General features: G+C 37.6%; 18 protein-coding genes, 3 long non-coding RNA genes and 1 other non-coding gene across 26 annotated transcripts; 10 read left to right on the plus strand and 12 right to left on the minus strand.

Annotated features, from left to right (window-relative positions):
- Positions 1–28,932: 28,932 nt before the first annotated feature.
- On the minus strand, positions 28,933–33,329 carry LOC124634997 (ATP-dependent RNA helicase p62). 2 transcript variants are annotated; one of them, XR_006984951.1, is made up of 7 exons: positions 33,260–33,329; positions 32,997–33,067; positions 31,360–32,433; positions 30,943–31,181; positions 30,141–30,655; positions 29,802–29,980; positions 28,933–29,556 (listed from the first exon to the last, which is right to left on the minus strand). XR_006984951.1 is itself a non-coding variant. In XM_047170726.1 (6 exons), coding segments are annotated over exons 2-6 (1,680 nt in total). In that variant the 5' UTR covers positions 32,999–33,067; positions 33,260–33,329; the 3' UTR covers positions 28,933–29,370. The 2 variants fall into 2 exon arrangements, 1 of the variants encoding a protein (XP_047026682.1); XM_047170726.1 differs by lacking the exon at positions 30,141–30,655.
- Positions 33,330–34,398: 1,069 nt separating this feature from the next.
- Positions 34,399–39,947, plus strand: LOC124635218 (histone deacetylase HDAC1). Its single transcript, XM_047171047.1, has 11 exons — positions 34,399–34,584; positions 34,950–35,062; positions 35,395–35,512; positions 36,017–36,117; positions 36,325–36,568; positions 36,727–36,903; positions 37,031–37,133; positions 37,223–37,457; positions 37,544–37,633; positions 37,887–38,037; positions 38,286–39,947. The coding sequence occupies exons 1-11, from the start codon at positions 34,536–34,538 to the stop codon at positions 38,360–38,362; spliced, it is 1,458 nt and encodes a 485-aa protein (XP_047027003.1). The 5' UTR covers positions 34,399–34,535; the 3' UTR covers positions 38,363–39,947.
- Positions 39,948–40,587: 640 nt separating this feature from the next.
- LOC124635093 (F-actin-uncapping protein LRRC16A-like) lies at positions 40,588–72,107 on the minus strand. The gene is made up of 28 exons (XM_047170880.1): positions 71,834–72,107; positions 71,595–71,692; positions 67,413–67,463; positions 66,478–66,586; positions 63,041–63,144; positions 62,158–62,270; positions 60,957–61,046; positions 60,393–60,658; positions 59,825–60,012; positions 59,520–59,597; positions 58,696–58,880; positions 55,758–55,909; positions 55,042–55,157; positions 54,896–54,967; positions 54,300–54,471; positions 53,818–53,953; positions 51,710–51,902; positions 50,265–50,383; positions 49,674–49,794; positions 48,110–48,284; positions 47,800–47,871; positions 46,969–47,131; positions 46,175–46,221; positions 45,874–45,969; positions 44,817–44,903; positions 43,523–43,585; positions 42,539–42,571; positions 40,588–42,437 (listed from the first exon to the last, which is right to left on the minus strand). Exons 1-28 carry the CDS (start codon positions 71,892–71,894, stop codon positions 42,421–42,423), a joined length of 3,177 nt encoding a protein of 1,058 aa, XP_047026836.1. The 5' UTR covers positions 71,895–72,107; the 3' UTR covers positions 40,588–42,420.
- LOC124635094 lies at positions 48,827–50,905 on the plus strand. The gene is made up of 3 exons (XR_006984960.1): positions 48,827–49,232; positions 50,282–50,424; positions 50,816–50,905. It is a non-coding gene; the product is annotated as an uncharacterized LOC124635094 (long non-coding RNA).
- LOC124635095 lies at positions 51,838–54,065 on the plus strand. The gene is made up of 2 exons (XR_006984961.1): positions 51,838–51,916; positions 53,841–54,065. It is a non-coding gene; the product is annotated as an uncharacterized LOC124635095 (long non-coding RNA).
- A 724-nt stretch (positions 72,108–72,831) lies between the features above and the next one.
- On the plus strand, positions 72,832–74,611 carry LOC124635179. Its single transcript, XM_047170992.1, has 3 exons — positions 72,832–73,461; positions 73,958–74,251; positions 74,336–74,611. The coding sequence occupies exons 1-3, from the start codon at positions 72,965–72,967 to the stop codon at positions 74,478–74,480; spliced, it is 936 nt and encodes a 311-aa protein (XP_047026948.1). The 5' UTR covers positions 72,832–72,964; the 3' UTR covers positions 74,481–74,611.
- Positions 74,612–74,667: 56 nt separating this feature from the next.
- Positions 74,668–78,797, minus strand: LOC124635178 (ubiquinone biosynthesis protein COQ9, mitochondrial-like). 2 transcript variants are annotated; one of them, XM_047170991.1, is made up of 6 exons: positions 78,519–78,768; positions 76,030–76,403; positions 75,851–75,939; positions 75,650–75,770; positions 75,028–75,231; positions 74,668–74,835 (listed from the first exon to the last, which is right to left on the minus strand). In XM_047170991.1, the coding sequence occupies exons 1-6, from the start codon at positions 78,544–78,546 to the stop codon at positions 74,800–74,802; spliced, it is 852 nt and encodes a 283-aa protein (XP_047026947.1). In that variant the 5' UTR covers positions 78,547–78,768; the 3' UTR covers positions 74,668–74,799. The 2 variants fall into 2 exon arrangements, with proteins under 2 accessions (XP_047026947.1, XP_047026946.1); XM_047170990.1 differs by lacking the exons at positions 74,668–74,835; positions 75,028–75,231; positions 75,650–75,770; positions 75,851–75,939; positions 76,030–76,403 and adding an exon at positions 76,512–78,379 and having other exon boundaries at positions 78,519–78,797.
- A 119-nt stretch (positions 78,798–78,916) lies between these two features.
- Positions 78,917–83,566, plus strand: LOC124635177 (coiled-coil domain-containing protein 93). The gene is made up of 10 exons (XM_047170989.1): positions 78,917–79,358; positions 79,438–79,646; positions 79,756–80,023; positions 80,250–80,411; positions 80,494–80,541; positions 80,617–80,915; positions 81,246–81,365; positions 82,021–82,250; positions 82,534–82,654; positions 83,053–83,566. The coding sequence occupies exons 1-10, from the start codon at positions 79,275–79,277 to the stop codon at positions 83,285–83,287; spliced, it is 1,776 nt and encodes a 591-aa protein (XP_047026945.1). The 5' UTR covers positions 78,917–79,274; the 3' UTR covers positions 83,288–83,566.
- On the minus strand, positions 83,559–84,979 carry LOC124635182. Its single transcript, XM_047170995.1, has 2 exons — positions 84,604–84,979; positions 83,559–84,119 (listed from the first exon to the last, which is right to left on the minus strand). The coding sequence occupies exons 1-2, from the start codon at positions 84,709–84,711 to the stop codon at positions 83,796–83,798; spliced, it is 432 nt and encodes a 143-aa protein (XP_047026951.1). The 5' UTR covers positions 84,712–84,979; the 3' UTR covers positions 83,559–83,795.
- A 291-nt stretch (positions 84,980–85,270) lies between these two features.
- Positions 85,271–91,910, plus strand: LOC124635342 (sperm-associated antigen 6-like; the record flags this gene model as incomplete). Its single annotated transcript, XM_047171221.1, has 14 exons — positions 85,271–85,346; positions 85,904–86,008; positions 86,624–86,781; positions 86,879–86,925; positions 87,034–87,118; positions 87,198–87,332; positions 87,407–87,520; positions 87,748–87,921; positions 88,232–88,384; positions 88,674–88,826; positions 89,017–89,175; positions 91,190–91,335; positions 91,446–91,506; positions 91,795–91,910. Coding segments are annotated over 14 exons (1,638 nt in total), but the record flags the coding sequence as incomplete, so codon positions are not given.
- On the minus strand, positions 89,281–91,006 carry LOC124635180 (DNA-directed RNA polymerase III subunit RPC7-like). Its single transcript, XM_047170993.1, has 2 exons — positions 90,954–91,006; positions 89,281–90,183 (listed from the first exon to the last, which is right to left on the minus strand). Exon 2 carries the CDS (start codon positions 90,107–90,109, stop codon positions 89,450–89,452), a length of 660 nt encoding a protein of 219 aa, XP_047026949.1. The 5' UTR covers positions 90,110–90,183; positions 90,954–91,006; the 3' UTR covers positions 89,281–89,449.
- Positions 91,911–96,514: 4,604 nt separating the features above from the next.
- On the minus strand, positions 96,515–96,580 carry LOC124635456. The gene has a single exon (XR_006985016.1). It is a non-coding gene; the product is annotated as a small nucleolar RNA SNORD31 (small nucleolar RNA).
- Positions 96,581–98,487: 1,907 nt separating this feature from the next.
- On the minus strand, positions 98,488–99,413 carry LOC124635181 (60S ribosomal protein L14). The gene is made up of 2 exons (XM_047170994.1): positions 99,269–99,413; positions 98,488–99,063 (listed from the first exon to the last, which is right to left on the minus strand). The coding sequence occupies exon 2, from the start codon at positions 99,055–99,057 to the stop codon at positions 98,557–98,559; it is 501 nt and encodes a 166-aa protein (XP_047026950.1). The 5' UTR covers positions 99,058–99,063; positions 99,269–99,413; the 3' UTR covers positions 98,488–98,556.
- A 401-nt stretch (positions 99,414–99,814) lies between these two features.
- LOC124635421 (intraflagellar transport protein 172 homolog) lies at positions 99,815–120,146 on the plus strand. Its single transcript, XM_047171306.1, has 35 exons — positions 99,815–99,912; positions 100,002–100,173; positions 100,395–100,587; positions 100,850–101,036; positions 103,247–103,381; positions 103,961–104,148; positions 104,625–104,764; positions 105,289–105,365; positions 105,446–105,562; positions 106,005–106,143; positions 106,458–106,588; positions 106,954–107,042; positions 107,233–107,372; positions 107,810–107,937; positions 108,024–108,129; positions 108,748–108,969; positions 109,329–109,501; positions 109,773–109,889; positions 110,152–110,322; positions 110,638–110,706; positions 110,814–111,059; positions 111,522–111,663; positions 112,145–112,245; positions 112,688–112,794; positions 113,193–113,409; positions 113,806–113,929; positions 114,413–114,701; positions 114,957–115,042; positions 115,111–115,307; positions 115,716–115,967; positions 116,761–116,857; positions 117,217–117,357; positions 117,870–117,988; positions 118,754–118,865; positions 119,653–120,146. The coding sequence occupies exons 1-35, from the start codon at positions 99,874–99,876 to the stop codon at positions 119,775–119,777; spliced, it is 5,088 nt and encodes a 1,695-aa protein (XP_047027262.1). The 5' UTR covers positions 99,815–99,873; the 3' UTR covers positions 119,778–120,146.
- Positions 120,147–120,398: 252 nt separating this feature from the next.
- Positions 120,399–154,564, minus strand: LOC124635295 (regulating synaptic membrane exocytosis protein 2). Its single transcript, XM_047171162.1, has 20 exons — positions 154,517–154,564; positions 154,221–154,436; positions 142,161–142,275; positions 135,647–135,761; positions 135,223–135,376; positions 134,857–135,090; positions 134,187–134,359; positions 133,673–133,813; positions 133,351–133,601; positions 132,967–133,091; positions 132,559–132,727; positions 131,068–131,126; positions 127,742–127,932; positions 127,489–127,663; positions 127,230–127,383; positions 126,326–126,508; positions 125,951–126,109; positions 124,061–124,254; positions 123,681–123,845; positions 120,399–123,150 (listed from the first exon to the last, which is right to left on the minus strand). The coding sequence occupies exons 2-20, from the start codon at positions 154,254–154,256 to the stop codon at positions 122,965–122,967; spliced, it is 2,979 nt and encodes a 992-aa protein (XP_047027118.1). The 5' UTR covers positions 154,257–154,436; positions 154,517–154,564; the 3' UTR covers positions 120,399–122,964.
- Positions 154,565–158,960: 4,396 nt separating this feature from the next.
- LOC124635106 (transcription initiation factor IIA subunit 1) lies at positions 158,961–161,966 on the minus strand. The gene has a single exon (XM_047170898.1). The coding sequence runs from the start codon at positions 161,574–161,576 to the stop codon at positions 160,587–160,589; it is 990 nt and encodes a 329-aa protein (XP_047026854.1). The 5' UTR covers positions 161,577–161,966; the 3' UTR covers positions 158,961–160,586.
- Positions 161,967–233,785: 71,819 nt separating this feature from the next.
- LOC124635254 (activating transcription factor of chaperone) lies at positions 233,786–250,180 on the minus strand. Of its 2 annotated transcripts, XM_047171113.1 has the most exons (4): positions 250,078–250,180; positions 249,687–249,820; positions 242,208–242,378; positions 233,786–235,025 (listed from the first exon to the last, which is right to left on the minus strand). In XM_047171113.1, the coding sequence occupies exons 2-4, from the start codon at positions 249,799–249,801 to the stop codon at positions 234,259–234,261; spliced, it is 1,053 nt and encodes a 350-aa protein (XP_047027069.1). In that variant the 5' UTR covers positions 249,802–249,820; positions 250,078–250,180; the 3' UTR covers positions 233,786–234,258. The 2 variants fall into 2 exon arrangements, with proteins under 2 accessions (XP_047027069.1, XP_047027070.1); XM_047171114.1 differs by lacking the exons at positions 249,687–249,820; positions 250,078–250,180 and adding an exon at positions 242,828–243,003.
- LOC124635255 lies at positions 249,498–250,178 on the plus strand. The gene is made up of 2 exons (XR_006984982.1): positions 249,498–249,650; positions 249,912–250,178. It is a non-coding gene; the product is annotated as an uncharacterized LOC124635255 (long non-coding RNA).
- A 5,312-nt stretch (positions 250,181–255,492) lies between the features above and the next one.
- Positions 255,493–258,562, minus strand: LOC124635252 (DNA polymerase delta subunit 2). The gene is made up of 8 exons (XM_047171111.1): positions 258,496–258,562; positions 257,119–257,566; positions 256,911–257,032; positions 256,696–256,789; positions 256,388–256,536; positions 256,068–256,316; positions 255,745–255,981; positions 255,493–255,659 (listed from the first exon to the last, which is right to left on the minus strand). The coding sequence occupies exons 2-8, from the start codon at positions 257,478–257,480 to the stop codon at positions 255,547–255,549; spliced, it is 1,326 nt and encodes a 441-aa protein (XP_047027067.1). The 5' UTR covers positions 257,481–257,566; positions 258,496–258,562; the 3' UTR covers positions 255,493–255,546.
- A 176-nt stretch (positions 258,563–258,738) lies between these two features.
- On the plus strand, positions 258,739–262,117 carry LOC124635253 (meiosis-specific with OB domain-containing protein). 2 transcript variants are annotated; one of them, XM_047171112.1, is made up of 9 exons: positions 258,751–259,122; positions 259,250–259,311; positions 259,401–259,554; positions 259,658–259,738; positions 259,808–259,901; positions 260,657–260,829; positions 261,447–261,603; positions 261,688–261,793; positions 261,902–262,117. In XM_047171112.1, exons 1-9 carry the CDS (start codon positions 258,876–258,878, stop codon positions 262,058–262,060), a joined length of 1,233 nt encoding a protein of 410 aa, XP_047027068.1. In that variant the 5' UTR covers positions 258,751–258,875; the 3' UTR covers positions 262,061–262,117. The 2 variants fall into 2 exon arrangements, 1 of the variants encoding a protein (XP_047027068.1); XR_006984981.1 differs by having other exon boundaries at positions 258,739–259,122; positions 260,657–260,952; positions 261,447–262,117.
- Positions 262,118–262,517: 400 nt separating this feature from the next.
- On the plus strand, positions 262,518–265,810 carry LOC124635251 (dynein axonemal intermediate chain 2). The gene is made up of 11 exons (XM_047171110.1): positions 262,518–263,059; positions 263,355–263,502; positions 263,572–263,827; positions 263,903–264,012; positions 264,114–264,265; positions 264,352–264,486; positions 264,560–264,641; positions 264,711–264,889; positions 265,112–265,244; positions 265,318–265,422; positions 265,573–265,810. Exons 1-11 carry the CDS (start codon positions 262,845–262,847, stop codon positions 265,774–265,776), a joined length of 1,719 nt encoding a protein of 572 aa, XP_047027066.1. The 5' UTR covers positions 262,518–262,844; the 3' UTR covers positions 265,777–265,810.
- Positions 265,811–265,848: 38 nt separating this feature from the next.
- Positions 265,849–271,382, minus strand: LOC124635250 (ecto-NOX disulfide-thiol exchanger 2-like). The gene is made up of 10 exons (XM_047171109.1): positions 271,107–271,382; positions 270,815–270,958; positions 269,900–270,546; positions 269,566–269,805; positions 269,280–269,463; positions 268,383–268,489; positions 267,895–268,008; positions 267,669–267,812; positions 267,361–267,504; positions 265,849–267,122 (listed from the first exon to the last, which is right to left on the minus strand). The coding sequence occupies exons 1-10, from the start codon at positions 271,111–271,113 to the stop codon at positions 266,922–266,924; spliced, it is 1,932 nt and encodes a 643-aa protein (XP_047027065.1). The 5' UTR covers positions 271,114–271,382; the 3' UTR covers positions 265,849–266,921.
- Positions 271,383–278,834: the final 7,452 nt, after the last annotated feature.

The raw sequence follows: 278,834 nt of genomic DNA on the forward strand, positions 1-278,834 counted from the left end.
TTGTCCAATTCATTGTAGGCTCAAACTGTTGGCGCAGCCACATTGTTAACAGTCGCAGGCACAGCGCACTGTTAACAAGCAGCAAGCAAACTTTTTTGTTTTTGACGACTCCATAAATATATATATTTTTTACTACATTTGACCAGTGGTGGCGTAGCATCGGGTGGCACCCGGGGCGGACTACTTATCGAGCATCCCCCACCTCCCCAAAAAAAACGACAGAATATAATCACGTAGTAAAAAAAAAACTACAGTGAGCCCCAGAAATGTTCGAGATGTAGGATACAAAAGATCCCAATTTAAAAAAAAAACGGTAAATGAATCCGCGAGCATAGCGAGTGCGAAATTTTTGAGTTTGTTAACACAAAAGTACCCAAACAAGTTTGAAAAAAAGCACTGTACAGTGAAGAAGCCGCGAGCGTAGCGAGCGCGAAATTTTTGAGTTTTGGAACACAAAAGTACTCAAACAAGTTTGAAAAAAAAAAAACCACCGGAAAGTGAGGCAGCTGCGCAAAATTGTTTGGATGTGGGATACCAAAGTCCTCCACCTCCGCTTACAAATAGCGCCTAAACAACTTAAAAATAACCACTGTAAAGTGAATTTTTTTAATTGTTACTTTTGAGGACTGTAATTTAACTCTGAATTAAGCACAAATAAAAAAGAAACCGTGACTGAAGCGAGCGTCAGTTGTTTTTGCTACTTCGGTGCTTTAAATTTTTGTTAGATTGAGTACTCAAAAAGCAAGGGCAGAACAAAATAGAAATTAAGAAAGAACCGCGAGCGAAGCGAGCGGTTTTTTTTTTCTGACTTTGAGGAATTAATTTAAGTAATTAGATAAAGCAAACATATAAGAGAGGGGTGACAGTCGGACTGAGAGGGGTGACCGCCTCGATGTCTCGCGCATGCTCTGTCGTAGTTTTGTTTAAAATTTGAATAGAAATAAAATGAAACAGTAAATGGTAGTGAACCTAGGCTTCGCAGATAAGAATGTGACTTGTTCCTTCTGCCCGCGCCATCCTGGTCATGCAGATATGTGTCGACCAAGATGGCACCCCCCGAGATGTGGTACCCGGGGCGGACCGCCCCCTCCGCCCCCCGCTTACGCCGCTACTGCATTTGACTTATAAAAGTTAAGGCAGTGTGGACTTGACTTATGAAGTCATTGAGGCAATGCATGTATAATATTGCGCGAGCGAAGCGAGCGCGAAATTTTTTGAGCCCGCGACACAAAAGTACTTGATAAAGGACATTGTAAAGCAACAAGTAGCCGCGAGCGTAGCGAGCGCGAATTTTTTAAATTATTTGTTTGAAGACTCACAAATCAAACTGGGAATTATGTACAAATAAAAAGAAAACGTGATTAGAGACTGAATCAATGACCGACGACCGAGTCAATAAAAATAATAAACCATCAGAAAAACAGCCGCGTTGTCATTTAGCCGCGAGCGTAGCGAGCAAGAATTTTTTCACTTAGTTGGAGGATGTTAAAAGTAAAAAATAATCAAAATGATCAATCAAACAAAGCGAAGGCGATTTTTTTAGAAACTTTGCTTGTCAGTATCGAAATGTAATTTCATCGAAATTTCCTGGTGGTGGGGCGTCCCGTGGCGCCCCTGAGACCGAGCAAGGCGCCCGGGTCATGCGCACACCCTGCACCATAGGTTAAGATGGCGCTGTAGGTACCTAACCATTACAGTAATCTGTGATGTAGGATTTAAAATAAAAATAAATATATGCGATAAGCGTTCCTGGCTCATAGATGATCGCAAATAATTTTTAATCAGTTTTAGTTAGCTAAAACTTCGCCTTGTGAATAATAAATGTTCGTGCAGTGGTGCAGGGTATCGCTCAAGTTGATATGGCCATGAAATTGCTGTACTTGTGCTATTATTTATTCCGTGGTCAAAGTTAAATAAATGATGAGTTATCCATCTATCTACTACTCTGAACCTACAACACGTTATCCATTGGTCTGTGAAGTGTGAACTTGGCAGCCGCCTGATTTTGCCGCCCCCTGAATTTGCCGCCCGGGGCACAGGCCCCGGCTTGCCCCCCCCTAGATCCGGGGCTGGCAATAACACCGAGGTCCTCGCTGCTCGCCATTCTTGCACTGACTGACACGACGGCGCGCGTGTGAACAGCTTGAATGTCCGCCTGCCCGCGACGGGCTGCACGCCGCGCAGCCCGCCACACAGCCCGCCGGGCTGCGCGGCGCGCGTGTGAACGTAGCATTAGGATTACAAAAAGTTCCGCCAGGACAACGTTCGCCCAGCGGAATCAGTTTTTGGTGAATTTCTCCACTATGGCTGCATACTATGCCATACACATTTTTTTTTACCATACACAATTATAGGACGTCATACACTTATTATCTGCATGATTAAAATCTATTCAACAACATTCCGCTGCGCGAACGCACACAAAGAATGTGTACGTTACCCAGGCCAGATGTTGTCGAAAACGGTCATTTGAATCACAAAAAAATATATAATGCCAGAAAAAAGTTATAGCAAAATCAAATAAAACATTTTATAGATTTTTTCAATTACATTTCGTGATGTTTGATTTTCGTACTTTCTGTAACTTCTGACAAAATAGAATTGTTCATTATCAGAGAGAAGACACCACCAGTTACATCGAACTTTCTTAGATCCAGGCACCGCTGAGTATAGTCAAGCACGTCTGGCGCCTCAATTGGTTAGTGATTCGTACATCCATCGGGCAAAAAAATATGAGCTGTTTATATGCAGATGTGTCTTGCTCATCTTAGTTTTAGATAAAGTGCGGAAATGGAATAAAATAAAAAATAATAATGATAACATACAAAAACTACCGAAAATTAAGAATACATTTTTGGCTATAACTTTTTTTTGGCATTTTTTTTTTCACTTTCTTAGTAAAAGTTACTCTAAATTAAGTGGACTATTTGATTATATAGGTCTCGTTCGTGGTGGACATTTGGACCAAACTTCATACATTCTTGCCCAATCTCCTTTAAAAATGTGCGCAACAATTACAGAAGCCGCACAACTAATTATCTATAAGATCAAAATGACCATTTTCGACAACATCTGGCCAGGGTAACGCACACACGCACACAATTATAAGGTGGCCGCGCGGTCGAAATGGACACTAATTATCTATAAGATTAAAATGACCATTTTCGACATCTGGCCAGGGTAACGCACACGTAATGGTCTATACACATTAGCTTCTATTAATTTGATACCTAAGGTGATATACCAACATACTCATAACCTGAAAACTAAACATTGCTGTAGTGTATGCAGGTACATGTGCATCATTGTATAGGTTATGTCATTATTATGACGCCTCGTGAGCATACGTCACTCGGTTATAAATACCGGATCGAGCGGTGGGGAGTCAGTCGTTGTCAGACTGTCGACCTGTGTGGTGGTTCGTTGGTGAGTCGATTAACATAATAAAATGAGCGTACAATACATTGGCGACGAGGATAAAACCGTGAGTGTTTGGACCAACAGTTACCTATTATCTAATTTTTATAATTTTGAACTACCTATTAGTTCTGTGATCCAGAAAAATATTTGATATACAAGGTTATACTATATTGATTTCTGACACTTACGCGAATATTAGACATTTAAATAAAACTACTTTTACTTTTACAGTCTGCCCGTGACCATGGATGCTGTAAAGGATCCGAAACGTCGGGATTAAATAATATTAATATAACGCGATAAAATCCGTAAAAGTAGTTTTATTTAAAGGTTATACTAAATAATTTGTCCTATTCATGCCTATACCAAATTAATGTATGCTAAATAAGCTTTGACAACAAGTAACCTCTGACCGATGTTAATATTCAATCATATTAAAAAGAGCAAAAGGAAAGAAGGAAGGGAAGAGAGTAGAATGACAAAGTATACATAACTTTTATGTTCATGTATGTATCACCCGAATTGCAAACAAATTTTAACCTTTTTACGAAATTCTTTGTTTAAGTTTACCTTGTTACAATTCTAATGGAAGTAGCAATATTTATTGCAGGTGTTAATATTTATCAAATGAGTAATTTATAATACAAAATCATTACTTGGTGATCAGTTTACTCATTCTTAAACCTGCATCAAAGTTTATTCAATAATAGGCATTTATTGGAAGCAATATAAAGTTGCTGGTTGTTGAATTGTCGTCAAGACGACTTTAGCAGTGGTGGGATTTCCTAGAGGATATAATACAATAACCTATTTGCCTTATAATCACTTGTGTTTAATAATTGTTGTGCTTGCATGCCAACAAGGCGGAATGTACACGGATCTTATTATGTTGTTTACAATCCTATTTTGTAAGTGCCTGCATTCTAAGCAAATAAAGACCTATTCTATTCCAAAAATCTGCTGGTCATTAAATTGACAGCTTGACGGTTAGCAGTAGTGTATATCTACTGGTCATTAGATTGACAGCTTGGCAGTTGGCAGTAGCGTGTATCTACTGGTCATTAGATTGACAGCTTGACAGTTGGCAGTAGTGTGTATCTACTGGTCATTAAATTGACAGCCTGATTGTTGGCAGTAGTCTATATCTACTGGTCATTGAATTGACAGCTTGATGGTTGGCAGTAGTGTGTATCTACTGGTCATTAAATTGACAGCCTGATTGTTGGCAGTAGTCTATATCTACTGGTCATTGAATTGACAGCTTGATGGTTGGCAGTAGTGTATATCTACTGGTCATTAAATTGACAGCTTGGCAGTTGGCAGTAGTCTATATCTACTGGTCATTAAATTGACAGCTTGGCAGTTGGCAGTAGTCTATATCTACTGGTCATTAAATTGACAGCCTGATTGTTGGCAGTAGTCTATATCTACTGGTCATTGAATTGACAGCCTGATTGTTGGCAGTAGTCTATATCTACTGGTCATTGAATTGACAGCTTGATGGTTGGCAGTAGTGTATATCTACTGGTCATTAAATTGACAGCTTGGCAGTTGGCAGTAGTCTATATCTACTGGTCATTAAATTGACAGCTTGACAGTTGGCAGTAGTCTATATCTACTGGTCATTAAATTGACAGCTTGACAGTTAACGGTAGTGAACGTCTACTGGTCATTCAATTGACTGTACACGCATAAATTATCTGGCGATAGTTGTCAACTACTGCAACAACTAAATAGTAAATCTTGATAATTTTTATATTTTCTGTGCCCGGTGATTTGGATCATAAAAAGCTTCCAAACTTAACTTCTCAGAGTCTAGTCAACAACTTATACCTGCTATATTGTTCTGGTACTTAACTAACTTAATTCAAGTGCTTGCAATATAGAGGATATTACAAGAACAAACTGGTGGGTTATATACTCAACGGTTCCACAAATGACAAACATGTGCTAGGTATCTAGTTAAACAAACAGCACATTGAGGGACCGTAGTAGGTTGTCCATGTATGTTGAAGAACTCGCCCAGCTATACTGGTATGTATTCACCTATGCACAACATCCAAGTCCATCAACACCTCTAGTGGGTTGCCTACCCATAATAGTGTTAATTATAACAGTTGCTCAGTCACCCTAGGTATAATTTCAATACTTTTACTTTATTTTGCTGTATTAAAGAGGTTGTTATACAACAGAGATATTCCAGAAGATACAGAACAGTAGAACAGCATACAAGCAGCAATACTAGCTGGAAAATGTGGATCAAAATTTTGGTATTCAATAGATAGAATCTTTGGTAAACATGCTAGCTCACAATTGTAATTTCAGTACTTTAGGTTGATATAAAACTCTTAGATCAAAGAATATGGAACTAAGCATTGGAGCAATCTGTGATTTATTTGACAATGCTACTTTATCTACCCAACTGCCTCGTTGGTCTAGCTGTCGCAAACGCGGCTGCTGAGCACGAGGTCTCGGGTTCGATTCCCGGGTCGGGCCTGGAAGTTGGTGATTGATACACCCGTGCATCGGAAAGCACGTAAATGTCGGTCCTGCGCCTGATCTCTTTCCGGTCGTGTCGGATTGCCGTCCCATCGGGTTATGAGAGTGAAGGAACAGTGAGTGCACCTGTGTCTGCGCAAATGCTTGTGCACTATAATATGTCCTGCGCAGTTGGCTAATCCCCTTACGTGAGTACAGCCGCCGTAGCCGATAATCGGCTAGGAGGACATCATCATCATTTACCCAACTGGGCCTTCTCATCTGTGACAAAAACTCTTTTAAGGATGATACCTGGAAGGAGTTCCAATGTAGATACTTACTCTGGGAACTGTCTAATGATGATTAGCTCATGGATGATTGTTGCAATCAAGTTCTCAAAAGTTGATGATTGCGTGTGCTTTTAAAACCTTCAAGATTCAGGCTTGAATGAATTTTAATTGGTATCTTAGCCTCTTTTTTATTGATTTACATTGGTGTTTACAAATAGTTTAACAAAGTGGCCCTCATTATAATATTGTTATTTGCAAATTATGTTTTACAGTATTGCAGTACCAATAAGCAGTATAAGTACATTGAGAGTTGTGGAAGAATATGCTTCCATAGGGGCGAATAACATAACCATATATGAACATATATGAAATAGAATCCATTTATTGATCTCAAGTTAATAAATCATCACATTAATATATTCTTGAAGTGCACACCTACTTGTAATATAAAGTTGTGTAATTTCCTCAACCCATCCCATAAGATAAGATCCATGTGGGTGGTGGGATGGATATCTATTAACAAAATAATGTCTTGTGTCCATAGCGTTAGGGTTAATAATAATTGATCTTAGAACACCAATCTTAGGTTACCGTAAGACAATTGGACTCGCACGAGAGGTAAAGAACTTTATCACTATTTACATTTATCGACATTTATTACTCTTTTGTGCTAATTAAACTACACAGTTGCGTCGACATTTGGTTAATAATAACTAAAATATTATTAAGTTCCTAAGTCCTACTGCAAAATATAATCTGAGTAAGTGTTCCTTAAAGTATAGGAAGTAAAATTGCCCTTAGTCACCAAATCGTTTAAAAATTTACTGGGGTGCTGTCCCTATAAAAGATAATATTATTTTTATATTCTGGTTGTCTAACTAAAACAACGTAGATAAAGTCAGCTGCAATAAAGGGTAAGCGCTTTTGAACGAAACTATAAACATACTTATGCAGCCAACTATACAAGGTGTTGATTTGCATTTGTGCCATACTTCAGGAGGAGGACATAAAATACGTAAATAATCGATTGGAATTACAGTTAACGGGAAATAGTTAATATGCGCTGCTTTTTATGTCATTGTAATGTCATAGTATTTCAGAAATAATCCAATTTTATGAATGAAATTCATGAGTGATCGTTGCGAATGCTTTGTGTTTGCGTTTGTGTGAGGGCGCAGCACAGTTTTGAGGCCAGTAACACACGCGCCAAGTTTGAAAACGGGTAGGTGGCATTGACGAATTTCCGAAAAAAAATTAAAATCAAAAATTTTCGTGCCAATTTTTTTGTTAATTTGGGTTGAGAATCATTAGTATTATTACGTCCTTGACTATGGCACGGATGCAAAACAACAGCTTGTATAAAAAAAAAAAATATTACGTTACCTATACGCGGTCATGAAATTGGAAAAGCGTAAAATATTAAAAATGGAAACAGCACAAAGCTGATAATCAAATTGATGAGGTCAAGTATGACATGAGAGCAGCATAGCTGCTCATGAAATTGAGATATAGAATTAGAATCCCACATTTATCTATGTGTAGACAAATGTTTTAGAAAGGTTAGCGGTTGTTTTGCAAAAGGAAAATTGCATCGACTAGAAAACTGTTTGTGAGCTGCTGTCACCTTGTTGAAAGGAAGAAGAGCATGAGTTGAGGGTCAGGGACTCTTCTATTTTATGGTGATGCAGAATGTCACAGCTTCAAAATATATAGTGCAAAGTTAGTGACACCTGTTAAAGTGCGTTCGTTGCATAATATGGTTCTAATTAGTTAAAATCTGATTCGTAATGTTACTTTACACCTTCGTTATAATCAATATGTAACCATGACACTAAAAAGCTTACCATCAAAGCATAATAATTCTTTGACTACTTAAATTTTTGAAAACAACATTAGGAAAAGCAAACAAACATTACAGAACGCAATGTCCGGTGATAATAGTGTTCTTGGATGCCTAACCGAAATATAAGTAGATATTCCTATCGCACTATTATATGCAGTAAGGTATTCATATGTTGGGTGTTGAATGCTAAGAAGCTTACAGTTTCTTGACTAGATATTGGACATACATTGATGTAGGGTATTTAAAGCCTATATCAGAATTTCAGCGAGTGTACTAGCAGAAACGTGCAAAGTACCAGCGCTGATCAATAGGGTTGAAGACCAGATTGTTTGTTACATTGCTGAGATAATGATAGGCTTTGATATTCCACTCTCAAATTAAAAACTACATATTACCAAAATTAGTTGAGTTAGCATTCTCTTGCTTACAAGGCACACAAAGTACTTAACTCGTACATAGAACTACAATTTAAACCATTAAATTGGAGACAAAGTATGTGGTCACCATTAAATGGGTGACAAAGTATGGAGTCACCATTAAATTGGAGACAAAGTATGTGGTCACCATTAAATGGGTGACAAAGTATGGAGTCATCATTAAATTGGAGACAAAGTATGTGGTCACCATTAAATGGGTGACAAAGTATATGGTCATCATCAAATTGGAAACAGTCCATCTAGGTCACCATTCAATTGGGACGATCTTATGTGATTACTTTCCTCGTACGGCTCGTACGGTTTTGAATGAGTGAAAAGCATTGATGAGGTACCCTAATGCCGATCTTTTACCTTGGAACAATGCATTCTGTATCAGTTTTAAGTGAAGTCGAACCAAGCAAGATGAGTGCTCATTATCTGAAGGTACAGCAATATTTGAGACTTGCTTGATTTCACATGGACTGATTGGCGGGATGTCTGCCAAATGGACGGATCATCTCTAGTGTAGATACACACATCAAAAGTGTCTAGGGATCAACATATATTTTTGCAATAACTTTTCTCCTGATTGATATTAATTAAAATTTTCTTTAAGGATTCATCAAATAAAGTGTTTTCGTTTGTCACAGTAACGATAAACCAAGTCACCTTTGCACTAATAAAGAAATTTGCCATTTTCCTAATAAAGGGATTTTTGACATTTGAAACACTAACACAAAAGTTCGAAAAAAAAGACTGAAATAACAGTTTTCTTTAAAAGTTTATTGGGTAACTTAAACAATTAATAATCCGTGTTTCTACCGCGAACACTAACAACACAAGAACATCGGTTTGGCATACTCAAAATGAGTTCATCCAAATCACGATGTGGAATGGCCGCCCATGTTCGTTGCAACAACAAAAAAAGGTCTTCTTGCGACTGGATACCCTCCATATTCGGCAGAGCTCTTCTCTGTAGCATATCCCATGCATGCTCAATCGGGTTCAAGTCTGGCGACTGAGCAGGCCAGGGCAGGACATTGATGTTAGCTGCCGCGAGAGTCTGTCTTACAACTCTTGCGGTGTGCGGTCGTGCATTATCATGCATTAACTGAAATAAGGGACCGATTTGCACTTGTAGAGGAACGATGACGTCTGATACAATCGTCTCAGCATAAATTTGAGCGTTGAGGTTGCTTCTGATCCAAATCAACTCAGTTCTTCCGCCGATCCAAATACCCGCCCATACCATGATGGTTCCACCACTATAAGGATGGACTTCCTGGCAGGATTTTAATCGCTGTTGGCGTCCAGGGGTTCTCCAGTGTCGTATACGTCTTGTATCCGGTCTCATACCAAAACGAGACTCATCAGAAAAGCACACGAAACGCCATTGTTCTTCTGCCCAATTTCTGTGTTCAAGAGCCCATTGATATCGAATCCTACGATTGTGCATTGCTATAGGTGGTACCCGTAGCGGTCTTCGGGAATGAAGGTTCACTTCATGCAAGCGGTTTCTGACTGTTTGGTCGCTAATTAAGTTCCCTGAAGAGTGATGAAGCCTCACGGCTAACATCATGGCGGTTATTGTTGGAGCTCTTCGAGTTAAGATTTGAATGTATCGGTCTTGTCTCCGTGTGGTGCAGCGATACCGTCCTCCATGGCGCTCAGCTACGGTACCAGTGCTTCGGTAACGTGTCCAAAGTCGACTGATAACACTCTGACTTGTATTCAGAGCTAAAGCCACAGTACGTTGCCGGGAACCAGCTTCTATCATTCCCACGGCTCTGAGCATTTCTTCCCTGCTTAAATGACGTCGCCGCTCCATAATAACGTTGGTTTTAATCAGTAGTAGGGAAACAGTAGCACTAATAATGTCTTCAATGCGTTGTATGTGTTTATAGGGAAAATATTGACAGCTGATTTTCATCTTTTACTCGAATTTGATTCACAGTTCCTGATTCAAATTATGAAATGCACCAAAAAGGATCCATATAAATTTATAAAATCATAAATTTATTACAAAGCCACATCTCAATCTCAAGAAATCCGCATAAAAATGCTTGATCCCTAGACACTTTTGATGTGTGTATAATACAGGGCCGGAACAGCGGCTACAAAACCTGAAGTTAAACTTGCCGGCCTGATATCACTGCTACGAATTTGTCTTGTTGATTGAAATTGAAATTGAAAATATTTATTTCAGACTAAGCACACACAACAGTACACAGTCCATATTATGTTAGTAAAATGAGAAACTTAAAATTCTATGTTAGTAAAATTTAAAGTGATTATTGTTATGAACATGCATCGACGACCAGTGCCTGAGCATCTGGCCGTCAACTCTGTCCGACAACACACTCAGAAGCGTGTTGCTGCTCCCCTTTACCCGAAACCACAGGGAGGCCATTCTCTTACGAAGTACCGCCTGGAAGCCGTCCGTGCTATGCTCCGCAAACATACCGGAGGCACTGCACCTCCAAGGGAGCCCCAACATACCCCTGAACGCGTTATTATATTGGACGCGCAGAGCATTGTAGGCTTTTTTAGTGTAACTGCTCCACAGGCTGCACGTGTATAACGTTTGGCAGTAGCTTTTAAATAATGTGACTTTAACGTCACGCGAGCATCGTGCAAACCTGCGAGAAAGCATGTTACCCCTTACCGACAATGCCCTGCGCTCCCTTTCCATGTCCATATCATCGGCTAGGTTTTCATTGATCCAATGACCCAAGTACTTAAAATTGGACACTTGCTTGAGGACAGTTCCATTAAGTGTGATCGGAGGAACGGAGTAGGTTTTAGCTCCAGCCTTAAAAACTAGCAACTCACTCTTCTGGACATTATACTTGAGCCCATGGGCCAATGCATACCGCTCACATATGGTCAAGAGTGACCTCACGGAACTGACTGAGGGGCCCAGCAGTACCATATCATCAGCATAGCTAATATTATTTATAAATACACCATCCACTGAACATCCGACATTAGCACTGCTGAGCTCCTCAATGAGTTCATTCACATATAAATTAAATAGAGTAGGAGAGGTCAATCCCCCCTGCCTTACTCCACATTCCATCCTATACTCATCCGAGCATTCTCCCATCCATCTCACATAATTGCTTTGGTTGTCGTACCAATATCTAAACAAACTTATAACCTCCATAGGTAGCTTGGTGTTAAGCCTCATTTTTCTCCACAGCACATTGTATGGCACCATGTCAAATGCTTTTGACAGGTCCAGGAAGCAGGCGTACACAGGCGTTCTCCTGTCGGTATAGTACCGGACAGTATGCTTAAGAGTCAGTATTGCAGCTTCTGTAGACAGCCCAGGTCGAAATCCAAATTGAGCGTCGTGCAGGGAGATATGCTGACTTAACTGTCTGTTAAGCACACCATCCAGCACCTTACCCAGGGTCGTAGCCAGAGATATAGGTCTATAATTTCCCTTATCCGATGCGTCACCGGTCTTATTTTTAATAATGGGTACTACTATGGTCTTCATGAGATCGTCTGGTAAGTAGTTGTGACGAAGACAAAAAGTAAACAACATTGACAAGACCCTAGGCAGATGAGTACCCGCATTCTGCAGATGCTCGATGCTGAGACCATCGTGTCCCGGCGACTTACCTCTCGTCATCTGTTTAATAACCTTGTTGACCTCCACATAAGTTACTTTAAATGACGGGTCACCAGTACCGAAACTCTCAACATCAAGCATCACATCGTCCTCCTCCGCCTTCAAAAGAGGTGCCACCCTAAAATGATTTTTGAATAGGTTAGCCACATCACGGGGAGCACTTATTCCGTCCACACTGGCTGGGAGTTTTACTTTAGGTTTTAGCTTGTTTGTCGACTTCCAAAACTGACAAAACTTTTTATTCTTGTGATGTTCTGCAATTATGTCCATCTTTATCTGATCTTTATGGTTAAGACAATACTTCAGTTTTGCTTTAAATTCTTTTCTAGAGGTATGCATGGCATCATAAAGTTTACCTGACTTAGGCTTACCATATGCACACCAATCCTGGTAATGGAACCTAGCCTTTTGGTGAGCATCCCGAACATGTTTGTTCCAACCCGTGACATAGCGCCCCCTCACAGGTTTTCGTTTATAGCTGGACACAGAAGCTTCTATAAGTACTGATAGAACAGATCGGTATAACCTATCAATGACACCTCTATGCTCAATATTGTTACAAAACTTATCTGCGCAATTATTTAATTCCACGGGAAAATCAATATATTTTAATTTACTGTGACATATTTTATGGTAATTTTCTATTTGCAACTGTTCCCGGTCTCCCCATACAACACCCTTTTTTAACTCATTGCAGTTATTTACACAACTATCTATAAGCATCATGGGAGTGCTGTTACCTAAATTAATTACAATTTCAATCGGCAAATGATCAGACCAAAACACATTATAATGAATTTTTACACTTTCAATAATTTTTCTAGCCGCTAATGTGGTCACACAATGATCAAGCCACCTCCTACATCCGTGACTATCACTAATATAAGTATAAGACTCAACAGGCAATAGTTGCGTGTCCACTACACATAGTTGTTGTTCACTACAGAATTCTACTAGCTCCTTATAAAAGGGCTTATCAGGGTGCGCATTAAAATCACCCAAGACGTACACTAAGTCCACATCCTCACTGTCAATAATCGCACATATTTCACCCAGACACGCTGAGAACTCGCTTAAGTTATCACTTTCGTCAGTAGGCATGTATACCGATATTATTATCATAGATCTATCACTAGTTGTGATCTTGATACCCACTAGGCGAACACTTTTGCACTGAATTACAGACACACACGGAAATACACTCCTACGCCACAGGAGCGCGACGCCACCGTGCGGCCGCCCACGTAAAACTCCCGAAGAAAGGTCTACAGCTGTATTCCCAGTGTATGAAAACTCGGAATGTATTGTTCCTAGTATCGGAATGTCATGGTGCAGTAACCAAGTCTCTTGGAGTGCAATGATGTCCGCTGACTTACAAAGATTCCTCACACATTCCATTGAGCGCGCAAGACCCTTACAATTAAAACTTAAAACGTTACAGTACCTTTTTATAACTGCTCTATCCATTGGTTGTGTGTTCTTCCTCCTTGTCTTTCACTTTGGGTTTTGCGAAATCCACAAAACGCCTAAACAATATGCCCTCAGGCCAAAAATTCTCATTAAGAAATTGGTCTAATTTATGTCGTGGCACAAACACTTTGTATGCGTCATAACCTTTATCACTTTTCATACTTAACTTATTTATTGTGACTTGCATTTGAGACATCTTGTACACATACGCACTTATATCCTGGAGAGTAGTAGATTTGTCGACATTATATACAAACAACGGTATGTTTATTTGGGCCGCCTTAAATTTCCCCTGCGGTTCCGCCGCTGCCGCACCTGTTTTTCCTACTATTATGTTTCTAAATCTCTTCTTTTGAACTACTTTCCATTCTTCCGACGTATTTTGGACTTTCCATTCACCAGGGGCCTTAACTATATCTGCTAAGGTAGCTCGAGTTATCGGTTGGCTTATTTGTTGTTTTGATTGCGCAGAACTAGCGCCCGTTTGCGACATCGGCGATTTTGCGCGCACAAGAGGACTACGCAACATAGGTGGTTTTGTTTGCGCATTACTTGGAATATCCTTCGCTTCATTAGTCATTGCATTCACTGCACCCATATCGGCAACCTGTTTTACCATTCGCGGTTTTGAAGGCGCACAGATGTTGTTTATACTATTTTGTACGTTAGTCATACCGTCACATGGTTTCATATTTATTTCTTGATTTGAATTAACAAATGCTTCATTTGGTGATCCAAGAGTATTTATTGAATGCTTATTGATATTCTTGGGACTAGATGGGGAAGAATAATGAAGTTCCACTGGTTCACTCTCACAATGATACTCATTTTGTTGATGACAGTCACTTTCCAAATTAATATTGCAATATTCGTCGTTGATACTTGTTATTGTTGTTTTTATGACATCTACATTTCTTTGCATTGCATTAAAAGATTCTATTGTCACATAGCTGTCCTTTACTACCTGCAGTTCTTTCTTAAGTAACAAGATATCTTTAAGGAGTCTTGTCACATCTACGTGGTCGAACGTGATCGGCGGTAGTTTTTGAAGGTCACGGGCCACAAAAACTGGAACAAACTCGGGATCGGTCCGCTTCAAAAGCGTAATTATGTCATCGATATCCCGCTGTGATTTCTTTTCACCTTTACGTATCTTCAATTTCTGACCCGATGGAATTGAGTCGAACAATAACTTTTTAGCACTGACTATTTCTTCAGACGAAAACGCCGTCACACATATTCTACTCAAACTATCCTCGTCCATCACATCGAGTTTGTTTTTAACAAAAGTCAATACTTCGCTAATTACCAGGTTACACCCCGGACACTTTATTACATTTGACACCATTGTCAAAAACAACGACAACGCGATGCGCATGCAGTCTAACACACGATCGACGCTTATGAAGCGCGCGCGGCGACTCCTGAAGCAGATGCTGGTATGTTACCGTCTGCAAAGGGACGGATTTTTATTTATGTTTATTTCACAAGGGAAGGGATGTAGTGTCCTGCAGTATCACCGATATCTGTCGTCTCCTTAAATGGAAAGGGAAATGAAATGGAAACGGAACAAAGTAAATCAGTTTGATGGCAGTGTGATCGGTGGACTGATCTGATAGCGTGGTTTTGTTGTGCTGCAGGTGTTTGATAGATCTTTAAGAAATTACCAAAATATTTATGAGTTTGATTGTTGGACTTTTTGAAACAAGGTTAAAATCAAAACAACAAGGGAGAGATGTAGTGTATGCAGGTACATGTGCATCATTGTATAGGTTATGTCATTATTATGACGCCTCGTGCGCATACGTCACTCGGTTATAAATACCGGATCGAGCGGTGGGGAGTCAGTCGTTGTCAGACTGTCGACCTGTGTGGTGGTGCGTTGGTGAGTCGATTAACATAATAAAATGAGCGTACAATACATTGGCGACGAGGATAAAACCGTGAGTGTTTGGACCAACAGTTACCTATTATCTAATTTTTATAATTTTGAACTACCTATTAGTTCTGTGATCCAGAAAAATATTTGATATACAAGGTTATACTAAATAATTTGTCCTATTCATGCCTATACCAAATTAATGTATGCTAAATAAGCTTTGACAACAAGTAACCTCTGACCGATGTTAATATTCAATCATATTAAAAAGAGCAAAAGGAAAGAAGGAAGGGAAGAGAGTAGAATGACAAAGTATACATAACTTTTATGTTCATGTATGTATCACCCGAATTGCAAACAAATTTTAACCTTTTTACGAAATTCTTTGTTTAAGTCCACCACGAACGAGACCTATATGGCTAGATAGCCCGTTAAATATATAACATTTTTTGTTATGGAAGTAAAAAAATATATAATGCCAGAAAAAAGTTATAGCAAAATCAAATAAAACATTTTATAGATTTTTTCAATTACATTTCGTGATGTTTGATTTTCGTACTTTCTGTAACTTCTGACAAAATAGAATTGTTCATTATCAGAGAGAAGACACCACCAGTTAGGGGAGATGTTCCCAAAACGGGTAAGCTAACGAAAGATGTTAAATAAAATAACCAAGAACATTACATGCAACTTGTATTTGTACTCATAGAGTTGTTTATATAATAAACTTTGGAAAACATAAGATAGTCTTAGTAATCTTCTTCAATATTCTGAAAAAAATCAAAAAAGATAAACCCCTTCGAAATACCCGCTTTGCCCTAGTGGGGGTCCTAAAACGGGTAAAGCCTTTGGGCAAAGCAGGTAATGAATGAATATATGTGATAAATGAATTAAAAAACATTAAAAAAAAATATCTTAGCCTCCTATTATCCAGGAAATCTTTATTGTTAATTAGTCTCCTTAATTATGTTAAACAGTTGTCTTATTTTGATCAGTCCAGATTACTCTTTTACGTCATTAAATGTTACATTTGAAATTATAATGCTACCAACAGATAATTTTGTTAAAAATCAAAGAAAAAAATAATTCTTTTTCACGTTGTTCCTGTTCTTCTTCAGCTCTCTGTGGCTTTCTTTGTCTTCGATTAGCTTTCAGTGGGATCAATTGAGGAAGTGCCCCTTATTTTATTGGTGTTACATGATGATCCTCAGGTTGAAGAAGGATTGTAGTTTGTGATGGAGTCTTGCATGGTGTTATAAAATCCTTAAGAATTTGTGTTTCTGCCGTTATAGTCTTGCATGGTGTTGGAAGTTCTTCAATATACTGGCCTACTGGTGTTGGAGTATGAGGTGGACTATAGCTTCGTCAAGAGGTTGCGGTCCAGTTTCATAACTTCCACATCCCACGAAGCATTTAAAGTTTTTCTTTTATATTTATTCACCCAATTAAAAAAAAACAAAAAAAAAAAAAACAAATTAGGTATTTTTTACATTTGAGTCAGATAAATAATGGCACTGGTCAGCTTAATACATATCATAAATTATTCCAGGGCAAATCGGATAGTCACCCGTTATGCCCCTACCCGTTTTGCCCAAAAGCACGTTTTAAATTGCAACTACCTTAACCATAAAATAGTAAACAAGGAGACCACTAATTATTCACAATTAATAAGCATATAACATGCAAAATGATAATACAAAACTACGAAAACCATATCTTACACCATATTTGAGTAGTTAGCACTAGCATAATTCGATTTTTTTTAATAAGTTCAGCAGAAAACTTTTTTTACGTCTTACCTTGAACACGCTCGCTCCAGGTGCGCGAGCCGACTGACCGTGATCGGCAGGGGGGTAGTGCGCCACTCTACACTCACAGGTTCACACTAAGATCTATAATATTCGAATGGCAAGGCCTACCCGTTTTAGGAGGGGTACCCGTTTTAGGAACACCTCCCCTACATCGAACTTTCTTAGATCCAGGCACCGCTGAGTATAGTCAAGCACGTCTGGCGCCTCAATTGGTTAGTGATTCGTACATCCATCGGGCAAAAAAATATGAGCTGTTTATATGCAGATGTGTCTTGCTCATCTTAGTTTTAGATAAAGTGCGGAAATGGAATAAAATAAAAAATAATAAGGATAACATACAAAAACTACCGAAAATTAAGAATACATTTTTGGCTATAACTTTTTTTTGGCATTTTTTTTTTCACTTTCTTAGTAAAAGTTACTCTAAATTAAGTGGACTATTTGATTATATAGGTCTCGTTCGTGGTGGACATTTGGACCAAACTTCATACATTCTTGCCCAATCTCCTTTAAAAATGTGCGCAACAATTACAGAAGCCGCACAACTAATTATCTATAAGATCAAAATGACCATTTTCGACAACATCTGGCCAGGGTAACGCACACACGCACACAATTATAAGGTGGCCGCGCGGTCGAAATGGACACTAATTATCTATAAGATTAAAATGACCATTTTCGACATCTGGCCAGGGTAACGCACACGTAATGGTCTATACACATTAGCTTCTATTAATTTGATACCTAAGGTGATATACCTACATACTCATAACCTGAAAACTAAACATTGCATAACTTTTTGTTTATCTACGTTTTGTCTTTTTTTATTTTTGTAACAAATTATACAAATGGCTAGGTAAGAACAGAAGTAATCCAAGTAGCATTTTTTTAAAGTTGAGATATTCATAGAAATGCGTTTTTATGAATATCATAATTATGTTGAGCACATGATTTAAAATAATATGTCCATCAGGATTGAGGAGCCACTTTTTGTATCTTAATGAAATTTTGTACTTATTTAGTAGTAAGTTAAAAAGTATTGTAGGCTCAATCTTGGAATTTGTAGTATAATAGTTCAAAAGTTATATGAACACAAAGGTGGCTCCTCAATCTAAATATTTGGACTGAGGAGCCACGTTGGAACACAGAAAGTATACGATGTACATTCTTGAAAATTTTGTATGATTTAGTAGTAATTGAGCGCAATGAGTACTAAAAATTTAATTCCAGTACCTTTAATATTTAAGAAGATACAATACTTTTAATGTGGCACCTTAACCCATACAATGAAAGTGTGAATTCCCATGAATCGTAAGTAACAAATTCAAATTACACCCCATAAACATTTAGTAGTAAGTGTGTCTGAATTTGTAATACATAAACAAAGTAGTAAAACGGAGTGAATTTTGTAAAAAAACGTATTTAAGTGGCACCTCAATCCTGACGTTTCTGAAATGAGAAAATGCTTGAGTTACCTGAAATCGGAATGGAATAAAAAAAATAAAGACACTAACATTTAGTATAAATTTCTACTAAATATACATGCACAAATGAAAAGTGTATGTATTCAATCTCTGATAAAAAATCATCTTTTCCATATTCCTTAGGACGTCGCCATCAAGGGTGACCATGTAATATGAATAACATCAGGATAAATAGTTCTCAGCTTTGCCGCCGTGCTCTCGCTGTGGCGGCATATTGGGCTGACATAGTGTAGTCTCAATATATGACATGTCATCGACACGAAAGAAGAAGAATCTTTGCCGCAAATTTTTATTATATTCTTTATTATTTTTTATCTCTAATAATTTGTCGTCAATTGTCGTGCTGAGTTCCTCGTATGATCTTATTCTAATTTAGTACAGCTGACAATTTTACTAAATGTGCATGATTTTTCTAAAATGTTTTGATGTAGCAAAAATGTTCATCAATCAGTTATTAAAACTGCAGTATCAGTTTCTTGAACATCACTTGGAAAACTTGCTATTCAAAACACTGACAAAGTTTCTACTAGGAATTAGTCCAGAACAAGGTTTTAACAACTTACTTAGCAATTCTCTAAAATTAAAATTAAGAATAGATACGCATGCTTGGCAAAGCCTTTTGATGCTAGTAATATATTCCAGTCATCAAAATCTTTTCAAACACATAAAGTCCTTAAAACCAAGATTTAACATAGGTGCCCGCTTTTTTTGCAAAAGAGTGTATTTTAAGTACCCTCAGTGGCAGTTGTGGAAACTCTTTACCAATATAAATAAAATACGGCCTAACACCGTTAAATATGGCTGCTATCAACCGTTAAGGAGTTCCCTAAACGCACTTTGTCTTTATTGTCAGGTCTGATATGGTACTTGTAGTGTACTGTATTATCACCGATATCTGTCGTCTCGTTGTCGCATAGACGCGGAGAGTGCACACTATACTCTATCTATGGCCAGTTGGCGGGAAACCGGGAGAGGGTGTGGCACGGGAGTAAGACGTTATTGGCTGATTTACATTGAGTCAGTAACTGACGTCAGTCCACTGACAAGTCAGTGCTGACCCAGCACTGCCATCGTGTAAATTGATTTGAAGTCAGTACAGTACTACTGACGAAACACTGACACTACACTGACTTCGTGTAAATAGCACGCGTCAGTTTTCGGCGCCTACACTGACGTCAGTTACTGACTCAATGTAAATCAGCCTTTATGTGGGCAAGCGAGCCGATATCCTAATTATCGGATGGTATATAATTACAGAGACACAGGCAGGGCGAACACTACATTTGGCGACGAGTGAAAATATTATATTGGCGGCGTGTCTGTAAGTAGCGAACATCATTTCTTTTGAATTGAAAAGAAAGGAAGGGGCAGGTATGGTAAGTTCAGTTTGCGGATTAGAAGTCCCCCTAAACAGCCGAAATCTGAACAAATTGGCCGTCTGTCCAAAGAACGTGCAAGTTAAAGTATCTAGTAAGGATGCTAGTATATTATCCAGTCACCGACTCGACTATAAATTATTGTAGGTATGAGACTAAAGAATTGTCACACCAGTGCTCATGTCTAGGTTTTACTTGGAAAGTTTAATTGTGTGTTCTTTGAAGCATATAAGTAAGTTGTACGTTAGTAATTGTACTGTATATTCATCACATAAGGGTTTTCCAGAAAGCCTGTATCATAATATCACATTGCGTATGAAATTCATGTATTTTTCACCAATGGAACATAGAACATTCATTTGTTTTAAGATTGGTGCGAATCAGTAAATCGTTTTAATGCTGTGATGCTACATGATGGCTATGATTACAGCATACAGCCAAACATCTGTTGTGGGAGTAATTTCCTTTATGAAAGATAAATTACATTGTGTTCCTAGTTCCTATCATAAAGTAAATAATCTTTGGTTCCCATTGACTATAAAAGTGTGAAAAGTAATAACTGGGAATGCAATTATGATTGAAAGTTTCAAATTAATTTGTAACTTGTAATATAGTGAAATATTTGGTGAACTGAGTGCATAATATTATAAGTACCTACCTTGAGTTTGTAAGCGACTCCCTACTACAATAATTAAGTAGTTATTTCTACTAAATAATCTGATTTGAATTGAGTAATTTTAAGTATTTGAAAGTTAATCTGGACGAGTACCTTCTTTAAATCTTGATTAATTTCAGATTTTCTGTGCCGGTGGTTTGGATAATATAAGCTTCCAAACCTAGCTTCCCTCCCAGAGTCTAGTTAACTACTTACTTGCTACATTGTTCTGGTAACTTACTTCAAGAGACTTGCTTACAATATAGTGGATATTACAAGAACAAACTGGTGGATTTGTACCTTTAGTCAACTGTTCTATAAATGACAAACATGTGCTAGTATTTAGTTAAACAAATAGCACATTGAAGGACCATTGTAAGTTGGACTATGTATGTTGAAGTACTTACCCAGCTATACTGGTATGTATGCACATATGCACAACATTCCAACCCGTCAACGCTTCCAGTGGGTTGCCTATCTAGTTAATGTTAATTATAATGGTTGCTCAGTCACCCTGAATATAATTCTAATCCTTTTAATTTAGTTTGTTTTGCAGTATTAAAGAGGTTGTTATGTTACAACAGAGATATCTCAGAAGATGCAGAACAGGAAAACAGTACCAAACAGCAATATTAGATGGAAAATGTGGATCAAAACTTTTGGTATTCAATAGATAGAATCTTTGGTAAACATCCTAACTCATAATCCTAATTTGAGTATTTTAGGTGAATATGAAACTCTTAGACCAAAAGTTTAAGGAACTAAGCAATGGAGCATTTTTGTACTTTAATTAATTCCCATTAAGATCTGTTGGGACAATGCTGCTTTATTTACCTAACTGGGGTTTCACATCTGTGACAAAATCTTATAAGAATGAAACATGGAAGGAGTTTCAATATAGATACTTACTCTGGGTACTGTCTAATGATTTCGATTTCATAATTTGGTGATTGCTTGTGCTTCTAAAATATAACCTTCAAGATTCAGGCTTAAGTGGATTTTATCACAAATGACTGACATTGGTGCAGTTTAACAGAGTAGCCCTCATTGTAATATTGCTATTTATTTGTAAATTATACTTTACAGTATTGCAGTGCCCAACAAGAATTATAAGTGTAAACTAAATAAACTTACATAGAAAGTTGTTGGGAGAATAACATAACCAAGACATGAAATAGAATCCATTTATTGATTTGAGATTAATACATCTATCTTTTTGAAGTAGGTACAATGTGTAGACTTCTCAGATGTTGGCTACAAATGTTCTTGGCATACTGATTGTTGTTGTTGCTTTGCCACCCACTTGTGAAACCTGGAGATGCCTGCTGACCGAACAGTTTCTTGAAATTTTCAAAGCAGCGGCACCGAGCTGCCTGGGTCCTGTGGCACCTGCATTTTATCTGCGGCGCTTGGTTGTTCACTAAGTAGGTACCTACTTCATAGGTTCTAGGTTTCAATTCGGCGTTGATGGGCGCATGAATTTGGAATCCTGCGGCCAATCTATAGGTGGACGGACGCTGTAGAGGGGTCGGCGATCGTTTCTACAGGGGGAAATGTGCATCGACGGGAGCGCTGTTTGTGAGTTGCTGTTCACTTTGATGAAAGGAGGAGGAACAGTAGTTGAGAGTCTCTATTGATGGATTCTATTCTATGTTAAGGTGTTTGTTTGTGTTTTGTAGTTTCACTGAATGTCACAGCTACAGATTACAAAGCTGATGACACCTGTCAAAGCGCGTTTCGTTGCACGACGTAGTTGTTAACTAAAATCCTAAAATCTGATAAGTTAAACGTAACTATAAAGCAACGGCTTTATAGGTGCCTACGTTATAATCGTAACGTACACATAGCACTAAAGTACAATTTGTAGAATTGCGCCCCTGGACACTCATTGATGTAGAACGCTCGAAGCTTAGGTATATCAGAATTCTTTTAGAGAGTGTATCTGCAGAAGCATGCAAGTGCCAGCGCTGATCCATACGGTTGAAAACCAGATTACTTGTTGCAATGCTGAGATAAGGAATTAAGCTTTGATATATTCCACTCTCAATTAATAAAAGGAAACTGTTACCAAAATTAGTTGAGTTTGATTCATATTATGTTTTAAGCATTTGCTATTAATTTCATTTGTAATAAGTTAAATAATTTTGCAATGGGGTGTCAAATTAGATGTGAACGGTGGCTGGTCCAAGCGATCTGTAACTATGTAAACATGATTGCTAGGTAGGTTGGTTCCGAGTCTAATAGGAATACCTACCTTTACTTAACACATTAGTATTGCACTAAACTGTTAGTGCTCTGTTGTCATCGAGATTAAACGTAATTCCCCTAGTAGTACAATTTTTAGAATAGTTAACGATACAACATGAGTAAACGAGATATCTTTTCCGTCAGGAGAGCTGCGTTTCGACCGTTTAAGTTTTAAACATTGTATAATAGGTATACTGGCACCTAGACACGTTGAAAAGCAGATTGGAAATACAAAGGTATTTCATTTGTAGACACAATTTACCACTTAGGTACAACCGTATAAATTATTGTGTTATGTTGTTATCAATAAAAAAAACTTCTGAACTATAATTCTACTTTTAGTCATTATGTATGTGTGGGTACTGGCAGAAATCTGCTAGTTCGCGGGCCCACTGCGGAAGTCAACCGGGTACGTACGTATAAGTGATCATAATTACTATGTATTTATGTACATGTTGGAAAAACTAGAGATCGTACGGCAGTACTAAATAGTAGAACTATTATGTTTGTATTCGTAAAGCTTTGCGAGGCACGTTCCACTGTTGCTAACAGTAAGGTCCGTGAGAAATCGTAAAGTTGCGCGAAAGTATTAAATAGTAGAACTATTATATTTATATTCGTAAAGCTTTGCGAGGCACGTTCCACTGTTGCTAACAGTAAGGTCCGTGAGAAATCGTAAAGTTGCGCGGAAGTATTAAATAGTAGAACTATTATATTTATATTCGTAAAGCTTTGCGAGGCACGTTCCACTGTTGCTAACAGTAAGGTCCGTGAGAAATCGTAAAGTTGCGCGAAAGTATTAAATAGTAGAACTATTATATTCGTATTCGTAAAGCTTTGCGAGGCACGTTCCACTGTTGCTAACAGTAAGGTCCGTGAGAAATCGTAAGGTTGCGCGAAAGTATTAGATAGTAGAACTATCATATGTACCTATATACCTATATGCCTGACAGGCAAGAACTTGTACAACTTTACGAGGTGCGACCAGCAAGGTTCGCGAGGATTCGTATATGTTGTGTGCAAGTATATACCTATATGCCCGAGAGGCGAGAACTTGTACAGCTTTACGAGGTGCGACCAGCAAGGTTCGCGAGGATTCGTATATGTTGTGTGCAAGTATATACCTATATGCCTGAGAGGCGAGAACTCGTACAACTTTACGAGGTGCGACCAGCAAGGTTCGCGAGGATTCGTATATGTTGTGTGCAAGTATATACCTATATGCCTGAGATGCGAGAACTTGTACAGCTTTACGAGGTGCGAACAGCAAGGTTCGCGAGGATTCGTATATGTTGTGTGCAAGTATATACCTAATATGCCTGAGATGCGAGAACTTGTACAGCTTTACGAGGTGCGGACAGCAAGGTTCGCGAGGATTCGTATATGTTGTGTGCAAGTATAAAATGGTAGGGTCTGGCATGGACTTGAAAGTCACGCTCCACTGTCGTGGAGTCCTTGAGTAACACTCAAAGGTTTGCTTTAAACGGCGCGGCGGTAACTTGTTGGTAAGGTTATTGAAAGTGGTAATGGTAAGGTAATGTGTGAGTAAAAGGTAAAGGTAATAATTTCCATAAATCGTCAGTGTAAAACGATTCGACTGTAGTGACATTTCAAAGTTGTCCGGTTGTTTATAAAACACTAGCAAACGCTACGCTAGTAAAATGCACGTAAAAGTCATTACGGGGCTTTAATCGCAAGTACGAAGCGTCAGGACAAACTTCATTTCAGCATTATTGTTTCAACTCTGAAGCTAGAAATAAAATTCTTACATTGGGACAATGCATTCTGAAACTGTTTTTCAAGTAAGTGAAGTAAAATTATTCAGTCAAAGCCCGACAAGGGCAAAGGCACTACTTGGTCATTTGAAGGAAAAGGGAAAGGAGTAGGTAGCTAGAGTAAAATGTGAGGAAACCACTGGGAGTATGAAGATTTATTACATTCCATTAATAGGCAGGTACAGTTTGGTTTTATTTATTTTTATATTCATTTTGATTTTGCCGCTAGTGGATCTCAAGTGTTCGTAATTGTTTCGAGCATGAGATACCTACCTTAATATGTCATTACTTAGATATATAAGTAGATGATTTCGATAATAAACTGTTTGAATCGGACCAAGCAAGATGAGTGCTCGTTGGCTGAACGTACAGCAATATTTGAGACTGTTTGATTCCACATGGACTAACAGGCGGGATATTGGTGTCCATCGACTGATCACCAGACTGGTTATTGATGTCGGCAAAGTGACGGAGTTTAATTTGTTTTTACTAAACAAAGGAAGGGATGTAGTGTACTGTATTATCACCGATATCTGTCGTCTCGTTGTCGCATAGACGCGGAGAGTGCACACTATACTCTATGGCCAGTTGGCGGGAAACCGGGAGAGGGTGTGGCACGGGAGTAAGACGTTATGTGGGCAAGCGAGCCGATATCCTAATTATCGGATGGTAATTACAGAGACACAGGCAGGGCGAACACTACAGTACTCATAACATATTTCGGTGTAAAGATCTCGTCAATACGAAGCCAATGAACCCAAACACTTGGCAGTTGCTAAATACCGATACGGAGTTCCCTTGATTTTCTGTCGCCTCCGTCATCAGGTAAGATCCAAACCTTCATAATCATATCACGAATAACCTGTTAGCTATGGGACAAAACTGCGAGTAGAAAGAAAAAAAAATCATATCGGTCCAGGCGTCTTCGAGGTAGCGAGTAACAAAGAAAATAACAAGTGACTTGAGAACCCGCTCCTTTTTTTAAAGTCGGTTACAACAACGCAGCAAATATCTGTTTCATATGTAATGCTGCCATTATTTTAAAAAATGGCAGTATAGTCGTAACACTTTAGCCTGCCCTAAGGGCAAAAAAAAACCAGGCGCGTTTTTTGAATTTGGTACATTACACTGCTCCAGCAATGTTGAATGACAAAGCAAGTCTATTAAATACTTTATTAAGTAAGGTTATTAAACACTTTTGTATTTAATAATATTTTGTCATTCAAGAGGCGGAATAGCCATAAATGTGTTTGCCAACAGAGGTTTAATAAAAAATTGACGGCAAAGCTGAGAACTACCTATTTATCCTGATTTTTATTCATATTACATGGTCACCCTTGATGGCGACGTCCTAAGGAATATGGAAAAGATGATTTTTTATCAGAGATTGAATACATACACTTTTCATTTGTGCATGTATATTTAGTAGAAATTTATACTAAATGTTAGTGTCTTTATTTTTTTTATTCCATTCCGATTTCAGGTAACTCAAGCATTTTCTCATTTCAGAAACGTCAGGATTGAGGAGCCACTTAAATACGTTTTTTTACAAAATTCACTCAGTTTTACTACTTTGTTTATGTATTACAAATTCAGACACACTTACTACTAAATGTTTATGGGGTGTAATTTGAATTTGTTACTTACGATTCATGGGAATTCACACTTTCATTGTATGGGTTAAGGTGCCACATTAAAAGTATTTTATCTTCTTAAATTTTAAAGGTACTGGAATTAAATTTTTAGTACTCATTGCGCTCAATTACTACTAAATCGTACAAAATTTTCAAGAATGTACATCATATACTTTCTGTGTTCCAACGTGGCTCCTCAGTCCAAATATTAAGATTGAGGAGCCACCTTTGTGTTCATATAACTTTTGAACTATTATACTACAAATTCCAAGATTGAGCCTACAATACTTTTTAACTTACTACTAAATAAGTACAAAATTTCATTAAGATACAAAAAGTGGCTCCTCAATCCTGACGGACATAAAATAATATGTTTGTTATTTGATAGATATAAACGTGTGCGTTCGCGCAGCGGAATGTTGTTGAATTTAAAGATTTTAATTATGCAGATAATTAGTGTAAGACGTCCTATAATTGTGTATGGTAAATAAAAATTTGTGTATGCAGCCATTGTGGAGAAATTCACCAAAAACAGATTCCGCTGGGCGAACGTTGGCGAACGTTGTCCTGGCGGAACTTTTTTTAATCCATAAACTTTAGAAGAAAAGAGATGTGTCCGAAAATTAGTGTGTATTTGTGTATAATTGATTATGTATGAATGAAATCAGAGCATGCATAAACTTCGGAGAAATTCAAGTTTCCGCTACGCGAACGTTTGGCCATTAGCTAGTTATCATACAAAGCGCTTACATAGAGAGCTGTAGATTTTTACATACGTTGTTTTGAATTTGTTTATATTTGTTTAAAAAACAGGTTTAGAAAAAGTCGTAGGGTTTAAAAGATAAAAATATAAACGTAAAATACACTTATTAGGTCTTAGTTCTTAAAGTATGCAGTTTGGGGTCTAGATTTTCACGTTTACACAAACCTTGTAAGTGTCTCCAACATGTTGCCAAGTATCAATGATGTTCCGTTAGTAATTAAAAAGTTATAGGATATTTTACCATGAATAGATCACTGTTTACAAAGCAGTCGAATATCACGACGTTCTAAAGGAATTGCATGGTAAAATGTATGCCAATAATTAGTTTAATCATTCAACTATTCACTTGCATAATTTCATGTCATTAAATTCAGTAATTAAAGAAAGACAATTATAATACTGACGGAGCATCGAAACCCTACATAATCCGACCAAGTTCGGATAGCTACAAAAAAGCGGCCGTGCCATATGTCTAAGCAACGTTCTTAACTTGGTAGGTTAGTATTTATTAATATGGTACAGTTGCGTACACAAGCGTTAGGAAAAAATAAAACAATTATATTTCTTGATTGAAAAATATTTTTTTAATAATAATGCCACTTAAAGTTTCATTCATTTATTATTATTTATAAAATATATAATAATGCATTTAATCGAAAGTTTTTGACATGTGAGAAAATACCATAATTATTTCCAATAACATGAAGTCTACAATTAGAAAGTTTAATATTTTTGTCCAAAAACATGTGTCGACGACTGTACCCCATTTTACGTTAGTATGTAGAAGTTTACAATCAAATTTAATGGTTTTCTAGGTCAAAAGTCAAGCAAAAATTGGACTGATATTGGGCACTATTTCAAGCACAATTTTTTGAGACGTAAATTGTACCTATAGCTCGTTCGATATTCGCGCACTGAGGTGAGTATGCTGGGCGTAGAACCTACGCCCAGCATACTCACTGAACGAAGCCTATAACTCCGAAGTTATTCGAGCACTGTTTTTTCTTTTTGGGCACCGTTTGGCACTATTTGGGAACTATTTTTTGAAGTATGAATTATGTTTGAAGCGTATACAGATTCTCCGGACGGAGGTGAGTATGCTGGGCGAAACCTTCGTCCAGCATACTCATCGAACTATGGCTATAACTTCGCAAGTACAAGAGCACTATTTTTTTCCTTTGGGCACTATTTAGCACTATTTCAGAACAGTTTTTTGACATTCATGAAATATCAGGATTCCATGGTGAGTATGCTGGACGAAGGGACACTAATTATCTGCATAATTAAAATCTTTAAATTCAACAACATTCCGCTGCGCGAACGCACACGATATAAACATAACTCAAACTTTCATAGCTGTTTTTCTTTAGTAAATGCAATTTTGATAAAAATATTGATAATTGTGTTTATATTTAAATATTTGTTGAAATACAGAAACGTAACATAAAAGAGTTTGTTTGAAAAAGTACTGAATAGCACTGGGATTACTTTTGCACAACCTCACTTCATACTCAAAAGTCCCAAAAATCGACTTAGCTCCATTTTGTCCAAAATGTTACTTGGATCACTTCTGTTCTTAACTAGCCATTAATTAAGACCTTTCTTTTGATGTATCATTCGTCTATCTGCATTGTATAGTTTCTGTGTAATCACGGGCGATGACTACGGCAAGTGGCGGTTCTTCTTCTCTACCCACCAACCACCAATAACGTGCCTTCCAGAGAAAGAGGGATGAAATAAAAAAAAATACGTAATTAAAATTACATTTATTGATTATTTATTATTACATGTTATCGGGAAGGGGCATGGAATGACGAGCACAAGTGATGAAATATTATCTCATGCTTATTGAGATATTCCTGAAAATTATTTAAATTAAATAAATAGTTGAGAGCAAGTCCTCCACAAGACAAATACTGTAAGGTATTGTCTTAGTAGCACTATAAATTAGCTAATCCTCTGCGGAATCACAGATTAAAAAAATATCACAGTGTAAACAAAATATGCTTAGTACATTCAGGGATGTTCAAGATGCTAGTAGACAATATTCAATTAAACTCGAATCTAGCCTGTTATGCAACCACAAACTGCAATATCAACCAATCAGCATTTCTACACGCCTTAACACTAAATTCCACACAAGTACTCGTATGAGGATTGCTACTAATTAATTACTTTGTACTTTAAAATTAATAGTCATTAAATCTCTTGTGGCCTGCACCACCGTTGCTGCCGCCACCATTTCCCCTACCGAAGTTGCTTCCACGTTTGAAGGAACCGCCGCCTCCGCGGCCACCCCCGTATCTGTTTCTGTTCCAGCCTCCGCCTCCACCGCCGCAGCGGTCGGCCATGGTTTGGAGTTGAGGGTTCACCACCTGAAGAAAAGACATCTTGTTAGTGCCATCATAGTGCGTCTATGTCAAATACGTATAAGGACATAATAATCAAGTTTGTTACAACATCTGAGGATGGGATCCAGACAACATTGTGTGGACACCGAAGGCATGTAGCTGTATTAATGTACCTCATACTCGCATTCATGTTACACTATGTAGAAGCGTACCCATGCCAAAGGTATGAGGAATTGTCTCACAACAGCAGATAAAAATTCAGTACTAACCTGATTAGCTTCTTGTAGAACTGACACAAGGTCTTTGGCTTGACGAGAGTTGGAGGGTGTAAAGAAGGCATAAGATGTGCCTTTTGATTTTGAACGTCCTGTTCTGCCAATCCGGTGAATGTAATCCTCAGATGAGTTAGGATAATCAAAGTTAATAACGTATTTTATTCCATCAACATCTGTAAAAAAATTAACAATTAGGAAATGCTTAAATAATGTTTGGTCAGAAAAGCTAAGAACAGTCATTTTGATAACAGAACAAAGAAATCTATGAGTAGAACAAGTTAATCTTCAAAATCTGTGTAATGTTATGGTAACTCATAGCCGTGTATTACTTACATGAATGAGTTACACAGATATGTACCAAATACAATTCAATATTTGCCTCTCACTCAGAACCCAGGAGTCTTATTAAGGGCATGATGTTTAGTTTATTTGTTGTAAAATCTTTGTAATATTGATATTGCCCCATCCAAAACTCCATTTGGCCGAAATAGAAAACCCTTGACCCTCTGCCGATAACATCTCAACTGTGGTCAAGTTTTTCAACAATGCACATCGGAGAATCTTTCATCTCGGTACTCTTACTCTATATACTAGTGCATCACCAGGTTTTCCACACTCTCAAGTGTATCCGTCCGTACAGATAGACGGACATACCATCAAGCTTTCCGGCCTCGGGTCCAATCACAGTGAAAGGCACTAATGAGGCACCGTTATATTGACGAGTTATTGCATTCTCTAAACAATGTACTGCATCAGACTACATCATCTACAAATCCAGTGCAGTAGTGACTTGCCCATTAAATTCGGGCAGTAATCAGATAGAACACAATAACCTTCCGCCAGTGCCTCTGAAAGTATAAACAAATGCAAGTTACAATAAATAATTACATTTGAATTGCTAGTTTGAGAGCAATAAAATCTTACAGCACTTTCACAACTTTAATTTTAAATGGGGATATTATTGTTAATACCAGCTTGGCTTTTCACTTTTAAAACTAATGCTCGTCAATTTTTTTAAATTATATTGCTCTCAAGTGTGTATAGGTACAATCAGAATTACAAGTAAGCTTTCATGTTCTAAATTTTTCAAAAGAAGTCTTTGAATTCTGTATAAAACCTAGACTATAATATTTACCAAGTCCTCTGGCTGCAACATCAGTTGCAACAAGTATACTGGCACGGCCTTGCTTAAATTGATATAGTGTTTCATCTCTCTCCTGTTGAGTTTTGTCACCGTGCATACAAACTGCAGGCCATCCATATCGTCTTATATTCCTAGTGATATTTTCTACTTTCCTCTTAGTTTCTACAAAGATAATTGTTTTGGCACCAGGCTCTTGACTCTGTCCTATTTCTTGTAAAAGTACATTTAATCTGCAAAGATAAACTGTTATTAGAATTTTTTAAGACATTACATAAGAATTTTATAATTTTTTTGTCAGATCTTCTTAGAGGAGTATAATTTATTTTAATCAAATACTATCATTCTTATATTAAATCATCATAATAGACTAAAGAAAATTTGGCGCAAAAGTAGTCAAGAGATACATACTTGTTTTCTTTTTCATGTTCCTGGCAAACATCTACAATTTGTAAGATGTTGTGGTTAGCTGATAACTGTAGTGATCCAATGTTAATTTGGAGGTAATCTCCCAGGTAATCTTCAGCTAATTTTCTTACTTCCTTCGGCCATGTTGCTGACCACATCAAAGTTTGTCTATCAGGGCGAATTTGTTCAATGATTTTTCTAATTTGGGGTTCAAAACCCATGTCCAACATTCGGTCAGCTTCATCTAGGACCAAATATGTGCATCTCTGCAAATTTGTGGTACCCTTTTCTAAGAAATCAATCAATCTACCAGGGGTAGCAATTACAATTTCTACACCCCGTTCTAAGTCACGGCCTTGCTCTCTCTTGGGTGCACCACCAAATACACAAGTGTTACGGACATAGGCAGAGTTACCAAAGTCAGAAGCAACTTGTTGGATTTGTTGTGCTAATTCACGAGTTGGTGCAAGAACCAAAGCAATGGGACCATCACCCCGCCTAATAGGGGGCTGGTTGTTGATATGCACAATAGCAGGTAAAATGTAAGCCAGAGTTTTTCCTGAGCCAGTCTGGGCAATGCCTACTAAGTTCTTTCCAGACATAGCAATAGGCCAGCCTTGTGCTTGGATAGGTGTTGGGTCCTTGTATCCCATGTTGGTTATGCTTTGATTGACATAATCAGGAAAATTGGCTTCATCAAAATTCTGAATGGGGTTTGGGATATCCAGCCCACTGACAGTGATCTCATATTTGCTTCTATATTCCTCTACCTCATAGGGAGATCTGTTTAGAACTGTTGGGTGTGGGTTGTAGAAATCTTTGTTGAATGGTTGCAGAGACATAGTATCCCAGTTGGGCCGGCGCATGTTTTGACCGCCAGTGAAGTCTTTCTTGCCACCGCCGCCGCCAAAACCGCCGCCAGAACCACCAAATCTGTTGCCACCGCCGCCTCCACTACCGCCGAACTTTGATCCTCCATTACTGAATCGTGATGAGCCGTTGCTGCTCCCGAACTTCCTTTCTCCGCCAAATTTGGAACCACCGCTTCCACCACGGCTATTGTTCCAACTACTAGACCTAAGAAAAAGAAATCGCAATTAATTGACATTAATCATGACAGTGATAGTTCAAACACGTGTTGAATTAATTAATTGTGCCAAGTTCGCACGTGTTTCAAACCGGTTTTGATAGCTTTATCGGTCTTATCACGTTTATACCTACCGTGAAGTATTATTAATCATCACGCTTTACCAAACTCGTTATAAATTAAACCCAAGTATTGATCGCTAGGCAGGGAAAATGCGTCATTGCGGGTTTTGCCACGCATGCGCGTCATGAAAGCCACCATGGATCAATGATTTACGAGTACACAAGATGGCGAAATAGCATTGAGACTAACTTTCATAATACCTATTCAGATCAATAGAATAGCCATGTTTTGAAATAGTACACATTTTTGTAATGCAAAAACACATTTTTGACTCTAGAATCCATTTACAATAAAGGAAATAGCATTACTATTTGATAATAACGATGGTCAAACAAACGTAACATTGAATGCAGAAATAAAAATTAATATCATAAAAAATACTGAAATAATAGCAAAAACTAATTTTAAGACGTACGTAAATAATACTTACATATTGCTGGATGTGATTTATTCCACGATGTTAAAAGTAATTCAAGATTATTTTTAAGTAGCAGGGTCGACCTGTAAGTAAAATGGGCGATGGTTAAACTAAAAAATCATCACAGTCGCACATCACATTACAAAATATTACTTAGGAACTTAACACTTGCAGGAAAATCAGTTTCTCAAGAATTATAATCAAGAAACATTAAGTGACTTTAAAAAACAGAAAAAAGCAAAATATTTTTTTTAATTTAATGAAACACGTCCCACCTTGACCACTGCTATCGCCGAAAGGAGCGATTGGTGAAGTGAAGAACGGTTTGGTTCTAAACCTGAACGAAAACATGAAATCATTCGTTATTAGTTAAGGAAGGTCCAATCGACTAATTACATACTAAAATATGAATTAGTCGATTTATCTGACGAAATTGCTGTTTAATGAATGATTGTTTCGCTTGGATTTTTGTAAAAGTTAAGACATTTTGAGATTAAAATATGATAATTATTATCACAAGACAATTTAACTTCTGAGAAGTAGGTGATTTATCGATTCCGGTGGCTGCGCAGGCCGATCACGTAGTAATCGAATGTCGTTGGAATACGATTGGTCTTATTTATTTATTCACATCACAAAGTATTTTGCCCTTACAGATAACTTAATCTAATTCGACATAGTACTTATAAATAGGTCCTTAACTATATTTCCTTACAAACTACACAGTAAGTGGCCCTTGCGAATTCGCTCAGTGTACAGTTAAATGTGTATATCAGTAGCAGGATATCTGATCTATCTATACTAATATTATAAAGCTGAAGAGTTTGTTTGTTTATTTGAACGCGCTAATCTCAGGAACTAGGTACTGGTCCGATTTGAAAAATTATTTCAGTGTTAGATAGCCCATTTATCGAGGAAGGCTATAGGCTATAGGCTTTTTATCCGGGTTCGTGCAGAGGTTTCCACGGGATGCGGGTGAAACCGCTGGCAGAAGCTAGTGGTTAAAACTACTGTTGCGATTCAATTTCAATTCATATTCAATTTTGACATTATTAACTTAGGACAAACGGGTCCCAGAGTTCTTATATAAATCTATACTTCATTAATTCGCATGGGTACTGTTACTATATGTTTCGGAATATGCTGGTTGGTTAGATCACTACGAGGTAAACACAGATATTTGCGTACAAGTCGTGTACTGGAGGACCCTACTTGAACCAAACTGTACTACAATCTACATATACGCGATCTATTATATGTGTTCGTACCGTTTGTACACACCACTGCTGCACTGCATGCTGGCCTTTATCTAGATCGAAAATACACTGTATCTTCATCTTCCTTCACCTCTTTTTTAATTTTCTTTTTTAATAGGACAACACCAACCTGGATGCATTCACTCTCAATCATCATTCGGTCATTCATTCACTCACACTCGTCAAACAGGGAAGTTTGTGCGGTGATGTTCATGTTTCTGAAATTTATTTATTAGTCGAAATAACCAATAATTTGTGTGAATTTCGAAGTTTAATTGATACTTAATACTTAGAAATGGCGATGCAACCACACAGCAAGAAGAGAGTGTGCTATTATTATGATAGTAAGTATGAAAAAGTTTGTTACCCGCCACTGTGTTGTTGAAAGCATCCATACATATTTCAAAGTAATATTCATAGAAAATCACTATTATTGAATGTTTGGGATGTATTCAACATATGTTTACTATAAAAATAGGATATTGTCTTACTTAAAGCCCACAAAATCGTCTTGAAGAATTTATGCTCATATGTGTTGAGTCACTTAGTGGCGTCTGTACTGCGTTCTGTGCTCTCATTGGTCGCCTGTCTTTCGTTCGCATCTTGATATGTGTGGTACAGACTCTCATGTGTCAAGCCATAAAATGAATTGAGTAACATGCTTTTATGAAGTTGAAATTGATAATGTAAAATATTTATTTGCTTTCAGGTGATATTGGAAACTATTATTATGGACAGGGACATCCGATGAAACCTCACCGTATACGTATGACTCACAACTTGCTACTTAATTATGGGTTATACAGAAAAATGGAAATATATGTAAGTAACAATTTTTTCCTCCTTGAACATGCAACAAAACAAGGTCTTGTACCAAATAGATGGATAGTTAAGTCTGAGCTCATGTTCCCCAAGTTATTTTTATCATGTCACCACTTGCACAATTCAGGTTGTTTTGATGGACACCTTGATATCTCAATTTTACAAATTTCCTGATAGAATGTCAGCTTACAAATAACTAAAATAGGATTTAGATTCTAAATTAAAGCGAAGATATTAGAAAACTTTCATATATATGTACCGAAAATGAGACATTCTTAAAATCATGAAACATTTTCCAAAAACGGAAAATAAAAATATGTATTATATTTCAGAGACCCCACAAAGCTACAGCTGATGAGATGACAAAGTTCCACTCAGATGACTACATTCGCTTCCTGCGCTCAATCAGACCTGACAACATGTCCGAGTACAACAAACAGATGCAAAGATGTAAGAATTATTGCTTATAAATATTATTTATTTACTGAGCCCTATGTATCTACTGTCTGCAGTACAACTGCATTCAAATGGAGATTACCACACATCAATAAAAATAGCCTGTATGTTATTCTCATATTTACATATTACCCGTCTTACCACAAAAACTTTTAAACGTCAGTTTATGCCTTGTCTAAAAAAATGTCAAATTATGACGTTGACATATGGTTCATTTTGCAGCCAATATTTTATTAGACAAGTGTAAAACAGGGTTTAAAGTTTTTGTAGTAAGGCCCTACAAAGCTAAGTTAGACTGTAACAAACTCACAGACATGCCCACAGTCTTCCATACATTCTAACAATTATTTATCTACGTTCTACATTTTGTTACCTAGCTTGTTAGACTGAAATAATTTATCATTTATGAGTGAAATCTACTAGTATTAATGAATAGAGGTAATGAAGATGTGTTGATAGCTATTTAGTACCATTGTTTATATTTATGTTTGTTTACAGTCAATGTGGGTGAAGATTGTCCAGTGTTTGATGGTCTCTATGAGTTCTGCCAGCTGTCTGCTGGGGGCTCAGTGGCTGCTGCAGTAAAACTTAATAAACAGGTAAGGGTTTCATTCATGGTTTCAGTTGCTTACATGTAATGTTATAGTTATTTCCATATTTATGGGGCTTTGGAAAAATTTGCTAGTTGCATTCAGAATTTTTGAGTTTGGTCTAAGATGCTCCTCTAAACTGTACAATTTGGCTGAATGTAAAGTAGCTTTCTGTCTATTCTACAAAAACATTTTCTAATAACTGACTTTCAACAGGCTTCCGAAATCTGCATCAACTGGGGTGGAGGTCTTCATCATGCCAAGAAATCAGAAGCATCTGGTTTCTGTTACGTGAATGACATAGTGTTGGGCATTCTTGAGCTGCTCAAATACCACCAGAGAGTACTGTACATTGACATCGATGTTCACCATGGAGATGGAGTGGAAGAGGCTTTCTATACCACAGACAGAGTCATGACAGTGTCATTCCACAAATATGGAGAATACTTCCCTGGAACAGGTTAGTTGCAACAATACATGTATTTTTGTCCAAAGGCAAGGTAGAACAAGAACAACATGAGACATTTACTGCCACTAATTCCTCAAAGCCATATTTACTGAAATAGAATAGATAACTTATCATGGTATTCTAAACACTAATATAATATTGTGTTGCAGGTGATTTACGTGACATTGGCGCCGGCAAAGGTAAATACTACGCCGTGAACATACCACTGCGCGACGGAATGGATGACGAATCATATGAATCCATCTTCGTGCCCATCATCTCTAAAGTCATGGAAACATTCCAGCCGAGTGCCGTCGTGCTTCAATGTGGCGCCGATTCTCTTACAGGTATGTAATCAAACTTTAAAAGATGACCATATAACTATATTTTAGGTATAACTCTTCCAGAAGTAGTCACACCATGATTTTGTAGTGGTGTTTTGATGCTAAATTAGTTATTTCTCGTTGTCAACAGGAGACAGGTTGGGTTGTTTCAATCTAACAGTACGAGGCCACGGCCGCTGTGTAGAGCTCGTAAAGAGATTCGGTTTACCATTTTTGCTGGTTGGAGGAGGAGGGTAAGTTTTCAAAGAAAATCTCTAAGTCACCGAATTTGTTCGTTCTTGCTGCATATATTTTCTGACTTTTTTTCTTATTCTCTTTCTAGCTACACAATTCGAAATGTTTCACGTTGCTGGACTTACGAGACATCAGTAGCACTTGGTGTTGAAATTGCAAATGAGCTTCCATACAATGACTACTTCGAATACTTTGGTCCGGACTTCAAACTGCATATATCTCCAAGCAACATGTCAAATCAAAACACGTCAGAGTATTTGGAGAAAATAAAGAACAGGCTCTTTGAAAATCTGAGAATGTTACCTCATGCACCAGGCGTTCAGGTAAACAATTATAACTTCATTATTAACTTTATTTGTACAAATATTTTATATGTTAAATGTAACGTAAATTCATTATTTGATCACAGGTACAAGCCATTCCAGAAGACGCGGTTAATGATGAATCTGAGGATGAAGACAAAGTTGATAAAGACGAAAGGCTGCCACAAAGTGAAAAAGTATGTACCTTTTAATTTTATACTCGCTGTTTTCGCGCCGTTTCCTGAATAAAATAATATAGCCTATGTTACTTGGGAATAGTTTAGCTTCCCAACAGTGAAATAATTCAGCGAAACGGAGTTCGCCGGGTTTGCTAGTTATTACTCAATTTTATCTTAGAAAAACATTATAAATAATTAGAAGGACGATTATTTTTTCAACCCATTTCTTTTACGTACAGAAATTTCATATTATTTTGTATTTGTTTATCAGGACAAGCGCATTACTGGTGACGGTGAGCTCTCAGATTCTGAAGATGAAGGAGAAGGTGGCCGTCGCGACAACAGGTCGTACCGGACGCCACAGCCGCGCAAGCGTCCGCGCCTAGACAAGGACGGGTCCACTATCAAAGATGAAATCAAAAGTAAGTAATCTTAACAATCAATTGTACCTTGTATGTAAAACAAATGCGATGTGCACCACAGTATCTTTGTGTTAGGTAGCCATTTTTACTCTTGCTATTTTCTCACTATAAATAACCAGATTAACCTCCAAACTCTGTCAAGAAAGATTGTATCAAATTCAAATTTTATTTGTGTTAAATATAACTATATTCAGATTTATGTATTGCTGTGGGTGTATGTTCTGATATTAATTTATGTGTTTTTATAGCAGAAGACTCAAAGGATGATGTCAAAAACATCAACAGTGTAGAAGAACCAAAGAAAGACATGCCTCCAATTCCCTGATGTACGCGCTAAACACCGTCGTTGTTCAAGCACACTGTCATGCAATGTCAAGACACGTGCCACGAGACAAACACGGGTGTTTCATGATAACGAGCGCGTTGTACCCAGACAACGTTTATAATTCTTGATGTAGTGCTCCAAAAAGAATATTATATATTTTGATACCAGACAAAAGCAGAAGATTGCAAGTAGACGTTTCCGGATCTCAATTTTTTGTAACAGTTAGTTCCTCTCCATTATCCGAATGGGAACCTGTCCATAAATGAGAGTAATCATTTTATTACAGTGTGTGTCACAAAACAATCCAGTTTTAAGATCAAGGGCACTGTTAATGGACTACAATTTTTCAGACTAGTTATGTGTAATTTTATCTTCTACACAAGTAGTAGCTTCATCTAAAGTTAAGATTTTTGTATTTGATAAAAATGTAGTTATAGTCCATTTTAAATTAATGCGATTGTCAAAGTAATTTTGAGACATAAGTTATGATTTTCTTACAAATTCTCTAGCTATAGTTAAAACACTGAACGAAAAGTGTTTGCATTTCAAGTATTTCTTTTTTGTTATAGATCTGCCCAAAGTGGTGTTTGACATTTTACACGATTACACGTGCCCCTGATATTCCAAAACTATCAGGAACAGCTTGTTTGTATTAAAATGTCAAACACTTACAGTGGTTTGTCCTAGAATGAGGGTTTTCAGTTCTTTTTCTGCCTCCAGATGCACCTACGTAAGCGTCAGGTCCAATCAGCTCCTAGATAGCACCTAAAAATCGTAGTCTTTCATATAAATATTTACTGCCAGAAGATTGGCGAACAAATAACGGCATTGCGCTCAAATAACGGCTTTCATCTGCAATTTTATTTGCATACATGTGCATTGCACGACTTTTAAGAGCGAATAATCCAAAAACAGGTGTTGGAACTGAAGCAATAATGCTGTCATCTCATGTAGAACTTTTCAGAAAATCCTCATTATCTCGCTAGTTGTAAATTATTTTTATTGAAATGACATTTGAAATTAATGCAGTTTTTACACTGAGTGTTCTTTTCAACATTGTGAAATTATTCCACCCATAAGACATGTCTAGACCAGAGCCAATTGATTTGGATTAGTTTCCTCCAGATAAAAATAGTAACTTTTCATTAATGTATTTGGGCATGTTAAAGTTTTTTAGGGAATTTATGAATAACTTTTATTTTTATTATATATCAATAATTATAAATTCTCTATGAAACTGAATCCTATAATTTAGGGAGTAACAACTAAGGTATTTTTCAATTGAATCACAATGGGATACCATATTATTACATGTAATTCTGTAAATAGCAGTCCTCATGTAGATGTGGAAACTTAAATGTAGAAGCTGCCTGAAAGAGAGGTTGATGTGGCAGCTTTTACACAATGCGAATTTTTACTATGTATAAAATAACCGTGTTTAGTTCATTTGAATTGGAAAAATATTTAACTCGCAACTCTGGTTTAAGTATTGAGGGTGATGATGACGAATATTTTATTATTCGCATAAGATAGAATAAGACTGTAAATATATTTTTTATTGTTCAATATATCAAAATGTGTCGAATTTGGTGTTTTATTACCATACCGGCTGTTGCCCGCGACTTCGTCTGCGTGAGCAATATAGAATTTCCAATTTCGTTTATTTAATCATTCATTGCTCAACCCCCGAAGGGGATAGCGTGATAATATATAGCCTATGTGTTGAACCGGCCCCCAGGTAATAGTCATGCAAAATTTGATTTAAATCCATGCAGTACTTTTTGAGTTAATCCGGGACAAACAGATAAACAGACATACAGACAAAAATTCTAAAAACTACATATTTAGGTTCAGAATCGATTATGGATCACCCCCCCCCCCCCCAAGTATTAAAAAAAATTCAATGTACAGTTTTGGCTTTCCTATCATTTTATTATAATATGTATAGATCACATCAATCATTAATTTGTTTTTTGTGTGAAGTCAGAGTTTGACCTTACTACCTGAGTTGTTTATTCTAACCTCAGTTCAGAATGTAAATTATGGAAATAATCCTTTGATTTTATTTCCGTTTTACACGAATTTAAAAGCACCATTTTTTTACTAACGAAACAGTTTGACCTTTATAGATGTGTTTTTTACTAAAAATCTTACCCTACAAGGCCCAAGCCTGCATGCAACTTAATACATACATGGAACGTTGGAAGGGAAATGAAACAAAGATATTGTATAATGTATGTAATTTTAAACGATTATCACAACGCTCTAGACATAAATTGCACCATAAAATAAAAGTACCTTAAAATCAGTCTGGTACCAAAGAGCTAGATAAAACCAACTAAATTGGAATGAATATAAAAATACTATGAAATAATTTAGCAATATACATCTACCTCAATCAGTAATTTTACATACAGGAAACTCCAGTACGAGACAGCCTTTATGAATTCAAGAGATAAATGAATGTAATAGTTTTACAAATATTTACTCTAATGAACACTTAACTGTATGGGGCGAGTCATCTACTTTCATCAAATTATCGCAAAATTGAACCTTACATACATCTCTGCAAGTGCACTAATCTAAAAACTCACTTCACGTTTGAACTTCATTTTAAAATCACACTTGTTAAATATTTCAAAATACATGTCTACTTTAAAATTTACAAAGGAATGTATAAACTGGAAGATATCTGTCATGGTAAATTATATTACAAACGTATTCTCAGAATTCATAATAAATTCGGACGTAAAACAATTGTGCGTAATTAATTATGTAGGCCTTTTAAAATATGACTAGTTAAGACCAATAACTTTCCGATCCGAACGCCTTACCAATCCTGAACAAATTGAAACCCATATTGTAATACATAGTGGTTTGAATCTAACATTATGTAAAAGGTGACCTATGTCGTTACTGCATTCTTGTCAAGTAGGTAGTTTGACCTGCCGAATTTAAGGCTGGAGCTTTTAATATAAATGGGTGGAAATACCCAGTACGTGTCAAGTAAGTAATAACTAAAACGGGGCCACCATAACGGAACCAGTAACCGTTGTAATACTTTATTCTTTTCTAGCAATCCCACAGTAATACTAGAATCATTATGGCATGTAAAAAGATAAAGATGTCATCAAAGGGTAACTGTCGAATGATTCCTCGGGTGTCTCATTTTAGTCATTGAAGCATTATGTCAATCGAGAATGACATCATTTTTTCTCGTTGTATTATCATAGAATATAATAATACTTTACAGTAAAATGTGATTTTACTCTAGACGCTAAACGCGTATCTACCAAAATCTGAACATTTGTGCGTAAGTAGGTAACCACGAACCTGTGATGAAAAGCTTTACGTAGCTGAAGAGAACGCCAAATACTTTTTAAACTACGTTATCGATTCGGCAATGCCGAAAGCTATGAAATATAGTCCAATACTATCACTGTAGCACTTTAAATTTGAACATAAATATGTAAGAAATATTGACTGTCAAGAAACTGCGGCAAGCTTTGGCAAAGCAAAAACCTGTTTCAAACTAAATAAATATGAATCTCATGAAATATTACAAATACTTTTGTATAAAGAAATAATAATTCATTACATCAAATAATATATATCCCACTCAAAATAATATATCCGTTGGTGGGATAGGTTACGAATATCTATAAATTATAAGCGATTAAAATATATTAATGACTACACGAATCAGTAACATAATACTAACTGAATCACAGTAAATAGAAAATGATTATAATATTTTAATTTTAATTCTAGCATAAGTTACTTGGAATTATTATGACCATCATCTTCATATGTCCTTAATGTTAAAAGTTTTAAAAGTAATCGTTCCATACAGCAATTAAAATGGCGATCAGTTTTATTCAAATACAATATTAGAATCCTAATCAGTAACTATTTTACTGTCTAAAACGTTAACATTCTAACTGGCACAATTGTGAGCATCCGAGAATAAAATCCGTTTTTGTGTAACATCTGGACATTGAACCCTGCTCAACTTATCACGAACTGTCTCCGTCACGCTGACTGCACCCGAGCTTGGCTTAGGTTTCAGTGCCCTCTGTCAAAACAAAATTGTCGCATTAGAGATTTCAACTTACAAACTGCTCAACAATGTAGATAATGGGTAGAAACCAACTAATATAAAATGCTAAATCGTACCTGGAGTTAAAGGATGATCTCGTAACATTGAACCTGTAATATAAATACAGTAATAATTAGTGAAAAATATTAAATAGGTAGGTATTTTGTTACAATACCAATATTATGGAAAAGCAAAATTAAGATCAACTAGCGGCATAATGACTATAGATTACATATTTTTATTGCTTTCCAAAGCTCTACTTAACAACTTTTAAAATATTCCTAGGACTAATAAAATATAATAAATATTTCCTATAGAATATATTCAATCTAAACAACGGTAACTATATATTTATAAAAGCTATCTGCTGCGCAGTTGCATGGACAACTCAGAGAGCTCAGAGCAAGCTACATTCTGTAATATAAATCGTTAGACATGACCTAATTTTTTTGTATATTTTCTAATTAGCAGTAGAACAGTACACCACTGATGTTTATGATTATGATGAGTGTTAACATTCCAATAAGGTACATTGAGGGCATGCAACGTATCGGCATAATTTGTTATTTATCAAGTGCAGAGTGCCATCATGCAAATTAAATAACGTATTTAAAACGCAGCGCCTACATTTACATGAGGAAAAAGAGCTGTTGTCCAATTTTTTACTAAGATGTTGGTACATGAGTGGAGCTGTGAACAACTGTTAACAGTACACAATTTGTTTATTACTCCTTGACTACATAACATACGAAATCTAATGATTAAAATTATATTTACCATAGACATCATAAACGCATAGAAGTTATCGTGCTAATTGTCAACATAACAAATCTTTAATGAATACAAATTCAAAAACCCACAACAATCGATTAAAAAGTGTAAAAAAAATAAATAACGTATTGAATTTATAATTTTAGAGGACGATCGTGACCGTGGTTTGAATCAAAGCATGCCGTTGTAAAAGTAGCACACAAAAAGCTGCGCCAAGCGTTTACCTATACAGCGAGACGGCACAGGGCACATGAACGTTCAGTATAGAATAGCGTCTGAAAGTTGGTTACTGGTTAATGCGGCGCCCGGCGTGATCCCCACGATGCTGCCTCCCACGCACGCCTCCACGCCTTCTGTAGACCACCACCAGAACATCAAATACTAACCGAAGGGACGTCGCATTCCCTTACCACGACCAGTAAAATTTTGGAACAAAGCAGTTGAAAAATCCATGATGATGGTACTTAACGGCGAGAATAGGAATCAGAGCAGGTTTTAATTCAACGCTGACACCTCAAGACTTCTTCGTTATTTATCAAGTCTAAACAGAGTGAAATTATAGTCGAAGATCCGAAGACAAAAAAATGAAATTGATCCACGTTAACTTTGTTACTTAATCCTTTTCCACCAGTCACCATGGAACTCATTATTGTTGAAAAGTTAATATCACAGAAAGAAAGGTATTTTTCATAACAAGTATCAAAATCACCAAATAGTACACATAATTAGATTTTCAGTGTATCATAAAATTAAAGAGTCAGTCATTAAAATTAAGTTATTTATTCATATTATATATTATTCTCAAAGTAAATCTATAGTAAAACTAAGTAATTAATAAAAACATGCAATGTGGTGTTAAAAAGAAAAATAATAAAAGATTGATGTCAAAGAAACAGTAGTTGGAGGATCATCATCAAAGTAATGATGAATGTTAAAGGTATAATGTAAATAATGTTCTTTTTCTTTTTTTATCTGTAAAATCGAAATATAATGTTAGCAATACAATACTACTTGAAATGCTATCGGGAGCTTTTTAAAAAACTTGGAGGAAATTGAGCTTATGTATCAGGGAAGTTCTGACTATTAGGTATAATTTCTACAAAAGATGTTTTAACATTTGAAGTATCTAAGTGGGCTACATAACATTAGCAGTTGAGACCAAAATAGGGTCAATGATAATTCTACTTCCAAACGTGATTGAAACGAACCGAAATTCTATCAAGGAAAGGGAAAAGGATGACATTGACTTTCAAATATCGAACGACCATGGAGAACAAAATGACTAGCGGAGATGTCATAACGCAAAATCTCTTAAGAAGGTAGCACGCCAAAATGCGGCGTTAGTGGCTACACTCTCATAAGCAGCCTTTGGAACACGCCCATCTTTTTTAGCCTTGTATTAACGCCTTGTTAGTTTAAAAGTAACTGATTGTTTTGGTCACGCCTACTGTCTGTAACATGAGTTGACCTACAAGAGGGCGCTTGTCCTACCTGCCTTATGGCATCTCCGCTCATCTTTCCTTCGTCCGTGGGATCGAGCATGCATTACAAAGCATCATGGAAGTCATGCGATATATATCTCACCGGTGGTACAAGCGGCGTTATTGTCGGGGTTGACGCCGGCCACGGACCAGGGGCGGGCCTTGCCGGGCGTGCGCGCGCACCCATTGCCTATTCACACGCACTCGTTACACACGCACACAGCGAAGTCATACTTGCCGTCGTTGTTAGACGTGCAAAATATTTCAACAGTTCAAAGTTTTAAATAACGTTTCGGAAACGAGCTGACGACTCCAACTGCCGACTGCATGAAATCGGTCAATGTCTAAAGTGCACGTGCTGTTGGCGCTTCGATCCAAAACGACTTCATGTAAATACATACAAACCGGTCGGCAGTTGCAATCAGCAGCAAAACGTACTTAAGTCGAATGATGATGATATCAGTGACGGTATTGCTCGTTGAAATATTTTGCACATAACGTTTATATGTTACGCCTTAAAAATAAAAATGGCCATATTCCTTGTTATAGGATATGATTGTTCCTGTGAAGCGTACACTCACACCAGCGTACAATTCGCACATAAGCTGTGTTAGCACATACATTGAGGCGGTGAGGGGACGATCACTAATCGCAAATTATCTACTACCAGATTGAATTAGATTGGTTGGATGTTTTGGCACTGAGCTGTAGTGGAAATAAAAATAATTATAATAAGGTATTGATTGAATAAGACCTTTATTAACTGGTCTTTTCGAGAACTCTGGATTAATCTTAAAATAATAAATTGAACAAGTTTTAAAATACAGTCGGGCACACAAAATGCACATAAATAAATCTGCAGCTCAGATACAAATTTTCCATTACTCAATCAGGTAGTACCAAGAAGCCAGAGTGATTTATAATTAACCTCTATAGAATTAAGTTATTAAAGACCTTTATATTGCAAGTGATTTGAGACCCCGTATTATAAGTGATTTGAGACCTTATAATGTAAGTGATTTGAGACTTTTATAATGTAAGTGATTTGAGACACTTATATAATAAGTGATTGCAAGATTATGAATGAATCTTAGCCCCCATTATATGTGACAAAAGAATATATGAATTGGTAGCTGTAACTAGGTTTGATTATGACTTACCCATAGTGTTGACATTATCTGAAGATCGCGATGGCGGCGGTGTAGACGCTGAAGTTTTGATGCCTACATTGTCTGAAGATTTGCAGCGGGATACTTCTGCAAATTATAATTATGTTACATTATTTTTTGTTATGTGAGTTTTTACCAGTTAGGCTCGGTATGAAAAAGGGGCACTATATTATGCTAACGGCCCTAGTAAGACAAAATACTGTAGTCATGGCATATTCATAAATGTATTGTATAGGAATCCTAAGTATGATTCTAGTAATATGAAATTTGTCGACAAAGGAAAACGACTTACCGCATTCTAATAACACTGGCGTGCTTTCCCCGGAAGTCACACTGTACCTGTAACCGTAATCGAGTTGTGATGATGATTGTCAATTTGTATTATTCATGAATTTATCAGTATTTATATTAGTATCAACAAAATAGAAGTACACGTGAAACAAAAGATAAAAAGTAATGACCGATAGCAGGATTGTTATTGATAGACTTATTTATCGACCTACGAGTACAAAATCATGTCGTCCGCCAACTGCCACATAGTCCAAAATGCCTCTATCCTAAACATACCTATATACCTCTACATAGTAATATTTTTTTTTGATGGGGCAGCATTAAATGAGTGACAGCCTCTTACTGACTAAAACCCATCATGTTCTTTCTTATGCCCATTATGTACCAGGACCGTGGTAGTTCTTTCGAACAATCCCATAGCCCAAGCAGGATTGAGACAATGACAACATCATCAGCCTTTTTATTGTCCTACTGTTGGACACAGGCCTCTTCCTAAATAGAGCAGGATCGATATATTTTGCGTTGTGACGAATTTTGGAGCAGGTGTCAAGTCGCCCGGGTTGAAGGAAACAAACATGGTGTCCAGAACTCCTCCAGAGCTACGCGAGTGTTATGTATGTATGTCACGTACATGGTGTCGTCGCGCTGCAGCGTGGGCGAGTGGCGCAGCGGCGAGGGCGAGGCGAGCGAGGAGAGCGAGTGCAGCGAGCGCGACGTGAGCGGCGTGCGCGCGGACAGCGACGCCTCCTCGCTGCCGCCAGAGCTACGCGAGTGTTATGTATGTATGTCACGTACATGGTGTCGTCGCGCTGCAGCGTGGGCGAGTGGCGCAGCGGCGAGGGCGAGGCGAGCGAGGAGAGCGAGTGCAGCGAGCGCGACGTGAGCGGCGTGCGCGCGGACAGCGACGCCTCCTCGCTGCCCGGTGGAGTGCGGCACGTACGCCAGAACTCCTCCAGACCTAAGAGAATGTTTATCTATGTAATACTCCAAAAAAAATGTGCATGAAGTCTCCTTTACGTAAGGAATTGTTTTACACGACCATTGTAACGAAGAACAAGATTTAAGGCCCGAGTCACACCGGAATGACAGAGGCGCCGAGAGAGGCCACGCGGAGGCGCGGGCGGCCGCTCGCATCGCGCGTCTTGTTGATGTTTCCGCTCGCGGCTGCCAGCGGCGACGCGCGCGCGGCCGCGCGATCTATTAAAGCTTTTTAAGCGATACTGGTCTTTTAAGTATGGAGTAAAAGTAGACAATTATTTCACACTGAAAGTGGTCGCCGCGTCACTGCCGGCCATGCCATTTCGGTGTGACTCGGGCCTAAGTGGAGATAAATTGATGTAGTTTAAAATTGCAATAAAGTAATTAACAGTACAAAAGTGTCGGGTCGGGGCAATATTGTGCGTAGAATGTGGTACTTATAAGTAGTGTAATAGTAAATTATTTTGTTTTTAAACAACATTTATTGTCTTATCTGGTTGTTAATCCTAATTTTATCAGAATTGTTGTTCTACTAATTTCACCTCATTTTCTGTTTTTCTCACGTGTTACCGTATTTATACATATTACGCATAATAAGCATGTATTTCTGCAGGTAACGCAATAAAATATAAATTTCCTTCATTATACCTTCATCGATATCCTGCGACTGGTCTGTAATAGGTCGCGTCGGCGCCCTTGTCTTAGCTCGTCTAGGTCGACCTGTGGAACAATCAAACATGCGATGATACTCCTATAACAACTACAATATATACCTCTTCAACGTGAAACTACACCGTACAAGTGTATGTATGGGAAAAGGGCACTGCTTGCTTCGGAATAAAAAAAAGGACAAAAAGCTTGCACTTGGTGTTTAAAAATGGAACGTGTTCAAATATGGAACAAAGTTGCCGGTACCAAATTGAAATACAAAAGAGTTTGGTAGTAAAAAGGTTGTTACCTTTGACGAGGTGTCGCAGAGTGTGTGCGGGCAATTCGGCCAGTGCGTCGGCCGCCTCGGCGTGCAAGGGCGGCAGGGAGAGCATCTCGTTGCTGCTGCATTGTTGCTCCGCCACTGACTTGGGACGCACGCGCCGGCACCCGCGCTCGCGACGACGACATCCCAGCGGTGTCGCCTGTATTCACAAGTTTATTAAACAAAAGAACCAAAGAGCCCAAATCACCCTTTGCCAATAAAATAAAATGATGACAAAGAAACCATTTTTGGTTTAAAATAAAACGAAATAATTCATCGATTTGACTGATATTTTTTTTTGGGTTTCCGTCGAAATCTATCTAAACCACAAACGTTATAATTGTTATTAATTATGAAGTTTCTGCATAATTGTGCAGAATTTGTCATGAAAAAACTATAAGAAAAAATCCTTACTTTCTTCAATATATCAGGTGTAACTTTTCTCTTAACACGAAAACATTTAAACAGAACACTAAACAGGTCAAACATTGTTCGCGATATGAACAGTCGAACACTTCACCAAGTAAACAACAATAGCGTACTAAAGTCAAACAATGAACCTGCACAATAGCACAGCTATCAATGAATTTCCTCACCAACCTTATCTACATTAGCATATAAAGATTACTATGTCGTAATTAAAGTACATTGTCATCATCATATATGATTATTATAATTTCTAATAATGAAGAAATTGTCGTTCTTACCAAATTCAAGTAATCCAACTTCTGGGTAGCGTGAAATCAGTGTTAGAATATAGTTTTTGTTCGACGAATTATGATTCGTTTTAAGTGGAATTGATCAACAAATATTACATTTGTTTTGTGTTTGATGTGATATTTTAAGTAGAGCACTATAAAACGCTTATCTACACATATTTATTTTATACTACAAAAATGTTGACATTAAAAAAAATCTGCAATTCATCATGCTTTATGTCATTGCCATAAATTGCCACTCAAAGAATATTATGTTCAATAGCGCATTTCCTGTAAAGCTACAGTCACACAATATTGGGAATACCCTTGTCTATCTAGACGACAAGGAAAAATCATTTTATTGAGACGGAGCATGCGTTTTATTCTCTTCAGGCAAGTGCAAAATTCAAGTATGTTAATTAAGTATAGTTCACTTTCACAAACTTTCTGAGGGACTGTACAACTTTTAACTTGATGATTCATGAGAGTCTGCGAAAGCCTAATCAAATAAAACAATTGATTTCGAGTGTAAGCTAATTCTATTCAGTTGAGAGATCTTATTGATGGACTTTACCGGATCTGAGTGGCAGTATTAAAAAACTCTCAATAGGTTAATAAGATCGATATGACTACATTTCAAACTAGCTGTTTTCCCCCGGTTTCACTCGCGTCCCATGGAAACTACTGTCCTTGCCCGCATAAGCGTGTGTTACTCGGGGATAATGTAGCTTCCCAACAGTAGTTCAGGAGTTCGGTTCAGTAGTTTCGAAGCCGTTACAAACAATATTTTTTTCTCTTTATTACATAATATAGCACAGACGTATTTTCAAAGTATATATGGACAAACTTACCCCAGAATGTGATATAGGAGTGAGCAGATCGGGTATGTCTCCGTCGGCGCTAGGCATCGGCTCGCTGTCTATATGATCGACGTTCTCGCACGCCAGCAAGGCTAAACTCTCCACTGCTTGACTACATATACCCAAACAAAAACTACTTAGTAAACACATTTTAACTAAAGACTAATATAATATATCACAAGTAAATTGAGGACTATGTATCTATGTCCATCAATAAACTGGTAATAAATATTATATTTTATAAACACTAGACAGATGATTATTTCTAACACCTAAGTAATGTTGCGACTTTCACAAAGTAACACAACTCTGTGAATGTGTTTTTGTTATGATTACGTGTAATTCTCGGAATGTTTTATGTGACTATTATTCATTAAAAAAATTATGAATAACGATATAACACAGTTGTAACCCAATTTCCTTTTGACGTCACACTTATTTCCTTATTTAATATACTCATTTATGTAATTTGTAGTTTCACCCAACCAACAGATAATTTTCTATTCGCATCTTTCTGAATATCCTACCATTTGTACACAGAGGGAGGATTTACTATCTTGTATGTTTTGTACGTGTACTTACTTGAGCAAGTCCTGCAGGGTGGTGGTGCACGGTGCCATGGCATCTCGCACGGCTTGCAACGTGACCAGCTCCCCGCTAGGCCCACTGCCGCCCATCGCCGCGAACACCTCCCCGCATCGCTGTGTCAACATATTGATTGGCATGAAACACCACCCTAAAGGTTACTGGCAGAAAATGCATTAAGTCCACCGTTGTATAAGTATAGTGAAAAAAAGTATAGATAAATATGGAGTTAAAATGACTATACAGAATCGATGAAAAATAAGACCGTATCAACATTTTGCAAGAGTGTCTATGGAGTTTCTTGTCGGTTCTCCATAATACACTTTCGAACCGCGCAACTAGCTTGACGTTTCTTAAGCACCTGTGATAGGTCTATATGAAATAGAAACCTTTGACTAACCCAAGCTTTAGAATAAGCCAAAGGCAAAGGCTTTTAGATTCTAAAGCAATCCTTGAAGAGTATTATATTGTATCTTTTCGTCTCTTATGTCTTGATGAGACCTCGCCTCGCCTCCCGCCCCGCGTGTGACAGTGTGACCTACCTGCAGGTACTGGTGCAACAGATGATGCGCGGCGGCGGCGGCTCGCTCGAGCGCGGCGGGCAGCGGCGGCGGCGGCAGCGCGGCGGCGGCGTGTGCGGCGAGCGCGGCGGCCGCCTCGCCTCCCGCCCCGCGTGTGACAGTGTGACCTACCTGCAGGTACTGGTGCAACAGATGATGCGCGGCGGCGGCGGCTCGCTCGAGCGCGGCGGGCAGCGGCGGCGGCGGCAGCGCGGCGGCGGCGTGTGCGGCGAGCGCGGCGGCCGCCTCGCCTCCCGCCCCGCGTGTGACAGTGTGACCTACCTGCAGGTACTGGTGCAACAGATGATGCGCGGCGGCGGCGGCTCGCTCGAGCGCGGCGGGCAGCGGCGGCGGCGGCAGCGCGGCGGCGGCGTGTGCGGCGAGCGCGGCGGCCGCCTCGCCTCCCGCCCCGCGTGTGACAGTGTGACCTACCTGCAGGTACTGGTGCAACAGATGATGCGCGGCGGCGGCGGCTCGCTCGAGCGCGGCGGGCAGCGGCGGCGGCGGCAGCGCGGCGGCGGCGTGTGCGGCGAGCGCGGCGGCCGCCTCGCCTCCCGCCCCGCGTGTGACAGTGTGACCTACCTGCAGGTACTGGTGCAACAGATGATGCGCGGCGGCGGCGGCTCGCTCGAGCGCGGCGGGCAGCGGCGGCGGCGGCAGCGCGGCGGCGGCGTGTGCGGCGAGCGCGGCGGCCGCCTCGCCTCCCGCCCCGCGTGTGACAGTGTGACCTACCTGCAGGTACTGGTGCAACAGATGATGCGCGGCGGCGGCGGCTCGCTCGAGCGCGGCGGGCAGCGGCGGCGGCGGCAGCGCGGCGGCGGCGTGTGCGGCGAGCGCGGCGGCCGCCTCGCCTCCCGCCCCGCGTGTGACAGTGTGACCTACCTGCAGGTACTGGTGCAACAGATGATGCGCGGCGGCGGCGGCTCGCTCGAGCGCGGCGGGCAGCGGCGGCGGCGGCAGCGCGGCGGCGGCGTGTGCGGCGAGCGCGGCGGCCGCCTCGCCTCCCGCCCACGCTCGCTCCAGCGCCATCGCCCGCAGCGTATGTGTCTGAGCCGGGCTGCAGTTGCTGGCCAGCCTGATACAAACAAGGTTTTATTGCAGTAACGAGAGTGGAGACAGGGGGCGCGGTTAGCGCGAGTGCGCATAATTTATGGTGCGTCTCCATGGTGCATGTAGCTGGAGCTATAGTCCGCGCCAAATAAACGTGCAATAAAGTTTGTTCACCTCCTTCTACTAATGTATCCCAATATTCCAAAACGATTCGAAAAAAATGTATGGGCAGTGTCGGTAACACGATCAAAACAAGTATATCGTGGTACGAGGCGTCCTTGTCGCAAAGGATTACAAACCTTTGGTCAAAAGTATGATCAGTCAGTAAAACTTTCCGAGTAGAGTACCTACACAAGTTGAGTAGTCTATCCCAAGCGCATTCCAAATTCGAAATGACGGAAGTATATTACAAAATGGCGGACAGGTGATGCGCCCCTGACGGCAGGGTGGTTGAATGACCTTTATTGCAAGTTTATTTGGTGCGTACTATAGTTAACATCATAGATGTAATATACTAAAACAAGATTGCGCACTCTCAAACCAACCAACTTTATTCCAACGCAATAAGGTACTAAATTGGTTGCATAATACACAGAGGCAAATCCGAGCCGAGAGGGATAGTTAGAACTGAGGCCGTTTGTCTCTTTCTAACACCTTGCCAGCATAAAAAAATGTTGTGATCAACAGTTTTGTTTTCCCAAAAAAACAATTGAATCACTTATATTTTTATCTTATTTTAACAATTGTAAGTCAACAAATTGATAACAATCGCATCAATTTATTTGTATTTATTCTTAAAACATAAACAACATAAATTTTTATTTTGCTTTTTTTTATTTTCTAGCGGTAACCCTGAACTTTCTTGGCGCGTAATCAGCATTTAAAATTTGTTTTATATTTTTTTGTATTAAATCAATTTAAACTATGAAAATGGTGAAAAAGTGTTGCTTTTATACTTGTGAAAGTGAATCCTATGGTGGTTGCAATATATCGTTGCACAGGTAAGCTAATAATAACATTTTCGTGAATCAAACAACTAGGTTGCCCATGAATTCTTGTAATGAGTCAAAATATAGGTGATGGATTTTAACCGTTGTACTATTGTTATAGCTTTCCAAAAAAATGTAGAAAGGCGATATAAATGGCTCAGCAGTCTATATGTGAAGCAAAAATACAAAAAAATCAGTCTGCACTTCGAATCTTCCTGTTTTTATTACTGCTAATTCCCGCTAATTATTAAAAGCCTATATTAGTATTATAAGGTCACAAACTGCGTAAGTTAAAACTTCAGTACTAATCTGTGTTTAATAATCTTAGCAAACTCGGATTGGTCTCACATAGCTTAGTCTCATAGTCACCCTATTAGAAAGGGACAGACGGCCTCCGTACTAACTGTTTCACTCGGCTCGTTTTTTGGTTAAAAGTGCGCAGTCCTGTTTACTATATTATGTCTATGGTTAACATGTGCAAGTGACCCGCGCGCACGCAACAGAGCACGCGGGCGTGTATTTGCCTTTGGTACATGCGCGAGACGCTACTTGCACCGTATAGACGCACCCTTAAAATTTATAAAAGGGCGCGTTGTTTGCGTTCATAGTGTACCCGCGAGCCGCGCGTCTTCATGAGGCGTGCGCGGGCGCGAGTGGTGCAGAGGTTATCTATTGGCTCGTCAGTATAGTTCACGCTGATATAGCGTCTGTTGGGTGACTAGACTTGTGGTTTAGCTCGTCCAGCATCGTGAACACGCAGACGCCTAGATCTGAGCATCCGTGCAGGCTCTTCTCCACATCTACTTGTGCAGTCCGATTGAGGCTTTATTATGAATATAAAGAAACCCGCAACCCAAACGATGGAAAGCCACAATTTTGAACAATAACTGCAAAACAGTAAATTTTGCGCTCTATTCGTATAGGATACATATAGCTATAATAATTACCAACCGTTCATGCAAATCTCTCCATAGAGTAGCGACTCGCTCGCTCGCGCCTCTGCCTCCGGCCGCCGCATCGCAACCCGGGAACTCCACGCGTCGAACACTGACCGAACGACGGAGTGCCGTCGCTATGTCCGTCAATCCTGGATAAAGAACATCATTTTTAATTCACCTGATTTTAGAGTGTGTTTATTTAACCTAGAAAACTATACTGCTGTCCTATTCTCATGTGTCAATACACTTTCTAAACATTTACCAGTTAAGGTATTATTATTATATTTCCTTTTATTCTAGCTAGGGTCTGTTTATATGCGAATAAAAAATTTGTGTCAGCATTTCTCTAAATAAACTTTAACTTTAACTAAACAAACTAAACCATATATGGAACTAACTTTACCATAGTCATTTTAAGGTTCAAAATGCAATATCTGGGCACTTAATACACTTTACACACCATGTTATACAGGTACAATAAAAAATATTGCTAACCTTGCAAACTGAAAGCATTCCTGTCTATATACAATGTCTGTAGCGTACAGTTGCACTGTAACGCCTTCGCTAGCAGCCGTGCGCCCGCGTCGCCTGCGAGGTTGCCGCCTACATCTAGAGAACGAAGGCGTCTGGCACCGCCTAACGCGTTCAGTAGGCCGTATAGATCACCCTGGAAACACATTATTATGAAAAGTTGTTCTTATTATTACAGTTCCCGTCAAATAACACATTTTTTGGGAAGTTATCAAATTATGTGAGGCATCAGATTAGTGTTTTGTTCAAACATTTTACAATCGTGAAATCACTTTGGACAAGCAAAGTTATTCAGCTAGAATTGTATCTATTATAATTTTATATTTGGTGTATGAAAATATTGAAGACATTGGATTAAAAGGTTTTTAAAAGAACAGTAAAGTAACTCATTTATTCAAGTAGGTTGGTATTACGGAAGAGCCTTAAATTGGGATAATTTTTTAGCGTGTTTTACAACATGCAATTATTACAAGTAACATGTGGTATTGGAACTCTTCGGTGCACCGATACTGTTTATGTGGGATATTATAAGCAGTTTTAAAATTATTGTGAAGATTTACCTTTAGCTTACAATCACTGAGATCTAAAGAGGTCAATGCTGTGTCGGGTTCTTGGAGGACGTGGACTAGAGCCTACAACAAAAACAACATGTTATATTCTACGAATAAAAATAAACCTTATACACATATAAATAAGGTTTACATACCTGTATTAAAGGCGGTGCATACGACCTCTTTCCCGTGAGCTTACTTAGAGATAAATGTGTTATGGAGTGATTTTTGCCAATCGCTCTCACTATACCGGATAACTCGAACTCCATGCCTAGAAAAATAATAAAAACCCAATATGAACAAGACACAAGTACACAGACAAGATAAACGTCATTTTACTTAAAACAACTGTTTTCTATGAATTTCCACTTTTCAAAGTAAACAAAACAGACGTTTATGGTCTAACTAAGGGCTGATTTTTCAATCGCCAGATAACTTCTATCTGAGGAATATTTTTAACGTTTTGACAGCTTTTGTATGGAAAATATGTCAAACCGCCATATTTATTCCTCAGATAGAAGTTAACTGATGTTTGAAAAATCAGGCCTAAGGGAACTTGAGCCTAAGAATCTCATGGGGTGAACACCATTGAAGAATTATCGAAATTATTTTCATCATCATCATCATCATCATCACCTCAGCCATATGACGTCCACTGCTGAACATAGGCCTCCCCCTTACATCTCCACAGATACCTGTTGGAGGCGACCTGCATCCAGCGTCTTCCGGCGAAATTATTTTATGGGGACTGAATATTGTTTAGAATAAAATTTGAACTTATTCCGCTAGCAGATTTTCCGCTCAAATTGGAACAAATATCTTTGCTACTTTAATTTGTATTTTGAAAAAAACATAATGTTGAAATACTCACTGTTATCAGACAAATCGAGCGACTGCAAGCATCTAACGCCGTGTATACAGGACTCGAGCACATGTGCCGCCTGCGACGATGACAGCACTCCCGACAGATTCAACCGCACGCCCGTCGCACTCTCGTTGCACGCCAAACCGAGCAGTAAGCTCCTGTTAATAAGAGCGAAATTGGCAATTCACTATGACGTTCATTTTCCGAGCTTTTTCCCAACTATGTTGGGATCGGTAACCAATCTAGCCGGATGTAGCTGAGTACCACTGCTTTACAAAGAGCGACTGCTTATCTGACCTCTTCAACCCAGTACATCCCAATACGCCTTTGTTGAACTGGTTGTCAGACTTCCTGGCTTCTTACTACCCGTAACGACTGCCAAAGATGTACAATGGCAGCCGTCGCTATTAAATTATTAAGATCCTGTTATAAGAGCGAAATTCGCGAATCACAATAAAGAATTTAAGACTTTAGTAGGCGAATATGATTGATTATTATGAGGTAAAGACGATAATAAAACAGTCTTAACTACTAGAAAGTGTTGCAAATATTTTGGCATTCGCATGTTTGGTAATTTTATTATACTTAGTATTTTTAATGATTCAATCAGCTTAATGCAATTTAATATTTCAATTGCACTATTGAGAATTACAACGCAATAGAAAATAAATAAGTATTATTAATCAAGTAACTAATGAATGATAAAAAATAATATACCTACAATTAAAACTGCAAACGGCAGAGTTGGCAAATAACATTCTTACTGTAATGTGTTATTACCGATTTCAAAACCGAATTCTTTAATTAAAAAGAAAAAAAAAAACTTTTTAAGAAAAATTATAAATCAAGTGTTAAAATTAATCACATCACTATCACACCTTTCTTCTCGAAATCTCGAAACGGACAACCAGCTGGCTACATAACACTTACTCTTTTAAATAATTTTCCCTCAAACAATTCATCATTTCCCGTTCGTGTTTACAAATACTCTCGACAACAATTAAAAGCAAAATTTTCGAAGAGTGACATATTGTAACGTAACGTAACGTTTGTTTTAATATCGAGTTATGTTTGTCGGAATTGTTCGATAGTATTACAATCGATTACATAACCGACTAGGTGATAAATAAGTATTTTAACAATTGGTATGTTGTTACGGAATTCGGAAGTCCTATTGAATTTTGTGTTATATGCAATAGGAAATCGAGATGGCTAATAAAGATCAGTTGGCCGTTCAGCCGCTTCAGCATAAATGCGTACAAATCAACTAACTTTCGCATTTATAAAAGACCGAAGTTATTTCAGATGGAATTCCTTTTACAACCCAAATGATGGCATGTATTCATACCAAAGGACAATGGGCGTTTTGGTACCCTGTCCAACAGTGTTTATTCTAGTACCATTGCGTAGGTCTTGGCAAGGCAAAAAATGTTTACTATGACGACTAGTCCCAAAGCCTTGTCCATTTCGCGTGACATCGACTAATAGAATGTGTAATATTCATAAATCATCAACGTATATGTAGTTCTTAAATCCAACTGTATTGAATAAAAACTGGTAAAGTAACAAAAAACAGGAATTTGGCCTTCTTAGAATGTTTGCCTACCGACTGCTTTGAAAAAAGACTGTGCAAACCTTTGCAGTTCACGCAGAACTAGCTTATGTATTTGATGAAAGTCTTTCAGTATTTACAATCAATTAATGTCTAATCATTTTACATACTATCTCTAAACATTCTGGCTTCCATGTACCTACCCGGGCAACCCGATACCCCAGGTGTCAGACTTACTGGCTTCTGACTACCCGTAACGAATGCCAAGGATGTTCAATGACAGCCGGGACCTACAGTTTAATGGTGTCTAAGATATACTTAGAAAGTACATACAAACTTAGAAAAGTTGCATTGGTACTTGCCTGACCTGGAATTGAACCCGCGCCCTCATACTTGAGAGGTTGGTCAGAAAGGACTCGAAGTGAAGGTTATTACAAATATTTTGAACACAATGGAAAATCATCACAACTGTGTAATGAGTCTCCGAGGTCTATATCGTATCGTAATTTTTGATAACAATAATATTTTTAACTATAAAATGATCTTCTGATGGAAAATCCGTTGTAAATTAGTCTTAATCAGTTTTAGGGAGACATATTTTTCTTTAGATATGTTTTGTTAATAATATGTTTATTTTTCTTGTCGTGTGGTTTATTATTAACATCCACCATATTAGCAGCCAGCATCAGTCTTATCCTTAAGGTTGAAAAGTCAGGAGACGATGTTAACATAGTACATAATACGACTTAATCTTGCTCCTCAAGAGGAGCTGAGATAATGATGAATTTCATCTTAAAAAAAAGATGAATAGAAATGTTTTGAACTTTTGTCAAATCAGATGTGTTGATGTTGATGATTGTGTTTCCGTAGTATGACTCCATAAACTATTACAACCTTTAGATTATAATAAAGTGTATCTTAAACAATGTAAGATGTCTATTAACTGAGCTTAAAATTATTACACTGACGACATAAGAATGCCTCTTAATGAATTTGCATATATGGATGACATACTTGTATGTCGATTCAATTTTTATCATTAGTCGGATCGGACAGCTAATTGAGGCAAGCCCCATAGTTTTTATTATTCTTCACATAAATACCTTTCTAATGATATATCATACGTTACTGTTGGAGCGGGTACCAAATCCCATACAAAGTGCCCATTGTCCTTTCGCAACGATCGTTTCAGCCATATTCTCGTTAAAGAGCAACAAAAATCCATACACATACCGCAAAAAAACCTTTCGCCTTTATCTTGAATTATGTACAAACTGAATGGCGGTTCGGAACATCGCGCAATTTGCCGAAACCATTTTCAGGTAACTGCGAGTATATGCCCGAAAGTCGACGTGTGGGGAGCCGCCACAAAGTATGACGTGTATTACTCACTTGAGCGCATCTGGTGGCATCTTGCAGTAGGAGAAATCCAGCTCAGTCAATGCTAGGCAAGCGGTGAAGAACTGTCGGAATGAAGGCGGCGGGTCCCTCGCGCGTCGGGCCGCCGACCACGGGTTGCGCGCCACTGACAGAGTGGCCAGCCGGGCGGCGCAACCACGGAGTAGGGCCCCCCACATCTGTATTTACGAAATTATATACTTTAGTAGTGTACTAATTGTCATGCCATGACAATAATAATATTAGATATGAAATGAAAATGAGAACAATAACAAAAAAATCTCTGAGAATAATTAATCAAATAATTAATTGTGAAGTAGATCTGTATGTTGGGGCTGCGGGATTGTTCGAAAGATTTCCGTACTTTTGGTCCATAAAGGGTTTAAGAAGGAACATGGTGGGATTTATTCAGTATGAATCTGAAAATTCCTCACGCTGCCATTTGCCATTTGATAATATCCCCCCAAAAAACATATGTATCTGTTTGTCCAGCTACTTATTAATGCATTAGTAAATTGATCAGACCAGACTGATATAAAACCTCGGGCTGTAATCCCAATATTGTGTCTTTCGTCGATATCACCTATAAGTCCTTGTTCTTTATTTAGCTAGATTTCATATGCTTAAATTTCCTCTATAACAGATAATGAAAAAATTTCTCTACTTCAGTCCATAGAACTTTCGTGCAATAAAGAGTTAAACTTCAAATTGTTTGTTAGTAAGAAGAAACCAATAGTCAGTAAGAGAGGATAGCTAAATAATCTGAGCACTGGATACGTTTCCATGTACTGAAGTTCACCACTTACTTTATTACTTACGTTTTCTAACGTAGTTTCGGTGTTTGTCAAGTTTAAATGCGTTAACACATTCGGTTGTGCTAGGAAGTTGTATAGATTCTGAAACAAATGTTTGGAATGTTTTAATAAATGTCTATATCTCAGACTAGTTGTTTCCCAGTTTTTCCTGCCTATTTTTCGGGGATAGTATAGTTTCGCATCGGTCAATGATTTTTTAAATAGGTTCAGTAGTGTCAGAGCTTGTCAAGGTGAAAACCAACAAAAAAAAATGTTTCTTCTTCATTATATTACAGTTGATTTTATTTAGATATTGTTTGTTAACTTACGTGTACATCATCCTTCAAGTTATTATAGGATAGGTCAAGATGCGAGAGGGTAGACAGATGGCTGGGGTTGTCATTGAGCATGGTCGCAAGATGCATGACAGTCTTGCCGGTAAGGCCACATTGCGACAACGCAATATGTCTCATCCCGTCCATATTGTTCGCGAGACCGCTCAGTATACTAATAGCACCTATAAACAAAAACAATGGTGTGATGTCATAAACATTCAATGAATATAACTACGTGAATCATGGACGATGAAAGCGACATGATACATTGTTAATACTGTGTTATGTATGCGGTCAAATTGTTTTGGAAAATATTACTGTATGGTTGTCTGTTATTGGGTAACCATAAAATAAATTGCCGGAATATAGAAAACCAATTGACATACATTTCAATTCGTAGATCCACCATTATCAATTTTTGTCGATACGCTGAGCAGAAACCGTGTATCAACCGGGCTGAAGAGGTGCGCGAGATAACATTTCAAAAAGTTGCTCAACTTAGTTGAGCAAGAACTACGTCACGACACCACATCATCGAGTTTAATACTGTAAGAAATGTCACCTTTGTCCTCAATATGGTTCTGCGAGAAGTCGATGGTATGCATTGCAGGCGAGTGGCGGGCTCTCGCTAAGGCATGTCCCAGACGCGCTGCGTGGTCGTGGCGTAACGCCGCGGCCCGCCACGACAGGCGCGCTGGGGCAGGGGACGCGGAGCGCACGACGCGACACACGCTCTCCCACGCCTCGCCGCTTGCACGTACGCCGTCGCCGCAAACGCCGTTGAACCACGTGTTGTGTTGTAGCGCCATTACTAGAGGGATTAGGTCCCTGAACAAACGTTATTTTTGTTTAGATACGATTTACCTTTCAATGATGTGTTTATTGATGTGACAAGAATAATTGTGGTGACCTTTTAGTTATTTAATACAAGTTAAATAATGCAGCATAATAATTGATTGAGATATCAATTAATCTTTATCCAAGACTTTACAACTCGAAAGTCTTGGAAGGCGGCTTTGTGTAGAGGTAATCGTAATCAGCTGCCGATTTTAGAAATAAGTACTACATTGATGTCTGTCTTTTATTTTCCACTTGGTTATTAAAAAGTAAAATTTTATATAAGTACCTTTGATCTAAATGATCAAAATCCTTTAGATGTAACATTCGAATATCGTGTGCCAGATATATCGTATCAATATCCCACGCCACTTCAGCTCTGAAACAAAACAATTGGTTAAAAACTACAATTCTGAACCTTACACAGTAACAGTATGGACGGTGCGAAGACAACAAAAAACCGCAAGGCTATTTTAGGACAATAACTTATAGAATTCAGTTTACACTCAGTTCTGGTTAACTATTGCACTTATAAGCTTAAATACATTTAGGCACAAGTACACCAATAACATAAATATCAGTTCTCTTAAAACAACTGTTTTCTGTGATTTTCACGTACAAGTTTCAAATTGAACAGTGGTTAAAAAAAAGGCGGACGTTTATGTCATGTTTCCGAATTAAATGTGATTTTGAATCATAATTAGGGTCTTTATAAAACTTACAACCCGCGCCGATAAAGAATGGGATTAGAAATAGCGACAGCTGTATTTACCTCTCGCTCATACACTATAGCACATGATATACGTATGAGCGAGAGGTAAATATAGCTGTCGCGATTTCTAATCCCATTCTTTATCGGCACGGGTAGTATATGGCTTTATCGACAAATGACCCCTCTAGTTACGAACAGGGCGCATTAATACGCATCCATTATCCTTCAGGAGCTCTTAGTGTCCATTCACAATAAAATAGGTCTCCTAAATAAAAGATTAGACGGCAATGTCTAGCATAGACCTACAATACAATTGAACTAGATTAAAATGACCTCTATGTATGCAGAATGCATTCTTCCTCCTTCATTTATATTATATCCGGTTCCAATTCATTCTATTCGTGACCCACTAACGTATATAACGTATATTTCTTATATATTGTTAATGGTACAAATAATACTTTGAATAAATGTATAAACACCTTGTCATTTAAATACTTCTTGCATGGGACATTCTCCATAACTCTTATTTTTCCTTACTTTTCAAAACTCTTTGTATAGAAATTTACCACAAATCGATTCGTTTAACCGTGAAAGCGTAACAAACAGCCAGTATTACTTTTACTTAATAAGGATAAAGGTCATATCATGTAAAACCACTAACTTATCGAAAACACTACGAAGAGTTGGTACCTAAAGTTAACTGTTTCCTCGAGGAAATCCTTGTTTATGGTGTTATAATCAAACCTCTATGCTGGCGTACATATGAATGAGTTACCTGAAGGGCGTTTGGCAGAGATCACACATAGCTGCGTATTGATTGGAGAAATCACCGCATGTCGAGTGCTTCCGAGTGCCGCTCACTTGAGGCATTGGATACGGTAGATTTACCTGCGGAGAAGTATCTATGGTGAATTGGCTGTCACGAAAAAAGATTCAGTAATCATGAGGCCTTTAAAACATGAAAAAAATGTACCAATTGCGAACATGTTTGAAAGTATACGACCGTGACCTGAAGATAAACTTCTTTGGGTCACGGTCAGGTTGGCACGCAATTTTTTTTAACCAAACTTTATTCTTATTATTGGTTTATATTCTTTACGATTTTTTGTCAAATGTGCTCGTTTGATTCATGGAGAAAATAAGAAAAAAAAAAAGTTTTAGTGCGCCCAGTACGGAACCAAGGCAATAAAAATAATCTTCCTTTTTTTCGTTGTACAAGTTTACATGATGTTGTACCTACATGTTATGATATTCGGATTTAGAACGAGGCAAATTCTATTGAATTCCAAATTCATACAAGCGTTATCGCACTGAATAGTTATAGTTAACGCTATCAAAAATGACTAATTAACGCCTTATAAATTACATCTACATTGTATGACCACAAATTTTTAATAACAGGAAAATAGTGCTGAATATTCAAGCTTCAAGCGTCATGTCTCCTTATCGAGTTAGTGGTTAGTGAATATTTCATTTAGCACGAGTATGCCTTGATGATTCATACAGGACGATTACTTTTATCCTAATAAATATATTAACAGGCGCGACAATTAGAGAAATTAGTGTTTATTGTCGTGCTAATTCAGTTCGCATGAATCAACACCAGGCGCTTTAGACTTTAGATATAGCTACATAAAACAATATGTAGTCATACGAACCTTGGATATAATGTCAATGACGGCTACATTTGGGAATAAATCGTCAAAGGCTGCGACTAATGCATGTAGTACGTTTATAACTCCTTCGGCGGTCCCTTCCTCACCTGAAAATAAATGTTGAAATGTAAAAAAATGTCAGGGACATACGCGATAATACAGCGTCATCCAGCATCCAATAAGATAAACGGGAAGTAGCTTTTAGTCGCTCCATCTCACTGGCATTGGATTATCGATAACAATTAGGTATACATCCTGAAATATTTAAATAATCCGTTCCTACTAAACTGGTTTATTCGTATTGTCAGGCGCGATAACTTGGCATGAGGAAATAAGTTCCTGGATCGGACAGTGTAATCGTTTTGAAATCAGATTCTCTGCAGTAGACCGGACTTTTGATAAGGGCCGTTTTATTGACGTCCTTTTCCATATCAATTGGATAACGCAACCCCTAACAATCGCTGATGAAAATCAGGTATACTAGTTTAAGTACCCAATGCGCACTTTGCCTTATGAAAAATTATAATTGAATATGATGTTGATAGCATTATTAGTTCTAATAACGTGTTACACATTACATAAATTAATTAAGAACTCATTTAACGCACGCGAATTCGAATGAAAACCTATTATTATCCGAAAGGGCAGCTAGACAAGTGGGCAAGAAAATATTTATTAATTCAAGGATGATACTAATTATGCATTAACTAACGGAAAATCGGACGTAATCATTATATTTTAATGATAGTTGTTTTGCCGGGTGTTGCTTGAGAGCTATTCATTAACATACAATGGCGGCTATAAATCTCCTAGGCACATTTAAGACGTCAGAGACGTGAATAAGTAACTGTTGAATTGATGAGTACTTAAACAAAATAAAACCTATCCAAACGGATCTACGAAATGTTAGTCTGTTTCACGGAGGAGAAAAGACTAGCGGAGATGCCCTAACGAAAAATCTCCTAACAAAGCAGCGCGCCAAAATTCGGGTGAGCGGGGGACGAGGAACGTTACTGGCTCCACCCGTGCTCCACCCTTATACGCCTTTTATGGGCAGCCACCCATTTTTTGTAAATCCATCTAGCGTGGAATAGGATGATTAAAATCTAACCCTAAACTAACATCGACCACTAGTGACATACTCAAAAGTAAAGTAAATACTCAAAATTAATCATCATCATCATCATCATTCATTAAAATCTAACCCTAAACTAACATCGACCACTAGTGACATACTCAAAAGTAAAGTAAATACTCAAAATTAATAATTCTTTTAAAATAGTAATTCAATTAGAAAGTTTAAAGAAGTATTCATTTGAAATGAACGAAGAAAAAGAGAGAGATAAAAAAGTTAGAAAATTAATTGTTATATAAGTATTATTTTGTGCAGAGAACTTGCCCCACAACAATTTATTTACTCCTCCAGAAATGAAATAGGTATCTAGGAACCATTAAACGGAGACTCGATGAAAAATCATTTTTATTCACCACGGGTCTAAAATACCCCCATGGTGTAATTTAAGTACCAACTTATGGCATTGTGTTAGTTCGTCTACTAGCCACTATGGCATCACAAGCACGAAAATTCGTTCTATTTGTTCTAGAACCGTGCTGCGATGACTGTTGTTATTTTCGATGTTGCCACATTACGAAATTCACCAAGAAAAATGGGAATTAAAATTATAGGGACAGTGTTTATCAAATTAGAGTTTTCACAACTGTATCATAACGGCGCATCCACTAAATAAGTAGCAGACTTTATGTGAGTCGGATGTTGCTCTGAGTAAAGGTACATTCAAAAAGTATGTACGGCAAGAGAGATATACCTATGTAAAACATTGCTGATCTATTCTAATATTATAAAGAGGAAAACTTTGTTTGTTTGTTTGGTTGTAATGGATAAACTCAAAAACTACTGGACCGATTTTAAATATTCTTTCACCATTAGAAAGCTATATTATCTGCAAGTAACATAGGCTATATTTTATCCCGGTGCGGGCAGTAGCTCCCACGGTACGCGGGTGAAACCGCGGGAAAACGGCTAGTGATGAATATAAATAAATATACACAGTTAGAGTTATGATTAATTTTAAGATAATTGCAGCTTTTTTAAATAAGACCTTTTTTAAGAATGGGTGATTGCATTTTCGATGTCTGGTAGCACTTAATTTTGTAACGGGTCTCTCTGTCTTGATGAACACAATTTTACTTCAAATATACGTAAGTCGACTACTTACCGAAAGATGGTGTTTTTATAATATTCAATTTTCATGATAATATATCATATGTTTTGGTTTGTAAATAATCTATAAAAAAACTTGTAGGATGCAAGGAAAAATGAAGCTGCTTTTTAAGGCAAAAATTGGTACCAATAATATACATTGATACAAGATTGATACGAAAATACATATTCACTTAGAGGTTCTAGAAATGCAGCTATTCGACGACAGATGTCTCTAGCAAAAAATATGTTTTAAAGCTAAAATATTACTTACACGTGAAATGTTATCCTATGGTATGTTTGAGTTTGGATCCTGAGCAATTTCTACAATTAATGATAGCGCATTTCATCGTTTTAATCGAGTAACAAATAAAATCTGTTGAAATTGTGGTAAAAATACAACTATGACAAGATGTCAGTTTGATGTAAAGGACGGTATATGGGCGGTGTCCAGCCACGCCTGCCGTGACGTAGTCGTGACGTATTTGACCTACCTGAAGGCGCGTGACCTACCTGCGTTAGGGCATCTCCGCTAGTCTTTTCTCCTTCGTGGTCTGTTTGTATTGAAATAGCGAACTTGATACAGCTTTCGAATCGCTTTCATGTAATATGTATTCAAAACAAAGTGTTTTCGACTTATAGAGCATCTAAATCCTGCTATTTAATTTGTATATCCCATATGTGGCGAGGCTGTATTTTAACATTTAATAGTATTTGATATAATACATTTGATTGAATGTTGCTTATTAAATTGCTTTATAAATATATTTTTGTGACCGATAGTCTTGTTACTCAGAAAAAATATCATTATATTCCTGATTAAGATTGGTAGATCTGGAAAAAGAGCAGGTTAACTGATAATCAACTTTATCAGTATAATAACACTAGTTGAGTTGACTATGCTGAGTAATAACCCTGATTTGTTATGATAATATGGATGAAACAAAGTGGAGCTGTAACTATGCACTAGCATTAAAAATAGGTCAATGACTTTTGTAATATATAATAACTAGCCTATTCTAGCAGTTTCACCTGCATCCCATGGAAACTACTCCATGAACCCAGATAAAAGGCAGTGTATAGCTTTCCTTGATAAATGGGTTATATAACATTCTATTAATTTTTCTAATTGGTCCAGTAGTGCCCAAGATTAACACATTCAAATAACAAACCCTTAAGCTTTATAGTTATAAGTAGTACAGATAATAAAAAAACTTACCTATGAGTATGGATACTGGCTTGTGTTCATGGATGAGTGTTATTGACAGGTGATTTGCCTTTTTACTCTCAAGGGCTTCTATTTCCATCAAGTGAAATCCATTGTCCACCTGACATAAAGCAAAAAGGTTTATACCATTGGCAAACTAATTAATATTCACAATCCTTAGCTGATGATAACTACACTAACAGCTTTTCCCACTATTCTATCTATCTCTTAATTTACTACAGTTATAATTTAGAATAATGGACACACTCAGAGACATTTAATGGTTACTTAAGCCGTTTCTTAGTGCTGAATTTCTATGAGAATCTGTCACTAAGGAGTGACTTAAGTAATCATTAAATGTCTCTGAGTATGTCCTATAAAATTCCCCCCTAAAATTCTATCTCTAATAAGTAAAACAACAAATAGTAGAGTAGTGCTAGTCTATTGCAAACTGGACTAGGTATTGGTACACACTTATTTGGAACATTCATTGAAATAATTATGTAAATCCAGTTTAGTGCTTAGCATGTGTATAAAATGCACTAAAAAACTACTCGCAAAGACTACTATTCTAATGTATGTCCCACATTTTCAGTCCTCACAACAGTAGTCAGATCAAAAGCTAAAAATAAGTCAGATTACGATAGATAATTGAATAGTGTGATAATTTTCACTAATGAGCTGTTAAATATCAGCTGATATTAACTAGTCTTTTATTAGACAACTGTTATAGGTAAATTTTGTGCCTCCTGTATTGATAATCTTATCTAAAAGATAATTTCTATTTAAAACTTGCGAAATTTTTATCTTTATACTAACCATCTGACTCAGCTTCAGATAAAAACATTGATAGCAAACGATAGAATCCTTGTTTGATTTTTTTCCTAATAAGCAAATAAATAAATTGATAGATCTAAATAAGTTGTAATGTTACTTGCTTGACTTACCCTGGTTGGAACTTTAGCTGTAGTTATAAATATTCTGTATGCTGTTACCACCTGAAATAAAACATAACATACAAATATCTAGCATATTAAACTCCTTCCTCCTACATATCGCACCCTTAGAATGAAAGTGACCGAATCCAAAAAATGCAATTTGTGGGAAATGAGCAAAATCGTCATCAAAAAATTATATTACTTAATACATCTTAATATATCTCTTCCGTTTTTAATGGCTTACTATTGATTTTTACCAGATTTGTGGATTAGCCTTTTGAGATCACAATGACAATGCAAATTTATGTTTATAGTATTTTTTTATATATATTTTAACATAAAATATAAAGTAGTTTCAAATTAAGTCACTTTATTTCAAAATTATGTTTTCCATTCTATGTTTTTTTAAGAATTAAGTCTGTTTATGACACATATTGGTAATAATTCCGTAGACACAATAAATAATAAGACACTGTCATACTGAAAGTTATTTGGACATAGGGTATTAAATTAAAATGCAATGTTATAAAAATCTGAATGTATTTATTTATTTCAGTCTTAATAACATTTATTCAAGTAACTGATTCGTTATCAGTAATTGAGAAAACAAAATCTACGGGACCTTTGCTTGTGTTTGTGAATAAAATAACAGAATGTATCCAAATGAGCAGGCAATGTCTATTAACCTCCTGCTTCTATTGTGGAGCCTTGTGTTGGCTATAAGTAGAACAGAGGATCAAATTCCTACTTAAGTCTGCACAAAATAACAAATCACTTCTGCAATGAAACCTTTAGTGGCAGAAAAGTGATAAATATATCTTTTAAACAGTTCCGTTAAAAAGTCTACAATTAGCGTCTTTATGCAGTTCTAACGCGTACATCAGCGGCAATAGAAACTTTTTAGCAGCTTTAACCTTTAACATAATTGTTTGAACTCTCTTTTAAAGATGTAGGCTGCAAATGGGTTGTAGAATGATCTCTTGTAAAACCCAGAGTGACATTTGGTTCAGTTTCTGCTGCCTTTAGTGATATTTACAGCTATGAGCAGCTATGAGAAGCTACGGAAGCAATAATAGAACTTAAAGATACTTTCGGAACCCCTAAAGCACTACTGTACAGCTAACAGTTGCCAAATAGGCTGCTATTTCCACTAGTGTGCTAGTTGAGATGGTTCTACTAGTTGGTTAGACCACTGCGTAGTGACAGACGCGGCGTGGAACACTGTTAGAGACGCTAGTGTGCTCTATGACGTGTCTTGGTCGGACCATTTGCCTCTAATTATAAAGTGTGATCTTATGTTATTAAGGCCAAAAGTTGCACCTGCACTTCCTAAATGTAACATGGGGTGACAGAGCTTTGCAGCAGACTGAGTTATATAGCAATTATTGTAATGATCTCTTGAAAAATGTAAACTTTCCCTTAGAATTTACTGAATGTAGTAAAACTAGATGTAGAATTAAGGAACATTTTCCATAGTTTTGACTGCAGTAATGGTATAAATAAGTATAACTCTGTAACTTATTGTAAATGGTGTGCATACCTGTAAGTGACATATTGACACAGTAAATACTTACGTAAGAAATTTTGTAACTATACTTGTTTTTGTGTATATGTTGTTGGTTAGCCTTAATAAATAAAATAAAATAAAAATAAATAAAACATGAAACTATTTTAGACAATATTTATGCGGAAATTGTGCGTATACTCTATGAAGTTGCAATCGCAAGTAACTGTAAGAACGGATTACAGCGCAAAAAGAGTTACATAACGGGCTGGAATAAGCATGTGAAGGACGCACACAGACAGGCTCGGATTTTCAAACCTGGACGTTGTTTGGTAGACCGAAAAATGGTGATTTATATGAAAAAATGCTGGAAAGTAGAAAGGTTTTTAAAAGTAAATTGAAATGGTGCCAAAATAATAAGGACCAAATAAAAATGGACATCATTGCAAGTCATCATGACGCAAAGAATTTTGGTAGTTTTTGGAAAGCCACGAACAGGTTGAATCAAAGGTCGGGTCTGCCTGTGAGTATTGATGGCCTTAGTGATCGTGGTGATATCGCCAACCTATTTAGTAGAACCTTTAGGGTTGGGTCTCCCCTGGGTACGTCGTCTGGTGGGCTTGAGGTGGTGGGGGGGTCTGAAGACATGCCTATTAGGTTTACGGCCAGGGAGGTAGCTACTGTCATACGCAACTTAAAGAGAGGCAAGTCGCTGGGTCATGACAGCCTAAGTATAGAGCATTTGCTGCATGCTGGTAAGAACTTACCGCGAGTGCTAGCAATTATTTTTAGCTTGTGCCTGAGTCACTCGTATCTTCCAGCGGATTTACTTAAAACTATTGTTGTGCCTATTGTTAAGAATAAAACTGGTGATGCGAGTGAAAAGAGCAACTACAGGCCTATATCCCTGGCTACCATCATTGCAAAGGTGTTGAACGTCTGATTGACCAGCAGCTGGATAAGTACTTAATACTTAACGATGCCCAGTTTGGTTTTAAGCCAATCTTTTCCACGGAAACAGCTATACTATACCTCAAACAGACTGTTCAATACTATACAAGTAGGAAAACACCTGTATATGCATGTTTTCTGGACCTCTCCAAGGCTTTCGACCTCGTATCTTACGACTGCCTATGGAGAAAATTGTGGTGAAAATGGAGAAAATATCAAGAACTTCCCAAGCGATATCATTAGGATGCTAAAGTATTGGTATAAAAACCAATACAATTATGTTAAGTGGGCGGGTGTCCTGTCGGATGCATACGGGTTGGAGTGCGGTAAAACGGTGTAGGAAAAAAGCCACATCAGGTTAATAAAATCTTATCATAACGTGTTGGAAAAGTTTAAGGTGAGCATCGATCAATAAATTGTAGAAATTCACAGATCTGAATACACTGATGTGTGGCTCTGTGTACCTAAATATCTTAACATACCACACAACTTTAATATTATAGGGGCATATTCCAAAAAAGTTACAACTTAAACTTTTTAATTTTAGTAATAAACAGGTTCAATATTAAGAATAACAAAAATAATGAATATGCCTTTAGTCATAGACAGACCTATTATTATAAGTGTCGTTTGTCTTTTATAATTCTTTTTTACTAAATAGACCTAATCCTTAAAAGGTCACTGAATACTACCTACATATTTTGTTTTATAAAGACGTATTAATCAAAATGTCACTTTATGGCAAAAAATATTGTGTAACTTAACGTGGCAGTATTCGCAATAAACGGACACTTTTTGAGATTCGCCGATGTTTTACATGTTCACTCGCAAGCGCATCTGACGTAATACTAGTTCTGGCTCTTTCACACAATATGCGTAAACGAATAGCGGAACGAGTGAAAGAGACCGAAATAAGCGTAGTCTCTGTTATAGTTAGAAATAGGTCTCTTTTTATTTACAGGGTTATAGATTATGCTTTTTAAGGTCAGTTTATTGTAAAAACGAGTATTACAGGAATTTTGAATTAAGTCACTTTCATTCTAAGGGTGCGATATCTGATCAGCCAGTTGAAATATAAAGCTAGGCATATCCAGGATTGTGTTTAACTCTTTGTCAGAATTTGTGTCAATGAAAATAATAAATTCAATGAATGAACAAATTGGTTTAGTCATTGTGTCTAAAATTGACCATCATGGTTTATTGAGATTGTGTGTATGAACCTACAGGGAACACACACAGCTGTGCCACATAGAGACAGGCACACCTACATGAGTCATGCTATTGTGTCTGCCTTATCAACATCAACAAAAACTATACTGAAATAGAGATGATAAACATATAATGAGCTCAATGTTTTCACTACTTCTCATAATAGTTAATTATGAGGTCTGAATAATTTTAATTAACATGTTAAAAGTGTGACTGTTTAACAATAATTATGTTTTATATTTTTTGTACACAGTAGGTACTGTTTACATTTAGATTAAACTGGTGGTTTTATTTTTTGAGACACAGAAAGAAGAAAAGGTTTTTTAAGATGATGGATCTGTATAATAAAATTTGCCATTTCACCATACTATACTCAAGGATGGAGTTATACATTTTTAAGCATTTTTAAGTTAGTTGAAAAATGAAAGAAGGCGAAAGACTATTTGTCGCAATCCGTAATAATTACTGAACTCATTAATTAACTTGAAATTGCAAACCAGATTTTTAATTGGATTGTTTTCTCTTACCAAGACCTTGTTGTCCACTTTATCACCTCTTGATTCCATGCGTATGAGGGACTTGTAAAGAATTTTAACATTTTTCCCCAGTACATTGCTTATACTGTCTGTAAAATAAATAAAACAAAATTCATGAATTAAATATGTACACAGAGCTTTATATTGACACAATGTGAACTAAGAAATAATATTTATTTTAACATTAGTACATATTTTACCAAATAATTAATAATTGAATAAGCACGAACCACTCAATTCCGTAGAAATATGAGATTTTGTTGACATTTTCGCGATTTTCTTCAGTGTCATTACTCCCACAAAATGTAAATATTTTCAACGCACAATACATCCATAATAGGCACAACACATCACAAAAAGAAACAAAATATAATTAATACAGCATTAAGACATTTGAACAGTGCATTTCAATAAAATAATAAATAGTTATCAGGATTATTGACCTAAAAACCACCACAACACACCATTTCAATGGGAAGGTAGGGTAAAGAACCACAGACACATCAAAATTTTTCACGCAGTAGACATAGACTATGTAGAAATGGGGTGCCCAGTGTTGAGAGAACAAAAAATGCACACAACATTTTGTGAAGTTTTAGTTATAACCACACAATAAAAAATATATCATTCAGTCAACAAATTATTGTAGTCAACAACCATGAAGTATGATATGATGACGCAAATATAGAAATCTCCTTCCTGCCCTGCCCTCATCATCATCATCATCAGCCTATCGCAGTCCACTGCTGGACATAGGCCTCTCCAAGTGCACGCCACTGAGATCGATTGCCCTGCCCTAAGTTATTTGGGGTCGACGCGGGCGCAACATATTTTTTCTTCTTATTGTTGATACAAAAAATACAAAAAACCTTAACAACTCTTTTATTCGTCGCGTTTGTCTGTTGACGATAAAGTAAAAAACGACTTCACAGAAATTCATGTGGCTTTCTATACCTACCAATAAAATGAAAATGTTTTTTTGTTTGTACGCCTCTAGAGTTACTGAACCGATTTGAAAACATTCCTTCAAGCTATTATAAGAAAGTATTGGGTCACTAGTGGAAGTTCCCTTTACTAATCCTTTCGACACAAAGCATAATTTGAGATACCAAGAGGCAAGAATGAAAAATGATCCTTAAAAACATTGCAAGAAAAGGAGAAGGTGAGAAGGTACTCCTATTTTATGGTGCGCATTTCATTGCATGCTTGATAATGTCATTGACAATTTTGACATTAAATTTGAGAACAATTGTCAATGTCATGTTTGCTCGAACTCGAAGACTATTTTTGTACCAATAAATTATTACATTAATAATACAGTTAAAAAAACCTTTTGGAGGAAGTAAATCTTTACATTTACAATGAATAAAAACTATGAGAGATGCACTCATTGCAATCGTCGCAAATGGCTTGCTACAGGTTGTCTACGCAAGTGGTTAAAACCACTGGAATGTAAACATTTGCAGCGAACTGTTGATAACAAAAGAGATTTTAACAACACAGATATTGTTAACGGCGTATTTCTACCAGAACGCAAGCCTTCCGTTAACACAAACAAATTCGTGAAATTTTGGAAAAATAAGTTGTTTATTACTGGCAATGTGAGGACTTTGCAGAGGTATTTTGGGAATAAAAATAATGGTGGAGAACATTTATGCAGCCTTAACAAATGTAGTGGTGATGCATCAACATCGTCCGAGAAAAGAGTAATAGTTGCTTCTGGATATGAAACAAAAAAGGATTTTCAGTTGAACAAACAAGCAATTAAATGCCAACACTCAGATGGTCATTCAGTACTTCGAGGACACCACCAACATGCCTCACTTGAAACTTGTGCAATTTATTGTCAGTTGTCAAAGTAAGTACCACAAGTAATTCTGTCTAATTTGTTATAAAATAACTGACCTTTTCTTTGTTATAGTTGGTTATTGACTGTGAATATCAATGAGTAATGAGACTGAAAGGCTAACAGATTTTTGTATCTAAACCCCTATCTAATACTCTAACATAGCTATGTCATAAATTGTAATTAAGTATCAAACTCTAGACCTGCAGATTAATCTACCATTTTTCAAAACCAAATATTTTACTCAAAATAATCCATTTGCTCCAGTTCTCCATACTGCATACATGTACTGTTTATTTTTTAACACAACATTAGGTAAAATATCAACTAGCGAGTCAAGCTGTTTGTAAAATCAATCACTAAACTTGTGTGCTTGATCAGGCATAAATGTACTTACCAACAAAAGACCTCAAAATGGTATGATTACGGCATTGCCAGCTACTGAAATTTTTGTGTAGCCAATTGTAATTGGGACTTTATTAAGGTTATTTGATGTTGCTTCTTTCAGGCATGGCTGGTATTGGGGTGGCATTACGTCAAGTGAAGCCGAAGAATTGCTAGCTGGACAGCATGACAATGTATTTTTAGTCAGAGACTCATGTGACTCCCGTCATATACTATGTGTGTCTTTTCGTTGTGTGGGCCGCACACTTCATGCACGTTTGCGACATGCCAATGGGCTCTTTTCACTGAACAATGAGACATTTGTACCAGCAAACAGAATATCAGAGCATTGTGCAGCTGTGGATGTCAAGTCAAACCTTTTTGAAATGCCAGTGAAATTAGCAAGGCCACTCAATAGGTACAAAATATTGCCTTTCATTTTTACACAGTTGTATATTTTCTAAAAATTTCATATTTTTTAACACACTTTTATTTTTTTCAGATTTGCAAAACTGGACTCTTTACAAATGATTTGCAGATTTGTTATAAGACAAACTGTGTCAGCACATGTATGGAGCAAGTTGCCACTGCCACCCAACTTAATATCTTATGTCTCAATTGGCAGTGATTACATAGTACCATCATAGCTAACACTTATGTGCCTTCAGTACTCATAGCATTATGTTTATTGTAAGCATATTTACATACATACAACATTTTATAAGAGACTGCCACATTATAACTATATGATGAATATAAAAATGTAAATTTTATACTGGAGTCAATATTTTATTAGAAAATTATGAAGATAAAATAAAAAATAATAATATCAAATTAGCCATTAAACTATTTATTACAAGCAACTAAATATGAATAATACTTGAAATGTCTGTTAATTCAAAATATTTTCTCAGTGTGGAAATGTTTAATATAACCATCACTTATTTCCCTAATATAATCTTCATATTACTTCAATGTATTAATTCCGAGCATATTCTTGGCCTGAAATATAAAAACGCCCGGTTAGCAGAATAGTCAGATTATTTAATTTAATTAAAAAGTATGATATTCAAAGTACTCCAAGATATAATAACAATTAATAAAAGTATTTACACAAATAATATGTCTTACCAATCCTTTACTAAGTTCAAGACTGATAAAGGGTATAAATTTATCAGTCGGGCGGCCACTTACCGTTGTAAATGCGGCAGTCAACGTTTGTGGGGCTGCAGCCACCGGGTTTAAATTCAATGCTGACTGAATTAATTGGGCGTCGCGAATACGTGATGCAATAAAATTTCTAGTGGCAGTACTGTCTTGGCTGCTATCGGTTAGATAAAACAATTCTGCCGCTTTGTATATTCCTGCAACACCAACTCGGCGGACATACCAATTGAACTGAAAAATAATGATTAAGGCTTTATGAGCACATTACATTAAACGCACGGCACCGAATGGCTAATTTCGAAGGGGAGTTATCTGACGTGAACTGTAGATAGCTAAGATCCAGTGATTATTTACAGGATTTCAGGATCGTAAACTGGTTCACACCGTTCACACCGTTCACACACACAGGCAGGTATTACATATCTACTCATTTTTTTAACCGACATAAAAAGGACGTTCTCAGTTTGACCTATATATGTTTTGTGCGACATTTTCTCATGTTTGCCTGAACCGATTTTGATGCAGTTTTCAGCATAGTATTTGCCAGACATAGAAGAAGGTTTTAGGTATATTATTAAAGTCGGTTTTTTAAAACAATAATTTACAAGCTCAAAAACATATACATACACAGATACTTTATGGTACTTACATCAACACTTCTATCGCCGGAATGGTAACATATGTCATCTACAAGTGATAATAAGGTGGCTAAGCAATTAGGAACGTTGTTGGGCATTGTTTGAACGGCCATCGCTTTAGCCCATGTGGTCCTACAAAAAAAAAAAAATATTCTTACTTTCTAAAATATATTAATTTCTCTCTTATAGTTGAAATAATGAGGATTACTTACTTGTATGGATCAATCATTAGCAATCTTTTGAATATGGCGTTCTCAATGAATTTGGCTGGTACTTTGTCTTTGGAATTCGTTTTGGGCCACTGCATAACAGAAAAAATTTTGCTATAAGTAATAATTTTCACATAAAAATTTCAAAAATTAGGTAAGTAATGTTAATGTTTATAACTTACAGTTTTCATTTCGTCCACCAATTTTGTATTGCATTTCACATTAAAGTAATGTACCAAATCACCACCCCCATTAGGAAATATTCCGTGAGTTATAGTAGGGTAGCCGGCTGCTTTGGCACCGGCACTCAGTGACTCTACAGTCCATCCAGTCTTAGGTACAAATTGTAGAGCATTCTCCAAAATGCAATTCTTTATATTTTCCTCATACTGACGATCTTCATTTTCTTGCTGATTTGGAGGTGTATAAGTAGACGGAATAGATAACTTTACATCCTTTTCTGGATTTACTTGAGTTTGCTGAGAGCTCAATGCACGTGATCTAATGACACTAATAGAGGCAAATGGCCTAATAGTTCTATGGCCATTCTTCAAGGCTGTTAACAAAATAAATTAGGTACTCAAAAATAAGAACAAGACTTGTATCTACACATTTTGGGATTTCTAAATATATGAAAATGGGGTATAAAAATAAACAAATTGAATAAAAGCCTAAAATAATGATTTATTTATAAAAAAGAGATTAGTGGAGTAGTACTTTCATATTAGTCACAATTCATTTTTAATGCTTGCACTTTACTTATATTTATACACTCAGAAAGACGTGCAATGAGGCCTTCAATCAGATGAAAAGCATTCAAAGCAGAATATATGATTTCCTTCATGTTTTCCTTAGGTATATTATCTAACACATTTCCTCCTACATTAAGTGAAATATTAAGCTTTTCTTCTGGTATGCTTTTCCCTTCTTCAATATCTTTAAGTTTAACTTCATAATGAGCTTTTGACATGTTCAATCCTACACGGAGTTGTTCCAAATAATTAGACTCTATAAATGAAAAACATTCTCGAATACCAGTCAAGTTAGATGTATCTTTTATGGTTAAATATCTCAGGAAATTTAATGACGTTATAATTTGATCAGCTAGCTCAACCAGGTCTGACTCAGCACCATGTGGAAGGAAGCATATTTTCTTAATCATATTTGAAAGTAAAGGACCAGTGAAGCAGTCATCCAATCTGGGATCCTGAAATGCTTCATTTATAGAGCTTTTGTACAATGTTATTGCATAACCAATCATGCCTGAATGATTAGATATCTCAAGCAAATACTTCACAAGTGCACACCTTCCCTTATAATCAAATTTATTTACATGGCGTCCAATCAATGCTACTGCATGTTTACGTAAAGGTTCAAAACTGGAGTATATTGCTACATTTGTTAATCCCTTACACATATCAAAATGCACTGACGATGATAGAAACTCTTGTGAAAGTTGGTTTGGAAAGCGGTTTAAGATTACTTCACTTAGAGCTAATGCTTTGGCTATAACACTGTATTCAGCAAAATTTAACAAGTGGACTACAGAAAGCATTGCAGTATGCAAAATATATTCTAAACTGTAAACTTGTGGTAATGCAGTTTCAGGTACTTCAAAATGACCTGATAAAACAGCATAAAACAATCCTGATAGAGTAGTCATATTGATCTTTTCTCTGTGTTCATATGGTGATTTTTCCTGATCAACATCATCTTTTGTATTTTTCTTTTTGTTGTTTTCTCTGTGGCAAATCTCTAAGTAAACTAAGAATTTTAGAACATTCTTCTCCATAGCACAAATGTCTTGGACAATGTGTGAGCAGATTAATCTTGCCTCACTATTTGCATTTTTTTCAGGATCCAAATCGATGTAAATTAATGGCTTTCCAAGAAGGCTTATTAAAAATGCTGTAATTATTTCTTTTGTGTTGATTTTAGAATCTGCTGCTGATATTTCTTCAATAAAATACCTATAAAATGATGGCAACAGAGAGTATACTCTTATGATTCTTCTGATGTTAGGGTCAGAATCCATTAATAATCTTTCCTTGCCTTCCAAGTTATGGTCAGGTACAGGAATATTTTCAATGTAAGAACTAATAGAGTTCAAACACCATTCCAAAGATCTGCCTCTCTTTAAAGATAACTTCTTCAAAAGATCTTGAAGAGGTGGCAGAATGAGACCAAACTGTGCATCATTTTTAGCAAGTTCAATCTGCTCAATAAATTCTAATAAAGCTTCTTCAGGAGCAGATTTATCAATTACAATTGTTAGCAACTGTTCACAGGCACCATATAATGATGGCTTTATAGTAATGGTATCATCTTGAATTTTACCAAGGATAATAGGTATTAAATCCCAGCAATTATCCTTAAAGCTGTCTGCTAATCTCTCTTCATTTGGAACATTAAGTGCTTCCTTATACTTCTCGTTATCCAATAAAGTAGAAATTAAATCAACCACATCTATGCTTTGATTCATGTTGAGACTTTATAAAATCTTTACGAAATGTACTTTATTTCCAACAAATTCTGAAATCCAAGTGCTTCGAATGTATTAATTATACTTTTGCGAGGTTACCAACTCTTCCATTTATTTGTCCCTATGTCTGACGAAATGTGGTGAGAAAAAATATACCTTATTTAAATAGCAAAACTACGCGATACTTACAACGAAAAATCTTCTGTAATGTGCTCATTCTGTATCAAAATGTTTGAATGGTTGTTGTAATAAATATTTTAATAGAAGAGGCTCCCTCTGGATAGTTACTTCTTCGTTTGGTGTGATTTTTGTTTTAGAAAACACCAAAGATCAAACGTCGAACGAACAGTCAGATTTGTCGATTTTGGCTTGAGCAGATATTTAGAAAATGATCATTGTGCGCAGACAGCACAGGTCGCAGACTCATATGACATTGACAATTGCACGACATGACATGACATTATAATGTACTCTGTGCACTATGTGATGGATGTAATGGAAGGTACGTCCCTAAAGATCCTAGTTCCCAGGTCACAAAATAAAAAAAAGTAAACTTTATTGTCAACTGTCATTCTTTCATTTTATTGTTACGTCAAAATTTTGTTTGACAAAACCATGTAGAAATATTTTTTGCTAAATTGCAAAGTTGTAGCATCAGTGGAGCATAAATTGATTTGATAACAATTTTATATTAAATTAATAATCTAATTTTGAAATCTTGGTTATGAGTCTAATGTTGCTTAAATTTAACAATTCTTAAAGTCCTAGAATGTAACTTAGTTTGATTTAAAATTGGTTCGATTTTTCTAGTTTTATAGAAAATTACTTAGGATGGATCTGAACGGATTACTGTATTACTTATTATAACCGGTTTATCCAACGTTATAAGATTATCTGTCTTATATTTCGATATAAACATCCAAAACTTACACTTCATCTGTAATTATGGCTGCAAAACAGAAAAATATATTTACACGGAGTAAGCCTCTGATGAACATATACAGTGGCGTAGACCATGAAGGCAAAGAGGTAATATTTTATAGAAAAATGAATCTGTTATTGTATTTTACCACATTTAATTTTATTTGGTCTAAAACAAACACTCTAGGTGGAGGTGCGTGAGGATGCAGAGCAGCTAGTGAAATGGCATGAAATATCAGATGCGTTGGTCGCAGCTGGCTACTACCGTGCTCAGCTGCAGGGGCTGTCCGAGTTTGATAAGATTGTGGGCGGGCTCACATGGTGCATAGAGCTGTGTGACATAGATGTTGATGTCAGCCTCCTGTTCGAAGAGAATCTCACCATTGGCAAGAAAATGTAAATATCCTCATCATGTAGAAAGAACTTTAGTTGCCTATATATTTCTGATCTTCAGAAACACTATGTAATGATATTTAACACTATATTATTGCTATTTTCATTACAGAGCATTGACGGAAAAAATTGTGAAAGTATTGCCATCAATGAAATGTCCCTATACATTAGAGCCACATCAAATACAAGGGTTAGACTTTATTAACATTTACCCATTGGTATTGTGGCTGATTAAATACTCAAGCGAGTTTAGGGAAGCGAAAGAGGATGAGCTACGAAAGTTTGCTGTCATGCAATATGATAAGAGCCATATATTCGAATCTGATAGACCTGTCTTTATGCAGAGAGAAAAACTATTACGAAATCTAACTGTTGTACAGGTATGTCATACATAAAAAATCTACAGTTTTTTTTACACTGCAGTCAATGTTAATTCTGTTTTAATAATATGAAATGACTAATCTAGCATTACAGTTTTACTGATAAAAATATTGTTTTCATTGTGGCAGCTGAAAGGCAAAATTTTGAGATAAAGTATTTACAATGTTGAATGATAGATAATACTGTGAGGAATTAAAATTTTTAACTATTATTTTTTCTTTTCAGAATTTGTATAAACCATGCAGAGTTCGCAAGAGGAAAGGTGGTTTGCCTGCAAATGAGTTGGAGCAAGTGAATGCCACTCTCTCAGAGTACGACCAGCGCATGTTAATGCATGTGTCTGCTAACAAAGCTGACGTTAAGAATGATGATGGACTAGATTTCTTGGTGAGCTTTTGTTGAAGATTTTTTAAAGGATTTACTGAATGTATGACAATGTGAATTTATGATTCGATTTTCCTTGTTTTAGTATGATTATGAGAAGACTTTGGCAGACCCTACTGAAATAACTACAGAAGTAAGTAAAATGGATAACTGTTGAATTTAATTGGGAAGACAAATATTAACACAACAACTTATATTAATTTTACAGGCTAATAGATATGAGAAGGGTGAACCAAAGGGTACTGATGCTGATACCAAAATACATTATGCAGTATTACATTCAGAGCTTACTGGCGAGGTTTCTAAAGAACTGGAAGAGCGAGAAAAGCAGAAGTATTCTGAAGATGTAGAAAGACTTACTCAGAATATAGATGTACTGCAGAAAGAGATAGAGCAGTTCAAAGAAACTCATCAGGGAAAGATGGAAAATGCTAAACTGCAGTATACAGATGTTCGAGGAAAACTACAGAAGATTACTAAGAAATTGATGAAATGTGATGGTTTCAGGTAAGAGATATTTAAATTTTCATTTACTGAATATTCAATTCTTCAGTACCATTCTATATGTTGTACAGGTGTATATTTAATATGTTAAAATATGGCCCCTATGGGTCACAGCTTAAAGAAGGTATATTGCTGAAAAAAATAACTTGACTACACACACCACATTTTATGCTCATTGGATGTTTTATTATGTGGTTAATGTGGTTTGAACATTGTGTCATTTTAACGGAGTCGTTTATATCTGTACATACCAACAATGTATTTGTCTAAAAATAACATACATGATCATATGATTATAATACCTACATGTGGCTCAATTATGGTTTGTTTCAGTGATAAAGATGTAAAGCAGTTTTACAAGTCATTAAAGGAGTTAGCCCGGGAAAGGAATGAATTGTTGCAAATAATTGAACATAGGAATAAAGAACACACTAAACTTGAGGACAAGTTGAGGTAACATTCTAATTGGATTCTTACTTGAAATGTAGCATGATTCATAGCCGCCTGATCTTTAATAATCTGAAACTTAATTTACCATACTATATTTTCTCAGGGGTAATATTAAGTACCTATCTATGTATCAGTAATTTTACTCTCAACCCAAAGGGTAAAACGGGTTCTATTTTTTTCGCTCCTTTGTCCGTCCGTCCGTCCGTCTGTCACCAGGCTGTATCTCATGAACCGTGATAGTTAGAAAGTTGAAATTTTCACAGATGATGTATTTCTGTTGCCGCTATAACAACAAATACTGAAAACTAGAATAAAATAAATATTTATTATAGCCCATACAACAAACGTGATTTTTTTGCTCATTTTTGCTTGATATCCATAAATATATACAGAATATTAGTTTGGATGGTACGGAACCCTACGTGCGCGAGTCCGACTCGCACTTGGCCGGTTTTTTAAGTAAAACGTTGATCGTTTTGTAACAAATGTATAATCTGTTTGAACATCTGAATCTCACACCCGAATACAGGTTTGACTTTTTTACGTCGCTATTAAACTGGTTACATATTTGTTTCTTATGTTTTAATTAGGTACCTTGATTTCGTAACGTATTCAGAGTGTAATTATGTTTAATGATTATATTTAATTTCATTCACAGAGCCGCAAAAGATCCGGATACCAAAATCGAAGAGAAGCCATTGTCGCCAGCCGAGTTGAAGGAGTTTAATGAAAGAGAGGAGAAATTGAAAGCTTTTATTACTAGTATGAGATTAGAATTAGCCAAGTTGAACCGCGAAGTCCTACGATATTCTAACGCCATTGATGAAGTACCCGGTACTGCAGAGTTGCTGCAATACGAAAAGAGGTTCATTGAACTTTACAATCAAGGTAAGTAATTGAAGAATTCTTTAGTTTGTAAAAAAAAGTTTTATTTAAAAATAAATCAATTGTAACTTAATTACGCACGTGATCAGTACCTATAATTGCAATATGGTGTACTTACTTATGAACAACTGTTTCCCGCTTTTTTCGTGCAGTCTTAAACTATTTAGCCATAGTTCAATGCCGTACTTAAATTCATTGTTGATGTTTTATAATCTGCTAGATCTACAAACGGATAACTATACATACATATAATACATTTTTAATAAGACCTTATTTTGTTATACAGTGGCATCTAAGCACAAGGAAACGAAACAGTATTACATATTCTACAACACTCTACTAGAAGTTAAACTATATACGTCAAAAGAGCTGAGTCTGCTTAATTCGATTCTGGACAACTATGAAGAGTGAGTATTACAATTTTTGATTTAGTATGAGATGAACTTCAAAACCAGTTACTCCGTAAATTTCGCGCCAAACTGAATATCGGCTCAAAATCGGGAGAGCTATGAGCTATGGGCCACATACGCGTACTTATGCTCAGAAGTTAGTTACAGGCCGTCATTAAGAGTTAGCTAGAATTGACAGACTAACGGCCAGTTTCTTCATCAAAAGTAAAAGTTAAAGTAATGTCTAAAGTAAAAGTAACGGTCAAATTCGTTTTTTCAAGGCTAAAGTGACAGCAAAATTAATAGAAAAATTGAATTTGACCGTTACTTTTACTTTAGACATTACTTTGACTTTTACTTTGGCTTTGACTTTTGATGAAGAAACTGGCGTCAATAAATAATTGTTTTTATTCCAGGGCCATGTCCTCAGTCAGGAAGAGGGAAGAATTTATGACGCAATTCGAATCTATAGTTGAGTGGGTCAACCACACTGTCAAAAAGGTCGAGGAGAAATTCAAAAGTGAAAAGGAACAGAAAAATGATCTCTACAATGAATATTCCAGGTTGATCGATGTCCAAAGACAATATGCTGCCGCATTGAAGAAATTAGGAGAACAGAGGCAAAGAATAGGGACAGAGAGGCATAGTTGACCAAATAATTATATCTGTTAATATAGTTATACTAAGGCATTTGTCTCGCTATTTTACTATATATCACATGCATAGTTTATCTAGTCTCGCAAGTTATTAGTAGATTAATTTTCTACTTTTATATTCAATTCATTCCAGTTCCCCTGAACAAGAACCCTCATGTGTAGAATTTAAGACTGAATATAGGTTTTATATTGTTCAAAATGTATTTCTATTGCACTGTATTTGTAAAGGATGATGCAAATTTATTTAAAAATAAATAACATTAATATACATTCATTCATGTATTTTATTTTATACACTGATATTAAACATACATTTATTACTTAACCAATAGATACGCACTAACTGTGTACTCAGTAACTTTAATTATTCTCTATAATTTAGTAAAGGACGGATTTTATACTTTTGAGATTCAATTTAGATTTAACAGGCATACAATAAAGGTCCATTCACATCTTCAGTGCACGTTCATTGAATAGTAATGCTATTCAACATTCATGTTCGATCAGAGCGTGACCACACTGCTGTGAGGCTTGGGAGCACTTTTGTGGGAGGGACCTCGAACTTGACCTTGACTGTGATGGCTGTGGCCGTGACCTTGATTGTGACTGTGACCTTGTGAACCAGTGTTAGTTTTCTTGTACATAGTAAAGGAGATCAGTTCTCGATTGGCATTTGTCATTGCCATGGCGTGTGAGACGACATCATATCCAAATAACGCGTGCAGACGGTTCACCACGACCAAAGTGAGTCCCTTCTGAGTTATACGGACAGTTCGTTCTGGTTCAGATGCTGCTGCAACCTGCATGCCGAAAGACGTGTTCAGCTCCTGTAAATGATATCAGATGTTCAGATAAATTCATAAGGAAAATACATAGACCGTAAACCGTATTAATTTATCCGGTGTTGAGATTAGTAGATTAGGTATTCAAACGAGGAAAAATCTGAGTCATGAAATGCACATACGTAGGTAAGTCATGTAACTACTATGCAATTTTATATTGTTTTGCTCGCTTAAGCTACCTAGACTAACTAGATACTACTAACTAGATTTCCTGATAACTTGTGTTTTATTCATAAGGTTATGGGTAATTTTTGGGTAACTGGGTTGAGGAGGTCAGATAAGCAGTCGCTTCTTGTAAAGCACTGGTACTCAGCTGAATCCGGTTAGACTGGAAGCCGACCCCAACATAGTTTGGGAAAAAGGCTCGGAGGATGATGATGGGTAATTTTTGATGTCGGCTTCATTTGGTAAATAAGGTAGTAAGTGGACTAATCAGTGGTTCAAAGATTTGTTTCTAAATGTTCATTACCCTGACTAATGAAGCCCGCTCCTCACTCTTGAGTCCATACACTGTTGCACCTTCATCCTTCGACAGATGAGGCGCGCTAAGACTGCCCATAACCATTACGTACGGCATCTTATTGTTTACAAAACACCTCACAATATTCTATGATATTACCAATCGTTATAAGTAAATTAAGTGGGTAAACATAAAAGAATCACCGACAGATTACGTATTTCATTTTAACAGGACACTATCCAGAACAAACAGAATTTACAATATCGCGTGAACTTAAGTGAAGCAGGTAACCACGCGGCCCAATAGCCTGTTGTAACCACGACCGCCTGTGCACACATGTGTGAGTTGACTGGAGCTCCGCCAGATAAGCACTACCTGCCTGCATGTGTGGCTTACAATGGTATTTCTATGTATGTAGGCTGTTGTACGGATTGCTAATGACGCGGTGTTCGAGACGTGACGTCGAGCTAAATGACCTTCACGGGTGCTTGCTCTGCGTGAACGCAAGTCGCCCCGCAGGCCGCCCGGCCGCGCTTGACCGTTGACTGTCGCGACCACACGATCAAGACGAGTTATTGTGCTTGTCGTGTTGTGTCTTAAGATGATAGATTATCCGAATAATATTAGAATACCTTTTATAAAACATTACCCTCCTTCTTTGGCAGTCGGGTAATAACTTAAATTATCCAAATATTATTACACTGTATGGACACCCTTGTATTTTTTGTGTCTGGTGATATTATGCATTGTAGGTAGGTACCAAATGTCTAAATCGTAAAACAAATGTAAATCTAGTTGTCATGACGATAGTGACATAATTTCACGATCAAAAGTTTGTGTATTATAGTATTCCACAGTTATTTACAAAATATTTAACCATGAGTCATTCTATGAGCAGTCCGAGGAACATCCAATTAGGTAGGATGTAGTGGGGCTTAATAGTATTATTAAGGTTTACGAATAACGCCAGATACAGGTACCAATGTATAAACTGGTTCTGAGATGAGATTATATGCAAACAATTGGTGCTTGCTTGAAAGAGAGGTGCTCAGCAACAGTGGACTAGATTAATTTTCAGTTTAATTAAACCTTACAGCAGCTACCTACCCAGTACCAGCTTTGAGTGTGATAGGGTACGAAAGTAGACCTTAGCCGGTAGCTAAGACGGTATTCCCTTAGCATACCTTAGCGTACCTATTGATAACACACAGGATACGTTATAGTAGCTACTTAAGTACAGACTAACATACCTACGTAATTTTTTATTCTAATGTTTTATTTACTAACTAAAGTGTTATTACTGTCGTAGTGTTCGAGACGTACCAGAAAGCTCGACTGGTGTTTGTTCAAACTATGGCCGAACTGGCAACAAGAGCTACTAATGTTAAATGCTTGGAAAGCGCGGGGGTACTTGGTAAATATGATATGATGTAATGTATTATTCATAACTTGTATGTTTCTAGCCACCTACATTATAAACCTAACATAGGTACCCAATGTGTAACAGGTGGTCATGTAAGTACCTATGTGCAACTGTTGAGACCAGTTAGGACCTAGATTATAAGTGGGTATTAACCCAATTCACATAATCGTCACGAGGACATAGCAAGCGGGCAAAAAGCTAGACTTATAAATCTATTATATAGGCAGTATTACTTATTGGTCTAATCGTAGATAGTGTTACTGTACTGTGAGTTTTGCCACTACATTAGTGTTATTAGATTACCGGTACCAAAACTTAACATTGTCAGGAGAAAACTGGATGCGGATTAAGTCAGTCTCCCCTTCTTATTTAGAAAACAAGTGATTCAAACGTAACAGTTAAAAATGTTAGGGTAGGAACAACAAGTGCAACAACTTATGCGATTTTACTGCAACTAAACAACACAGGATAAATAACAACTAGGATAAAAGACTACCTAAGGCTGGGCAGATTATCATTCACGATCACAAATGTATCAGAGCTAGAGGACGGTGTCTATGTATGGAAGTATGGAAGATTAAGGTATTTATTTCGTGTTTTTTACAGATCTATTGAGACCTTTGCTGTCTGACGCATGCAGCACCGTCCGCCAGTGTGCGGTGGTAGCGGCTGCTAGACTCGCCGAACACGACGAAGGGGTAGCCAGACAACTGCTCAACGGGGGAATGGTTACAATCACACTTGAGAATCTCAACAAATATAATGTGAGTTTGTACAAACAATGAAATAATAGGTAATAAGAGAGGCATAATTCGACTGCTAATCGGACCATATTGAAATATAATTATCTGATTTCTACAGGTGTATTATAAAAGGTCTGCACTTTATCTAATGAGAGCAGTAGCTAAGTAAGTAAAGGTTAAATTATTTTTGAGTTTATCTACCTATTAATAACAAAGTTGAGTAAAAATAAGTGGCTTCATAATTGGATATTTAATTCGATTAATTAATTACAGGCACAATGAGGAACTTGCTTCTGCTATTGTGCGACTCGGGGCTTTAGAGCATATTGTTTCATGTCTTGAAGACTTTGATACGCAGGTGAATATAATCACCTTAGCTACTTCTTTATTCGCCTAGCTTATTTGTAAATGCTTTATTATATTTTCTGTACGTTTAGGTGAAAGAAAATGCCGCATGGGCTTTGGGATACATAGGTAAGCACAGCGAGCAATTAGCTGGACTGGTGGTTGATGCAGGCACTCTACCTTTGCTGGTGTTAGCTTTTCAGGAACCAGAAATGAGTCTAAAACAAGTGAGTACAAATAGTTCATTCAGCTGGCAGGTAGTGAAACAGGACTGTGTTCAACTAAGTGTTCTGTATTTTAGATTTCTGCTGGTGCTCTGGTAGACTTGGCCCAACATAAGCCTGAAGCGGTAGTGGATGCTGGCGCTATATGTCATTTAGTCCATGGACTGGAGAACCAAGATCCTAAGTTGAAGGTTATTTATTTGACTACCTTCTTGTAGGTAGGTCGCACTCTTGCAGGCTAAAGATTATTGGTAAGTAGGTGTTAATTAGATTTATAAAAGGAATATTTATGGTGAATGTTGTGCCAATCAATATTCTTTTTGGCTTTTTATTTAGTGGTAATTTTAGGTAGGTACTTAGGTACCATATTATTTGAAAGCATGAAGCCCTCTGTACTACTAGCGTTGTTATCGTTTAGCGTAGCACACTTTGCGCACTGGGTGCCGTGGCGGGAGCTCGAACGGAGCTCGCAGAGGCCGTGGTGGCTGGTGGAGCCCTGCCACCAGCACTGCTGCATGCGGGACACGACGCCGCGCCCGTACGTCGAGCCGCTGCCTGTCTCCTCAGAGATATCGTCAAGCATTCCGTTGACGTAAGAATCCTTTTCATCCTTGTAAAATCTTGTTGCCGCAAATAAAGTTTTAAGGTCTGTCCGTCCGTCACCAGGCTGTATTTGTACCTGTGTGCAGGCAGTCTTATCAACCGTTGAAATTGTCACAGATGATGGACGTATTTGTACCACTAGTAAAAAATACCTACTGAAAACTAAAATAAAATAAATATTTTAGAGCGCTCCCATACAACACCATTTACAGATAATAGTACGGAACCCTGCATGCGGTCGCGGTTGCGGCCGCTACAACATTATTGTGTTAGATTCTCCTTATTTCTCATATTTCTAGTTGGCGCAATTAGTAGTGAACACGGGAGGATGTGGTCCTCTGGTGGAACTGTTATCAGAGCCGGCGGGTGGCGCCCGCGTGCCGGCGTGCATGGCGCTGGGCTTCATTGCCGGCCAGTCCGACCAGTTGGCTATGGCGGTTATTGAATCTAAGGTAAAGCTGAACAACTGCCTACATCTGTAAAATACAGATTTATGTTGACTAGCTTCCACCAGTTTCATCTGCATCTTGAGGGCCCATGTGTTATTCTGTATGAGACTAAACTCTCTGTATAAAATATTGATGTGTTCTAGATTTATCAAAACAGTTAATGTGTGAATGTGCAACGAGTATCTACAAATAATACATACAACCTTATTTACATCATTTGTGTGAAGCTTGTATTCATTTGTCTATTTTGTACTTTTACTAGCCCCTAACTAATGTGTGAAGGCATTTTTAGGCCATCCCTGCACTGGTTGAAATACTTCAGAACACTGAAGCAGAAGATGCTGAGATTTGTGCAGCAGCCTGGACACTGGGTCATATTGCCAAGCACTCTCCTCAGCACAGCTTGGCTATAGCAGTTGCTAATGCTCTGCCAAGATTGCTACAGGTATTTCGAAAAAACAAAAAAACATGTGTTTGCCCCTGGCTGGAGGCATTAAATTCTAGGCACCTGCAAGGAACTTGACGGTTTGAGCAGTCAACAGCCTCCCAGGTTGAACTGCGAAATGCCATAAAAAAAATTGAATATGTATATGTAATTTTTCTGAATAAAATCTACATCTGAAAATATTCTGCAGCTCTACACCAGCCCCAAGTCTTCAGGAGAGGTTCGTGCAAGAACATCTTGTGCTCTGAAACAGTCCCTTCAGTGCTGCTTGCATCGACCCGCTTTGGAGCCATTGCTGCACTCAGCTCCCGCTGGCATACTCAAATATGTTTTAGCACAGTATGCCAAGGTCAGTGGCCTTCATTAAAAACAATTATTTTTATCATTCTATTCTCTCATTAAGGGTAAGAAGAATCTGATTGTAATGTTTGTAGTCATCAATTAAAGTCTCAAGTTTTAGTTATATTTGTAATATCACAGATTTAGCTTACAGGTAGAAATGTAAGTTAACTGTTTTATTTCATAACACTTACACTTGACCAGACTCAAATCATAGGAGTATATTGCTATACTGGTACTCATACATCCTGTGTTGACTCTTCTACAATTTCAATGAACATTGTTCAGTATACAGGTCCATCATCAAGATTGTCATCTTCTTCATCATAATCTTCACCATTGTCAAAGTAGTTGTTTGCATAATCTGTGCCGTCATCTATCTCAAATTCTTCTTCATGTTCATCTTCAATCTCCTCATCATCATTTACTTCTTGTGGTTTCACAGGGTCCTCATTTTCATTTGTTTCCACGGTTTCGTCGCCTTCTTGAATTTCTTTTTTCTCTAATGTCTGCAATCTTTTAGCTATGGCTTCTGGGTCGTCAAGCTTCCGCTTGCGACCTGCAACTCGTACTCTTGTTGCTTGCGGCCTCAATTCTACCGGCATGTTCGCCCATACGCAATCCAATACTTTGCCTTTTTTCGCATCGAGAGCAAGCATCTTATACTTGTCCGAATATCGCTCTATGCCATCTGTTTGTGTTTTTTGCTTGACATACGCTGGTGAGTCGTGTAGATACTCAATGAACTGATCCTTAACAATAAGCATGTAATCAGTAGCGGCATCGCATGCTAGTGGAAGTGGCTTCGCTTCTAGTTTCGGAAATAGCGGCGGTGGTGCTAAAGTTTGTGGCGTATTGTCTCCCCTTGCTATGCCAAGAGCCTGTAGTTGGTCGTGGGTTAGTGATAGACCACTGCCCCCGCGGCCTCTTCCTCTTCCCGCCATAACAAGTTAATTCAGAAAACAATGAAAACAATATATTTTGATTTGAACAACAACATCTGGAACTGCAGGGTTAGGGACACGAAAAAAGTATCGATGCTTTGTGGTATCGAGTACATTCCAGTTCGATACCGATACTTTTGTACTCGATACTTTGCATTCGATACTTTTACTCAATAAGTACTTTTTCCCAGGTATCGTATCGAATGAAGAATTTAATTTAACAGCGCTTTCTAGCTACTTATCGGCACAGGTTTCGCCACTTTCAGTAGATCCCTTAAAACAATGGGAAGATATGAAAGTAGTATTCCCAAAATTATATAAATTGGCACGAGAATATATATCAATCCCTGCGACGTCAGTACCTTCAGAACAATTATTTTCTAAAGCAGGAAGTACCATCACAAAAATTCGAAACCGCTTATCTCCAAAAAGGCTCAACAAACTTCTATTTTTAAGTGACTGTACGGAGGAGGAATGGGATCTTTAATCTACTACGCGGGTGAAACTGTGGGACACTGCTAGTTTTTAGTATACCTCAAATAACTTAATATTGTTTCCTTTTGCTACATTTTCGATTTGTTTCATTCATTCCATTTTTCTATTATTCTATTAAAGTGTACCAATACCATTTGTTTTTTATGTCCTGCTGAACTGAAGTAAAACTGACAGTATTTACTGACTGATATTGACCAAGCAAATTTTGATCTAAAAAAGTACTCGATACCTTGAAGTATCGATACTTTTGTTTCGATACTTTAATGAGTACGATACTTTGTTATCGATTCTACTCATGAGTACGATATCGATACTTTTGCTTCGATACCGTGTCCCTATGCAGGGTTAGCAATCTGACATAATGTAAACGTCAAAGTCAGTCAATTTAAAAAGGGATTCCAACCATGTGCTTTTGACATTGTTCCTTGAATAGTGATGTGATATAGAATTTAGTAACCGAAAATATTGTTACATGATGAACCTCTCATTTACGAAGGGCATAGGATCCTGAACTAACATTCACACTAAAATAATTAATCATTATTGTTACGATGATGTACGGTTTACATTGCGTATGTGTTTTAGATTTTACCTAACGATGCAAGAGCTCGAAGGTTATTCGTAACCACAGGGGCATTGAAACGAGTACAAGAAATTGATTCAGTTCCAGGATCATCTCTAAAAGAATATATTAATATCATAAATAGTTGCTTCCCTGAAGAGATAGTGAGGTAATTGGCCTTTTATTTTACTCTTCTCTATAAAAAATAGCTTTGGCCATTTATTTTTTATTAAAAATATCTAGGTTCCCAATTGATTATACTTTTTTTTTAAATTTTAGATATTATACTCCGGGTTATTCGGACTCATTACTGGATAGAGTGGAAGCTTATACTCCCCAGGTAATAAAAGCACAAATGCTTAGGTACTTAATACATTAATTATAAGTTACCGTGCAGGACTTTATAAAATTATAGCTTCTGCCAGCGGTTCCACCCACATCCCGTGGGTACCTCTGCATGAACCCAAATAAAAAGTAGCCAATAACCTTCGTCGATAAATGGGCTATCTAACACTGACATATTTTTTCAATTCGAACCAGTAGTTCCTGAGAGAACCGCATTCAAACAAACAAACTCTTCAGCTTTATAATATTAGTTTAGATTAATACAACTTTATCACAATTTCAGATACCAGAACTCTTTACAGATCGAGTACCTAGCGACTGTCAGAGTGAATTAACTATAGAAAATGCAAACTAATAAAATTTTGGATGATTTATTCAATAAATAATTGATTCATAATATTTTCATATTTTGCTTAATGTCCACACCAGTTTTTGTACTTGGATGGTTCTACCACCTATATTAGTTTTCTCCATCGCCATGGATTGACTTCTAATCCTGTAACTATAAAAGAACTTATGTTATTTTGAACGTATCAAATGACTGGACTCATTACTAATGAAGTCGGAACATTACATCAACTTACTTGTAATCATCACCAGACAAAATATTTAACACGTTGATTCCATGAGTATCCACTTCAAAGAAACTTTCCTGTTTGCTGTTTAATAAGTTCAAACTGTTAAACTTCTCTTGAAGACTTGCCAGCTCATCCATTGGCAAACCCTGTAATTAGTAGGATAATCATTATGATAGAGCTAGATAATGAGATCCATTTAATTTCCCAATAAATTATAATTTAGAATCGTTACTCGAAGCCAGCAAATGAAAATGCCTATATGATGCAACAAAATAAGACTAAAAATCGTATTAAAAAAATATATAAGTAGAATTCTATGGGCCCTCTAGATCTTCAACACACTGTGCAATACAATTTTCCATCCCAAAAATCGTTCCGCAATTCAAATTACCTCTACAGTGCAAAATTGATTGTGTAGACTGTAGACCCTACTCAATCAATTTTGTACAGGTACTCAATATTGCTTTATTTACATGATTGTCTAGGGAGTGCCTTATAGGCAACATTTTAAGGCCTTGCACCATGCACGCACTAAAATGAATCATATTTCGTGTGAAATTAAATAAGTTTACAGAAAAATATAGTATGCATTAGGTTCAGGTAGATGTCACATTAACTCATAAGATTTCGATAAGATGCAGTCTATCCGTAGATCGTACCTGTAATTTACAGGATGTGAAGCTGGTAGTCTCCATCTCAGTAACTAAAATGTACATTTCCAAAAAATAACTTGCTTGAAACTGTACCCATTGATCCGGGTATCTACAATTTATACGAAAAGTTATCAGTCTCTTACTATCAGGTTTTCCTGGGGATGTGGTTTAGTTAACGATAAACATTGGTGGCAATTGATTTTCACACACTCGCCTAGTAAGCAAGCTTGGAGTTTTCGTTTCATGTAATGATAGGTGCGGCATGGTGACGGACGGACATCGGTCTTGTACACAAAACTGCTACGATGCGTCGTCGCATCGTAAAAATCTGTATAGCAACTTGCGAATTGAGTCACATCGCTCAAATTCTATGTTCATATTTGTTGAAAATATTCTTTGTATTCTATTATGATACCACAGAACTGTATGCAAAAACGCTTGTAGGATCTTTCAGGAGATAAAACTTACTGGTAAAATTAGGACTTGCTTGCATTTAGCGGACAAGATATTGAATTCAAAACAAGTTGAGAAATTTTCGATAACATGTTTATTAATCTATCCCCTTTAGCTTTAATTACAGTTCTTAAACGGTTTTTCATGGACCGTATTAACTTAATGATGAATTCTTGTGCTATAGTGTTCCACTCTTGATGTGTGTGAGCTGGACTTCTTGCTCACATGCCTTTAAGTTCAACCCAAATATGTTCGATAGGATTGAGATTAGAGTTGTTCCCCATGTGAATCCATGTTGACTACTGCAAATCTGTAGAAAAAATACACTATTGTCAGGCTGGTGTGCTTGCGGCCATTGCATAATTTAGTTTTTCAATAAATATCAGATAAAAAGTATCTTCAAAGACTTCTAGATATATGCTTGTCTTAAAAAAATCATCATTGTAGTTACTAAATGGGGCTTGTACAGTTCTTCTATTTTTAGTCACTTGTGACCATGAGTTTAAGTATTTATTTAGTATTTTTAAATTACCTTATTCTTTGAAGATTTGTTTTTTGTCTTTTCGCGAGTTCTGAAATCTGTAAAGATAGAAGTCACATATTAAAAAAAGTATTTAGTGATACAATTTTAATTATACCAAGGACAAATTCAGATGTTACCATACCATATTTTTCCCCACGATTTTGTGAGACAGGGATAACTAAGATATTCATCATTTTAAATGGAATAAAGCAAACTATATAATATGAAGCCAACTTACCTTTAAAAGTTAACAGGTTCATGCGAGTTCATATGGTAAATTCGCTACTGCAATGTTGTATCTGAAAGAAACATTAACTAAATGAATTAACAGTTCCTCTTAGCAACTACCATTGAAGTAAAGTAATTATGTTTTAAATTCAGATGTTACCATACCATATTTTTCCCCACGATTTTGTGAGACAGGGATAACTAAGATATTCATCATTTAATATTCATTTTGTATTAACTATGAGAAAAGAGTAATATTATTTTCACTTACCAGTGGGAGTTTCACCTGCATTTTCAAAAGCTGCTATGGTGGCCACATTGCACATCTGAAATAAACAGTGACATGTAGAAAACATTTTTTTATTTTCCATTGTATTGGGAAACTAATAGTATTTCAGTTGTTACCATACCATTATTTATCCCCACGGCTTTGTGAGACAGGGATAACTAAGATATTCATCATTTTGTATTATTTTAACAAATTTCCCATTCTGAATTGGAATGTTTTAATTTAAACATTGATATTTTTATGTTAAACTCACCTTTATGTTAGCTCTACATCTTCAAAACTTGTTTTTCTTCTATTGAAATTTGGCACCTAAAAGAAAATGACAAAACATTTAGTAAGAGGCTGACACACACTATTACAATTTGATACAATATTTTGTATGATCAGTTAATATATTTTTCATCAAAAGTATAAGATATATGCTTGTTACCATCATTTCAAAAGTTAGGTATTCAATAAGTTTTGTTTTTGTACTAACCTTAGGAAAGATTTGCTCCTTAATTAGCCATTCTAGAGTTGATTCCAGATTGATGATTAATCCTGAAACAATTAAGAAAATTCTCAAATTGGTTCTACAGCATGATGTAAATATTTCAATAAAAGTTTTTGTAATGTCAGTAGATCGATCAACACATTGGTTCAGACTGGGGCGATATAAATCATCATATAATACTTTCTACTAATATTAGAAACATGAAAATTTTTAAGAATAAGGTATACTGGTGACTTTTTCATGAGCTGCTTAATAGAATTAGATGAAACTTGGCAGTACCTAAGATGGTTCATAATATCATGACTACTTCTTTATCAATTTAAGTAAACTAGACTCTGTTGAAGACGCTGGCGGGAACTACTAGTTGAGAATTAATCAAAATATTGCTAGTTAAAAATCTGTAGCTTACCATAGAATGTGAGTTTTCTTCTGTCCATGTTGTCTTTTTGGTTAGATTCCTGAAACAATAAGAAGTCTATTAGCCAAATTGCCTTTCGAGAGCACTATAGTTCGGCCATTCAGAGAATGCGTTCCTGACACATCGCGATTGAACTGACGACGTAACTTTGCAATGGCGTTGCAGTTACGATAAAAATATTTTTGCTGGTTGTTTACCGTTTTAACAATTGAGGAGCATTAAAACAACATTATTATATCAATAATCAATGAATGTTATAATTTTGTGCCAAACTGAGTGTCAAATAACTTGGTAAACAATATTTTTCTAAATCTATACTGCGCTATTACAAGGTTATGTCAGCGGTTTATATTTTGTAGTGCTGTGCTAAAAATAACAGGCAAGTATCGTAATCTGTTCTTATACAGTTATAATATAAAATAATACGTTTTGATTTTCTTTTTAAGAATTGGAAAATAATGGACTATAAGACTTAATTATAACTTTTATGAAATATAAAAATAAAACTATGACCAAACCGCATTTTTATACTTAGATTAAAAATGGTAACCCCAAATGGCGTTATGGGCCGCCATTTTGTGACGCTAAAACATTCGTCCGTTGTCGTTTCGTGCGCATAGACCACGTTTTTCAAGTGTTTTCGATCTGTTTTTATTTGATTACCCGGCTTTTGTTAGACCGAGATATCAGGATTGATTCTGTTATTGATAATAATATAATTATACATGTAGGCGAAGATGATGATGAAGACACCACCTCCTCAAGCAAATCGGAGTCTGATTAATATTCTGTTCGCACATTCAATTCAATGTACTTGTAACAAAGAATAAATAAAACAATTTTATTATATGAATATTACCTTTTTTTGGTTTCCACTTAAATAACTAAAATATAAAACAAATGATTCCGCCAATTTAAAACGAAAATAATCTTAAAATAATGCGGCGGTTCATTTTGAAGGAACGGTAACGAACTCAGTGTTATGTTGTGCCCATCACTAGTCGTGACTAACTGATAGGTGTCAGGAACGCATTCTCTGAACGGCCGAAGTATAATTGTTTAATCATAATATTTAATCAGTAAATCAATCAACACATTTGTTCAGACTGGGGCGATATAAAATCATCATTTAAACATTGCCAGGAAGGAATTAAAACAAGTTTCGGAATAGATAAATGAGGCAACAAGCTACACATAATTATGGACAATTGATTTACCACTTACCATATTATATTAAATAGGTTGGCTGCACTTCAAGTAATTCATTTTGTGTTTCTTGCACAAATATTTTTCATAGCCTGTAACAAAATGAAGTCAAAATTTAGTACATATTTGGACAGAAACATCAATATAAAAATTGATTTAGTTTTTAATTCAGTAACTATCAATCATCAGAAGTCAGATAGGGGCGATACTACAGTCATCATTGTTATGGGAATTAGCTATTAGCATAATTTGGATTTAGCTAATTAATAAAATATTCACTTATGGTTAGATCAATATTTCTCAAAACTTACCAAACATCATATTTTATGCAGTTTTGTATATGGTGCCATTTTGCCTGTATGTATACTTTTCAAATCTGTAACAAGAAAAAAATCTATTAATATAATAAAATAAGCTTGATTTGTTGTCCTGTTTATGAATTTGTTTTTTTCAGTAAAGATCAATCATCAAAAATCTGCCAGGGGCGATACTTATGGTCATCATAATAACATATTATAGAATCTTTTAATGGATGCTAATAAAAATAATTTTACCTTTTTAGTGTATCTAACACAGCCTCCTTCATGTAATCTTGCCCTGTACCTGTCAACAATAGTGAAGATATTAGCAAATACAATAGATTTATTTATGTTTAAAATGAAGCTTTGCCAATACATATGTTTGTCACACTCAACCCTTGGACATACAACTATGGTAGCTGGATGTCTTACACAGAGTGTGCTAATGTTCCTATCCAGAGTCAAGCATGCACGACTTGGCTATGCACACATCGGCTTTGGTAGGGTTTCATAACAATACATGCAAAGATACTAACATTTTAATTGGCACAAGAGTATCTCAGGAACAAAGTACCTATTTACATATTTATTTTCTGAATCTACAAAGTTACTTTAAAAATATGATATTTACCTTAAGAGCTACTGACACAGACATCATCTGCTTGTCTATATGTGTTACTGAACATGGCTTCACATGACTCATCAACACCTGTGAACAATGAAAAAGAGAAAATGACAATTTGATCATTTTTTTATGTGTCATAGAACAGAGAAACCAGTCAAACAAACAATCTGTGTGATTACAATGATAGTTTAAATATTTGTCACACTCAACCCTTGGACATACAACTATATCAACTGGATGTCTTACACAGAGTGTGCTAATGTTCCTATCCAGAGTCAAGCATGTACGACTTTGCTGTACACACATCGGCTTTGGTAGGGTGGGGAAAGTAGACATAACTTCACAAGTAGTTTTAATAAAATAATACCATCAACTGCAAATAATCTACTAATACTGTTAAATTTGATTATATGGTCAAATAGTTCCACCACACGAGATAAGATTTGCACAGCATTTAGGGGACATTTACAGCCTGAATATAAATCACATGAGCATAATATTTCTCAGGCTGCATTTGAAACTGCAAGAAGCTATTTGAACATCTATATTTTTAACCATATGAAAAAATAACACCTTACCTTGATCTCCTAGTTATGAAAATGTCAGTTGTCTCCTTAATCCATATCATTTGTATTCCTGCAACAAAAGAAAGTCAATATTAAAGAATGTCACAAAACTAAGAATTATAAAAATTGTGAATAGTATAATCAGTAAGGTGGTAAGTTTGAAATCATGAGTTTCATACGAACGAGACTAAAATATAAATTCATCATTGTAAGAGGATGTTAATTAAACATTTGAGGTTATGGCTAGTTCAACTTACCTTTTTCAATTTTCCTGAGGTATTCTTGTAGTCAGATATCCATCTGAGAACAATACAACTATGTTTAGTATGTTTTTGTCACAATGTTAGAAGTATATTTTAATTTAAAATATCAGCAATGTGGTGAGTTTGAAATCATTGATATTCATCCGAACGAGACTATAAAATAAAATTCATCATTTTAACAAGTACCTAAGTAAGTAGATTACACCACATATTAAATACAAATGATCAACTAACCTTAGTTTAATAGAGTACACCTAGCCGCAGCTGAAACATAAAACATTTTGAGTAAAGAAAAAACACCACATGTTCTACAATATCAAATAAACTCACCTATTGCCACTCATAGGGTGGAACATTTTATGAGTAACAATAACACAAGAAATTGGCTTAGAGTAATTCTTTATTTACTGTCCCTTGATAGTCACACATTAACCTTTTAGAGGCACTAGAATTACTTCTTCGCCGGTTTCTTGCCGCTGGGCTTCTTGGTGCGCACCTTCTTGACCGCCGCCTTGGGTACACGCTTCTTGCCGAAGCTACCGGAGCGGGCTGCCTTCACCTTCAAGCTCTTGAACACTGCCGTCCTCGCGCGATTCCTCTTGACGCGAGCGGACGTCAGCTTGAAGCGGTCATAGTCGGTCATCTGTGCACGCTTTTCTTTGTTGGCGAGCTTGGTGGCCCATTGGCTCTCTGTCCACTTTTCGGTCAGCTTAGCGTCTGTCCATGCTTTCCTCACGACGCGTGTGGGTGCTGTGAATGGGTAGTTGAGACGGAACTTGGTGAGATGCAGTTGGTTGAGGCGGAGCTGTTGACGTGAGACGCCGCTGCAAGGCCCGTCGACGAGAGCGCGAGTCTGGTCAATAACATCGACCACGCTCACTAACTTTCCCTTCAAGGGACCGTCTGCTACCAGGGCAACACGCCCTGGTTCTACAAACCGTGCGAAAGGCATGACGTCCTGGAAACAGACGATGGCATGTTAATTTCACTCGTCTACACGACAATGCTGTCACTTGCCGATTATCACTGTAGGTAATAAACCGAAAGTAGACAAAAATATATAGCTAAACTGAATAAACATGTAGTATTAGACACTGCACATCTTTCAGAACTGATTTTAACTTAGAAATAACTAGGATCAAAGCAGATAAAATAATTCTAACCTTACAACGTCTTTACATAAACACTGTGTTCACGAAAAAGAGTTTCCGGTCTTGTCCGTTCTGTCAAGTTGACATAATTTTAAACATTGCCATATCAAAAAATATTGTCTATGGTCAAGGTAACCGATGAAATGAGTAAGTTCAAATTAATACTAATTCTATGAATATGTAATAATGCTATATGATGGCTAAGAAATATTTATCAGAAGATGTAATTTTTAAAGAAATATCTATGCTGTTAGAGTTCTAAACCCTAAAGACCAAAATTTTTTTTTGTTATGCATCTCGCAGTTCAGCCTTGGAGGAGGCCGTGTACTGTTTAACCGGAAGGGCACGAATACCCGGCACTAGTGCAGTGCGAGCTAACTCAAAGTAGACCGATGTAGTCGAATCATTATGAATACTAATATTTTTTTGTAAAATCGACTAAAATACAAACCACAGACAACAACAGGCATGGTAAAATAAACGTTTTTTCTTTTTTTCTATGAAAAATGGCGCGTTTTTTAAAAGGTTGCCTAGCAACAATGTAAATTCAACAAAAAGTTGTGTCAATAGAAACTGCGTAGTGATAAAATATATTGTGAAATAACTTGTTAATAAATATGCGGCTTAAATACTCTAAAACTATTTTAGAAGCACAAGTAAGGAAACCTGTGTCCTACATAACTGATACTAAATATATATTTTATATGTGGAATCAATTTAATGGGGGGATTTTTTCGTTTTTGAGGACACGGAGAGTCCTATAGCTGATATCTGCTGGTCTCCGAACAACGTGAAGCTAGCTGTAGCAACATGTGACCGATTGGTGCTGCTTTTCGACCGGGAGGGCACTCGACGAGATAAATTCGCCACCAAACCCGCTGACGCCGCTGCAGGGAAGAAGTCTTATGTTATAACAAGTTAGAATTATTTTATTTGAATATAATAGTACTTAGGTACCTGCCGATAATAACACCGATATCAAACCGTACACCCTCAAGTAACAAAAATCTCAACAATCGGTTCAGCCATTTAGGCGGAGCTAGGTTACAACCACACGCAAATACTTATCTCGATGTGCAATATCTTATTATTTATTATCTTCATGTATGATACATAAAATCTGACTCAACTGTCCCAGGTATTGCATTCAGCGAAAATTCAGAACTACTTGGGGTAGCCCAGAGCGATAACATGGTGTTTGTATACCGCGTGGGAGCTGACTGGAGCGGCAAGAAAGTCATCTGCAACAAGTTTCCATTAACTGGGACACCTATGGCCCTGGTCTCGGCGGACAACGGCTTTTTTACTGGGACCAGCGATGGGAAGATAAGGTAAATTGTAAAGAAGCTACACTAGAGCTTTCATTATATAAATTTATATAATCAAAGCACTAGACATGCTAAAGTTAATTTTTGATTGATAAAATACTTCATGTAATCGATACTGTATGTAAAGCCGGTAAATATGTCCGCAATATCGAAAAACTGCTTTGGCCAAAAAATACCTTTTTGCTTTTTTCTGTAATCCCCGAAGTTCTCTCTACCTTGACTTTAGCTTTGGTGCTCATTTATCACATTCTATTTCGATGTCCAGGACTCTAGACTGTAAGAGCAATAAGAGCAGTAGTATGTGGACTGGGGGCGCTTGCTGCGTGTCGCTGGCGCGCGGGGGCGAAGGCACTCTGGCTTCGGGCCACGTCGACGGGACGCTCTACCTTAACGGACGGTTGTTGCTGCGATATGCTCTGCCACCCACTGCCCTGGTCTTGCTGCCTCCTTACGTATGTATCAATTTATTTATTTTCTCTTATTTTGTGCGAATAAAGATCATATGATTTAGAGTAACTGAGGTACTAAGGTCGAAGAGAATCGGCAAACCCCATTGGATCAAAGCCGGAACTGTGGGATTGTTCGAAAGAGCTATCGTGGTCCTGGTACATAAAGGGCTTAGGAAGGAACATGGTGGGTTTTAGTCAGTAAGAGTCTGATACTCCCTCGTGCTGCACCCATAGCGGGAGGGGTCTTTTGATGATTTCGCACCGAAAAAAAGTTCAATTTGGGGGGGCAGATAAAACCCACCCAAAACAAAAATGTGAAAGACTGCCAAGTTCGATTATATGGGAATGCTTCGCCTATAAAAGAAGTGAGATCTGAATAAGTACCAAGTTCCATACACATACCTCAGTTAAAAATAGTTACTTTTTAATGATGTTACTTGGAAAGTTTTCATACACCTTGTTATAAACCTACTAAACGCAATGAATCAAGTATTTAATTTTCTATTAAAACTTGCCAAGTAACATCATTAAAAAGTAACTATTTTTAACTGAGGTATGTGTATGGAACTTGGTACTTATTCAGATCTCACTTCTTTTATAGGCGAAGCATTCCCATATAATCGAACTTGGCAGTCTTTCACATTTTTGTTTTGGGTGGGATTTCATTTATTTTTGTAAGGTTGTTTATTTTATTTTTTTCTTATGATGAAGTTAGTTAAAGGAATGTCTCATTTATACTATCTTTTAGATTTTTTAATATGCACTATGCTTCTTACAAAGAAATGAACTAGATTAACTAAATGGACTATAGATTTACCAACTGACTGACATGACATGTTATCATATATTATGTTCGTGGATCAAAGTTACACATTCGTTATTTTCGAAAGTGATTCACATTTGGCCGTTTTCAGATTTTTATTTTACTTCTAACTACACTATTTTACTTCTAACTAAACTAAATACAAACCATTCGAAGATATATTATATAAATATAGATAAATTTAGTTCGTTTTAGTTCCTTAGGGGTATAAATTTACACCGGGTATAAAACACCTTCATTATTTTGAAACCGACTCACACTTGGCCATTTTCAGATTTTTCCCTTTACCTTGACATAAAGACCTACCTCCATGCCAAAGGACAATGGGCGATTCCGGTCCAAATGTCCACCACGAACGAGACCTATATGGCTAGATAGCCTGTTAAATATAGAACATATTTTGTTATGAAAGTAAAAAAATATATAATGCCAGAAAAAAGTTATAGCAAAGTAAAATAAAACATTTTATAGATTTTTTCAATTTAATTTTTTCAATTACTTTTCGTGATGTTCGATTTTCGTACTTTCTGTAACTTCTGACAAAATAGAATTGTTCATTATTAGAGAGAAGACACCACCAGTTACTTCGAACTATCTTAGATCCAGGCACCGTTGAGTATATTCAAGCCCTTCTGGCACCTCAATTGGTTCGTGATTCGTACATCCATCGGGCAAATAAATATGGGTTTATATGCAAATGTGTCTTACTCATCTTAGTTTTAGATAAAGTGCGGAAATGAAAGTGGAATAAAATAAAAAATAATAATGACAACATACAAAAACTACCGAAAATTAAGAATACATTTTTGGCTATAACTTTTTTTTGGCATTGTTTTTTTTTTACTTTCTTAGTAAAAGTTACTCTAAATTAAGTGGACTATTTAATTATATAGGTCTCGTTCGTGGTGGACATTTGGACCAAACTTCATACATTCTTGCCCAATCTCCTTTCAAGTCAATACGATCATTGGAAGTGGTCTAGGTTTTTGATGAGTGAGTCAGTGAATCAGTCAGTCAGTGAGTGTATAGTAAAAATAGCGATTTTCTGACGTCAATATCTCAAGACCTACAATAGGTATATTAATGAAATTTTGTATTTTAGATAAGTGAGGGGGTCTCAATAGATACTAGAAATTTGATATGCGTAAATAAAATAGATTTTGAGTTACAGGGGGGTCGAATTTGGCCCGAAATGGTTCGTGTAATATAACCCACGGCCGGTGTGTCGCTTTTTTTGCTCGAACTTGGCGGACACACTGCCGTGTGTCTAGATAAAGTTTAGAGCAGCTTGAAGCTTAGATTACTTATGTCGCATTGAACATGTCCCGAGACTTCATTTTACTACGAACATTTAGTTCAAAGACATAAAAATTTGTTATTTGTCGTGTAGCTGATAGTGGGGTCTTGTGACGGGCGCGTATCCGTGTATGAAGCACAGCGTGGTGCTCTACTACGCAGTTTGGAGCCTCAGCTGCCGCCTGATCGTAGAGATCTCATCTCAGCAGCGCCCAGTCCTTCTGGACAGGTATAGGGTCCGTTCAGACAGACCGGCTCGGAGAGCAGAGCAAATTCTTAACACGTTGAAAATTGAGTACTTAGTATTTGAAGTAAGGTTTATTTTTGCATGCGCACTGCTTTTGTCATTGAGAATGCTCGAATGCGCTCGGTGTGAAATAATAAGAGGAGCCGACCGGCTCCGATCGTATATTTTTTCTTGACGTTTGGCTCCGATTGCATGCTCTTTAATGCTCGCGCAGCCGATCGGCTCCGGTCTGTGTGAAAAGAAAAATGCACGCCGATGCTCTCCGACCCGGTCTGTTTGAACGGACCCATATTCTACTTATTTTGGTTTTAGTCTCAGGGATCCTTTCGTTTACTGTTGTATCGAATGAGCTGATTCATAATTGTACATATGTCAACTGTTACTAAGCATATACCGTCGTACCACAAAAACTTTTAAACGTCTGTTAGACATTTTTGTAAAAAATGAAAGATTGTGTGTGACGTTGAAATAAGGTCCGTTTATCAGCCATATTTTTTTTAGACAAGTGTTCAACGGATGTTTAAGTTTTTGTAATAAGGCTGATAAGGTCTATCTTTTTAGACTGTAGCATTCGGAGTGTTCGACGGCTGTCTAGTAGGGGAAGTAAAGGATTCCGGAGGGGTAGAGCTTACAATGTTGAACATCCCCAACCTCTATGCGGCGCGTGCGCTCGCTTGGAGCGGCGATGGCACAAAACTGGCGATAGCTTCACAAACCGGTGCTGTTATACAACTTGAAGCTGTGTTAAGGTTGGATGATTTCTAGTTTTATTTACGCCTAATTATTATTGACGCATTTACGGTTGCTACTTTTCGAACCTCCACATTCGTTTGAATGAATAAGTGTAGACTCCACTGGTTCTGCAGTTCTGCTGTTGTCTAGCAATGAAATGACTCGTACTCAAAATGAGATAGTGAAAAATATTTTTAAAGTGCGTTTGTATGCCGTGAATGAGGCATCATTCTTGTTTAGACGAGCTGAAATATATTATGATTTCATTGGTTATGGCGTGATATGATAAAGAAGAAGTGTTAAATATCCAGCTGATTACCAATGCAGGTATTGAACCGGACAAAATATGCTGAATTAGATTCTCGCATAGCGCCCGCCGTTAACTTGCTTGAATTTGCTATCATCCTGCCCACCTTTTATTATTTTTATTTCTTATTGTGAGCTGAATAAACTTTCTATCTATCACACAATGAGTACCGTAGTGTCTCACCAGACGTTGGGTGTGGCGCGACAGTGTGTCGGTGCAGCACGTGAGCGCGCGGCAGCTGGTGCTGTCGCGCGTGGCGCACGACGCGCCGCCGCTCACCGTCACCACCAAGCACGCGCCTGATATATTCAACGTGCGGTTTATTGGTTAGCAAAGATTTTTTATAAATATTTTTAAGTTGTCGATCGATTAACTTTGGGTAACCCTTCATTGATGATAAGTTTAGGTATAGGTATATCATATCATATCGTTTATTGCATTCCATATTATACATTAGGTGGAAAATATAAAATGATAGTCACAAATTATGGTCCCTGTTGGGGCACAGCAAAATAATTCGAAGAGAGGAAGGCGTTTAATGTACCTAAGTAGTAATTAGGTAGCCCGCCCACCCTTGGTCCGGGGCGAGAGGGGATGGGATGCCGTCGCCTCCTTCTGCGAAGCAGTCATGCTCAAGAAGGAGGAGACGGAACGTCAGAGAGTTCGCACCTCTCATCCCGGCCGCCGCGCTGGACCAGGTAGACACCACGGGCGCCGGGTGCCGCCTTAGGTGAATTTATTATTCAAATAACACTTCTAATAGGATTATACAAAAGTAAAAATTGACTTGATTGAGACCTGCATAAGTCATTTCAAAAGTTAATATTTCAATTTCTTAACGGTATTTCAGGAAACGACTGGTACGCAGTATGTCGTACTAGTTGCACGTTGATATTATGTGACATCGCAAGGGGATTGACTAGTGAGGTGATCAAAAATATTATTTAATTTTTTTCGAAGTTTTATAAACTTTATTTCCTCTTAAAATGTTTTATTTTTGGTAATAGATTGCTTGGTCGGGTGGTGGAGAAAGAGTGTATGCGGCAGTGGGAGGTGCCTGTCTACTGCATCGGGCCGGCGAACTAAGTGTTGTTGAATATGGTCTCGACAAAGTGCTGCATACTGTGAGTTCAAATAATGATTACACTGTATATTACTGAATATTTTTAACAATGATTTTTAACCTTCAACATTATTTCTTTGTGGTTGCAAAAATTAAAAAAATCCGCAATTACTCTCTTAATGTTTTGGGAGATCCTAGACGTTGGGGTTCGTTCGGTCAGCAATAAGAAACTACCTTTCCCTCCATAAAAAATAACCTACTTGTAAATACCAATAAATTATTATGATTAATTACGACCCACTACTCAATTTAACTACTATTTCTAATTTCTTCATTTGGAGGTCTTCACTTTATCATTACCGTACACAGTTATAGCTTCAGACAACTTTATAGAGTTATTTTTTTATTAAAATTACTAACTTATTCCTTTTTTCTATGTGCAGTTATGCAATTATATACTCAATATAGAACCAATAAAAAATAAAAAATGTCGTATGCACTAGGTTCGTACTGAGCGAGTGAACCCTCACGTGCTGAGCGTGCGTATAAACGAAGGCGCGACGGGCGCGGAGGCGGGCGACCGCAAGCACCTCGCCTACCTGCTCGACCGACAGACCATTGCCGTCGTTGATCTTACCACTGGTGAGTATATATGATGGTTTTTAATGTACATAGATTTTAAACTAAAAGCATGTAAATAAAATGGGTATGGAAAGTCTTTATTTCTTCTGTTTAATTTTTTTTCTTCTTATGCCAACATTTGTAGCAAATGTACCTATATTTTTTATTCTATATTTTTATTGTATGTTGATAATGTTGAGAACATCGGAAGGGCTATAAATCAAACAGAAAACCGACTCACATTTCACTATTTCATTATGGCTCTTCTCTCTCGTTCAATCCTCAAATATGTGTACTTGGAACGAAAAAAAAACACATGTGTACATACTTTACAGGAATCCAGTTAGGTCAATGGTGGCATGAGGCGCGCGTGGACTGGCTAGAACTGAACGAAAGCGGACAACTGTTACTATTAAGAGATACCAGGCGAAGACTTGCCTTACTTAAGTTAAATACTGGTGACAAGGTAATCTAACTACTAGTCTAAAATAAACTTTTTAGGATTCCGTACCCAAAGGGTAAAACGGGACTCTATTGTTTTCGCTCCTCTGTCCGTCCGTTCGTCTGTCATCAGGCTGTATCTAATGAACCGTGATACTTAGAGAGCTGAAATTTTCAAAGATGATGTACCTATTATTGTTGCCATTATAACAACAAATACTGAAAACTAGAATTAAATAAATATTTTGAGGGGGCTCCCATACAACAAACGTGATATTTTTGTCCGTTTTATAAATCGGTACGGAACCCTTCCTGCGCGAGTCCGACTCGCACTTGGCCGGTTTTTTTGATCACAGATGTGCGTAAAATTTGTAATTTTTCTTGCCCAAGGAAATCATAGCAAGCGGTGTTTCATTCGTGCAATGGATTGAGAATAGTGATGCTGTTGTCGCTCAAACACCGACCCATTTGCTCGTATGGTTAGTAAATATTTACTCATTTTTACCAGCCTCTTCTTTACTCTAGCATAAATGTAAATAGATATATGTATAAAATTGTATAAAATTTTTGTGGTATTAATATTAAGTGCATTTTTTAAATATTCCAACGACTTTGAAAATATTTAATTTTGTACCTTTGTTAAAGATGGTCTATATTTCATTTACTCAGGTATAGTGCATGGGACCCGGGCAGCGTAGAGATGGCGGAATGCGGCGGCGCGGTCGCCGTCGAAGTGATCTCGCGACGCGTCATACTTGACGGAGGACTATTACCATATTTACAGTTGGACGAACATCGACTGGCTTTTAGTACGACATTCTCTTTTCATTCTATCATAGGAACTGCAAATTCCAAACTTGGCTTTTGTTGTACCATTTTAAATTGGGTCCACTTAAGAACTAAGATAGACAGAACTCCGGAAAAGGTTCAAAATTCCTTCTATTTCTTCTGGTCATAAGAGGAATCGATAGGAATAGCAATAAATGTCCTACAGTTTAGTTTAATTATAGGTGCTCTAACTAAATGCGGTGCTAATAGACCTTTTTGCAGCGAAAGACACATTAAACGCTGTTCTCGATCGAAGCGTCCCGGCACGTAGCTGATTTATTATCTGCTACGGTCGTAGTAGCTGGCTCGTAGCCGCTACGCCGTAGTCAACTCGTAGTCCATTTTCAGTTCCGTCTATATTTTAAGTTTCAAAAGCGAATATATTTTCGTGAATTCAATATTTGGTATGTAAATTCAGATAATGCGCTTCGGAGCGGTGATCTAGCTGGGTGTGCTAGATATTTGGACGGTGTTGGTAGTAATGCAGATGTTGCGCCTTTGTGGAGGCAACTCGCTGAACGTGCTCTAGCCGATGATGATGTACAGGTAAAACCAATTGTACTTCCTCTTTTAAATCAAACTTTTTCTTGGTAGGTTATGAATGTTAAAGTTCCTATTTTAATGTTGGTTAGTTGGCTGCTAAATGCTACCGAGAAGTTGATGACGTAGCGCGCACATTTTATCTAGAGAAGACCGTTGAATTGGCTGCTGCCGAAGGCGATGGTGATGTCAGTGTTGGTATGTATCAAACTCAAAATCATTTATTATTTGACTATAAAATAGCTGAAATAGCTTTATTGAATGTGAAAATTTCTTCCTAAACATCCTATGTGTTTTTCTGAGAAGAAGAAAGACCGCAACAAACTCCCCAGCAACACATACAAGCTGTTGATTTGCATCCGTGCCATACTCAAGGACGTAATTATGCTAATGATTCTCGACCCAAATCAACAAAAAAATTGGTACGTATTTTTTTTATATTTTTTTTTCGGAATTCCGTCAATGTCATCTAGCCGTATTTAAACTTGGCGCGTGTGTTACTGGCCTTAAAACCGTGCTGCGCCCTCACGCAAACGCAAACACAAAGCATACGCAACGATTATTCATAAATTTCATTCATAAAATTGGATTACTTCTGAAATACTACGACATTACAATGACAAAAAAAGCAGTGCATATTAGCTATTTCCCGTCTACTGTAATTCCAATCGATTATTTACGTATTTTATGTCCTCCTCCTGAACTATGGCACAAATGCAAATCAACACCTTATATTTATGTCTGTCTGTAGTTTAGAAAATCTACCTATCTATCTTTAGATTTGTGTTCTTACATGACTATTTTTAAATTTTGCAGGTTTAAACAATGCCACAGTAAGAGCTCGTTTGGCTATATTCAACGGTGACTTATCAGCCGCTGAGGAGTGCTATGTCAGGCGGGCAGGTAGACCGGACCTAGCAGTGGACATGTATAAGCAGTTCAATAAGTGGACCGATGCGATTGCTCTGGCTGAGAGAACTGATCGGGCATCTGTGGCTACGTTGAAACAACAGCATATGGATTATTTGACTTCTACTGGTTAGTGGAATTGCTTATTCACTAGTGTAGGAAAAATAAACCTTTGTTGGCCCTTTGTTCGTAAAAGCAAAGAAGTTCCCCTTTTAATGCAATTGTCAGAGTCTTCAGAGTCTCGATACATGTAAGGTTCAAAACAATGAGGCACCTTTTAAGACCTTTTCAATCTGCACGCGTTAAGGCTTTGATGCGTTTTTTGCAGTTTCAAGGTCTTCTAAAGTAGTGTAGTATTACAGGGTCCAATACAGTACTCCAATGGTATTTTCATCTTCTTCTTTTCCTTCTGTATATTCCACTACAGCAAATATTTTATATTGATAAATTATCCATTTGCTATCCTTAACCAAATTTCTTCATACCAGGTCGTCTAGGCGAGGCCGGTGCAGTATTAGCAGCATCAGGCGACGTGCAAGGCGCAGTGAAGCTGTGGCTGCGAGGCGGCCGCTCGCGACGCGCTGCGGCGCTACTACTGCAGCATCCACAGCTGCTCAGAGATACTGATCTCGTTGATGCTGTTCATACACAGCTTATTCAGGTGATCGATTAGCGCTGATTTGGAAGCAGCTTGAATTTGAGATGGGTGCAAATATTGGTATTTATGGCAAATTAAAGCTAATGATTTGAGCTTCAAGTTTCATCGATTCAAGACATAGACTAAGGACTTTGCGTTTATGTATCCAGTGAAATCGGGTCTTAAAGCCTTTCTAGTGCATTTTCATTATTGCACTTAGGTTAGGTATAATTTCCTTTTATATATAACAAGTCATATTATGTATTTTGAGTATGTGTCTGCCTACTATTTTCAGGAAGAATGGTGGGAGACGGCAGGTGAAATATCGGAGCGCAGAGGCGATACCCGTGCGGCAGTGGAATACTACGCCAAAGGAAATAACTATGCCAGAGCTGTTCAGTTGGCTAGAGAGGTACTTACGACTATTTATGTACATTGACTTTTTTTTGTTCTTCGACATGGGATTGTTAGTTTATAAAAGAATCTCTTGCTTCAAGTATTAACTAGTCTGATCACACTATGAAGAAGTGGTCCTGAAAAGAATGATCTTCAGCTGCTAATATGGATGGGCTATCGATTTTTTTCATTTAAACGGACTATCAAGAAATTCAATTACCACGAAATTAGACCTAAATATTCAGAAATTTTATTAATTAAAATTGTATGTGCTTCAGTCATGTCCAGGCGAGGTGACGCGTTTAGAAGGCATGTGGGGCTCGTGGCTGGTGTCATCGCGTCAAGCGGGAGCGGCGGTACCACATCTCATTGAGGCGGGAGAATCTAGGGCTGCACTCGATGCTGCGCTAGCCGCCCATCATTATAGGAAGGCCTTGCAGATTATGCAGGTGTGTGTGATAACAGACTTAGTTGAAATATAACCAGAACTATAATGTACCTACTGTTTCCGGTTTATGTAGGTATTAAATAAGCGTGATATGTTGTAAAAATTTGTCCTTGTTTACTTTGGTGGTAAACGAGTTTATTGAAATAAATAAGTTTACTGTTTAAAAAGAAAATAAACGTATTTAAGTGTAATGTAAAATACTACGCCGTAGCAATTGGCTACGCCAGCCATGTCCAACTACGCCGTAGCATTTGGCTATGCCAGCCATGTTTTACTACGCCTACCGCCTCTTACCAATTTCTTGTTATGTTTTCAGGCTATAGACGACAAGGAGTCTATCAGAGAGCAGTGCGAGCGACTTGGTGATCATTTTATTTCTACTCGTGTGAGTATAATTTTTTTCTATAGAAAGAGCAATAGGAAACTGAATCTAATAAATCAAATTGTAGGGAAATGTGGACCCTAAATACCTATTAATATTAAAACCTCTAGGAATGGGAGACAGCAGAGCGTGTGCTTACCTCATGCGGTATGGCAGAGCGTTGCGTCCGCGCATACAACACCGCGGGGAAAGTGGCCGACGGCTTACAGCTCGCCGCCGCACAACTTACTGAGGAACAAACGAGAGATATTTACATACCACTAGCGCAACAGTTGAGGCAAGACGGACAACTGCGCAAGGCTGAACAGATTTATATAGGACTTGGAGAGCCAGATGAGGCCATTTCTATGTATAAGGTAATAGTTAATTTCTTATATTATGTATTACACATATTTCTGACCTCGCATCACTGTCCTGTGGGCCCCTTGGCCTTAAAAGAACATCTTTCTGAGGAACAAACGCGAGACATTTACATACCACTAGCGCAACAGTTGAGGCAAGACGGACAACTGCGCAAGGCCGAACAGATTTATATAGGACTCGGAGAACCGGATGAGGCTATATCCATGTATAAGGTAATAGTTAATTTATTATTTTATAAAATAAATATGTGGTGTCCACGCATCACTTCTCAAACAAATCGTTTATGCAGGCAAAGACGTGCAACCGATTTATATGGTACACGGTATAGGCTAAAACTAGGTCCAACATTGCAGTAACTTATCCGCAATTGTAGTAACTTTTAAGCATGTAAATTAGGGACCATTGTAGTTAGTACATTTAGTTATAACAACAAATATTCCTGGTGTGGTTACCAGGAAGCATCTCAATACGAAGCAATGTTACGGCTGGTGGCAGCTCACCGCAGCTCGCTGCTAGAAGCCACGCGTCGCCACATCGCGCAGGCTCTGCATGCCTCCGGAGACCTACGTGCCGCTGAGAATTATTACATACAGGCTGGTATGGACCTATATAATTCATAATCCTTTTAAAATAATCTGATGTTTTTCGGCCTTTTTATGTGGGAAATCAACAAATGATGATCGCGCTGTGGGTTGCCGAAACCCCACCTTTGTTCCTTCTGGAGCCATGGTTGTAACGCCATGAGCCACGGTAAATCTTTAGAACGATCCCGCAATATTTCGGCTACTATTTTCAGGCATACGATATTGTTGTTTCGATTAAATGTAGGCATAATAATTCACCAATTTTTTCGCGAACTGGTGAGTGCAAGCGTTCACATAGTTTGGCGTGTCTTATTTAGAATCTAATATTATGCTAAGATAGTGTTGAAACAATCTATTTGTACATCTGTTATCCAATAAACCCGTTGGACTAGAGCCAAAACTAGTTAGTAAGTAATTGGATGGCACTGGAAGCTAATGATTTCATTCAGATGGGTATAGTAGGAAGCTTATATTGAGATAGATCTATATTGTAGGTGAGTGGAAGAGCGCGATACAGATGTACCGGTCGGCGGGGCAGTGGGAGGGCGCCGAGAGAGTTGCTCGCGCGCATGCTCCCAGCGCTGTGCAGCAACAGGTACGCTCAACACTTAACGGCGGATTTTCTGATACTGTGTAAGCAAGAAGTTGGTCTTCGATGCTTGTATTTTTATGTTCATTGTTCCTCCCCAGATTGAGTTAAAGTATGATTTGTTGCAGTCTATTGGGTGATGATATACCCATTATTTTTTATTTCTTAGAGTCTCAAAGATCACAGTTCCCTAATGCCTTGCTGTACTGGGGGTAACAGATAGACCAAGAAGTCAGTCATTTCATGAAAACCTGATGGACTTACTGGCTTCATTTTGTTGTTTTGAACACGCTGAATCAAAATTTGACTCTATTTTCAGTTCTATTACAAAGTAAACATATTTTCTCCCACTCATTTCAATATTGCTTTCAAACTGTGAACTGCGCTACAAGCTAGCAACAATATTGAATGGTCTCCAGTGCTTTAGTTAGGCAAGTGTAATGTACAGGTGGCGTTACAATGGGCGGGTGCCCTTGGCGGCGCCCCGGCAGCGCGGCTGCTGGCGGCGCGGGGCCTGGCCGCGCTCGGGGCACGGTGGGCACTGCAAGCACAGAGGTACGTATTCTCTTACAGCTGATCCTAATTTTCTATCTACTCAATACTCAATTCTTTATTAGCTTGCTATGGGCCTTGATGCCTGATTTAAATAAATAAATAAAATAAAATATAGGCTACAGCTTAAAGAAGTAAGAGAGTTTACTAGTAGCTTATTAATAATCTGTTGTTTTGCTTTCTAGAGATAGGAATTTTATATTACTTGTATGTTGCTAATGTCGAAATTCCATCTCTGCTTTTGAGGTGATATGATGGATGAGATAAGGAATGCTTGCTTTACTTATGTAAATGCTGCTGAAAATTGTTTTTTCATTTAGTAACCACATTTTTTTTAGTATAGTAGAAATTAACATACCTCAAACATGGTAATAGACTAAGTAAGTTCTTCATATGATCAGATGGGACATAGCAATGGAGCTATGCAGCCTGGGAGGCGGTATGACTCGTAGTGAAGTAGCTCGTGCTGAAGCCGCGTCATTGGCTGACGATCGGCCGGATGAAGCCGAGGCCGCGTTCCTGCGAGCCGGCGCGGCTGATCACGCGGTCCGCATGTGGCTGCAGCACGGGAAACATCAGAGGGCACTGGCTTTGGCTGAACAACATGCCCCCACTCTGGTGAGTAAGGGTAATAATTGCATGAACAAAACTGAGCTAATATATGCCGGGGCTGCGGGATTGTTAGAAAGGGTTACCGCGGCTCTGGTACATGAAAGGCCTACGACGGAACTCGATGTATTTTTAGTCAGTAAAAGTCTGACACTCCCTCACCGCTGCTAACACACAATGGGAGGGATCATTTGATGATTTGAGCCATCGTAAAAACAGTAATCTTGGCTGGGGCACTGCCGTGCCCTCAGATATATGCCTTCCGCAGTTTCGAATGGAATATGTTAAGTTTAGATCAGATATGGGATTAGAGAATAAGGAAAAGTGCCTTGTCATGTCTTGGCAAGGCGACGCCAAACAAGGAAAGTAGGCCTGGTTCAAGTTAAGATGGTTTCTTTTCGTCAGGTTGAAGAGGTGTTGGTCGAAGGAGCAAGGGCGGCTGCTGAACGAGGAGATCTGGTGCAGTTTGAAACGCTTATGATAAGAGCTAATAGACCACGTGAAGTTGTGCAGCACTACAAAGACCTAGGTATTTTACTATTTGTCTTCTTGACTCATTACTGTTATTTGCACTGTGTGAAAGATATGGATGAATATGGCTGGATATAATGTTATTTGAGAGATGACGGCCGATAGAGGAGTATGGTATGAACAAAAATTTATGCGCAAACTCCAAATGAAATTAAGATAAAGCAGGAGGATGATGATATATTTATTTTATTATATATTTGTTGGTGCAGCTCTTTCCATTTACGCTGATCTAGCGTCAACTCCTGAACTTCCTTGTACGTCACAACCTTCACTTTTACTTTTATTTGCTTGTCACTATGCCTTGCTCGACCCCTTCCCCTCTTTTCTTCGACCTTCCCTTTCGCGACAAGAGCTGGGCTTTTAAATTAATGATATTTGTTCGTAAAGTACTACGACCCTTGAGTTTGTTTTGCCATTTTTGGACGTGTAAAAATTATGTAATGTCCAACTTGCAGAACAAACGTTTTCGTTTCATACACAGAGTTATGGGACGAAGCTGCTCGCGTATCCAGGGAATACGTCCCAGAGAGCGCTGGAGAGGAGGGTGAGGCGGTTCCGAGCGAAGTGCCCGCTTTGCTCGCGCGAGCTGCCGAGCACGCGGAGAGTGCCGACTGGGCTCGGGCTGTCAGGCTGCTGGGAGCCGCCAGTGCCGCTGCCGCCGCCACTGCCCCGCGCTTGGCTGAGCGAGCCGCCCTCAGGGCTGCCAGGCTTGCGAGGGACCATCTACAGGGAGCTCAGAGACGGGCTGCTGCTGATATGTTAGCCGAACGGTAAGGGATGAATCATGATTATAAACTACAGCTTTCTATATAGTGAAGATCAGTTGTGTTCTGGAAAGTGCCGAAAGCATCTTCGGGGGGCCGTTGAGGTAGGCCAATAGCGAAAGTCATGTTGCCTATTATTTATTTTTTTAATCTCGCTGTAAGGTCCCTGCTACAGGAAAAATAATAGTGTATGTGCAGAGATAGTAAATAAACTCGAATTGACAACTTTTCAATAATTATAGGTTACTATTTGTTACACAGATTTGCTGCAATCGGTCAAAATGATATCGGTGATCAACTTCGAGCTGCTCTCACTGAAGGTTACGAGACGGATAATGAAGCACCAGGTAACCATAGTCCCATTTAACAACATAAGACTGACTATCCCAAAATATACTAATATTACTTCCTAAAGGACCATCAACGGAATACGAAGAAGAGGAAGAAGAACAGGAGGCTCCTCGCGAGGTAGAATCAGAGGCTGAGGCAGAGACCGAGGCGCTAGAGCGGCTGGCTCGAGGCGGGCACTGGCAGCGCTGCCTCGCTCACGCCGGCCGACGAGCACCGCACTACGCACTCAGATATGCCGCACATCTGTTCAAAGCTCACCCGGTATGGAAAACTGCCAAAGGAACCGCCTAAACCAAATATTAATGTAGTTAACATATCTCAATTTCCTGCCATGTATCCCAAATAATGAGTCTATGACATCGCTCTCAGACACCTGGTACTTCTTCATATCTTTCGCCACTACATCCCTCCAAAGCTAACTACTAAGTATGAATAATTGATATTGTTTAAATAGTCTATTGAGGTTTGGTCGCCAATATTTAAGTAGCTTCATGTACTTAAATATTGGCGACCAAACCTCAATTGACTTTTTAAGCAATATCAACATAATTAAGAATGATTGATTTATAAACAAAATTTTGAAGACTTTTTCTTCATAACAGTAATTGCAGGAGGCGAGAACTGGTTTAAAAAGTTGATTTACTGATGACAGGATTTTTTTTTCCGTAGCGCATGGAAGGTATCGACATTGACAGTGAAGAGCCTCCAGAAGTTCTAACGCAAGTCCTAGACGTGTTGCGTCAATACCTCGGCAGTGACGAACCGGGAATCGAATCTCTGACCGGCAGCGACGCGCCTTTAGCCAGGGCGGTGTGCAGTGAGCTGTTAGTCAGAGTATCTACTGCACCTAAGTCAGTGTCGGCCTTGAAGGATGCAGCTACAGTTATGGTGGCTGCCAGTGCTGAGGATAGAGTTCTACAGGTAAGGCAAATAATAATTGGCCTATACCACGGAGTACAAAATGACTGGCGGAGATGTCAGAACGCAAAATTTCCTAAGAAAATTGCCAAATTGCGGGTGTTCGGGGGACGAGGAACGGTAATAGTTTCACCCTCATCAGACCAAAACACCAATCAATCAAGACCAATCTTTGACAGATGTGTCTAGGAGTCCGAACGCCTCGTTAGTTTAACAGTAACTGATTGTTTTATTTTATTTATTTAGTTATTCCTTTATTTCAGGCAACTAGGGCCCATAAAAATACAAATACACATATATCGTACATTACAATACTTATAAACTAATACATAAAAATTCACCATATCAATATATATATACTATATCTATAAAAACTTACTACTACTACTTTATACATTATACATTATAAACTTACTAATCGGCCATTCAGAGAACTGACGACGTAACTACATTCATTGATTATTGATATAATAATGTTGTTTTAATGCTCCTCAATTGTTAAAACGGTAAACAACCAGCAAAAATATTTTTATCGTAACTGCAACGCCATTGCAAAGTTACGTCGTCAGTTCAATCGCGACGTGTCAGGAACGCATTCTCTGAATGGCCGAACTATACTTACTATATTTATAAAAACTTTAGTCACGCCTACCTTACGTTACTTAAACTTAACCAACAAGAAGGCACCTGCCCTGCCTGCCTTATGGCATATCTGCTCATCTTTCTGTCCTCCGTAGCGTGTACAGTATTATTCCACTGCAAATGACAAATTAACCCACATCGACTTTGGTTGCAGGCAATTACTTTATTGATTGCACTTCACGTGCCTCAGATAGCCGGTAAGGCAGCGAGAGCACTGCCACGGTATACAGACATCATTGTAGCAGATGTGGGTAAGCCATTTTCGTATTAAAATGTTTTCAAGCTAGGGGCTACGGACTACGGAATATTGTAGCTACGCGCCGTAGACACTGACTACGCAGCGTAGCATAGAGACTACGGGGCGTAGCAATATCGTAGTCTTGGAATGAAAACCTCGGCAATGCTTTCTGGTCAACATTTTATTTGATGGTGGTGAAGGGTGGACGGCCGGTTTTTCGAGGTTGTCTCATGTAATAGGGACGTTCAAAAAGTATTGTATTTTAGCCTACTTTGAATAATTGCTTTTTGATTTTGATTGTTTTTATTCAATTTTTTTTCCTTCTGGTAAGTATTTTTACTTTAGTTATTTTATAAGTATTGTCGTGTACAGCATATTACGCATGCGGTATGGCAGTGAGAGCAGAAGGACCAAGCGGGGCTCGCGAGGCGTTTGTTTTACTCAACCGCTGTCTCGACTTAGCTGAGGCAGCTGATGATGACTCCGCACACCTGCTTGATTATACTGATTTTGGTATGTGACATTTCAGTTATTTTAAAATACACAAATAAGTTTGTTTCGTTTTACTTGATGACATAAAACTTATTTACAAGGATAAATCCGACTTCAATCCTACTTCCTACTTCCTACTTATATTATAAATGTGAAAGTTTGTGAGAATGTATGTTTGTTATTCTGTCACGCAAAAACAGCTGGTCCAATTTGGTTGAAATTTGGTACGTGGATAGGTAATACCCTGGATTAATACATGGGCTACTTTTTATCAACACACCACGCAGTTGAAGCCGCGAGCGGAAGCTAGTAATACATATAGTATACCTTCTCCTAAGTCGTATTAAAATTGCTTCAACCAAATGTGAGATAATGACGCACAAAACTTACATACAAATAACTCAAACTGAAAACATCCCTTTTTCGGAAATTGGTTAAAAACTAGGTTTGTTTTGATTGTTAATTACAAAGTCATATCTCGTTTCATAGTGTGAATCTCTGAAAGTTTCAATTTATATGACTACTATTCACAGAGTGCACGGACTGGAGTCGAACCCCTCTACTGTTAGACAGCGGGTGCGTTCGCGGCGCTGCACTGGAGGACGCTCGTGAATGGGTGCTCGCCGTCTCTATGGACCAAGCTGTTGAACAGGTAACATACATAATAAAATAAAAACTAGAATAGATAGAATTTACTAATGCATATACCTTAAATTTCATAAGATGTTCCAGATAATAGTTGTTTGATTTTATTACTTTAGGCAGTGGAGTACGCATGTATGACTTCTTATATTAAGTTCAGCGACTATTCCATAACTTGTGATAAACCGCTTCTCATATAACTGCTCCATTTACGTTCACAGTCATCTTCATTTACTGGGTAACTTTATAAACTTGCGACTTGACATAAATTATTTAGATCATAATGAGAGTTTCCGGATCAGCGATCTCGTGAGGATCGCGGGATTACTAAAACTTTGAGCTTTTAATAACGAGTTTCCCAACAACGAAAGTTTTATAATGTCCCTTGACTTAGAAGTATTAAATCGATTTAAGATGTAAATCTAATTGGTCTTTTGTTAACTTAATTGTGGCCAGATTACGTCGCATCGTTTTAGTAGACAGAGTTACAAATTAGAAACCATTTATTTAACATTTTACGTTGCTTTATCCTGAATGTTCTCTTTTTTAATCTGTTCAGCGGCTTACTTACGCCATCCCCGAGGTGGTATTAATCTCCATTAAGTTGAGGATGAAAATGAAAAAAATACTTAAACAAACTTGTACACTGCGCGAGTTCTAAGACTTAGTTTTTTTTTGTAATCATCAAACTTTTTTTTGTAAAGGATAAAATTAGTGTCTACTAATTATATCCTTTATTTTAGTAGATCTGAATTCCATGATATTATTTTCATAGACTCTGCCTGTGGACGGTCGAGACATGTACGCGTCCAATGTTGGCGAGACGGAACCGTGCTGTGTGGTCACCGGTTATCCATTAGGCTCCAGGCTCGTCACTTTTACTAACGGTATGTATTTCTATGAACATAACTTATAATCGTTTTTTTAAACTTGGCACATAATTGTTGAAAAAGTCCGTGAAATAGATGATAATCTTGTTAGCCAACTAACAGTTGGTGAACGAGAGTTTACCGAGAGTTAATATATTGTTTGTAGACGACTTTGAGACAAAAAAAAACTAACGAAATTGATCTGAACATCACTCTAATAATAATAAAATAGTCGTATAATTTTTCATAAATTGACTGCTTTCACCGTGCACAAGTTATGATTAATTATCGTGGGGCCGCAGCGAGTAGGGGTGATGACATACAGCCTTATTAAGTGCCGGCTCGGCAGGACTCTCCAGTCACGATACATTAATTAAACAAGCCCCTATGATGTTATACATCTATTGTGATAACGGCACGTCGACCCTTAAATACCTTGTCAGATTTATTATGACAGATATTGTTCGACGATTAAAATGTAACAACATAATTTATTTTTATGCTATTGTGAATTGTGTTTTCTTGATAAACGGTAATCATTGGTTCCGTAATTTCTATAGGTTTTTCGAAAGTTTCAAATTTTTATATGCATTTTTAAACTAAAGTAGCTGCTGCCTGAAGCTTCAATCCTTTTCTTAAAACAACCACTTATTTCTGTGTCCTTCTTCAAGTTTCACTTTTGCATCTTCATGTACTAAATACTTAATTGAAAATACTCTAGTTTACCTTGAAAGACATAAAAAGACAAATTTAATTGACAAAATTAGTAAGTATATGTATAAGAGTATTCTTTAATAATGATAAGGTCGTTGTGCTAACCGCGAGTGGTGGTCGCGGGTGGTAAGTTCGGCCCGAAGCGGCGGGGCTGCGGCGGCTTTGCTACAGCACGTCGAGTCCTGGTGCGGCCCAGCTGATTACCACCATGTTTAGAAAATAACATATTAGTTTAAAAATATCTTTAGTTACGCGGTCCGCTTGAAGCAGTCAGGGGCGACAGCTTTAACTTCAGCTGTCGACTGCACAGTGAACTGCAGAGTTCTTTGGATGCACATACACGAACCGCTCGAGGAATTGCAACTGATTCGGGCGGTTGACAGCTTGAAGCTGTCGCCCCTGACTGCTTCAAGCGATCCGTGTATTGCCGGCCTTAGACTATCTGTTACCAGTCGCGGGCTGTTAGATATGATGGATCATTAGAGCCATAAAAGTGTGCGTGTAAGAAACCTTTATTTTCGCTTTAATGTGTATTTTTTTGGTTGTATTATATTTCTGGACTCAATAAAGTGTTGTCACGATAAACGGTCGTCTTCATGTCTTTCATTACTGATATAATTTAGTATGTCACTTTTATTGATACTGATCAATAGACTCAAATCCAAAACCATGTATGGTCACTTTTAATTATTAACTTTTCCTCTCTGTTATGCTATGATAGAGGTTAGATCATCGGCGATTCATCTAATACTTACTACCTTCCTTCAGATTTATGAGACTATGAAATATATTAAGTAGTTTAAACGAACGCAGTGGTGACGTAATAAAACGCAAGTGTTTTTGTTTATATCGCTATAATAAACTCATTTGTTATCACATTTATTTAATAATATACTTTGACACACACATTGTTACGTACTAGGATTTGTAGAGTTCCATTCCATTCCTGTGATCAAAGCTGAAAATATAACCGAATCCAAGTTTATATTATTCAATCTTCGAGTTTTAGGCCCAAAATGTTAGGCTGATAAGATTATATTTTATGTAATAAATATGATATAGGTAGATAAGCTTTAAGCACTTTCAGCATTGGTCAAGGCACGGAATGTAGAAATGTTCGTGTTCTAGGAAGAATTGATATATATAATATATACTATAGCTAGAGTAGGGAAGGTACATAGTATGATATCCGATACCTTATCACAAGTTGCGGAGTGTAAGTAGAGCGCGCGACGCGTGAGTGTTCGAGTGGCCGGTGGGATGACTGCGGGTGATCGCGGTATCGGGGCTCATCGAGGCACATCATATTATATTATGTCTTTACATACGTCTCTTACGTAAGAATATTACTTTGTTAACTCTAACATATCAAGATAATAAGCGTAAGTAGATCGATCCTAACACTCTGTCAGAATTGATAGTTATATTATTAAATATCTAGATTTTCATTGATACATTATATATAATTTATGTATATTTTGTTCAACTTAATCAAATACAAAAATTATAGTGTAAAAATATACTTAACACCTGATATATATTTAGGCATTTGAATTATTCGAGTATTTTAATATTTAGTTAATCTAATAAGTGAATATTTAGATCTCTCTAATAAATATTTCTCTCTCTTGGGAAAATGTACAACCACGATAAAATAAGATGGCGCACCGTAACAAGGTAGATAGATGAGACAGCTAGACGCAAGTGCACGTCGCTCCTAGCGGACAGTGACACGGCACCGAGGCGTGAGTGTGCGAGTGTCCCGCGCCACTGTCCTCGCTTGTTACGTTACGGTGATCGCACGTAAGCAAGTGTAATATTGTCAGGTGAGCCACTAAGCTATGATAGCACTGGAAGAACACAGATTTCGACAAGATACATTAAATACCTCTCACAGGATATGTAGTATGTTACTAACACCGATGACCAAAATATCATTCATCTCACGAATATTTAAATATCTACTTAATGAATTTGTGTGTCTAACTATACGTGCGAGTGCAACGTTGCATGCTCTCGCAATACGTTCGCCACTTATTTAAGATAGATCTCATGAATATTACAATATCGAAATGTCCTGTCTACATCTATGACATGATTCCTAAACACTTTATGTTGCAATATCGCGGAATTGGAAATATTAAGGTAGGTATTTGTCACAAATGTGTACATTTGTTTTCAATCTAGGTAATACAAAAGATTTACTATAAATTCTATCACGAAAATGTTGTGCGTAGAAAATTTTGAAAATCAATTTCACAATAACTATTTACAGTTCGTAGAGTAAGATTTTTGACACGAAGAAATAATGTTTTTTACCACTTTGGTATAGAGATGATTTATAAATCAAGTAGGTATACTTTGGAAAATTCACTAAAGCACAACCTTGGAAGAATAGTACCTAGACGCGCTTACTTACTAGAGTAACTTTAGAAATGTATTAATCATATAAGGCAAAGTGTCGAAGTTGGGGTTCATTTTGATGACGTATGCTATAAGATAGTGTTGGTTCGAATATCTAAGTACTTAGAGATAGGTACAAGTTACACAGACGCTAACGATAAGTTAATCTCAATAAGAATGATGATAGTCAAGAAAGTAAAATCTTTGTTACAAAATAACTTTCTAAGAAAGTTTTGTGAAGAGTTGGAAGTGACAGTTACGAAGTGATATAATTACATGCATATGCACACAGTGTATCTTATAATTATTATATAGACTATTGTACTCCACATGAAATGCACTACAGTTGTTGTACTATTCTAAATATTCTGAATGTATTGAATCATACGGTGACACACATTTATAAGATTTATTATAGGTAAGTACATAACATAAAACTGCTACAAATATTTGTTTTATAGACTTGAAGCGTAATATTTTTTTAATAAAACGTAATAAATATCTTTTGAGCTATAACATATTTATAACAATAATTTCTATATTAAAGGCCTAATCAGTTATTAGGCACATCCATATGTGGACATAACATACACACTTAAAAAATTGAAGCACTTGTCTACAATAAGCTCCTTTTTATTAATCTACAGTCTAAATAGTGTTGATTATTTCTTCGGGCATGTGGTTGAGAATGACTCTTGTTGTCACAAAAATATTTTTATCTGTAACCCGTGGGCTTGTTATATATTGTGTTATGCCCTAAACGTATTTTGACTGCGAACAGAAATAGCGAATAATATTTTTAGGTAACATTTTGATCTACACTGCATTATTTACAATGATAGAAAATTTCGATAACCAACACATTTTTCAGTCCAATATTGGGGCATTGTGGGCGTATATATGTGGAATATGCACGGCGGAGATAAATAAGATCGTATGGGACATGTGAGCCGTCGGGAGCGCTAGTTGTCTAGTTGCGCTCCGGCGACGGCTCCCTGGATCAGTCGGGCGACTCGTCGTTGGCGAACGAGGTGGCGGGGAACAGCGGGTACCAGCCGTACGTGCGCTGCGGCAGCGTGAGCTTGTCGAGGCAGATCTCGGCGCCGCCCAGCGCCAGGTTGTGCTCGAAGCCGCCGCAGCGCTGCCACAGCATCACCACCAGTGTGCGGCCCAGCGCTTCGCTCGCCTGAACAAACGTGCTCTTTGTGTACCAAATATCAAATACCTACACTGCATTTACATACATACGAAAAGAATATGCAATATATGTATATGGAGTGATTAACAAAATAATGTGCAGCTAGTAAAACTAAAAAAAGATTTTTGTTTTTCAATAATAAAGTGGGGAATTCATTCTGCAGCAATCTTAAAATGACTTATTGTAATGCGTGATGCAAGTAACTATTGCTGATTGGCGTAGCTAGTGCCATTTTTGTTCAACTATTTAAATGTTTATAAATATGGATATGCCCCGGGATGTCCGGGAACCAGTACGTGTTTTGAAAAGAGCGACGGTACATTTGACTTTCTCAACCCGGTAGCGCCAAGGGTTGCCTAACCTTAGGATCGTTTGACTCGAACAGCTGTTTCTTAGCCACAAGCTCCTCGATCTCTCTGCACTACCTACGCCGATCAGTATTTATATGTTCCCATGCACTAAGTTATGAATCTACTTAAGTTTAAAAGAGTGCGGCAAAACCCCGTACGTATTCTTACTTGTACCTGATACTTGAGCGTCTGTTTGAAGTGCGGCTCGGTGGTTCGCCTGATGACGCGAGTTTTGCGCTTATGCAGCCACTTATCCCCATCGCGCAGGTAACACTTGACGTACGAGTCCGGCACTTCACCGTTCACGCCATACACACGACGAGCGTGCGATACCTGTGTGCAAGCCATTTCATTTCGGTCACTTCATCAATATCGAGTGTTCGTTTGTTAGCGAAAATATTTCGTATAATTTTTTTCATTGCAGTGCATACCTACTCGTTGGTAGATTTTCCAAGATATTTTAAAACACTTTTTTTGTTTAATTTCAGTTTTTTTTTATTCGATTTTAACAAAATTGTTTAGCTCGTATGTGTAATATGTGAGTGTACCTCGAGCTCCAGTTGTCCCTTGATCATAATGATGCTGATATTGATCTCGGCGTGCAGCGGCGGCAGATGCGCGTTGCGCGGCGGCAGCTGGCCGGGCCCGAGCGGCACGGCGTCGTCGTCGTCGGCCAGCGCGTCGCACGCGGCCGCCGCCGGCACCGCCGCCCACATGCTGCCCTTGCGCCCCGTGGCCGTGCCTGCGCCACTCACATACAACGTACTACCGCGGCGCACACCTGACGCCCCGACCACTACTCGCTTCACCGAGTAGTACTCCGGTTTATTTGTTTTTTATACGGATGGCGGGCATCATAATGAGTCTTTCATTCTAGTTGGTTAAACATTTAAAAGTAACAAAAATCAAAGTACAAAATGATAGTAAACCATTCAATCGAACACTTAAAATGATGAAAAATAAACATTTACATAAAATAAGCACGTCAAACAGCTTCGTGCCAAATGTATACAGTTTTCGTTTACATAGAATCGAATGTTTCCTTTCCTAAACACATAAATGAAAGAGAAAGCGATATATCGTGTGCAGCCAAGAGTGGAGTCGAATTTCTAATAGTTGTCTGAAGCGTTCCTCAACTTATGGTAAGCATTCCGTGTCATGAACAGCCATTTATTTGATTTTTAGGAAAACTTGCGGTTGTGTAGGAGTACCGAAACATAACTCATGCCACCGCTGGCTTCGGCGAGCCGCGAGAGTCCGCTACGTCATGCGCGACCGCGACCTACGCTTCAGAATGTGTAGCTACTTCCCTACTCGAGTAGATTGAAGGAAAACGCCATACTTAACTACGGCCTAACTATAATAGGATAATAAATTATATTTACAAGAAATCTAATAGATGCGCTTTGTAACAATGAGTGACATTCGCAGAGGTAATGAACCAAAACATCCTAGGCGACACAATGCCATCGAGATGAACGTAGACGGGCAGCCGAACAGACGGAACACAGAGACAGATGAAGTGAGCGTGATCGCCCGCGGCCGGGCATGCGTCAGGACAGTACAGTACAGACACAGTGAAGTGATGAGAAGCTTCGGGCGCAGCCACATTCAACGGTGCGTGCGCGCGGCCGCCGCGCAAGCGATGTATGACCCATGCTACTACGTGCCCCAATGTCCACCGTGGCACCCGGCACCACCACCGCGCCCGCCAGCAGCGCCCACTTGACTGGTCAGATGCAAGCGGGTCGCGACCAACGGGGACGGTGGGAGGCCCGCGGCGGCACGGTGGACATGCGGGAACTGGCGGCCGTCGGACGTCACAAGGGATCGCGTACACCGACACCGCACACGAACAAACCCTGTCGGGGAGTACGCGCGGGCGCGGGCACGAACGAGCAGTCGCTTACCGAGGTGCTAACGGTCCGTTGCTGCTGACCAAACAAGCACAACACAGTACAAATCAGTACTACCCTCAAGTTCGCATTGTCTAATGAGATCTGTGGTGTAATCGGGGAGAGTCGAAGTGGACAAGTTTACATATTTCGGATTTACCTTATTATCGCATATGATTTTTAAAGGCAAGAAGCCGAAGGGGAATGTGTTAAACAATATAATAATTGTGTAAGGAAACATATCTAGAATAACTTAGTTTAATCGTGATCGGGTCGATTCTACAGAGGAGATACACATTATTGCAATTTAATTACTGTGTGACACAATACGGAATTAATGATGAATGTAATGTTCGAACTAATTTTAATATCTGAAAGTTTAAGGTTAATAAAAATTTTGGGTAAGCTCTATTTTTATCATAGTGATAATTGTTGCAATCAAAGTGATTCTTCGGTGTTGACGAAGAGGCTTTTCCTAGGACATAACAAAGGTCACATGAGCGATGTAGTGTAATGAGGAGTCAGTAAGAGTATTGCACTTACGCCTGGCGGTGGAGCCGGAGAGCGACAGCGTGCGGCCGAGCTCGCCCTTGACGGCGCGCAGCGAGCGCAGGATGTCGTCCGGGTCGCGCCGCACGCACGACGAGCGCCGCCGCTCCGTGCGCCGCGCGCTCATCGCCGGCGACACGTCGCCACCGCCTTCTACACAACCGCCACTAATGTACCACCTGCCGCACTTACCTCACTCACCTACCGGCACCTCGTACATCTCACAATGCTGCGGTTTTGAATAACTGCTCACTAACACGCTAGTTAAAAGCTGTCAGAGGAAACTCTTATTATAAAAACTCTATATAACAAGTAATCAAAATAACTTTGATGTAGATGCTTCCTGGAACTCCCAAAATATAGCATTACCCTTTTCTTGTTGTTGGAATGAGGAACGGCGTGAGCCTGGCAAAGATCGAGAGAAATCTTTGCCAAGCTGATAAACTTCCACTTCGAGTGTTTCTGATTGAGAGGAGCCTCGACGTGAGCCTCCCACCCAAGCGTGGTCAGGATGAAGTAAAGAAGCACATTCGCCGATGGAGTCCACGTCATCTGAAAACAATAACAATCACCATTATATAATAGTCATTGGTTAAGAAAACTACGGATCCTAAGTCAAGGTATACGTTAAGCGCGGATCCAAGACATGAAGGGGATAAGTTACATTTTAGAGCACATACCAATGCTCGTACACACTATAACGAGTTAAGTTGAATTATATCAAACGTTTACAATGGTTGTCACTCACTAATCACCGGGGTGTCATATATTGCAATTCATAATTACATTACAGTTATGTAGGATACTTATCTTGTAATCGACGCGTTTATGCGGCATCAATTTGTGATCCCTTGAGATAATTCACGTAGTCCTTACAAACATCAAACTCCACAAAGCAGGGTTAGTAAAGCAGAATATAGTTGGAAATGGAAAGATTAGTACACGGTGACATTAACGACAAAATCTACAAAGACTGTTTTATGAAAAGCGGGGATTTCGAGCCCACTTCGCATTCGATTTGAAGGTGCGATGGGCCGCGAACGGTAAATCCTCTTATTCTGGATCTAGGCATGCGATTAGGATGATAGAAGAAATAACTGGAGAGGGAAAAAATTAAACACCCAAATCTTCATGTTCGCGGCCAATGGAACCTCCGGCATGAAATGCCATGGAAATGCGTATGCGGAGGGGGCTTCAGAAGGAATAGCATTGAAGTCGATAAGTGAGCAGCGACCATCTCTGGACATGTTAGGGTTGGATCCGCGTTCGTTACCTGACACTGAACGCTGGGAGGCGAAGTCTCCGCGGCGTAAAGCGCGCGCACCCGTGAGCGAGCCGCGCGGCGACGCGTTGGCCGAGCGGGGCCCGCGCTCCTCCAGCGTCCACCACACAGCACGCTCTTCCGCGAATGCTTTCTCGATTTCCATCTGCAAATGCATATTCATGATGACAAATGGCTCAACAGAATCTACAGAATCAGTCGCGGTAGCAGACACTTATTAATGGTTTCAAGTTTGATGATTCTAACTTACAGTGCATTCTCCAATAAGAACAGGGTCAATGCCCGGACAAGCGTCCCAGAGGGTGAGCTCCAACGCTCGGCCTGCTAGCAGGTCTGCTGTAAGTCCACCGAAGCTCAAAGTAGCATTCCACACGGGACTGCATGAAGCAGATGCTGGATCTGTCTCCACAGGTGGGCAACTTTCACTGAGGAAAACGTTTACACTGTAAATACTATTCATGGATTGTGAAGTCATTAGAAATTAGGTATATAATTTCGCTTACAGTGATGGCAGAAGGCGTATTCTGGCGAAAGCTTCTGGTTCATCTCCATAGCCCAGCGTGTGGTCCCGCGGCGGCAAGTCGTCGGCCGCGATGAGTACGACTACGAGCTTGCGCAGATCGCACTCGAACCACACCTGCAGCTGCGCCCGAGCAGGCGGGCGGTCCCGCGCGCGGTCCGCGCGGTCTTGCTCCTGAACGTAAAGCGCACATATGACATCTCACGCCTTCTAGTATAAGTTGTACAACAATGCGACTCATAGAGTTACTGGTCCATTTTCATTCATATGCCTGGAGATTAATTTTCATTTATAGAAATTGGGAAATATTACTAGGATAATAATAATTCGACAATTCTACTACATGCACCAATAACTCTGATATGTGTTGATATTTATGTTTTGTTTACAACAAAGTCACATGGTATATACAACTCGGTCACAGATGACTACAATAAACAAACAAGGGTGATGTCGGCATAAACGAAAATAATAACAAAATGTAACAATTTCCCAAGATCTGTTATGCAAAATCTAAATCAGTAAGAAACCTTTGGGGAATGCATTGTACTTTATCAAGTAACATGCAGCAACCATCAGCTATTTATCAATCCTTCATCAGCCAGAGATAAATTCATTTGACTGTTATCCATTCTGTGCGAGTTATAGCAATGCATTCATATCACCATCAATATAATTCAGAATTTGTAATATCCAGTTGAAAATATTACGTTAGAGTAACATGCGTCGGGCTGAGGCATTTCTATGAAACACAAAGTAATGAATAAAATCGGATGGTGTCATCCGCCATGCAGGAAGCTGTATCATGCTGATACCGGTCTCACAAGCTGCATGTACCTACGTCAGGAGCCGAAACCAAACGTTCACCCGGACATTCTCTAAGGATAATCGTTTGCATGTGGCCTTTGCCAGCTCTCATCTATAGTGTTTGTTGCACAAGCTTCCTATAGGATTGGGGAAGTCTATTTCAAATCTACTTTAGAAAATATTGCAGATTTCAGCGAAGGATCATATTTTGTCTACTATTTAATGTCTATAGAATATTGAATAATTCAAATTGTAGAAAATATGTTTAAAAAGATTGATCATGGCCCGGTAAATCAACTATAAGCATTAGGAAAGCTTTTTTCTCCTCTACACTATTCTATGGTTTATTTTATATGTCTTGTTTATGTACTTTTATTCAAAATTGCTGCCAGCCACGTAATCAAATCTGACTTACTTTTGTGAGTGAATAAAATACTGTAGGTAGTGAACATCGGTATCTTGGAGTTGCGAAATGTGTTTATTGCAGAGCATGATGGTATGAATTGCATCGGCGCATTCATTCACATTGACTTTAAATTAATAACGGTATTATAAGAAATAACATGTTAAAATTTTAAGCGTTAACGGTACACATGTGTATTTTCACCATAACAATGACAAAACGCAATAATTTATAAGTATACAGACATTTCATATAGCTTGAACGTAAACACATCATCTGAATTAATACTTCACACACAAAGGCCTTGTCTTATACGGTGCTTTTTACTAGATCAATATGCACATATCGACATTGTGCAACTTCATGCATATCTGTATTTGTAAGTACTGGGTCGTAACAATCAACTACATAGTAAGAGCGGTTATGTACATCGTGTCGCTGTAGGGTGTCGTCATCACATGACAGAAGCGTCGGTGCGCGCCTGTCGACAAGGTGTTCCAGTGCGGTGTACCGTGCTGCCACCACTCCAAGCTAACGAGACTCTAGTCGCTGCGAGCGCCTTCGATACAGTGCGGCATCACACTAAACTAAGTCAACAGCAAGACTCGGTAACAGACACTCGATGCGCTAGATATGAGACGGTACAAACGGGAGTGGAGCCGCGCCGCCGCTGGGCGCCGCCGCCGCCGCCGTCCCAACGTTGTCCAGCTGCTTCTACCTTCCCTTTGCCTCTACCTTACTATGTCCCTGGTGTTATCTTCACTCAAGTCGGTGTATGAAGTGAACTGTTTGTGCCGTTGCCATTGTGATTATATATAGGTACATTTTTGAATGTAAAATTTTGTTGTCATTTGCCAAGCTGAAAGCTGCGGCGAATCTAGCTTCACTACATCTGTATAGGTAATGTCGGTAGACAAAGAGCGCTACTCATCCACGGTATCCTATAGATGATATTCGATGCCGGGACGAGTCCCCTAATCTACCATCGAACACTAAAACTGTAGTTAGCCTCTGACTACACTTACTTATTCATATGTGTTTCATCGATATTTGTGTATTTGCCGATCGTTCCCTAATTCCGCCTGGTGCCGATGGCGACATTATGAAATTGGTCGGGTGATAGAAAAAATAAAAATCTGAAAATAAGTAGGTAGCATTTTTTCACACACTTCACTTAGGATAATCATTATATAAACGGTAACGTATAACGAATATAGATAACAAATAAAGTTAAAAATATATAGGTGTATAAATATTTTAAATAAACAAACAGAGCATCCCTTTCTCTAAATAGTAAAGGTTAACAAAGTTAAAGTACATCTAGGATCGTATATAGAAATACTAATCTCTTACAACTAGACTAACGTGGAAGATGTCTGACTGATTAGTGCTACAGTATCACAGCAGATCAGTGGAGACCCGCCCCTGCGCTTTGGCCCCATCTCCAGACACAATCAAAAGCAAAGCAACCGTTCAAGTTAGTGCCAAGCCTTTAGATTATAGTCGGATCAGAATAGGACCGCCACAGGGCTGCAGTGATCGCGCTTCGCGTGGTCTCGGTAATGTGAAACGAGCGGTGGAACAAACATCACACCAAGAAGCACCATCAACTCCCGTCACATAAAGAGATGAACGTTTACTTTGGTACTCTGAATCACTTTACAAATCTATGTGTACAACGCTTGCTCAATCTAACTGTTTGGTTCCGAGTCGTTCTAGGGCTCGTCTCTTTAAAGCTCATCATCGAATATGATACCAACTAACGAATAATGAAGTTCAATCGTCATTCTAGTTATATAGTGGATCATCTTTGTCTACACTACTTCACCTTTCCATCACGTTAGGTATTGAAATTCTTATAAAAATGCTTGGAAATAGCCTAAAGTCCTCATGGGTAGATTGAAGAAGATGATCTATTAACATAACAACACAATGCTTAAAGATCAAACGTATAGTAATGAATGACCCGAGAAGCGCAGAGGAGTAGGCACCGAGTGACAGTCTCTACTAGAGTTTATGAAGGGCGAGCGGTTGGCTCAATGTCTTATGGGTTCACAACACATATTGTTACAATTAAAGCCTATGTATGGGTATTATACCGGGGTTTTCGGCAATTTCCGTCGGGTCGGCGACGATGGTGATTTGTCGGTATCCGGTTCTGTGAATCAAAACACAGACTCATGTACTATGGCCGAGTTTTGAGAAACTCGATATCAGTATAAAATAAGAAAATGCTAGATAAATAGGAAGAATGCAAAAAAAGTGTAAAATGTACCGTGAGAAGAAGGCTGGAGTAATGTTGGTGCAGAACGAGACAGGTAGAGAACAAAATGCTGTTAATATAGCAGTCATAGATATTGATTTACAGGAAAGATAAACAGAAACAAAATAACGTGAGAAAGTATATTTACATTAGTATTTTTATGAGATGTAATGTATGAGTAAGCAGTGTGTATCAGTGTCGAATGTGTAGGCAAGTTAACGAGCTTACTTCATTTACAATGTACATATAATATCGCTGTGTTAGGAGGTAACTTTGTGAGTGTGATAAGTTATCCATGCATAAATCTCATATGTAATTTCATGGAGAACAATCCAACTGCACAGTTCCAATTAAGTCCACATAGGACCATATACTTTCATTTTCCATTCTGTATTGATATATCTCGTCTCACATAGCAGACACATTATATTCATTGTTCTGTTCATAACAAGACTGTAGGATAAAGTTGTGCCAGTTTATAACAAAGCCAATATACGATCGCGGGAGATTGTAACTGCGCAGTTGAATAGTCCACGCTACATGGTGTTTAGGGCGAATCACGAAAACTTTCCATCTTAAATGATAGTTTCAGTTGTGTGCAGTTAACGCTACTATTGTGTTTGTTTCTTTATTTTTAGAAATTATGCAAGGACCATGGAGAACAAAATGACTGGCGGAGATGTCATAACGCAAAATCTGCTGAGAAAGTAGCGCGCCAAAATGCGGGTGTTCCGGGGACGAGGAACGTTACTTGCTCCGCCCTTGTATGCACGTTCTTTGGAATTCATCTTTGACCGATGTCTCAAGGAACCCGAACGCCTAATTAGTTCATTACCAACTGATCAATTTGGCCACGTATTTTACTTGACCTCTACAAGAAGGTGCATGACCTATGTTCGCACCACTACGGGATGTTAAAATAAGTGGACTGTATATTGTTGATAGGCGCGGTTTATTGCCGTTCTAATTAAAATATTTAAAGAACTCGCGGACAAACAATTAATATAATGTATGAACGAATGTCGACCGTCGTCGGTGGTGTCCGTGAGCGCAAGACTGGTCTATGCCCCTCTCGCCCGGCGCCCCCCTCGACGCACCGCTCGCGGCTGCGCCGCTCGCCACGATGACTCAGAAGCGAGTAGGCGGCCGCTAGCGCCCTTTGCCGAAGGTATGTTGGGTTTGATTCCCAACAACCTACCTGTCTTATGGCATCTCCGCACATCTTTTACTCTCCGTGGTCTATATGTAATGCAATATAGTGTATTCTGCCTACATAACTTCGCTTTCAAAGAGAGTAAAAGCTAGACTTGGTAGGAGTGTAGAGTACCGTATAGGGCATGATGATGCATGGAGGGCTGGTTCGTCTGCGAGGGCGGATCGTCGACCTGCGGCGCGGGTTCCACCAGTAGCTCCACGCTGTCGCCGCCGCGCTCCAGCACCGCGCACACTTCCTCGAAGCTGCGCTCCGTTAGCGGCACCCCGCCCCATTCCAATACCTCCACATAAAAGTTTGGTATATTGTAGACATCCAATTACAATAAGATGGAAATAAAAATAAAAGAGTGGTGACTTAAAAAAAAATAATATGAAAAAATCTTATCGTTTTTTTGCTATGTTCCCAGATTCCATTAGGTTCTAATCCGAGGTATTTAACCCTAAAGTGAACAGGAGCTCTTTAAGTAGTTCTCACTCTGTCAATCAATGCAGGGTTTGGTCACAAAAGTGTGATTGTTACCTTGTCTCCCTGCTGTAGGCCGGCGAGGTCAGCGGGCCCGCCCGGCACGGTCCACACAATGACGGCCTCGCGCCGCCCGCTCGCGTCCGGCTTGCCGCCCACAACGCGCATACCGAAACCGCGAGCTGTAATTAATCATTTCCACAACCTGCCTACATACCTTTGTTGAGCTTATATTTTTGTGATTACGCTTTAACCACATTTTTGGTAAATATGACACACATGACATGAAAGCGTTGCATGTTTTCGGTTGGAAAAAATTGCTTATGAAATACATGAGCTGAAAAATTGAGAATAATTTATGTTGCGCTGGGTACTGTGGAAATAATTGTTTTTTTTAGATTGACTATAAAAACTTCAGATTTTGAAGTAAAACCAACTTACATCTGTGTCCCTTATCATTAGGGTCCCGACGCAGGGAAACGCGGCGCGGCGTGCGGTCATCGACGTCATGTATCACAATTTTGATGGCCTCAGCATCGACGGACATCTGTCGCGCGGCCGCCGCCAGTGCCGCCGTCGTGGCCGCCGATACTGATATTGTTGGTTCTGATGATGACTCTGAGCTCCGGGATGCCAAGGCCGCTAGTGCATTTAGAGCGCCAGTTTTTTGCTGCAAAGCTGCTATGTCCGGCCTAAGTAAAAAGTATTGTTTGGAGTAATTTAGGCATCTGTAGTAATAATTTAATATGTAGAGAGAACTCACAGCTGGCTTCCGCGACGTCTGATCGGCCTATCTTCATCGACACTGAGTCCGGGAGCTATCGAGGGCGTGGTGCTGGGCTCGTCGGTGCGGTATGAGCCACGCCGGGACGTTGCGCCCGCTACTACGTCCACTGCTGATGATCTATAGAAAATGTGGCCGATAGTGGAATAATCTTACTTTTTTTACAAAGACTTTAGACAGTTTACTGTAATGGGAGCCACGGAGCAGATAACTAGTAGTAGTTTTTTAAGCCTAACAAACTAAATATGTTGATTAACATTTATTCAAGACTAGCGACCCGTTCCAGCTTCGCAGGGGATAACAGTATAACTCACTATTTAATGTATGTTATTATTGATATAAATTTTCCTCTTTGATCAATCTATAGATCTATTAAAAAAGTCCGCATGAAAATCGGTTGCCTAGTTTTGAAGATTTAAGCGTACAAAGGGACACAGGGACAGAAAAAGCGACTTTGTTTTATACTATGTAGTGACTCGTAAGTTTACCATACCTTCTGGAGATGGCAGGCGGTGCTAGCGGCGTAGACTGATGCGCGGGCGAGTGCGGCTGGTCCTCGTCGCAGGAGCGCTGGCGCGGCGCGCGCACGGAGCGGCGGCGCGCCGGCGTCACCGTGCTCGGCCGCCGCGACTCCACCGTCGGCGTCGTGCTGCCGCCGCCCTTTAACTGCCGCCGCGGGCAGCGTGGTTACGAACTCACACTCCACACAGTATCGACTTATGGTACATCAATATCAGCTTATTGCTGTCCACTGCTGAACATGAACCTCGCCTAACAAGCGCTAACACTATATGACACGGTAGATACACCATCGTTATCATGTCAGCCTTTTGCTTTCCACTGCTGAACGTAGGTCTCCACTAACAAGCGCTATAATAAATTATTATAATTTTAGCGTAGTACATTTTTTATTTATCCTGAAATTTTATTTGCACTGACGTGATAAAGTAGGGGAGTGGTGTGGGTGTTAAAGACTTTAAGAAAACATCAAACAAATTTATATTAATAAATACAAGGATAAAGTATTACACCTACACCTCAACGTTATTGAGTCAGGCTTAAAGTAAGCAGGCTTTGCTTGAAAAACAAAGGAGTCTTAGATCCTCTAAGATGTTCTTTAAATTAAGATGTTTTTTAAAGCCAATCCTATCGATAGACATTACCTTTTCGAGTTCTTTGAGTGACGCTGGTGATACATCTGAGTGTCGCCTGAGTTCAGGTGAGCGGGGCGGAGCTAGGCCAGCACTGCTGCCGCCGCTTCCAAGCCGGGCCTCCGAGTGGCGGCGCTGTAATGCTTCCAGCACCGGCACATCCAGTAGTGAGTCTGTGCTGTCCTGTGCTGCTGGCGGGAGCCGCGGCTGTGCCTTGCGGCGGCACACTGAGCACCGCCATGAGTTCTAAACATTTGCAAGTTCATCTTAAATAGTATTCATATCGGAAGGATAAACAATTATGAACTGTTAAAGAATCGTATCATCGATCATGACTTCGATTTAAAAATTAAGCATAATACAGTGCGAATATCTCACAGCGTCTTCATCGCTGGCCGGCTTAGAGTAGGAGGAGCAATCCTCGCAGACACGATGTTGGCAGCCGTTGCACGTGTGGTACACTTCTCCGGGCTTGAGCGCCTTCAAGCAGACCCGGCAGGCTCCGGCACGGGATGGCGCTTTCCCAGCCTCACTACCAACAAACATAGCCTTTAATAAACACAATTTACATCAACAAAAGTCCCTTTGAAGTGTCAAAAGAAAATAAGATAGTATTCTATACGTATAGCGGTTTGCTTAAACAAATTAAGAACTCTGAAAAAATGTAAAGCAATGATACGATGAAAGAAGAATGAAATTAAATTTCGAACTTTTTAATTACGTAAGAAACGTTTTAATGAGTTTTCAAGTTCTGTTATAATAGGAACCGTAACAAAAGGAGGAGTATTGTTTCAATTGATACCGGTCAGTCTTGGCAATCTGTGCTGCGGTAGGCGGGGGTTGTGCCGGCGGCGGCGCCGGCGCAGGCTCCGTCACGGGCTCTGGCACGGCTTGTCGAGGACCCAATTTTGTTGTTACTGAAACAATAAACTCTGATGTCATCTCACACTTTTAAATAAATCGATAATACTCCCATACTATTGACTAAGTATTCCAAAATGAACATAAGTCATTCAAACTGAAATTACATTCAGATCATTGTTATGAAATACTGAATTGGAATGAAACGATGGGAATTCAAATAAGTCCGCAGCTTGTGTCTACCTTCCGAGCAGGAATCCGCTAACAATGCATGCCAGCCTTGCCGCCTCAGGCTCGAGAGACGCGAACATCGAGATATTTCGCTATGAATATTAAGAAATTATCATGAATACCATAACAAACTTCCCTCTACAGCCAAATATCTAAACCAATATGTTTTACTTTTAACTTAAATTATAAGGGTTTTAGGTTAAAATTTAGTTCTCTATATACACATAACTAACTGTTATCGTAAATTTTATGCACGTCCGAAAATAACACGATGTTATTGGATTGTAAAGGGCGTACATACCTAGGTGTACTTTGTTTGTACTAATTAATTAATTTTACGGTGTACCCGCAGCTTTCGCTTGAGTTCAATTAACTAGTCCGAAAAGTCAATTATAACGTAACACAACCTCGTACCCTTTGAAACGAAGTTTATTACTAAGTATGAAGTTTCTATGAAAATTGAATACTTACAAGTTTAGCGCCTGTAGAAGCAGCTATGGACTAACACGAAATGGAATAACGTTTGAAAATTTCTCGAGATTCCGTTTTCCTTCTCTCGAGGTCAAGGATTTTCATAAATATAGCAACCTTATACGACTATTTCTCAGTTCTCAGAAAAAGTTAACTTTTTGTTGTGAATGTCATAAAAAACCAACTCAAATTCTGACTTAAATATCAAGAGTCCTGCATGTTATGTTAGTGTTGGAGCTGTTGCTCTTGTCTTGATGTATTGATAATCTTGATGGAGTAACACTTGATAAATAAAACTTGATGATTTGCAGCAGTACCGGTTTTAGGGTAGGGCGCGGTTGAGCGACGGCCCAGGGCGCCGGATGTAAGGGGCGCCGCAGGCGCCCCCATCCAATCCTTGATCAGAATGTTACCTCTATCTTTGTTTTAAATTTCATCGAACATCGCAACTTACAGGAATTGTATCCAAATGTATGGATAGCATCAGGGCCGCCTTAACCTATGGGGCGCCGAAGCGAATTTGTGTTTAATTCCGCGTTAAATTTGAGAAATTCTCGAACCAACACTACTTTTATGTCCCAAAAGTCAAAAATTTTCGCGCTCGCTTCGCTCGCGATTTCTTTACTTTCCACTTGTTTTTTTATCACATATACCTACTTTAATGTCCCAATACTCAAAAACATTCGCGCTCCCATCGCTCGCGGCTCCTTCACTTCACAGTCGCCTTTTATTAAATACTAGCTTCTGCCCGCGACTTCGTACGCGGATCCTGTCCCTTATGCCAGCGACTACGGGGTCAGCAAAATCAAAGATCTGAATCGTCTGATATTGAATTTTAAGGGCCCATTGACTTGAAAACAACGGAATACGCATAGCCATTAGAAATGTTCCATATATTTAATTTTTGTACTTCAACGGCAAAAGCACAGCAGACTAAACAAAACGCTAAGAACTGAACCGCAATAGACGTGACCATAGCGATAAATAAAAGTAGTGATTCTAATTAGTCCCATTTAAGTTGTGTGTGGCAAAAATATTACACGTATTATTACGTAAAAAAACATTAAATGTTATTGAGATGACAAAGTCGTGATGACTTAGTGGAAGTCGTGGTGGTTTAGTGGGTAGAGAACCAATCTCTCAAGTATGAGCGTCTTTGATTCCAGGTCTGGCAAGTACCTGCCAATGCAACTTTTCTAAGTTCGTATGTACTTTCTACGTATATTTTGGATACCAATGACCGTTATTTGGAGGGGATGTTAAACTGTGGGTTGTCATTGAACATTCTTGGCAGTCGTTATGGGTAGTCAGAAGCCAGTAAGTCTAACCAGTTTTACCAAGGGGTGTTGGGTTGAGCGGTTAACCGGGTTGTGGAGGTCAGATAGGCAGTCGCTCCTTGTAAAACACTGGTACTCAGTTGCATCGTGACTGGAAGTCGACCCTAACATAATTGGGACAAAGGCTCTTGAGATAATAACGACAATAATAATGAGATATAAGCTCCGCAGGACATCTGAGGCTGATGACGGGGAGTAGCGACCCCGCAGGGCATATATACTGAGTTCTCCAGGGAGAGTATACTGTCCCCCATCTCCGGCCGGTCGGAGTGAACCATGACGGGGGTAGGTCTCAACCCTCTGGCTTGGCTTGACCGTCAGACTGACAGAGTGGAGTCGCTAGAGCAGGGTTAGTAGCCCTGCTCGGAGGATAGGTGCCTCGTGGTAAGTGACCCACAGGGAGCGCGTAATCTGCGTTTAAAATCTGCCGAGGTATCCTCACACTTCTTGTTGCCCTCTTGTTGCTATTCAGTGACTGATTCCCGGGGGCCCAGTAAGTGAGCTGGCGAGTCTCCACCTGCCATTTTTACATGTATCTAATACATTGCCATTGGCAGGTGCCATAGTTCCCGTAGTTTCCCCATTCCTAGTCCAATAGCATCCCATCACAATAGCCCAAGTAGTATTCATTCACAGTTAGCAATGGTATAACACAGAACCGGGGATTGTTTTTTCTTTTTAACGACGCCCACCGGGGATTGTTCTTGGGTTTATTTCTATAGTGTATAAAGGGATAATCGTCGGTTTTGTGTCACCATTTCATTAAAGTTGTCTCAAAAGGGCTTCAGCGTGTTGGCTTCGGCCCCACGTTTTCCTCCCGAAAATTCGGAACTCTGCAGTCCCGAGGTCTGGAAGAGACATACAAAATAATAATGAGATATATATAACGCAACAAATTCGGAGAGTGGGGGCTCGTGACGCCACGTCTAGGTATGTAATTTGTACTAAGCAGTGACTTAACACAAAATTCAAGCGTGTTATATCTTCTTTATTATTTGTTAGTGAGAAGGAGAAAAGAAAAAATACGTGTCCATTATTTTAGGGTTATCTAAAAGACGGACTTTTTTGATTCACCATACCTATTTCATAACATTCATTTCTATACATTTCAAGTGTAGTATTGCTCTTGAAGTTCCACATCAGGTGTTCCAGATCTTCGATGTTTATACGTCAATAGAGAGTGCTTATCAGATTGAACCACTTTTGCTAAAACGTTATACCTCTATATGCTATAGTCTAGCTGGGCTCCTGGAGTTTCACATCAGGTGTTTTAGATCTTCAATTTGTATAAGTCAATAGAAAGTGCTTATCAAATTGAACAACTTTTGCTAAAACGTCATACCTGTATATGGTACAGAGAAACTGGGCTCTTGGGGTTCCACATCAGGTGTTCCAGATCTTAAAATTTATTATCTCAGCTGAAAATGCTCATCAAATGAAACAATTTTTGCCACGGCACCATATTTGTATCTCTTATAGTTTTATTGGTCTGTTGGAGTTCTGCATCAGGTCTTCAAGTTTCGAAGATAAATTATAGCCTATATGTTGACCAGGCCTAATACTGATACAACAAAGAAAAAAATCATTGAAATCCGTTCAGTAGTTCGGAAGATTAGCGTGTACAAACAAACAGACATACAGACATACAGACATACAGACATACAGACATACAGACATACAGACATAATTTTTTTTTGGATTTGTGCTCCATTACTGTTTCTAAACCCCACCCAATTATTATTTTTTTAATATATTCAATGTACAGACACAGTTTTTTTACAGATTTATTATATGTATAGATGTTTAGGACTTTTAGTGATCCAAAACTCAAAAATTTTCGGGCTTGCTTCACTTTACAGTTGTTTTTATTTTTCAACAAATTTTTAGTCTACTTAGTTCTTTTACTAATAAGAAAGTAACTTCTAGTTTCCATATGAACTTTCTTATTCACGGTACTACTTTAAGTCCCAACATTTTAGTACATAGGCGCCAACACCAACAAAGAGTTATGTACGTTTCGGCTTCATTTTAAGTAATTTTTGTTTTGAGTTCTAATAACAAAAAAAAAATCCCGCTCGCTTCGCTCGCGCAATCAGAAGCCATGTTCCCCTGTTTTTGCATTCACCAACCAGCAATAACTTATGTACCTACGATTGGGCTATATTTTACGAAATTTTTGCTTTGACTTCTTAACTATAAAAAAAAATTCGCGCTCGCTTCGCTCGCGCAATCGATATCTACATATCTCTGTTTTTCGTATGGGTTTCAATTCCAGTTGGAGGGCGCCGTAGAAATCCCACCCAGGGCGCTGGTAGAGTTAAAACCGGCACTGATTTGCAGAAAATAACGTAATTTAATTAAAAACCAAACTTGATATTAAAATAACTTGTGTGCACACTTGTACGATCAATTGAGAACTGTCTGCTAAGTAAAATGTAAGTAATGTTTTCCAATATGTATAAAAATGCAATTCAACAAAATTATGTACTTTGTACAGTTAGATTTATTATTTATTACATCTGCACGATCGATCTGAAAATCGCATGAAATAAACTAAGACATCTGATGTCGAGAAACGAACACTAAGCTCGCGTGACGAAATACATTTCTATTCACAGAAGTCTCAACATTACAAAAGTTGTATTTCATAACAACAAACGATATTTCCGAAGGCAATTTTCTTTATGTAAAAAGAGGTAAGTTAAATTATAGGAAAATGTTATATTTATGGTGGGTTTATGTTAACCGTTCTTGCGGGGTGTGAGGTAAACATAAATAACGGTAATAATGGCCTTAGGGAACAAGCACATAACACCGTTCCAATCTTGCCCGTACACGGATAGTTTCCAGAGTTATTACACCCTTGTTAACAAATGCTGCCAGTTTTACACTAGCCAGTTACCTTTTTATTTTTAGTTTTAAAATACATTTTTAAGAAAGTAATTCAAGATCCATTTTTGCTACATCGAACAGCCTCAGTTATTCAGAGTTGAACTAATTACATGTAGATTTATTTTAAGTTGATAAATAAAATAAACTATTATTTTCCAACCACCACGGCATACTGATATGTGGAGTTATATTCGCAAAAGCAATTCATTAAAGGATCTAAAAATAGCAGCTGCATAGCTCGAATGCTGACCCACCGCCTACGCCATTCACTGGATTAAATTACTGCTGTGACTTGCGTAGGATGATGCAAATTGCTATTTCAGTTATACACCACAGTCAGATGAAAGAACAATACATCCTTTGTCCTAAAAATAGTACCATGTTAGTCCTGACCTCTCACTGTCTACACAATGTTTTGACTCACATAAATCAAAGTTGGTAACTCCACCTTCCTAGATAAAGTTAAAATGTCACGTATGTACCTTAAACCAGCTTTACATAAAGTTAACTCATGACAGATTCAGGTAGAAAGGCGCTGGAAAATCAAAATTCCAGCAGCGTTCCCTTTTGGGGCCAAAAACGTACCTATCCGGTCGTTATCTCCTATACTGAAACAATATCCATTCATCATCCCGACGAAAATCTGTTTATCGAAGGCAGCAAGGAAAAGTATCGCTATAATCATAAACTGGCTACAGTTACAAACATTTGAGCTCATAATTGTAGAAGATACGGACAAACGTATGGGATACTGTGTATACATTCTAGTTTTCCCTCGTAATAAAGTTAGTAGTTGTTGTAATATACGAGAACTTAAGACATACGTAGGTATCACGAATCTAAGATATGTATAGCATGCATACATGTACTGCATACATTTCGATTTTTATTTTATTTATTTAGGGTATCTTTAGGTATTATTACTGCGCCATTTAAAACCGCCTGGTTCAGAATAAACCTAAGACGGATGCGTATCTGTTCTGTCAGTCCAATTTAACGCATTACTAAGTTTAGGAATTCGTTCTCTTTTTGTCAGACTCGAATGCTGTAAAAAGGGTTTGGTTTTGGTATTCCATGGCCAATCCTATTTAGGGGTATTAGATGGCTTAGAATCAGTGTTTTGTACTAAGTCGTTTGTAGTGGCGAATGAAGAGATAGAAGGACAACTATCCTTTTTAATTTATAATGATAAAGTGGCCCATATTTACTGAGTCCGAAATTAAATCAAAAGCCCTAGTTCCTACTGAAACACTAATATCCAACATTACTTCATACTTGCAGCATGTAGTTCAGTTATTACGTAAGTTGGTGCCACAGTTATGTGACTTTGCATCAAGTTAACAATTTATTTACCTCTGGCATTATTAGTGTTGTTTCCCGTAGTTACTTGTTATATAGTATGTCGTACAAAGTGTAACTTTCGAAAGCAAATGGCGATGTAATTAGAGATAATTAGCGGTGATGGAGTCTTAGTTGTGATGTGTCAAGTGCTTCTTTGTGGTAATCTTTTAGAGTTGTGTTTACCTTTATCCTGGGCGGTGAGCAGTGACGAGGAGAGAGTTTGTCGTAGTTTGCCGAAGGTTCCCGGTGACTCGATGTGCCCGGGGACCGTGTTCGATGAGTCGTCTGTCGCCACCATCTGATGATAACAAATTACATTTATTTCACTACCATTAGCACTTAAGTATTCATTGAACTTTTTTCAATATAAAACACCCTTTGTACTTGAGATATACGAATAAATCTGAGACATGATCTTAATAGAGCAGATAACGAACAGTGTAAGAATAAAAAAGTCGTGAATTAGTAAACTCGATAAAAACACTTGGTGTTGAAAAAGAACTCATGTCGTGGAAAGAGACGCGACGCCGCGCGGCGATAAAACTCTTCATACAAAAATAACGGCTCAGTAATACCGTCGTAAATTTTATGGAGAGCAACAGATGGAGAATGAAATACATCAGAGAGGGGAAAATCAATATTGTCGTCTCCCGAACTAGACTACGGAGCGTTTTTATTGCTTCGCTCGCAAGTCTACTCAAACTTTCACTTAGTAAGTATATAAGTAGTATTAGTCACGTTCAACGATATCTGAATGAATGAGGTCACCTACTAAGCGCGTGAAATAGGCAGCTACTACGGTTACACACCTATCATAAAATAACTTGATAAAGTACCTACGTTATTAGGCTTCCCGCTAATTGGAACTGGCTCGTAATAAACTCGAGTCTATAAATAAGGATATATTCTTAATGCTCTAGAAATTGTTTTGAAGGCGGAGTAAAAATGTAGTGCGCAGGTGGAAACTGAGTAAACCGTGAACAAAGCGGGCTCCTGGCGGACGTAGTAAAGTGTAGCACGAATACCGAGCAGGAACTCGGGGAGGAAGATGGTACCGCACCGGTACTATGTTGAACTCGTAAACAACGGCAGCTTAGATCTATGTACTTATACCATTGTAGTAAACGTCAAAGTAACGTTATTTGCATCTTTAAAAAAAAAAAATTAAACACTAAATGGTCAAAAAATCATTCACGGAATATATTTAATTTTAGTTTGAAAATAGCCAACATAGAATAAACTCCACATTTCGCAAATATCTGGGAACAAAATAAAATAGAATTTACAAGTTGTGCTTCACGCCCGCATAAGTCGTAAAATTTCACCCCAGCAGAGGGTTACGGTTCGGCATTCGATCAATTCTCTGTAGAATTTGAATGGAATTTAGAAGTTACTGTGCACTGTTGTTTGTAGAGTCCATTCGGAGTGACTTCATCAAACTGTCGTTGCCATTCGAAAAATGAAATTAAGCCTGTGACACCGGATCGGGGTGCTTGCGTTCCTTTTCTCGATAGTGCTATATATTTTTGAAAAACTCGCTCTCTATTAATCAATACAAGTAATTACAGAAGAAACTCATATTTCTTAAAACTCTAGATATACATTATGCCACGATAATAACTTAATAATGCGCTATATTGCCTTTCTCAACACAACTAAGTCCAATTTATATTTGACATCAGTTCAATTCTAAATCTCATAATTAAGCTATAGATCTTAAAAGACCTTATCTTCGAAACTATTTTGTAAGAAGCAAACACGCGGCTGAAGACAACCGACAGGTGATATACAACATTCATGAATATTAGCGTTGCTGCGAAACATCTGGCACAGCGCATTCCTGGGGGAGCGTGCGGGCCTGGCCGTCGGCCGCGGCTGACCTAACAGCTTCTATTCTCACGTTATTGGATTCGCCAACCGAGGCTCGCTCGTGACCGAACGCTTTCCACTCAAATACATTATAAATGAAGCCGCTGTTAGCAATTACACACGCCTTTGTCGAGACGCTCCAATGAGAGCCACTTGAGTGCTGATTGTCAATTTACGAATGCTGTTAAAGGCTTTGTTGGAATTCCAGATGGTTAACAAAGGAACGAATTTTGTGTTTTCGATTTATTATAGTCACATGTGTATTGAGTATATTAATTATATGCAATGTTTGAATGAAAGATAGATTTTTATTGAAGAAACGATTGGAACGATCTCATGGGATCAAATATTATCCTCAGTAAACGACGACGGCTCCACGGGTAAACGATATTTCGTAGCCGTTTAGCTATGCTAACCCCTGCGAAGAATATTATACTAAATGGGAATTTAAGTTCACAACTAACGTTGTTTTATTATTCTAAACTTTAAAAGTTCAAATAAATATAATATATTGTGCAATAAAAACTGTTACCATTTTAGCGTCACGTTTTTTAGCTTTTTGTTTTTCGATGTCGGGGCACAGTCTCAAGAGAGCTGCCTTTGATGGATATCAGTAGATCAAACCGCGGAAATGCGCGATAATGTGTAAACATTAAACTCAAAACAGTACGAGTATTAAGACATTCATGGGAGCACGCTAAGTTAAGCTTATCTATCAGTTGAATTTATTTACAAGTCTTTGAAGTTATTTTTTTGTTTAAAAAGTAAATAATTTTCACTTGAAAGTGAGTGACCCAGTGCAGGATAACAAAGTGCGTCAACAGCGCAACTAGTATCATGTTGAGTACACGGCCGCCCGCTTCGATTAGCGTTACGAGATTTTTGAGATAAAATGGGTCATGAACAGAGCGTTCATGACCTAGTGGTGAGGTGCAAGGGGTGCGCGGCGCGGGAGGGGGCGGACACGGCCCTGGTTGACCCACTTGTTGCCTCAACCCGCTATTTACATTACAACTCTAATTGCTGTCGGCAAACGTCAGGTGTAAGCCTTTACTTTATCATCGCCTTGGGGCCAACCTTTTCTAATTCGTTGTTCGACTTGTGCAAATGTAATCTATTACTGACCCAAAATTAATGTTATTTCATTTTCTTGCTCAGTTTCGTAATAAGAGCGATTTGGTTGCGGGTGTTTTGTAAGGAGCTATTAATTGGGCGTGAATGGGTGCGATGTTCTTAACCTTTGATATGTTTATTTGGTATCGACACTGAGCACAATAGTGGCGGGAACAATGGTAGCGACAATGTTAAGGGGCGCGACGAGCGGCGAGCGGCGGCGGGCGCACGGCGGAACACGCGGAGCGGAGACTGCGCAGCTACACCCACCCGCACCACAAAGGAATGTAATTACGCGGCACTGCCACACAACACCATACTATTATTTTAGAACGCAGATACGCTGATTTATTCCTTTTGTATAAAATAACTCAAACACATAAAATGCGAAATGTTTAAACCTATCCTATGAAAATAATAAAAATATGAAACTTCAGTGTTCACAGACACGCTTAAAGTTGCTATTGTATTATAATATGTTCAAGTTGAGAAAATAATAAAATAAAATCGGACTAAGAGGGTCATATAAAGGAAGGCTTATACGTACCAAGCAGTGGTCATGTTTTATTAAAGTTTTCCGACTTTTAGGTATTTGTTCATAAAATACTCGGGGGACGTTTGTGTCGGTGATGATAAAAAGGATTTTAAGATACTACTTGGTAAACTTGCTTGATGTTTATGTGGGGTTATTAAGATAGCGAACTATTTCAGATATAGAAGTTATTTGGGCTTAAATTTCTATCGTAAAATATGATGCGAAGAATTTTCATTACGGATTATACAAACTATGAGAGGCCTCAGCCTCAGGGCTTGTTCGATCGATATTAAATTGTTATTTTTAGTGGTTGGGGATAATAACTAAACTAAAACCAAAAATATGCGCCAGCGAAAACCCTCTATTACGAGTTTTTAAATGGATACGTTCTTGTTCTTCTTGAAGAAAAGCAAATTATGGATACTATAAACTGGATACATACACACACAGCTTTGATATAATATGTCCCGCGTGAAAATTGATCAATTTCTTTACTATACTTAAATGATAACATATATAATTTTTCATAATTGTAATAGATGTGAAGCGATAGAAGATTGACAATACATTTTCATTTATTTAATGGCTGTGACGTGGTGCGGTTACAAACGGCGCGGACTTATTGAGATAGAAATTAATTCAGGCTTTAGTTAATTCTCCTTTACATAAACGTAGAATGTTTGCTTTTAACTTAAATAAGCATTTATGAAAATTGCCGGTATTCATGTGTCTAAACTCGGTCTAAACATATAAATACAGCAGTGGAACAATGCGCACAAAACTACTAAAGCAATTTAGCAGATTTCCACGCCGCCGCCGCCATGTTGCTCGCGAGACTTATGTGAATCCCGTTCAGAAATCACATTAAGGTAGTTTGAGCGCGGCCGGTCGGAACTACACGCGAATAAATCTAAATCACCGCCGGCTGAATCTTGCCTAAACCCAGTTTAATGCGCTTCACACCCGGCCGCACACATTACGCTCATGTAACCACGAAGCCACCAAACTACTGAGTCATGCATCCACTGAGTTCTACATTTGTTTGTGTTACAACTACAACATCTCCTTGTGTTGTCGCTTTCAGGTCTGTATTTGCATTCTGCTAGCGAAACAGCTTTACACGAGTATGTAAACCAATCTCTTTTATCTTTGCACAACACTGAGATATGTGTCGGATCGGTCTTTATTGCGGTAACAAAATGTGCTGTAATAGACTTCCTAGCTTTTTGGACGCTTAACAGTGATTTATTAAATGCGCATTTTGAGGTTTTGTTGCGTATCATTCATAGATACAGATACAGATCATTTTCTTGAATATACGTTTTAATATCAAATAAGAAAATAAGCAATCTTTATCTGCGTTTTCTAAATGAGTTCTATTACAAAGTTAGCGCACAATTGTAAATTTAAGTGAGATATCATTTTAGAATATCTAACAAATCTCATAACTTAGATAATATTTCGAAAGTTTCATACATATTCGTACCTCAAGAACGAGCGATACTGAAACTAGTTAACTTCATTAGGTAAAGTTTCCAGACAAGTTTTGCACTAAATATTAAGGCAATTTCATAGTGAGGAATATCGTCATCATAAGTGTTGAAGTAGCGACGCCGCGCAACATTTACCACTTAATTCAGTTAGGGTCTCCTCGTTCCAGCGACCCACCGGCAACTCCCACAACTCGGTGAAGCAAACATTTTTGCAGCGATCGAACCTCAACAGTCATCATTACTCAAGAAAAGTTTACGCGAGTGCGATCCAAGTAGCGTTACAAATTTTGTGGCATTTATTGCTGAGGAAGATAAATTGAGAAGAACACGCTAACCGAAATTTTCAGTGCTTAAAAACTTGACTAGTTTTATAAGTTGTTGTTGTTCTACGAGTTTCGTAGCACACAATGCTTGTTATATTCAACAGCTGTTCATTTCAGGAAGTTGGCAGCGCACCACTAATGTGTTTAAAATTTAAACGTTGTTATATAGACGTTGTATCAAGCCAGCAAACAATCGGTAGTGCCAGTAACTTGTCGTAGCACCGAGCTACGTCGTAGCACTGAGCTACGCCGTAGCGCACGGGCGGCGCCCGCTCGCTACAACTTTTAGTTGACGTGTACACAAACTACCTCGCAAGGTTACTTGTTTTCTGAAACCTAGTTTATCGAACATGACTATCAAGATAAGAACTCTTAAATGAAATTTCAAATTCACGATCTGTCTTTGGGAATAAAGGCCTCTTACAAGCGCTTTGTGAACGCGTCATTAACATGTAAAATGTACGATAAGTTTTTGCTACATCAAGCAAGAATCCACAAGTATTTCGCTATAAGCTTTTATGGCAGGGTCGGGGCGGCGTATAACCTCAGTAAGCCTTTCATCTAGGCGGGCGAGAGGAGCGGAGGGCCACATCGCATAATTTGACCGGAGACGTGTTGTGGGCTCGTACCAGCCCATTATCTCCTGAACTGAGGCCGCAGGCTCCACTGCGAGCTGAATATATGTACTTAGTGAACAGCTTAGCTTGGGTCGCACTCGCTACCAAAATCCTTTCCGATGTTTATGTAGGCAAAGCATAACTCAGCTTACATAGGGAAACAAGTTTGACACACGACATTACGACTATAATAATTTATATGCAGTCTCATTTTGGCCTTAAACAAACCGTGGAGGCGTCGCTCGTCTTCTCCGCTCGTGTTCGTAACGAGACAAGGCAGCGCTCGCTCGCTGAACACCTGCATTTAATTAAGAATACAAACGCTTCAAAATGAATCACAACTTTACCCTTTTAAAATAATTTGCAGTTCAAACGTAAATTAGAGTTTTGTGTCGAGGGTTGCATAAATAATCACAATTGCACAATGCGCGATGATGCAAATTGAAAAAGTTTCACTAAAGTTGAAAATGTACAGAATAAATAACACACTAAGTAGTAGCTCGCTTACCGTTCAGCAAGTTGACGGAACTGTTTAAAATTCTAATACATAATGCATAAGTCAAGTATACACAGGCGCACGGTAAAATTAGGCAATCATCGAAGTAGTTTAATTACTTATGGAAGGCGCTGACGGCTTTCTGATCCACAAACCATTGGGCTTGCCTGTTGATTGGCAGTGACGCTTCATGTTATCCAGCATAGACAATGTTTATTAACGGTAGGTATGTCGTTGCTCGTGAACATCAAAGTCCCCAAACATGTCCAAACAGTAACAATAGCACTGTCTGTGTATGCGTCACTGGGATTCGGTTCAATACATTGTTAGATGTTGACCGGAGCCTCTACAGAAAGCAGCTATTGCGGTGTAGGTATATACGGCTCAAGCGTCCGTATATAGAAATATAACCAATACGGAGCAAGTACCTCTTCAGGAGTCGCCGACTGCGTCACTCGACTTTATACAATTTCAATATCGGTCGAGAGTAAGGCAACGATAAAAAGAATTAAAAATAGACTGAAGCAGTATTAATTTACTTGGAAACAACAAAAAACTGCGACAAACAGGATTTGATCCTTCAGTTTGGTTATTCTGTACCTATACATAACCTAACAATATGTGTTGTTATTTTAAATACTGTTTCTAGTAACAGTTGATTACAAGATAACAAGTTTTAATTGTTTAATAATATTGTTTCAACTGGTAAACGTGCACGGTTCATGTTGACGGGGTAATTCGACGGCCATTAAATAATTTTATTTAAAATGAACATAAAAGTCTGTGAAAATAAACTTCATATACTTACAAAGCTTAATCAAAAAATTCATCATAAAACGTTCAAAGTAAAAAATCTGTATAATTGATGTTCTCACCGGATAATTGGAATTCTTCAATTATTCGTTATTGATGGTCCCGCGATGAGTCATTTGTTTTGTGTACCGTAAACAAATTGTAACAACGACGATTTTTCCCCGCAAGCCGTAGCAATTATTGTATTTAAAATCCTTTCTCATTTTGAGAATCCACTTACATATGTTCAACAGAGCTTGGTTTCGAACTTGAACACATTACAAAGTGAACACTATTCTGTATTCTGTGTAGGCTACTTAGTTTTATCAAAACCACTTTAGATGATAGCCTGAAGCCTAATAAGTTATAAAGTATTATGATCTTTAGCTTTTTAAATATTCGGCAGAAACTATTCTAAAATTTACTTTTATTATGACCTAAATAGTTTTGAGTGCCAATATAAATGAGGGCACGGGTTCGATCCCAGGTCAGGCAAGTACCAATGCAACTTTTCTAAGTTTGTATGTACTTTCTAAGTATATCTTAGACACCATTGACTGTGTTTCGGATGGCACGTTAAACAGTAGGTCCCGGCTGTCAGTGAACATCCTTGGCAGTCGTTACGGGTAGTCAGAAGCCAGAAAGTCTGACACCAGTCTAACCAAGGGGTATCGGGTTGCCCGGGTTACTGGGTTGAGGAGGTCAGATAGGCAGTCGCTTCTTGTAAAGCACTGGTACTCAGCTGAATCCGGTTAGACTGGAAGCCGACCCCAACATGATTGGGAAAAGGCTCGGACGATGATGAGTTTTGAGTGCCAATAGTAGTAGTTATAATATTAAATACATAAGTGTAATAAAATCGATTGACTAAGCAATTATAATAACTGTCAGCTGGGTGATGTCTGCTGAAAACTTGTAGTTTGATAAGGGTTGAAATATGAATTACAATTACCTCTCCACGTAATATAGTGAATATAGATTGGAATACATTGTAGGGGAGGTTTGTCCACAGATATCTGTACCTAATGTTATACGTCATTTGGGTACATGTTTGCCCTGTCAATGCTCGTCCGCCCTTCGAGATGGAGGTCACCCAGCGACCCCTAGTGATTTAATCGTAATTTAGTTTTGCGGCTCAGGTGAAATACAAGCTAATACTTAATTATTATGTAGATATGTTATTTTATGTCAAACATTATTGTACTCACCCAAGTAATGATAAGACAAGGATTACGAGGACAAATATTTATTTATATGGTAATTCTGTCAAGTGTTCGTTTCACCTACGGCAAATTAGCATTTAAAAAGCAAAAAAATATCCATAAAACATTCAGTAAGCGAGCGTCCCGCTCATTTCGTCTTGTTTTTATTCGATGCCGAGAAACGGAGTGAGATTGGTTTTAAAAGTTCAATCTCTAGGCAAACATTTTTAGTTAGCGTACTTGGGTATTGCAATACACAATATTATGATAGAACTTTATGCATACTTAGTATACATGAAATTGATGCAAACATTGGCAAGTAAATAAACAGGAACAAAATTACCTTGGAAATTCTTAGTTACCTAGAACAGCTTCGCTAATTAAACCTTTAGCAAAGCCCACAGACGGAATGTTATTTATTTTGGGCAAAAAATATGGACTAGCAGTTCAGTGAAAGACTCGTTTTAATATGCGCGCTTTGATAAGGTGCACCTTTATGCAGCTCGCTGTGTGCTAATAGAGTCGTCAGGGAGGGCACTATTACGGAGTGCGGCTCCATTCAGTGGACCTCTCGATCTCCCTGCCCCACACCACGACCCTCACCAATTGCAGGACGTTTGAAAAATAAGCATCGAACGCTTTCACACAGATTTTAGTGGATAAACTTCCTACGCGTGCTTTGACTGGCCAATTATGATAGACTAACGAGAGTGCTGGGTAGCTGTAGTCAGAGGTCATCTATTTCTGAATTTAATTTTGCTGTGAGTGTACATATTCCTGACCTTTCAGCAAACAGGTATTATGTCATGTCAGAATTTAACGAATCAAATGTGGATATCCTATTCTTCTTGCAATTTCAAACAAGTTTAAGTAAGATTTACTACCCACTACGCCATGAGTATAATAGGATTATAAGCTACTTTTCACCTCACTTTATAAAGGGAATGTGGGCGTTTTCTTGTAACTGTGACGCAGGAGTTAATGCGCTACATATGTCTGCAGAAGAACTTGAAGCTGTGTTAACGAGAGGTGTAATATGACGTTCCTACATTTCCATGTAATTTTACCGCCTATTTAGATCAAATCACGTTGGAGGGGAGTTCACTTTCGGAGTGAATAGAAGAGTAGTGTTTACTATATACTTTATGTTTGTACATAAGTACTTAAAAAAAAAAAATGGGAGTTAAGGGGTGGACTGCGAAGATTTCGAGTTCGTGTACCGAATTCTTATCATTGAGTATCTTCTGTTCATGAATTATTAGAAAATCCACGTTAAGAAAAGTAGTATATCTTTTTTCTTCAGCAAATTGAATAATATCATGTTATACACCTTTCATAACATTATGTGCACCAAATTTATACGTGCAGTTGAATGTTTTGTTTAGCACGCCGCGTATAGGGGTGTTTATTTCACAAACGGCATTGTTGGCGAGCGCGGAACTCAACAATATTGTTTTGATGAGAAAGAAAGACGTTTCCGCTCGGCGGAGCGTTAATTCATCTCACAGGAAGCGCTAGTGAGCCGCCACTGGCTTCGCTTGCACCTGCCTCCGATACTGAAGCGAGCGATACCGCATTCACACACCACCAAATACAATGAACACACACATACAAAGACCTTTTGTCTTCTTTTCGGTTCAGTAGATAAAAGATTGCAATTTACTGTAAAATGTGTTGCATACTTTGTGCTAGCATTTCCAACGTTACAGAATGTTGGCTAAAATCGCTGAAGATGTAGCACAAATTGCGCAACGGATAACTGAGCCGGAGCTCAAATAGTTTCGTTATAAGACTTCGAACTTTAATACCGGAATAGACGAGCCATGTTGGTGATTTTAAATCAGAAATTGAATTTCAGCACACGGGGTTGGAGGGTGGACATCTAAATCTAGCTGTCTACGTGTGCATAAAAGTGGAAAGTCGGTTAGTATTTTCGTTTATTCTATTTACGGAGCTACACTGCTCAGATTGGGGACGTATTGAATGACATTATAATTTTCAGTTTCGATATTTTTGGCGCTTACCTATTATTTTTCTAGGCACTCTTTTGCTAATGCGATACCATGTACCTATTGCACTTTTTTGTTTTGATAATCATGAAGTTATACCTACTATGAAGGGATACCAAATATTACCTAAGAGTTTCACAAAGAGAAATGGAATATATTTTGATGAAGGAGTAAATATGAAAAGGTTTAAGACAGATTTAAGTGCCTGTTGCTTTGTTTGGCATTATAACTTAATACAATAAATTCACGTGCTTTAACGTAATCTTGCCTGTCGCCATTATTCTAAGCAGCCGCTTATTTCAACCACGTAGTACAGCGAAACAATGGCTCGTAATGGAATTTCGTTACATAAAATACAAGGGAAAAGACAAAAACCGCTTTTTATACAGAAATACACGCAGTTCCCAGGGGATAATATCTTATTCCGTGAACGCAACGGCTGGTAAAAGATAGTTTACAGTAAAACTACGAATTTTCCTTTTTTACTTGTTCCAGATTGTTATTTCGCAGAAGTTTTTCCTATCCTGTTTATTAGGGTTTTATTGTCATGTGAGCGAAGAAAATATGCTTTTTTAGTACGCCCAACCTTATTGTGCTTACATTCCTAGGTAGGTATAGGCCCTACAACTGAAATAACTTAACTTAGTTTGGATAACAATGGTTGACCCACTTCCATTCATTCCACAAAAGAACAGGAACGCAAAGTATCTAACCATATTTTTGTGGTATTTTTGTTCAGGCCTATTTAAAACTCAGCCTGAAAATATTTAGAGAGAATGGAAATTCAGGTAACTAAGCACATAATAATTTATGTTAGATCGAGACTAGCACGGGGGAATTTTAATTAAGGGAGACCAGTAATAAAATCAAAACAAAGATTTCTGTTAAACACATTTGGCGAGTTTCACGATAGCACAAATGAAAAATATTACACGTACGTGACTGTGGTTTTTTTGTATATTAACTATGTTTGTGTACACGTAATTAATGCAGGCCCTAATGTACTCAGGTGGTTCCATATTAATTGTACACTCGTTTATTCAGACAGGAGCAAACTGAATTATTCAGACCTGAAAATGTTTCTTTTTTTTGCTGATGAACGTTTATTTGTTAAATATAAACTTGAACATAGGCTTAGCTATAGCAACCACCCTTCCGTTTGCTCTGAGAATTGAGTAGTTTATATTACTCTTTTATAAGCTACGTAGGTATTATTTTTCATATAACAAAAGAAAGCAAATACAAACGGCGTAACATTAAAATGTAACAAAAAGACAAAGGCTTTCTGCTCGTAAATAAGCGCCTTGTAAAACCTCTCCGCTTTTATTGGCTAAATTTATTGCTAGTGGTTTTTTGAGTATTAATTTAATATTATTATTAGGTACAAGTTTATTTTTATAGAGAAGAGCCTTCAATTCAGTCAACGTCCTAGTTACTCATATAATTCATAGATCGATTGGACATAATTCTAAAAGATTTTTTTTTATCACCTCTATCGCCGTGGATAAATACATAATCTCTTTTATCTACTTAAAGTTTTGGGGAGGTGAGAAGAAACATATACCTACAATAGAAGGTGTTCGGAATACTATTAATCAATCCGTGGCGTTTCGGCAACGTAGGACTGTTTAATTACTTCCCGTGAGGGTGATAAGGGGCAAACAGTTTTACCCAAATTTTATTTTATAAGCAATATTCAATCCTCAATATAATTACTAGATTATAGTCATAGCACAACGCAGAAAGTATGTAATTTAAATTACATGCCTGGTTTTAACAGAAAATTTCACTCACCTTTTTCATAAAGGACATAACATTTGTCGGCAGCATGGTGTCGGTTTTCGTTTTCTGTTAGCACTTCACTTCACACACATCATCACACTACACTGCGCACCACAACACAGTCCCTCAGTCGGGGATGAGCACGCTGCCACCGAAACACGACATTTTCCAACTATCTTAACTCACGAGATGAAAATTTACACAACACTGGTTTCTGAGGACGAGTACCTGGAAAGAAAAAAAAATGTTAGATCAAAGTGAAAATAAATGCAGACACTTGAGTGTGGAGTGGTACTGGGTATGGGTACTTATTGTTGTGGAGTTGGGGCTCGTTCGATAACGACCGCACCGTCGGGAAAGCCGAGAGAGAATGAAGCTATACTCGCAGCCACACAAGCATTCAACAGGTTAGCACTTTGTTCGCGGGATCTTATCGTATTTCTTTTCAGATTGATGCTTAAGACCATAAGTACTCGTCTATATTGATACACTGACACAAATGGAATGTATGAGGTTGCGATGAAAATTTTAATAGTTTTAGAAAATCAATAGGTACGTCTGAGTTTCTGTTCGTAGCATTTTATTGACATTTGGGAGCAGAAGAATGACATCAGTATGTACTTAACTTTCCAAACATGAATAGTAGGTAAGCGGGATCTTTAAGAAATAGGTACCTAGAAGGTAGATAATTAAAATTTAAGTCAAGAAAGTACAAAATACTTACATTTAACCCATATAGGAATGATACGCAATTAACCTTATGATGTGTAATTAAACCTGCACACTTGCGAACATCGAACGGAACTTCGGTACTTACCTTCAAAGAAATTGATGAGCTTAGTCTACAATGTAACAAGTTATATTAAACCATTTTCCCATCTTTTAGTGAAAGGAAAAGTTGCTGATAACTATAATATTTAGATAATAACTTTGTTTAAATATATTTCAATGATTTTTATCGATAGAAGCATGTAAGACGGTGCGACTGCAATAATTCTTCTGAGACCTACATTATAAATAGCCATGACCGATTAAAAACCGTAAAAACCACCTTCAACACCAAGAGACCGAGTTTTCCTGTGAATATAGGTAAGTATTGGAAACTCGTTTCATAAGTATAATTAAGCAAAAGATTTTCAGGCCAGCTTCCTGAAGTAGGAATTTGTCGGAAGAAGCTCGAGTAAATATGGCGACAGATACATATCCAATCCAACTTGACTCAAAGAGTCGGATTCTAAGCTAATATTTACATAAACAACAAATAATCTCAAATAGGTAACGTATGAATAAGAGTCAGATAAGTTGGGCCTCGGGGGTTAGCTTAGCGCGGGTAACAAATTGCACGCTTCTGTGAGTGCCTATCACCGGTAGTGTGTCACCGAATCGAATCGACTTGCACGTTCCGAGGGAGAATGCTAGTTAAATCGATACTCGTTATTTTCTGTCCCAGCAAGGCACAAGGCTCGGCGGTATCTCGTTTTAGCCGTCTCGTATCAAGATGAACGTAGCCCAAAATAGTGATTTATTTACAGCTTTACAGGTTTGTAGGGATAAACCGATCCTTATCTCACGTATTCAAATGAGAACCAACCAACAGCGGCTTTAGTAGGAATTTATTTCTACTCAGTGATATACCTAACAACCCCTTTATTATGAGAAACGAATAAGCAAGAATCTAGGGTGAATAAGGTGTGCCAATACCTGTACTTAGGTATTAGTTTCAGGTTATCTGTAGGTAGGTACTTACGTCCGTGAGTACCTACGCCTCTGGTACTCAGATTACTTACTCTTATCTACACCGTTGTCTCACGAAGTTTCCGTGTAAACATACATAGGTACACCTGCGTCATTAAAACATCAGCCAGGTGCGAGTCGCTATTTTTTTACCGACTTCCTAAGTCGATAAAAAACAGCGAAAAGGATGAGGTTCTCAATTCAGATGTTTGACTTTTTAAATGTTTTTTCATGCATACCTCTAACGTTTTATTGATACATTGATACCTAATTAAGTAACAAAGAAATATAGAAACCTGAATGAAATCATAAACGGCAGACTTTCAGCCAGAATTATTTATGTTGCAAGGTGCAAAAGTTTAATCTCCTGATCTTTCCATTTCTCAACAACACGAACTACTTAATTACCTTATCGGCAGCTGCGCCAAACTCTGGCAAGGAATAACGACGCTGAATAAAATTTAATACTTATTGAATATTCACCTTAGACACTGTAGATAGCTGATTTTAACTTGTTTCAGCGAACAAAGCGGGTTGGAGGAAAATTACGTAAATATTTTGCTGGGACATTGAGTGCGATATTAAATCGCGCGGGTAAGTCGATTACAGGCGGCTATCTAGCTCGGCCCGCTGCGCCGGATTACCGTAGATAATTGGAGCCGGCTCAGTGAGAGCCGGGCAGAGGGACTTATTTTGTCTTTTATGTTGCCTACCTATCTACCGTGAACCAACTAATGGTTTTACTACAACTCAATTATGTATTACAATCGGGAACAGCTTTTCAAAAACATCCTGTGACGTGTACACCTTAACAGCTACCCGAACTAAATACGGCTAAGTTTTGACGTGGGTTGACGCGCGAGTTTGACAAAGGTGCTATAGAACTATAGAATGTGGTGAGTTGTGAAAAATCAGTTCGACGAGTTGACGGGAAAACTAATCTACTACTTAGGTACCACCTATGTGCAGTCGGTCCTATCAATATTTTGAGATGGTGCGTGATGATCACGTGCACCTCCATTGATAAAAACTTTTATGTAAAAGCAGTTGCTTGAAAAACACAGACCCTAGACAGGTAGGTACCTACCTTTTGACCTATATGTATATGAGTATGTACCTATGAAGTGTACGTTACCCAGGCCAGGGGCCCGATTCTCCTAAGTTAATAATGTCAAAATCGAATAGAAATCGAATCGCAATAGCAGTTTTAACCATATCGGGCATTCTGCTACTGATAAAAGACCAATCGTATTCGATTGACATTTGATTGGTGTGCGATTGGTCTGCTATTTCGGTGATTTTGGTCTATACGGTAGTTTGCTGTACAATCATTTTGCAATCGTAAATCATATGCAGACAAAATAATTCATTATTGAATGACAAAAAAGGATAAAAACGTTTATTTCAAAGAAAAAATAGCGGAATGCCACATACGCTTCAATCGTAATCGAGTCGGGATTGGATCTCAGTCGAATCGAGTCGAACGTGAATCGTATGTCGCTTAAGTAAAATTAGGAGAATCGGGCCCCAGATCTTATCGAAAATGGTCATTTGAATCTTATAGATAATTAGTTGTGCGGCTTCTGTGATTGTTGCGCTTATAATCTTTAAATCTTTAAATCTTTATTGAATCATAAAAAATATTTGTTTACAATATCATATGACACTGGATCTCACACTAGGATTCCCTGTGTCGCAAGATCCAGTCTCTTCCGACAAGCAGGTTATCACAATACAAAAATAAAAATACAAATACAAGAAAAGTTAAGGAACAGAACAATTTTAGCCATTGCATGTAAGTGTATGTACACATACATTAATGTGTGTAATGACTGTGTGTGTGTGTAAGTGTGTGTGTGTGTGTGTGTGCGTGTGTGTGTGTGTGTGTGTGTGCGTGTGTGTGTGTGTGTGTGTGTAGGTGTATGAGGATGTGGGTGTGTGCAAGTGAGTAGTTTGCATAAACATGTGCTGCCAAGTTGCAGAGTTGAGTTTTATTGAAGTCCTTTTAGTGTAGAGAGCCACGCAAAAGGTCTTCGGTTTGTGCATACTCAAGAGTAACCAGCCATTCGCATACACATTTTTTACAGCGGGATCTAGTCAAATCTACAATGTTTAGTTTCTTGTTGATCTTTTGGTACAGGTGTGGCCCTTGATTCATGAAAGCTTTATTCCCAAATGTAAGTTTACTGGTGCTACGATTCCATATCCGATGTCTGCGTGTGCGGTGATCTGTCCTCTCAGTGGCTTTCGCCGTTTTATGAAATTTAAGTATGACAGATAGGATGTATAATTGGCGCACCGTTAATAATTTAGTTTCTCGATATAGTAAATTCGTGGGATATCGAAACTGTAACTTGTTGGACACTTTCAAAATGGCTCTTTGTGCACGTTCGACCTTTATTAGGTGACATTTGGCGGCTGCACCCCAACATAATATGCAGTAGCAGAGTATCGACTGACATAGAGTGAGGTATGTCATTTTGAGAGTTTTAGAGTCAGCGATTGCTCGTAGTTTTTTAAATATATAGAGTAGTTTCCTAACTCGGTTATTTACTGATGCTACCTGATTGCACCATGTAGTTATATGTATGTTATAGTTTTTTAATGTGTGTACGAGGTTATCTCATGTTTAGCCAAACCGATTTTATGCGGTTTTCAGCATACGAGGTTTGTCAGTCTTAGGGGAAGGTTTTAGACCTACCTACCTATTGATGAAGTCGATTTTTTTTTTAACTTTTTTAGTTTGGTAAGAAAGCAAAACATCAAAAATGAAGCTCCCAGTAACTGAATGCGCAAACTTTTCTTTAGCTTGAAAAATCAAAAACATGACATTAAAATATATATCTTGCAGGTCGCGGCCTGGGTCGGCCCAAGCCTTCGCACCCAGTGATTAATTTGGCGCCCTTTTCAACCGATTTCCAAAGTTATACCTACCTAGCCAAGTGTACCTACCAACACATTCTCTAAAAGCAATTGGAACTAAATGTCTATGTAGTTAAAAAAAAAAAAAACAAATTTTCTTGCAACATATTTTATTATAGGTAATTACCACTTTCATCAAACGTTTTATTAAGGGATGAAACAAACCATAAGAAACTTATATTACATATCTATTTGAGAATTAACTAGACAGTTGGAACTTGCTGCATGTACCATTTTATCAAAGATCATTAAATTACAAATAAAATTTAAAATACATTTTAAATGTTCCACTCTTTGAAAACATTATTTATTAACATAGATATCACAATATAATAACTTAATGCCTGAACTGAGACACAAATATCTTAAAAGTTAAATGAATTCAAAATGTGGATGTCCATTATTCGTAAAGCAATTATCCAGAGGCATGGCAGTGCCTCGGCCAAGTATCAAGCAAGCTTGCATGGCCGTACCATTACATTTCTCAAGGTTTTATCAGTACTCGGGTGTTATTTACAAGTACCTTCTAGGTATTGTGAGGGAATGAATACTTTAATGGAAATATTGCTAGATAATTAATTAATGAACATTTTTAAGAAAATATATACATTTATAGATTAACAGTAATCAACTGAATTACTTTGAAGAAACTTACAAGTAATGTTTGGATGTAAAACTCAACTTATTCTATGCCAAAACGTAGTTTGAAAGCTATGTGATACACTGTGTACACATCACTTATTAATTTGGATTTCGTATTTGTTACATTAATTATATGCTACCAGCTTCACTATATTGTTGAAGTGTATTTAAATATGTAGCTGTTATGTTATTGGTGCTGGTTTATTAAATATAACAAGCACAAGAACAAAATATCAACAATTTCAATTCTGAAAAAGAAAACATAGCTACAACAGATGGAACAACATATTGAAATTACTACATTGGATATTAAACCTTTGGATTGCCAATCATACACATATAAAATGCAAATATGTTTGGATAAGCAGCTCATAATAATACAGTTAAAACGGATTTCAGAGTTATTTCTTGGTTATGGCACAAGTTATATAACATCAGTGTGGATATTTCTACTTTTACAGTGATTCTTTTATGTATCAACTTTAGTGAAGCTTAAATAGCAAATTACAATCAAAATGTACAGTATACTTAAATAATTTTGACAGTAACTAATGTAAGAAGCTCATTATAATCATTGAATCATCACCTGCATTTGGTACTTTTTCCATGAGCATCACCAACACTGACTTCAACCTAAACAAGTAAATGCTCACAAAAATGTATACTCTTCAGAACAAATACAACATTTTGTATTTCACTTCATAACAAGGACAGACCATTTTGTAGAACTACATAAAGTAAGATAACAATCCATTAAAGGTTAGTTGACACCCAGTTTCATAATAAAAGTTGAATGAAATCTGCATAAAGATTGAAAAATAGATATTTTTCTTAGTTAAGGTCCTGTAATAACATAAGATGGTATTAAAACACAAGTCAATTGCATAGCTGTGAGATGTGATCCATACTCTTGCTACGGTTGAAGTCAATGTGCATTATGATATTATAATTAAATAATAATATCTGTATTTCACCATTGTCTTTTGTTTTTTCTAGTAGTTACATTCCAACAGTCAGATACAACAAGTTACACCTTCTATAAAAATACACACAGCTTATTTGTTCATTATTAGTACATTTTCACCATTCCGCATCACCATTCGCTTTCTGGAAGACATAATCCTTCCCACCTAAGTTCATGATACCATCTTTAAGATAGAACTTCCACTTATTGCGACTGCGTGTTATTTTGTCATATTGACAAACCACCACATTGTCAGTATCAAACATGTCACCGGGCTCTTCATCAGACACATCATCGCCTGAGTTAAGAGGTTCCTCCTCAGCCCCACCGCTTTCATCCCGCTCCTCTTCCTCCTCCTCTGCTCTTTCCTCAGGAGACTCCTCATCCTCGTCATCATCCCCTGCACCATCTTCAGAGCCATCGCCACCATTTGAGCCCTCGTCATCAGAAGAATCTAGAGCACCATCTAAAGAGAAAGGCGCAGCACCACTGCGGCCACCTCCACCTCCATCAAATTCATTTTGTTGCCCGGCTAATGCAGAATTGATGTGTTGTTGCAATAATGTTGCAGCTAGGGGTTGAGGTAAACTTATAGTAGCATTTATAATTGGGCCAGTGAGCACTTGGTGTAGTTTATTACCGTTCAGTGCAGATGCAGGGATTTGTATAGTAAATGAGCGTGGTTGTGATCCCGGTACTCCTGGCTGAGCGGGCAAGGTTAGTTGCACTGGCACTTTGTTGTTGGGGTCCAGTACATGATGTGGATGTGCACCAGCTAGGTTGGAGGCTGGAGCACCATGCTCCACACCAGAGTTTTGGCTAGAACCTTGCTGTCCCAAATGTGTATCAGTCCTCTTAGGTACCACATTGTTACCGTTGGCCTTTTGAAAGTTCTGTAGCACCGGAGGTGGCGGCGGTATAGCGGGTTCGGGCTGTGGTGGGTCCATGGCCCCACTGGCTTGGAGCTTTGTTTTCCATAACTGCTTCAGTTCCTGCAGTACTTGCTCGTCTACACCATCGTCCAGAAAGCAGTCCCTTACTCCAGCTATCACGTCGTCCACTACTGTATTATAAAGTTTCATAACTGTTAACTGACTCATCGTCATCTCGACGGCTTATGTCTAAACTATGCAAAAAACGAAACTGAAATGTACAGATCTACAAAGTAATAAGTTTAGTTAGAAAACTTCACGTTGTTGATAGTACGGTGACGAGTGCGTATCCACTTTCGTGTTCACATCTCAATTCAATAACTCAATGTCAAGTAATACTCCGAGATCGACACAGTCATTAAATGGACGATGGATGTTAAATACTTTACTAGAACCAACGATCTATAGAATATTTCACTAGGCGACACAAGTAACGAGTTCATGTCCACTCCATAATAACTGAACAAATTCCACGAAAATATTCAACATAAATTTTGACAATTAATCACTAATAAAACATAACCTACAAACAAAAAGCAGATTTTGCTTGCCAGATAACGAAAAATTGTCTATGGTATTGGTCGGAAATTCACTTGACGCATGCGCGGAGATGGCGGAGCATTGGCGACGCCCCGTTCCACACTACATGCTATATTTTGTTGAGTTTGCGCTATGAGCTACTAGATTTAAATTGATTTTATGTGGAGAAATATATTTTTAGGATATTTAAAATGAATTTGGATTACCTTTTTATTTCACGTAAACTTTGTATTAAAAAAATCGTATAACAAATAGAAACCGAGCAAAATATCGACTAAATTACAAAGAACTATTGTTGTGTTATTTGTGACGCGTGCGTGACAATCTTGTAAAATCGCGCCAAAATTAGAACAATACCATTAATTTAATAACGATGTTATATCTTCGCATAGGTTTCTTTGTACGTATTCCAGCTGAGAAATAGCAGGTTTTTTATTTACATAGGTCGCAGTCAAGTTATTGAAATAGCCATTCAATCAAACGTCTATGCGTCTTTTAGTCGACTTGTTGACTGCACGTTCAACATTACAACTAAAGGACTCATTGGTTACGAGCACGGAAGTTACAGCATCCTGACTGGGTAGGCACGGTAAATTTTGGTTAGGTACAGTGGCGGAAAAGAAGCCGTCGACATCACTTTTTGGTATGGTACTCTGGCAGCGAAAAGGTTCGGCGTTAGATACGTTCCATGTGACTGCACACTACAATAAGCGTGTTAAAAAAGAGTTCTTACAGTTTTTGCCTTCGTGCCCTTAGATTGGTAAACTATCGTCTGTATACTCAGTGGTACTCTGGTTTAATCAGTGGCTTGATTACTTGTATCTATGATTACTTGTTTTTTTTTCTAATAGAACAGGCTGAAGACTTTCGACCACACAGTGTTTGATTTTACTCAAAAAATTTCCCTATGCTGTTTGTCGCATAAATGAATCAAGGAATGCGTTTAAAATGGAAGAGTAGAACACCCACGTGTCTATTTCATATCCTTTTTTTTATAAAAAATAATATCAATTTCATGACGTCAAGGTCAGAAAAATCAATAAAAAAATTGTGTAAGCGTAACTAATGACGATAAATATATTTTTTTGATATAGTTCTATGAAAGATCATTTGGCGCTTATTCCCCGATTTTGATTTTTGAATTAACACCTTTGGTCACTGAGTTATTATTATTTTTTCAGATTTTTGATTTTATTTTTTTTCTCTTAAATTACTTAAAAGTGCGGCTTGTGAGTAACACTCAAAGATTGTTCTCAATTAGGTCTATCGTTGATAAAAAAACCACGTTCCACTATCGCGGCGTTTGGGAGTTATGAATAAAGGTCAAATGATGCGATTTAGGGGTGTCACTAAGGTCAAACAAATATGATATATATTTTTTATAGAAAAAATTATATGAGGGCTTTTTATATCCAAAGAACGACACATAAGATACTTCTTGCCACATTATATTCCAAAAACAACTTACAGGAAGTCATTTTATGTTGTAGTGTCTTTTTGCAAGTTGGTTCCATATTATTTAATTGATTTTATGACGCATACAAATCATTTTCGTTTTCAAGTACCAGCGTGCAAATATCAATATTGGATGATGAAGATGCATCAAACGATGGATCTTCATCATCGACCTCTGCCAACTGCAAGTTTTCTTCGTAGATTGGATTCAGAAGTTCATGAACAGCTTTCGGCAGACAAATCCTTCTAGATTGTTTTTGCCGTTGCCTGTAATGTGCCATGGACACAAACGGATCCGATGATTCCAGTGCACGGTGAAAGAGGTCAATCATAGTTTTTTTCCTGTTCATTTTTCGGCAGTGATGTTCCCTATCTGAGCGCCAAAATTTATTGCGCGATTCGGCCGCTTGCTTTGAGAGCATACCGACAGGAAGAGAACATGATGTTATGATCTCTTCACCGTGGACTAAAATTTTGTGTATTGTCACAGTCATCGGATGCCAATTATATGACTGGACGTACCTTTCCGCGAGCTGGCGGCAAAAATTGCCAAACTTTTTTGCATCTATAGAATATTCGCACGATATGGCGACAAGAATAATATGCAATCCGTCGATCAACCATGCATCAAGACCTAAAATCTCAGTAAATATGGCACGGTATTTATCTGACAGTGCTGTCCGGGCTGAATTACCATCATTTGTGGTACCTGAATTTGGTTTAACTACGTCCACCAATAATCCAATTCTGTGTCTTATTTCAGTCTGGATGCGTTTTTTCCTTTCTTCGACGATTTGGCTTTCCCTGCTACCCTTATTGATTCTCCATTTTCGTACTGATGGATCGTTTTTATAGCTGAGATGTAACAAAAACTCGAAAATACGTATCCACGCATGGAGTGGATTGATGCCGTGTCTTATATTTTCTTTTATAGTCGGTTTTGTGTATGATAATTCTAAATTGTTAAACTGACTAGCAGTAAGCTTACAAAATGGACATTTTAACTGCGAAGACGTTCCAGTAATGACGTTGAGAACTTTGCCGTCGATTACACTTAAAGTCAAGTCATAAAAAAATGTGATACGATGACCTTCGGAGGTTTCTGTTGTAAAAGGAGTCAAACTTTTAATTTGCTCTTCTATAGCAGATTTTTCCTCGAGAATGAGATTATTTGTTTCTTTTTTATATTGTATGTGTAGAGGCCGACAAAATCTATACGACTGGGGTGTAGGGTTCAGCCAGGCAATATAATGTTTGTCGATTACTATACGTAAAGGAATAAAAGTTGTGGCAAAAAGGCTATTTTCGTTAATGGAAATATCTTCATCTGATCCTGGGAAGTGTTGCTTATATAATGCTTGGCCTGTGCTTCCATCGAAACCCCAGGACCCTTCTAATATGCATGAGAATTCTTGCTTGCCTTTTCTGTTGCAATATTCAACAAAGCTAGCATCACAACTTTGAACAATTCGTTGAACAGTATGTATAAGAAGTCCATTTAATGAAACTGATGCTTCTGTTTCCGAAACATTTATCTCTTCTGTTGGGTAACATGCTTTTCTTGTATTTAATATATCGTGGTAGGGGGGATAAGCTGGATAACCTCGACTCTTCAAATCCTGCCTTAAAAGTTTATATGTTTCAACACTTAGTTTTCTGTCGATTATGAAATCTAAAGCTTCCTCCGGTGTATAAGGCTTTGGAACCGCTGCAACTTTTTTCAATACTACGCATGGTTCTATTGGTGATTTCAGACAAAGATTTATTAATTGTTCCAGATCTTTTGAAGCTTTCGGGGTTAATTTGCTTCCATCATCTGAAGTAATCGTTGACGCAAAAGATTTTATCAATTTAGTTTGAGGTTCATCTGCTAGAGATTCCATTATACGTTTTCTAATTTTAAGATCTTTTTTATACCTTGTACTGGACGCCTGTGTTGATTTGTTAGGTCCCAATGATGATGTGTCAGTCGAATCCTGAATTGTTGCTTCGAATTGTGTGACATCCAGTGCGAGTCCAATTCCTTCCAGAGGAAGTTCATTATTGCCCATCTCACTGGATGTATCAATGTTCACGGTATCCCTTTGCAGAGGTTGTGAAGTACTGCACATCTCACTGGATGTATCAACGACCGCAGCAACCCTCTTAAATTCTACTGGTATATCATCAATGAATAGTTTGTTTAAGAAAACGCCATGCTTGTCCCTAAACCTCTTTTTGTTTCGGTTGCATTTTTTGTAAAAACTCATGGCTTTCCAAATAAAAGGTTTAACAACTTTACCTATTAGTCTATCTTTTTCACTAGGAGAGAGATCTCTAAGTTGCAAACCCATTTCTCTGAAAAGTACAGTTGTTAAATCAGATGGTGTTAGGTCGTCAGGCGAGGCGTTCTTTTTATATTTTTTGCTTTGTGCGTAAAAACACTCAAAAATATGGAAACGCGTATATAATCCTTGCATATTTGCGGTTATTTCCGGATTTTGAGAAGTACCGGCTGTGGCGCGATCCACAGCATCGTTTGCCACTCGTGTACCAACATGAGGGTTGGCGCCCTCATGCCCCCCTTGCAGTAAGTCCTCCGGTCGGGGCCCGGACGGACATCCCTCAGCAGGTTGGGTAAGCCCCTGCTGAGGCAAAATGGCGCCATGGGTCTGTGACGGCTCCATGGTGCCTCACCTCCGTTTCTCTAGTTCACATGTATCAGCATAGGGTTTTAGCAAAAGTCTGACGAAGGTGGACTCCTTCCTACGCTACCTGTGAACCTTCATCGAAATAAAAACAAGATTAATTGAACGGTCTCCGTTAATCGATCAAAGCTATTACGCAAATCTATCGACTTCGGTCAACGTCCAATGTTTGATCAGTCTGTTAACACCTCAACATCCTGTGTACAACCTGTGAACAAGATATATTTTATTTCTAAACAAATAGATTTGTAAGTAAAGGAAAAAATTAATCAACTCTAAAAATAATATAAGAAAACAATCGAACTAAACATGAAAGGTCAAGTTGTGTGACAACCCTAACATAAAATTTTGAAATTCAATAACTCCCAAACGCCGCGATAGTGGAACGTGGTTTTTTTGTCAACGATAGACCTAATTGAGAACAATCTTTGAGTGCTACTCACAAGCCGCACTTTTGAGTCATTTAAGGGAAAAAAAATAAAAACAAAAATCTGAAAAAATAATAATAACTCAGTGACCAAAGGTGTTAATTCCAAAATCAAAACTGGGTAATAAGCGCCAAATGATCCTTCATGGAACTATATAAAAAAAAATATTTATCGTAATTAGTTACGCTTACACAATTTTTTTATTGATTTTTCTAGGTCAAGGTCATGAAATTGATATTATTTTTTATAAAAAAAAGTATATGAAATAGACACGTGGGTGTTCTACTCTTCCATTTTAAACTCATTCCTTGATTCATTTATGCGACAAACAGCATAGGGAAATTTTTTGAGTAAAATCAAACACTGTGGACCATAACGACTACTTCAGCTTACTAGAATTTTTGTTTGAGTGCTGAATTATGTGAGGCGGCTAGGCCGCCGACCTACACAATATTAAGATTGAATTTTGTGCAATATTGACCCAAAAGGATACAATACAATATTGAAATTGCGCTATAATACCTACTTACCTAATCACTTTCGATGTTATCTATTGTCTTTCTGTTAAAACTTTTTTTTTGCTTTTTACTGTCTGGTTTCAATTCATAAATCGTTTTAACATTTCATACCCGCATTATTGGCAGTCATAAGTCATGATATATTGGTACTCTAAAAAATATTGTGCTAAAAGTACCTACCTAAGTACCAAAAAACAGGTAACCAACTAATTGAGAATTTCCTTTTATTAAGAGTGTTTAAAAGGATCTAAAAATCCTTTATATAAGAACCTACCATCTTCCCTGTGTAGGTTGGTTAAAAATGAGGCTCTCCACGAATTTCGCAACTTGATCCGCGTAAATCCTGGGGCTCACTTCCGGCAGCTTTGAGTTTCAAACTAGATCCTAAATTGCATATTGTTTGAAGTGCTATAGCCACGTATGTAAGTTAGATCTGTATTAATAGATTCATGGAAACTGTCGGGTCGGCATCGTTATGCCCACCCTCATCATATTTCGATTTGGTTTGATTATACCTTGACCAGAATGCGATCTTTTTGTGCCGATCAGGGGAATAACTAATGCGTTCAATATCTAGGTAACCGAAGAGGTCGTAAGCACCATCAGGTTCCATCAATTATTTCACCAAATAAAGGTGATGGCAGTATTTACTATTAGAGTTATTGGCATTGATATCAAAAAAGGGTGAAGAGTGGTGCAATATTTTAGACAACATTAAACCTTTTTTTAAACTCCGAGGTTCCAAGAATAACTTGAGAAATAAAGTGTTATTTCTCATTGTTATCCTATTTGTTGGAAAAATCTAACTGAAATGCAAATATCACAGCCGTGCATGTTGCTATAACATATTGTCATATGCTTTAGCATCATTTATGATGCAGGTCGTAACATAACCGGCTAACTTCAAAACGCCTGCAAAAAATTCATGATATTTTTCGCTTCTGGCGGTAGTTAGGTATCACATTAACATACCATGATGCATTTTTTTGAGAGACACTTTAGAAAACGCCTTAATATTTTAGTTATTTTGAACTGGTGTTTTTGACGCTTTGTAAGTGTCGTTTGTTAAGTAGAAAGTCCAAGACTGTGAGACGATAGCTCTATTACCCATGACTTTCTTGCTTTGGGTTTCTCCAAGATAGGAACAGTTTGTTCAGTTTGTTTTGAGAAGGATCTGAAATTAGAGACAGGCATGTTTATTCGCAGCCTAATTCCGTTTCGCTTGGGGATAATGAGGAAGTGAACGGCAAATGCAGGTTGTGCGGTCGGGCGGCGGTCGGACGGAGCGCGACAGCAGATCAGGTGTGTTCGCAGGCCGGCTATATCCGCGCGATCGATACGCTCCAGAATGTCATTACCCGCTCACCTGAGCCGAGTAGAGCCTCTGACGAGCCAACTCGTTACCGTTACTACCGAATTTCTAAAACGCCATTACTGTCATACCTATTATGAACGTGCCTACTTGGGAAATTCGACCCCAAAACATCAGTCTTACATAGATTAAAAATAAGCGCAAGGTAAGGGACTTTTAAAATTGAAAATAAATATGATATGATAAATATATCTTAGCATACAGTTTTAAATTACATGTAGCCTATAGCTGGCAAGCACTCGAATCGATGTGAAATTGAAAACCTTAGTTATTTGAGATCGTATAAAAATATGTATTTCTTTATTGACACCACGCACCGTTCATCACCGTTTGAATTGTAAGCACCATTTTGTAAATGAGTTTGAACTGGCAATGTTTTCATAACAATAGGTATTTAAGTAATTCATATGGATGGGACAGTCTAATTTTAAATACCAACGTACTTCGTTTTGGTATTTTATACCACCATTTTAATGTATTTGCGTTCATTGTCGGTACTCCTGTTTTATAAAAATGAATGTATTGCTGAATGATTGATACGCAACATATAATTTCATGAATCAAAAAGCAAAAGATCTGAAAAAGGAATGGCAAGAGTACCCACCTATTTATCTTTTCCTTATCGGAGAGGACTCTTTCTTCCAACGAAAGTCTATAAGTTGTGTCCATCGCGATAAGTAAATGTGCTTCCAACACATTTATTGTATTCAGAACGGCGAAATAGGTACCTAGTATGTTTACAGTTATAACGCTGAATATTGTATGAGAGGAAAACGCGCAATCTGTATTCTGATTATTTGCTGTGATACATTTTCGTTCAATAATCATTCCCGGTCGACGAACGCAGGATGTTACAAAGCGTACTTTACAGTATATGCGTTATACCAATTCGATTACAGAAATATAATCTACAATAGCAATATAATCATAATCTCGTTGTTATAGTGGTGCCATAGCGCGACTATTCCGCGTTGGATCGGGTTCGAATCCCGAGTCGGGCCCACATCGTTTTGTGGGTTTTGTGAAATTTACACACAGAAGACCGGAGCTGGTGGTGGTATACCCAGAGAGCACGTAAATGTGGGTCTGCCCTTAATTTTTCTCCGGTCCATACCTACATACTTGAAAGCTCTACCTCTATAGAAAATTTCTTGGTGAAGCTCACGGTTCGCTGTTTTATATTAAAATATTCTTCAACCTTTATTAAACCTTAATAACACGTTGCTGTTCAATGCAGGTTTGATCGATCGCTGCATGAAAGTGTTGCGGAATAACAAAAAGTAGTGGCACATAGTGAGCACGTACCACATGAACACCAGACAATTACATGTACAAACCATAACATATGTTAAGCGTAGATAAACCCGAGACTTGGGGAGGCTTTGCAGAGAGAACACGAGCTCAGCTCACGGCCACACTTTAAATCGGGCAACCGTCGCAGACAATGTCGGCTCTTTCAAGCAAAGTAGATAAATCGTTTTACAATGTACGGTTGAGAGGGAACGCTTTATCAACAAACCGTTCAGAAACATATTACAACGCTTTTCCTCCGGCAAATATAGGAAAACAATTGCCTAATCTGCATATTATGTATGTGTACTATCGTTGTTATGTATCCATAACATAGACTTATTTAATGCATTCTCATTTTTTGTATAATCGATCATATTTCAGGACGTCGTGTCCTTTGTGGGACTTTGGGTTGAGCGGCGAATTCCTTATTCTTTTCATAAATCGTTTCCCCGCGACGGTAACAAGTAACGGAGGCACTTTGCGCCCCTTTAGAGATCCTGTGCCAGTAAATTTGTTGCTTCCTAGTGCGCTACATTATGTATATACGTGCTCGGTTCACATACTTGGGCCGTATTCTACGCGATACTATCCGATTTATATATCCCTCCGCGCTGTGACATGTACCACGTCCTAATTTGTAAAGTTCTCTTTTTCATTTACCTATGTCCAAAAAAAAAAAACAAAAATTGCCGTGATTAAAAGGTTTATTAGCGGGAATGAAGCTACCATGGTATTGTTCATACTTGGCACTCAATTTGCTTGGGTGCGTGCTTTGCGGCTAGTTAAATGTTGCTGGTAATTTATGCTCGGTGTAACAGGTGGGGTTAGCTACCACCATTCCCAGGGTGTGACGCGTGCTAGGAATTTATTATTAATGGTTGGCTAACCTCATGATTAGTAGCGGTTTTACTAGGCAAGCAGAATTATATTAACAAAATTTTCTTTGATTCGATCATATTAAGTTAAACGATAGTGCCTGGCGGCATTGTTCAGCATTTTTGTCGAGCAATCAATTTCTGAACGATAGCTAGACAGATGGCTACGTACGTAATCGATCAGATACCAGTCCATTGTATTCATCTCGGTATTGAAACTCGAGTGGATATCAAAATCTGCCGGGCGTTATCTGAATTCCTCTTAAACTATAGTTAGACTATTGAAAATTCCACTGGCTGCGTCCTTATGTAGGTATCCTCTGTTCACTTTTTACTGAATTTCCATCGATAGCTTGTCGATATCGAGTGCATCGTTAAAGCATTCCACATATTGTTTTAGCCAGTTTGCACGGTACGATTGATAAGCCTGCATCCCATTGAAATGTGCGCAATTTGAAGTTCCCTGCTTTTATGAGAACTCCATAAATGCCAGTCGCATTTTGAATAGAATTCAGTTTGATCATCTGTATGATTAAAATGTGAAGCATATATCTGCATGTTAATGACAGTAATTACAAATTTTAATGAGCAGGGGCCCGATTCTCTTAATTTTACTTAAGCGCCATACGATTCACGTTCGACTCGATTCGACTGATATCCAATCCCGACTCGATTACGATTGAAACGTATGTGGCATTCCGCTATTTTTTCTTTGAAATAAACGTTTTTATCCTTTTCTGTCATTCAATAATGAATCATTTTGTCTGCAAATGATTTACGATTGCAAAATGATTGTACAGCAAACTACCGTATTGACCAAAATCATCAAAATAGCAGACCAATCAAATGTCAATTGAATACGATTGGTCTGTTATTAGTAGCAGAATGCCTGATATGGTTAAAACTGCTATTGCGATCATATTGCGATTCGATTTCTATTCGATTTTGACATTATTAACTTAGGAGAATCGGGCCCCTGTTTGTACTCTGTATCTCATATCGGTATCATATCAGTAAGCATACCACTGTTATAATTGCAATAGCTCCACACGTAAACACAGTTCACATTTCACATGTAAATAAATATCGCAGCACCTTTAAAACAACAAATGGAAAAGTATTTTATTAATCCTACTTCATATTAATAAACTCAAATTCTGCCAAGCTAAGTTTACGTCGCATAAAACTGATACCTGTTACTCCATTTTTCGTGACATATTCAAGATGTGACACGATTTACAATATTTTCCCCCAAGAAGCGACGCAAGCCCTATCATTCATCTTCATACGTCACTCACACCTATTTATTAAAAGTTGAGGTAGCTTTTCGGAGATATTCGTTGACCTAGTATTTTTGCACCCGACACCTGTACCTAAGTAGCTACTAGCAATTTTTCTTCGGATATTGATACGGATATTGGTATAGGTATATAATGTAGAAATTCTTCGTGGTTATGTATTTTTTTCACATTTTGGGACAGGTATCTCTTAAGAATTACTGGACCATTTAAAAAATCTTTGGATGTGAGATATCCGAGGGGAGGCTATTTATCTTTTTTCCTGGTGAGAGGAGTAGCGCATTTCACTCTCACATTACGTATTAAAGTATCAAAAAAACTAACATTTATGTTCGCTTATTTAGTGTTGACCAGTGTTTCATGCAGAAAATATAATAAAACGCGGAACGCGTATACACGCATACGGTACGCAGTAAGCAATAGGCATACTCGTATATGTTTTTAAATCTTGTTCATCGCTCATTATACATATATTCAAGGGAAAAATCAATGAAAATAATGAACACGGAAATAGCAAAGTTGCTACGCTCGCCTAGGTACCTCATTATGCAGCACACTGAAAATGAAACGCTTATATAATTAATTTAGCTTTCGTCGGCTGCTCACGTAATAGGCATTGTTTAAATTCAGGTGCATTCAAACATTGCTTATTAAATTAAATCCAGTAGACTTTCAACTTGTTTGGTGGCGAAGCGCGAAAAATAAACATTAATGAATACTGCATTGGTATTGTACGCAGAACATCGTATAAGCAATTTAGAGGAGCTAAGAGGTCGCGAGTGGGCCGCTCATATCGATAATAGACCTTTTCATAAATGTTCAATTACCTACTATCCCAAGAATACTTCAGACACAATTTTCTTGCATTTAAATATCATTGGGAAATATTTAAATGAAGCAAACTACGAGATAAATAGATTTTATTACGTAAACGACTAGAAAAAGGAATAGGTATCGATGATCGCAGTTTATTGATATTCTAGACAGATTCGTGTAATTTGCAAACGAAGCAGTTTACATTTCAGTTTGGCTATATTTCTAAGGTCGCTTTCTAAGGTTTTGATTGTAATGAAAGTCAAGGATAATAACACGGTTTAATTCTAATATAGGTAGGGATCAATGAATTTGACTTCCCAATATAGAAGTCAAAAGAGAGAACACCTTTAATACACTCCTGGGATAGTATCGATGTAATAAAGTGTCCACGTTACCCCGCAGCTTGCCTCTCCAGGGCGAGGTGAGGCAGGTACAACAGCGTGAATGTGGAGCGCTGCACGAGTGCACGTTGACGCGATATTTCACGCTCAGCGCGACTGGTGACGCTTGCCTCGTTATCGGAGAATTACACGCATTCCAATTTATTATGGACATATGAATTTTCCTGCCGCGAATTCGTAGCTAATTTCAACAGAATTTATTGAAATAAACGTGTGTGATGATAAGTTATTTTGTTAAAATGTAAATGAAAGCGATTCACGCTGTGTATGTAACATTGATTTTTGAGTGAATGGCCCGTGATAAACACTCGACAATGACTGAAAAAGCCATTTAAATTGGACTCGTTCACGACTCAGTTCCTCGCCAAAGATATATTCACTTTCCGCTTTTGCTGTTAAATATTTATAGAAAAGTAATAAATGCTCTATCGGATTCCATGAAATCGTTTCGCTTCGTTGCGATTCATACAATTTTACAAAGTAACAGAATCGTTCCGTCGCTGGCTGCGTCATAATGCTTCTGCTGAGTTGAAGCAAAGCTGACAGTTATCGTGAGCCTCCCGATCGCGGAATACAATTTGTATGCTCGCGGGTGGAATTTGCTTCGGTTACAGTACCTATTCAAATAATATGGTAACACGTAGGTAGGTGCTTTACGGATATCTCGCTTCGCTTCAGATTGTATCAAACTAGCTTTTATGGTTTTGATTTCTCCATATTCCGAGCGGAATCACTTCGCTACTTTTTTAGATTCAATCTATAGTTGGAAATCACATCTTCTCGTTTAGTATTTTCTCTATCTGTTCTGGTAACAATTTGCATCTCAAACAACAACTACAAACAGGATATTTATTATGTCAAATTAGTTGTTGGGGAAGTGAGTTATCCGGTGGTAAACTACGAAGTTGAGCGCGACTTCTGGTCCGTTTGACAACTTTCAGAAATTGTAGCGGACAGCCATGATATTGTTATAGTTTTAGAATGCTGTGACTTCTTCTTCTTGGCCTTTATACTACGTAAGATTTTATCCACGACTCTTATTTTTATCTTTGCATTTTTTTTTGTTTAAAAAAAACGTACTACCTAACTTTCTTATTTACAATATATTATGTAGTTAAAGCCAGATAGAAAAATATCCCCAATCAACCTTATTTTCTTTTCTGTTCAAGTCCAAAAATCCTTTGTCATCCCACATTTTAGTTTCTTGAGTACCAGCACGATAGTGCGCGGTCACGGCTTTTAAAACTAAACGAAGTTATTTCATTTGTGCGGGTGAAGTTTTTACGTGTGTTGTTAATGTTTATACTCTCACTATCAAAAGTTTTGGGATTATCCGGCCAGCCAAGCGGTCGCGGTTGCAAATATAAGAGTACTTCTCTATCAGCCCTTGTGGGGATTTCGAAAGGCTACTTATGACTTTGTAGTTCAATCTATAAAAGGTAAATGTACGGTACAAGGTTTAACTTCAAATAAATAAAACTTGTAGCACTCCGAAAACCAGATAATGATAATAATTTGCAAGTAAGCAAAAATAATAATTTACAATGCAATTATGCGATGTTAATAACCTACCTAGCAAATAAATAAAACGAGTCGTACACAAACACTGTTAACAGAGTAACAGTTTTTGGTAGTACAAACATAAATACATGCAATAATATAGTAGAATTAACCAACAAGTATGATAAACGACCGACGATACTAAAATGTAAAATGGCTGTTAAATCAAACATTAACCAAACGATCATAGTTACGCTTCTAATTGCTTATTAAAATTAGCGAAATAACCTCAACGAGCGAGTGATCCCTTCCCCTCTTAACCTATAAATGGTATCTACATCTGAGGATAAATAATTACGACCTCGACCTTTAGAGAGATCGGCTTTCGAGTCCTCTATCTCAGTCTGGAGTGTTCTCAAGTTTGCAGGAACCGCACCCGTGATCTGTCAGGTGTAAAACTAACTCGCTTCTACTGCGAATCTTCCTTATTTCCACTCACATTGATAACTCCAATGTATTTTAGTTTCCAAGCAAATTTTATGCGCTTTATGACTGAATAAGAGAGTTTCTTGAAAGTTGAATGTTTGTTTCAAGAGTTTATTTTTGTACGACATTAGTAACAATTAAGCTGTAAAATTGCCAACGCAGTACAATTATTAATTACTTCGTGATAAGAAAGTGTTTATTAGTTCGCTTGAAACTGGAATAAATATGCTTTTAGCGTTTGAAGTAGAATTTGTAATGCACGTGAAACAATACTTATAGTTTGCAATTATATTTCATGGAAATGCGGTTGCACTGTTAAACCTAGAAACGAATATAGGATACTTTTCAGCTATGCTATTGCCCTTGAAAAACATATTATCGCAAATATCTCATAATTTGATCGATACAGTATAATAGAGGTATGTAATGTGATTAGGCTGAATTATAAGGAAATACAGTTTCATATTATAAGTATTATTGATTCATTTTTGTCTCTCCAACTCCCGGAAATTCTCAGTAATTTAAAAAGACATTCCCTGGGATATAGCCGTCTAACTTGAGGAAACTTTGCGTAGGTACCGTCGTATCAGTCCTGAATAAACTTACTAATGGAGCTATTTAAGTCCCTTCACGTACAGACGCTTGGGGCATACCTCGGAGGCACCGTGAGAGACCGTAACGTCTAACTAGTGGTAACGTGCTACAGGTGGGGAAAGCCGAACGCCTCTACATGTATATACGGCCAAGCAGCCAACTTTACGAGTTACACATAAATTTCAATTTTATCGTCCACGCCCGCACTGGAAACTAATGTGTACAGCAGGCATCCCTTGTTCGGCTCAGTCCACTGAACATTTATAAACATCCGCCGTGGCTGCCCCGACCATCACTCCTTATTAGGATTTATGTGCCAAAATAAAATCAAAATAGTCCCAGTTCCTTTAAATTATTTCACTTGTTCTTTTTTATGTTTCATTCAAGGATAGTCCAGCGATAAAGCTGAGGTACTGTGACGTGATGACGCGCGCTGCTTGCCTCACAACATTTCGGTGACATTTTGTAATTAGAACGACGTACTTTGATTGTTATCACGTCTCACACTTTATATTATACGGGACAGATAACTATTAACGAAATTGCTCCTGACACGAACTTAAGCCGTACAGCGTTGATAAGAAGCGACCTGCGCTAAATTTACTCTGCGAACATTAATTGATGGTACATAGCTGTAGGTATTTGATAACACTTTATACAATAAAAAGGACGGAGAGTAATTATCCGCGAAATTTCTAATACTGTTCAAGGCTGATAGAGATTTCTAGAGCAGTTAAGGTGACTGAAGCATAGGCTCGGAACAATGTTTTAATTTAAACCATAAAGGGTCCGCCGGCGCCCAGAGACGGCTCGCAATTAACGCGATAAAGACATTTTGTATCCCTCGAATAGCAGACAAACAAACCCTCGGCTGCCTAAGTAAAATTAATACTGTAAAGGGCATTAACAACGTGGCGCCTTCGTCACGTTTCACTTGCTCACTTTTAATTTGCTTTGAATTCCGCCACCCTTCCAACGCGGCCCTTTAAATTCCTAAAAAGTCGTACATTACTCAATCACATCACGGCGGTGATTTCTAACTACGCCGAGAGGATGGGTATAAATGACTTCATTAAGTGCCCGCCCCTTTATATCGAGCAAGTCTTAAGGCGCGTAGCTTCGCCCACAAATTGAGTGTTTATCGCGCGGCGCGAGCGTCACACGGAGCGCGCTTGTTCACGAGCCAATTTAAACCGTTCCCCAACACTCCCACTAAACAAAGCCTGCTACAAAACAACAAAATAAAATCACCGTTATGTTCGACATAGACCGTAATACGCTAACAGAAGGGCGTGTTCATAAAAACAGCGAACAGAGCTCCACTTTTACTGACTGATAATTGTCACATAAAAGCGCTGTTCTCAAGTGTAAGTATTTGTTTTATATACATTTGAGCATAGAGCGGCCAACAATAAATCTAAAATCAATTTATATATTCTAAAATATTTTATTGTAAACTAGCCACGCCATGGTATATACAATTAGCTCTACAATAAAAAGTAATTCGTAACAATAGAGTAGTTAGGTAACGCTATTAATACGCCAGAAGATGTGCGAAGGAAATGAAAGCTCGAGTAAGCTAATTGCGCGCAATCGGCTGCGAGTAATTGCTAATCTGTCGCCGGCGACAGCGTCGGTTATCTTTACTCACATCTAGCGACGGAAACACGCGAGCAAACAGCAACACCAGCCGCGACAACATCCAGCCACGTCTAACACACGCCACATCAAAGCAATTTCATTTCCATAGATAACATACTTAAATAAACAAAGATTAAAACAATCTCAGTCGGAATAATTTTCAACGAGGAAACATTAGATCAGAGTTCATTCAATAAAGCCTCGTGGTATTGATTTTACGGCTTGCCAGTTATAGATTAATTTATCATAAGACTTGTTTCTATGTCGGAGTAATCAGAATCTTGTTTGATATTTCCATATTTTGGTTCTTATTTCGTTAACCGCCATAACACAGTATACAGAACGTTCTCTATATTATGGCTATAACATGCATTTATGTAGTAGGTGCGTTCCGGCGTAACCGCTACAGGCTACTACGCACGTAGCCGGCTACGCGAACCGTAGCACTAATTCGTAAATCAAATAGCTACCATTCGTAACGTCAGGCATCAATCAAGACTACCAAAATAATCCGACGTATCAAAAATATGTTAACGAAGTCTCAGCTGTAATGCAAATGAAATAAAAATTTGTGAAAATTATCGTAATGTTGACTGGAACATTTTAGAAAATTATTTCTGTGAGAGGACAGTCAGTCCCAAGAACGAATACTCTGTAAGCTCGCCTCTCATACTTGGCGCAGCTTCTGCTAAGTTGCGAGATAATAGTAATAAAATCCTCTAAGCCCGTGAATCTAATTCAACGCTTGGTATAAAAATTGCTCTGACAATGCGACTGTAGAAGGCTCCAGTTAAAGATGCCATTAAAGAAAAAGCCTGTCACTCTGGGGCGTTTTACATTGCAGAAATCTTTTGTCGCAACACAAAATTATTCATCGCTTTGTAAAACTGCGAAGCTGATTTAAATTGAGCCATTCTTGCACTTCAAATATCATTATTTTTGTCCGCGACGAGCGTTCGGGGTGTAAGTGGAATAGAATTGCGTGGCTACTTAGTTTTATTGGCAAAATTATGTTGAACTTTACGCTTCAAAACTTTACTGGCTGAAGTACCTGTATTAACGTAGACAGGCATTTTGAAGTGGCATCCAATTTTTTATAAGTCAAGTGACAGTTTATCAAACAAAATAAATAGTGACTGAAAGTTCCAACGTGATCAATAGGAGTAGTCTGAGCTCTTTGTGCGGTCCTGTAAAGCGCAAGATATCCATACAGTGGTATGCAGATCTACCGCTGATGTACAGTGTTCAGTGTGCAAACACACTGGCTCAATGACGGCCAAACATCTGCAGCATTATGTTCGTAGGTGACAGTAAACACATCACGTCATCAACTTATCTACTAATTAAATAGAGTGCAGCTCACTACGATGATTGACAGCTAATTAATTATGTACGATGCACCAGACGTGACGAGTGCGATGTACGACAGTCAGTGCAACTTTACACAAGTATGCTTAAACTGCTCACTGCAGTAAAATATTAATAAAAAGAACTTTCAAGTACTTCATACATTGTTGAACATGAAACCAACTTAAATGAAAATGTAAAAATTAAATACCTTCATTTTCTTACTCTCGTATTTTACCTTTTTGTGTCTACTTAAAATGGTTATAAAAAAGACAAAGTATTTCGAATTTATAATGGAGGCTTTTAAGTTTTGTTTCCAGTGTTGATATTTGATTTTCAATTTTCACTGAATGATGTCACAAGTTTGCTTTTTCTTTGTTCACGTTACATAAAAACAAAGTAGGCCGCTAAAATGACGGAGCAAAGAGATGGTAATTAAACCTCTTTACGAGCCCTCCTCGTTTGTCCGTGCCGACCTCTCGCTCGGGTCCAATTTGGCGGAATGAGCGACATAACATCTGGCTCTGTGGTCTTGAGTTTTTTAACTGGATACGTGCTCTTTTGACACACGGCCATATAATCGATTTCCATTTTATGTCTTCTAATTCATTGTAGAAGATTTCCTAGACAAACTTGATTTATAGTGAACACTTTTCTGAACAATCATTTCAATATGAACCGATTTCACACAATAACAGAAACGCAAACAGATGAAATTCCAAAAGGCACTTTAAATGTAAATAACAAATACAAATATGCAGTTAAATTAAAACTTGCAGCCGTGAACTAGGAATATACACTCAGCACTTTTAAAATACCGTTAAAAGTTTTCCCAATACTCTGTTTATTTCTGAGATAGTTTCCAAACTATCAGTAGATAAAGTTGGAGGAGTCAGTGAGGCGTATAAGTGTTCACTTAGTACTCCTAACTATGTATAATTACGTCTTCTAGTTGCCGTCATACGCCTGAGGCTCGGTTATAGCAAGTTGCCGGAGTTAAGCCTGTGTCACATATATTGCAAGTCGGATCAAAGATCAGCGGCAATATGTGGCCAAGTGTGGAAACTTTGGTGGACGATAGAGGATCCAAGTCACGCGTGCGCCAGTTTGTCGTCATTCATCGAAACAAATACAATACAGCGCCGACCGCGCGTTCGCAGAACTCGCCGCCGCATCGCTAACGACTCGCATTCTATGTAACAAAGGCTTTACTTATAGATACGTAGATATGTATCCCCATGACGTGCTTCGAATACTACAATATTATAGTGACAGGATTGGTATTCCCAGTTATTGCGGCCCTGGCATTCGTCCTTTGTTCATGATAATTCTCGGCGAGGGGAAGCTATTAGAGATGACGTCAGACAGTTACATAGCTATTATAAAATGACCCTGGCAGGCTGTTTCATAAAAAAAGATACTCGTGTTTTACCCTCGTTTGTAGCTTATTGTAACGTAACGTGTTTCCAAAAATACTTTATACATTTACATGACAAAATCAGTAAACTCTCTAACACGTAATGTAACATACATAATTCGCTGGAACTAGCCAGAACACAATACAATTGTATCGAATTCATTTCAATAACGCTATGGCCATCGACACTAGGTGTTGTACAATATATTATGAGAGCCATTAATATCCGGAGGGGACGGTGAAGGAATACTAATCCAGTGAAAGCCTCGAAAGTAAATCGTAGGGCCTTCCGCCGAATATCGCCCCACTTAGTAGTGACGTGTTCCCCAAGCCACTATGAATAACTGTCACTACACTAACTCACTGAGAGCAACATGGCCTGCTGCCGTCAAAATTTGCATTCTTTTCATCTAGTTTATCATTTAAAATGGTCGCTAAAATTATTTTAATTGTTCGCTTTTCATGAAACTTTCGTGTCATTACATATATTTAGTGTTCAATTTTCTTTCATCAGTCCCACATTTAAATGTCTACCTAATGTCAAAATATCGGGAGTTAACTCGATATATGTGCAAAACGAAATCATATTTCCTCAATCCGATTTCTATGTAGAACGATATTGGTTTTCGAGATTTTAGGTTCATCCCGATGGAATGTACACTCAACATTGACAACAATGACCTTTTGCTGCTGTTTATCTCGAGATGAAATTAGAAAATAATATTTCTCTGTGGTGTGAAGTATACAAAGAGCCTTGGTACACGGAGAATAATTTCCGGGCATCAGTGGCATCCACTCAAAGCTGTAAATTACGAAGGAAAGTCTCCCACTCTTGTGGTAGATATAATAATCGTGGCCATGACACCACATAATGATCTGATGCCTCAGCGCGGTAATGGTCCGCTTACGTCGTGACATCCTTCCATTATTATGTTACTGATATCCTTTGTTCATACGCACAGTTAGATTAATGTCTGTCGGCGTCGCTGAATAACTTTACCCATGTATAAAGCGTAAAAACCAAACGTATAAAGAATAATGCTGATCTAATAAACGTTAACGACCTGTGTACACGCTCACATTCGTGTTATAATCGACACGTAGTTAGAAGTTAATAAACGTAAAATAATATTATCACAACGAGTATCACGCGATTTTGGTGTATAAACACCGAGAAAATGTCACTCGGTATGCAAAGTAGAACAATTTCTTAAAAAATACGTAGCCAACATAATTTATGAACATACTCGTGCTTCTATACAGATAGTGGCACGTGTGAAGGAAAAACAGGTAAATTTACCCGTTTCCCTTCCCGTTTACTGGTGTGCGGCGGAGGCGACGAGACGACGACACGTCGATACCACGCCCGCCGCATCAAAATACAACACGCCCGCTTTAAAAATATTTGTATACCCTTTCATATTGCGTTCACTTGGAAAAATATATACTAGTGGCACTTGCGCGCAGTCTAGCACCGAGCGGCGAGCACGCCTGGACGCAAACCTTTCAAGCTATAAACGATTTTGCTGGCTATTTCTACTCGTGGAATAATAAAGCAGATTGAAATACCTAACAGTTTCTATGAAACGCTTTTTCATCCTTTTTATATTTTTATTTTATTTTACTTTCATCCGATAAAATATGAATTACTAGAATTTCACCATAGTTTATAGAAATAAATATTTTCTAAATAACTGGTTCTTGAAACTAAAACAAGGTACTACGTATAAACCTCTCTGCTAATGAATTTATGTAGCGGAATAAAAATGTTAAGGGATTTAAGTTCCCTCTGCTGAGGAACTGGGCTAAGTGTTTATTAAAGGATGCAATCAATGAGCTGCAATTCCAGTGAGAAAGTCAAGTTGATTATTTACTGTTTTAGTTAAGCTTACCTTAACAAAAGAGTTGAATTAACTAAATCAAAAACAAATTAACAATTGAATACAAACCTGTCTGCTTCCCAATGATTCGTATTAAAATGTGATTCGGTAAATCCAAACATCATTAACGAATCGATATATTGGCAAATAAGCACATAAGCGTCACGAGTGTAACAAGTTAATTAAATCGGATGGGGCGTCGGTACCGCGCGGGTCCGCACCGCAACACGCGCAACCCGTGACGACGCGCGACTCGCCGCGACGCGCGACTCCAAGGCACATATTAACTTTGCTGACAGATTTCACGCCCGCACCCAAAATATCTCTGTTTTAACAGTAATTTGCCACTGCTCGTGGGATGCCTAACATCCGACCCCACGCCGAAGGAAATTAAATTTTAAAGCTATCCAAAAATATACGGGAGCAAGGTATGCCCCGCGGCTTCGCGATATTATGCATAACACTCATAAAAACTCGTATTACTCATGATGATGTAGATTTTCGGGAAGTGAATTAATAAAGTAGGCTGTTTATGAGTTTCCTGTATTATTATTATTATATGCTATAAACGTCTGAACCTTAAATCTTATAGGGTTTTTTACTTATTTATTCTACACATTAATTTCCTTCTGCTTCTATGTGATTTGGTTACACTTCTTAAGTTTCAAAAAATCTAAATTAACAATAACTACAGCTTTATAGATGCAGCACATAAGCACTGTTTTCAATTCTAGATAGTAACTGATACAGTAAAAAACAATGCTTGCCTTTTTAAAAATAGAAACACAGAAAGTGCTCCCAAATAAATAATTTCATTTCAATACAAGTGCCAAATACTACACAGTTCACATAACATATAACGTTCATATCGGAACTTTTAGCGCATTCAATATCGTTCAAAAAATCCAAACGATAAAAGCAGCATGAAAATTCAACGTACAAATGCGAACAGCTAACTTTTATTCCATCTACCTTCGTCAGCTAACCCGAATAGTAATAACGAACAGCGCTAAAACTCAAATGAAACCCGTGTTATAATTTGGACTTTTAATATGCATTATTTGAGATAGCGAAATGCTCAGCCATAACTCCAGGTTCATTCAACTGCAAACTGGGATTGCTGTTATTAAAACAAATAAACATAAGGTCGTTATTAGTGCGAGGGTGCCTGGTGGGAGGAGACGTGAGTAAGAGCACAATGTGGAGATGTCAAGCAAATATACTTGCAGTGCATAATGACAGGGCGAAACTTCATGACGCGGCCGCGCCAGCTCGCCGATATGACTTGTGTACCAAACTTACACATTGCACGTCTATTAGCTGATATTTATGTTTTAATGTGACCCGCCGCACTCAGGTTTGTGCACTCAGCCGATATGAAACTTGGAAAATACGGCCGACGAAAACTTGTGCAGATGTCGCTTGCAACGATAAACGACTCAAAATTGGATCGGTAGCCATGCACGAGACAACTCAATATAAAGGCACATAACATAAATGTTATACTACTCTAAATAACAATAGAAATTATAATAATGTTTTCCTGTAAATCAATAGGCTGTTTCGAGACGATTACACAACGCAAACAATGTTCGTGTCTTTATTAAATTCAGGTAGGTGAGGACGAGGGCGGGCTGAGCGCGGACAGTGTAGTCCCGGCTTATTTCTATTACTAATATAATGAAACCGGGACAAACATGTCGGTACTAGCGAGCTGGCCACGTCATTGTAACTGACATTATTGTAACGCGTATCTGTACCTGCTACTCGGCTAAAATGCTACTGATAAACTTTTTAATACGTTTTCAGAATTTTAACACGAAAGTAGGTGGTAGGATAGCTTGTTTCTGTGAAGCACCCTTTTAGGAACTTTGGGTTATATTACTGGAGAGAATAGGTTTGGCGTCGTGTTTAATCAGCATTAAAGATTTTTATAAAAATTGTGGGTTTTGAAATAGGCGCTCATCGGAAACATGTTGGTTAAATAAATACCACATTACATATACGACCGAAAATGTGAAGATGAAATCTATAATTTTAATTAAATTTTAAATCATATACAGTGCTGAAAAGCAATGTATGTATCTACATATATTCAGGCCCGAGTTTAAAACTGATCAACACGAAATGCGGGACTCGCAAAATTTCAATGATCAATAATAATTATCTCAACATAGCCGAGAGATAATTACTCGCTGGAAATAATTTGTGAAAGTTGTATGTTTTGTGCGGGTGCAGCCAGGTGATATTAATTTTGTTAATTAACGAACGAATGTTATGTACAACATATCATTTAGACGTCATGTGTGTCTAATCCACTGAGTAAGTAAACTTTTTTGTGATTTAGAATTGCTGATTGAATTTTACGAATTTTACGCTTTTTGATTAAACTGTTTGGATGTGACGATGTAATTCGACGACTGCACGTATTGCACTGCGCTGTGTCTGTGTGAGTTGTGAACATGTGTGTGTGCACTACCTGACGGTTATTGATTAATATCATAACTTGTGACGTGCACTGAACTCGCTGTCGTCAAACAAAATTGACAAAATACTGAGTTAGGAAGCGTTTATGGAACAACCGGATATTGGATATTTGTTTTCATGTATTTTAAACATACTGGTTTTATCGAAGGTTCTTCCTGACTGGATTTTTTACGGTGGGATAAAAAACGAGATAACACTTCAAGTAATAATGTGCAAAGTCGACATATTGTACGTACTTATCCTAAGAGAAAGGAAAACCTAAAAACAATGATGTACATACTTTACCCATAAAATTATACGAAACGAATATGAGTTTATATTCTTTTACTCAAAAATTCCATTCAAATTATATGATAAATGAATTTATACGATTCCCATTAATATTTAATGATTATGAAGAGGATAACAGAAATGTTTAAATTAAACATTAACATGACGAGGCATATTTTTGCGCTTTATCCTCCTAAAACACGGAAGCCTGAAAATTAAAAGAAATTTGAATAAGCGCCTACTTTTTTGCGGACCTTATTCAAGTTACGTCAAAGATACAACTCTTTGGCTTTGGCAAGCAGAGGCTGTACACCATTCATTATATCAAGCCTCAAAGTCTTGGCAAAACTTTAAAACACGAAACTCGAGCTTCGCAAAGGAATCATATTTCTTATCACAAGTAATCATAAAATAAAGTAATATTATGAAAACAAAGTTTGCGTCGGCAAAGAAAGCTCAGAAAAAGGCTTATCCAATTAATAACTGGAAAAGTTTGCGTTTGTGTCCACCTTTATTAACATGACTGTAAATAAAGAGAGAAACGCGGCTGTATGAAAATCATTATATAAAGCATTGTTCATCGAACGCGGATATGTAGATACTAGATAGTTGTAATAAATACATACATAGCATGGCGTTAGCTTGGGAACGAATTCCTCAGAGAGCCACTAGTTTGTATTAAGTTGGATAAAGGCGACGTAATTTGTTAAAACATAAGTTACGCCGTATAGTCGTGTGTAATCATTGTTAGTTTGCGAATGTAGTGGCATGCGAGACGGCAAGAGGGGGCGAAGAGGGAGGGTGGCCTCTTGTGTCGCTCAATGAAGTCAAACTGTGACACACTCGAGTCTGCTGACTGCCTCGTACGTACGAGTACGTCGCAATTAAGAGACGGCAAGCCCGCAAAACGACCGCAATGTTATCTGACACATACTTGACAAAATTAAAGCTTGCCAGTGACACAGATTTGTTGCGTGTCGTCACAGAAACAGCCATGATGCGACTAGAGCACGCCGGAATGGCTTCAACATGACCTAATTACTAGTTGGAATTCGTTGATACACGTTTTACGTCAAAAGTCCACAGGCGTATTACTCGTACAACTTACGAACAAAGTGAAAACGTGTTCAATAAGTCACTGTTTCTATTTTCTGTAGGGAAGGGACGATATTAGTTACACAATATCGCAATACAAGGAGTTATGAACTTGAAAAAAGTGAATTTTCTCAGTTGTGTGGAATGTCTGTGGCCCAGCGAATCGTAGCATTGTTTTATACACTGCATAGCTTACGGCCTCGACCGCGTTTCGTGACGTGACTATAAATAAACGGTAAAAGCTTTTGACATGATATATGGCACCGCCAAATATACCTCGTTTAAACGCAATTAAAAATAAGGTGTCAATAAGACACCAGTTATAGGGCCCTTTTCATGGAAAAGCATTAAGCATAAAATAAAAGATATGGAAGAGCGGTCACTGGTCGAGTTTCCATTAATATAAATGATGGACTCTTTCCTGCAGCACAAGTTAAGTTCCATGTAATATTAAGCACAAAGGCTGAATAAAGCGGTACTGATTTATACGCTTTCTTAATATTATATTAAGATATTAGAGAAAAGAACCTTTTTCCTTATCCAGTGAAATGGAAGTTTGTAGGTAAGATCTTTAAGGGGAGCGCAGTGAGTGATACTTGCGTCGGTTTATCGCTAGAAATTCAGCATAATCTTTAAGACTCGGCTTTACTGTAACAAAGACGTCGTTTCCGCTGCAGATTATACGCTCTTCTGCTCCACTTAGTACTTGCCATATACAGCGAATGTTATTTACCGTCTTACACATCTACATGTATCTCTTTATACACAGACAGGTAGCAGCCTCATGAGATTACCCGTATCCAGAAAATCGAGAACACAGATGAAGTAGATAGTCTTAAATGTCAACGTCGACATCATAGTAATTCAATATCAGCGCAAATTAAATAAATCACCATAAATAATAATAACATTTAAGTGACCTTTTCCAGAGATATTTTAAATATAAATTGAAGGCACAAAACCAATTTTAAAGGCGCCTGGCAAATTGAAACTATGAAAATTGATAAATCAAATGAATTAAGTCGCCCTTTGAAGCAGAACCAATCTCAATGATATTGGACTCCACGAGATGTTTATTGTACCTTTGTTACTGATTTTATTAGAAATAAAACATTGTTAATACGTTATTTGACAATGTATTTAGGAATGTTTTATTATTGGATTTACTATGATTTGAAAACCCGATGGCTCTATGCCAGGGCAGTAGGTAACTGATAAAAGAGCCTGAATTTGAAAACCATTACAAACTTGGAGATCAGCCATTTTAATTGTGGTCTGATGGCAGTCATGTCAGATATTGTACAGGTTTCCTAAGCTACCTAACTACATATTTATATGTCGGCGCGTTGATAACATTAAAATTATGAGCGGGTAACCCCGAATAGAGTAGTAAGTGTCACGACGAGTGATGGCAGCAGTCATTCTGGTGACAGGTGCCAACTGAATTGTGCACATACTAACCTATTGGCTCGAAATCTCATTCCATCTTACTGATTGTGTGTGATTGTGAATAAAATGGTGAGGAAACCAAATAATGGAACGGTGGACTACACAAGCGTGCCTTTATTTTTGAATTCCGGTCGTTACAACGCCCGAGATGCAACGTGATAGCCATGACCGCCGCGAGGCTCCTTCTGACGCTCCCACATCAGAAGTGGGATGCAATCCGAATGCCCACATGTGTTAAGGATTGCCCTGCTACGTGTTCAAAAGAGTGAAAACGCTAGTAGCGAAAAAAAAAAATGATGTCTGATACGATACTGCTATCACAAGGAAGAATTCTGTGTGGAAAACATCTCGTACTGCAAAATGATGTTCATGGAGCTGTCTATGTAGAACAAGAAGGTTGTGAACAGATTGGTTTCGGGAGAATTTGCCACGTGAAGATAAACTTCATGTTTTGCAATCCTTATAGTGCCAAATAATTACAAAATAAAAAAAAATGGAACGTCAATTATTTACAATGGAGTTTTTAGAAGAAGATTTATTAAGAATTTCAGGGAAGGCACAACTATGGTAACCACGGTTATGGTAATGGTATCGGTTTCAATTTTTACAAGTCAAGCTATTTATCGAAGGTATGCTCGAAAATTAACCGATTTTTTCTCATTTTCATATTTCAACAATGGTGATTATTGTGCAATATGGCGACAAAATTACGATCGCGAATGGAGCATCTCAGCAGACTGCGGAGCTTGACGTGTCGTGAGTTCAGTGTCGGTGCTCGTGCATCTCCGTGGTGTCTGCGAACGTAAAGCCGCTGTACTGCGCGCCATAGCGATGTGCGCATCGTCATGCGCGTTGAGTGGAAACCCGGTGAGACCGATCCATTTTTGCTGTATGTTGAGGTTGTTTGTCAAACGACATTTATAAACTTGAGAGGCAGTTTCAGTCTCGTTAAAAATTAAAACCTCAAGTTAGAATATTTCCGTTTTTGCGTCATTGATTGATTGAATGTGCATCAGACTATAGATTTTTGGTAACATTTGGCGCTAAGTTGTACCAATGACGGATACCGGGGTGACTATGAAAAGACTCGTTAGCCTGCGTGGCAACGACTAGCCTGTGTGGCAACGACTAGCCTGTGTGGCAATAACTGGCCTGTGTGGCAACGACTAGCCTGTGTGGCAATAACTAGCCTGTGTGGCAACGACTAGCCTGTGTGGCAATGACTAGCCTGTGTGGCAATAACTAGCCTGTGTGGCAACGACTAGCCTGTGTGGCAATAAGTAGCCTGTGTGGAAATGACTAGCCTGTGTGGCAATAACTAGCCTGTGTGGCAACGACTAGCCTGTGTGGCAATAAGTAGCCTGTGTGGAAATGACTAGCCTGCGTGGCAATGAGTATCTTGCATGGCAATGATTCGCCTCTGTGGCAATGACTAACCTGTGTGGCAGCAAATGGCCCGTGTGGCATTGACTTACGGAAATGTGTGACTTTAGGGAAACATTTTGTTTCGTTTGGACTTCAAATTGGTAACCACTGTAAGTTGTTGTACAACATGAGCAAAGGGAGTTATATGAGGGGTCAGGGTGACCGAACGGAGTAGACTGTAAGGTGAAACGGTACACACGAGGAGGTCTGATAATGCAGGACGGCCGTGTCGGCGCGTTGATAACATTAAAATTATGAGCGGGTAACCCCGAATAGAGTAGTAAGTGTCACGACGAGTGATGGCAGCAGTCATTCTGGTGACAGGTGCCAACTGAATTGTGCACATACTAACCTATTGGCTCGAAATCTCATTCCATCTTACTGATTGTGTGTGATTGTGAATAAAATGGTGAGGAAACCAAATAATGGAACGGTGGACTACACAAGCGTGCCTTTATTTTTGAATTCCGGTCGTTACAACGCCCGAGATGCAACGTGATAGCCATGACCGCCGCGAGGCTCCTTCTGACGCTCCCACATATATATTTTTTATGGGTAACATGTACTAGTTTTACCCGCGTAAATATATATAGAACTTGGGGTACTCTTCCATATATATCTTAAGAAGTTAACTCAAATTATGTCGAGGGCTGTGCTAACCAATACCTTACCTAGGTATAATGAATAAAATGTACTAATTTAAAGGTAAAATAACATGTTTAAGCAAGCTGATACAAATGAGTTCTTACAACTTCTAACCCATTCCATTCCAAAGTTGGCTTCAATTAGTCCTTTAGCTCTAATTGAAACTTGACCCATTACGAACGATAAGCGTGATAATATATACCTACTGGTGTTTCTAAAACCTATGTACACAAACTAAGTAAACTTACTGAGCTCAAACTTATCTAGGTTTTGCTCTACTTTATTTAAGTTATCGATCGAATGATCAAACAGTATAATTAACGCCTGTTGCGTCAATATCATTGCAATTAGTGAAATAGTTCCATAACTGTTGTCTGACCTAATTTCGATCATGTCAAATCAAACTCAGATAGAAACGCTAACTACACAGGAATGCACAAAAATCGGGCTACGCTAGGATACTTCCTATATTCACTGACTCTCATATTCCAAATGGACGGACAGCCGTCCTATTTGGCAAAAGCCACCGGTTAAAGTAGACTCCAAAATGGTTTCTGTATTCGGTGAACCATCCATAAGCTGACCTCGCCGTGTACAGCTTAGGCTTGTAGCAGGTGTTAATCACTAATAGTCACATAATAATGTACAACGGCCACACAATCAATATGTATGGCTGCTCATCCATTTGACATTATTCCATTAGTCCTCATTTTCAGGAACTCAGCGGCACGTGTAAGTAGATACGTAATGCCTCTGGGAATCGAATACCCTCAAAAGCGTGCAAATATCGATTATTTCAGTTGTTAATCAACGTTGTAATTACCAGACGGTAAAGCGAATGAAACCGTAATGATGATAATTAAATATGCAAGCGCGCAAAATTATTAATTGTACCGAAGCGAGCTGCCGACGCAGCTAACATTTATTATTCAAATGCTTTGGTTCAATCACGAGTTCATCCAGCGTTTGCTTGAGGTCAAGGTCAAGATTAAATTACTAGCGTCTGGCTATAATCATTTATCCTAACAAGGACAGCAGCATTAACTAAACTACATAAGTCCATGTTCGGTCTCAGCTGAGAGCGCGTCAGTGACGAGACACAATAATATTCCGAGTTGATGACCCTCCGAATAATTACTGGACGGCAAAAGATGTCTAAACAGGCCCTTGCTCTTTAACTGTTCCAAGACATACTAAATAGATATTCCTGCTGTTACCTCTCTTACATCAGGAATTCTGAATCCAAAAGTTAGTCTTTAAAACAATCTTACCACCTCGGCTGTTCCAATGTTTGAGTTACACAAAATAAACAATGATTTCCTGGTAGTTATAACAGATCAGCATTGAGTAAGCTGCTTCCCACACATCCCTCTAAACTTTGACTATGTTGACTTACATTCTCCCTCTAACTTATACGCTACATACGTCTACTGACGTCACTTGTCAAATGTTTAATGCATGTCTGCAGATAAATACACGAGAACAGCAACATTTGTAAAATTAATACAGAATTAGAGTACTGAGTGATAGTCAGGCGGCCTCTTGTTTACCTGTGCTCATAACACCCGGAGCGATAATTATTTCACGTTTGTTTATTATAGCACGCTCACAGAATGACAATATTCATCAAAGGCTGTCACGGCTTGTAACAATTTATGTAGAACCAGCGCAAACGTTCAACATTTGCAATTTTCACTTTCACGCTATCGATTAACTCATTTCACTAATTACAAATTTCCCATTTAGTCCGTAGTCTGAATGTGAGCGCGCACTTATACATAGATAAGGGAGGCTTTAGGTTAATTGCTTAAAGGGCTATTCGTAATAAAAGCGGCCCCTAATCGCGCCAATAAAGCGCAGGCACACACGCGGAGCCCTATTACAAGCCGGAAACACCGTAAAACTGTCAAATCATTAACTGAAATTACTTTTCGTTTGTACTCGCGGACGTGGAACTAATTTCAAGCACAAGACAGTTTTAAAATGAAATAAGCAACCTTAATTGTCTAAGTCACGGTTTGCATAAACTCAGTTGAACTGTACCAAGACATCTAACATTCTGAAACGTAATTGATTTCCAAGAAATGTCGTGCACTTAAATAAATTTCCTTTTACAAAGTGCACCCTCACTTCGTCAAACAGCGTTAAACCGTCGTTCATTCGAATTTATAACACCGTAAACAAAGTTATGGAAATGTTTGTAAAACTGAATGTTTGATTTTGGGGATTTATTAGTTGAGCACTAGAATATTGTAGGACTGTGTTACAATATGAGTTTAACACCTGACCGGTACGTACCTACATCAATATCCATTAGGCTGGTCACTGTACTGTCCGAATAATCGCATTAAAGCTAAATTGATGCGGTCGGCGACGACGTCCATGTATTGATCAAATTCAAAACACACGAATGAGGGCAGTGTGTATACCGGGAGTATATGTCAACAGTAGAAAGCCGGCGACTCGCCATTTATGTATTGAAGTCAATATTATCTATGGTTTCTGATTGTGACACAAACATAAAATGGAAAACATTTTTGCCTACAATTTCTTTACTGCATTCATTACAGTATTTTTAAGTTAATGAACTCAATTAGGTACTCTTTCAATATAAATTCTTTCCGTATTTTTAATATTGCAGGCAGAAATGGACTCTAATGACAAGGCTTTCACTAATTGGCTTGCAATTAGGAGAGGATAAGAGACAAAACTCCGGCTGTAAGTATTTAAAACTTACAGCACTCATCCGGTCAGCAAACTCACGCGTAACATTATATAAAAAAAGGAAGTAATTTCCACGAGCTAAAAATATTCATAAAAGATCCGCCTGAAAGCAGGATTTAGTTTATTTAAATACATTCACTTGTGGCTCCGTACCCTTGAATACAGGATGAGCATCAATTAAGCAGGCTCCTCGGCATGGTCCCGCTACAATTATTATATGTAGGCAGCAACCCACGCGGCTGCCGGACCAACCATTATTATATTATTTATGTATTAAACAGTATGAAGTGGCGCGCAAATGTCTGCTTCACTTTTATAGCTGGTTTTCAAGTGTTTGTAAAGGGAATGATAAACAAATACTCGTTGTTTACTCGACACAAACAATTACGTTATTGCAGTGACGAATCGCTACTCAGTATGCAGACTACAAGCTATGGAGCTTTCAAATAAAAATAAAAGATAGGAGTTTCAAATGATATACCTAATGATAGCAGTCCTAGGTCCACTGTTGTGTACGTTGTTTGTAATACAAAACATCAGACCAGAATCCTGCTGCTCTTAACACCATTTTATTTGGAGTCGGTGCGCCATTACTTCTTCTTTCATACTTCTTTGTCTGAAATCATCTCACAAGTGGCATCGTCCATCCGCTACAAGTAACGTCATTCAGCCATATAGTCCTTCATACAATTTAACGTTTCTCCGCTCGTCCCCTTCAGTGAGAAATAATTAACCTCAAAAATCTTGATTTAAATTTTTCTGAACTTGACCTACCCGTAACGCCAAGCCGGCACTCCAAATGGCAATTAAAAACTTAAAAAATATTTCCTCCATTTATTGGATTGGCTCCCCCAATTATAAAGGATCTTATTAATTTCTTATTGATTAATTAATTCTTTCGTTACCTTCAACAAGTCCAATGAATATTTACAACTTTGAAGACTTGTGAAGGACTACTCGTCAATGTATTCTTGCTTCTTCTACTAAAGTTCTTTACCCTACTTTTTCCTTCACTTATTTATTTAAATAACGTCATTTTTATTCACTAAATATTTTGTCTATGCTTTGTTTTAAATAAATTCCTCACATCTTTATTATTTGGCAAACAACAACTAAATAACACTCAATTAAAATGCTATTACGCCTCTGATACTATCAATCAACACCACTTATGTAGCGTCCCAGAAGAACACAAATCCACTACTAAGAGAATTTAATATTGAGCGTACGTGGAATACTTTGTAATGGCTATTCCATTAATTACGAAATAAATGTGGAAATGTTGGATGGACCAAATACTTGTTAAAAGCGTTGGTAAATTCAAAATAAAATGTTAATAAATTGGATAAAGTGCGTGCAATAAACTGGATTTTAGGGACTTGTTAAATTTTAACAGCATTCAGAGGGTTAGGGCTCGTAAGTTCGGAGGTTTGGCGCCACAACCCACTTTATGGGCGGGTATTCCCAGGGCGACATTACCACCACCAAATCGAAACCTTCGCTTATTATTAGGTACCTTGTTTTTTTTATAATATCCGCGAAACCTCCAATCCGTTAAGGGACATGCGTTCCAAAAGCCGATATTTCTTGAACGACTCGCCATTATCTTGTCGTAAAATAACATTTGAAATTCAGATTTGTCAGCGTCTATCGCAAGGGACACATTTACAGATATGAAATTGACCCGCTTTTGTTGGACATAACGATATAACTTTTATTTGTTTTATGTTTTGTCACTTGTGCAAATAGCTTTTATAATTAAAAAGTTTCTGCAAGCGACATTTAATTACAATACCTAATCAAAAATTTAAGAAGAAATCATTGATCGCAACGCAACAATTCGAGGGCCACTTGCCGGACTTAATTAAACGACGGTCGACACTTTTAATATTGTTCTAAAGCATTAGAGACCAATTACTGCAGCCAAAAGTAATACGATTCATTTTGAATATTGAAATTTACGACAAGTATTATTCAAAGAACGAGAAGTATAATCCTGAGACTTAGGAACTTTTAATGAAATATAGAAAAAGGAAGATTGTCGTAAATTTTACCGCAAAGTTGGAGACTAAGGGATGGAGCTGGGAAATTTGTGGCGGAGGCCTACGTCGTCCGCCTCGGCTCCGCTTGTCACCGAGTGAGTTGTGTGCAACGCTCCACAGAAAACACAATCTCATTTAAATTATGATTCTAGATTTTACCAGTTGAATAACTGCGGACCGGCCTTCTTGGATCCCGACTTTTTGACGACATTTATTGTTGTGCTTATACATTTATTGTTGTATTTGTTTTCGTTAGATTTCATATTTTCTTGTTACACTAAAAACAGGCTTGTTCTAAAAAAACTTGATTAATACCGAAGTCTGAAAATTCCACTACCTACACGTTTGTAATAAAGCTCAGCGGCACGTCACTACGCCATTAATCACTCGAAGGTAAGTAGCTGGCACTCAGGTGACACTCTATCTTCACTAAATAATTTCGCGGTACACAATTTTCTGGTGGCATACCTGCGAACCAGCTTTATCTACCAATTAATCTGACGGCACGACCGCATACATTTACAAATAGCTACCCTTCAAAGTCATTTATATATTTCTAAATTTTCATTGCATGTAATTAACACAACACGAAGATATATCACGCAAATATCATTGCCATTTATTGAAATACAAAAATATACCGTTAGGTAAGTGGTTCTAAAAACCGAACATGGATATTCTCAAAATTATGGAACTTCAGTATTTTAATCCCCAACATTATTTTATTTCATATCCACCATATTTTTACCCCTTTGGCTCTCACTTAAAAAGCGCAGGTTCAGTATAAAAAATTAATTGCTTTGCGGCTTTTAATAAATTACAAAGTTGATATTTTTATTGTTGGTAAGTACGGTGTAGTAAGAGCTCGCGGCACGGCGCCACAGAATGGAATCACACTGCATGCACCTGCTCGTATAATTTGAATATAGAACAAACACTGACTCTCTCCACAAGATAGATTAATGTTTGCTGTCCGCGGACATCAACTCGATTTTTGTATGCGCTACGTGATATGACTTCGAACAAAAATCGTTTTTTTTTCAACCAAACATTGTTATCTTTAGAATTTGAAAAAATATTAAGCACTTAAAATATATTTTCGGGATAGAACGTGATTTATCAGTATCAACTGATGAAGTCGCTAAATGGAGATGAATTTGGGGGAATCCTTCACTTAATTTTGGGCAAAATTTTACAAAATTTTGTTATAAAAAAGATGACCTTATTTTGATTATCTACGTCTGGCTATTACTTATCCCTGAATTTGAAAAGGCGACATGCTTTTAGTGCTTATCATTTATGTCGGAGACGCCAGTGACGCTGCTCGTATGTGAAAGCACGTTTTATGTAACATTTAATAAATGCCGCGATAAGCATTTAATGCTTTCAAATATTCCAGACAAAATCTCACAAATTGAATAAAGTCAAAGATTTGCCAAGCCTAGTTCCGAACACAAACTGAATTAACAGGAACGGGGGCCGTGATAAAAGCGAACTAAATGTTTGTTATAAAGTTATAAATGAAGTCGAAGCTATTGTTAGTTAGGCGCTGAAGTACGCACTATTTGTGTAGGCATCTGGTGGCTCCGGCTCTCGGCTCGGTTACTCACAGTTCATTAGAGATTCGGAAGGCGACCCCAGCGCACGATAACATATCGCCCGATGGACCCAATTGTTAGGATATTGCTAAAATAAATTGTTCGTAAACTCCTAAACAAATCTTCTTCAGAACATTTTATTAATTTAATGAGAAGATATAAACCTATACAAAAAAATACAAAGGCTTTTATAAATGTAACACATTCTTACGAGATGACAAAAATCTCTTTCACAGTATTTTGAGAGTATTATTAGAGTATGATTGATAACGCCGAGGGTTATGACATCATTTCATTTGCCCATCCTTGTACATAAGCGGATTTGGCATCAAAGCTGTCGCCACGTCTACAAGGTTAAGAGAATACAGAAAGAAGAAAAACTAAATATTTACGAAAACGGACAAGTTTGCGAGCAAGTTGAACAAGGAGCCAATGTTCCTCGTGTCTGCTAAAAATAAACTGTCGCACACATAAATAGAAGACAGAATTGAAATTTCACTTCCATAAGATTATATTGCCCGATTCTTATTCGGGAATTTTATGTGTAAAGAAATTGGGAGATAGGAACCTTTAACAGTGTACTGTGAGCGGGACGCTAGCTTTGAATGTAGGTAGATAATAAAATGTAAGACGAATATGGAAGGTGGGTGGCGGGCGAGAGCGCGGCGGGCGCGGCGCGCGGGCGGGAGGGGGAAGGTAGATCGTTACCGCCGCGTGCGCCCCTCCCTGACCAACAGTCCGCCAAACACTCTGATTTCATCATCCCCTGTTTCTTACCCACATTCCGTTTTGAATATGTACCCATTATTGTAACATATGAAGGTACACAAAAGGCTTACGCCTTAGTTAAGCCTCTAGATTTTAATCAAGGCGTTGGAATGTGGAGTGCGGAGTAATTAAGAATGTAGATGTGTAGATATTATACTAATGGAGTGAGTGGAGCTATTACACAGATCAACTTATTTGTGAGATGTTTTGTTGTTCATTTAATATCTGACACGGCTGAAGCACAATAAAGCTCAGTAAATAATTACAACATTGGCGGTGACTGGCGCTGGCTGTCCCGAGGGAGGATAAAGGCCTACTCTCATTATTGGAGACACAATTCGTTGCTTGTGGCCGACAACAGCGTTATGTTTTGTTACTCGGCTTCCCACAATTTGTCAACGTAGAAGACTAAGAAATACTTAGGCAGAACAAATAATATTATCCCTATTTCTACAAGTACAAGTTTATGTATATAGCTAAAAGTTCGGATATTTGGAGCATCTGATATTATTTTTAACACAGAAGGTAACAGCGATGATCGTTATTCGCTATCTCTCATTGTAATAGACACCTCTAAATTAAAACGATCCCTTCAGCCAAATTAAATGCGACGGTATCATTACCTTCCACAGAAAATCTTCGATAACAAAACGTTGAAGGTCATACACTGATTCGGTTAATCCCGCGATACAATATTGTTTTTCACATTTTCAATGTTTGTGCACCGCGCAGAGGCCCTCAAAGAAAGCTCGTAATTAAGTTGACTCGAGTTCCTTCAATACGACGGCAAGTAAACGATATTAGCCTTCGGAGCGGTTACATAGGAAAATATTTGTCCGGAGACACGGGATACACCCGACAACTTGTATCGACAAATCTTTACCGTCTCCCGGAATATTCAAAACGATTTCTTTATAAATTCCAATCTCAATTTTAAAACTATCCTCATTTTTTTCTATGGCATTGTAAACATGGTAAGAGAATTCACGACGTAACGTGCAAAGACGATCTAAATGCCACTCTTTATGCTAAGAAGGGGAAACGGTCGGTAATCTGCGGTAAGTGCGGCAGGTGCTACGCCAGCGCTACGAGTGTGCTACAAGTCTACGGAGCTACGACGTTCGTAGCACAATGAGCCATATCCAACGTGCTACGACGCAGATTACTATTTCATGATAATACATGGGCGTTTATTTTAGAGTTACTCATAGTTTTATATTAAAACTAGCTTCTACCTAGTGCGTCCCGTGGGAACTACTTCGCAAAGTCGTATAAAAAGTAGCCTCTTGCATCTGCCTAGCCTTTTCCCAAATACTTTCTATAGCATCTCTCAATAAATGGGCTATATAGCACTGATATATTTTTTAAAGACTTTAGCGCGTTCAAACAAGAAAACAAACTCTTCAGCTTTAGTTAGTACTCATATAAGAAAAAAAAAAGTAAATCCAGTAAAGTTAGGACCCCTTGATACCCTTTGTCGTAAGCATATACCTAGTTCATAAATGATGTCGCCACCAAAAATGCCCCATAAATTCAACCCCAGGCATAGTCCTCTACCAAAAATAAATACTGGCTGCAAGAACTTAGACCAAAAGGAAAACATGAGTCATAAGTTAGTAATGTATCCCAAAAATATACTCTTTATATGTTGTGTAGCCGCGTAATAATCGTAATTCTATTTGGGAAGCTTTTCATGTTATGTAGCGGTGCGCTCTGAGTACATATTAGTGGTTTCGAAATAACAAAACATATTTGAGGTTTAATATTCAATTATGTTAACAAATGGATGTTATTGAACTACGATTTGTGCTTTTGAACACACTCCAGCGTTTGACGCAAACGAACGAATGTAATATTCAAATTCGAACGGGATTTAATAGAATTAGTGAAAAAGGCGAATCGTCAAAACAAAAACGATCGCGCCCACTCTGTCAAAAGTGAGTGTTTTATCACGTACGAATTCAATGATCAGTTATAACAGATTAACATTTATATCCAACGGATTAACAGTTCCTGACTTATGAGTGTGTAAATACGCTTATGTGTGTAATAGTAGATAGAAAAAAAAAGTTATCGAATAAAATCAGGACACAGAAAACGACGATTTGCAAGTGCAGGCTGAAAGCGTTACTACATTTACTCTTTTTACTCTAAGCAATAATTGAGAGAACGTTGAGTTTCCAAGAATATTCTGCCACTTTATGAGTGCACAGCGCTGCCCAGTGCTACTTTAAAAGCATTTAAAAGTTCTGTAGAAAAAAAAAACAAGGCTGAAGCAATTTATTTTCTAATTTTGAACGTGCATTTTCGTTGTGGGTGTCGTTAAAGAGAGCGATGGTACGGAACACCAGGGTAAGGAATAACATCATTTGTGTCGGTAAGCGGAGTGATTATAACCGTATTCCCGCAAGATGGCTCATTATGACCTAGTGCGGAACACTCTGCGGGTACGCTGTATGTGTGTGTGCATAATGAACGATTTCCACCTGAACAGGGTGTTCCATGACGTACGCTAACACAAAGGCGAGCGTTTAATCGAGATCAATGAGACTGTACAGAAGTAAGGAAGAATGCGAGTAAGACGTAGCGTGTATGATATAGCTACACATTTCCTTATATCTCAAAGAAATGGGGACACATGCCAATTCAACATTGCAATTACAGCGGCCGTATGAGCTGATGATCACGTGTTTGTGTATCGAAATATGATTTAAACTCATATTGTTAATGAAAAATGTAATTATATATTCTATAAGAGTTAAAATGTGGTGGGGAATTATAATATGGTGGAAATATGGTAATATTTTTATACCGCGAATGTCTATTATGTCAACGTTAATGGTTGAGCAAAGCAAATCCTATATGCCATATAATCCCATAAACTTAATTAATTGCCTTTAAAACAAAGAGAGGGAAATCTGAAGTGGAATCCCACTTTGACAATAAATTCAAATATATAACGTCTATATGTATAAAACAACGAGTCTTGGTTTAAATCTACCTTTAATTCAAATTAACTAGAACTTTAATAGCCAATTTTCTTGTATGGCTAATATTTAATGATTAAACTCAGGCTATTTGAGGCGTATAATTAACTAAACGTCGATTGAATCGCTCGCAGTGCGCGCTCCTATTGTGTGACAACGCCCAAATAATTTAGTCACACCATTACCGTTCATACGTATTCATTGTTCACACACGAATAACAGTTGTTCGGGCAAAATCAATCATGCGGTTAGCCACTAATGCGTCATTAAATATTCCTGTTTACACCAGAACAAAAGCCTTAATGATGATATATTGGTACTAATCTACTCATGCATGCAACGCTTCACCATCCCTTCTTAACTTTGTAATCTATATTATTGCACGAAAATGCCAGTAAACGAAGTGCCTTAATAATGGATGGTTTATGTCCCGGCCCTACAAAAATAAACTTTAGGAAACGATCACTTTTCATGACGTAAGGGATTTTCTGAAATACGAACTATATATGGGTGAAAAGGGATGACATATTTTTTATTAAACGCACGTGTAAAATACCTAAAAGAATTGTAATTGGTTTTTCAACCAGAGACCCTTACAGGTATGCAGGGGATTAATGTAGGGATGTATGTGAAATCCTTTCCAGTCCATTTATTATGGTGAGGCGAATTTCACGGTGATTCGTAATTTGATATCAATAAAAATATTGTCAGTAACTGCGACTGCTAACCCAGCGACAAGATTTAACAAGACAACAAAACGAAGAATGGAAGCTTACAATTCATTTTGAACGAATAAATTGAGCCAGTCTGAATAAAGGAAACAACGATACATACAAAATGATTGTAATAAAACAAGCTCTCCAACTCCGCCCACAGTATTCAAGATCCCTCGATTTTTTCTCTCGAACAAAAATGTCTGTAAAAACATTAATTTGTCTATGATAAAAGGGTAGAGGAACAATGTGCTTGGAGCGCGGTATGCGCCGCTGAAAATCAATAATGTTGAATATGTGTAAAGAACATCTTCGCGGAAGCTGCATTATTTACGAACACATATTAAACGAGGCCTCGTTTGTTACTTCCCAGTACTACTACATTATATATTCACAATGCTCGTATCTAGGTTATAAGTCAATGAGAACTTACGTTCATATTGGTTCGCGATGTCTATAAATTAAAATAGGTTCGATACATCAGAAGGTGTTCTAGTAAAGATGAGAAAACATCAGGTGTTTACGTCACAATAAAATAGTCTAGTAACCCGTATATAAAGGAGAATCATGCACCTGTGACGGGGCAGAGTCGTAAAACCAGGAACTCGTTACTTGTGCGAGATGAACGAGTGGATGGTAGCCTGCCATCTTGCATACTACTTTTTAGCTATCTGTTGTCAGAAAAAAATATATAGTAAAAAGATATGGTGAAAATATTGTAAGAATAACGAGCCATAACTATAGATACGTGGAAACAGGAAAATAAAAAACATACCTCATTTTTGTCATAGTATTCGAAATACAGAGATGAAAATTGGTAGTGGATGTACAGACAGGGTGTCTATCTTTATAGGCATACTTCACAAGGTGTCTATCTTTATAGACATACTTACCTACTTCAACAATACTTCAACTCAAGTAAAATTCCTCAAGACTGTTTATACCGCACATGTTTATCGAATTAAGTTTGTTTCTTTGAAAATGTTATGATTATTGTCGTTGCCTTCGAAAGGTAATATATAACCCTGTCCTTAATGTAAATATATAATAAAAAAAATTGTTTTGCTCTAAATTAAAGTATGTGAATGTTATACTAACCAAACGAAATAATAGTTTCGCAGAGTGCAATAAGAGCTGTCTAAAATCCTAGAAATATATTCGTCTGTACGGACGGGGCGTGGTCCGACCGCAAATCCAAATTGAATTCACGACCACAATGCATTCAAATTTAACCATGCCGTATTTACCTATTAGTATTTCGATAAATGACAGCCTGAATATTAATATTAAATTAGAAACATTTAACAACAAATTCGATTACTTGTAGAAATAAATCAAAGTAGATATCTATTGCGAAATTAATTCATTAATTAGAATCATTTATTATAAATAAACAAGTGCTATTTCTGTCGCTTTTCCGAATCCTAATTTAAATTCAATTTGAGGCAAATCTATAAATGGATATCCTGGAATAGATAACTATAAATAACTGAGTCGTCAGTGAACGTTGAACGTTATTAATTTTGCCTATATGAAAAATTGAAATACACAAGGGCACTGTATTTATAGAACTTAGGGTATAAGGAAGGATGAAAATCCGGATGTACCTACTTAATTTTTAACTACTTCAATGGTCAATAAAAATCTTAGTCCATGTAAGTACTTACTAGCACCTAACAGGGCAGAAAGCACAAAACCATTTTTAAACCCTATTGAATCCTTATGTCTATAACAGACATTCAACATTGTGTACATCTGTATCAATCTCAATACATCTTTCTCCTACATTTGCTAATGTACCTACACTCGTAGTATATGCAATACACGAAGTGATAAAGAGGTGGTTTACCTCTTTAGCTTCAGTAAGTCAGGATTTCTCCGGTCACCGAATACGAAATACCCGAAAATTATGCTCGACGAATTCCTCGCAAATTATCGTTGCAGGAACCGTAAACAAAATGTCGCACGTAGATATAAAGTTGAAGTTGTATCTCTGATGATGTAGTTAGTACTTCATTGCAATTTTGCTTATGGTAATATTTATTGCAGAACCTAACCGAAATGAACACTGATATTCAACATCTCTCTTTGATACATGCTCTAGCAACCAAAGGAGAATATAATGAAGTTCTAACTAAAAAACTCTATATACGTAAATGCAGAAACCAGAGATTTAATCTTTGGCAAAACCAACACTCTCCTCTGCAAAGATACTTGTTGTCATTAGCCCGAGTGGACGAGGGACAGTGAAATGAAACACTCTTTAAATAAAAGATGACTCGCAAGAAGTATCAAGTCTACCGCCAAATGGCGAGCCGGTAATGGCGCCCGCTCAAAGCCCCTACATTTAGCCAACTTTCCACTGAATATTTAACATCGGTTTCTTTATTTAATTTAACAGATAACATTATTCTTAATTATTCGGTATCTGACATTGACCTCCGCCAAATCGAAATGTCGTACGCACAAAACACTAAGGATGCTAAAAGCTTTGAGGTCAACCGCATATCGGGTCGCCCATAAATGGGATTAGGGTTGCGCTTTTGAAAATATTTGGAAGGAAAATATCAACTATGTCTTGTTACTTGGAAATACATAGAATTAAACAATGTGTAAGATGTTACCCATAATATTTTCACGCGATTAACCATATCGACTTTTAAGTAAGTTTCTCACTAGTACGGAACAGGCGCGGTACGACCCTTTGTCATTTGCATATCAATCAATACTTAGGTCATCATAAAAGGTATATGAACGTTGAACGCGCACCAGTTAGGAATCGATTCTTTATTCCTCTATCTATGTGCTAGCAAAAAATTATAGGTCTGCAACACAAAAGAAAAGATTGTTCAGGCAAACGCCACAAACGTGCCTATGACAAATGGTATCTTTAAATTAATGTCGTGACGTGAAAACGGCAGCTTTTTATCTAATAATAATAAAAAGTAATAGAACATTTTCTTTCCCGACAACATAAACGAAGTTTTATGTAGTTCGTAGAATGTTTGGACAGTGTTGCAGTTTTGTTAAAAATGCACCACGAATAGCCGGCGAACTTGGCACAACTTACAAATTCCAGCCAACGTTAACTAAGTTATAAAAACTTAAGAGTATCGTATAAAAGTGATGGATGTAACATAGCGAGTGCAGCGGTGCAGCGTCAGTGACGTCACGCGTCGGTCAGTAGGCGAGGGAATATTTATAATGTGAACGGATGCTAAAAGGAAGGCACGGCCATGACCGAGTTGCGTGACCGATATCCGTGCTCCCCTGCGCCTGCCTAGGGCTGCCATTAGCTGTGTATACGCTCCGCCAAACACTTCAACACTAAACCAATACCACTATATTCCAGAAAATACTAGAAGAACATTAATCATTCAACTATTAATGGGGCTTACGGTAAATGCGTTATAATTTAAACCTGATTTAGTTGGATGTTAATTGACGTCCGTAATCCATGCACAATGACAATGTATAGGATGCATGACGATCAGAATGTACTTCGGCCGTTCAGAGAATGCGTTCCTGACACCTATCAGTTAGTCACGACTATATAGTGATGGGCACAACATAACACTGAGTTCGTTACCGTTCCTTCAAAATGAACCGCCGCATTATTTTAAGATTATTTTCGTTTTAAATTGGCGGAATCATTTGTTTTATATTTTAGTTATTTAAGTGGAAACCAAAAAAAGGTAATATTCATATAATAAAATTGTTTTATTTATTCTTTGTTACAAGTACATTGAATTGAATGTGCGAACAGAATATTAATCAGACTCCGATTTGCTTGAGGAGGTGGTGTCTTCATCATCATCTTCGCCTACATGTATAATTATATTATTATCAATAACAGAATCAATCCTGATATCTCGGTCTAACAAAAGCCGGGTAATCAAATAAAAACAGATCGAAAACACTTGAAAAACGTAGTCTATGCGCACGAAACGACAACGGACGACTGTTTTAGCGTCACAAAATGGCGGCCCATAACGCCATTTGGGGTTACCATTTTTAATCTAAGTATAAAAATGCGGTTTGGTCATAGTTTTATTTTTATTTTTCATAAAAGTTATAATTAAGTCTTATAGTCCATTATTTTCCAATTCTTAAAAAGAAAATCAAAACGTATTATTTTATATTATAACTGTATAAGAACAGATTACGATACTTGCCTGTTATTTTTAGCACAGCACTACAAAATATAAACCGCTGACATAACCTTGTAATAGCGCAGTATAGATTTAGAAAAATATTGTTTACCAAGTTATTTGACACTCAGTTTGGCACAAAATTATAACATTCATTGATTATTGATATAATAATGTTGTTTTAATGCTCCTCAATTGTTAAAACGGTAAACAACCAGCAAAAATATTTTTATCGTAACTGCAACGCCATTGCAAAGTTACGTCGTCAGTTCAATCGCGACGTGTCAGGAACGCATTCTCTGAATGGCCGAACTATAACTAGTAAAATACTTGTACTGAATATAATAGAAGATTCTAAAATACAACATACCATGACCCATGACGACAAAATGTGATAATAAGCACTAGATCGTGCGGTAAGTTAATTTCTTTTTAAAGTTCATAACTTCAGTTTATTGCAGAAGATAATGGAGCGCTTCCATTACTATATTTTATTATCACGTAATCGCTTGTGTATGCCATTGACTATGTTTATGAATGCCCGTTGCCAGCCCCATTACTTGGTTCAATGGTCACAGATGCTATGATATTATAATGCACAATGGACGATGTGCCACTTCAAGTCTAGCTCTCGATCAATTCAGATGTCTGTATGTTGTCTTGCAAGATCTAGCAGTTGAATCGATTTCATTATTCGATTTTCATTTAAAAAGGTATTACAATTTAAGTCCGGTCAGGTGAAAACGTTTTTTTGGGATATAATTAATGAACTTCATTTTCTTAATTAATCTAAAAGTTACTGTTACATGAATAATATACATATCACTGGTGTTTTCAGATGTCAACATAACTTCAGAATTGGGTGTTGTGACTGACAACTGAACATGAAAGTCATTTCAAAATGAATTTACCTTTTCACTAGCATTTGTTGTTTCCCCAAACAATCGACTATTGAAAACCAGTCATATATTTCAGGCACAGGCTTCACAGAACTGCCAATGTTTTTGCGGAATACAATTTTCACAGCTGAACTAAACTATTGTTCTGAACAAAACCGCAAAATAAACTTAGTTCAGTCATTTGATATGGGGCGGTGACATGCAACGCATGATCGCGTTCTCTTTTCAAAACTTGATAAATATAAGAAAAATAACTTGTACTGAATACTTACTGCATTAAAAGGCTAGTTTAAAATTGTGCCAAGGCTTTTTATTACTTGGTACTTTTAATAGTAGCAGCGAAGTATTAAATAAAGTAGTATAATTTCCAGGTTTTAATAAAGTGAAGATACCTTGACCTAGTATTCGTCGCTGTCGCCCAAAGAGGCGCTCACTGAATATTCCGAGAACAGAAAATATGAGAGATAATAGAGTGATGTTCGTGGAAGGCGAATACCTGGAATATCTCCAGGGCCCATCTGTATCGACTATAAATACACCAACACGAGCTTTCAACGGGCATCACTAAACATAAAAAGGCTTGCAAAAAGTAGTACTCGTTTTAATTTTGCGTTCTCTAATCACAACTACAAAATATTTACTGCTATTCGCTATTTCAAAAAAATGCTAATGTTAGTGATCGTCACCTAATAACTTTTGTATCCTTCATCATAGAGATTTCTATACAAGGAAAGAAAAGGTATAATCATCAATATTCAACAAAGATCACATAGAATCATTGTTTACGAAGTTATATCAAACAAAATACAATGATAACGTGCGACTGTGTTCACTCACGTAACAGATAATATATTTACAAATAATGATGTTGTGTCTGGTAATCATTTTATCTTGGACCTGACATTGTCACATCGGAGAAAAACGGCTCAACGGTACTCGGTTGTGAATGATATCTTAAGGCGAGATTACACCGGTGTGTGGTACTGGTACCCATGTTTCCCATTCAATTACATAAATGAGCATGACCGCCTGTAGGACTCAAGGTTAAAATTAAAAACGAAAAATACCACTCATCTCGTAACTAATTTAAAACTAGGTACTATCAGTAACTCAATTACATCATGAATGGCACAAACTTTTGACTGACGCCAGTTATACTTTACTACTCTAATGAGCGCTACAATGGCCAAAAAGTTGTGCCTTTTATAACTAGAAAAGTTAACAGTAGATGCGCCAGAGTTACTGCAGAGGTGTTAATTAATACAGCAAAGGCACAAGTTTGTGTTAGTAGTTCTTCAAGCTTTCATAGCGAAACAACGGTACGTGTTCTAACCGACGACCCGCTACTCGCAAATCCGATTAAACAAAACAGTTTTATATGGAAAGTTAGCCCAAAGCTTTACCTTAATAACAATCCCAAATATATTTACAAGTGACGACCAACAGCACTATTGGAATTATTACTTTATTCAAATTGCTATTACTGGACGGCGAACTAAGCCAGTAAAGCAATTCATCCCTGGAAACAGCTCATATTTGAATAGTTTATTATGAATGTTTGCGTAACTTACATTTGAACTGTTGCCCAAAATAAATCCCTATTGAAATGGGAACATAAAAAATTGGGAACTCAATTACAGCGGGTTCGTAGTTGGAGTTAGGTTTTTGTTCTTTACATTTTTACGTTTATTAACAGAATAAAAAGTAGCATCTGTCGGGTCAACGGGGCGGCAGATTTTAATGACGAGAGCACATGTACATCATGCATTTGCATAATTTGTAAAGCCACTCAGTAATTTACCCTGGCCGACGACGGCGCGGCGACGGCTGCCGGTTCACAACGTACTGAATACATTCTGCGCTTTTTCATAATTCATTCGTTTTCTATTTATAAAGTTAAGCACTTAATCCACCACAACTTTTTACATAGTAGATATGTGTTCCATTTAAATCATCATAGATAAAAGTACCTACATTTATATGTAAAATTCATTAAGCTTCTACTTTTAGACCCTTTTCGGGGAATGCAAGCACCCATTGTCTGTGTGAATTATTATTGTTGCTGGATTTTAAATGAATTCTATGAAAACAATGCCCCGTATTCAACGAACTTTTCATAAAATTTTACGAGGAATCTATTTTTGTTACATAACAACACAGGTTTCGTGCCTGACCGCTTCGCTTGAAAGGTATGTTTTGCAAAACAAAATATTCAGATAGCCGTCAATTGATAAAACGTATTCGGAATGGTCACAATAGTCGCATGCAAAATAAATCCCACTGAATATTAGGTATCGGGAAACAATCAATTCCGTTGAAGTTGATTCCTATATTTACGACAGGCTTTTTTCATATAGTAGGTGAGCTCGCGTGGCTTCCGCGAGTGAGTAGAAATTGTTATTGCATAGTGGTAAAACGAAATGATGTACAGATATCGGCTACCGGAGCGTGAAGGAACTGTGAAAATACTGTTGGGAATTTCCGATAAATGCGTTTAACAAACGTCGAATGCAAAAAAGGGGTTAAACAAGCGCACGCTGTACGAACCATTTAAGCCTTTGAGTGTGATGGCCAAATAAAAAACAAAGCATTTCCCTTCGCAAACAGTAGGCACAGCTTCGCTACACAACAACCGTCTAATTTCAATTTCAAAAGATCAATAATCAAAGTTCCATCGTAAATAGTCAAACATAAAGTTCCTTATCATGATTTCAGTCTCAAGTTATTTTGCAATTAAGTTGTAATCGTGTGCCATTATTAACTTTAATGTTGGGATCAAGGACATTTTTCTAAAGTACAATGTTTAATGGAAAAAGTTTTAATGGGATTTCATTTGGACGAAATGCTTCTTACGGCAGTCAGTTATGGAATTGTTCCTGATAATAGTCCGCCTAGCCGCTCAAGTAGAACATTGTTATGTCATTACCTGAAGATATTGATGATCGCGTCGCGAGGTGTGTGTGGCTTTTCTCAACTTGATTGATGGGCAACCGATATATTCAACATCAATATACGTCAGTTTCACATCTCAAAATTACTCGTTTTAGGGATTAATGTCTGATAAAGTATGTTTATTAAAACGTATCTGATAACAAAATCAAGCCATGTACCACTAAATTCTAGTCAACGTCCCTGATTTACTGTGACAATACCAGTCGTAGCTGATACGCCAGAATATTTGTATTTCCAGGATTCACACAATTTCACATAAGCTTCAACGGAACACCTGATTCCGAGCGACTCCAAAAATAACCTTCAATAGATACTGATTCCGTAAATTTCTAGTTAATATGTATATTCGTACTTTAGCAGAACTTTTTTGTTGAGAACGTGCTTCGAATTATCCGTATCGTTATTTGAAAAACGAACCAAAGTCCACAGATATGAAACGAATTTATTTTTATAGGCATCACTTTTTAGGCAAAAATGAGCTCAAACACCGGTAAAAGATAATATCCACATACAAAATGTAACATGGCGAATAATTGGAAAAACGATTCGTAGACAAAAGAGTAATCCATGTGAAAGGGATATTATTTCTGGTAATGTTTTACACGTAGCTTAGTAGGCTCGGAGGCTAGACGTAGATACGGAATAGGTTTAAGTACGGCGGGAGAGAGCGAGACGGTTCGACGGCCGGACATAAATTAAGAAAGAATGGCCGAAGTCGTGACTGTAATAGCACATTGAACAGATTAAACGCCTATGAGACGTAAACGTTCCGATTTCGCCCAATATCTGCTATTTTCTTTTGCAGCCCTACTTGATTCATATCATAGTAGTAAGTTTTGCAGATAATGTACTTCTAATGTGAAGATAGCAGTTTAAAGTTCAAATATTTTATCTGATAAAACTTACAAAAACTTTACTTATTAATTGAAGCCACAATGCAACCGTCTCGAACTGAAACAAATTGCTCTAATGGTATACCTACCTTAAGTTTAGCTTATACAAATATAGTAAAGGGTTTCTTAAAATATCAGAAAAAGCTTTCAGTGACTTATAAAGGTTGTCACGGAAAGATCATAGAAGCATGTTTACGAAGCTCGGCTGTTAAAACAATAAAAATATACCTTATACATAGTTAATATGTAACTTACCCTGAGGGCAGATCACGGGCTCCCTTTGTACCTGAAAATATGTTAAATAAGTTAGGTATTTTGCTTTGATGAGGGTACGGCAGGCTATACGAGACATTTTTGAATTGTACCCGTAATTACAGAAAGCGGTACAAATTTTAACCGCTAAAGTGATAATTGAAGGAACATTTGTGGAGTAATTTGAGTGCCCGGGGTGCCAGAAAAGTTCTTGTAACATTTTTGAATATGTTTTCTAGAAAATGATCGTCAATCGATAGAGATAATTGATTGAACCACTTTGAATTTCGCTTAAATTTTAAAAACTGATTTCGTAAATAAAGAGCATCAATGCCTCCCACTTAAATAAACGTTTTACCCAAATTGATATTTATTATGAAAAAACAGCAACACGTGTAAGTAAAGCGAATAAACAAAATTCTCTCCTTTAAATATTAAACCTTGATGTCGAAATATCATGTCCTCTGATCCATTAATAATAATAGAGCTGCACAAGTTCAATCTTCCATTTTTTTTTATCGAGGCACGTGTTGATTTTATTATTTTCATTTATTCACCGAAAACTACCGTCCACAAGTATTTTCCAAATACCTGGGCAACTATATTATGTCATCCCTAACGTATAAATTCATGCAAGTGTACATTTTTGCTCGCAAAATACATAGTAACTTTGTCGTTCACGTCCCAGTATCGTTAATAGTTGCGACACTCAACTTCGAGAAGCGTTATTGCCAAGTTTTTATTTTGATACACGTGTGTATTTGCTAAGCTTTCTTCTACTAGTTTTATTTCTCTTTAAATGCAAAATCACTTCTGCATATTTGCAGATATTTCCAAGCTTGAAACACCAGTGTCTTTGGGGACGTTGAGTAAAGTCTACTACAACCACATGTAGATTGTGTAGCGTCGGTCCCATTTCGTCTCGTGTTCACTCTCATCGTAACGTCTGCCACAATCTCGTCCATATCTTGTAAGCAAACATACAAACCAAACCAACAAACTAACTAAGAACTTACTGCTTTAGCATTTACTTAATGGATAACTTACCTTATTACTTACCTAAGGACTATTTTCATGAGTAATAATATAAAGTAAAATGGTTTTTAAATTACAGTCGAAGAAAGAGAAATAAATAAAACTTGAGGTGAGCAAAGTGAACTGAATGTTAGTTCACATGTTATAAAAATAAAACAAGAAATATTTATCACATGAATAGGAATACAAGAGAAACAGAAGTTATTTATGGATCGTATCGCTTATCAATATTTCTGCGCAATATTTGTTCAGGCGTATTATAAAACAAATGACGATAAGAAATATAATAGCTAACCTAATGAGCAGGAAACAGATAATGATTATTTATTAATGGAATAAGAACGAAATCTACGACTAGGTTTGCGCTTCCCCCGTCTTCTCAGCCAGCTGATATTTCATTCATAACGACACGGTATTTTATTAATGGGAGACTGGTGACCTCAGGCTCACCCAGCAATTATTTTCTTACTAAAGAGCCGTCAAATTAGATAAGGCTCAGAAGAGATAGCTGGCCACTTTTGTATAGCTCTCAAATGCAATCCCTTTCATTCATAAATACCGCTTTACCAATAATAATATTAAACCTCATCAAAAGAAATAACGTTATGAGGAGCCCCATTAAGTCCGACACGATCAATAAAAGGTAATACTTTTAACGATGCCAAACATTTATTCAGACAATTAAAATAATAATTATGTCTCCAATTACTTTCCGATATAATAACCATCCTCGATTATAAAGAGAACTGTTATGACGACCCAATTATATTTAGGATGCTGAAATCTCAGTTAATAGCTGCATATTAATTTGCGTGGGTTGCCGTCCTCACTAATGAAATAAATGAATAGAAATTGCACTTAAATTCGCACTGCAAAGATTTTACGGAACAAGAAACAGCAGGAAATGAATTTTCTTTGGCGGCCACTCAAAATATTCGTTTGACGCGAGGCAGCTGGCGTTTCACGAAACCGACCTCTTTAGTTTTGTTTTAATAATACTCTAATAAAATGGGACGGTCAGTTTTATTTAAGTTTTTTCACGTTGCTATTATTCAAAATATGAACGCAAAGTAAAGATGACATAAAATTCTGTTGTTTGCTGAAATAGGGAGATAACGAGAGTATCAAGCTTAGTATAATTAGGGGTATTATAATAAGCAAACACAGTAAAGTAAAGAAAGACAGACAGTCTGTCTGCATATTTCGGATGTGCAAACAGTTGTCACACTACCTGATAAACGATATAGTTTGGTAGAAACTTATATTCGAGAAGTTTGACAAACAAAGGAAAAGTTTAATTTGGTCCTACACCAATATTCTGTCGTCAATATCTTCGGAAAGAGGTAGCAAATAAAAACACTAATAAGGGGCAAATAAGGCTTACGACTAATAGATTGATTACTCCACATGAGCCCGCCTAGGCAACCGAGACGTTAGCTTAACGACGACGGCCCGTCCGATCTCCGCCCATGTATTAGGTTTGTGCCTTAATCAACTTTCTTTTGTATATCGTGAGATGAAGGAGTGAAGGATATTTCCTAGAAACCGCTCTATCATTTTCCACGTGCCGCTGTTTGTAATGCTATTCTAGATAGCCAGGGCTTTATCATCTTTAGCTTAAATCTTATTATTCGCGCCCAGCCTATATTTTTATATTAGTATATCATAAAGCCCACAACAGTTTCTATGGTTACAATGTTTCATTATTGACCTTTCATTTCATGAATACTCGCTATTCCCTGTGGTTTTAACTACATGCTGTAACCGTGTAAAAATGCCTTTTTACTTTCTCAGGCTCTAGATTTATTTGCGTGCCATACATTTGGGCAGTATCAATCAGAAATTGAAATAATGACACTGAACTCAATATTAGAAATAGAACATAGGACGCAATCTAATGTCAAATACCTTTAAGTTCACAATAGGTCTCAATACGTTAGGTTCACGCTTAGGTCATTATCTATTATTGTCATGTCGTCGACGAACGACCCCGCCATTTATTTTCATGGTAATTTATTCCGAATAAAAGAGCATTCCTTTTATATGAGTTTACGAGCGTGACTTACAATCGTAACTTACTTCATCATGCAAATATTGACATGTTATTGAAAAACAATACAATGTGCTTTCACAACGTAGGACCTATGACCTACTATGTATGTCAGTTCCTTGATCTGTCATGTTTCTCAAGGTGTCGACGCATGATATCACATTTAATTAAACAATTAATGTCGTACATAACTTTGCTTAACACAACTAATTACTTAAGGATAACTCGCGGAACGCTTATAAAGAGGCTCAGAAAGTAGAAGTGTCAGCCGTAAATTACGAGACAAGTTAGCAACATTATCTATATGTGAGCACCCCGCGGGTAGGCTTGTCACTCCACGAGCGTACATTTAAATGAAAACAATGCATGCGTGAACAGAGGCAGGATTCTCTCCATCATATCGCATCTTGTGAGAACAATAAATTGGCAAGCTTTTATATTCTAGATAAAGTACAAACTTACTTTTAGTCTATACTCCACAAACATTATCATCAACACCAATGTTATTGAAAATAACTATATGTATAAACACTCCCTATGAAAACAAGAATCTTATAACACGCTTATTATCATTATTTGCAAATCATGGTCTGTCATAGTATCAAACCTCTGTCAATATTAGTTTCCAAATTACAAAGTCCCTGGTGAAACCGAAGCTGTTTCCCTCGGCCGGTAAGCGGCCGGGCTTAAATCCGGCCACCCCGAGCCTGACACGGCCCCGCAGTTCAAAATGTCAAAGTGACAATTTGTCTTCTGCGCTAAAATGCGATAAGTTAGCTCAGAAAGATGAACGGAAGATAAAACCCCTATCCTTTTGAATAACTCGGAGTAAATTGGAAATCTTGATGACGTCACAGAGCTTAAGAACCAAAGCTATAGCTATGTTGTTCCCTTACGCTTCGCACTCGGATGAATTCAAAGTCAAATCGAATACAAGTTGTAGGTATTTTCCCGGGCGTTTTTATATTTATGATGAGATTAGCACCCGACACATTTGCTCCTGATTTTATTTATATCAATGTTTCGCCACTTTTCATTTATTAAACGAAATTATTGTTGCTTGAAGAGATTTCCGTATGATACAGGTAAATCGCGAGCATTTCAAATAAGTAGGGCGTCTGGATACACGACAATCTTCATATAAATTACAGTTGCTTAGCTCGATGTTTCCCTTCTATTTGTTCCAATATATATTCGGTTATTCGTCGGAAAAAAGCTTTTGCATGATTATTACGTATGTTGAAGTATGTATTTTAGATTTATTGTGTAGCAAATTTTCTACATGTATAATGTAAACAGTTCATAATTGTTTGTCAAACTTTCATGTAAAATAATACATACATTCCATACGCTTTCACCCACGTCCCGACATAACTACATCCCGCAACCGGATTCTTACCCGGGAACCGGGGAGAAGCGTATGTCCTTTCTTCGACTCTAGGCTATTTATCTAACAATCGCTTAAATCGGTTCAGTAGTTTAAGTGTGAGAGCGCGACATGAAAACAAACAGTTACTTTCTCTCTAAGGCCCGCCATACAAGGCAAGTAGTTCCCAAATCAAATACTAGTTCATGAATTAGAGTCACATATGGAGAATCAAAAGCGACAGTTAGCTGGATGGAACAGCTGTTTCGGCGATATTGGCTCGTTCCGCGCGATACGTCCAATGCTTACAAATACACTATGTTCCGACAAATCGATACCTGCCGCCTGCCATCAGAACGTTATATTTGTGCTGTGTATACATCCACAGTTCACTTTATAGATAGAAACCTAGTAGATATAACATTGCGTTTAAAACCATACAGGTCTATGTACGAAATAGTATATATGTACTGAACGAACTATTTGCAATATTTCAAAGCTACTGCAGCACAGCGTGGGGAGTTCGTAATAGTGTTGTAAAGTAGATCTCCTGAATTATAACTGAAATGGTGAAATCAATATGGTTTAGAAGTTTGCTTTAACTAGAATATGTTAATTTAATTAGAATATGTTAGTTAATTCAATACTTCATTCTAGGGTCTATCAAGTGAAAAGGCTTTGTTTGTAAAAAAGCAGTCATATCCAAAGAAGCCGCTTAACAAACTGTTGTGCGTTAAAAGTTAGTGTAGTTCCTCAATATTTCTACAAGGTATTGTGTAGCCGCACTAAACGTTATGAATGACGTTGCCCAAGACGTCAATTTTGCTTTATTTCTATCGTGAAACTCGGTGAGTTCTCATTTACATACACTTTGCTGACCCAACGTCGATAAAACCCTTTTTATCGCAGTAAAAAGGATTTCTGAGGTTCCACAAAGAATTCTTTACTATTTAATAGAAATCGGAACATTTAACAGACCATTCACTGGGATCCGTCATTTAAATTGGTGTTATTATTTTATTTGGACCAGATGGGGCAGATGATACAATTCTGTAACCATTTGGTACAATTTCAAAATTGTAATTCACTTTTCATGTAATTCGTTACAACTGTGCTGAAGTTGATTCTTATTTCGATGCATAGTTAAACAACTATGCAATTATAGTTCGTCCTTGCTCACACAAACGTATCTCTTATACACAGATTTTTTAGTAAGTGCCACCAATAGGTACGCTTGACGGCTTTGCAGGCTGGCCATAATACGCATTATTTAGGTAATTGCATTAATAGGCGTTATAGTGCGTCTTCTCCTAATGGACTATTAAGAACAGGTTTATGACTAAACCCATTCAAAATATTAGTTAGAACAGTCACTAGTAGACCATATAGACATATAAGTAAATAACGAATATAAAGTATATACATCTTAACGCGTCTCACAAAAATGTATCGCGCGTACACACGCGGTTTCAGGCGTAAAGACTCGAATCGATAGACTGTTTTTTAAGCAAAGGTGCACAAACCGCGCGTTGCCGCGGGTAAAGTCCGCGACAAAAATACGCTAATTTGAAAGCGCTATAAGTGCCACAATCAATAGGTGCTAATACACATTTTAGATCTAAAAAAATAAAAGTAAATTGATTTAGAAAATATTCAAATTAATTTAAAATAAATCTAATAAAAGTCATGAGCCCGGTCCTTCTTGTTCTATAACTTTGTTAGGATAATACAAAAGAAATGCAGAAGTTAAAAAAAATATGAGCCAAAGTTTCCAAAGTGATTTGCATACTAAATATAAAGAAACACTGAACATGAACGGATCGCACGAGTTTTAAAACAAACGACATGAATTTTATACCCTTTCGTAAAACTTGAGCGTTAATAGAAATGATCGATTTCTATTTAAAATATTAATCAATAGCGAATAATCTTCACCAAATTATAGAAGTATGTTTTCTATTACATCCCTGCTTAAGGTGGAGTTGCTATTTCAATCTTTTTGCGTTTATGACAAGATAAACTTGTACTTAATTTATGTAACCTTAAAAAAACTATCACTACCTAGGTAAATACACAATAGGCCAAAAAATGCAAAATCATGCTTGAAATGCAAGTTTAACACTTAAATAACCATGTCAGCCTACAAGACCTACGTAAATGCAAGTTTAATAGTTAGTACCAAGATAAAGTTAACAAATGCATCAGTTCCCAATTTGGAAGGCAGCGATAAAAATTCGCTGATCATCGAAAAGGGGTCGGGTGTGCAAACGACGAGGCGTGTCCGCCCAACCATTTATTTTCGATTGTTCTAAATCTAACAAATATAGTTTGCCGTTGTACAGTAATCCATTTTTTTTTTGTGGATATCAAAATTGTTTGTGCCGCAGTTTTGCAGCGTTTATTGTTTCACTTTTATATTGCGAAATGGACTTTCAGTCGCCGTTTAGTTTTATCAGAATTGGCTTTACATTACATAAATATTTCTTTGCCAACCTTTGTCCCAAGTCGGGTATTATTTCGTCATAAAATGGACCTGCCAACCAAACTTCTGTTGACTATTGACGTTACACAACAGTGTCCATTTAGTGGACGGTTTCTGAGAACCGTTCGGTCGTTTATCTATTAATTTACCAACAATAAAATTGCTCTGAAAAGAGCCGCAGGAGAGGTAAGTGCGACCACTGTGTGATTGATAAAATTGCATTATTATAAATAACTTCATAAGAGTCAGGTAAAACAATTTATCTACTACCGATATTAATTATTATATCGCCATTCAGTTCGATTTCATAAGAATTCAAAAGAAGCTACGGTACAAATTATTTTATTGATCCCTTATCCAAACAAAACATTTTCCTACGGTTTCAAGATGGCGTAACAAAGTGACAGAACTACTTTCGCGTTTGTAGGTAATAACCTGGCAAGGATTAAATAATTCCATAGAATATACTCGAACAATAACGATACAAATAATATTATTATGCATCTTATTTATCGTATTACATATTTATCGAGTTGTTATTCAACAAGTCAATATAATGCAACACGTTTTATTGTAAGATAAGAGCGCGTCATGCATTCCTTGAGCTGTTAAATAAAATTGTGTGGTTCGGAATCAGTGCCATTGTAGCAATATGTATCGAGATACGTGTCTCCACGAAGTGTGAGCTTGCTGTCTCACCTGCCATTTTTGACATAGACTATAAACGCAAAGTATAATGTCGCTGTTTTATAAAAAGGCTATATTTGGTTTAAAAAATATTAGGTACAATAAACATGTTTTCCCAATGGAACACCTACAGTACCTACACCTACATTGCATCAGTTATTATTAGTCCTGATTGGGCGTACCTAAGCCTATATTTATTGATAGCAAGTCTATTTATTGACGAAAAATCCTTCATGAAAAAACTTAATATTAGAAGCAGAAACTAAGAATAGAACGTTAGATCGCAGCTTAGGCTCTCAAATTATATTTACGTTATAAATTGGTTGCTCTTACAACGAAGGTTTCAAAATGAGAAATCATATATCTATATTATCTATTATTACATAATCATACACCGGTCTTACACTATGCCTATCGTTAGCCTCAATATTGTATATCAACTGCGGTTGTGTGTCAACATTAGCGCGTTAAAGGCGTTGAGACAATTATTTATATATTAACTAATTGTTATTTAATCGATTCAATTATACCTACACGTGTCAATTGAAGATATATCTACGTCTTACGTAAGCATATACATTGATTCTTATGACTTGTTTAAGATACAAATCAATGTAATGGAATTACCAATACATTGATTTGTATCTTAATCGAACGTAAGAATATTAAATAGACAGAGGTTTTATGCTAAAATTCAATAAAGAGCGTGTCCACACTAGCGGATTCTCCACTCGGTTTTACACCGCCACCTTATAAGTTAGTTTAAATCCTAATGTAAATGGTGCAGACACGAAAGAAATAATAAGTATGTATGCGTGTAAAAGGTGTATATTTGAACAAAAGAGCTCGAACGAAAGATTGTTTATCTGATCCTAAACCTAAAACAATAAAAGGGATACCTTTATCGAACCTTTTAAGCTCGACAGGCGTTTTTTCTCTGCTGCGTAAGGTAAGCTTTTTCAAGGATGGCAACGAAAGGAGAGGGGCACTCCTTTACATTGCCTTTTTAGAAAACAAGACTCAGGTACTGAAAATAGCACGAATTGAATGCAAGAGCTGCTGCTATTTTGAAGTTGAAACTTTGAAACTGTCGTAAATAAGCACAGAAATATGAGAAACTCTTACAACCCCTTGCTCTTCAATTCATTATCGACGTATCGACTATCGAACCTCCTATATATACAGCACCACACTGTTCGCGCTATCAAACATAGGGAATTTAATATTAAGTTTAAGCTTACACATGACAGCGAATTTCTCAACACTACTGGCAGCACCTCTGCATGTTGTGGGTTTGATTCCCGCAATAACAAATATTTGAACAACCCACAGATTGGTAAGCTGTGTATAAGTGTTTGTATGTGTCAAATGGCTGATTAGAAATGCACAAACACGCATGTTCTATTGATATAAATATTTGTCTTTATAATTAGCGTAACTTCTCTATATATCTGTGTTCCAAATTGTACACAAATGTAGCTATAGTATGAATATCAACATATTAATTAACGCTCCAAATGATATCATTAGGAACACCAGTTACAAATGTTTGATTATTCCTGCAAATGTCTCTCTATGAAACGGAACGCAGGAAATGGTTCTGAGACAATTATCCTTCCTTTTCTGTAGAATACTACAGTACCTATACATGCATTATACAGAAAGTAACGACTTGACCTATTTTTAAAGCACCTAAGTACTAGTAGACTATGAACTATATACACATAAAGACTAAAATAACGATGTATGTGTAGTACGTAAGTATCAAGATCGTGCAGTGTGAACATGAGATAAACTCCGAAGCACCTCAAAGAAGCGTATAGAATTCAGCAAAGTTTCCCCACATTCTGGAGCACCATCCGTTTTGCGTCTGACTTCTAAAACTACTTGACGAGCTCATCAGAGTAAACAATAAACTGTTGTACGCAAACAAACTCTTGAGAAACGCTAAAGGCTCTATCAACCAAGAGTACATTGTTACTACATTTAACTTTGAGATTTAAAGGTGAAGGAAATTGGTACTCTTTACCCCGTCCAAAACGTTTGTCAAAGTAATATCGTGGCGCAGCTATAAAACCCATCCATTGTCATCATAAAATACTGGGAATCTCCTCACAAATGAGTCCTTAAAATCTCATTCTCTTCTAAATATAATTTGTTGAGTGTGTCTCTTAAAATGGCGAGTATTTCGTAAATAATGGACTGAGACGAGCATTGTGTTCAGACGTTATTGGATGTCGTGTACACTGGTCTTCACCTTAATGGCAGGTCGCTGTTATTATTATGAAATTGTAACTGGGTCGTGTCAACATGACACTAATGCAATATTATTAAACAAAGTGGAAGTCGTGGTGGCCTCGTGGGTAAAAGACCAACCTCTCAAGTATGAGGGCGCGGGTTCGATTCCAGGTCAGGCAAGTACCAATGCAACTTTTCTAAGTTTGTATGTACTTTCTAAGTATATCTTAGACACCAATGACTGTGTTTCGGATGGCACGTTAAACTGTAGGTCCTGGCTGTCATTGAACATCCTTGGCAGTCGTTACGGGTAGTCAGAAGCCAGTAAGTCTGACACCAGTCTAACCAAGGGGTATCGGGTTGCCCAGGTAACTGGGTTGAGGAGGTCAGATAGGCAGTCGCTTCTTGTAAAGCACTGGTACTCAGCCGAATCCGGTTAGACTGGAAGCCGACCCCAACATAGTTGGGAAAAGGCTCGGAGGATGATGAAAGTGGAAAGTTCTGTCAGTTTATTTTTATATGATTCTTTGTCATATTCATATGATATGCCTTGACTGCTTAATAAGGAACTTTGTGACGTCTGGTATTCCGAGAACGAATTCTAGCTATACTGAAGCAAGGCAGAGTAAATTCTTAATAGGTACTAATTACGAGTATTCATTAGGGAATTCTGAGTAGAAAGCCAAAGACTTTGTACCTATTCATTAGCATCTTCTATCTATAACGTGGTACGTATGAATTACCTAATATACGATTTATCAATTTCCGGGCAAGATTATTGATTAATATAATTATGTTGTAAGATGTCTTTACGTACGTTTTCATCAGAGAGATAAATGGCGGATAAATGGGAGACACCAATAATGATTTAATAAAGGTTATTACATTATTAGTCGTTAGTGCGCGTCGATAAGGTAGCGCGGTGTACCGGAGTGTGCATGATAACACCCACGTTCCGAATTAATTAATTATATATTCATTCGATGTACACCGATGTATTTACTCTTATTACTAACAACTTGTAGATAAATATCATAAGTACCTTTGAACTTCTTAAGAAATATCTACATCTACACAAGCCCAAGCACAATTTCCATTTAACCTACTTTCAAAAATATTTAAAACTTTCGGCCTGAACGAAGGCACAAAGAAATGGAAGCGAACGCCGCGATTGTAAATAACTTTGAGTGTTAAAAAGAAAAATAAGTTATAATAACATTGCAACCTTATAAAATAATTCTGCGATACCACTGCTCGGGTACTCGGTTGTTTTCTTAATTAATCTTCAGCATCCCCTTTGGGTATACTAAAAGCAACTCTTTATGATTTTTTATTAAGAAGCATCGTAAAAAGTAAAGGCAAGATAAAGCGAGGTACGTAGTATGTACGTACCTATGTACCAGAGAGATTTCTTCTTTTTGTTTAGGTACTTATATTTATTATTCGTACATGTATTCGTTCAACACGTGTTATGTACCTATCTAATAATATGTAATTGGTACTGTTGTTATATGTTTACGGCATGTTTTATCATATTACAATCATTTATAATACCTATTTGTCAGTCGGAAATAGAACCAGTTTACATGTAAATTCTACATAGTATGTAGTTGTTAGGAATATATCAAGTTTAATTAATATTAATCGTGGACTGTGCTGAGGTAGTGTACCGCTGTACGTTACACCGCAGACGCGGCGTGTAACGTAACGCGTACAAAGACAAATTGCAAGCGCAAACACATTGCCGTGCTCATTACACTACCTACCATTTATTATTAACAAAGCTTTGATTACCAACCCTACCATTGTACACCGCATTCCCTCAAGCAAAGGGCAACCAACAAACAGCTACTAAATATACAAAATCAGAATTCATTTAAATTCAAATGAAGCTGAAATTCTGGACTTTTAAAAAGTTTTGCAGTTTCAGAACTCAGTCCTAAAACGCCCACACTTCACCAGTTTGTAGTGTTTATGTTGGGAAGTGGCGCAACAAACTCCCCAGCGACAAGAACACTGTAGCTTTTAATGGTAACGGAAGGGAGACTAATCAAGACTAGACCGGAATGTAAATAATTACGACATAAGCCTACGTGTAAAATGTCCGTCAAACCAGAAAATAACGAGGGTATAGACGGCGATAGGCAGAGTGCGAGCAACTAAAGTCCTGCGATTCAGAATCAGATTAGATAAGGTACCTATGTACAAGAAGCGTTTCAGGTGGAGTACACCCTTTGTAACGATAAGCCCATTTTATTGTCTGCGTTCGTCGCTGGCCGCTCGCCTTTATCTTTTTACTGTCGGCCCGAACCGGCATTAGCAATATGCTTCACGAGTTACGGCTTCAACGAAAACTGGAAGCGGACAATTATTTTTTTTACTCACTGATCGATATTCTACCGTCGTAGTGCTACGTTTAAGTGTTGTTTTTATAATCAAAGTTACAATAAAACAGGAGCAGATGTGTCGAATTTAGCCGGCGTGTGTACCGCGTAGGCGTAGCTCAAACAAAGAGTACGTGACTGTTGGTGCCAGTGTAATCAATATGCAGCCGTGTGCAGCGTGGACGTATTTGATCGCACTAATTGGACGCATTTGATCACACCAACTAATTAATATCACACCAACTAAATTATTTGATTGAAAATCCAATCACTAACTTCAAGAAATAGCTACGTGAAGCTGATCCAAATTAAAAAAAATCTGAGCTCAATTTTATATAAATTGTACATTTTTATCACGTATCCGATCGTTTAGTAGCGTAATGACATAAAAAACATTAACAACGTTTGCGACTTTAAAATTCACGCGAAAATTTCACAGCTGTTGTGACACCCCGAGGCAATTTTCACGAATAATCGGAGAAACGATCGACATTAAAACATGTTAATTTCATTAAATATATTTTTATTTCAATCTCACAATCAACCGTGTCACACAAATCCTTTGATAGTCTATTAGAATAAAATGCTAAAAATATTACTTCTTTAGTAGATAGTATTTTGTTTGGCAGGATTTTATTTTTTATTCGATCCTGTAATTCTTGGTACAGGTGCTCTTTATATTTTCTCAAACTTCAAAGCCCGTTTAGTGCAAAGCGTTTCTCTTTTCTGCTTGGCCGGACTCACCCGAATTACGTAGGTATACTTGCTTTACTTTGTTGCCAGGTTGACTATCGCTGTCCGCTTTGGCTAAGCTTCGTTTATTTTGAAGCGCTTTTGTTGACGACAAACTTAAGTTTATCCGTCTGAAGTGCACAGCGTACTCACTTGCATGCAAATGTTGAAGCAACAAACATCATAAACAGTAAAACACTGCTGACGCGGCAGACGGCATGTTCCCGACGACAAACGTCAAAGCCGCCCGACAAACTCCCCAATTGTTGAAGATTTAGTACTCAACTCAATCAGCTTTGAAGTAGACTGCAGTACAATTGATTTCCCCTTTTAGCAGTTTCAAATTATAAAGTACCTAATTCCTTACAAAACCAGCAAGTGATAAGTAAGTCGCTACAACTGCCAATTATACCGGGAGCTAGTCACTGAATGTTTCTCACGTTTATTTTCCCTCCCTTCACAATGCTCACATTTTTCATGCTCATTATCTCCACTTTGCACTGTATGAACAAAGTATGACAGCCCATTCATTAGAAAGGCTGCCTTTTTCATCTCCACTAACTTTTGTGTAGCTACTTATATGTATGTAGCTACTTATTCACAGGTTCTTGATATTTTTATGAATGGTTTATTATTAGGTGATTGTAGACGTTATTTGTGCGCCAATTTTAGAAAAACCTCTTTGTTTGACCTTTTGTGTCGTTAAATAAAAATTGGCACAGGTGGCACGTAAACAAAAAGTAAGTTGTGCGAAATTACTCCAATATAGCTTCACAGGAAATATAAAATCGCGTAGGTGGATAACATTGTGGAGCAAAAATAAATTCTTATGTTTTTTTACAGAAAATGTCCCGTAAAACATGAACGTTAAAACGATTTGTCTTGTTTCCCTTTTTGTTAAACGTAAGACATCGTGTTGCTACATTTATTACAACATGTTCTATTTTCCTTCTTTAATCAAACTCTCTTTGTGCATCACGTTAATAAAGTCATCTTACATCAAAAGGACTTCAAGGGTTTCCAATTATAGCGAGTGTTTGCGAACATTCATTGTTGTCTTATCTCCGACTTGTGAATCTTTCTTCAGACCGAGGTGTGCTGGGATTGTGAAGCTACTTCTGTTCTCTCGCTCCTTTCCCTTTAAACATTGTTATTGCTCGTTCATTACGATAATAAAAATGTATTTGAGTCGCCACCTTGCAGTAACAAGACTTTACAGATTCAAATGGATAAAAAAGGTTCACTCCGCCTCAATATACTTAGTTCAATTCAGTTACGCCCTTAGATAAAACGAGGTAAGAGATCACAATGCAAAACAAAGGACAGGGATTCAGTGATGTTTTTCTTAAACAAAAACGTTTCTACAAATTTTATGTAAACGTGCTGATAACATACATTTCCCTGTTCGTTGGGTACTTGTACTGAATAGAAGCAATGAAAAATTAGCGCCGTTAAAAAAAATCGTAGCAAATGTGACATCTGATAACTGTTCCGCCCAGACATGTAGGTCTCAAACCATTTTATGATTTTCTTGAAAGTGCAAACGAGTAGACATTAATTAACTAAATTATTGACTCCTTACCTTATAAGTAAAGTAAAGACATTCGATAACATTTTGAAACAAAAAACAACTAAATAAACCCGAACTCTACGCGATCAAAGAGCGCCATTACGGTATCATTAATTAGATACGTCCTATACTTAACTTCTAAAATAACCTTGAATGTTCCAAACTATTAAATACATTAGGTAAGTAGACGTCAAGGGTATGTATTACTTCGTCATGCATTCAACAGGTACAGTTATATGGTAGACATCCACTGAAGAATGGATATGCGTTTACGATATCTTATACGAGCGCGATAATGGAGTCGGTGGAGCGGCGAGCGCGCGCGGCGCCAGGGCCGTCGGACGCTGGTGGTGCTGCCGGGGCTCGCCAGCCGGACTAAGGTAAATAATTAAATCGGCAAAGCGCTACTTACGCGGGGTGCGCGTCCGGGGTGCGCTAGTAGCGGAGGTGTGTGAGGCCGCGTGGCCGGGCTGCGGCAGACTGTTGCTCCCGGGCCCGCTTCACTTGTTACGTGCCTCCCGCCCGCCCTGCGCGGATGGTAGCCGCCCTCCGCGCGTCGCACCTTCAACCCCGTTTCGACAACCCCGCCCCGCATCCGCTCACCAATATCACGGGTCCTTCACTTTGCAGCATCCTCACTCACTTAGGTAGGCACAAAGGTGAGCATTTTCATCAGTTTCTTTCGGATGCAGCCTTCGTCAGTCAGGTAGACACGTGTCATGTCACATGGACGTGGAGGTTTTGCTCAAAAGTTTACTTTATCATGATTCAGCATGACATTGTGTTTTTACCTTAGAACAATTATTGTTTTATAATGGGTTAAACTCGCGTAAAGCCTGCGACTTGAAATTGAAGTTTTTACCAGACTGTTTTTATTTTTCTCTCTATCGTGTTATAGTGGGTAGGTACTTGTATTGTATATCTCCAACTACCGTACAAGTGTACCTGCTGTCATTACTAGAGGTTACGAAAGTAGGTATATAGACATTTGTATATACAAGGTGAGTGACAGCGGCGGCCCCAACATCAGTATCTAGAACGCAATTCAATAACAGCCAAAACTACGAGTCACATTTACCTTCATAAACACCTACACAGTGTTTATTTATAGAAACATTATTGAGTTTTAGTGATCCCTGGGCACTACGAGCCCCTCTATTTTCTTGTCAATTTCTGTACAAGTCAACGTACGTCCAGTTCTTACAGATGGTCATTTTTTATACAGTTACAGTAGCCACCTATTTCTAAAATTAGTGAAGCAAAAGGATGATGCACAAATAATTTGTCACTTTATACGAGACTTTCAACATTGACATTTTATTTATATCAAAGAATATCACAGAAAAGGTAAATGGTATTGTAGTGGTCTGGTATTCTGGAGATTAATGTCCAAGATAATCCTATCACACACCTGCAATTTGGACGAAAATTCCTAGAAAAGGGGCTTACAGAATACTCAAAGCCAGACGTCGAACGAAATTGAAAAATCTGTAAACATGAAAATACATACAGGCACATAAATACCTGCGTATTTATTGAAGAGAAATGTACATGTTATCACGCAAATGGATGTAGAGTTTAGCGCGAAAATATAAACATGTCAGTCAGTTATAGTCCGTGGTTATTCTTAAAAATATGGGCACGACTCGTTATAATATTTAAGAGAATGTATTAATAGTAAAAAAAATAAGGAGACGTTATAATTAAGACAGAAGCAGAGACAGAGCTTGGTAATTGATTTGTGGGAAAGCTAATCTTGACCGCGCAGGAAGTTTAGTAGGAACCTCAATTAATACAAACGAAATTCGATGTCACGGGGTTGAATCCAGGACAGGTACAAGATTGAAGTCTTAAATAAGTGGCTTCTAAGCGGTTACGCCCCAAGCAAAGAGTAATCGATTGGTAAATGCAGAGACGACATCAATCGCGCGTGTCGCCGACGACAGATTTGCGATAATCCGCACGATTAGACGACAAGCACGTCTTCTGCCCTCCCGAACGTATATCATAGATTAAAATAATAATTATATATGTGGAGAGCGACCTCCAAACGTTAATTAAAGAGGTGCAACACTAACAAATTATGTAAAGTTAATAAGCGGGTAATTAGTTCGTTCGTGTAGTAAGTGTAATTATAGTGCACTCATGTGGGCTTGTTTATTGAATTCATTGTAAAGGCGAATGGGGTTGCGTCGAACATTCATTTGTTTTTGTTTTTTTGTTTTCAATACTCTTGACGTTTGACGTTTCATTGTATATATTTGTCACTTTCAAAATATCCTCTCATGTGCAGAAATCTTAAAATATATTACAGCTCTTATCAAATAACCAAGCCTCTCTGTGTACCAGTATGACGACTGCGCAACAGTCGACATGTGAGTATGAAAAAAACACTAAATACAAGAGGCATCAAATGACTGACCCCTGACTGACAAAGTATTTTTCGAGATTCGAAAACAGCACAGCACCTTCAATAACCTTAAAAAAACAATAAATTGATAACTATCATCAAGTTATTGTTAGAAGCACGTGTATGTAACAAGCCCACGACAGTGTATTTTTATCTCAATGTTGTCAGCTGTAAACTCTATGCGAAATGCCAATAAAGTAATTGCTGCATATGGAGTTACGAAGCAAAGCTAGGGTTTATTCGGAATAATACAGAAATAGCAGCTTGTTATCAGTTATTTCACTTTACGAACTGCATTTGGCTCACTTCACTGTTAACTACGTGGGCGGGGATTATGCACTCTATGATTTTCCTCCTACAAGAAAATATACACCATTTTATTTTTAAAATATTCTTTATAAACTAACAAATGCGTGGTAGCTGCCAGGTTAAACTTGTTTTTGTAAGTATTTTATTTCGAGCAGCAAATTACACACTAAGCTTTATATTTTTCACCAAATATAGTTATAACTGATTTTATTTATAAAGGTTTATATACTTACTTGCTTTTATATATATATATTTATTCGTTTATATTTTTGTTTTTGCAGGTCAGACGGAGGTATACTCGGTAATATGGTTTCCTTGATATAATTGCTTTTTCTGTGGCATAAATGATAACACTCATATTTCTTGCTTTTCTTGTTTTGCTCTTATTTAGTGTTTATTCTTGATCTTGGTTAAGTTTGTTTTAAAACTTCATCGCCTTTATTGCGTAGTTGTATATAGCTCAATAGAACTTTAATTTTAATTTTTACCACACAGCACTTCATATTAGGTACCTACATATGTGGGTGCTAACTTTTTGAGTGCATTTAAGCAAGTTCTTTTACAATCACAAAACTGAAAGATAGCAAAATGTCAATAGTCTCTGTAATGGTAGAAAGAAACTTATGCTCCTAAGTGATATATAAAACAATTTGTATAAAATGGTAGGGTAGTGCCGCTGGCAGGGCGCGCGGCGGCCGGCACTCAGGGTCTCTCAAGGGCCTCGTAGAACCCTATTCTCAGAGCTAGTTCTTTTTCGTTGTATCTCCGAATGAGAGGATTCATTTAAAAATACCAAGGGAGAACAGGGTTTAATAGTGGCATGAAAATTACAATTGAAATGTTAAGCATGTGATTAAAGATTTCATTTATAGATACTCTGGATATCAGATCATCTCATGATAAATTATAGGTAATATGATAGTCTAATAGACAAAGTGAAAACCGTGTTTTTCCATTTGCTGGATAATTGAAATAAGACCCTCAAAATACGGCAATAACTTAAGTGTAGCGTCCTAATTTGTAAAACCATTCCAGCTTTTAATGAGTGCACCAGTGCGCCTCTGATAAGTTGCAAGCTCGTTGTTTACGATTGGGACTACCCCAAAATAACCCTAGTTTAAAATCTAAATAAGCCTCCGTAATGAATTAACGTTAACTCTGCTTTGTTGCTTTATCAGTTACAAATAACTTAACATACAAATTAAAGTACACTTAGTCATTTACATTGTAATATGCATTCATTCAACAAACACAGATAAGTTCCTAAATTATTTACTCTATCCTCAATATTATTGATGAGCTAGTTCTCATTAGAGCATTGAATAATAATATTTACTCAATTACCATTCAATGCCATACTTATTTAGTCAAAACACGCGTCATCATCGAGGCATCATTGTGACCTATATTAATGTAATTAATATGAAATCTACGCACCAAATATTTAGTTTATTCCGACAATATCATAATCTACGTCATATTTTGAGCAGAATGACCTAAAAATATATTGGAAATATGGATTGAAATATCCAGTGGCGGATAAAATATAACTCAGTATTTTTAAACAACAGGGATCCCGTTGGAGGACCTCTCGAGAGGGTGAAGAGGGCTATCCCGTCCATAAGTGACAGCTCCTGAAATAAAAATAAACAAATCTCAATATTGTAATCGTGAAATGTTGAAACCTTGATTGCCGAGTCTTGATTTACAATTATATTAGTAACTGAGTGAGATTTTGAGTTTGGATACTTGGATGTTCTGTTATTTGTTTCTCAATCCCGATTAATAAAACCAACTTGAATTTGACACACATGTATATTGGGATCCAATTTAAAATATAGAATAGATACCTATTATTTTAAGGTGTACTTGTGCCATAGCCTACTCAGGGCGATAATTAAACCGCGGCGGCTACTAGTTTTACGTGATACATTTTTTTTTATCGTTCCTCTCTTTTATCTTTCCCAGAGTCTGCTATTTATAATTTTAGCCGCTTATGGCTGACTATACGTAGCTGTACTAGCTAGCTTACTTACTACTATACTAAAGCTAAAGCTTTAGCTTTCGGCTAAAGCTAGTAGTAGTAAGCTACAGCCGAAAGAAAATTATGCATAATGTTGACATACCAAAATATTAGAAAATTACTAGACTTCCTACGTGCTACGTAGTCGTCAGGATAATTTATTAATTTTACAAACTAGTTAAGTACTCGTATGCTAGTCAATTAGACATTATTACTTTCGTTACGGAGAGTAGGTAGGTCTAAGGTGTGCTTGCTTCTGCGGGTTGTTCGAAAGAGATACCGCGGCCCTTGCACATAAAAGGCCTACGACGGAACACGACGGTTTAAGGTCAGTACGAGTCTGACACTCCCTCGCTGCTGCTAACACACAGCGGAAGGGGTCATTTTTTGAAGTCGTTAAAAAAAAAAAGGGGTGCTTGCTTAGGTCCTCAAACACTTTTTAATCAATAAGGAAGTGTGTATGTATAGTCACGGTAGTTAACCCAAATTATTTCAAGTTTGTAAGTGAGTGTAACTGATAACCTCATTCAATACAATAGAAGTAATATACATAATAGTATACCTATATATCAGCTGTTCCCAAATGGGGTTCCGCGGAACCCTGAGGTTCCGTGACAGGCCCTCAGGGGTTCCGTGGAAAATTCAAGATTTCTATATGGTAAATCGTTTCACTTTTGACAATATTAAATTATTATTCATTTTCAATTAAATTGTTTTAAATATTGCATTCCAAAATTCCATTTAGGCACCACTCGGGAGTGTAAGTCTCGTACTTTCGCGACGAGTGGCGGGGGAAGGCCACGGCAGCAGATAATTTAATTCCGTTTTTTACAAATTGTAGATTAACTTAATACCTCCAGTTCTTCGGCAATCGGCAAAAGTAGGTAGCGAGTCGGCCAAAAATCACCGCATTTTTGGGCTTATTTCATCCAGCCAGGATTATACGTTTTCATACATTTGACAGGACGTGAAATGACACGGCATACGAGTATTTTCAGTGGCTATTTTTACCATGAATCAAAGTGTGACATTATTTCCAATTTTTGCACCTCCGCAAATCCGAAAATTTCGCGCTCGCTTCGCTCGCGAGTACACGTTACGTGTGGAGTTTTTAAGTTCGTTTAATTGCTCAAGTATCCAACACGGAAAAAAATTCGCGCTCTTCCGTCAAGCTTTCTTTTGATGTTTATATTTTATTCCTCTGGTTCAGAAAAAGCAATAGCGCTTTCTTCGCTAGCTGCTTATTCATTTGCATTTGCTTTTTTGTGTGGATTTGCTTTTTGAGACCTTATTAATTTACAGTGGTTTTGTTTATTTTGTGTAGGTACTTAAACTAAAAAAAATTCGCGCTCGCTTCGCTCGCGGTACCGGCTACCACAGACTGTCTTTCAATGCTAGCGGGTGTTTGGAACTTCTTCTTTTGGTTACAAAAATCGCGATCGCTCGCCTCGCACCTGTACAATCCCAATCTATTTCTTTTTGCGTTTACTTTGTCAGTCTTCAAACTGAAAACTATTCACATAATACACAAAGTCAAGAGCGGCTAAATTGTTTTCTGGCCCGTGTGGCAGATAGCCATGCTACGCCTGAGTATAATGAATATGTCTCTAACCATATAACCATTTGGTGCGCTACCACACGCCACGAGCCGTACCTAAGTGTATTTACGTCTTTAGTTTACTTCTTACTTAAGCTAAAGTTCCGCCGAAAAATGGTGAGACGAAAAGGGTTCCGAAGCCAAAAGAATTCGGGAACCGCTGCTATATATAGTACTTGTCTATTTAGTGGTTCATACGTTTAAAAAAGTTACCTACCTACCTTTATTGATAGGAGCTGCAATGCGCATCTCACTAAATGATGGCTATTTTTACAGTAAACCTGACTGGGCTTCATTATCACCACCCGCATATATGTAGTACCTACCTATAATAGGCAGATAACAAATCGGTTTAACATAAAGCGCGAGCACTGAGTGTATCTAATAGTTGTTTTTTAGATAGGTATTTAATTAACAAAAAAAGTCTGATCCCAACTATAACGACGTGTTTGAGGTCAGATGATAGTTTATTTAGCTCCATGTCCATTTTGTCATGACGAGTTCCTCCTCGTTTCGGAAAGCTCGATAAATCGGTGGGTCCCAGCTGTCATTTGAACTTTTTTGGCAGTCGTTACGTAGAAATAGGTATTCAGAAGACAGAAAATCTCACTTTCAGTCGTACCCAGGTTGCCCATGCAAAACACTGGTAGGTACTCAGCTGCATGGTTCATGGCTTTATCCGGTTAAGACTATTAATAAACCCCAACAGTGTTTGGAAAAACGCTAACATCTGATCAACCTGATACATTTCTTCATTCATCAACCACTCAGACGGTATAGATTAAATAGCAGTCGCCATTAAATGTCGAGTAAGTAAACTACGAGTAAACAGAATAACTTATAAGTAGATGGGCCCTCTCCTAACCGCAACAGTCTATTCAGTAATCCGCCTGACCAACGTTGTTATTGTAACTAAAATCCGATACTCATCGGATCTAGTTCGGTGAATACCAATAACTATGGATACCCACCTAGTTAAACGGTAATTGAAACTTAGAGTGGATAATTAGTACTTACCTAAATAAGCTCAGCCGGCGTTACCAAAATACGTTTGATACAAAATAAAGACACTCAAACCTCAGGTACTAAGTTATCTGTGCCTAAGGTATTTTAAGTTGATATGTTATATAAGGTATTGTGTGTTAGGTATCAACTCCATTACAGACAGGTACCTACATATATACCAAAAACGGATTAAAAACAAATTATTCGGGTTATAAGAAAACATCGATTTTTACAGCAATGCGATTTTGTATTATTGTCTTTATTGTAAACATTTTGAAATAGGTGTAACAAGGATGTAGAAAGGCCAAGTAAGTGTTGAAATTTCTCCGTCAACTTACGGAGTCAAGCTGCCAAAATAGGCATTTGTGAGCAAATAAGTAGTGTGTATCGTGCCTACTGCTTTCATTTCTTGTTTTGACTACTATGATCTGATGTAATTTTTACCGTCTCTTACAGCATCTGCAAAATATACACGTAATTGATAATGTTTTACATATAAATATTATTAATAGAATTAAACTTTGACTATCCAGTCAAGTCACTGAACTTATGTGGCCAAATAGTCACGCATGAAGCGCCACTTCCGTCTGTGATTTTACTTGCGTTTCATTTCGTAATGTAACCTATATTTGTGTATAAATAATTAATGATAAGTCCTAATTTAGGGAAATTACGTGACTAATTATAGTTTTGAAGTTAAATAAATTACCTGAAAGTGAGTACCGCAATACAAGCGGAAACCGAAAACCTAAAATATGAATCGGTTTACAATTCGGGTGTGTATGGAGTTTTTACTGGTTTTATAGAATACCTACTTTGAAGTACCTACCTATAGTATTTTTTGGTCTTTTATCCCGTGAAGCTTTCATCTTACTTAGGTACTAGATTTAACTCACTCCATCCTTCAAATATTAGTTAGACCATGTACGATAGAATATGTGACTTTGAATTACCTACGACATTCACACGAGTTTTATAAAAAAAGAAACCTTTAGCGACAAAAGCTATTTCTATTGCCAGTCAATATAAATTCATAACAGTCGATAAGGACCTCTCTAATCAACAATTGGAGGGCCTTGCCCTGTCCTCACGCCATTAGCAAGTACGCTACACGCATACTTACGACCTACTTTGAACTCGCCCTTATCTCAACACTATTGGAAAAGTTTTTCCTTTGTCGGGAATATACCACGATAACGATTGACGTCCGTTTATCTCACTTAATGATGACTTTGTTTATATTTTATTTATTTGCTAATTATAAAAATTATGATAATGGAATTAAACCTCGACATATTCTGATAGTCTGGTGTTAGACTACTTATAATTGTGAGGAAGGCAAAACAGTACGATAATATAAAGATTAAATCAAGGTCCACTAGCCAGTTTATATGCAGAATACTTATCGTCATTTTAATTTCCACTGCACCCACTTACATAGACCAACTCACATATATGCGTGTACATAGATCAAGTAACAAAAAAAATGATTTTCAAACCTTTTTTAGCAAGCCACGGTTTGTAAGAAAGAAAGTAAACTTAAAAGTATTTCGAAAAAAGTCGGTTAAAAAATATTCACACCGCTTGTGCTACACTTGACCATTGTATTGTTGGGAAAACATTCAGCATTTCCTGTCCATCTTCGAAGAACTTAATTGGAAAACAAAACGCTGATGAATGAAAACTGGAGGGTCTCATATAATTTTGCAGCCGATGTGTAGCGATTTTAACCATTAACAATTCCTTAAATACTTTCTCGACTCTATCGTGTTTTTTATGCTTTAACTTTTAAATTCAACTTTTTGTTTGCATAGTACTCTTGGATAAAATATATAAGCAGAACATCTATTAGGTATTCTCTATAATAATATACCTCTATAAGGTTCTTATAGTAGGTACAACATATCAATTAGGAAATTATTTCATAATGTTAGGCAAATATGCTTTAGTTTGATGTACTGCGTGTCAAGGAACTGTCGATGTTTACTAATAGTAAAGGTTATGGCACAGTATAGCGGCACCGCAACAGCACGGCTCCACACCAGCATTTAAGTTGTCATTCAATTTAGAGCATTAAATCGTGTATATTATATTTCGTAATGTCAATATGAAAAAGCCAACAAGCCAATAACTGTCTTAAAATAATATTGAGTTTGCGGTGACAGCAAGCTTACACCTCGCGGCCGGCGCGCGGCCGGCGAGCTGGCACCTTGCGGACAACGCGTAGTTAGCGCGCTGGCAGCTAGCCGTAGTCTAAATTCGAGGCGACGCCGTGCTGCAGCCGTGCTGTTGCGGTGCTGCTATAATGTGCCATGTCCCTAAGTTTTGATATTTATAAATAGTGCCTAATAAGTAATCACAAGTAGCAAAATTGTTGCAAGATTCTAAAAATAGTTATCAAGTTTCTAACGCTTCATAAATAATTCAGTACCGATATAATTAGAGTTATTGTGCATTATTGAGGTCAGCTACTATTATGCAAGTCGATTATCAGGAACCACTAACAATCGTTTACATTTTAATAATGTTATCCTCCCAATTGGCGTCGCAATTTTTGCTGCGAAACTAATTACAGTGATTAAATTAAACAACAATAGTACGCCGTCGCATTCCATATATTGTAAGAAAACATAAAACATCAAAAATTCATAAGATGACAATAAAATGCAAATAAATGATTTGATTTACAAATAATTGATTTAAAAAGGTGTTAACTAAAGTGTACAGTGCTGTCGCGAAAGCGAATGTACAATTCATATTTTCATTACAACGAATGCGACCTATCCTCTAAAATGAAAGAAAAATGAAAGATATGAAGGGGCGCCACCTTTTTCTCTGATGGTGTTATTTTGTATCCCTCTACTAATGATTAAAATGATTCAAACTGCTCGATGACTTAAAATCTGCTTATCTGCGATACAAATAATATCTATACTTCTTAATGTTAATATTATCATCAAAAATATACGTAACTTCCACAACTTCTTTATGAATCAGTGTTCACAATGCGCGCTTCTGTGTCGCGCCATATTGACAGTATCCGATCTCTGGAGGTGGCGGCGGTGGTGGTTTATTTGATAAGACCTTTAGCCTTGTAAAGGTCGCGCATTAATCCTTTTAGATAACGGATTTCGCGCTGCAAGTCGGAACACTTGTCGCTGAGTTTAGAATTGCGCTCGCGCATCTGTTGTTCCTCATTGAGAAGGTCTTCGATCTCTGCCTTCTTCTTCTGGCGGTAACGCGTCGCCGCATTTTTGTTCTGCTCCTTCTTGCGGGAGCGGCGGTCGTCAGAGGGGCGCGAGTACGGCTTGGGCCTGGAGGAGGACGACCACTCGTCGTCAGTGCACGACGAGCGCGGCGACGATGGCGGGGAAGATTGTGGAGATACGCTAGCGCTGCCTCCGGAGTGCTGCGGAGAGGCGAGCTGCGCGGCGCGGTGACGGACGAGCTCCTCGACGTCCTCGTACCCGCAGTCGTAGTGCTGCGCTGGCTCGGCCAGGGGTACGGGCGCGGTCACGACGGGCCACTGGTCTTGGGTCGGCACAAGAGGCAGAGCGGGCGCGAATGGGGCGCATTGCGCTTGTTGAGCGTAACTTAAGAGCAATTGAGTCGCAGGCCCGGGGGGGCTCTGGGGCGGCGTGAGGTGCGTCAGCTCTACGGCACCATATACGGTCTCGAACTCCCGCAGGAGATCTTCGGTGTGCTGCGGCGCGGAGAACGTCGGTACAATCGGCAGCGACACCGGAGGAGTCGGCTCTACGCGCTCCGGTACTTGCGAGATGTTCTCAAAAATGGGAAGCTCCGATTTTTCCTCTAGCCAATTGGAGAAAATATTCTCTGTAAAGAAAGAAATGCTGAGTTTAATTTGTGAATTACAAAATTACAATTCATACATACTTTAAAATGATCAGTAAAATATTATAAAACCGGTTTCCACTATGAATAATACAATTTTATAAATATCCATATCTGTTTCAATATTTTGCTATGTAGCTAGTCAATGTAACAGCTCTGATAGGAATATTCCACAGTCGTTGAATATGATCAAATTATGCGAAATAATAAATAATTCTAGTCAAAGGCGTCGGTATATTAGAACTACAACGTAAGCAAAAATGCAAAGTAGATATCCACCCTGAACTAAATAAACACAATCTCATGTTGCACGCAGGCGCCCGAACAAGTGATGGGCCATTGTTCGATCATTAATTACTCTATTTATACCTTATTAAATGTCCATTATTAAACAAGGCACAATCATCTGCCACTTTGGCTCGTGGACCACAATATTATCTACAGATATGATTATTTATAGAAAAGTGACATCAAAGTCATCAGCTACATCAAGTTTCATTGCAATTTGTGATTCTTAATCTTATATTATTTCTTAATGTACCTAACTAAGAAAGTTAACTGATAGCAATGACTTTGTATCAAATGTAAAAGTAGACAATGATTTATGAAGAATTTGAGCGCAATGGACGGCGATCCGAGACCGACGAGGCAGCGCAATCAACAATCAATTGGACGTAATTGTTCATATTGGTTTCTCAGACCTTATGAGGAGAAAAGAACAACACTCGATATTTGATTTCTATTATTTTTTGTAAATATTGTAGTCGTTAATAGAATCGTTAAGTTGGCAACAAATATCTGAAGCAGTCAGTTCGGACGACTGCAACACCCTGACCCCAGATAAACCTGCACAATCAGAGTTCGGTGACACCGCGCCCTCGATAGCAAATCACTAGATAAGTTCACCACTGCGCTGTCAACATCTTATTTAAAACTTGTTTGTGACCAAATCCGCCATCATCACAGGAAAAACTAAAAAATATTCCATAATGAAAAAATTTAAATGGCGAATTCGACCTTGTTATCAAATGTTGTCTTGTATCAGGCTTTTTATAACTGTTTTGGAATACTGAATATGTTTTTACACCGAATTAGTTTAACGGTACTACTTTTATTCGCAATCAACATAAAGTAACTATCAGACATCCGCACGTCGGATGTTGCATACTTATATTCAGGACTCAGGTGCAGGACATCCTATCATTAGATGCCTAAAATATGACGTCAAACATTCGACGGATTTGATTGAAACATACCAACAAGCAGCGGAGGACGCTGTTCAATAAAAATACAATGAAAAATAAATCGGACCAAGGCAATGAAAGTAAACCGAACTTAATTTTGTCACGTTTACAATACGTGCCAAGATAACTATTTATCCTACATTCGAAAGGTGTATAGGTAGGTCGTATCTGTATCAATGTGTAGGAATGGAAACAAGTGGTCAATAAGTTGCTTTAATTATTGGGCGAGCGAGCAAGCGAGGCCGCCTTGTGCGCGAACTGGTTTATCAGTAAAACACGGTCCAAGTTATCAGTAAACAGCTATTCTTGGATGCTGAACCGTTCTTCGAGAATTTATGAACAGAAATCATAACAAAAATAATATATAGCACATACTATAAACTTCGGTGCATACTTTTCAGTGAATTGCTTTCAAAGATTAGTAGTTGATACTTTTATCCCGCTCTCTTTCATAACTTGGACCACAACCTATGGCTATGGCATATTAAATGTGCAAAGGAATATAAATTCCAGCCATGAATGCTGATTTGATAAATAACAAATTAGCTACGGCAACATAATAAAACCATTTTAGAATCATGTATATCATTATGTACTGAACAGTCATGAAACAAATATTTGTTTACTAGTTTCTAATATTTATTGTTAAGATGCTAGAGACTGGTACATTGTGTAGGAATCCTGAAGACATTATTTTAATTGATAAGTAGATCGGTACGTCATAATGTTTCCGGCAAAGTGAAGCTTGAACTGTATCCATGTTGTTATACAAACAAACAAGTTTGTTGCGCAGTTCGGTTATCGCTCCAAATCGAATCGTTAATGTGTCCAGTTACTTAATTGGAGTAAACATTCGAGCTGAACGCTATTTTATCTACTTACCACACAAAAACTAGCAGAGTAGACCTTCAATGACATAAAGATCAAAACAAAGAAAGAAAAAAACTACAGTTTACTAGAGCATTCAGACCTTGAGATCGCCTTTCCGCCAGATTTACTCAGGGTTACTAATTAATAAATACATATTGCTATTTTTAAAACTAAGAAAATAAAATTCTGAAACCACCTACCAACATACATATCTGCCAGAGCCATCACGAAGTCCAATTATGTTATACAAACTGCTTTTCTATCCCAAACAAGAATGTCCTTAAATGTCCTTACTGCTACAATACGGTTCTAACGATAACTTTAAAACGATTATATAGGCAGTGGTATTCTAAAAACTGGAATCCTCGTGGTGTGAGCAATAGTCGTCGGTGAAGATCCAAGGGCCAAGCCTTAAATCTAACGTCTTTTAACAAGCTTTTGTGAATTGAAAACTATCTCTTTATTCCAGATGCAACGATAGTGGCACTTCATTCTAACGGCGTCCAGACAGCGCATCGACGGTGGCAGACATAGGTTAAGAGGAGAGCGCGAGCGCTCGAAATGTGCTCCTCGAATCGAATTTATTGTCACGGGTTACAAAACAGAAAGCGATCACCAGCAAACGCGACGCGGCACAAGGTACTACTGAGCGCGCGCGCAGTCGCCCGGCCACAGACCCCCGCGCCTTTCCCCACTACTCGCCCGCTACATATAAATAAAGCAACAATGTGCAACGCTGCGTTCACATTTTCACTTCGCTGCCTAATCAACATACAAGCATCAAATATAAATGTATGAATATAATATGACAACTTCTACTGCGCTCAATTCGACGCAGTGTGGCTATGAACTTTTATATTGCACTAGGTGCAGGCAGATATCTTGGTGCATTTTCTCCCTGATTCCATAATCGAAGGGAATTAATAAAAATTAAAGTTGATAAAAGGTTTATAATACAAAAGCGTAGATTAAACGATAGACTAAAACTCTAACGAAAATGAGCCTATCGAATACTGAGTTTTGTTTGGCGCCATGAATAAAGTTATGCACTCGTGCTTTCGTAATATCGCCTTCATAATATGTATAGTAGCTGACGTTACGTATGTAAGTGTTATTGATGGAAGCCTCGACTGCTGACGGTTCGGACTCAGCGGTGCAACAACCTGCGCTCATTAAGCCTGCCTTTCTATTTAAATACTTTGAAATTGTTCCACTGAATTTCGAAACTTTGCTACAGGTTATCTACGGTTTTTTTAATTGAATTCCTTCATCCTCCAATTCATATCATAACCATAACACAAATGTTTTAACATTTGTGTAACTCATGCAATTAATTAAAAAACTTATATCTGAAATGTTGACGTTGTTCCGATAAACGATAAAGGTAGTGGTATGCAGATCAAATCATTCACTTAAACCGACATTTTCTTTTTCTTAACACATAAGTTTCCTTGCATTGGAAGGTTATTTTCTTGGAGGCTGTGTTCACGATTTTTCCAGAACGAACTGCCTCATGAACTAATTTAAAACCAAATCGTACGGTAAACATACGATTGTTTCAATTTGTCTTTCATCATATTCATGTCATTAAAAGCGAAACTATGAAATAAGCTTTTAAAGTTATTTCGCGAACACGTTAGATAACAATGTTTGAACGAAATATTATTCGTGGCATAGCAGATAACGGACTAAGCCCCTTGATTTACAATAGCTACCCTAGCCAATGAAAAGGCCACGTTGAGGTTGCGTTAACCAATCACATGTGCTACAAGTACGTCATTATTTGCCGGATTGGCTACATCAACCAAATTACTCTATCCAATCAGACACATTCCCGATACGCCACAGTCTATTGGATTGGCCGAGCTATCCCAGTGCATTATCAACTTTAATTGCTAATTAGCAAACGTTGATAAAAACTGTAACGATCACGCAAACAAATAGTGACAAGTAGTGCTAGAGGTGTGTCAAACCTCGGTATCACTTAAGGGTATCAATAAGTGACCATATCTAGTTTGATAACTGAACATAGCTTCAATCAATTAATTTAGCTTTATTATAAATAACTTCTGGTATCAACTTAAAATCTTTTTTCCTGTTTGAGAAAATGACCTTTGAACGTCAGGCTTATTCAAGGCAGAATTTCTGACCTTAAATGACTTTAGATTTCCTAAAGATAATTTAAAAAAGAACTACACTAACGAATGCGACACTGGCCTGCAAATATTAAGCTTCGGAAGCACCTTGAGGGACATTGAACCAATTGATGGCGGTATTTCCCATATTCCATTATCAAATCATGCGCACCCAAAATACGCTGTGATGTAAAGCAAACAAAAAGTCGCATTAACGCATTCGTGCGTTCGCCATTCGTGCGTTCACTTTACGTGCATGCACGTCATTTCACCCTAAACTAGGACTATATTGTAGTTACCTGCATCCTAGTTCAAATCAGTTATTTCCCTGGTGCATGGGTAAAACAGCAGGCCTAAGCTGAGCTCAACTAAAGTTTTAAAGATCAGCCTAAAGCTTGTGGCACATTATAGCAGCACCGCAACAGCACGGCTCCACACCAGCATTTAAGTTGTCATTCAATTTAGAGCATTAAATCGTGTATATTATAATATATTTCGTAATGTCAATATGAAAAAGCCAACGGCGAGCAGTCAGCGTGCTTGCCGCTTCCACACAACTCGACTCGCCGCCCGCGTGCTGACCTCATGCGTACAGCGCGCCAACGGCGTGCTAATTGCGCGCCGACTCCGAGCCGGCAGCGAAACAACGTCATTACGTCGTGATCAATCATAACATCAATCATAATCGTCTTAAAATAATATTGAGTTGGCTGTGACAGCAAGCTTACACCTCGCGGCCGGCGCGCCGACGGCGAGCGGACAGCGCGTGGTTGGCGCGCTGTCCGCTCGCCGTAGTCTTAATTCGAGGCGACGCCGTGCTGTTGCGGTGCTGCTATAATGTGCCACAAGCTTTATGTTCAGCACAGAACGATACATTAGACAGAAAAATTAATTATTAGTTATAAGTACATTATGAAAGACTTAAATCACATCATCAGTCACACAACCTTTTTTTTTTTCCTCTTCGTGTGAACTGCGCTTTTTTATTGAAAATTGAAATTGAAATTCCGAAAATTTCATGTGCGTGTAAATGATATGATTAAATTACTTACTTTAATATTTACTTTTTCAATTACTACGCTTATTTTTAATAAGTAATAGTTTATGTCATTCCAATTTATATAAAAGAAACTTGAGACTACCTATTCCTAATTAGATGTACTTTTGATTGGAGATGATGGTAGGACATGAAGTATTGCAAGCAGAGCGTTAATTGTTAATCGAATTTTATACTCCATCATTTTTTACAAGATAAGTTTTAATATTTTACCTGTCCTTAGGCACTACCTACTATCTGTTTGGGAACTTTTCATATCAAGAGTGCGTCATTATATCGCAATTATTTTTTACCATCGGGCAGCCCACCTCACGCCCTTTCTGTTTTTGATACTTTATTTTCTTATGATGTCTTTAAAGGAAAACAAAATACGATATATTTCGTTTTCCTTCCTGTACCCGTACCATTCAATGGTTTTTTAGACACATAACATAAGCATCATTAATAAAAAGCAACAATAATTTCTTACTTATACAGTCTTCAACATGATGGGAAAATTCATCACTTTGAAGTCATTAAAACCCAGCCAAATGTGAGTCAAACTAGCGCAGAAAAGGATCATCCCTAAAATATCTATTTTATTCTAACTTACTAACAGTATTCGTTATTATAGCGGCAACAGAAATATATCATCGATTTTTTATCTATCAAGATTCATAGGATACCCCATCTGGTGACAGCTGAACAACGAATTTGGCTATGGAACCCTATAAAGCCCTAAACTGTATACATATACAGGGTTACTTGTATGTAGACCGCATCCTTTCATGAGGTGATAGTATAGGTCAATACGGACAAATTTGACCATGGCATACACTAGGCAAAAGTTAACCCGTTTCAAGATAATCGAATTTCAGATTTTCAAAGTGGATTTTGTGTGTTTTTACATAAAAGATGAATCACTTCATAATAACAAACCATAAAACTGTACAAATCACAGAGGAAATTATAGCGAACAGCAATTACTTTTTTAGTAGCTATTTTCTCAAAAATATTACTTTTCATTTTTTTGTGTAGAATACTTAAAAAACATCTACATTTATCTAGCTATCCAAAAAGGCACAAATACACAAAAAATCCGCAAAAACGAGACTTTTAACTAATAATAAAAATTTATTCGTGTACCTAGATGACTTGTTAAGAAAAGATCTTGAAATTCGATTATCTTGAAACGGGTTAACTTTTGCATAGTGTATCCCATGGTCAAATTTGTCCGTATTGACCTATACTATCACCTCATGAAAGGATGCGGTCTACTTACCAGTAACCCTGTATAGCAAGCAATATACTTTTAATGCCATCTCTTTAAAATGATCATTTATTTGTCGATCAAAGATACACCAAAACAGTTTGAGCTCGATGTTATAAGATGTTCCGTTGAAAGTACGATATTTATTAATTTTGAAAGGCATAAAAATCTGATCAAACAGCTTAGCTCTTAGCTTAGCTCAAAAGCTGGGAAGCTTTATCAAAGAAGACATACTCCAGTTTACATTGCATAAATAAGCTGCTATATCGCTGCAGTGTGTAATGTTTCTAAACCTCTCTACAGCTCCTGTGATGATTGACATTTGGTAATGATGGGATTTAATCATCTTAACTCTGACCGTGCTGAAAGACACTTTCCAATTTGGAAACAGCCTATCTTTATAAACAGAATGTCCTTACGATATTTGGTGCTACCATTGCCATTGACCAGACCCTAAAATTGTTTTACGTACTGCGGATTTAAGATATCTTTCCTTGAGCTTATGCTGATATCATTTATTGAAATGTTAGGAACACAACAGTTAGGAACTTGGCCAAATCCTTATTAATCTGTTTGGAACTGTGAAATGAAATAAGAATGAAGTGTTACCTTGTTTGCAGTTGGTGTCTAGCTGCTGCAGGAGATCGTTGGCAAGCTCAGCGCGGCTGGGCTTGATCTCCGGCGGAGATGGTGGGTACAGACTCGTGGACACGTCGTCTTGGAGGTGGTAGCTGTCGTACTCCGTCTTGGGAGCAGCAGTCGGGAAGGTTTTAAGCAGATCTGTGAACAATGAAAGACATGCTTAAAAATATACGAAAACTGTTAATCAGTCGTTTAACAAACTGTGAATATTATTGTCAGAACTTCTATGCTGAAAGTCAACCAATGAGTGAAAAGTTAATCTAACTTTGATGTATTAAGTTGATTCGATATAATAGTCAAAGTATGGATTACATTTGGAATATTGCGCAATAATAAACAAAGATGTATAATAATTTGCCTATTCATCTTCATACAACTGTTTTATCATTTGTTAAAGTTATTTTGCAATATTTTATTAACCCAGAACTATAAACAGTAGATGAAAGAAATATAAAATATTGATGTGTTAAGTTAAATCTGAAACTGAAGTTAAATGCCGTTTAATTATTTTAAACTTTAGAATAATAATTTAATTCTCAAATCCCGAACTAAGTTTACTTAACATCTAGCTTAATATTAGTTCTTACTTTGTAGCAGCGATAACTGGAATTCCCTACAGAGGTCACACATTCCGTTATTTTTATAACAACACATTTTTGCACAATTATGATTCAGACACTAAACAGAACCGATATTTATCGAAAATATTTAATTGAAATAATTAGAGCAATGCGAATGAGCAAGTCGAAGAAGCTTCAAGGTAAGTAGCTTAGATAAGTGATGTACAAAATACAGTGCGAAGAGAGAAGACGTCAATATATATATGAACGATATCTGTCGCACGATATTACGTCAAAGTAACGCCCAGATGTCGTGATGCTTTAAATCTTAAGCGATAATGTCACAACAATCATTTCTGTTATTATAAAAACATCTTTACATTGTTCATTTATGTCTTATTTTTTTAAGATTGTGCGTTGATATAACATTAGGGTCATGTTAGATTCTTACATTCAGTCATTTTTTTCCTATTCATATTGTTAAAGTTTTAATATAATACAGATTTAAAAAAAGAAGATAAGCTTGTTTAAAAGCTTTTAAGTTGATGATACGATAAATGGCCAGCCGATATTTTTGAGAGATGATATGTATATTGGACTGATTCTGACTGAAGATCGAAGTAGCAAAGATTTTTTTTCTTTTTTCAAAATACGTGACCGATTCCTAAAATGCTGTGCCACATAAGAGCTAAATCTAGGGACCAAATACTCCTTCAAGTTTGTTTTTCTCTTCATTAAAAATCTGTTACATCCTAAAATTGAGTTAAGCATCAACTTACATAACGTTAACTTAACGTTAGCTTAACATTAGCTTAATGTTAGCTTAACGTTTATAAAAGTTCTTAAAAGTAGTGTAATTAGATTTCTTTATCTATCTATTTTGACCTTTTAAAGAGGTGTAATAAACATTTCTTAGCTACTTTTCATCCCTCCATTCAATGTGAATCGCACCTGTAGTAATTTGCACGTTTTCATATGATGTCGCGAGATAACATGCGGAATTTGGGATTTACAGACGCTTGTCTACCTTATAATATTTATCAAATAGTAAATAATGTAGTAATTGCTAAAATTAGATACCAAAACATAAGGTGGAAGTTTTGCTAGGTTTTGTTTGGACAGGGAAATTAAATAAATATTTATTTTTAAACAAAAATAAACCACGCCTTAAGTCCGTAATATTCCGCATGCAGCTCAAGACAAACAACATGTTATAAAATTAAATGTCAAAACATATTTTCATTGGAAACAAGATAAATAATGGAAACTAGCAAACAGGCGATATGCAATTGAAAACATGAGCAGAGGCCAGTAACTCAAGACAAATATGTTTTTAGAAGATGCCTCATGACGTGGTTCTTATCGCCAAACTACAGTCACTAACCAAGCAAGTGATTATCAAGACACACCCACGTATTTAACATAGCAACCAGTAAAGTTCCTTTCTTTTGTTTATATTAAAAATCATGTGAATAGATATTTTTATCTTGGTTTATTCAAGAACATTAAATAAGTAGATCTATCAATATTATTATAGAGGTGAGGTAATATAGAGTAAGGTTGGGGTGTGGTTAACGGCTTCATCTCTAGAGCCTGAGTATATACTCAAATTATCGTGATTATAAAGGTGATAGTAATATTGTCTTAAGTTTTTTATGTAATAAGTATCTATCTACCTAGCGAACACAACCTCTATTTGGATCGTTAGAAGTGGAAGGGCTTTTGCTCCTCCTTCAGTTAAGTTTTTTCACCATTTTGACACATTCTTATTGTCAGAATTTGTACATACTACCAGATTCAGATTCGACTACGTCCGCGCGAAAAGTTACTTGGGGCTTTACAATAACTTTCAGAATGTTCATATAGGGTGTGTGAGACCAGATTATATTATATACAAACTGACCCAGAATTATTGGTGAAATTGTTTATGTGTCAAAAATTTAACCCAATTGTTTTTTTTTTTTCAAAGTTCATGAAAAAAAATTATTAAGAGCAAAATTGCCTTTTTGTTTTCTAGGACAGTGTAGAAGAGTAGACCTCTGTTAGTTTAAATCATTAGACGGAAAATCCATTATGATAATAATTTCTTTCTTATTTAAGACCCGTCCCAATTTTTCCCAAACAATTTGATGTGTAGGTGTCTAACTTAACTTTGACTTGACTTGCTTTGCAATTTATTGCAAAATGTTGAAGTTAAAGTCATTAAAAATGGGAGAACTTCGGTTTTAATGGTTCTAAAGGAATGAAAGTACTAAACTAGCAACTTTTCTTGACCTAGTCAAAACACCCTGTATATGAAAACCAAGCAATAGCCAGGCAATAATCGTTACCTAATAACATTAAATATATTACCGCGACTGGAATATTGTTATAATCATATTGACCTAACACATTATCTTTGTGCATGAGGTGAGTTCGTGGGGGTGCTCTCGCGTCAGGAATAAACCACATTAATTATACGAGTTGTGTCAAACGGTCACGCGAGATAATTATGGATACTGATAACAATAGAGCGAATTATGATAAACCTACACTCCAGGATGTTACGTCGACAACTCAAGGGAGATGTGGCTTGTTATATAACAAATTAACACAACGTTGAACCGCCCACGTTGACTCAAGGAATGTTCTAGAAGTATGACCGATACTAACGTAAGAAATAACACTAAAGGCACCTACCTTTTGTGACACTATTTTAACAACAATATAAATAGTGCACCGCATGCTCGATTTTGCTTTGGACGTAGATCGCTAAGAAGGAACGAGAATAACACCAATAATTAATGGAGTGTTTACATAATATTATAGTCATCATGTTTATCTATTTTCAGTCCCTAGATGAAACAAATAAGTCATCATGAAGCTGTGTTGAAAATAAGTAATAATAACGATGTGTATTTATATAACATTTTTATTAAAATAATCTTGATAAGTTCCAATTATATTATTACTTATCAGTCAGTACAAAAATTCCATTTGAGGCAGTTAACGAATGACGTATTCCCGCTATAAAATAGTTCAATAGATTACCGAGATCATACACTATCTCGTGGTGCCAAATAAGGTCATCGTTTATTAACACATGTGATGATCTACACGTTTGACTCGGATCGCACCAATTAGGTACGTGACTCTTGTTTTTGCTTATACAATTGATCATGTAATCCCATACACTTTCCATGGTTTGTATCTCATCATGATGCCCTAAATCCTTTTTTTTTAGTTGGTGTCGTCGCAACATGTCTTCTTCTTCTATACCTTCCTAACTTATCTCATACACTCTTTGCAGCCATATGGTTTTTTACACAATCCATCTATCGTTTCTACAAGTTATCCATTATTTTCTATGAAATAGAAAATGATGATTTGATGAGATCATTGTCAAATCAACTCAGCCTCCATTTTATCATCTGCAAAAAAAAGCTTGGTCGACACTTCAATACTATTAAAGATATCAAGAAATATGATTATATTTTCAAAACTATTAAAGATATCAAGAAATATGTTTTTCTGATTTGATTACTATTATCAAAATTTTGTTTTCAATCGAACATCATATTGTGAGCATAATTTAAATATCATCATTAATCATATTATCACCCAAGAGCAGGATATAATTAATCATCACATGACTATAAAGTCATAAAAAAATATTTCTAGAATATACCGCCAGAGACCCTATGCGTTACAGATATAGTAGGTATATATAATAAATATGTAGGTATGTGGCAAAAAGAGATCGGAGAGGGTACTATTTCATACTTTCTTGCAACGTTAGTAAAACCAGTCCACGTGTTAACTTCGGACTTTACTCACACATTTTTTTTAATTAGAGCAACGTGATCGATAAAAGAAGAATGATAAAGCAATGTCGCAGCAATCGAGCATGTCAGTCGCGTACCCGTAGGTGGGCTTACATTGGGTAAATACTGGATGCTTATTGGTTAGTTATAATGTGAACATTTTTAGAACCATTAACTTTGATTTCTGACTTTGATAGAAGGTAATAAAAACGTAAGCTATTTTTAGCTTTTGAAATCCACTTGCTAAATTGAATGAGTTCACCAACTTTACCTTTTAAGACAACATAAGCCCAATCACTTTTTTAAGTTACCTTATGTTGTGTGAGTATAAAGAATGTTGATAATGATTATTTCCATTTCCATGTATGACCTGCATCAATAGATAAACAGGGATAAATCCGCTTGACATAAAAAATGCAGTATACTCTTTTTTTCTTTTTGTTTTAAATTAAATCTATACAACATTATATTTTCTTGTATTGCGGACTGGAATCTAAGAGCCATGTAACGCAAGAAGAATGAACTTTTTTTAATTAGGATTCAAGATTTGTTATTCAACAGACAAAGAGACAAAAAATGGTACCACCTTAAGGTTCTGGATTTTTGTGTAATAAAATTCTTCGCAAATATCATATTCAAAGGTAGAACTGTAGGGCAAAAAAGTCAGTAAAAGCAAATATTTATCTACAGTACTAACCTACACTAATTAATCTTTGATAGCTAGACACATTTTTCTAATTTTCTCGTATCAGCGTCAAAGCATAGATGCACTGTAGGTCATGGATGTAAACATGCATGAAGTTATATAAATTATGTGTTGCAGTTGCCAACAGAAACTAGAAACTAACACTATCTTAGTTATATAAAATATCTGTCCCCCACCACATCTGCCAATAGATAAATCTGCAGATTGCACATTAATAGAGCAGTGCATATAGGATATTTTCATATACAAGAAAACAAAATTTACTTAAAATGTGGTAAAAACACCATGTACAGAGTCACCACTATATTTTGAAAGTAGTGAGTCACCACGATATTTTGAAAGTAGTGGTGTTCTCGCTTTGCAGCCAATAGGTTAATGAAAGCTTGAGCAGATAAGGAGAAAAACTCCAATCCTTTAATCTCAATGGTTCGAAAAATAAAACTTCCAGGCTAAAAGTGCGTGACCTATTGAACATACCATGGGAGATCATTGTCGAAGGAAGAGGATTCAAGACAAAATAGCAAAATCGATGTGGGCAATAAAAGTGCAAAGTTGTAATGGATTGGGCGGGCCACTGAGATCACCACAAGATGGATACAGGATAATGGAATGCGACCTAGAGGAAGATCGAGGAAGCGCTGGAGAGATGACTTAGACACCTTCCACATAGACTGGCCTCAAAATGCTAGTTACAAATTAAACAATTTATTTGCATAGATCAGGTACATCATCATCATCATCATCAGCCTATCTATAGTCCACTGCTGGACATAGGCCTCTCCAAGTGCACGCCACTGAGATCGATTTTCGGCTTCAGGTACATAATACAAAATAAATAAATTACTAATATTAAGCTGTTAACAAAAATTTTATTCTTTTGGAAAATCCACGAACACGGACGGTTATTCTTTAAAATATGTTAATAATGCAAGTAATTATGAATAAACTGCTCATTTTCCTTATAAATTACTAGGAAATTGTTATGACTGCCAGTGGCAAACAAGTGTTGTTTTTATCGTAACCTTTTTTAAATTCATAGTTAATTAACGTCATAAACAGCGTGACATAATTGGCAATGCTTTTGTACGAAGCTTATGCAAAAGCTCTTTTCTAAATGTTTAAGAAATAATTGTTAGTATAACACAATTATTATGACTAGTAAATATGTTCCATAAACTACACGAATGTCGCGAAAGTTATTATTTTTATGGAAAGAGTAGGTGTCGACTCAAACTTGAGTCCCATTCCTCGCCATTTACGGTATTCATGGCGTCCATGGACGATTTTGACCAGGGCGGCTGTTCTCATATATGGAGATCAGCCAGCTGCACAAGAGATACATATTATGGTGCCCAGTTTGCGTGGACAGAGGTGCACTCTCTATACCCTCACTCACTCTCATAACCTTATGGAACGGCATTCCGGCACTTCCAGAGAGAAATAAAGCGCAGAACGACATTTACGAGTTTTTCGGTGCACGGGTGTATCAATCTCCAACTTTCCAGACTCCGGGCTGCTGTGTAAAAATGTCTTAAACCCACAAAGCGATTTCGGTTCGACCCAGGCATCGAACCCGAGATCGTGCCCTGCAATCACGCGTGCGACCACCGTGATAGAAGATTTTAACTGCAACATCTCTATCAAAGGCTGTGTAAAAATGGCCATTGTTTAAAAATCCTTGAAAACTAAACAAATTGATTATATCTCAAATACACATACGAAAAATATCGGGAAATAGTATACATTAATTGGGTTTTTTCTTGTAAGAAATCAATATTTAAGGGCTTCCTGGACTATTCTGTGCATAAAAATAACTAGTATTTAAAATTTAAAGTTACCCGGACCTATAAAGTATGTAAATAAAGAACCCTTACAGAATACTTTGTTGTGCGTATGCCTATCTGACGACATTTTTACTACATGTCGTTCACTGACAATCGTAAAACTGGTTAAACTAGACAAAAAAACAATGATTTGTACTTTGTTTTGTTGTAGCAGAGAAAAAAAATCGGAAACAGTGTGCTTAGAATAATAAAAAACATGTACATCATTTTACATGCTTGCCTTATCAAACTATTATATACTACTACTACGCCATCTGTGTAAATATACGTGAACTGCTAAAATATACAACACAACTAATATCAACATCGTATGCACTTGCGTAGTATGTTTCTTTATGCTTGACGCTTTTATGTACGTCTGCACGTGTAGTGTGCCTATGTTCGCTCAACATTCCGATTCGATAGTTATGGCCACATTCTACAAACGAGTTTTCCCGAATTGGCGCAATGCCACGTACTGACCATACGCAACAGTACTGATTTACCATGCTAGTACCGTAAGTCCTTTCACTTTTATACAGAGTCGTACGTACCGTCATTGTTGTTGAAGAGCTGTTCGATGTCGGCATCGAGCAGAATGAAGCACTCTTCATTAGTAAGAAGGGAGCCGGCCGAAGCCGGCAAGTGATCCCATAGACTCGCACTCATTTTTGGAGAGATGCAAACTCTGAAACATTTTACATTGACATTTTACTCCAAATTGCAAAAAAAAATATGCTTCTGATTTAATATGGTATTGACTCTATAAACCTTTCCAGTGATAAGAGCGTTTAAGACAGCATAAAGTGACAAACCACCGCCAGATTTTTCGATAAGGGCCAATATGTAGAACTTGAATATTTGTGCAGTGGCATGGACCACTATAAAAATTGTTGCCTTGTTGACCTAGAAGGATTTTTTATAACAATAACATAACTAACTTACCACAAAATTAAAAACAAGTGCAGCGAGATCAGAGTCCGATGATGAAAATGGTGGAATTTGTTGTCGAAGGACGAAGCTGTCCGGTGAGGGCGCCATGGTGGCACTGGAAAATTACAAGACATAAAATTAGTTCATATAAAAAGGTACTAATGTTTTTACATACAAATGATAAAGCCACTAGACTTCGTAGGTAATTTGGCATTGCAACTTTCCATCCCAGGTCGTTGATATAGGGGCCACCCCAAGGCTAGATTGCAGGTTGTAATGGCAAAAGATATAAAGATAAAACCGGCCAAGTGCGAGTCGGACTCGTGCACGAAGGGTTCCGTAAATTACAGTTAAATCAACCTATCTCAAAAACTATAAGAGATACTTTGATCAAACCAAAAATCGTTGAAAGAGTTAATTAGCATGCATCACCTCTATTTTTTTTAGAATTTTATACCCCGTAGTTATAAAAATAGAGGGGGGGGACATACTTTTTACGACTTTGAGAGCTGATATCTCAAAAACCGTTCACTTTAAGAAAAATGTTTTTTAGAAAACTTTATATCATTTTAAAAGACCTTTCCATTGATACCCCACACGGGTATGTACATCGAAAAAAAAAATTTCATCCCTCAGTTACATGTATGGGGGGCCCCACCCCCAATTCTTTTTTTTACTATTTAGTGTCATATTTTTGTAGCGGTTCATACAACACATATTCCCATCAAATTTCATCACTGTAGTACTTATAGTTTCCGAGTAAATCGGCTGTGACAGACGGACAGACGGACAGACGGACAGACGGACATGACGAAACTATAAGGGTTCCGTTTTTGCCATTTTGGCTACGGAACCCTAATAAAGGAGTGCCAGGTGTCCAAGCCGATGTCATAGATGGAGTGAAATGGAGAAGAATAAGATTTTATAAAGCTGAAGAGACTGTTTCGTTGCCACATATTCCTGGGAACTACTCGCACGCAATAAGTGTGTATTGAGTGTAAATAGAATAAAGACTATTGAGAGGATAATAGAAAAAAATCTGAAAATTCATTACAATCAATAGTTAAATTGGACATTAAATTATGTCATGAAAAACACTTGATGTAATCTTACGATTTATGTAATGGAATAAAATAACTTTAAAAACCATAAAAAATATTTTCTTACCTAAGAATTTACAAAATGTCGATAATGTTAGTCAAGCTTCAAAAATAGTACCATCGTGAATGGGTTCAAAGTACCATCAACGCACGCTTATGGTGAGTCATGTAAACATAGCTATATACCTACATTAAATGCTAAGTCATGCAAGTGCCTAATTTAGCCGTATTATTAATATTATCAGAAGCAGAATCTATTGTGATGTTTAGCTCAGTATATTGATAAATATACGCAAACAAAGGATAAGATATCATGAGGATTATTACGTGCTCCACTGATAAAAACGAAACTACTCTTTTTGCATGCATTGTTTCATTCACCTGTATCGATCGAGGAAGGGGATAAACCGACGAGTTAATGAAAATATAATGCATAGCAACAGTTTTAGCAATAGCCCACTTAAATTAACTACTCTACTTAGCGTTATTATAGCATTTCAACATCCCTCGAAACTCTCCAACAGTGACCTTTGTACCTACTTATAGAATTGTGTATAGACGGTACGTTTGCGGTAAATAAAGCTTTTATTTTCCTCTTTTGGAAAGCCTGCGTGTTCTTCTTGGAACTCTTGCAATGAACAAGAGCATGAAATTGAAAATATGAGCCGATATTTTATCAACAAAAATACAATTAATTATTCGAGGTTCTCCTCGGCGTTGTTTTTACTTATGACGTTCTTTATTATCTTTATATGACAACGTGTTCGTTATTTTTTACCTGAATCATCATGACTACGAAACTATGCCCAAACAGGTATATTAAAGTCCTACACACAACGTGTTTACTTCAATCATTCGATATGTTCTTGGTTTACATCATTAGAATGCAGCATTGAATACCTACCGCCCAACATCAGACCCGTTAAATGCTAAGTAATACATTTACTGTAATGTTACTAATACAACTGCAGGAATTTAACAGTTTGTCCATGGTTGTTATGCCACAAAGTAACGGTGCATTAGCACCTGCAAGTATATTTGGAAATATCGATTGAACGTAATTTATGGATACCTTGGATTGTCCCTTAACATTTAGAAAGAAAAGTTATTTATTTTCACAGATTAACGAAAAGTTTATACAGCATACTTATTCCTCATACCTAGTTCATACAGTAGCGAGTATGCGGTGCATAATGTTTTTTTTTAATGTAAGTCAGTATTGTGTTAACGTAGTGCGTTAAACGCTGTGCAACTTAATGTGGTAGAAACCATTGACGTCATTCATTATAGCGCAGCTACTGTGTTCCCCTATTCTTACAGCTAACTTAATACAGTTCAATTTTGTATAAAATATTGTACCGAAAGCTCAATAGTCGTTCTAGACACGTACCAACAGAATATTTCACTTTATGTCACAACACAACGGTTGATTGTATTGACTTTCAACATGAACAAACCATTGATTGCACAAAGTTTTGAAATACCCACTTAGTAGGTAGGCGACTACGTCGTACTAACTTACGTAGATGATAACTGTAAAATAATAATAGCCGTATTTGAAAGTCATGAAAACGATTTCGATGGTGGATAATTTGTGCTGCCTGATGCCGTCATGGATTGGATATAATCGTCAACACTGGTAATCCACATTGTTTTCCGTTAACAATAATATAATGGAATTAATATGCTACCGGAACGATATGGGGCGGGGGACGCCACGAGCATCAGGTATGGAGAGTCGACTACCGGCCTGGTCACCGTCGGAGCGGGTCTGTGGGCTAGGCGCTAAGTAACGGGCTTGCTCGCTGTTCGTCGCAGACAGGCCCCTTTCGGCGGCGCATTTTGTTTCACAGGCTCCTCAAACAGCAGTCATCATAAGAGCCAACGCCCGCCGGGATAGCAGAATCGTTCGAAGGAGTTACCATTACTGCCCTGGCTGAGCCTCCACACTTAAGAGCTCCAGAAGGAACAGACGTGGGTTAATCAGTAAATCTAGCACTCTCTAGTGCACACCCACAGTGAAAGGGGTCATTAAAAAATTCATATCTTCAGAAGTTCAGAATTAACTAGACATTTTCTCAGGCATCAAACCCAAACCACGTCGACATAGCAGCTCTAGACTAATTAAGCTATCATATACAATTAATACAGGATTAACTAGTAGGTACTGTTTTCTGCTATCGCATTAGCCTTACAGGAGATGGAAAATGCCAGAAAGGTTAACAACTGTCTGTTCTCAATTATTGATGCTCAATAGCTAGGAAGGAAGGTAGGTAGGTAATTGAAAACAATTGAAGAACTGCTTGATGTATCAAAGTTGATATAATATTTAATAACTTCAATAACTTGCAGAACAACAGACATATTTTTTTGAATTAGGAGATAAATACTGAGGAGATAAAAGGTCATATTTATCGTAATTATTCTTAAAATGTTAATAATATACCTATATTGTTTATAGATAATTTAAGATTACAGTTATTAGCTACTTCCTTCTATACAACAAGAATAGTTGGTCAATTAAAATTATAAAATATGTTTTTGCAAGATACCAATTTTTTCCTCCTTAAATGATAAACTGATTTCTTAAGTAAATAAAGGGGTGACATAGCTAACATAAAAATCAAACATGGAATTTGATGTGTATTAGGCAAGCATGTTATGTGAAAAATAAAGTACCTACTGCTATCCTATTGTATGATATCCATAAATATAAATATATAGAATAAAAACTCCACATTTTATGTTATAAAAAAAATATTTATGGAAGCAAGTTAATCATTAAAAATAAACTTCTTATCAAAATAAATACACAAACAAACTATTGTCAGTTATGTTTTTGCAACTTTTGTAAACATTCTGAGCTTTTTGTTGGGATGTACCCTACCAAACTAGCACACCACTTTTGTCTTCCTATTTGAAAAATTATTTTCAGAATCGATTAAGTAGGTCCAGAGATTACCTCTTACAAACTCACAAACTTTAAGTAGGTGTACGTATATTGATAATATTATGAAATATAAAATAATATTAAATTGGTTTTCCCTCCAACATAATAAAATTGTAATTCATTCAAGATATCATGGCAACTACCTACTGTACAAACAAAGCAATCTCTTTAACAATTTTTAGGTTATAAATATATGCACACGGAGGAGTTTCAAAATAAACCATTAGTTAGTGAACATCCGTGAACATCATTCATAGCAGAGATGGTACTCAATGATGAACTTTTCACCTCTTTTATGGTTAAACAGATAAAAATGTCTAAGCATAATGCAACAAAACAATTAAACTATATATAGCCAAACATTATCTTGTATGTAACTTAAGGATTTTTTATAAAAAAACATTAGTGATTTCTTACAACGCAAACAAGGATGACATATTTTTTTTAAATCAATATGTAAATACGTCAAAAATGTTTCTTTAGTTTCTTAATAGTAAACACTCTCATGAATACCCATTACATCTTGAGGTGCAATACTGATTGCTGCTAGAAAGCTATATATTTTGTTGTTCCCTATGTCCGTGTTATGATCTGGTAGCTTGCTAGTGAATGTATAACAAACTAGATTGCGAGCTAGTGAACAGATGGCCGTTTATTCCACGAAATGAATGTCGTAATGATAGATCTCCCGCGCAACTTGATGTTGGTGAAAGCGGCGTAAAACTATGTCAATATTTGATGTATGGCAGAACTACATAATTCAACAATATATAAACAAATGAATGCATTTACAGTTAGTTGTTAATGTATGGACCATTGTACCCACAATACTATGTTAATTGATTGGAATGTAGCGGGAAAGGAAATGTTGTTAGAGAAACCACATTTTACTAAAAAGCATAATAAATATCTTCTACTTACAACATTTTTTTATCGTGTGACGGCACACGCAGGTGTGCAAACTTTAGGCACTAGTAACCCATCTTGAACGCAATAATAGCACGGGAAAACAAATATACACGTCTACTAGATTTGAGCCATTGATGAGTAATAGAAGGGGGAACCTGAAAAGGTTAGGAGGGGGAAGCAAGCTTGAACGAAAACGCGATGTTGCCAGAAAACAAAAATACTTTTCTGCGACAACAGCGCCCTCACTCGATACGATACAACTTGATGACGCAATAGATGCCCAATATTGCGTTGCATTTATAACATGAAATATACATATTACAGAATATCTATACTGGAATAGGGCCCAATTAAAATAGCAGAGTATGAAATATCCATTATTTGATTATAAAAGCTCATTGTGTGGCTTTTTCAGGGAGGCGTGTTTACTTAACAATCTCGCAATCCTTGTAAATAAATATTATTCCATTGACAATTAAATGATATCATTTTATTATGTAAACAAAACAATTAACACAGAGTTCACGAAAATTTCATGCTATAACATTCCAAATTCGACAAGTTAACTAGAGCGACGGTTAACGAATCACAAAAGTTTGGTATACACACTAGCCTGGTGCGTTGACCATTCTCACCTGAAAACAAACATTAAGTTAAAAATGAATAAACACTAAATATTTGCAGAAAAAATAAAATAAAACAATGCTTCATATCACATACCTTCATAAAGATCAGTTGCAAATTCTGCTGAATTACCACAAAAATATATAGCTGGGCAGTTGTAAATAATAAAGGGGTCAGTTTCTGTACAAGGAGTGCATGGTATAGTATCTGGACAAGTTGGGGCAATGTTTCTCCACTGCAGAGTTTTCTTCATTACTTCCAAGGTGTTGTCTAACTTACTATATCTCATTATATCTTTTATAGGTTCTCCCGAGGTACCCAAACAGGTGAAACCTAAAACAATCAATTAGGTACTTACAACAAACATATTTTTTTTGAACAGCATAAATAATGTATACTTTCTTTCCAGTACAACAAACCTGCAATTTCACACTCATAAGGATTTGTAACCCTATTGAATGATTTATATTCTATTGCTTTTGGGAATAAACAGTAGTGAAAAGGCTTTTGTGGTAACATTATTCCAGTAGGGTCTTTGCTACTGGGCATGAGGTCTAGAGGTGCCACCGCACTCACAGCAGCTGCTAAAGAGTCCATCAATTCTACCGCTGCAATGAACTCTGTTTCATTTACTCCACTTTCATTTGAGTGACTTGCTAGAACTCCACCTGGAAAACAAAACTACATTATTTAACAGAAATAAAATAATATTCTCTCACGTCATAGTTTTACTTCATACCTGCAACGATTACTCGGACAATCTTAGAAACTTCTTCCTGATATTCTGAGGTGCCAGACAAACCTGACAGCCATTCCATCAACAAATGCATTGAAAACATGTGATTAGCTGTTCTTGATGTATTTAACCCAGACATAAAAACAATGTACCTGTGAAGATTATTAGTCATGAGAATTTATTTTGATCTGATACCCGTTTAATATTAAAATTCTGTAACCTAGATGTAGTTTTATAAATTGTAAAGTAGTTTTAGAGAAGTTGCTTTTGAGGTACTGAGTAAAGTATAGAGTTATGGATTGATGTACTACCTATCTGAGCTTAATTTTGGCAATGGTTTTTGTATACCACAGCCTGCCCAACAGACGTCCTGAACTGTGAATATACCATCTTCATCCTCAGAGCCTAAAACAATCAATTTATTAGAATAAGAAAAGGTAATTGAAGTAGATCAATAGAGACATCACCTGCGTTTGGTAACATGTAAGTTAGTTGAATGTATCCATCAATAAAGTACAAAACGTACCTAATAAAGCACAAACTACTCCAGTCACAACTTCATGGACATCAATACAGTCTCCAACCAACTTTATTCTCTGCAGCTCATCCTCCAACACTAAACTGTCGGATTCATGCACAAAATGTGTTCTGAAACAATACAATTCATGAAAATAATCCAACTTAGGGATTATTACTATACTAACCAAGACATTTTCTAATCTCAATGTTCTCACCTGGGAGCTTGGGGTATTATTTCCAGTTGATCCGACAATTCTTTCAGGATACTAGGTTTTAATTCTTGAAACTTGAAAAGTGTCCCGATAATAATGCAAGTGGTACCCTTATCACGGAGTTCACACAATTTTAAAATCTTATGGCGATCTGACCATTTTCTCTTAATAATAGGTATCATAATGTTTCTATAAGTATTAAGTCTTGCAGAATATATATGTGCATATTGCTTTGAAAAATCCCTAGCTACTTCTTGAAACCGTTTTGAGCAATCCGTGTAATTAACATCTTGTCTTTCTAATTCGTGCGTCTCAAACGCACTCTGAGTTTTATTAGACGCACTAGACGCTGCTTTGAATAACATGTTTAATTGTTTAACTTCTAGCAGCAAATAATACTTTGTTTAGTAGAGCTTGATTCCCGAATCCCGATATTATTTCTTTAGCTTTCCTTAGGGACACGAAAAAAGTATCGATGCTTTGTGGTATCGAGTACATTCCAGTTCGATACCGATACTTTTGTACTCGATACTTTGCAGTCGATACTTTTACTCAATAAGTACTTTTTCCCAGGTATCGTATCGAATGAAGAATTTAATTTAACAGCGCTTTCTAGCTCACTCGTTGAAATGTTTTAAGACACTCTGTCTTAAAAAAAGAAACGACATTTGATTTCTGGAGCCACCATAAGAAGTTGGCACACACTAAAAAACAGAAGTTCTTCATCACAGCCTGAAATGAAGGATGAATTAAGCTACTACTTATCGGCACAGGTTTCGTTTCGCCACTTTCAGTAGATCCCTTAAAACAATGGGAAGATATGAAAGTAGTTTTCCCAAAATTATATTAATTGGCACGAGAATGAATATATATCAATCACTGCGACGTCAGTACCTTCAGAACGATTATTTTCTAAAGCAGGAAGTACCATCACAAAAATTCGAAACCGCTTATCTCCAAAAAGGCTCAACAAACTTCTATTTTTAAGTGACTCTACGGAGGAGGAATGGGAACTTTAATCTACTACGCGGGTGAAACCGTGGGACACTGCTAGTTTTTAGTATACCTCAACTTAATATTGTTTCCTTTTGCTACATTTTCGATTTGTTTCATTCATTCTATTTTCCATTTTTCTATTATTCTATTAAATTTGTGTAGGTACCAATACCATTTGTTTTTTATGTCCTGCTGAACTGAAGTAAAACTGACATTATTTACTAACTGATATTGACCTAGTAAATTTTGATCTAAAAAGTACTCGATACCTTGAAGTATCGATACTTTTATTTCGATACTTTAATGAGTACGATACTTTGTTATCGATTCTACTCATGAGTACGGTATCGATACTTTTGCTTCGATACCGTGTCCCTAGCTTTCCTCTTTAGATTTGGCTTTTGGCGGGGTAATTTTTCTCTTGACAAATGACACTGACGTACTGTGCCTACTGAAAGATTTATTTTCGTGTAGAAATTAACGAATTAAAATAATTCACAATTAAATTGATATTTTACTTGTGATTAAAGTAAATGGAATGTATTTTATTTGTATGGTTAAATCTCTACTGTACTTGGTAATGTAATATAACAATATTACATTACCAATATTTAAATTAGCCAGATTAACACTGAAAATAAGTTTCCACCTGGCTTATAAACATAATCTCGTACTATTTGGAGTAAGAAAAGTTTTGCCTATTAAAAAATCTGTGACTTCGAATTTTGAATGAGAGATTTTTTTTCGTGTCGCTCGTACGAAAAATGGCGGGAGTGCAAAAATTGAAATTAAATCATTTGAACCTTAACGTAAAAAATGCCCTTATTGTCGGTATTATTATTGCTAAAAACAGTCCTCGTACGGTAGGTTCCAAAAAGAAAAGCGGAGAATCCAGAGGAGTTACATCTTTTACAATAAGAGATTCTGATATAGACACGATTAACGTTGATGTTTGGGGTTCCGAATACTTTGTCCTAACTTTTTACGAGCGATTTTTAGTAGGAGATGTTGGTAAGTGCTATTTGCTATCAAACCAAAATAAAAGCAAAACGAATTAGGTACCTACGTGGAATAGAAGTATGAATACAAACATTGTTGATCTATTGACTGATATATTCTTAATTTTATATCTACCTAGTTGAAATTACGTCGCCGAAAATCTGCGTAAAGGCAGGAGATAACGAAACTTACAGGCCGCAGGTAAAGTATCGTTAATCTCAAATATAAAGATAATTATTTATTACTGTAAATACATAATTAAAAATAACGTAAAATTGATTTTTCCGAAGGTGTCCTCCCCGTTTTTCCTGTCTCTAAACGAAGGCATGTCAGACGTGACCATTCACAATGGAGATGCTTTCAGCATGTTCTTACCTCTTCTCCATATACCCACTAAGCAATCTTCAGGCTATTATGGACTTGCCGAAGTAATGAAACTGCCAGGTACCTACCTAACTAAAAATATCAAGTTATCATTATGCCGTAATGTCTTAGCTGAAACTTAATCTGGAACAATTACCTAAAATTAATTGCTTGTATATTTCAGATGAAAGTAACAATGTTTACGTCGATTTGCTGGTTGTTGTAAAATCCGTGAAACCAGCGAAAACTATAAAAACCAGAGCTGGTAAGTTAACTTAAACTTAACGATCATTAACAGATAACTGCGGACGTTAATTTTGATTTTTTATTTTAGGTGTTGATATGTCAGTGCGTGGTGTAGAAATTATAGACAATACAACTCCGGCTACCGTCAACCTGGATATATTTGACATCGACACTATCCAAAGGTTTTTAATTCAAATATTTTATCATACCTACCTACATAGTAAACCGAGTGTGAGATATACGGTACCTACTGCCTATATGTGTACATACATAAATTAGTTATGGCCCCCGCCCCGTACCTACAGCTTTCTAGGGCCTTTATGCTAAGACCGAGGGCGTCTAAGTCGAAAGGTCCACCAGACATGGATAGGTGGTAAGATATGTTTTCTTAACATTTTGCCTATGAATTATTGAACAAGAAGGTAAAAGTTGAAAAAAAGTCAAAAACGAAGGAACCGTAGGACGGTCAGCGATAGTTAGAATGGGTGCCTAGGGCTATAAAATATATAAGGTGCTTTAATATTACCTGCCAGGACTTGAATGGGGGGTAGTATTGCGTTTATAGATTACAATGGTAAAGATAAATAATTGATTATTTGTCATATTTTTTTTTAATACAAAAAAAAAATACGTATAATTTGACTTAATTTATTAGTTTAAAACCATCCAATAGAGTTGCGCGTTGCCACTCGTGCAGAATCGATAGAAAGAGATAGCAGTTGTTTTCATTGACGAAGCGACACTACGCGCGTAATTTGTGAACCACGTTATGCAGAGTAGAGCCAATGTTAATTTAACTTATTTAATGTCTCAAATTGAATTGACTGTTCCGGGGAACGAAATTTCTTCACTATTGTAATCTATAAATGCAATATTACCCGCCATTCAAGTCCTGGCAGGTAATATTAAAGCACCTTATATTATGATCTTCCAACAGAGCTGAAGAATGGAGGCCATTAGAAAGCGTGCTCTTTATAGCTGATGCTAGAGTATCGTGGCGATCCCGTGCAGTCAGTGTGCAAGTATGCGCGCGCACCGTGGTCACACACCAGCCTCACACCGCTGACGCAGAGGCCCTCAGGCTGCACATACGTAACCAGGCCACTGCGCGTGAGTCACACTTCTAACTTCAGCGATTATCTAAGCCGCCGTATTCAAAACACAAACTCATACTAACTACTCTATTTATCTTCCTTGATAACCGATGTTAAACTGATAAGTGTAATCATTACGGTAAACAAATTTTTATTGCAATATTTTGTCTGGATGTCTCATGTACCTACCTACGTGGTTCAGTAAACAATGTTATTGCATCATTTTTATTTTGGAAGGAGTTCTAAAATTAGATCGGCTAGGTATCATTACATAAACACTTATTTATTATCAGCGTGCTTCGTACCTACATATCAACACATTAGATCAGCTTTCTTACTGCGGGGAAAACCCTTTTAAATCTAGATTTTTATTTCAGTACCTAGTAGCGTAGTAAGCGTAGTATGTAGGTACTCGGTAGTTTTCATTTGCATATAGGTACACGCGTAGGATCTTTTTTTCTTTAATTCGTAATCTGTTTTGATTTCTTGATTTCCCTGGGAAAAAATACAATGATAAGGAAAATGAAATGAGGTCTTTGTTGTACATGTCGCAATTGAGACGTTTTTGAGGGGTCAACTCAATGATGTTGTCAATAAGGTTATAGTTGGCCTTCGATAATTTTGTTGACTCAGGTGGCGGGGAAGCCGCAGCATGGGCCGCATGGAGTGGCGAGCGCGCATGCGCGGCCTCCGTGTCACAAGTGCGCGATCGCGTCGCAGGCGCAACGCCTTTCTGTGCGTCACTACATGCATTGCTGACGCACCTCGATTTGGATGAACTTGATACTTTGTATGATAGTTATCTACCACCTACGTAACATAAGTCTTCGAACTAAAACACGGTACAGCTAAGTACTGGATAATGCACTTTCAGGGATAATTCTGCTGATGAGAACATTCGGGTCCGCTTTGCTGACCACACTGGGGAGTTGACTGCTCGACTACCTGTGAATATTCTCGAAGACACTTTAAGATATTCTGTAAATACTTAATCAAGTTTCCGATTACTTTGTGTCTATGAAGTTGATTTGTTTTTGCATGAATTCTTTGCTTCTAGTTTCTCTGCAAACTACTGTTTTGGGTTTTAGATAGCGCAGTTAAGGTCGATGTCCTCTGAAAATCGTGCAGCAGCTCGGTGGTCCATTCTCCTAGAACAATGCACCGTGAAACTGGCTGCTTCACCCCCGCGCCTTATAGTTCTTAGTCTACGGCGAGCCACGCAAGCAGACCCGATACCACTATACTAAATGATTATATCAGTGTAATCTGTTAATTCGTTTCTTTTAATAAACTCTTGTAACTTATATCTTTTATGTTTATGTAACTGAAGACTAGCAAAACATCACTTTCAACCATGTTTAGCCAAAACTTCCAGGGGCCCGATTCTCCTAATTTTACTTAAGCGACATACGATTCACGTTCGACTCGATTCGACTGAGATCCAATCCCGACTCGATTACGATTGAAGCGTATGTGGCATTCCGCTATTTTTTCTTTGAAATAAACATTTTATCCTTTTCTGTCATTCAATAATGAATCATTTTGTCTGCAAATGATTTACGATTGCAAAATGATTGTACAGCAAACTACCGTATAGACCAAAATCACCAAAATAGCAGACCAATCGCACACCAATCAAATGTCAATCGAATATGATTGGTCTTTTATTAGTAGCAGAATGCCCGATATGGTTAAAACTGCTATTGCGATCATATTCCGATTCGATTTCTATTCGATTTTGACATACAACTTAGGAGAATCGGGCCCCAGATAGGGTTTAAAATACTAATTGAATGGAAAGTTTATTGGCCCCACGCGTCTAGACTGAAGAGTTTATCTGTAATACCTTATCAGTCAACTAAGATTCAAAAACATACGACGCAATATTGTTTGAGATTAATAAACTGTTTAGAATACCGCCCATTAGCATATCGTTGGGTAACCCTGTGAGTTTATCGATCAAACAAAGGCTATCAGTTAACTGTACATGTGCTGAAGTGTACATTCTCTGCCCCCGGTGATCTCAAAATCATGGAAAAGCCAGAAAAAATCGAACTGGTATACGAATACAAAAAACGCAGGAAAGAATTTGGAAGACAAACATTATTCGAAGATAGCGGTCCCGAACTGATAGTGAGCATTCCCAATAACCCGGCGCATTATCCAGATTACATTCTGCGAAACCCGGTGCATGTTGCCATACAAAATACATGCACTATGTCTGAACACTGGGTTAATTCTGTGAGGTAGGTAAAATTACTATTGGAATGATAATTTGAGATAAGTAGTTCCTACCTAAAGATATCAATAACTACATTTACGTTTGGCATTCAATATGCTGCTTAAATGTGCCTTATCTCTTGAATGAGTAGGTACCTACTCATATTTCTTATCTATACTTGATTATTAGACATAAAATATTATTCAATAAAAAATCTAAGATAACTGTTAATTACATCATATTTATTTGTTATTTTTAGTTTAGTTAATCCTTAATTAAGCAGTTTAAATAACTAATTCGTCTTTCTTGGATTAATTAAGAGCTGAATACACAAGTTCTGGCATAAGCCACGTAGAGGGAGGCTGGCCAAAAGATATTAACATGAGTGATCCCGAAGCAACCCAGAGATATCGACGTAAAATCGAAAAGGATGACGCCTATGTTCATGCTGTTATGCATTTAGGACATGTAAGTGTTAATGATCCTAGAAGCGCCGCCAAATAAACAATAATAGTTAAATTAAATCTTACGATGCAGAGTATGGAACACAATATACTTCAAAATAATGCAGTGGACATGTACGAGACCTACTGTACCGAGTTGCCGGCCATTCCACCGGTTGAGAACAGTGGCTGTCACACTGTCAACGTGTACCGTGAACCCGACGGCAGACGGCCGATCCGGTCTCTGTCGTGGCAAGCTGATGGAGGCGCCAAGTTAGCTGTAGCTCATGCCGACATAGAGCTGACGAGGAATTCCAGAAACCCTCAGTATTCCTACATTTGGGACATCGGTATGATTTCGAAATACAATAAGTCAATTTATGTTAGTGTTAGTTGCATTTAAAACTAAATTTTATTCGTTGCAGAGAACGCAAATGCACCAGAGCTGGTTATCAGGCCACCGCAGCCGTTATTAGATCTAATTTACAATCCTCGTGACCCTCATCTTATAATTGGAGGGATGATGAACGGTCAGGTAAGACAAGACAGACGGACAATACTATGTAGAACCTCCCCTCAGGATTTTTTATTTATAGAAAACCTGCTGTGATAACTTCGGATATTTCACATTTACAGGTTGGTTGGTGGGACACACGTAAAGGTGGAGACCCTGCCGGAGTTTGCCCACCGCATGTTGCACACCGTGACATAGCAAGAAACGTACTATTCATCAATTCCAAAATCGGAGCGGAATTTTTCTCCTCATCACCAGATGGTGTTGTTAAATGGTTGCCCGTTTCATATTCAAAAAAGTCATACACAAACTTCGAAGTAAGAAGCCTTAGTTGTAAAGTTAATCTTATATTTTTTTCAGGTGGGATACTCGGAATATGAGTGAGCCAACAGACTCCATGATCATTGATATTGTAAAATCAGTAACTGATACACAGTCCATTGATAATGCGATTGGAATATCAGCACTTGAATATGAGCCAACAATCCCTACAAGGTACAACTTAGATGCTTAAAACTTAGGTAGATATGACAAAGTTAAAGACATCTAAAATAATATATTTGGACAGGTTCATGGTAGGAACAGAAACTGGATTAGTAATAGGAGGAAACCGAAAAGGAAAGAATTCCGTCGAAAAACTTCCAACAAAGGCAAGTTTTAGCAAACGAGATTGTTTCTCGTGAGATTTTCATACTAAGTAATTTCGTGTAATATTTCAGTACGAGGCACATCTTGGACCTGTGTATGCGCTGCAAAGGAACCCGACATTCGTTAAAAACTTCCTAACAGTGGGTGACTGGACCGCTCGAGTTTGGAGCGAAGACTGCCGCGAATCGGCTATCCTATGGACTTACTCCCACCGTACTAAACTGACTGATGGTGCTTGGAACCCTATCAGGTACCTGACATATTTTTCGAAAATCTAGGCAGTAGCAATTAGGCAAAAGACCTTCCTGCATTAATGATCATGAGGCTCACTTTTGAAGACTACTTAGTAGCTACCACATACAAGGCTTTCAGAAAGCGATTAAAACTATGGAAGTAATCAACATCTGTCATAAACTAGATGAAGGAACATTAGGTACCTTACCTTAATTATTTCGTGCTGTACCACCCACAGATTTTCATTGCTGCTGGTAACACAATGGGATGGCTGCCTGTCGTGTTGGGACCTGTTACGGAGAAGGAGCGCTCCATTGGTTACTGCACAAGTATGCGATGAACCGCTGCTGCGCCTGCGTCCGCATGAAGGAGTTAGTATAATCTAGAACACGACATCAAGTACTATTACCAATAAAAGTACTAATCAATACTTTAATATTTTAGGGTCTTTTAGTAGCATGCGGTAGTAGCAAAGGAACGGTATACTTAGCTGAGTTGTCCGAAAATCTTGGAACGGCAGACAAAAATGATAAACAACTCTTAACTCACGTAAGTAGTACGCTATGTTACGTAGCAACTCGAGACCTTGCAACAAATCATGAATGTGACGCAGTCATTTTTCCAATTGATTACTTTATCGACACGTAACAAATGATTAGATAGGGGGGTATTCCATCTGCTCGATATGTATGTTCTTAGGTTTTAGATCGTGAGAACAAAAGGGAGCGTATTCTAGAAGCTCGGATGCGTGAACTTAGATTGAAGATGCGTCAAGGCGGGAACGCGGGCGAACCAGCCGTTGAAACTGATCCAACCTCTAATGACCGGGACCTTGAAGAGGCCACTACGGAGTATATGCAGACTATCAACGATCTGCAGGCACAACAGAAAACAGAAACTTAAACCATGTATTAACGAATAAAAATGGGAATTAAAACAGCCTGCTTATTCGGTAGTTCGAAATAAAACAAATTATTATTTGTTTACATTATTTATTCTGAAACCAAAATGTAGGTAAATTAGGTATTGTGGTGGTCGTATAACATAAAAAAGATGGAGGTACTGCAAAATTGTAGTCTTTAATTTAAAGGGCCAGATGCATCAAAATGTAATCACAGCATGAAGATGGTATTATGTATAAGTTTTTATTGTTAGGTAGTTAGACTATATTAAGTTGTGGATAGTTAATATTTTAATATAATAAGACATATACAATTTCCAGTCTTTAACAGCAACTTGTTATCATACATGTTAATAATATTTTGACTCAACAGGCTATTTGATCTGTTAAGCCTTACAAGCTACAATTTCAGCATCATTATAATAGTCCCATCCATAAAGAATAACAAAATAGTAGGTATACTTAGGTTGGCTACCTATCCCTTGGAATTTAATTTACTTCTCCTCCATCTATTGTAAAAGAAATATGTTTTTTTATGTATCACACATAAATGCCTCCTTACGCAGGTCTTAATAATAATCTATATTTAGAACTTAAAATCTAATTGATCATCTAACTTTTACTAATATTATGTTGGAAAAATAAACATTTGAATGATTTGAAATTATATAATAATATAATGAATAAAGTCTGCAGTCTAAAATGGTTAGGTATCTCTTTAACAATTTTGATTGCTTAAAATTGCCTGGGGATCGCCTTGACATCGGATTATAAGAAAGGTTTGTTATAATCTAATTTAGATTTATTTTCTCAACATTTCTACAGAGATTTGATACCCCATTCTTTATTCCCAAAAAAACGTATTTTTTACTTTTATTAATATATCAGGGTTTAGTTTTACACCATTCCCACAAAAATAGACTGACATATTTAACTCATGCACGATTTATAAAAAAATATGCAATAATGCTGCAAAATTAAAGTGATATGTATAAGCACATGCTTATAACCCAATGTCTAGTCATTACAATCTAAACATTCAGACATCAATTTGTACATGACGAAGTATTATTTGTTCTTGCTTCGATTTTATCTTGAACGCAGATAATTACTATGATATGCAGAGAGTTCATCTCTCTATGTTTAGTTAAGTGGAAGCCTTTTCTTCTTTATTGAACGCAATGAATGACCAACGATGTTCAATATTGGCGCCAACGCCGCTTGTAGTGCGTTCGAAAACATCAGTGTGTTTTTGTAGAACATGGTGTATTGTAGCCTGGGAGACGTGCGGGAATATGGCGCGAACATACGACACCACGTAGTCCAGGCTGGCCCCTTGTGGATGTACCTGAATTTTTATTTTATCGTCAGCTATAGACCAAGGTACTTAGGTAAATAATTAATGTAAAATAGAAACCTAAAGAGTTCCTACACTGTATAGTATTTACCACATTTATTTCGTTCCTTGTAGTCCCATCTGAAGCTTGTAAGACCATTGGTACACAAGTCTACGAAAATCTTCGATATCCAATTAATTAGGACTCTAACTGACTACCGCGATACAAAAGAACACAGCAATAACTTACTTGTAAGAAAGCCGACATGACTCCAATAAGCTTGGCTTCCCCGCAGCCAGCCTCGACAGCCTCTTTGAGATGCACTGCAGAGTCCAGATCCTCAGGCAACGGCGGCGGCGGAGGTGGCTTTACGATCGGCGACGGCAATGGCGGCTGGAACGTACACATTCGAATTTATTATCGTTTATATCATTACCCATATTTTATTTTCACCATTATGAAGTAAGGTACTTTTGTGAATAAAAAATAAATATGAAAAAGTTTCCCTGGACAGAAAACCAATAATAAAGCAATAACTGTGATGATGAAATACTTACATTTTTGTCCATAGCTCCCTGCAAAGCTTGCCGCGCTATGAACTGAGCCTTAAACTTTTCCATTTCCTTCATAGAGTCAGCCTTAATAACGTCAACCTCGTTTTTATATGCTTCCAGTTGAAATTGAAGACTCTCATTCTCACGCTGAAATATAAAAATCCATTCATTATTATTCACATTTTTCACAGTATTTACTCAGAAATTATTTTAATTAAACATGCATTACCTTTAACTGTTGAATATCTTCATTACCATGGTCTGATGACCTACTGAAGCCATTAAACTCTCCATCCTCGCTAAAGAACTTCTCATTGAATTCTTCCTTCAATGAATTAAACTCCTGGAAGATATTTATTTGCTTAGAGAATGAATAAGCATACATTAAATTACTAATGGTGTGATTACTTATATTCATGTGTAGATAGAAATATAAGGAAGTAGTTCTGTATACTTTACCACATGATTCCTTTCTCTGTTTACCTGTACTGCAGTCTTCTCGGTCACCTAGATTACCTCCTTTCATTACACTATTGCACCACATTTGTTGGTCAGTTCCTCAAGCTGATACTCACTTCAGTAAGGTGTTTTTTACAGCTTATATTAGTTTTACAATAATATAGTGAACAGCAAGAGTTATCACGAACTTTTGTGAATACAACAATTACTTAGTGTTTGTTTCCTAACAAATCAACAATTGCTACATATTAGTAGTACCTGTGTCATTTTCTGCCACGTCTCGATATTCTTTCTCTGCGGTTTGGTGAAGTGATCCCATACACGTTGATGGGACGACGCGGCAAACACTTTCGCCACCTGTTCGACTGAGGTTCACAAAATTATGTTAAGAGATCCGACTTTGGTCTCACGACCAAAACATACCGTCGTAATGTCTCGATCAATCGGTCGTCCCAGGCTCAACACTGTTGTACTTAACGTCGCAGTCGCTTGGAGCGTTATACGTCTACCTATCACATGCGAGGCTCACGACAGTCGACAGTGTTGCGCACGCGCTGCATCTCGCGTTACACACGTGTAACGTCAGACATGTTACTGTGTCGTTACACACAGGTACCCAACATGTTATGACAATTTATTTTTAAACAATCATATAGAAAATATTGAAAAAAAGAAAAATGGGTGTAATTGTAAATGGTAAAAGTAAATTGTCATAACATAAATAACTTACAACGGCGCCCAAGTTTCTCAGCGCGGCGTGGATTGTGTTCCAATTCATTAATGGTTAGAGCTGGACGACATCTGGTGAACCCGAGCGATCCATTTGTGATTGACTACCCGCCGATATTAGAGAGACCATTTTGCAACAATTGTATTACATAATTAACTGGAGAATAAACAGACTGTAGTTGCTAAAATGCTTGAGGATAATATACAACAGCATCTTAGAACATCCAGAATGTATTCTCATGAAAAGAAAAATGCACTTTCTTTAGTTACTACTTCAATGTTATCTTAAATGAGAACATTGTGACCTTCTTACCTTGAAAGTATTTTGTAATATAAAAGAATGTCAGACTAGACAATTGTCTCATTGCTCATTAAAAGAAGTTATGGAGGCGAAATTTCAATGACATGATGTTCAAGCCAACTTACGTTGTTCAATCACAGTAGCTATGTGATTCTTGACACGTTCCTTGCAATCTAGTAACTCTTCTTCAGCCTGCATTTTTTCATTATACAACCTGCGTATGTGTGCGTTTGTAGCTTGTATCATGGAATAAAATTGATTTGCATTCTTTTTTGTGCATTCTCCTCTCTCTAACCAAGCTAGCAATGTCTGAAATAAATAGAACACAATTGTAAAATTGTTTATAGACTTATTGCTAAAGTATGGAAGCTTTAGTTTTGATGAGTAATTTAAAATTAGCAAGTCCTTTACCGGTAGAGTTGTTGAAAAATGTTCTTCATTTTTGAGTTTTTCTGCCAATTGAACCATAGCTGCATTTGAGTATGGTTGTATTCTGGACGGTGATGGCGTTCTTCTACGTGCATCTGAACCATATGAACTTATACTGCGGCTCGCCATTTCTTGTTGAGCATTCAAATGCTGCATCTGTACTTGCTGTGCTCGTAGAGCTTGTCTTTGTCGGCGTTCAAAGTCATTTTGATCGTCACGGCTCTGAAAAAGTGAGTTTTAACTTTTATGTATTCTACATTTAAGTAAGACAGATAATAATAGTTCAATGATAAGATTTATAAGATTTATAGCTCACCAATGCATAGTCTACATGCAACCAGCCAGTAGTGGAATGTGAATTTTCATCATCATCATCCTCATTCATATCATCTTTATCTTTCAAATTAATTAGCTTAATGCAGTATCCAGATATTAACATAGCTTGATCTACACACTCCTCTCTATCAAAACGAATGTGACAAAAGTTTTTCTTAGACAATCTAAGTGTGTGTATTCTGCCATAAGTCTCAAAAATCTCTCTCACGATTCTTTCTGTTATCTTGTCTGGTAATCCACCTACAAATATGGTTCGGCATCCAGGAGGTTTAGACCTCCTTAGAGGTCTAGGTGCATTAGAATCAGGAGGAATGAGCCGAGCATGTTTAAAAAGGATTTCTTTTTTGTCTTGCATTGTTGACATATCTCCAGCCATGCCAGGATACATTCCCATCATGGAGGGGTCCATCATCATGCCGCCCATCATGCCCATGTCCATAGCAGGAGGTGCGGCAGGTGCCATACCCTGTCCACCCATAGCTGACATATCCATAGTTGGTTGAGGGACCATGTCCATCCCTGTTCCAGACATCATATCCATACCTGGAGTAGGCATCATGCCCCCACCCATCATAGCTCCCTGCATCATCATGTTTGGGTACATTCCACCAGCCATCATCATGTTTGCTAGAATAAAGTACATGGATATATTGCTCTAGAGAACCAATCTTTATGTATGTGTATCAATACAAGGAAGCTGTTACACAATAGCTATGCTACATAAAGATTGGCTCTAGTAGTCATAGTGTGACTTATATGGAACATAAAACAAGGAATATCATATCCCTTAGGGATATCTTATCTTTCTGAATAAGAAACATACCTACTTTAATAATACTGAGACTATTTCTACAAACTATTTATTGTGATAGATGGTGAAATGTGTTGTGGTTACCTTGTGGATACATATTAGTCATCATCATAGGATTCATAACATTGTTCACATCATCGCCAGATTTCGTAGGTTCTTGATTCTTCATTTCGCGTCGGCGGCCGACAGTGTCGCTACGCAAGGGCGACCTGTCCCTTCTATTGTTACCTTTAAATCAGACGCAAAAAACAATCACAAACCAAACTAGATATTGAATTAATTTTAAGTTATTAAAAACTTCTTGTTAGTTCACATTTTATGATCACTGGTAAATAGTACTTAATGATGCTATTGAAATATAATTGACAAAACATACCCAGCATACTTTCTTAGCAGATGCACTGAACTTCGGCTGTTTGCTTTGTTGGGTTCTTTTACATATACAAAATCTGTGTAGATTTTTGACTTTTTCACTAGGGAAGCTGCCTTACATTAACAACAAGCACTTGTCTTCGATATTTTGAGAGTTTAATACCATTTACCAACTTTCCTGTAATCCCTTGGCTTGGGCGAGGGAATCAGGGAAGAAGGGAAGAAAGAAAAGCAAAGGAAGCCCTCGAATCACTTTGACAGCAAGCTGTCACGTACTGTCAACCTGCTAAAATAATAGTAGTATTGTCTGTGACAAAAAAAAATAAAAACCAAGGAGCTAAACTATATAACTGGAAAATAACCCACCAAAAAGAAGTACATATCAACTCAAAAGGTGACGATGACATGCTTATCTGCTTGTAGTCGCTAAAAATCATTTCGCTATCTTCAATACTTGCCTCAAGCCTCTCTACAGTCAATTTTGCACAATTTAACCGTCAAATCCGTAGCGGACCCCAATCGGGGTCTGAACATCAATGTCACCGTAAGCTCGGTTTAGACCCCAATTGGGGTCTGCGAATCAGTCATACACTTTCCTAATTAATTACGCTCATATTTATTTTCTTTCCAATCAAACCACATTTGTGAGTACTAAATAAAATAACTAAATAAATTTAAATTATTATTACGCATTCAAACCTTTCATATTTAGCATCCCGTTAGAAATATACCTTTTTAAAATCCAATCGTAATTACCGGGAATTCTGATCGAACTCGCCATGTTTGTTTACATTAGTTGTTTTTTTAAATTTGAAGACGCATAGACAAGATGGCGACGGTGATAGAAGTTTTGCATCGAATGATCCGATTCGTTAAAATAAAGAATCGATTTAATAATTTTATATTATTTGATATTATAATATTACTAAATTGCACTTTTGTATACTTACCATAATCTGAAAATAAATTAGGAAAAGTAAAATGACTTAATTTATTTTGAAAAAAATGCTAGAAAATCAGTGGTAGAAAATACGTTGTAGCCGGAATAAAAAAAATCTTCGGTTTTTAGGGTTTCTGAAGACGGCAAATGAAGACTTATTCTTCGGGTGTTTTATGTGCAGGATTCCTGTAGATCTGCCAAACTTAATGGCGATTCGTTACTTCCAACTTTTTAACTGAGCGGCAAAGCTATTTGACGAGAGCCGTAGTTAGGTGTAGTTATCGCAAAATTTTATGACGATTTTATTGCTTGAAGGGGCAAATAGTTCGCTGTTCATCGAAAGCTGGTCCAAGATGGAAAGATGGCCGCCGCCGACTTATTTTTAACCGACTTCCCAAAAAGCGGAGGTTCTCAATTCGACCGTTTTTTTTTGTATGTTTGTTACGCGATTACTCAGCCATTTATTTATCGATTTTGATGATTCTTTTTTTGTTTGATAGCGTGTACTTCCGAGGTGGTCCCATTATCATTAGGTCAGGATCTGATGATGGAACCTTGAGAAATCGAGGGCGACTTTCGAAAGTTGCAGAAATGCATAGGTTGAAATCTTATCACTCAGGTGTTTGCCTGGTAGCACTATTCAACAGTGAAGGCTTTGAGCTGACCTGATGATGGAGACCAGTGAAGGTCGAGGGAACTCGACAACTGAATATTTAAACTTTCTCGTGTTTGTGCTTATATTATTCGTATTTACGAGGCCTCTGCAACAGTGAAGGAGATGGAGACGAGAGAAGTACGGTTGTCGAGTTCCCTCGACCTTCTCTGGTCTCCATCATCAGGTCAGCTCCGAACCTTTACTGTCTCATAGTGTTATCAGATATACATCTGAGTGTCAAGTTATAACCTTATCTATGCTTACAATTTTCGAGAGCTGCCCTCGATTTCTCAAGGTTTCCATCATCAGATCCTGGACCTAATAACAAATATGGGGAATATACCCTTTCGACCAAAAACAAACATCCAAATTGAGAACCACCTCCTTTTTGGGATTCGGTTAAAAATATTTGGTGACTTTAAAATCAATCAATTATTATGTCTCTAACCGACCACGGGACTACAGAGTCCCGGATTTTTGGAAGGCGAACGTGGGGCCGAAGCCAACACGCTGAAGCCCTTTTGAGACAACTTTAATGAAATGGTGACACAAAACCGACGATTATCCCTGTATACACTATAGAAATGTACCCAAGGACAATGCCCGGTTCTGTGCTAAACTATTGCTAACTATGGATGAAAACTACTTGGGCTATTGTGATGGGATGCTAGTGGACTAGGAATGGGGAAACTACGGGAACTATGGCACCTGCCGATAACAATGTAATAAATACACGTAAAAATGGCAGGTGGAGACTCGCCAACTCACTTACTGGGCCCCCGGGAATCAGTCGCTAAATCGCAACAAGAGGGCAACAGGTACATGAGCGGCTGAAGGGTGAGGATACCTCGGCGGACTTTAAACGCAGATCACGCGCTCCCTGTGGGTCCAGCATCACCGGCCCACTCGCCACTTACCACGAGGCACCTACCCTCCGAGCGGGCTGCTAACCCTACTCTAGCGACTCCACTCTGACCGGCCGGTGAAGGCAAGCCAAGAGGCGGGAGACCTCTCCCCCGTCATGCTTCACTCCGGCAAGCCGGAGATGGGGGACAGTATACTCTCCCTGGAGCACTCGGATATATAGCCCCGCGGGGTCGCTACTCCCCGTCATCCGCCTCAGATGCCCTGCGGGGCAAATCAATCAATTATTATTATTGTTTCTCATCATCAAATAAGTACATACCTTTGGTAGTTACAAATTGCATTATATTTCAGAACACCCGCATACCCTCCGCCGAAACAAAAATGTTAGAATTGTTGAGAAATAATATAAGAATAAATTAAAATTCCGTAATAGGTAATAAAAATTCAATTAAAGTTAAAAATTATTACGAATGACGCAACACCAAAATAAATAATACATATAAAAATTTAATGCTAAAAACTTACATATCTTTTTTCTTAACAACAAAAACAAATTGAACCTATAATTTAAAATTAATAAATAAAATTGAAATAAGTTGCTATTAAAAAATAGGTATATATAAAATTGGTATTCGATTATTTATAATAAAGAAGACGGATCACAATCCATACAAAATTGCCCCACGTCCTATAACAATGTGACGTATCTCAAAAAAAAGATAAAAATGTTTAAAAAAATATGGCATACTCTCCAATTCATTTTTTTTACACCTTCATACGAAAAAAATGCTTTAAAAATTGTTCAGGCGCTGTTATGAAAACATCGTTCATGGGACTATTTATGGACTATTTAATAATTTTTTTTTTTTTTGATAGGGTATACCTCACAGTTGGTCCCATAATCATCAGGTCCGGATCTGATAATGAAAACCCTGAGAAATCCAGGGCAACTTTTGAAAGTTGTAGGTATGCGCAGGATAAAAACTTGACTATAAGGTGTATGTCTTATAACAATATGCAACAGTAAAGGTTTGGAGCTGACCTGATGATGGAGACGAAAGAAGGTCGAGGGAACTCGACAACTGAATATGTAAACTACCTCGTGTTTGGGCTCATATTATTTGTATTGAATAGACCTTTGCAACAGTGAAGGTTTGGAGCCGACCCGTCGATGGAGACCAGAGAAGGTCGAGGGAAATCGACAGCAAAATATTTAAACTACCTCAGAAGTCGGTGTCTAATGGATGTACCTAAGTTTATTTCCCCAACGACTTTTAGGCCGATGCTCCTAAGACTAGTTTTTTTTTGCTTTTCAGTGTTTTTGGAAGTTTTTTTATCGTAATAAGTTTTTTTTATATTTTTGGCTTTTCAGTGACAAGCACAGTTGTCACTATCCGCATAAGTGGAAAGTTCTTATCAATACGAATAATATAAGCCCAAACACGAGGCAGTTCACATATTCAGTTGTCCAGTTCCCTCGCCCTTCTCTGGTCGCCATCATCAAGTCAGCTTCAAACCTTCACTGTTGCATATTGTTATAAGACATACACCTTATAGTCAAGTTTTTATCCTGCGCATGCCTACAACTTTCAAAAGTTGCCCTGGATTTCTCAGGGTTTCCATTATCAGATCCTGACCTGATGATTATGGGACCATCTGTGAGGTATACCCTATCAAAACAAAAAATAATTTAATAAAATAGTCCATAAATAGTCCCATGAACGATGTTTTCATAACAGCGCCTGAACAATTTTTAAAGCATTTTTTTCGTATGAAGGTGTAAAAAAAATGAATTGGAGAGTATGCCATATTTTTTTAAACATTTTTATCTTTTTTTTGAGATACGTCACATTGTTATAGGACGTGGGGCAATTTTGATCCGTCTTCTTTCCGATTTAGGTATCGAATGCACACCGCTGATTGAAAAAAAAAAATACTCCATTCCAAACTCTACTTGTCTGTGACTTGACTGATCTTGTAAATTGTTCATTTTTATTGTGTATTTTATGTGCTGATTTTTTAGTTATTGAACATAAATAAGTGCACGAAATGTATTGCAACGGATTGAAAATGTTATAAATATGACGTTTGTGTTGTGTTTGAGAAAGTGATGCGATTACTTATTGGTAAGTTTTCACCAAATTTGAAATGCCTAACTTTTCGATAGACTTAAAAACACCGTAATTATTATCTTTTTCTGAATTAACTGACCCCATTTGACCTTTGCACGTTGTTGTCAAATAAGTGAGCTCTAAAGTTATAGTTAAAATACTTCTGATCAGGCATTACGGACTTAGAATTCATGTGTTGAAAGTTAGTACAAATTTTTGATTTCCATGTCGGGATTCAAAATATCCCGCCGAATCAACGGTAAAGTCATATGTCAAAATCTTGTCGAGCAGAGGGGTTAATTGATCGTCTAGGGATTACCTTATACTGCCAGTGACAACGACTCAGGCCAAACTGTCAAGACTGTCAACTTTTACCTGAAAAAGCGCGGGAAACCTGAACTTTGGCGGACGTGTTTTCTTTTGCTCAAGTTGAAAATTAATTTTTATATTGGATTAGATTAAGTTTTTGTATATATTCTATCGTAATATTTTGTAGTTTAGTTATAGTGTTAGTGTTAATTCTGTTTGGTAAGTTTTTTATTTAGTTTTTTCTCTAACATGGAACCTCCGGATGACCCCGGAGGAACATTGCCGCCCGAAGTTGGGCATTATGTAACAGTTTCGAACAACGACACCGGAGTAGACACTGATGGCTCCGCCGTCAGTACTACTAATACAAAGAGAAAAAGGGTATCCACACGTAGCCTTTGCAAACAGTGTAATAAGAGAAGGCGCAAAAATGGCGCGAAAACTCAGTCGGACTGCAGTTGTGGCGTGGTGGACATGGAGACTGATAGTACGTCTGTTCCTACTGTTAGTTCGCATATTGATATCCCAAATGAATCTCCACAGAAACCGGTTTCGGTAGCCAGATTGGTATACAATTCTTCCGATGCGGCACCATTTCTTGTACATATACAGAGAGAGCAAACTGCTCCCAACGATAATAGCTACTTAAACCCAATTTCATTTGGTAGGTTTTTAAGGAGGAATTCTTTTAAAGGTATAGTAAACGGAAGTTTAAAAAAAATTGGTCGCAATCGTCTGGTTGTTTCCTTTACTACATACTTAGACGCCAACTCTTTTATTACCAATAGCTTATTAGAAAAAGAACATTTCAAAGCTTTCATTCCTACTTTCTCGGTGACCCGCATGGGCGTCGTTAGAGGCGTTCCCATGGAGTGGTCTGATGATGATGTCCTCGAAAATATTTCAGTCCCAATTGGTTGTGGAAAGATTCTAAAATTGAGGAGGATTAAACGCAAGTCTGTTGTAGATGGCAAACCTGAGTTCAAAAACACTGAAACTGTTATTTTAACTTTTGATGGTCAAGTGTTACCAAAGCGGGTCTATATGTGCTACACTTCTTTAGCTGTAGATCTATACATTTACCCTACAATACAGTGCTATAATTGTTGTAGATATGGGCACGTTAAAAGTCAATGTAGATCTACTCCTAGATGCTACAAATGTGGTCAAGGTCACTCTGGGGATGGGTGCAACATCTCTGAGGACAATTTGCATTGTTGCCTCTGTAAAGGTTTCCATGAGGCTACTAGTAGGAAATGTTTAGAATATGAGAGGCAGAAAAACATAAAGGAATCTATGGCCAAATCCTGCATTTCATATGCTGAAGCCTCAAAACTTCATCCCACAATTTCCAAAATTTCTTATGCTGATGCTTTGCTTTCCTCTCCCACAGTTTCAAGCAATATAAATGCTTCTGTTCCTCAGGATTACTCTCTGACCAAAAATAAAACATCTTATAAAAAAACTGTATTTATTAAGCCACGTTCCCCCCCTCAGTTTTCAAAAGGTTATGATCAGCAATTCCATCAAGAACTCACTAGGGGTCTGCCTCAACCAAAAGATGGTTGTGCTCTCATCCCCAGAGATGATCTATCATCAGCTTCAGTAAATGAGTTAATCATAGCACTAATTAAATCTTTAACCCAGACTCAATACCTCTCACCGACCATCGCTGCCACTGTAATTAATGCAGTTTCTGAAAAGAATATTCATAATGGAACACAAAGCCAAGGCAATACAATGGAATTGTCGAAGCGCAATTAATAAAAAATCTGATATAATACATCTTGTCAATAATTTAAAACCTATCGTTATTGCCCTACAAGAGACATGGCTTAAACCAGGGTCTTTGTTTAAGATCCCTGGGTACGCCTGTCTTAGGGAAGACCGTTCTGATGGGTATGGCGGTGTAGCCTTACTCATCAGGCATCATCATTCATTTTCACTTTTCTCACTCCCATCTCATAATAATTCATTCTCCATAATTGCAGCTGTTGTAGATAGTATATGTTTCGTTTCTGTATATATTCCTCGTCCTTCTTCTTCAATCTTTAACGAACTTGTAAATATTTTATCTCTTCTTCCCAAACCATTTATAGTTTTAGGGGATTTTAATTCTCAACATGAAGTATGGGGTAGCGCTACAACAAATAGTTATGGTAGTACTTTATTAGATATGTTAGATAATATTAATCTTTGTATTTTAAACACTGGGTCGCCAACTCGACGCACATCTCCAAATGAAGGCGCCAGTGCACCGGACCTGTCACTATGCACTAATAAACTATATAGCCTCGCATTTGAGTTGGGAAGTTATGCCTTCTACTTATGGTATAGTGATCATTTTCCCATAGTTTTAAAATTTCCATCCAGCCAAAAATCTTATTCCACTCGCCCTCCGCGGTTGAAGTATAAACTAACCGATATAAACTGGCATACGTATAGGGAACACTTGGATAAAATCGTTTCTAGCCTTCCTGAAATTCAAAGTGGGAATGAACAGGCTTGTGCTGATGCTTTATCAGATGCCATGATAAAAACTGCTGATAATCTTTTCCCTCATAAAAATCCACAAAACAAAATCCCAATGCCACCATGGTGGGATAGGGATTGCACAGATGCTATACACAAAAGAAAGCAGTGTGAACTGTTCTACTTTGAAAATTCTACCGAAGAAAATTTTGACATTCTATGTGAAGTAATTTCAGACACCAAAAAGTTATTAAAAAAAAAGAAGTTTGAGGGCTGGAGATCATTTTGTCTTTCCATATCACCAAATGTTAAACCTTCTGTTGTTTGGCGCAACATAAGAAGATTCAGATCAGCTTTCTCTGAACCGGTTACTGCATG

Source organism: Helicoverpa zea, chromosome 12, assembly GCF_022581195.2.
Source record: "Helicoverpa zea isolate HzStark_Cry1AcR chromosome 12, ilHelZeax1.1, whole genome shotgun sequence".
In the NCBI taxonomy this organism is placed as follows: domain Eukaryota; kingdom Metazoa; phylum Arthropoda; class Insecta; order Lepidoptera; family Noctuidae; genus Helicoverpa; species Helicoverpa zea.

Bases quoted from the DNA above. Each gene is read 5' to 3' on its own strand.
- LOC124635250 (XM_047171109.1), bottom strand. The intron at 269,464-269,565 runs GTAAAGGACTTG...TATTTATTTCAG, and splicing joins ATTTTTCAACAACTCTACCG to ACATTGCTAGCTTGGTTAGA. The intron at 268,009-268,382 runs GTACTACTAATA...AATATCTTCCAG, and splicing joins CGTGGCAGAAAATGACACAG to GAGTTTAATTCATTGAAGGA.
- LOC124635177 (XM_047170989.1), top strand. From the start codon at position 79,275: ATGGCTGCAAAACAGAAAAATATATTTACACGGAGTAAGCCTCTGATG. The intron at 79,647-79,755 runs GTAAATATCCTC...TTTTCATTACAG, and splicing joins CTCACCATTGGCAAGAAAAT to AGCATTGACGGAAAAAATTG. The intron at 81,366-82,020 runs GTAACATTCTAA...TTTCATTCACAG, and splicing joins AAACTTGAGGACAAGTTGAG to AGCCGCAAAAGATCCGGATA.
- LOC124635179 (XM_047170992.1), top strand. From the start codon at position 72,965: ATGAATAAAAACTATGAGAGATGCACTCATTGCAATCGTCGCAAATGG. The intron at 73,462-73,957 runs GTAAGTACCACA...TGCTTCTTTCAG, and splicing joins ATTTATTGTCAGTTGTCAAA to GCATGGCTGGTATTGGGGTG. The intron at 74,252-74,335 runs GTACAAAATATT...TATTTTTTTCAG, and splicing joins TTAGCAAGGCCACTCAATAG to ATTTGCAAAACTGGACTCTT.
- LOC124635181 (XM_047170994.1), bottom strand. From the start codon at position 99,057: ATGCCTTTCGCACGGTTTGTAGAACCAGGGCGTGTTGCCCTGGTAGCA.
- LOC124635180 (XM_047170993.1), bottom strand. From the start codon at position 90,109: ATGGCGGGAAGAGGAAGAGGCCGCGGGGGCAGTGGTCTATCACTAACC.
- LOC124635106 (XM_047170898.1), bottom strand. From the start codon at position 161,576: ATGACGATGAGTCAGTTAACAGTTATGAAACTTTATAATACAGTAGTG.
- LOC124635093 (XM_047170880.1), bottom strand. From the start codon at position 71,894: ATGACACTGAAGAAAATCGCGAAAATGTCAACAAAATCTCATATTTCT. The intron at 55,910-58,695 runs GTGAGTAATACA...TCTTATTAACAG, and splicing joins ATGCCACCAGATGCGCTCAA to GAGCTTACTGCTCGGTTTGG. The intron at 53,954-54,299 runs GTTAGCAATATT...TTCTTTATCCAG, and splicing joins GAATGCTTTCAGTTTGCAAG to GATTGACGGACATAGCGACG.
- LOC124635254 (XM_047171113.1), bottom strand. From the start codon at position 249,801: ATGAGTGCGAGTCTATGGGATCACTTGCCGGCTTCGGCCGGCTCCCTT. The intron at 242,379-249,686 runs GTACGTACGACT...CATTGTTCACAG, and splicing joins GCTCTTCAACAACAATGACG to ATCTGCTTAAAACCTTCCCG. The intron at 235,026-242,207 runs GTAACACTTCAT...CTTTCTTTACAG, and splicing joins AGACACCAACTGCAAACAAG to AGAATATTTTCTCCAATTGG.
- LOC124635253 (XM_047171112.1), top strand. From the start codon at position 258,876: ATGGCGGGAGTGCAAAAATTGAAATTAAATCATTTGAACCTTAACGTA. The intron at 259,902-260,656 runs GTTTTTAATTCA...ATCTTCCAACAG, and splicing joins GACATCGACACTATCCAAAG to AGCTGAAGAATGGAGGCCAT. The intron at 261,604-261,687 runs GTATGATAGTTA...ATGCACTTTCAG, and splicing joins TTGGATGAACTTGATACTTT to GGATAATTCTGCTGATGAGA.
- LOC124635295 (XM_047171162.1), bottom strand. From the start codon at position 154,256: ATGCTGCCGACAAATGTTATGTCCTTTATGAAAAAG. The intron at 142,276-154,220 runs GTGAGTGAAATT...TGTTATCATCAG, and splicing joins TTATGTCCTTTATGAAAAAG to ATGGTGGCGACAGACGACTC. The intron at 127,384-127,488 runs GTAAGTTAGAAT...ATGCATTTGCAG, and splicing joins TTCTTATTGGAGAATGCACT to ATGGAAATCGAGAAAGCATT.
- LOC124635178 (XM_047170990.1), bottom strand. From the start codon at position 78,329: ATGAATCAAAGCATAGATGTGGTTGATTTAATTTCTACTTTATTGGAT.
- LOC124635421 (XM_047171306.1), top strand. From the start codon at position 99,874: ATGCGGCTTAAATACTCTAAAACTATTTTAGAAGCACAA. The intron at 110,323-110,637 runs GTGTGTGTGATA...TTATGTTTTCAG, and splicing joins AGGCCTTGCAGATTATGCAG to GCTATAGACGACAAGGAGTC. The intron at 115,968-116,760 runs GTAAGGCAAATA...CTTTGGTTGCAG, and splicing joins CTGAGGATAGAGTTCTACAG to GCAATTACTTTATTGATTGC.
- LOC124635218 (XM_047171047.1), top strand. From the start codon at position 34,536: ATGGCGATGCAACCACACAGCAAGAAGAGAGTGTGCTATTATTATGAT. The intron at 36,118-36,324 runs GTAAGGGTTTCA...GACTTTCAACAG, and splicing joins CAGTAAAACTTAATAAACAG to GCTTCCGAAATCTGCATCAA. The intron at 38,038-38,285 runs GTAAGTAATCTT...GTGTTTTTATAG, and splicing joins TATCAAAGATGAAATCAAAA to CAGAAGACTCAAAGGATGAT.
- LOC124634997 (XM_047170726.1), bottom strand. The intron at 31,182-31,359 runs GTATGTATCTCT...TTATCTTTGCAG, and splicing joins GAACATGAAAAAGAAAACAA to ATTAAATGTACTTTTACAAG. The intron at 29,557-29,801 runs GTTAGTACTGAA...TCTTTTCTTCAG, and splicing joins TTCTACAAGAAGCTAATCAG to GTGGTGAACCCTCAACTCCA.
- LOC124635182 (XM_047170995.1), bottom strand. From the start codon at position 84,711: ATGCCGTACGTAATGGTTATGGGCAGTCTTAGCGCGCCTCATCTGTCG. The intron at 84,120-84,603 runs GTAATGAACATT...TATCATTTACAG, and splicing joins AGCGGGCTTCATTAGTCAGG to GAGCTGAACACGTCTTTCGG.
- LOC124635251 (XM_047171110.1), top strand. From the start codon at position 262,845: ATGGAAAAGCCAGAAAAAATCGAACTGGTATACGAATACAAAAAACGC. The intron at 263,828-263,902 runs GTATGATTTCGA...TATTCGTTGCAG, and splicing joins TTCCTACATTTGGGACATCG to AGAACGCAAATGCACCAGAG. The intron at 265,245-265,317 runs GTTAGTATAATC...TTAATATTTTAG, and splicing joins GCCTGCGTCCGCATGAAGGA to GGTCTTTTAGTAGCATGCGG.
- LOC124635252 (XM_047171111.1), bottom strand. From the start codon at position 257,480: ATGTTATTCAAAGCAGCGTCTAGTGCGTCTAATAAAACTCAGAGTGCG. The intron at 256,537-256,695 runs GTAGTACATCAA...TAATCTTCACAG, and splicing joins CCAAAATTAAGCTCAGATAG to GTACATTGTTTTTATGTCTG. The intron at 256,317-256,387 runs GTATGAAGTAAA...TTTGTTTTCCAG, and splicing joins TGTCCGAGTAATCGTTGCAG to GTGGAGTTCTAGCAAGTCAC.